Source organism: Anabrus simplex, chromosome 2 (assembly GCF_040414725.1).
Source record: "Anabrus simplex isolate iqAnaSimp1 chromosome 2, ASM4041472v1, whole genome shotgun sequence".
Lineage (NCBI taxonomy): Eukaryota > Metazoa > Arthropoda > Insecta > Orthoptera > Tettigoniidae > Anabrus > Anabrus simplex.
The window spans coordinates 1,236,053,459-1,236,341,816 of NC_090266.1; positions in this window are offsets into that span (position 1 = coordinate 1,236,053,459).

The following is a 288,358-nucleotide window of genomic DNA, read 5'->3' on the forward strand; positions in this document are numbered from 1 at the left end:
ACAATCCGGCATTAAGACCAGGTCGTCAGCATAGGCCAGACTGCTTACTACATTTTCACGTAACTGAATCCCTCCCTGCAACTCAATACCTTTCTGCAGATGATCCATGTAAACTATAAACAATAAAGGTGAGAAATTACAGCCTTGTCTAACTCCCGTAATTACCTTGAACGAAGAACTGATTCTACTATCAATTCTCACTATAGCAAATGTGTCAACATATATGGCTTTAACTCCCCATGCTAATCTTATTACTCTATGAATCGATTTTGTTCCTGCCTTTCCACTATACTTCAATATTCCGTGTCTAATTTGATCTATTCCTGCTGCTTTATGACCATGGAGTTTATTTAAAACCCTTTCCACTTCATCAACTACTGTTTTCACCAAAATCATTATTCTCCTGCCCGTGAGCTCGGTAGTTTGCGATATCAACAGGAAGGTACCCTTTGACTTTGAGAAGATTTTCAAAATACTCCTTCCACCACTCCAGTGATTAGTTGGGATCTATTATGAGGTCACCTGATTCACCCAAAACACTGTTCAATTCCTTTTTTCCTCCCTTCCTATCGTTCTTTATTAATGTCCAGAAAGGATTCCCGGCTGCTTGACCTAGCCTTTCCACTTATTACCAAAATCTTCCCACGACTTCGTCTTGGATTCAACAACTATTTGTTTTGCTCTATTTTTTCGCATACATACAATTCCCCGTCTGCACTAGTCATTTTTGGAGCCATTTCTGATAAGCCTTCTTTTTACATCTACAAGCTGCTCTCACTTTACCATTCCACCGAAAAGTTCACTTATTCCTATCTTTACACACAGTTGTTAGCAGCCATTCCATTGCTGTTTCTGCTACAGCATCCCTGTATGCCACCCATTCTTCTTCTATATCCTAAAGCTGCTTACGGTCCACTCTTTGGAACTTCTCACTAATCATATCCATATAGTACTGTCTAAGTTCATCGTTCTGGAGATTTTTTTACCCTTATCCGTTTAAATGCTGGTTTCACTTTCTCTAACTTATTCCTAGAGATACTTAGTTCACTACATATCAGATGGGTGTCTGTATTATCAAAAACTCTCCGGATTACTCTTATATTCCTGACAGATTTCTCCTATTCAAATTCGGTAATGATGTAGTCCATTATGGGTGTGGTGTCCTAACCCCATACGTATAGCGGTGAATAGCCTTATGTTTGAAGAATGTATTTGTAACTGCTAATCCAATACTAGAACAGAACTCCAGAAAACGCTTCCTATTCCTATTAGCTTCCATATCTTCCCCACATTCACCAATCGCCTTTTCATATACTGCAGTTCGATTTCCAACTCTTGCATCGAAATCGCCCATTAACAGTATTCCATCCTAGCTGTTGACCTTGACTACGATGTCACTCAATGCTTCATAAAACTTGTCGACTTCATCCTCATCTGCATCCTCATGTGTTGAATGCAATCCTCGTTACAATACCCACATCTTTCGCTCATTTACGTGCTAACAGATACTATGTTGCTTGCAATAGTATTCCTGACGAACAGTCCTACCCCACACTCTGTCCTATCCTTTTTCACACCCGTTAACTACACTCTATAATCTCCTTTCTCTTCCTCTAGACGCGATTTCAGTGGCACACCATGTGAACATCGAATGTTTTTATAAACACCTTGTATTTTAGAATATATACATCTCGTGCATCGTATAGCCATAGTGTAAACGTGTAAGAAATAATTATCGAAAATTTGAAATTCTAGTTCCATTCCGACGTGCAATATAGCCACGCTGCAACACTGATAGGTCCGGAAGTCTAGTGAGATAACAGTGTCAGAGCGGATGGCGAGCCCTTGTGTGTGCTTGCCAGTAGTGTGTAATTATTCTTAGTGGGTAACTGTTTATTGAATAATCGTTCTCTGGTGGTTTTGTATACGGACCTGAGAAACATGTCTTCGGTGCAGAAAAAACACAAATTTAATAAAGGTAGTGGCCTGACTTTTCAAGAAGAGTGCACAAGAAAATTCGAAGTGATGGAAAGGAACAATAAAGCGTTGTGTTCAGAACCAGTTGCATCCCGCATATATAATATAAAGCGCCACTTCGGAAGAATCATTCAAATGTTGGTTCCATGCCAAATGAAGAAAGAAGGGAGTTCGTCTCACAGAGAGTCGAGAAATATACAAATCAAACTCGTCGTTTTGTACCATCTTTGAAACCAAGGAATAATATCAGTGCGGCTAGTTTCCACCTGTCACAATTTCTTGAAGCAGGCTTCCTTATCGTCGTCTGACAAATTATTTGAAGACTTCCCTAACAAGAAAAACAAATAATTAACAGAATTAGAGAAATTCCAGCCAGCAGAAATACTGTCAAGCATAGAATAATAACAATGAGTGAAGATGGTTCGGAGCAGTTTAAAGCCGATTTGGATAACTCCCAGATGTATTCAATATGTCTTGATGAAAGCACAGATGTGTCCTCACAAACAAGGTTAGCTTGTGGAAAAGTGATGCGGGAGGAATTGCTTAAATTGCTGAGCTTACTTCCTAAGACAACGCTGCAAGATATAATGAACGAAATGAAGCAAGAACTACTGTTAAGAATGGGGTTTGACTTACAGAAAATCGTGTCCGTGACAAATTATGCTGCCCCAAGTATGGTGGGTATTCGTAACAGGTTTGTCAAATTTCTTAAGGGAGTTAAACATCCAATTTTACAGTTCGACTGTTTATTACACCAGGAAGCCCTTTGTGCGAAAAGGTATGAAGTCATTTGAAAGTGTACTCTCGGCGGTAACTAAAATTGTGGACGTGCTCTAAGTAATCACCTGTTCTCGAAGATGATACAGGAAGTGGAATCTCAATATTTCGGACCTGTAATGTAGAATAATGTTCGCTGGCTGAGTCGCGGGCAAGTACTTCAGAGGTTTGTTGAGCTCTTGGATGAAATTCGCTTCTTCATGACAGAGAAACAGGAAGTATTCCCAGAACTCACGGACCCTATTTGGCTGTGCGATTTAATGTGTCTCCGTGATTTTACAGCAATACAGAATGATGTGAATAAGGAAGTGGAAGAAAAGGGACACACTGCAGATAGATTGTTTGAGATCATAAAATAGTTTCAAATAAAACTTGAAGCATTCGTCAGGGATGTTGAAAAAAAGACATTTAAGCACTTTCCTTCACTTAAAGTGCAACTCGAATTGATGTCAAATTTTGCAGATCAATTAAGTTTTGAAGACACAGAGAGTATTTGTACGAAGTATGTGTACGTCTTACAAAATTCAAAACAAATATTTTTTAAGAGATTTTTCCCAATTTCGAGATTTGGAGAAAACATTGTACTTTATTTCAAAACCTCACATTGTACAAATGAGTGATATTATTGACCATTTAGAAGTGGAGTTGATTGAATTTGAAGAAAGCAGTACATGACTGAACAAATTCGTACAACTTGGTGAAGCACTGGTGAAAATCGAGTGTGGTGTGGATGATGAATACTCTCTCCAGAAGCCAGAGAACTTAATACTTGAACAGCGGAACAGTCTCCCTCAAAAGATTTCGGCAATGAAGAAACTTGCTACAGCGCTACTTACTTTGTTTGGGTCGTCATACGCCTGCGAATGGCTATTTTCTGCAATGAATTTTGTGAAGTCAACGGTCAGAAACCGTCTAAATTCAGACCTAAGTGCATCGTGTGTATTATTGAAGCCAACAAGTTATGAAACTAATATAAATAGCAAGGCTACTAAGATTCAGCAACAAGTTTCACACTAAATGTGAGAAAGATATTTCATTTGAAGTCCATTGGAAATATTAGTATTTTTCATTTTTGTATTTATTAATACTTCATGAGGGAGTGAGTGACAATGGGCGCTTATTAGTGTATATATTTTTTACAAATAATGTTAAGTATTCTTAAAACTTACAAAAATGTATTTTTGCAGTATTTCCCAAACACGACCAGGAAACATGCAATGAATCAAAGGGACAAATTATTATTAGAGAGAAATAAGGAGACAAAGAAGGGGGTGCAGACTGGAAAGAAATAGAGTTAGAAATGGCTGTGGAAGTAAGGAGAAATTGAAGGAACTTACGAGGAAATTGAATGTAGCAAGAAGGCAGCAAAAGATAACACGATGGCAAGCATAATTGGCAGTCATACAAATTTTAGTGAAAAATAGAAGGGTATGTATAGGTATTTTAAAGCAGAAACAGGCTCCAGGGAGGGAATTCCAGGAATAATTAATGAACAAGGGGAGTGGGTACGTGAGGATCTTCAAAAGGCAGAAGTATTCAGTCAGCAGTATGTAAAGATTTTTGGTTACAAGGATAATGTCCTGATACAGGAGGTGACTAATGCCACAGAAGTATTAAAATTTACCTATGACAAGAATGACATTCACAATACGATACAAAAGTTGAAAACTAAAATATCGGCTGGAATTGATAAGATATTTGGGGTATACTAAAGACAATGGATTGGGATATAGTACCATATCTGAAATAATTGTTCGATTATTGTTTGGTTGAAGGAGCTATACTAAATGAATGGAGAGTCGCTACAGTAGCCCTGGGTATAAAGGAAATGGTGATAGATATAAAACTGAAAATTGCAGGCCAGTACGTTTACATGCGTTCCATGTACGCTTTGGGAAGGCATTCTTTCTGATTATATCAGACATGTTTGCGAAATTAATTACTGGTTCGACAGAAGGCAGTTCGGTTTTAGGAAGGTTATTCCATTGAAGCTCAACTTGTAGGATTCCAGCAAGATATAGCAGATATCTCCGATTCCGGACGTCAAATGGACTGTATTGCGATTTACCTGCCTAAAGCATTTGATAGGGTGGATCACGGGAGACAACTGGTAATATTGAGTGCAATTGGACTAGACAAAAGAGTGAGTGAATGGGCTGCTGTATTTCTAGAGAATAGATCTCAGAGAATTAGAGTAGGCGAAGCTTTATCTGACCCTGTCATAATTAAGAGGGGAATTCCTCAAGGCACTATTATTAGACCTTTATTTTTTCTTATGTACATAAATTATATGAGCAAAGAAGTGAAATCGGAGGTAAGGCCTTTTGCGGTTGATGTTATTCTATATAGAGTAATAAACAAGTTACAAGATTGTGAGCAAATGCAACATGACCTCCATAATGTTGTGAGATGGACAGCAGGCAACTGTATGATGATAAACGGGGTTAAAAGTCAGGTTGTGAGTTACACAAATAGGAAATGTCCTCTCAGTTTTAATTACTGCGTTGATGGGTTGAAAGTTCCATTTTCGGATCATTGTAAGTACCTTGGTGTTAATATACGGAAAGATCTTAATTGGGGTAATCACATTAATTGGTTTTGTAAATTAAGGGCACAAATCTCAGCACATGGTTATGAGGGTGTTTAGGGGTTGTAGCAAGGATGTAAAGGAGAGGGCTTAGAAGTCTCTCGTAAGACTCCAACTAGAGTATGGTTCCAGTGTATGGGGCCCTCACCAGGATTCCTTGATTCAAGAGCTAGAAAGAATCCAACGAAAGGCAGCTCGATTTGTTCTGGGTGATATCCAACAAAGGAGTGGCGTTACAAAAATGGTGCAAAATTAGGGCTGGGAAGAATTGGGAGAAAGGAGACGAGCTGCTCGACTAAGTGGTATGTTCCGAGCTGTCAGTGGAGATGTGGCGTGGAATGACATTAGTAGAAGTATGAGTTCCTTTTCTTGCTATTTTGCTTTACGTCGCACCGACACAGATAGGTCTTATGGCAATGATGCGACAGGAAAAGCCCAGGAATGGGAAGGAAGTGGCCATGGCCATAATTAAGGTACAGCCTCAAGAATTTCCCTGGTGTGAAAATAGGAAACCACGTAGAAAGATCTTCATGGCTGCCGACAGTGGGGTTCGAACCCACTATCCCCCGGATGGGAGCTCACACCTGCGTACCCCTGACCGCACGGCCAACTCGCCCGTTACGAATAAGTTTGAGTGGCGTCTTTAAAAGTAGGAAATATCCCAATGTGAAGATAAATTTGAGATTCAAGTGGACAAATTGGGGCAAATATTCATTTATAGGAAGGGGAATGGAATATTTTGCAAGGGAGATGTCCAATAAATATCCAATTTCTTTGAAATCATTTAAGAAAAGGCTAGCGAAACAACAGATAGGGAATCTACCACCTGGGCGACTGCCCAAAATGCAGATCAGTATTGACTGACTGAATTGTCTTATTTGTATAAAGTAAATAAATCATTTAGTTGATACCATATTATGAAACATAATTGAATTAGGAAAGTAAGTCGGGGGGAGAGGCTCAGTTTTAGCCATTCCTTAAAGGGAAATAGCAGGTGGCACAGTAGACAATTGAGATTAACAAACCAGACTTAAAATGGTACACTACTTGGAAAAGGTTCGCTATCCCTGCTCTAGACGTCTTAGCAAAAGGAGGGCCATGACTCAGAATATATCCGAGATGCCCACTCCCATTCCATAGCAACTTGTATCCCGACTCTCAGGACTTCTTACTAGACCACTCAGCCGTTGCCCAAAGTTCAAGAACTAGGACTTGAATACAGTAACCCGCACCATGAACCGCTATTATTATTATTATTATTATTATTATTATTATTATTATTATTATTATTATTATTATTATTATTATTATTATTATTATTATTATTATTATTATTATTATTATTATTATTATTATTACTGTGATTTCTTCGGAGCAGAGAGGGAAGGAAGCGTGAGGGGTCAGAGGATGGATAAAGCATGAACCAAAGTTTATATCTTTCCAACAATATCTACTGAAAATATTTTTTCTTTTCTTACTACTGGGTTATTTGACAAAAACAAGAATAAATGTTTAACAAGTGAGAGCTTAGAAGCTAGGAAAATTACAATAACGGAGTAGGAACAAGCCCTAAGCAGGAGATTATACAAACAGGTCTCCAAAATAACAATTGTTTAAAAATAGGCAAGGCTTTATATTTTATTTTCCATAGTAGAGGGAACTTAAAACATTACTCAGTACCCTGAAGTTCCAAGAGGGAAATCGAACCCTCAGCTTACAGATTGCATGTTACAATTAAATCATGACTTGTTAAAAGGGCGAAAGTCCATATAACCTAATTTTAAGAGATATAAAAAACCTTTTTTTCAACCGGTTAATTTTATTCTTGAAAATTGCACTATTCTCATGATTCAACCTAAAATATATAATACGTAGGATATAATTTCTTTGATTTTAATGAAATTTTACTATTTAATATGCATGGATTTAAGTCCCTTTAGCAATTCATTCTTGAATATTATTAGTATATGACATAGTTTGAAACCATACACATGTAAATAGTTTCATTACGCTGGTTTTACACTAATACCAATGAAGTAACATAGACACACTTTTTACAGACACGTGACAAATGATAAAAGTACTTATTATGTTCCTATAAAATGTTGTCATTTGCAAGGTGACAATATTACTTCATTAGTCTTCGTCACCAACATCACTCCCTCTGTCTTCATTATTCTGTGGCATAGTGACAATCGAAGATGTGGGCAATCGCACAATAAAACCACAATACCGCAACGCGGCCATCAAAGAGATAAGAGGCGCTTCCCAGCGTGAATCACGCCAACTACGGAGAGAAGGGCCTTAATAAAACACAAATGCAGGAAGGGGATGCGATGGGAATCTTGGCGAGGCCATTAGGTCAACGACCATAACAGAGGGTAGAAGGAGTATGAGGTGGAGCAATTCACAATAATGCCACTCTCCGTCACACTTAAAAGACAAAAATTTAATATAATGAAAAAGAATAGGTAGGATAGTTGGTGCAATTTAAATATATATAAGAAAAATGAAAACATTTTTTGAAAGGGAAAACCTACTGACAAGGCTCATTTACAGAATTACTACCAATCGTAGTCACCATACCAACAATTACAAACAATTTTTTTAAAGAAAATTCAACAATACTTTCCAGACGGAATTAACTTCAGTTTGACATAGAGGTTCATTAAAATGTTTGAAATTCCTCAGTGAACACGGAAGCGTTTCAAATTAAAACATTTAAACGCGTCCTCTAACAGACCGACAATGACCTCAAGAAATATTAAGAAAGGCAAAAAATAAAATTAGGAACGAGCCCACATCAAAAGAAAAACAATGGGTGATAGAAGGAAATCAATAATAATAATAATAATAATAATAATAATAATAATAATAATAATAATAATAATAATAATAATCATAATAATAATAATAATAATAATAATAATAAGGTAGCACAATAATATAGAATTAATTAAAACCCATCTCGCGACCCAGTTCATCACATCAACAGCATAGGTACGAAATGCAAAAACGAACGTCAGCATATCTCAAGTATTTTTACAACACGCCTTCACCCCGCGACAATGAAAATTAATCACACCGTTGTCAAGCAAACAAAAGACGGAAGCATATCCACAACAATGCAATTGAAATGGAGTATAGCTTCAATTCAGTAACCATTAATCAAAATTTAAAGAAAGTATAATTTGAATATAATAATAATTATTAAGGAAGAAAATTAATTTTTTAAAAATAAAATGGAATTAAATTCAATTCGACCCAAAGCACGTTACAGTATTCACTAGGGTTTAAAATTGATTTTAAATATTTAATCGCCTTTATGAGGCTAATGATACAAGATACTACACACACTTTCACTTGTCACAGCTCCTGTTAAAAGAGCAGGTCACTTGAAAACCACCTGTTCTCGTGGCGCTGAAGTATGTCCATCAATAGAAATTATTCACTTGTTAAAGTATAACATAATTAGTAGGGCATATTCCGATTGGCAGAATTCAATAATGAAAAATGCGACGGAATATCATAGATAAGATCAAGATAATTCAATCTAACGGTCACAAGATCGATATAACAATGCTTACAAGGCAAATAATATTAAGAAAATTGGCAAATTCTGTATACTTCAGAAGGAAGAAAATATAACGAATCTACCTAAAATTTCATCTTAACAAATATAAACATGAGAGAGTGTCCAACAGCTAATATATTTATCTAGTAGCTTCGAAAACATTCCATTTACTAATGCCTGGAAAACCATCTTTATCACATCACCAAGATGCAGCACACTATTAATATTAACCCCAGCAGATTTGGGAGTAGAAACCCAAAAGAATGCTTACGGAACCAGCACATTATTCTCAACTAGATTTTATGAGTTCTCGACAGAAAACAGTTATTATTATTATTATTATTATTATTATTATTATTATTATTATTATTATTATTATTATTATTATTATTATTATTATTATTGACAAATTTAAAATACTAGTCTTGCGAAGGAGTACACACAAGAATCTTTCCAGAAAATAATTTGGCGAATAACATTGCCCTCCTGTAAGAAGTAAATAGAGGTTGTAGTTCACAAGACGTCTCCCCAAAAAATAATTCTAAACATCGACGAAGGTAGCCATGTTGGCGTCTTACTCACTGCAGAATAATAGCCTGTAGTTTTCATAGAAAGTCTGTTGGAGTTAATATCATGCCAGACGATCACTTACCAGACTGTTGATAACAATTTTGAAGTACTCACTTATACCATTTCGTTCAAAATATTCCCAAGGTTAATATTATAGTCAGATGCAGGCACTCGGAGTCACGCATAAGGTTGCATTCCAAATTTACACACATGTTTATATTACATCACCAAATAAAAATGTAAATATAAAGGTATTTACGCAGGCCTACGCCTTCCTTTCACAATCTCCTTACGGTGGTCTCAAATCATTTTTCCTTGCCGTAGCGACTGGCAGCAAGACAAGCGACATGACGCCTGCACTAGCCGAGCGCTGGAACAGAATTCCCTGTTTGGATTAACGGCCGCTAGGGAGCGCCATGCGGAACAGTTGACGATCAAGCAGCGGAGTACCCATTAGCAAGCCCATAGACAACAACGTATAATAAATTACAATGGTGAAGCAATTGCCCACAGTTATGTTACAATTTGCGCCAATAAGAACCTTAACGGAACAACAATTACTTATCGCAGGGTTCCGTTCTATTGGGCCAGATTAAACAATAGTTTCCATTCACCTATGCTTATAAATTCCACACGGACAAATTTCCGGAGTAGCGGTGATTTCACACAGTCCTCAAATTATACCGCTACAATTCCACCGAAGAATCCTCCGGTAAAATGTGTCTTCCTCTGTACCACAACGAATGTACGGTAGCATCTGTTGAATATCAGCTAGTTTTTTCTGTTGATGGAAAAGCTACCATGTGTGTATGCTAATGACCTTGGAAGAACTACTGCCTTTACCCCTGGCTGTGCAAGTCTGAAAGTATGACAAACAGGACTGCTGATGTATGGAGAAGTATTTGAACTTCATGTATTCTGTAGGTTTGAAGTTTAACTTCTCAGAATTTCGGACATAACGCTTCATGGCTTCCAATGATAGTGTTGTTTTCTTAAATCCTATAACACTTCATCTAAGAAAATCATGCTGCAGGATTGCAGGACTGACGATGTTTAACATAATATTGTGTATTGAAAACTGGACTTAAGCCCTTTTAGCAAGTGATGATTCAATTCACAACTGCCCTTTATGGGCCAGGAATTAGATAAATGTCTTTGGGAAAAATATCTCTAATTACACATTCTGCCTTCAAAACAACTTTGACGCTCGTTATTCTCGTATCAAGGGGACGCCACATGTAGAAAAGTGAATTGAAAGAAAACAGGAAGGAAAAACAAAAACAACGGCTAACAAGAAAGGCCGAGAGTAGAGGATCAGTGGTGATTCAACTCCCTAGAGTCAGCATTTTTCTCCTGCGTCAGCACCCGAAACGATGACGTCACGACCACATGCTACTATTAGTATACAAAGCCACGTGCTTGGCCACGTGCTTTTTGACAGGTGTCAAGATGATAGCTGCCATCTTTAACTAAGTGGGAACGAAAAATGTAAACAACAGCGCATCGCTAACCTCAGTGCTGCCATCTTGACCGGGCTAAACCTCATTGCTGCCACCTTATGCACGTGGTGGCGGGCAATTTAAAATCCACGTGCTTTTTTGACAGCTGTCAGGTCCAAACTACGTAGGAGCGGGATAGCTAATCTCAGTGCTGCTATCTCGACAGACCCTAAACTTACTGCTGCTACCTAGGGGCGTGAAATTTAAAATCCACGTGCTTTTTTGGCATCTGAAAGATAACAGCTACCATATTTAACTATGTGGCGCGGAATGTCAAACATGTGAACGTGGCTAACTTTAGTGCTGCTATCTTGACGGGTCTAAACCTCATTGCTGCCACCTTATGCACGTAGTGGCGCGGAATTTAAACTGATCTTGATGGGACTTAGCCACGCCGTGGAATTTAAGGATATAGTTAGGGGGCCTAAGTACTAGTAAGCTGCCCTTCTCGACATACCACTTTCTTAGAGGGCATAGTTTTAAAGCAATCTGCCCTTCTCTACATACTTACCATCTTACACCAAGCTGCCCTTCTCGACGTACTATCGCCTTATAGCAAGCTGCCCTTCTCTACATACTTACCATCTTATGGCAATCTGCCCTTCTCAACATACTTACAATCTGATAGTAAGCTGCCCTTCTCAACATACCAACATCTTAGAGAACATAGTTTTAAAGCAAGCTGTCCTAATCGACATACTTACCATCTGATAGCATTCTGCACCTCTCGACATACAATCATCTTGGAGAACATAGTTTTAAAGCAAGCTGCCTTTCTTAAAACTCTCAGACGCTAACCGTACTGCTGTTACCTTAACTACGATGTCTGTGGAATTTCAAAATGTAACAACCACCTCCTCGTCCTGTGATGTGCAGTCGTTGAATTTAAGAAAACGATCCTAACCGTACCTTGTGAAGATTATAGCCAAGAAGAGGAGGGAGCGATAGGAGGAGGATGCGGTAAGGAGAAGGTAATATTTTTTCGCTTGATAAACATCTATGAGGAGGATACGGCAATGCATAGGTGGAGAAAGAAATAGATAATGTAAAATAAAACAATGTACACGAATTCTGCATTATATATTATTATTACTGATATTTACAACTTTAGTAATTTTCCGCATCTTGAATGATAGTGTAATTTCCCCTTCTTACAGATAATGTATGTACAAGTTAATTATAGCTTTAGTGTTTTTTGCATCTTGAATGATAATATAATATTACCTCCATTTTACCTACATGTTGCTGTATCCCTTCTTAGAGTTAATTATGATATGTACAAGTTAATTATATTATTAGTAATTTTGTGCATCTTGAATGATAATGTAATTTACCCCTTCTTACAAAACTACATGTTGCTGCACTCCCTTCTTAAGGTTAATTATGGTATTACTGTATTTACAAGTTAATTATAGCATTAGTAATTTTGTGTATCTTGAATGATAATAAAATTTCCTCTTCTTACACAACTACATGTTGATGTATCCCCATGGTACACTTGTAAGGGAATCACTACTCCATACACGTTTATCATCAAACGGGGACAATGAGCATTTATTTTGCTCAATGGCATACGAATGATGTCGGCGTGATTGGATTTCTTTTTGCGTACAGAAAGTGGCATTTCTAGATGATAATACATCGCGATAGTGTTGAACGTGCAAATAGCTAACTACGCTTGAAAGTACGCCATTTGCTTTTTGACAGATAATGAATTTTGAGTCTCATAGGCATGCATGTTTGGCGTTAAACCAATAAAATCTGTGATAATATTTATGCCACATTCACCTTTCATAAGCCCTATGACTTTCTTGTTCTTTGGCTTAATGTGAAATGGATTACAAGGTAAAAAGGAAGAAGTGTCAAAATATTGAGAATGGTTTCGCATAACATCGTAGATGTCTGTATTCCGAACATGATAAGTAAAACTATCTGTATCCACAAACAATGTGACAGATTAGAAAACTTGCTTCGCAAATTCATAGTGAAAATCATACATTTTTAATTTTTAATTTTAAATCAAGTATGGCCAAATAAACTGTCTTCCCATGGACGATCTCGGTTTTTATTTCAACAGAAATGAGGTTAAGATCAATGACATGATAGGCTTTGAAATTTGGTTTTGAGATGAACTTACGTGCCCCATACCGTCCGTCCCATTGATTAATTTAATGAATGTCGCTATGTTTGCGTACATTTTCCATGCTTTTTCCGTAGACACAGTTATTCATCAGTTTGAAAAACTTACTCTCAAGTGTTGTTGTAGCACGTTGACGATGTTCAGTATTCAAATCCACGTACGGCTTAAGCCATGCTTCCTGCTTAAACGCAACGATACGATGAATACACTCTAACTATAATCCCTATTCGAGACACTGAACAAGACATTGTATGTGGATAACATGGCGCTTTTTCGGGGTAAGATTAGCTATCAGTCTATTATGCTTTGATGTATGATTAGGTGGAATCATTTTCAACGCAAAAAGGAAGGTCTGAATGTGAATGACGCAGATGAGAAGGGTATGCAAGTGTAACCTCTAACACGTAGTCACGATTAGGATCTTTAGCAACATGAAAAACATTACAATGGTCAATTTCTGTTTCTGTTGGCCATACAAAATCTTTTACATGGTAATGGCTGTGACATTAACGACCACACAGATTATTCACATCGTAATTCCTGAGATAAGAATCTTCGTTATCTGAATCATAATTCTGGAAGTAGGGATTATTTGCGTTGGCATGCCTATTAACAAGCAAAACTAGTCCACCGCGAATACTGCGTTCAAAAGAAAAGCATGTCGACATCCGTAAGAAGTTCAAGTTTAACATCAGTACACTTAAGCTTGGCATCACACGAAAGCCCGGGTGTCGTGTAGTAAAAGCATTTAAACACATTTTACCGATCTTTTCAAACACTTCACAGAGTAAAAGTGTATCTACCTTCAAATACAAGACTGCATATTCGCCTAATGCCTGTATATGAAAAGTTGATATCACCTTACAGGCATGCAAATAGCCTTCATCTGAAAGCGATACTGGATGCTTATCGTATGAGGATGAGCTTAGTGATGGTGTACTACATTAACTTAATACACTAGGAAATGCAGACTGAGGAGGTAATTTTGCTTCCTCTAACGTTTTAAAGCTCCGAATATAGTCATATGGCAGAATATCTTTCCTTGTACCAAGTATAAATTGTTCAGGATCTGGAAAATACTCTCGAATGTATTTCAAGTCGTCGCTTGAAAGTCCATTTACAAGTGTATTAAGGGCAAAGTTCATAAATTTATAGGAATCTAGGAAGCGAATGGAATTAACGCCTACACGATAACTTAATGAAATGAAGCGTTCATGATTTTTGGGCAATTACAAGGAACTTTGTGCAATTTAATTGTGCAAACTCACGAAAAATGACGTGAGTATTATAGCCTGACATGTTGTGGCAAAAGCAAGGAATAAAGTTAGGAAAACGATATAGAAGGTTGCAAGAATAATGTGCAGGTGGCAGTGATCTCATCATCTTCATCATGTAAAATCATCTCATCCAACGTCATTTGAATTGGAACTGGTTATAATATAAGGAAAATAACGCTGTGTGCTAAATATTCTAATTCCTTTAACAGCCATGCAGTACACTTTTCTCCTCCATACGTCTTAAAATCGATAGAGATGTATCGTATGAACAAACTACATTGTATGCTATTGAAAACGGAGTGTGCTTCTGCACATAATCAGTACAGCGTTCGCTTATGTCTGGTTGGCAACGATGAAAAGGTACAGTAGATCATTCGAAATCTGCATAAACAGTAAACGGAACAGGTTCCTGACCATAATAATTCTGAAACTTCATTTCCGCATTTTCTTTGTTTGGCAGAACAAGTTTTACAGCTGGGTGTGTTGCACAATAGTAATATAAGTGGGGTATTAGAGCGCCTTCACGTCCACCGGCCCTCCGCAGAGGCCTCCTCCACATGTCGGTAAATTTGAATTTTGGCGGGAGATATGAATTTTGCCGCGAGTTTTGAATTTGCAAACAAAGCCACGTGCTTTTTGACAGCTGCCATCCGCCATCCGTAAACAACAACGCATCGCTAACCTCAGTGCTGCCATCTTGACGGGGCTAAACCTCAGTGCTGCCATGATTACGGCACTAAACCTTACTTGTGGGAAACTTTAATCTTAGCGCGAGATTTGAATTTGTAAACAAAGCCACGTGCTTTTTTGACAGCCACGTGCCTTTTTGTCAGCTGTCATCATCCATTTTGCATCCATAACCTCAGTGCCGCTATCTAGACGGGGCTAAACCTCACTGTTGCCACCTTTGGCATGCGGCACAGGGCAATTTGAAAAATTCCACGTGCTCTTGCCTGTAAACAAAGCCACGTGGTTTTTTGAGAGCAACGTGCTTTTTGACAGCTGTCATCCGCCATCTTGCATTTCTAACCTCAGTGCCGCCATCTTGACTGGGGTAAACTTTATAGTTACCAACTTATGTACGTGGAAGAGGGTAATTTGAAAAATTCCACGTGCACTTGTTTGTAAACAAAGCCACGTGCTTTATTGACAGCCATGTGCTTTTTTGTCAGCTGTCATCAGCCATCTTGCATCGCTAACCTCAGTGCCGCTATCTTGACGAGGCTAAACATCACTATTGCCACCTCAAGCATGTGGTAGCGGGCAATTTGAAAAAACTCCACGTGCACTTGTTTTTAAAGAAAGCCACGTGCTTTCATGAGAGCCACGAGTTTTTGACAGCTGTCATCCTCCATCTAGCATCGCTAACCTCAGTGCCGCCATCTTGACGGGGCTAAACCTTATAGTTACCAACTCAGGCACACGGTAGCGGGTAATTTGAAAAATTCCACGTGTTCTTGTTTGTAAACAAAGCCACGTGCTTTTTGGACAGCCACTTGATTTTTGACAGCTGTCATCCGCCATCTTGCAACGCTAACCTTAGTGCTGCCCTCTTTACGGCACTGCGGGCAATTTGAAAAATTCCACCTGCGTTTCGGACAGCAGCCATGTTTAATGAAGAAAGCACCGTGCTGCCATCTTTAGCTACTACCTTTGAAATGTGGTGGCGGCAATTTCCACGTGATTTTTGACAGCTGTAATCCGCTATCATTAATTAACAGAGCAAACAAAGCCTCGTGCTTTTCTGACAGCCGTCATCTTCCATCTTTCATCGCAAACCTCAGTGCTGCAATCCTTAGCTACTACCTTTGAAATGTGGAGGCGGACAATTCCAAAATTCTACGTGCCCTTGTTTGGAAACAAACCCACGTGCTTTATGACAGTTGACAAGCTGACAGCAGCCATCTTTAATCAACAGAGCATCGTGCTGCCATCTCTAGCTACTACCTTTGAAATGTGGTGGACGGCAATTTGAAAAATTCTATGGGCTCTTGTTTGGAAACAAACCTACATGCTTTTTGACAGCTGACAAGCGGCCATCTTTAATCAGCAGAGCACCGTGCTGCTATCTTTACGGCTACTACCTTAAGCATGCGGTAGCGGGCAATTTGAAATGTTCCGTTAGCTATCATCTTTAAACAGTAAAACGTTAGTGCATTCGCGAACCTAACCTCTCATCTACTATCTTGAAGGAGACTATACTTAGTTTACAACAAGATTCCCTTCTCGACGCTAATTAGCAATTAGAGGTTACCACACAACATAGCGGCGAATGTAATGAATTCCTCTTCTGTTAAGGCACAAGTTTAAACATGCATCACGAAGGCTACATTGAGCACATGCTGCAGTTATGACGTAATTGTGCATGTTTAGACTTGATCGTTTCCTCAAGCGTGAGTAGGTGTAAGAAATGCAATAAATATGCATCATGAAAGCAAGAGTGTGCATGTGCTCCAGCGATGACGTCATCATAGTTGTGCATGTTTAAACCTGTCCGTTGACTAAAAGCATCAGTCTTCGAAATACAGTGATAGAGAGTGGAGCTCAAACATGACGAAAACATCAATAGTTGATGTACAAGGCTTTAACGTAAACGGCAACAAATTTGTTTTTAAAGAGGTGGCTGTGTTAGATTGCAGTGCGTTGTGGGCACCAAAATTTGTTAGTTTAGTATTTAGCCCACCTTCCCCTTACTGATTGCAAACAGATGAAGATAAAAAACAGACTCAATGGATCCTAAACAATTTAGATTTGGAGTGGGAAGAAAAAGGAATACCTTATCGTTTTCTATCTTTAATGATGAACGCACATTTTTTCAAGAGCAGATCTTGTTTTTTTCAAGTGTTGTGAAAAGAAAGAACGGTTGCGTGTGTATCATCATCGTGTGAAATTATCGACATGCATGAATTAGTGTGTCGATCATTGAAAACACTTCCGAATGAGTATAGTAGAGAAACAAGTAAACAGTCTTTAAAACATGTGTGCATTCTTTTTGATTGGTTGCGTTGCAGTGCATGCCGGGAGGTAAACAACATATTGCACCCTTCTTGAGTTCCTTCTGTATTGACTGGATGTCAAATGTTGCCTCGGCTGCCCTAAAAAACATACTTACTGAAGGTGTGTGAGATCCCCTTCTCAGGCGCGATCAGTCCCCCGTCGTCGAATAGGGACGCATAGGGATATTGCATTAGGAAAACAACTCACTATGTTAATTATGACGCAGACTGATTTCAATTTAAATGTGTATATAAAATGTTATTGATAAAATCAAAAAAGTGAAGATAATTTTATAAAAATGTGAAATAAATTTTTGTTAATAGCAAGTCATTACATTATAAGACTGTACAAACAAAATTTTTTTCTTAATGACACACATGACCGATTCATTAATTACTTAAAAAATATTATTAATTACTGAATTTTTATATCAAATATTAATTATCAGATTTGTTTATCAAATTCCTAGATACCAGTGTGATTGTTCGTATTACCAGAATAGTAGTGCACATATAAAATAACAGGTGGATCAATAAAATAACAATAACAATGACATTAAGAATATTGATAATAATATTAATAATAATAATAATAATAATACCGATGAGAATGAAATTTATTGTGGCTAACACAAGTTAATCGTCGGAATACTATTTGTCATCTGTCGAAATAATAATAACAAATATTTATAAGATATTTAAATAAGTAAACATGTTGATACTAATTAATTAAGAAAAATCTATGATATCACTGAAATGCATTATAAACTGTTTAAAAGAACTCAGAAATGTCTCCACAATGTATCACAAATGCCTGTATAAAGCTTTGGAAAGCCAAAATGAAAATGTGATAAAATAGTAATAATAATAATAATAAGAAGAAGAAGAAGAAGAAGAAGAAGAAGAATAACTGAAATGATATGACGATTCTCCGTAAATCATAGTCCAGAAATGTTATTAATAACTCCCCAAATTTAAAAAAAAATTTACAACCAAACATACAAGAAGTTACTGTAAAAATATTAATTTGTAATTAATTAAATTGCAATGAAATTAATTAATTAATTAATTAGCTGACCATTATAAATCATTTATATTATGACTCCAAACCTTCCAACCCAACAATATCAAATAAATTAGCAACGAATTGAAATAATAATAATATTGCAATAATAATAATAATAATAATAATAATAATAATAATAATAATAATAATAATAATAATATTAATAATAAAAATACTATAATTTAATGAATATTTTATTGGCTATCGTTAAATAAATCCTTAAGAATATTAATAATTGTACACCAAAATTCAATACTGTTGATAACAAAACATTAGATAAATTAGATAGAAAAAATATAAAAATGTTAATATTGAATTAATCATTAAATCCACAATTGACTGTCTCAAATGATTAATATTATACTCATTAGGCCTTCCAAATAACCTGTGAATTACACTGGTAAGATATTTAATAGTACGAACAAATATTAATAATAATAATAATAATAATAATAATAATAATAATAATAATAATAATAATAATAATATAACCTGACATAGAATTACAGTTACTATTAATCCACCATCCTAATAAACCATAATATGTTCATATCTAGTACCTTAGAACATTCATTTTACCATAATACATACCATTGGTAATCAAAATTTCATTAATAGAGCTTACCGAATTTTCTTCATTTTTTAAAACAATATTTGCCATGATAGACTATAATTCAACAAAATACCTGAATCACTGTGTAAAGGCGTAAACATCATTCTTCCAAAACCTGTTTTGTAATAATAATAATAATAATAATATTGACCAGAAAGAAATGGTTACTGACTTCTCATATGCAATTCATAATTTTAAATATCTTCTTTCCAAGTACACTAAACATTAATTTTAAACCTTAGAATTCAGTAACATGTAACTCAAGCGACGGACATTGGTTGTTGCTGTATGAGAATCTAAAGCTTTGCTTTTCCATGTATGCGAGTGTCTTTTCCTAGTTAACTTAAATTAATCCGGAGAGAAATATACTCTCCCACTTGAAATAAAACATACTCTAAATTACTCTACAATGTACACCACGCGAGATACACAGCCAGAAACAATAACCTATTGCATAAATTAGTGCTAATATATACATAAAAGATACACTGACAAATCCTCATATCGTTAACCTCATACCAAATTATTGGTTTATTTCAGCGTCCAAATGATTATATTTCGCTGAAAATTGAACACAACTCAGGACAATTATTACCGCGGTCCACACACAATAGAATACCCTGACAGTGTAATAAAAATGTACCTAATAATGCTAATAAGAATCGTGGCAAAAATTTAAAAAACTTATATTTTTTTTAAATAATAATAATGGTAACCATTTGTGGTGATCAACGAAAGTAGTGCCTACTTGCAAGCCCTAGCAAGCATTCACAATAACTCAATTGGGTGTTCAGTGTTGCCAACATAATATTAAAATTGCACTCAAACGTGTATGATAACTTCTATCCCAGCACGCGATATTGTGTCACAGTTAAAATAGTATAAGCGTCAATTGGTCCTTTCGAATCATACATTATCTTTGACCGGCTTATTTTCCCATTATATTTCTCACTATGGAGTCATTTCTACTTCAATCTGCCTGTATTCATTTACATCACAGCTCTCACGCTGGATACCTTTATTTCCAGTCAAACTACAGAATATGTTCACCATATTTCTTAATTTTCCTTACCAAATAACGTCGTGTATCACTATATTATCTTATATATGGACCTTTCAACATCTCAAACATATTCCCGTCACCCAATATCGCGTCTATTGCTCAACAGTACCTCAACTACTCGAACCGAAATTAATTATTAGTACTGTCCACCCAACTGTTTAATTATGGTACTTGCCGCAACCAAAACATATATATATATATATATATATATATATATATATATATATATATTCTTCACTGTCAACCAACCAGAATTTTCGACAGTAACTCTCATAGATGTGGTTTCATCATTAATTAACTTCATCATTCAAATACCACGGTATCTACATCTGCATTTAACAAATAAAATATATGTGTTTATGAATTGCTAATAATAATAATAATAGTGCAGATATACAAAAATCGCTTATTTTAATTACCTCAAAATAAATATATTTTAGCCGATACTAAAGGATCAAACTGTACTTCCAACCTATACCACACATGATATTAATAATAATTGTTACGGAGTTTTCCGCGGTAGTTAAAGGTGAAATAAGGTGCTGGGATGAACAGGTCTCAACTTACGAAATTAAAGTTAATTTAAAATATAACAAGATTATATTTTCTTTTCAAGATCAAGAAATAACAAATATAACAGGTACTCAGTAGCCTAGCAACAAATCGTAATTGTACAATTACAGTGTTACAGGCTTCGGGCTCCGAGAGCCAGACACATAATTCTTGAGCAATTAGCCCAACTTTAGCCAGATACCAGGTTTGACAAAGGGCCAGAAAACCCCAATCATGCCCAGGAGCTCTTGCTCCCTATTACTCAGTAAAGCCTGCTCGAGGCACACAGAAATCAAAATTTTTTTGGAAGAGCAACCCGCTCTCATATTTCCAGCCTATCAAAGGCCACACCAAATTCCACCTTCAAGCTGTCCTCTAAGGACATAAACACAGGGGTAAAAATACCCAACCTACTGAGGCCGATTTAGTAAATAAACAGGAAAATTACAAGGCCCCAAAATACAAACTTGAGCGGAGGCGTAACTAGCACTCCTAATACACTTCTTTAAAACCTACTTCTCACTAGGCCACTAATGCAAGGGCTAATCCCATACTAAAGAGGTGACTTATATAAGAAAACGATTTACGTTACATTAGAAGGGAAGAAACGGTTGTGAAAATAAGTTCACCTCAAGGCAATATGAGTGGGAGCTCGAGAGGGTTAAGCACTCTCTATCCCAATATGTAGTTACAGAGGCAGAATATAAACCAAAAGTCTTTTTACATTTTAGGGGAAAGTTACATGGTAGAAGATTTCGAACCCGCCCCGAGGGTTAAACTGCTGAGCTGGCAAGAAAATAAGTTATAAAACGGCCATTACCTGGTGGTTGAACTGCTCCCCGAAGAGAGAGGCGCTTCCCGCCCCCTACTACATAATTTACACAATGATAGGTGTTACTGAAGTGGCCCGGAGAACTGAAAATCAGCCGTTTATATACCCTCGCGGAACATTCGAGACCTTTCATAAATGAGAACACCCGCCCACAAGCCTTTTATTGGACGACCAAAAGATTACATGTCAGAACTGAAGAAGGAAACCAGTATTGGTGGAAAATTAATTACAGAAAATTATGATTGGCCAGTTTCAAAACTGGCGGAAAGAAAGGGTTAACATTGCCAACTTAAACAAAAACTGAAAGAAATTTAATAAGGAACAAATTTATAAGAACTAAATTTCTTCAAAAAAGGGTTCCCTCACTTCGCACTAGGGTGCACAATTGTAGTTCGTAAGTAGTGTCATCTAGAAGAGAATGTTCACACTTCTTGCTACAGAGAAAACAACATTGAATCGAAATTTACATAGTTCAGCACACATCAATATTTACAAGTAGTCACATCTTCTGATAAACTTGAGAATTAACCTGGTAGTTAAAGTTCAGGTTTCCTACAGTAGAGGAGTTTCAACTGGCGCAAGGTTTGAATTAGCGGCGTGGAGGTGTACCACCCGGTACAAACCCCCCCAAAAGACCTTCCAAGGGGTGACACATATCAAATTTTTTGAAAACAAAGTCCATGTTATGATGTTGATATAGACATTAATTGCAGAAGAGAATTTTTTTTTTAATGATTGGATCCATATTCAAAATTCTTGTAGTAACTTTTGAAGTAATGTCGTTATGCTTGTAGAAGTTGAATTCAGAAGGAAAAACTTTTAATTCTTGAACGTGAAGGAAAATTTCCTAAGTCCACCAAATATTACAGTAGAATCCAAAAATGTAGTAATTGTAGGTATGAAATTTGCATGTAGCTGATTAAGTACATTCAGTGTTGATTATGTTTGACGGCCAGACCAGCCGCCTCTGCTGGTGTCCAGAGGAGGCCGCTCGTACCTCTCGAGTACCCTGAGATACCGCTCGCCCGCACTATGAGAGGAGTAGTGGTGTTGAAAAACGCCGCACCCGCGGCAAACGTATACAGGCCGCGGGCAAGTAGCAGGTTGTGCGCCGCACATCAGCCTCGGCCGGAAGGAGGACTCCGGCTCGCCGTACGCAGGTTGGCCTCACTGGAGAGGGGTGGGCCCTTACCCCACCTCCGTGGCGGTACGGCGCCGCGCTGCTGCGGGGGCACTGCAAAATTAAGATCTCGGCGGCAGAATTTTGTTGGACCAGAATGATTTTTAGGGTACAAACTTTGTGGTGGAACTGAGGGGCCAGCGGCGTGGACATATTTATTTTTCGTTTTACTTAGCCACTGTTTTTTGTGAGCAGGAGACGGGAGCATGGTAATGACCGTGGCAAGGACAGGATGGCAGTTTAATTGGTCGGGGAAGGTTTTACAATAAATGCTTAAAGACAAAGAACCTGATTCCAAGGGCAGAAGGCCTTAAAATGACACCCAAAAAAATATAACCTTCCGAATACTTTCAAAATGTAAAGACAAATATAAAATCAGCTACGTTAGCGCGAACGTTACACAGGTTTCACCTGCGGCAGGTGAACCCTAAAAATCCTCTCGGTGGCCGGATTGCTTAGCAATAAGATAACGGGTGTAAGGAAATCGAGAATAATACACGGCCCATGAAATCTGGGGGCAAGCTTGCCCGCGGGAACAAAATTTTTGACCATCACCTGGTCACCTACCTTCAAATTGGTGGGTCTCCGTCCACGATCATATCTTTCCCTAACCATTTCATGAGACACTTTAAGGTTGGCTTTAGCCTTCTTCCAAAGATCTTTAATATTATCTGGATCTATTGTCTCAGATAGAATATCACTCAAAGTCCAAAGGTTAGAGAGCGGCGTGTTAGGAACAAACTTGAACATCAACGAAGCAGGAGTAAACTTATGTGATTCATGAACAGCCGAATTCAGAGCGAAAGCTAACCAATGCAGGGACGTGTCCCACCTGGAATGATCTTCATGATGATAAGCAATAAGAGCCGACCTGAGATTACGATTGACTCTTTCGGCAAGAGATGGTTGGGGATAATAAGCAGAAGTAGTCACATGAGATATGGACAGAACAAAACAGAATTTACGAAATAGATTGGATGTGAAAGCCTTAGCATTGTCAGACACAATATATTAACACGGACCAAAAGAAGCAAAGATTGAATTTAAACAATTAATGGTGGACTGAGCGGTAGCCAGCTTAGTCGGAAATAACCAGAAAAATCTTGTAAAACCATCTACACATACAAAGATGAACTTGTTGGCATTTCCCTTTGACTGGGGGAAGGGTCCTACATAATCAATATACAAGCGTTCCATAGGGCGCGACGCTTGGTGAGACGACAACAGGCCTACCTTGGTGGACATGGGTGGTTTACTAAGCAAGCAGGATTTACAAGCCTTTACTAGTTCACGAATTTCACCGTCCATACCCTTCCAAATAAACATTTCACGGATTTTTTCACGGGTTTTAAAGATGCCTAAATGCCCCCCCCCCAGTGGGGTCCCATGATAGTACTTGAAAACCATAGGTACAAGAACAGCTGGAACGACAACTTTCATCATCTTATCATGCCTCGAAAGGCAACATAAAACACCATTCCTCAGTACATAAGGGACAACATGTTCCCCAGAAGAAAGGGTTTCCATAATGGGAGCCAGTACTGGATCTTCACGTTGATATTTCTCAATATCCCTAAAGAGCATGGGAGCATCTGTTAAGATGGCATTAACCTCAGATAGCATGGACTCGGGAGGTGATGAACTACCGACCGGTTCATGGGTCTCGCCGTCATTGGAAAACATACTGCTGAGTCCGTCTGCGAGAACATTTTCAGTACCTCTGATATGCCTAACGTCAAATTGGAAGGCATAAATTCGGATGGCCCAACGGGCTATACGACCAGTACGACGCGGCCTACCTAAGACCCAGCTTAAGGCTTGATTATCAGTCTCCAAGTCGAATTTGACATGTTCCAAATAGAGACGGAACTTTTCTAAGGCAAATAAAACTGCCAAACCTTCAAGCTCATAGATGGAATACTTGGCTTCTTGAGCCGATAGAGTCCTAGATGCATAGGCGATGGGTCGCCTTCCTAGTTCAGTCTCTTGAAGAAGGACTGCAGCTACAGCCGACGACGACGCGTCGGTTTGGACGATGAATTTCTTCGAGAAATCTGGCATAGCAAGGACAGGGGCATTACAGAGAGCTAATTTCAGGTCTTCAAAAGCGGCTTGTTGCGCAGGTCCCCACTCGAATTTGATGCCTTTCCTACGAAGAAGGTTTAAGGGCGCCGCTCTATTAGCGAAGTTAGGAATAAATTTCCTGAAGAAATTCACCATACCAATGAACCTGGCAATACCTTTGATGTCCTTGGGAGGTTTAAAATCACGGATGGCCTGTGTTCTAGAGTGATCGACTGCGACACCATCGGGCGAAACAATATGCCCTAGGATTGACATGGAAGGCTTAGCGGAAGCTACCTTGGACAACTTCACAGTTAGCCCCGCCTTACTAAAGCGATTGAGAACTTCCTTTAGATGATCTAGATGTTCTTCGAAAGTATCCGAAAATACGACGACATCATCAAGATAGTGGTACAAGTACTCAAATTTGATGTCGGAGAAGACCCTATCTAGTAGCCTCGTAAGCACAGCTGCTCCGGTGGGGAGCCCGAAAGGCACGCGGTTGTATGCATACAGATTCCAATCCGTGGCAAACGCTGTAAGATGTTTAGACTCTTCAGCCAGGGGAATTTGATTATAGGCCTGTTTCAGGTCCAAGATGGTAAAGAATATAGCTTTACGAAACCATGAAAAACAAGAATGAAGGTCAGGAAGTGGCACAGATTGTAACACCACCTTCCGATTGAGAGTCCTGTAATCAATGACAGGCCTGAAGCCACCTTGGGATTTCGGGACTAGAAAAATAGGCGAAGAATACGCCGACTTAGAGGGCCTAATAATACCATTCTTTAACATTTGATCGATGATTTCTTTCAATGCCTTCATCTTAGGTGGAGATAGCCTATAAGGTGGAAAACGGACAGGAATCGATTCCGACACCTCAATTTTGTATTCGATCAGGTCAGTAACACCGAGAGTATCCGAGAACACCTCTGGAAATGACTGACATAACTTACGAATACTATCAGCCTGCTCCTCAGGTAGGTGTCTAAGATCTAACAACATCTCATCCTGGGTAGGCGAAATAGATGAACATGATACAGAACTACACTTTAACAAAGGGATTTTACTATTAGACGCAAATTTGTATGTGCACGACCTACTCTGAAGATCGAGCACTAGACAAGTATGGGACATGAAGTCGGCTCCCAACATAATGGGGCAAGACAAATGCTTAGTCACAAACAGTTTAACTTTCCAAGTAAATTTAGAAATACGAATTTTGGCATTTAAGGAGCCTAAAATTTCTAATGGAGATGAATTAGCCGAAACATATTGGACCGAAGACGAACAATAGTTAGGAAGTTTAAACACAGTTTTCAATTTGGAGTACCATTCAGCCGAAATAATAGAACCCACACTGCCTGAATCTAATAGAGCCGTTATAGGCTCATTATTCACCTCAATTTTAAGAAAAGGTACAGGTGCGGGGGTATCCGCCGCAATCCTAAGACATTCTTTAGGGCCTTCAAAAGATAAGTTTGAAGTCTGAGTTTTCCCTGAAATTTTGGTATGTTTACTTAGGGCTGAGCCTCGAGAAGAAGGGTTCGAAGACTCAGCCGAAGCCACTAGTCACTTATTATTATTGGCATTGGTGGAAGTTGGACCTGAAGTTGAGCAGGAGGAGGTGCTATTCAAATTTGGGCAATTCTTGGCGATATGTGAGAAAGCCCCACATTTAAAACAGCCTTGTGATGAACTTGCTCCATTATTTGTCCTACTAGATTTGACCAATGGACATTTATTGCGAAGATGGTCAGGCGACCCGCAAGCATAACATTTACGGGGTGTGAAGGGTCGGCGAGGTGGAGGCCGAAAACTACTAGAGGCTGGAGGGGGTTCTTTCGCGACACACAAGGTATCGGCGTATCTGACTCCATCGGCCGATACAGCCATAGCTTCTAGCTCACCGAAAGTTTGCGGACGCGACGCAAAACACAAGTATGATGTGTAAGGTGGTGAAATACCTTCTACAATGGCCTGTACGATCTGATCTTCAGGGAAGTGAAGAGCAAACACCCTGGTATAGAATTTAATATCTTGGATGAAATCTGCCAAGTTTTCATCCAACCGCTGTACTCGATAATAGTACTTCTGAATAAGTGAGGACCTTGCCCTAGCCGGAATGAAGTTAGCAAGCAAGTGGGCGTGGAATTCTTCAATAGATGATTGTTCGGCAATGGCTCTTACTATTTTGTCTGAGAGGACACCAATGGAATAGGGGTAAATTATCTGCAAAATTTGACACGGAGAAAGGGAGAAAACGAGGGCATGATCCTGAAACTCAACCTAAAACCTTAGGAATGAAATTACGTCACTGGTAGAGTTAACAGAAAACTTAGAAATACCTCTGAGCAGCATAGCTAATGGATGAGGCAAACCACTGAATCCTAGTGACATAGTAGGTAGCGGTTTAAGTGGTGAAGATGCTAATTCAGAACGTGCATTGTTCCACGAGGTACGACGCTCAGATTCGTTGTCTAATGGGGCAGAGATTTGTTGAGCTCCAACAGTTTCCCTATGGACTTCTCCCTTAGGAGACTCTTCCTCGCTACCTACATTCGCCGTAGAGGGTTGATCAGTTTTGGGAGGGACTTCCCCAGTTAACAATTTGGGTCACCTTACTAGACAATTCGGAAAGATTTTCAAGAACAACACTAGCTTCCTTCCTTTGAATGTCGTTCAACTTCAGAGACAATAGATCGTTAACTCTATTAGAAAAATAAAATAACCTTGCTTGCGCACGTTTAATTTGATTAGGAGAAGGGTCATTTTCTTCAAAAAACTAACTACAGATGCTAGCTCAGTAGTATTATCATTGATCGTGGAGAGAGCGTCGTCAATTTCTTTCTCTCCCAAAGTCGGGATGGTAATAGGCAAATCAAGGGAATCTTTTAGTTTATTGGAGTCGACTGCAACCGTGCCTCCAGATTGAACGTTTCTGAGAGATAGTTCATAAATTAATTCCTCTTTACGCAAATAGAAAGGATGAAGAAACTCGCGAAGGCCGGACATGATGAGAGAAACATTTTGAAAAAGGAAAAATCAAAAAATTCCAGCAACTGAGAAAATTGTTAGAGTTCGAAAGCAAAGCAATGTTTAGCCGTCAAAAGGGGCTAAATTGAGACCCATTCAACCATGCTCTGTTACCACATGTTACGGAGTTTGCCGTGGTAGTTAGAGGTGAAGGAAGGTGCTGGGATGAACAGGTCTCAACTTACGAAATTAAAGTTAATTTACAATTTAACAAGTTTATATTTTCTTTACAAGATCAAGAAATAACAAATATAACAGGTACTCAGTAGCCTAGCAACAAATCGCAAATGTACAATTACAGTGTTACAGGCTTTGGGCTCCGAGAGCCAGACACATAATTCTTGAGCATTTAGCCCAACTTTAGCCAGATACCAGGTTTGACAAAGGGCCAGAAAACCCCAATCATGCCCAGGAGCTCTTGCTCCCTATTACTCAGTAAAGCCTGCACGAGGCACACAGAAATCAAAATTTTTTGGAAGAGCAACCCGCTCTCATAGTTCCAGCCTATCAAAGGCCACACCAAATTCCACCTTCAAGCTGTCCTCTAAGGACATAAACACAGGGGTAAAAATACCCAACTTCTGAGGCCGATTTAGTAAATAAACGGGAAAATTACAAGGCCCCAAAATACAAACTTGAGCGGAGGCGTAACTAGCACTCCTAATACACTTCTTTAAAACCTACTTGGCACTAGGCCACTAATGCAAGGGCTAATCCCATACTAAAGAGGTGACTTATATAAGAAAACGATTTACATTACATTAGAAGGGAAGAAACGGTTGTGAAAATAAGTTCACTTCAAGGCAATATGAGTGGGAGCTCGAGAGGGTTAAGCACTCTCTATCCCAATATGTAGTTACAGAGGCAGAATTTAAAACAAAAGTCTTTTACATTTTAGGGGAAATTTACATGGTAAAAGATTTCGAACCCGCCCCGAGGGTTAAACTGCTGAGCTGGCAAGAAAATAAGTTATAAAACGGCCATTACCTGGTGGTTGAACTGCTGCCCGAAGAGAGTGGCGCTTCCCACACCCTGCTACATAATTTACACAATGATAGGTGCTACTGAAGTGGAACGGAGACCCGAAAATCAGCAGTTTATATAGACTCGCGGAACATTCGTGACCTTTCATGAATGAGAACACCCGCCCACAAGCCTTGTATTGGACGACCAAAAGATTACATGTCAGAACTGAAGAAGAAAACCAGTATTGGTGGAAAATTAATTACAGAAAATTATGATTGGCCAGTTTCAAAACTGGCGGAAAGAAAGGGTTAACATTGCCAACTTAAACAAAAACTGAAAGAAATTTAATAAGGAACAAACTTATAAGTACTAAATTTCTTCAAAAAAGGGTTCCCTCACATCGCACTAGGGTGCACAATTGTAGTTCGTAAGTAGTGTCATCTAGAAGAGAATGTTCACACTTCTTGCTACAGAGAAAACAACATTGAACCGAAATTGACATAGTTCAGAACACTTCAAAATTTACAAGTAGTGACATCTTCTGATAAACTTGAGATTTAACCTGGTAGATAAAGTTCAGGTTTCCTCCAGTAGAGGAGTTTCAACTGGCGCAAGGTTTGAATTAGCGGCGTGGAGGTGTACCACCCGGTACAATAATAATAATAGCTACACTGATCATGAAACGAATTACCCTAAATATCTGGCTATGTTCTCTGGCCTTCTTACTATATCACAGTCACTCGCATACTTTTTACATCTAGATATTTTTATTAAAGAAAACCTTTAGATTCTACTAGAAATATGAGATTGGTACTCACATTATCGGCACCTCAGCGTCACCCGGACTTGTAGCGGTCATGTTGTTTATAGACTCATGACAGACATAATAACACCATTCATCATTCTTCCAGTATCCAATATTTGCTTATATACTAATTATCACCAGTATTAACACATTTGCACACGTTTTCTCTTGATAATAATACTGATATAACAACTTGTTATAACACTCAATACTAAACATTTATAATATATGTACAACACACGCAGTGTTCAAATGCCTGGTAACTTAAGCATGATTTACCGTACTGTGCGCTAGTTCAAGTTTGTTTCTGGTGCAGTGAAATCTTTCGCGGTATCTGCACTCCCTGTGTAGGGTCTAGCCTCCCCTCGACCTAAATCCAGGTAGATAGTGAAAGTGTGTCCTTTCTACACAACGTTCCAACCACCAACTGACTGCTCCTAGTAGCAGGCGAAAATATTCTCCGCTCACTTACAGTTCCGTGCCTACTAGAATGTCAAGTTTCTTTTACAGACTACCATATTATAGTCATGTTGTACGTGATGTAATTACTGTGCAAATTCAAGTCTCACTTCAACAATATGTAGACTGAACATAATAAAATATGTCGAAATGTTAACCAGCTCATTAATATGATTACAAACACTTTCCAATCCAGCTTGCATTTTTAAAACTAGATTTGACCTCAATATATTGGTGAATACACTTAATTCAACACAAATTTACCCGAAGATAGAGCAAGGTTTTAAAACACGTCTGGGCACAAAGAGACTCCGGATGCTGACTGACTAGCGGAAAACTGTCTCTTGGAGATGTTTGGCGCACTTATCGGCGTAAGAATACTAATTTTGACACATAAAATCCCAACTAAAATAGTGCTAGAGTGGCTCCGAAATAAAGCTTGTTTCCATTTCTGTTGTTCTTGCTGTTGTTCTCGTACTTCCTGCACATATCTCTTCTTTTCGTAGTTGCGGTATTCAGGATCCCTGTATCCAGATCTCTGCGTCTGATGATCATTCCACCTTTCTCTCTGACTTTATCGCTGATATCGCCGACTTCTGTTTCTACTTTGATATCTACTTTGGTCCTTATTCCAGTATCTTCTTGGATATGATCTGGGATAGTTATAATTTTGCTGATACTGTCGATGTTCATAGAATTCTCGACCACTTGAAGCCTTCCTTTCATTCGGTAGTCGTCTTGGAATTGCACCATTGTCTTGTCCTTTATTATCCTGTTTACCGTTGGACTTCACAGCGTCGATTACAAATGCCCTGTGCTCTGTACCCTTAGCTTGCCTCGGCGTGCTCATGTTTATAGTATTATCCAGTTGTCGCAAAATTCCTTCAGCTTCCTCACGACTTTGTACTTTGGCTGTGATCATCATTCGCTGTACATCCGGAGGAAACTGCTTCACTATAGCTTGTACCAACTCCTGCTGACACGAAGGGTTATCTAGCTCCTACATCTTGACCAGCTGATGTAAAAAATAGTCACTGTATCGCGTGGGCATGCTAGAATTGTACATCCTTGAGTACAACTCAAGCCTTAAATTCTGCTGTGCGTCACTCCCCCAAAAGCGATTCAGAAATGCTTCTTCAAAATCTTCGAAAGTTTCAAATAAAAATCTGAAACCGATAAACCAGGTTTTGGGAGAACCTTCGAGATATCGTTCTGCGATTTTTAAGCTCTTTTCTTCAGGTATTTGCATTTCCTTAAAGTAGGCCTTATGATCTCGCAGAAACATCTTCGGAGTTAACGAGCCACTTCCGTTAAACTTTCGCGGTTGTTCATCTGTAATCTTAAGTACGTTGATAAGATTCGCCGGTGTGGCCACTGTCTGCCCACCTTCAACCGAAGTTGGTGGAGTACTGGATTCTTTGTTTATCAACACATCCCGGAAAGGATTAGTATCTGCCATCTTCTGTGTTGTCGTGGTTTGAGCTAACTGTTTCTTGATTTCGGCCTGTTCCTCTGTTATGAATTTTACCAAAGTTGCCTAGTTATCACTTTGTACTTGCAATTGGTGTACCTCATTATTCAGAACTTCTTTCATTTCTTCTCTAAGCCCTTCTTCACCAATGACCAAACCTTTATCTAACCGCTCCCATTTACTGTTCATGTCCACCTGCCATTCAGCTATATCTTCTTTCATGCCAGCAAATTGATGTGTCACCCTTTCCTGGTCTGCTACCCGGGCTCGACTGTTTTTAATCCCTGGCCCAACGTTTCCATGGTTTCTTGCACTTTAGTACTAACAGCCATAAGGTTATCACGTGTCTCCGTCTCAACGTGATTGACACTATCTTCGACCATAACGATCTTTTGTGACATCTTTTCACACTGAGCTTGCACTTCTTCTTTGGTCTCTTGTAAACTTTTTGTAAATGAGATGCTTACATCGCCTATCTGTTTAATTAATTGCTTATGTGCAACGGCTAAATTATGCAACTCCTGCTTAGTGTGTGCCCTATTCGCCTCACAGAGCTTTAACAACTTTTCTTGATTGTCTGGGAATTCCTTTCTCAGTTCGCCCTGACTACTAACGATTTCGCCATCAAGTGTCTCCAACATGGCCTGCGTACCCTCTAGTTTTTCGGAAAAACTATCGGTTACGTTCCTAGTAATCTCGTCCTTGAGCACTGTTTGACTACTCTCTAAGTTTTTAGTGATTTCGTCCTTGAGCACTGTTTGACTACTCTCTAAGTTTTTAGTGATTTCGTCCTTGAGCACTGTTTGACCTTCCATCATCTCACTTTGTTCAGTTTCTACCTTGGTGTTGAGCAAATTAATGCTCGCGTCCAGCTGCTCCCACTGCTCTTGTGTTATAACCATCATGCATAAAAAAGTCCGCTTCTGTGCCTAAGTGACCTTAAGTGCTATATACAACAACAACAAATGTCCCATATTTTACATAAAAAAACAAATATTATTAGCATATACTCAATATGTAGCACATATATGAAATTCCGCCTTTTACACAATGTTCACTTTACTATAAATTTATGGATGTTCTAAGTTTCAGTCTGGTCATTTAAATAATCCTAACATTGACTTACCATTGTACCTGTAGACAACAGTCTGGCTCCACGTTTGGGCCGGCATAGAAACTTTTATTATCATCTACCTATGCACCCTTCTTGAGTTCCTTCGGTATTGACTGGATGTCAAATGTTGCCTCGGCTGCCCTAAAAAAATACTTACCGAAGGTGTGTGAGATCCTCTTCTCAGGCGCGATCAGTACCCCGTCGTCGAATAGGGATGCATAGGGATAGTGCATTAGGAATACTACTCACTATATTAATTATGACGCAGACTGATTTCAATTTAAGTGTGTATATAAAATTTTATTGATAAAATAAAAAAAATAGTGAAGATAATTTTATAAAAATGTGAAATAAATTTTGTTAATAGTATGTCATAACATTATGAGACTGTACAAACAAAAATTTTTCTTAATAACACACATGACCACTTCATTAATTACTTAAATAAATATTATTAATTACTGAATTTTTATATCAAATATTAATTATCAGATTTGTTTATCAAATTCCTAGATACCAGTGTGAATGTTCGTATTACCAGAATAGTAGTGCACATATAAAATAACAGGTGGATCAATAAAATGACAATAATAATGACATTAAGAATATTGATAATAATAATATTAATAATAATAATAATAATACCGATGTGAATGAAATTTATTGTGGCTAACACAAGTTAATCGTCAGAATACTATTTGCCATCTGTCGAAATAATAATAACAAATATTTCTAAGATATTTGAATAAGTAAACATGTTGATACTAATTAATTAAGAAAAATTTATGATATCACTGAAATGCATTATAAACTGTGTAAAAGAACTCAGAAATGTCTCCACAATGTATCACAAATGCCTGTATAAAGCTTTGGAAAGCCAACATGAAAATGTGATAAAATAGTAATAATAATAATAATAACAACAATAATAAGAAGAAGAATCATCATCATCATCATCATCTGTTTACCCTCCAGGTTCGGCGTTTCCCTCGGACTCAGCGAGGGATCCCACCTCTACCGCCTCAAGGGCAGTGTCCTGGAGCTTCAGACTCTTGGTCGGGGGATACAACTGGGGAGTATGACCAGTACCTCGCCCAGGCGGCCTCACCTGCTATGGTGAACAGGGGCCTTGCAGGGGGATGGGAAGATTGGAAGGGAGAGGCAAGGATGAGGGAAGGAAGCGGCCGTGGCCTTAAGTTAGGTACCATCCCGGCATTCGCCTGGAGGTGAAGTGGGAAACCACGGAAAACCACTTCGAGGATGGCTGAGGTGGGAATCGAACCCACCTCTACTCAGTTGACCTCCCGAGGCTGGGTGGACCACGTTCCAGCCCTCGTACCACTTTTCAAATTTCGTGGCAGAGCCGGGAATCGAACCCGGACCTCCGGGGGTGGCAGCTAATCACACTAACCACTACACCACAGAGGCGGCAGAATAAGAATAATAACTGAAATAATATGACGATTCTCCGTAAATCATAGTCCAGAAATGTTATTAATAACTCCCCAAATTTAAAACAAATAAATTTTACAACCAAACATACAAGAAGTTACTGTAAATAAATATTAATTTTAACTAATTAAATTGCAATCAAATTAATTAATTAATTAATTAATTCATTAGCTGACCATTATAAATCATTTATACTATGACTCCAAATCTTCCAACCCCACATTATCAAATAAATTAGCAACGCATTGAAATAATAATAATATTGCAATAATAATAATAATAACAAAAAAATACCATAATTTAATGAATATTTTCATTGGCTATCGTTAAATAAATCCTTAAGAATATTAATAATTGTACACCAAAATTCAATACTGTTGATAACAAAACATTAGATAAATTGGATAGAAAAAATATAAAAATGTTAATATTGAATTAATCATTAAATCCACAATTGACTGTCTCAAATGATTAATATTATACTCATTAGGCATTCAAAATAACCTGTGAATTACACTGGTAAGATATTAAATTGTAAGAACAAATATTAATAATAATAATAATAACAATAATAATAATAATATAGCCTGACAGAGAATTACAGTTACTATTAATCCACCATCCTAATTAACCGTAATATGTTCATATCTAGTACCTTAGAACATTCATTTTACCATAATACATACCATTGCTAATCAAAATTTCATTTATAGAGCTTACCGATTTTTCTTCATTTATAAAACAATATTTGCCATGATAGACTATTATTCAACGAAATACCTGATTCACTGTGTAAAGGCGTAAACATCATTCTTCCGAAACATGTTTTGTAATATTAATAATAATAATAATAATAATAATAATAATAATAATAATAATAATAATAATAATAATAATAACATTGACCAGAAAGAAATTGTTACTGACTTCTCATATGCAATTCATAATTTTAAATATCTTCTTCCCAAGTACACTAAACATTAATTTTAAACCTTAGAATTCAGTAACATGTAACTCAAGCGACGGACATTGGTTGTTGCTGTATGAGAATCTAAAGCTTTACTTTTCCATGTATGCGAGTGTCTTTTCCTAGTTAACTGAAATTAACCCGGAGAGAAATATACTCTCCCACTTGAAATAAAACATACTCTAAATTACTCTACTATGTACACCACGCGAGATACACAGCCAGAAACAATAACCTATTGCATAAATTAGTGCTAATATATACATAAAAGATACACTGACAAATCCTCATATCGTTAACCTCATACCAAATTATTGGTTTACTTCAGCGTCCAAATGATTATATTTCGCTGAAAATTGAACACAACTCAGGACAATTATTACCGTGGTCCACACACAATAGAATACCCTGACACTGTAACAAAAATGCACCTAATAATGCTAATAAGAATCGTGGCAAAAATTAAAAAAATATATATATTTTTAAAATAATAATAATGGTAACCATTTGTGGTGATCAACGAAAGTAGTGCCTACTTGCAAGCCCTAGCAAGCATTCACAATAACTCAATTGGGTGTTCAGTGTTGCCAACATAATATTAAAATTGCACTCAAACGTGTATGATAACTTCTATCCCAGCACGCGATATTGTGTCACAGTTAAAATAGTATAAGCGTCAATTGGTCCTTTCGAATCATACATTATCTTTGACCGGCTTATTTTCCCATTATATTTCTCACTATGGAGTCATTTCTACTTCAATCTGCCTGTATTCATTTACATCACAGCTCTCACGCTGGATACCTTTATTTCCAGTCAAACTACAGAATATGTTCACCATATTTCTTAATTTTCCTTTGCAAATAACGTCGTGTATCACTATATTATCTTATATATGGACCTTTCAACATCTCAAACATATTCCCCTCACCCAATATCGCGTCTATTGCTCAACAGTACCTCAACTACTCGAACCGAAATTAATTATTAGTACTGTCCACCCAACTGTTTAATTATGGTACTTGCCGCAACCATAAACAATATATATATATATATATATATACTTCACTGTCAACCAACCAGAATTTTCGACAGTAACTCTCATAGATGTGGTTTCATCATCAATTAACATCATCATTCAAACACCACGGTATCTACATCTGCATTTAACAAATAAAATATATGTATATATGAATTGCTAATAATAATAATGATGGTGCGAATATGCAAAAACCGCTTATTTTAATTACATCAAAATAAATATATTTTAGACGATACTAAAGGATCAAACTGTACTTCCAACCTATATCACACATGATATTAATAATAATAATAATAATAATAATAATAATAATAATAATAATAATAATAATAATAATAATAATAATAATATTAGCTACACTGATCATGAAACGAATTACCCTAAATATCTGGCTATGTTCTCGGGCCTTCTTACTATATCACAGTCACTCGCATATTTTTTTTACATCTAGATATTTTTATTAAAGAAAAGCTTTAGATTCTACTAGAAACATGAGATTGGTACTCACATTATCAGCACCTCAGCATCACCAGGACTTGAAGCGGTCATGTTGTTTTATAGACTCATGACAGACATATTAACACCATTCATCATTCTTCCAGTTTCCAATATTTGCTTATATACTAATTATCACCAGTATTAACACATTTGCACACGTTTTCTCTTGATAATAATACTGATATAACAACTTGTTATAACACTCAATACTAAACATTTATAATATATGTACAACACACGCAGTGCTCAAATGCCTGGTAACTTAAGCATGATTTACCGTACTGTGCGCTAGTTCAAGTTTGCTTCTGGTGCAGTGAAATCTTTCGCGGTATCTGCACTCCCTGAGTATTTACAAAGCAGCTGTGTAGGGTCTAGCCTCCCCTCGACCTAAATCCAGGTAGATAGTGAAAGTGTGTCCTTTCCACACAACGTTCCAACCACCAACTGACTGCTCCTAGTAGCAGGCGAAAATATTCTCCGCTCACTTACAGTTCCGTGCCTACTAGAATGTCAAGTTTCTTTTACAGACTACCATATTATAGTCGTGTTATACGTGATGTAATTACTGTGCAATTACAAGTCTCACTTCAACAATATGTAGACTTAACATAATAAAATATGTCGATATGTTAACCAGCTCATTAATATGATTACAAACACTTTCCAATTCAGCTTGCATTTTTAAAACTAGATTTCACCTCAATATATTGGTGAATACACTTAATTCAACGCAACTTTACCCGAAGATAGAGCGAGGTTTTAAAACACGTCTGGTCACAAAGAGACTCCGGATGCTGACTGACTAGCGGGAAACTGTTTCTTGGAGATGTTTGGCGCACTTATCGGCGTAAGAATACTAATTTTGACACATAAAATCCCAACTAAAATAGTGCTAGGGTAGCTCCGAAATAAAGTTACTCAAAAATGAAATGCCTTGCACACAAAATTTCCATAATTGCTTGTTACCACCATGATGCACCGTGATTTTAGAACTGTTCGTAATTTCTCTCACAGTATAGTTGGCGTCAGCTAGACTATATCTCGTCCTACGCTACCGAACCAAACTCCACACTGGCAAGGGATTCCCACTCTTGTGGCCACCCAACATCTGAGTACGCAAGTGTTTCAATTTATTTCCAACAAGCCATTAAGTTGGTCAAGAATTATTTCAGTAAATATGGACATCCTATTGTGACACAATCTTCATTAATTATTGGCTTCTGTGCCTAAGTGACCTTAAGTGCTATATACAACTACAACAAATGTCCCATATTTTACATAAAAAAACAAATATTATTAGCATATACTCAATATGTAGCACATATATGAAATTCCGCCTTTTACACAATGTTCACTTTACTATAAATTTATGGATGTTCTAAGTTTCAGTCTGGTCATTTAAATAATCCTAACATTGACTTACCATTGTACCTGTAGACAACAGTCTGGCTCCACGTTTGGGCCGGCATAGAAACTTTTATTATCATCTACCTATGCACCCTTCTTGAGTTCCTTCGGTATTGACTGGATGTCAAATGTTGCCTCGGCTGTCCTAAAGAAATACTTACCGAAGGTGTGTGAGATCCCCTTCTCAGGCGCGATCAGTCCCCCATCGTCGAATAGGGATGCATAGGGATAGTGCATTAGGAATACTACTCACTATATTAATTATGACGCAGACTGATTTCAATTGAAATGTGTATATAAAATTTTATTGATAAAATCAAAAAAATAGGGAAGATAATTTTATAAATATGTGAAATAAATTTTGTTAATAGCATGTCATTACATTATGAGACTGTACAAACAAAAATTTTTCTTAATAACACACATGACCACTTCATTAATTACTTCAATAAATATTATTAATTACTGAATTTTTATATCAAATATTAATTATCAGATTTGTTTATCAAATTCCTAGATACCAGTGTGATTGTTCGTATTACCAGAAAAGTAGTGCACATATAAAATAACAGGTGGATCAGTAAAATAACAATAATAATGACATTAAGAATATTGATAATAATAATATTAATATTAATAATAATAATAATGCCGATGTGAATGAAATTTATTGTGGCTAACACAAGTTAATCGTCGGAATACTATTTGTCATCTGTCGAGATAATAATAACAAATATTTCTAAGATATTTAAATAAGTAAACATGTTGATATTAATTAATTAAGAAAAATTTATGATATCACTGAAATGCATTATAAACTGTTTAAAAGAACACAGAAATGTCTCCACAATGCATCACAAATGCCTGTATAAAGCTTTGGAAAGCCAAAATGAAAATTTGATAAAATACTAATAATAATAATAATAATAATAATAATAATAATAATAATAATAATAATAATAATAGTAACTGAAATAATATGACGATTCTCCGTAAATCATAGTCCAGAAATGTTATTAATAACTCCCCAAATTTAAAAAAATAAATTTTACAACCAAACATACAAGAAGTTACTGTAAATAAATATTAATTTTAACTAATTAATTTGCAATCAAATTAATTAATTAGCTGACCATTGTAAATCATTTATATTATGACTCCAAATCTTCAAACCACACAATATCAAATAAATTAGCAACGCAGTGAAATAATAATAATATTGCAACAATAATAATAATAATAATAATAATAATAATAATAATAATAATAATAATAATAATAATAATAATAATAATAATAATAATAATAATAATCATATTAACAATAAAAATACCATAATTTAATGAATATTTTTATTGGCTATCGTTAAATAAATCCTTAAGAATATTAATAATTTTACACCAAAATTCAATACTGTTGATAACAAAACATAGATAAATTGGATAGAAAAAATATATAAATGTTAATATCGAATTAATCATTAAATCCACAATTGACTGTCTCAAATGATTAATATTATACTCACTAGACATTCCAAATAACCTGTGGATTACACTGGTAATATATTAAATTGTAAGAACGAATATTAATAATAATAACAATAATAATAATAATATTATAACCTGACATAAGATTAGAGTTACTATTAATCCACCATCCTAATAAACCATAATATGTTCATATCTAGTACCTTAGAACATTCATTTTACCATAATACATACCATTGGTAATCAAAATTTCATTAATAGAGCTTACCGATTTTTCTTCATTTATAAAACAATATTTGCCATGATAGACTATTATTCTACGAAATACCTGATTCACTGTGTAAAGGCGTAAACATCATTCTTCCAAAACATGTTTTGTAATATTAATAATAATAATAACATTGACCAGAAAGAAATTGTTACTGACTTCTCATATGCAATTCATAATTTTAAATATCTTCTTTCCAAGTACACTAAACATTAATTTTAAACCTTAGAATTCAGTAACATGTAACTCAAGCGACGGACATTGGTTGTTGCTGTATGAGAATCTAAAGCTTTACTTTTCCATGTATGCGAGTGTCTTTTCCTAGTTAACTGAAATTAACCCGGAGAGAAATATACTCTCCCACTTGAAATAAAACATACTCTAAATTACTCTACTATGTACACCACGCGAGATACACAGCCAGAAACAATAACCTATTGCATAAATTAGTGCTAATATATACATAAAAGATACACTGACAAATCCTCATATCGTTATCCTCATACCAAATTATTGGTTTATTTCAGCGTCCAAATGATTATATTTCGCTGAAAATTGACCACAACTCAGGACAATTATTACCGTGGTCCACACACAATAGAATACCCTGACAGTGTAATAAAAATGTACCTAATAATGCTAATAGGAATCGTGGCAAAAATAAATATATATATATATTTAATAATAATAATAATAACCATTTGTGGTGATCAACGAAAGTAGTTCCTACTGGCAAGCCCTAGCAAGCATTCACAATAACTCAATTGGGTGTTCAGTGTTGCCAACATAATATTAAATTTGCACTCAAACGTGTATGATAACTTCTATCCCAGTACGCGATATTGTGTCACAGTTAAAATAGTATAAATAAAATAGTATAAACGTCAATTGGTCCTTTCGAATCATACATTATCTTTGACCGGCTTATTTTCCCATTATATTTCTCACTATGGAGTCATTTCTACTCCAATTTGCCTGTATTCATTTACATCACAGCTCTCACGCTGGATACCTTTATTTCCAGTCAAACTACAGAATATGTTCACCATATTTCTTAATTTTCCTTACCAAATAACGTCGTGTATCACTATATTATCTTATATATGGACCTTTCAACATCTCAAACGTATTGCCGTCACCCAATATCGCGTCTATTGCTCAAGAGTACCTCAACTACTCGAACCGAAATTAATTATTAGTACTGTCCACCCAACTGTTTAATTATGGTACTTGCCGCAACCAAAACAAAATATATATATATTCTTCACTGTCAACCAACCAGAATTTTCGACAGTAACTCTCATAGATGTGGTTTCATCATTAATTAACTTCATCATTCAAATACCACGGTATCTACATCTGCATTTAACAGATAAAATATATGTATATATTAATTGCTAATAATAATAATAATGGTGCAAATATACAAAAACCGCTTATTTTAATTACCTCAAAATAAATATATTTTAGACGATACTAAAGGATCAAACTGTACTTCCAACCTATATCACACATGATATTAATAATAATAATAATAATAATAATAATAATAATAATAATAATAATAATAATAATAATAATAATAATAATAATAATAATAATAATAATAGCTACACTGATCATGAAACGAATTACCCTAAATATCTGGCTATGTTCTCGGGCCTTCTTACTATATCACAGTCACTCGCATATTTTGTTTACATATAGATATTTTTATTAAAGAAAAGCTTTAGATTCTACTAGAAACATGAGATCGGTACTCACATTATCAGCACCTCAGCATCGCCAGGACTTGAAGCTGTCATGTTGTTTTATAGACTCATGACAGACATATTAACACCATTCATCATTCTTCCAGTTTCCAATATTTGCTTATATACTAATTATCACCAGTATTAACACATTTGCACACGTTTTCTCTTGATAATAATACTGATATAACAACTTGTTATAACACTCAATACTAAACATTTATAATATATGTACAACACACGCAGTGCTCAAATGCCTGGTAACTTAAGCATGATTTACCGTACTGTGCGATAGTTCAAGTTTGCTTCTGGTGCAGTGAAATCTTTCGCGGTATCTGCACTCCCTGAGTATTTACAAAGCAGCTGTGTAGGGTCTAGCCTCCCCTCGACCTAAATCCAGGTAGATAGTGAAAGTGTGTCCTTTCCACACAACGTTCCAACCACCAACTGACTGCTCCTAGTAGCAGGCGAAAATATTCTCCGCTCACTTACAGTTCCGTGCCTACTAGAATGTCAAGTTTCTTTTACAGTCTATCATATTATAGTCATGTTGTACGTGATGTAATTACTGTGCAATTACAAGTCTCACTTCAACAATATGTAGACTTAACATAATAAAATATGTCGATATGTTAACCAGCTCATTAATATGATTACAAACACTTTCCAAATCAGCTTGCATTTTTAAAACTAGATTTCACCTCAATATATTGGTGAATACACTTAATTCAACGCAACTTTACCCGAAGATAGAGCGAGGTTTTAAAACACGTCTGGTCACAAAGAGACTCCGGATGCTGACTGACTAGCGGGAAACTGTCTCTTGGAGATGTTTGGCGCACTTATCAGCGTAAGAATACTAATTTTGACACATAAAATCCCAACTAAAATAGTGCTAGGGTAGCTCCGAAATCAAGTTACTCAAAAATGAAATGCCTTGCACACAAAATTTCTATAATTGCTTGTTACCACCATGATGCACCGTGATTTTAGAACTGTTCGTAATTTCTCTCACGGTATAGTTGGCGTCAGCAGGACTATATCTCGTCCTGTGCTACCGAACCAAACTCCACACTGGCAAGGGATTCCCACTCTTGTGGCCACCCAACATCTGAGTACGCAAATGTTTCAATTTATTTCCAAGAATCCATTAAGTTTTTCAAGAATTATTTCAGTATCATGGACGTCCTATTGTGACACAATCTTCATTAATTATTGGCCTGGATTATTAATGAGCTACACACAACTTCGTCGCGCTACTTTTGAAAATATTTGAATTCAGTGATCTGATTGGAGCACACATTACGTTATTCAACTGTATGGACGGGTCTATTCCAAATCAAGGGAATTCAGGTATTTAGGACCGCGATTTTCTGTCTCTCTCATTCCCCAGTACTTTTCCATTACTGCTGCGTAATTTCCAAAGCTGATGCAACAGCAGGTGTTTCAGAGACATCAATTTATTTTTAGTCAAGAAAGGAAGCGTGGGCTTCTGCTCAAGCTTTGTTCTCACGCACTGGCTACTAGAAAATTCTAATGCCGTCCTTTGTCTTGACCTACCTGACTATTACTATTAGTTATTAAATATAATTAATAAAATCAGCCAATCAGACTCATCTGATGGTTGCAACACTCTCCCACTTGAAGTAAAATTTTTGAGTGTAGCGAGAAAATATTTCATCTCAATGATTATAGTGTAACTTGGGTGAATTACTTGCAACCATCTTTGAGTCGGTACTTCTTATGATCCATTTGCCTTATGCATGTTACTTCGGAGCTCTTGATTTTCCTGAATACGTTGTCTCTGTTCCTCAATTAAATGATCTGCTATGTTCTAAAAAGCATTCCTCAGTTCCATTTGCACTTGCAGGCATACTGGACAGGCATTTCTTCTCTCTTCTCCCTGGCGTTGGGCCGAATTGGAGACGTCTTCATCCTCAGATGTAAGGGATGTCTCCTCTTCACCTGATGACGGATCCGTTTCCTCCACATCTTCTTCTTCCTCCTCGGAATAGACGTCATCTTCTTCTGATAGTTCCTCGCAGTGTTCTGCAATGTTGACTTGCGGTGGAAATCCATTTCGCGGTGGTCTATAAAGTTTCAAATTTGATCAATCCATTATCCTTCCGTTTAGATGAAGTCATTAATTCAAATTTAACGTTTTATTTTTACTTGACTGTTACCGCCAGGTGGGTAAGATTGAGCCATTGGATTTAGTGACTGTTGACGTCGAATTTCCTGCTCCCTTGCTCGCTGAAACTCAATAATTTCCGCTCCAGTGAGATCGGGATTCAAATCTTGCCTATCCAAAGTTTGTTTCCATTTCTGTTGTTCTTGCTATTGTTCTCGTACTTCCTGCACATATCTCTTATTTTCGTAGTTGCGGTATTCAGGATCCCTGTATCCAGATCTCTGCGTCTGATGATCATTCCACTTTCTCTCTGTCTATATCGCTGATATCGCCGACTTCTGTTTCTACTTTGATATCTACTTTGGTCCTTATTCCAGTATCTTCTTGGATATGATCTGGGATAGTTATAATTTTGCTGATACTGTCGATGTTCATAGAATTCTCGACCACTTGAAGCCTTCCTTTCATTCGGTAGTCGTCTTGGAATTGCACCATTGTCTTGTCCTTTATTATCCTGTTTACCGTTGGACTTCACAGCGTCGATTACAAATGCCCTGTGCTCTGTACCCTTAGCTTGCCTCGGCGTGCTCATGTTTATAGTATTATCCAGTTGTCGCAAAATTCCTTCAGCTTCCTCACGACTTTGTACTTTGGCTGTGATCATCATTCGCTGTACATCCGGAGGAAACTGCTTCACTATAGCTTGTACCAACTCCTGCTGACACGAAGGGTTATCTAGCTCCTTCATCTTGACCAGCTGATGTAAAAAATAGTCACTGTATCGCGTGGGCATGCTAGAATTGTACATCCTTGAGTACAACTCAAGCCTTAAATTCTGCTGTGCGTCACTCCCCCAAAAGCGATTCAGAAATGCTTCTTCAAAATCTTCGAAAGTTTCAAATAAAAATCTGAAACCGATAAACCAGGTTTTGGGAGAACCTTCGAGATATCGTTCTGCGATTTTTAACCTCCTTTCTTCAGGTATTTGCATTTCCTTAAAGTAGGCCTTAAGATCTCGCAGAAACATCTTCGGAGTTAACGAGCCACTTCCGTTAAATTTTCGCGGTTGTTCATCTGTAATCTTAAGTACGTTGATGAGATTCGCCGGTGTGGCCACTGTCTGCCCACCTTCAACCGAAGTTGGTGGAGTACTGGATTCTTTGTTTATCAACACATCCCGGAAAGGATTAGTATCTGCCATCTTCTGTGTTGTCGTGGTTAGAGCTAACTGTTTTTTGATTTCGGCCTGTTCCTCTGTTATGAATTTTACCAATGTTGCTAAGTTATCATTTGTACTTGCAATTGGTGTACCTCATTATTCAGAACTTCTTTCATTTCTTCTCTAACCCCTTCTTCACTAATGACCAAACCTTTATCTAACCGCTCCCATTTACTGTTCATGTCTACCTGCCATTCAGCTATATCTTCTTTCATGCCAGCAAATTGCTGTATCACCTTTTCCTGGTCTGCTACCCGGTTGGCCTCGACTGTTTTAAATCCCTGGTCCAACGTTTCCATGGTTTCTTGCACTTTAGTACTAACAGCCATAAGGTTATCACGTGTCTCCGTCTCAACCTGATTGACCCTATCATCGACCATTACGATCTTTTGTGACATCTTTTCACACTGAGCATGCACTTCTTCTTTGGTCTCTTGTAAACTTTTTGTAAATGAGATGCTTACATCGCCTATCTGTTTAATTAATTGCTTATGTGCAACGGCAAAATTATGCAACTCCTGCTTAGTGTGTGCCCTATTCGCCTCACAGAGCTTTAACAACTTTTCTTGATTGTCTGGGAATTCCTTTCTCAGTTCGCCCTGACTACTAACGATTTTACCATCAAGTGTCTCCAACATGGCCTGCGTACCCTCTAGTTTTTCTGAAAAACTATCAGTTACGTTCCTAGTAATCTCGTCCTTGAGCACTGTTTGACTACTCTCTAAGTTTTTAGTGATTTCGTCCTTGAGAACTGTTTGACCTTCCATCATCTCACTTTGTTCAGTTTCTACCTTGGTGTTGAGCAAATTAATGCTCGCGACCAGCTGTTCCCACTGCTCTTGTGTTATAACCATCATGCATAAAAAAGTCCGCTTCTGTGCCTAAGTGAGTTAAAGTGCTATATACAACAACAACAAATGTCCCATATTTTACATAAAAAAACAAATATTATTAGCATATAGTCAATATGTAGCACATATATGAAATTCCGACTTTTACGCAGTGTTCACTTTACTATAAATTTATGAATGTTCTAAGTTTCAGTCTGGTCAATTAAATAATCCTAACATTGACTTACCATTGTACCTGTGGACAACAGTCTGGCTTCACGTTTGGGCCGCCATAAAAACATTTATTATCATCTACCTATGCACCCTTCTTGAGTTCCTTCGGTATTGACTGGATGTCAAATGTTGCCTCGGCTGCCCTAAAAAAATACTTACCGAAGGTGTGTGAGATCCTCTTCTCAGGCGCGATCAGTACCCCGTCGTCGAATAGGGATGCATAGAGATAGTGCATTAGGTAAACTACTCACTATATTAATTATGACGCAGACTGATTTCAATTTAAATGTGTATATAAAATTTTGTTGATAAAATAAAAAAAATATTGAAGATAATTTTATAAAAATGTGAAATAAATTTTGTTAATAGCATGTCATTACATTATGAGACTGTACAAACAAAATTTTTTCTTAATAACACACATGACCACTTCATTAATTACTTAAATAAATATTATTAATTACTGAATTTTTTCTATCAAATATTAATTATCAGATTTGTTTATCAAATTCCTAGATACCAGTGTGATTTTTCGTATTACCAGAATAGTAGTGCACATATAAAATAACAGGTGGATCAATAAAATGACAATAATAATGACATTAAGAATATTGATAATAATAATATTAATAATAATAAAAATAATAATACCGATGTGAATGAAATTTATTGTGGCTAACACAAGTTAATCGTCGGAATACTATTTTTCATCTGTCGAAATAATAATAACAAATATTTCTAAGATATTTAAATAAGTAAACATGTTGATACTAATTAATTAAGAAAAATTTATGATATCACTGAAATGCATTATAAACAGTTTAAAGGAACTGAGAAATGTCTCCCCAATGTATCACAAATGCCTGTATAAAGCTTTGGAAAGCCAAAATGAAAATGTGATAAAATAATAATAATAATAATAATAATAATAATAATAATAATAATAATAATAATAATAATAATAATAATAATATTAACAGTAAAAATACTATAATTTTATGAATACTTTTATTGGCTATCGTTAAATAAATCCTTAAGAAAATTAATAATTGTACACCAAAATTCAATACTGTTGATAACAAAACATTAGATAAATTGGATAGAAAAATATAAAATGTTAATATTGAATTAATCATTAAATCCACAATTCACTGTCTCAAATGATTAATATTATACCCATTAGGCATTCCAAATAACCTGCAAATTACACTGGTAAGATATTAAATTGTAAGAACAAATATTAATAATAATAATAACAAGAATAATAATAATAATAATGATAATAATAATAATAATAATAATAATAATAATAATAATAATAATAATAATAATATAACCTGAGACACTGGAAGGTATCAAATAGACTTCATTATGATTAGGCAGAGATTCAGAAACCAGGTGTTGGATTGCAAAACTTTCCCAGGAGCAGACGTGGACTCTGACCACAACTTGTTGGTCATGAAATGCCATCTGAAGTTGAAGAAATTGAAGAAAGGAAAGAATGCAAAAAGATGGGATCTAGACAAGTTGAAAGAAAAGAGTGTGATGGATCGTTTCAAGGAACATGTTGCACAAGGACTAAATGAAAAGGCCGAAGGAAACACAGTAGAGGAAGAGTGGAGAGTCATGAAAAATGAAGTCAGTAGGGCTGCTGAAGAAATGTTAGGAAGGAAGAAAAGATCAACTAAGAATCAGTGGATAACTCAGGAGATACTAGACCTGATTGATGAACGACGAAAATACAAGAATGCTAGAAATGAAGAGGGCAGAAAAGAATACAGGCGATTAAGGAATGAAGTGGATAGAAAGTGCAAGGTAGCTAAGGAAGAATGGCTGAAGGAGAAGTGCAAGGATGTCGAAGGCTGTATGGTCCTGGGAAAGGTAGATGCTGCATATAGGAAAATCAAAGAAACCTTTGGAGAAAGGAAATCTAGGTGCATGAATATTAAGAGCTCAGATGGAAAGCCACTTCTAGGGAAAGAAGACAAAGCAGAAAGATGGCAGGAGCATATCCAACAGTTGTATCAAGGTAACGATGTAGATAATTTTGTTCTGGAACATGAAGGGGCTGTTGATGCTGATGAAATGGGAGACCCAATTTTGAGGTCAGAGTTTGACAGAGCTGTGAGTGACCTAAATAGGAACAAGGCACCTGGAATTGATGATATTCCCTCTGAATTACTGACTGCCTTAGGCGAAACCAGCATGGTAAGGTTATTTCATTTAGTGTGCAAGATGTATGAGACAGGAGAAGTCCCATCCGATTTTCGGCAGAATGTTGTTATACCTATTCCCAAGAAAGCCGGTGCTGACAGGTGTGAAAACTACCGCACTATTAGTTTAGTATCGCATGCCTGCAAAATTTTAACACGTATTATTTACAGAAGAACGGATAAACAAGTTGAAGCTGAGTTGGGGGATGATCAATTTGGCTTCAGAAGAAATGTAGGAACACGTGAAGCAATCCTGGCTTTACGTCTGATCTTAGAGGATCGAATCAAGAAGGACAAGCCCACGTACATGGCGTTCGTAGATCTAGAAAAGGCATTCGATAATGTTGATTGGACCAGGCTATTTATGATTCTGAAGATGATAGGGATCAGATACCGAGAACGAAGAATTATCTACAACCTGTATAAAAATCAGTCTGCAGTGATAAGAATCGGGGGCCTTGAAAAAGAAGCAGCAATCCAGAAAGGAGTGAGGCAAGGCTGCAGTTTGTCCCCTCTCCTTTTCAATGTTTACATAGAACAGGCAGTAAAGGAAATCAAAGAGAAATTTGGAAAGGGAATCACAGTCCAAGGAGAGGAAATCAAAACCTTGAGATTTGCCGATGATATTGTTATTTTATCTGAGACTGCAGAAGATCTCGAGAAGTTGCTGAATGGTATGGATGAAGTGTTAGGTAAGGAGTACAAGATGAAAATAAATAAGTCCAAAACAAAAGTAATGGAGTGCAGTCGAACGAAGGCAGGTGATGTAGGAAATATTAGATTAGGAAACGAAGTCTTAAAGGAAGTAGATGAATATTGTTACTTGGGTAGTAAAATAACCAACGATGGCAGAAGTAAGGAGGACATAAAATGCAGACTAGCAGAAGCAAGGAAGAGCTTTCTTATGAAAAGAAATTTGCTCACTTCAAACATTGATATCGGAATTAGAAATATGTTTTTGAAGACTTTTGTGTGGAGCGTGGCATTGTATGGAAGTGAAACATGGACGATAACTAGCTCAGAAAGAAAGAGAATAGAAGCTTTTGAAATGTGGTGTTACAGAAGAATGCTGAAGGTGAGATGGATAGATCGAATCACGAATGAAGAGATACTGAATCGAATTGGTGAAAGGAGATCGATTTGGCTAAATTTGACGAGAAGAAGAGATAGAATGATAGGACACATCTTAAGACACCCAGGACTTGTTCAGTTGGTTTTTGAAGGAAGTGTAGGTGGCAAGAACGGTAGGGGTAGACCAAGGTATGAATATGACAAACAGATTAGAGCAGATGTAGGATGCAATAGTTACGTAGAAATGAAAAGGTTAGCACAGGATAGGGTGGCATGGAGAGCTGCATCAAACCAGTCTATGGACTGACGACTCAAACAACAACAATATAACCTGACATAGAATTACAGTTACTATTAATCCACCATCCTAATAAACCATAATATGTTCATATCTAGTACCTTAGAACATTCATTTTACCATAATACATACCATTGGTAATCAAAATTTCATTAATAGAGCTTACCGAATTTTCTTCATTTATAAAACAATATTTGCCATGATAGACTATTATTCAACGAAATACCTGAATCACTGTGTAAAGGCGTAAACATCATTCTTCCAAAACATGTTTTGTAATATTAATAATAATAATAACATTGACCAGAAAGAAATTGTTACTGACTTCTCATATGCAATTCATAATTTTAAATATCTTCTTTCCAAGTACACTAAACGTTAATTTTAAACCTTAGAATTCAGTAACATGTAACTCAAGCGACGGACATTGGTTGTTGCTGTATGAGAATCTAAAGCTTTGCTTTTCCATGTATGCGAGTGTCTTTTCCTAGTTAACTGAAATTAACCCGGAGAGAAATATACTCTCCCACTTGAAATAAAACATACTCTAAATTACTCTACTATGTACACCACGCGAGATACACAGCCAGAAACATTAACCTATTGCATAAATTAGTGCTAATATATACATAAAAGATACACTGACAAATCCTCATATCGTTATCCTCATACCAAATTATTGGTTTATTTCAGCGTCCAAATGATTATATTTCGCTGAAAATTGACCACAACTCAGGACAATTATTACCGTGGTCCACACACAATAGAATACCCTGACAGTGTAATAAAAATGTACCTAATAATGCTAATAAGAATCGTGGCAAAAATAAAAAAATATATATATTTTTAATAATAATAATAATAACCATTTGTGGTGATCAACGAAAGTAGTTCCTACTGGCAAGCCCTAGCAAGCATTCACAATAACTCAATTGGGTGTTCAGTGTTGCCAACATAATATTAAATTTGCACTCAAACGTGTATGATAACTTCTATCCCAGTACGCGATATTGTGTTACAGTTAAAATAGTATAAATAAAATAGTATAAACTTCAATTGGTCCTTTCGAATCATACATTATTTTTGACCGGTTTATTTTCCCATTATATTTCTCGCTATGGAGTCATTTCTACTTCAATCTGCCTGTATTCATTTACATCACAGCTCTCACGCTGGATACCTTTATTTCCAGTCCAACTACAGAATATGTTCACCATATTTCTTAATTTTCCTTAGCAAATAACGTCGTGTATCACTATATTATCTTATATATGGACCTTTCAACATCTCAAACATATTGCCGTCACCCAATATCGCGTCTATTGCTCAACAGTACCTCAACTACTCGAACCGAAATTAATTACTAGTACTGTCCACCCAACTGTTTAATTATGGTACTTGCCGCAACCAAAGCAAATATATATATATATATATTCTTCACTGTCAACCAACCAGAATATTCGACAGTAACTCTCAAGATGTGGTTTCATCATTAATTAACTTCATCACTCAAATACCACGGTATCTACATCTGCATTTAACAAATAAAATATATCTATATATGAATTGCTAATAATAATAATAATAATAATAATAATAATAATAATAATAATAATAATAATAGTGCAAATATAAAAAACCGCTTATTTTAATTACCTCAAAATAAATATATGTTAGACGATACTAAAGGATCAAACTGTTCTTCCAACCTATATCACACATGATATTAATAATAGTAATAATAATAATAATAGCTACACTGATCATGAAACGAATTACCCTAAATATCTGGCTATGTTCTCGGGCCTTCTTACTATATCACAGTCACTCGCATATTTTTTTACATCTAGATATTTTTATTAAAGGAAATCTTTAGATTCTACTAGAAACATGAGATTGGTACTCACATTATCAGCACCTCAGCATCACCAGGACTTGAAGCGGTGTTGTTGTTTTATAGACTCATGACGGACATATTAACACCATTCATCATTCTTCCAGTTTGCAATATTTACTTATATACTAATTATCACCAGTATTAACACATTTGCACACGTTTTCTCTTGATAATAATACTGATATAACAACTTGTTATAACACTCAACACTAAACATTTATAATATATGTACAACACACGCAGTGCTCAAATGCCTGGTAACTTAAGCATGATTTACCGTACTGTGCGCTAGTTCAAGTTTGCTTCTGGTGCAGTGAAATCTTTCGCGGTATCTGCACTCCCTGTGTATTTACAAAGCAGCTGTGTAGGGTCTAGCCTCCCCTCGACCTAAATCCAGGTAGATAGTGAAAGTGTGTCCTTTCCACACAACGTTCCAACCACCAACTGACTGCTCCTAGTAGCAGGCGAAAATATTCTCCGCTCACTTACAGTTCCGTGCCTACTAGAATGTCAAGTTTCTTTTACAGACTACCATATTATAGTCGTGTTATACGTGATGTAATTACTGTGCAATTACAAGTCTCACTTCAACAATATGTAGACTTAACATAATAAAATATGTCGATATGTTAACCAGCTCATTAATATGATTACAAACACTTTCCAATTCAGCTTGCATTTTTAAAACTAGATTTCACCTCAATATATTGGTGAATACACTTAATTCAACGCAACTTTACCCGAAGATAGAGCGAGGTTTTAAAACACGTCTGGTCACAAGGAGACTCCGGATGCTGACTGACTAGCGGAAAATTGTCTCTCGGAGATGTTTGGTGCACTTATCGGCGTAAGAATGCTAATTTTGACACATAAAATCCCAACTAAAATAGTGCTAGGGTAGCTCCGAAATAAAGTTACTCAAAAATGAAATGCCTTGCACACAAAATTTCCATAATTGCTTGTTACCACCATGATGCACCGTGATTTTAGAACTGTTCGTAATTTCTCTCACAGTATAGTTGGCGTCAGCTGGACTATATCTCGTCCTACGCTACCGAACCAAACTCCACACTGGCAAGGGATTCCCACTCCTCTGGCCACCCAACGTCTGAGTACGCAAATGTTTCAATTTATTTCCAACAAGCGATTAAGTTGGTCAAGAATTATTTCAGTAAATATGGACATCCTATTGTGACACAATCTTCATTAATTATTGGCCTGGATTATTAATGAGCTACATACAACTTTGTCGCGCTAATTTTGAAAATATTTGTATTCAGTGATCTGATTGGAACACACATTACGTTATTCAACTGTATGGGCGGGTCTATTCCAAATCAAGGGAATTCAGGTATTTAGGCCCGCGATTTTCTGTCTCTCTCATTCCCCAGTACTTTTCCATTACTGCTGCGTAATTTCCAAAGCTGATGCAACAGCATTTGTTTCAGAGATATCAATTTATTTTTAGAAAAGAAAGGAAGCGTGGGCTTCTGCTCAAGCTTTGTTCTCACGCACTGGCTACTAGAAAATTCTAATGCTGTCCTTTGTCGTGACCTACCTGACTATTACTATTAGTTATTAAATATAATTAATAAAATTAGCCAATCAGACTCATCTGATGGGTGCAATATATAAACTGCAGTGTCGAAATAACGTTAGTGTAAAGGAAACATTTGTAGAGTAAAGACATCATGTCATTTCTAACAGATTCTAAGTGTTACACAGTTGAAGAGGCAATCATAAAGTTTTATGCATGCAAACAGAAAATAAACACTTTAACTGACGAAGAGTTAAATACATTACCATATTCATTTTTGGTTAATGTAGCAGCGAATGCTGTGAAGAAGATTTGGGATAAAGTACCTCGTGAGTGGACTCAAGATCCTGTTTTGTCAGAGCTTCAAACGTGTAGTTTACGTCATGAACACGTGAGTTTAGGTAGAAGAACTGCTGTGAGAAAGTGCCGTACATGTCAACTAATTAAACTGTACCACGGACCTAAAACTAACGAGTTGTCTTCGCTTATTAACACTTATCATCGCTGCGAAGTAAGTAAACGCAAATGGTGGAGAAACGTGCTGGGAGAAAAATGACGAAGCGTGCTAGGCATGGGTTCATCAATAAAGTCATTGATCTTCTTCCCTACGAGCATCATCTTCTCTGCGTCCCTAGAACACGTTTACCTGGCACGTGGTTTGATGCTGCCTGCAAAGAGTATGTCAACAAAACAATCCTAAACTAAGACGTGTAGCTGATAATAATCTGCTTCGTAAAGTTATGCTGCGTGTGTTATTACCTAGTGCTTTAGCTGCTGAGAAGGTAGCAGCACTTGTTGTTGGTGGTGCAATAAAAGGAGAACTGAGTGACAAAGACAATAAAATAAATAAAGGATAAAAAAGTATGTATTATAAGTAAATATGAATTGTGAAAACATTATTACAGGTGTTGTTTAATCCTGCAGCATGTCCTGGTAACTTAGAAGAAAGGAGTGGTAGAGGACCGAGAATTAAAAACCATACAAGATTTAAAATACATCCTCTTTATTAATCCGTGAATTAAAGCTGTTATTAAAACCAAGCCATTTAACATACAGTTTATTCCCACGACGTCGAATAACACGTTCAACTAAACAGTGATCAGGATATTTTGCCATCTGCAGTTCTTCGATGAAGAATCCTCCTTCAATAGGCTGTCCTCCGAGATCGCGAAGTAAATACGTAACTGGATTAGTAAGCTTAACACTCCTGATTAGGAAAATTTCAGTGCTCCAGTTGGGTGTGTATCCTTTTGCAAAGATAGACTTGTGTTTGCTGATGCGAACAAATTCACCTTCTTTAAAGCGATAGTGACGTGGATCAACTGTTTTAATTCCAAGATGAATAGCAACTAGGCGAGGTGTATTCCTTGTAACAAGACGTGGCTTTGTTCCGATAGTGCGATGAGGTGTATCGTTGTAGGTAGATAAAAGTCTAGGTAGCAGATCATTCTAACGATATTAACCTTGTGCTGTAAATTCTCGCCACATCATTGTTTTTAGTGTACGATTAAAGTATTCTACAACACTTGCCTTGAGATTGCTGAACGTAGAGTAGTGTTGAATGCCAAGTAACTGAAGGAAAGAAGAAAAATCCTTGTTGTAAAACTCTTTACCTTGACCAGTTTGTAGAAGCCTTGTGCAGCGTTTCGATTCTTCAACAATATATTTAAATGCTTCTTTAACTTCAACTGCTGTTCAAAACCAAACTTCGAGTACACATCGATAACAGTAAGTAGATAGTTATACCCCTTATTACTAGAGGCATATGGAATCATTTCTACGAAATCTGTTTGCCAGAGATCATTTTTCCTCTTGTAATAACGCGTCTGCGACAGTAGGTGCGACGTGCTGGTTTATGTAACTCATGTGCAATGTTTACCTCTGCAGATGATATCTTCTCTTGACAAGCCATTACAGAATAATACCGGCATAACGTAATTCTCTTCCTATTTCTAGAATTTCTGATTTGTGACCTGTGCGACCAGCATCTTGCGATGCTCTTAAAAGTTGTAATCGCTCAACGAGTAAGTTTGGGTCATTCTAGTATCTTACCTCTACATACGGCAACAAAGGCTTGTAGATTACATCAAGACCACGTGCAGTCGGAAACATCTTAGAAATAAACTCACGATACTTGTAACACTTATTTGCATTTACAGCTTCTGTTCTCATGTAATTACGTCGTATTGCGTCAGTAGCAAAAATTATTGCTTTAAATTTTTTAAGATCTAAACGTATTACGATACTCTGGCGTTATCATAACGTCAGCCAAAGATGGTAGATCTTGCGTCGATGTAGTAGGTGTTTCAGCAATAACATCTATAGTTAAAAACTGAACACGCTTTGATGGCGATATGTCGTTAAGTTCTTCTTCCTTATCCTACTCCTCTTCTTGATCTACATCTTGATCCTTCTCTTCCTCAACCTGCTTCTCTTGTTTATGCTTCTCTTCTTCTTCTTCATGCTTCTCTTTATTATATTATGTTTGCATAGAAGCAAAACTTGCATACGTTTAAGCTCTTTAAATTTCCTTCTTATATTGTTTCGAGCTTGGATGATATGTTTTGTAATCTTCTTGCTAGATGTTAACATGATGATGGTTTTTGATCAAGTAGTTACTGTAATTCTGTGTTAATGCATATAACATGATCGACACCCATGCGATATCGTCCATGATGAACATCACTTTCTTTATCAATAACTAAAATGCTGTAACGGTGTAGCACACATACGTTTTAAGTTATTGAATGCCATATCAGTCTTAACATTTTCGTTATACACATGTCGCATGTTGCGCTCATCTTGCTGAAAAAGCACAGTAACATTTGCCACCAATGTGAAGCGACGAGATACTCAATTGGCAATCAAAGGTCCAGGAATGTGCTTCCACTCAACCCCATGAGTTAATTTTCGTATCTGCTTGACACGATTTCTGATAAAGACAGACCACTCTTCTTCTCTTCTGATCCAGGCAAGCACCGTGCTCGAATCACTCCATGCATGAATGGGTTCGATGGTCCAACCAATGGCATCTCGAATATAATTCAGCAATCTCGCCACGATGGTAGCTGCCTTCCACTCGAATTGTGGCATCGTAACCCTCGAGTTAGACACAACCAAATTGACCTTAACATCTCCCTCTTCAGTTTCACTGCGCAAAAATACGCACGCAGCATACGCCTTGTAACTTGCGTCAACGAAAAGGTGCACTGAACGATTATGAGACGTCCCATTATTTCGAGGGATGGTTATTTCTCTGAGCAGAGGAACTCGTTGAAGCCAAGCTTAAAAAATCTTTTCGTTTTCATCATCTATAGGGTCGTCCTAGTCCAATTTTCTCCCATAGGTTCTGTAACATAAGCTTCAAACGCAAAGTTGCAGGTCCACTAAAGCTAATTGGTTCGAATATTATCTGTGCCGTGGAGATAAAGTTCCTCTTTGCAAGACAGCCCATTTGAGTAGCTTTCTCCCACCAACTGATGTTTAGACTGAGCTTGTCACTCTTACGATCCCATTTCAGTCCTAGCATAAAAACCGACTCTTCCAGTCACGGCGAGACATCGGGAAGTGTGGACGTGTGAATGAGCTGAGGTGCGCAATATGGGAATAACGATACAGCAATACAGGCTAAGAATTGGAAGATGGCATGGTGCAAGGCAGTGTTGGAAGGAAGGTGGAGTTGAGAGAGGAAGAGAAATTAGTGGTTATAAAGGACTGTTGGAGATTATGTTGTGTGCGACGGTTATGGCGACGCTGCTGGTGGTAGGAGGTATAGAAAAGAACCCGGGTCCAAACCAGGGACCGTTCGGTTCGGAGGAGATTGAAGAAATCAAGAGAGTGGTGAAGGAAGCGAGAAAAGGAGAAGAAATAAAGGAAATGATGCAAGAACACCAGGCAACCCAAATGAAGGAGATGAAGGACTTAAAAATTTTTTTAAAAGAAGAAATTGGAGGTGTAAATGACAAGTTAGCGGAGATAGAAGATGAGGTAGGGAGCTTGAAAAAGAAGGTGGTGGTACTGAAAGAGGAATTAACAGCAATGAAGAGAGAAGTGAGGTTAGCGAGGAACGAATCAGCAAGGAAAAATGTGTTCGTGTATGGTGTACCTGAGGAAGGAACAGAATCAAAAGTGGAATTAGTATTAAAAGTGGTGGACATAGTTTCGAACAAAATGAAGATAAACTTCTCTGAAGTTGATATAGATGATATATATAGAGTGGGAAGGAACAAGGGACATAGGCCGGTGAAGTTAAGATTAATATCAACCCTGATGGCTGATATAATTCTGAGGAATGCTGGAAATTTTAAAGGATCGAACATTTATTTGAAGGCTGAGATAGAGAAAGAAGACAGGATGCGGTCGGATGTCTACAGACGGCATATGTGGCATGCTAGAGCGCAGGGATTGCTAGTCAAGATAGTGGGGAGGTGTCTCGTAACTTCAGGCAGAAATTGGTCGCCATCGTGGACACAGGAGGAACTGCTGAGAATGGAAAAATGTGAGGAGGAAATGAGTTGCAGAAATCGAGAGCAGGGCGACATCAGTACGGAGAAGGAAGAGATAAGACGGGACTGCGGCGTCAGCGGGCAGGTAGCGGAGACAGCAGAGTCCTTGGTGAGTCAGAACAACCCAGGAAGGAGTGAATCAACAAGTAGGACACTAGACCGAAGTGAAGTGGATATAGATAGTGAAGAGGTGACGGGAAGGGAAAGGAGTCAGGGTAGTGACTCAACCTTCCCGAATAAGAGAATTGCAGAAAGAAACCTGGAGAGAAAGCAGGCGTTGAATAAGGCGAGATCGTTAAGTTTAAAAGATCTATGGGGTGGGAAAAAAGGCTCTGGCACAGAAAAGGGGAAGGAGGAGGAGAAGAAAGAGAGGGATGGGGTGGAGCCAAAAGGAAGAATCACGAGAAGTAAGGGGGAAGTGGTGAAATGCAGAAGTATAGGGAGGGAGGGGGAGGAAATAAATAACTAGACATGGTGACAGGGGTACTGAATATTGAGGGGTTGATGGGGAAGTTAGGGAATAAGGAAATTGTGGATTTAGTGAAAGGTTTTGAGATTATTGCTCTAGTAGAGACGTGGTTAGGGAAGGGGGTTGAATTTACATGGGACGGTTATAGAGTAGTTAACGTGTTAAGGAAAAAAGTAGGGAAGAGGGGACGAAACCCAGGGGGCATAGTAGTTTTAATAAGAAATGAGACAGCTGAATGGGTGGAGACGTTACAGACCAGGGTAGAAGGGGTAGTGTGGTTGAGAGTAAAAATGGGGAAGGGGGCAGCGGAAGCAATTTGTCTGGCACTGCTTTATAACCATCCGAGCGATTCAGTGTATGCAAATAAACATTTTTTCGACGAACTGATTGAAGAAATAAACACAATTAAAGGGATGTATGTAGAAGATGGGATGATTTTATTGGGGCATTGGAATGCGAGAGTGAGCAATAGGGTACTGGTGTACGGGAAAGAAGTAAATGTAGACGGGGACCTGCAAAGAAAGAATAAGGATAATGGTGTAAATAATTATGGAGAAAGGTTATTTGAGTTATGTGCTATAGAATATTTATTTATTTTAAATGGGTGGATGAAGGGGGATAGTGTGGGAGATTTGACGTATTTTACAACAAATGGAGGAAGTGTAGTGGATATAGAAATAAGCTCAGAGATAGCGTTAAGGAGAATAATAAGTTTTGAGGTGTTAGAATGTGGGTTAACGGAACATATGCCTATCAATATAAAAGTGAGAACTTTGGTTGCTGATGAGAAGGGAAAGATGGAGGAAAGTAGGGAGAGATATAGGAATGGAGGATGGAAGTATGTATGGGATGATAATGCTAAAGAGAAGTTGAGACGGCATTTGAAAGAGGAGGGAGATATATTAAGGGTAGGAATTGAGAGGGCGGCAGAAGGGAATGATATGGATAACGTGCTAAAATTAATAGAACACCCTGTATGGAGGGTGGGGAAGAAAGTGAGGAGAAGGGTAGAGGGAAAAAAGAATAAAATGAATGGATGGATTGATGAAGACTGCAAGAAAAAACGCGAGGTTGTAATGAGAGCCCTAGCGGAGTTTAGGAAGGATGGTTTGCAAGGAAAAAGGGAAGGAATATTGTAAATTGAGAAGGGAATATAAGGAGGTATTGAATGAGAAGAAAATAGGATGGAAGGAGGCGGAAGCTGAAAAAATAAATATATATTGTAGAGAGAAGAAATTTGAGAGGATTTGGGAGTCAATAAACAAGATCAGAAGAACGAAACCGGTGGGGAATGTGGATAAAATAGGAGAAAACGAGTGGGTTAGGCATTTTAAAAGGCTTTTAGAAGGGGAGAGGAAATTGGGTAGAGAAATAGACAAGTCACATATAGGAAGGGAATTGGAAGTAGTCATTACAATATTGGATGGGGAGATAACAAGGCAAGAGGTAATTACATTATTAAAAATGCTAGACCAAGGCTGCGGGAGGTGTGAATGGTATTTCTAATAGTGTATGGAAGGAGGTTGGGGAAAATGAACCGATGTTGAGAGGGATTGTGAAATTCTTTAATAGGTTGCTGGAAACGGGGAAATTTCCTAGAGAATGGAGGAAGGGGTATTATGCCCTATTTATAAAAATAAAGGAGCTAGTAGCGATCCTAACAACTATAGAGGGATTACACTCCTAGACTCGTTGTCGAAGGTGTACACAGGGGTTTTGGCGAATAGGATAACAAATTGGGCGGAACAGTACGGTAGGATATCTGAGTTCCAAAATGGATTTAGGAAAGGAAGGAATACCGTCGATAACGTTTGGATTCTGGACACTTTGATTACAAAGTATGTGAGGATAGCAGCGCGTAAATTATTTATAGCAGCGATCGACTTAAAAAAGCCTTCGATACGGTCAGTAGGGAGGCGCTATTTTTGAGATTAAGGGAGGTTGGAATGTCGAAGAAAATGAGGGTGGCAATAGAAACTATTTATGAGGAAGTGTTTGTGATGACTAAATTGCAGGATGGAAGGTTGCGTAAGTGTTTTGAATCGAAAAGCGGGGTGAGACAGGGGTGTAAGCTATCCCCGATATTATTTATATTATTTATAAATAATATTTTAGTGGGGCATGGTCGAGACGCATGGCAATGCCCTTGGATAGGGAAAATGGAGGTTCCGGGGCTGCTATTCGCGGATGACTTATTGATTTTGGCTTTGACGGCAAGTGGGTTGCAAAAAGGGTTGGACTAGGTAGTTGAATATACTAGGAAATGGTCTCTCAGAGTAAATGTAAGAAAGACTCAGATAATGGTGTGTAGGAAAAGGGGTGGGAGAAAGAATAAGGAAGTTTGGAGGCTAGATCAGGAAGAAATTAGACCAGGGGTAAAAATTGAGTACCAAGGTGTAATAATTAGTAAGAATGCTTCTTGGAAAAATCAGTGTAAGAAGGCAAAATTTAAAGGAAGAAGAGCGCTTGCGGCAGTAGGGGTATTAGAAAAGAAATTTCCAGACGTTAAATACAAAATTCAGAAAACGGTTTTTAAATCACTGGTAATGGGTAAAATGCTATTTGGGGTTGAAATATGGGGAATGGAGGAGGGCAGGGGTGAACTAAAGCAGGTGGTGGCGAAATTTATTAAGATCATGATGGACCTCCCAAATTGTACAGCCAATGCCGGTGCCAGATTAGTCTGTAAAGAATCGACAGAGGTTGAAATAGCTAAGAGGGTGTTCAAGTACTGGATTCGATTGGAGGAAGGGAAGGGTGGGGCATTAGTACAACAAACGTTTAGTTTTCAGAAGGGTATGACGAATGAAGCTTACTGGGTGAATAAGTGCAAAAAATTGTTAGGAAGATTGGATTGGGTGTATATGGAGAGGTCTGGGGAGGTGGTAGGAATAAATGGGTATGGGAGAGGATAAAGGGAAGACTACTAGATATTGAAAGACAGAGATTAATAGGGGAATGTAGAGAGAGAGAGAGTCTCTTTATCAGTTTTAAATAAATTGGTGGAAGTAATAAACCCGAAAAGGGAGTTTGAAGGTAGAAGGGATAAGAGAGGTTTGTATTGGTGGGTATTGGGTGTTCCGAGGAATAGGGGATGGGAAGGGAGTGAGAATAGGGATAGATGTGTGTTATGTGGAGAGAAGTGGGAGAACCTGCATATTTTAAATCAATGCCGAGCTTTGGCGGAGATAAAGATCAAACTACTAAGTAAAAAGGAGCTGGACATGGTAGGGGAAAGCTATAAGATGATATCATTGTTATGTAGAGAGTGGGAGAAAGGAACGAATATAGCGAAATTCTTAAATGTGGCCAGAGCTATATTTATAAAGAAATTGAGGGAGTAACAGGGGTTGTGCAGATAATGTGGTGCTTGCCGAGGGAGGAAGGGGGTAGGCATTCTGCTCCGAGGAATGAATATCCGCCCTGAGCAGATGCGGAAGGGTATCATGGTAACCATGATATCAGAAGAGGGGGCTGTAGTGTTAGGGGAAAGGGTGAGAACACTTTGCCCTGTGGAAAGGTGATCCGCCTCGGGCAAATTGTTGGAAAGTAGATAGAGAAGTAGTAGGATGGGAGGAGGTGATTGATTAATGACTTGAGGAACATGGGATTAGATGTGTTTATGAGAAGAGTTGGTAAAAAGGGAAAGCCTGAGAAAATTAGGTAAGAGTTGATAAAAGGGGAGGTTGAGCAGGCTTGAGGGTAGTGTAAATTGAAGAAGCTGGTATATATTAAATGTTTATCGTGGATAGATGAAATGAAGCTTAGGTGGAAGCAAATATATTGAACCCATGACCTTTGTGCCCTAAGAACATTATGCATAAATGAACAATCATTTAAAAGTTGGATTCTTGATAGCATGGATTTGACACGTGACGAGGGGGTGATTACCTTCGGTCCCACGCTCTGGGGTACGTGACGTCAGCCACACGTGTCAACGGCGGAAGAATCTCAAGTCATTTTTGTGAACTATTTCAAAGCGCGTGTACATGGCGAACCAAGCCAAGTCAAAAAATATGGTGCCTATCAAAGGGGGTCAATCATCTCACAAATCGAACCCGTAAAAATTTTAAATGTCCATGAACAATGTAGCAAGCATGTAGTCACTTTCAAAACTCTTGAAATTACAGTTTAAGTACGTCAGAAAATTTATAGAAATTTTCTTGGCGGCAAAGGGAGAGATCCGAAGAGAGGGGTAACTGCTATAAATATGAAGGGACGCCATGACGAAGTCTCCTTCTCCGGCATTTGTGATACAAAGCGGACAAAAAATAGTTGAGCTGCTCTGCGAAATCAAACAACGAAAGTAGACTGAGTTCAACTGCAGATTTTAGCCATTGCGGCTAAGTCTTGACTCCATGAGGAGATAGTTTTCTTGAGTGAAATAATGGTACCAGATAGGACGGTCAAAGTACTGAATAAGTTCTAATGTGATTATGTAATTCGTGTGCAGAAATAATTATAATCCATCGTGTGCGCTCCGCAAACAAGTGAAGGGTATTTTCTTTTTTTTAATGCTTTATTCCAGGAAACCTGAAGAAATATAAAAAAATGGTTTGTAAAGCCATGAATATAAAAATGGCTAAATAAAATGCCAGGGTCGCAGGTGAGCCCTATGACGAACACTGGCGTGACGACATGAGGTAGGTGACTTTCCATCTTACTACCTCTTATATCTTGTCTCGTGATCTCTAAAAGTGTATTTGAATGGGGATATACGACGCAGTGGTCACTCCTACAAAGTTTTGTAAATGTGAGAGTACGACTAAAAGAGTCATTTGTTTTATTTTCCACTTGGATAAAATTTTGAAGTCTTGCGAGTGCCGTATAATGTTGTAAAAAGTTATTGAATAGGGTTCAGAAGTGATATCACGTCCAATGTAGATCGTCATCCGTGTGAGTGTACTGCCTATATTTTGTGATGTCAAATTAAGATGTTCATTCGACGTAAAATTTTTCTGTCTGCAATTTGACGTTAATAATAGTAATCCATGGTCACTCATTTTCAATCGAGTGGAAGCGCGCTGTCGGGTGAGAACCTAGGGTGATGAATTTGGTCACGGAGAGAAACGTTTTTCTATGCCCATTTTAAACTGTGTCTGACTGACAATAAAAGATCTAGTAGAATGTGTCAGCCATTTCTCGTAAAAATCACGTTATTAAATACGATATCATTTATGCGAAGTTATTCATGAGTAATGCATTGTGCCATATTAGACGTCGAGATTTCTAGTAAGGATTTTATTCCAGTTCTTTGTCGATGATAATTGTGGAGCTGGGAAACAGGGGTTAGTTTTGTTGTTATGAGATTTGTGAATCAGGTTGGACCTGTCATTGAAGCCGGGACCTGGAGGCCCGAGGAATGTTTTATATGAGTTGAGATGAGATGTGCGAATCAGGTTAGAGTCCTGTCATTGAAGCCGGGACATGATAGCCCGAGGAATATTTTATAATGGTGAGAATGGAAAGAAATTCATAGAAATCCATAGCGGTATTAATTGGTGATGCGTATAATTAGTGTGGGCATCTTGAAGCATAATCTGTGCATTTTGTTGGTTAGAATATCGTATTTGTTTAATTATGTCGGCAGAGTTTAAAGGGAGCATTTTGAGAAGTCAGTCAGGTAGAACGAACCGGGTGTTTCGTGTAACTGCCAAGCGAACTTGGGTGATGAGAGGCCTCAGCTGTGATAATGGGACAGGCGTGGAATTGAGATTGTACTGTATTTCTCGGCCAGGGAAAACGTTAAAATGCTGGATTTAGTTGAAATTCATAGCCGGTAATGATCTGAGTATTGTGAAATACTGTAATTGGGGACGTAATGAACATTTGAAATCACGAACTTTGAGTATAAGGAACCGAGTAACCAAATTCAGGGTTGTCCAAAATATAGAGCGATGGTTGTGATGATCGGTTTGTCTGTGAGGGGTGTGCAAAATTCATAATGGTATGACGAGATATGACATCGTAATTATATGGCGAGTTGTTTGGTTTGTACGTAGATTCATAGGATATCCAAGTTTTAATAATGGTTATGACTAGATTAGATTTTAAAGTGTGAAATCACGAGACAAGGTATATAACTGGACATGAATTATGTAACAATTCTTTTCCAGCCAGATAAAGATCATAAGATTGAATTCACATCACAGCTGCGTAGAAATTTGTGAAGAAACCAGAGTCCGCGGAGATAAAATTTGTTGTCCGTTAACATTTCGTTAAATCATTTAAATTTATTTAATTATTAAATTCAGTGAAACCGCATTTTGAAATAACTTTAATCAAGCGAATAACTTGGAGATGCATTCTGGAAATTTTAGATTGTTTTTTCTGGGGGAATATTAAAATATAAAGTAACGTTTAAGGGAACATATCCGAAGGAAATGGATTTTACTGCCACAAAGTTTGTGAGCATTGCTATGGTTGTAATTATTGAACTTTGATTGATTGAGCAGTGAATGTGCTGGGGATAGTAAAGTGGAACTTTGGTCATCAACCGATGTAACTTAATTGTGTTTAGCCTTCAGCCTAGAAACTTGGATGGTCAGGGGGTCATCAACCTCAGTGACTTAGATTAGGGCCATATGCCATTGTAGCATCCTTTCCTTGCGGTCATCATCCACAATGACTTTAAAGTAACTTGGAAGATTAGATGTCGGTCCATGACATAGATGCAGGTCACATCGATTCAATTAAGGTTCCATGCCGTAGAACCACTGTGTGGCACACACCGATTGGACGGCCTTAATTATACCCAGAGTCCAGAGTTCGTGTTACGAGGGCTGGACCATAACGAATCACTATGATGGTACATGTGGTCTCACATGGAAGCCGAATTTAAGGATTTCCAGATTTTCCTTTCTTAAATGATTAATAATTGAGACAATGGTTTCTAGTATGAATGCCCGTCAGGCAGTTACGTTAAAGTCTCACACCAGTGTTCTGACATTTATGTAAAAAAGATTGTAGTGTCCAGTGGACACAATTGACTTCTATGATACCATTGATACATCAGATGGCTTCAGAATTTTCCTGAATAAATAGGAATCTTTTAAATAGACCTTTCATTCCAGTAGATAGATTAGAATTACTGAACCCTACCTTTACCTCAGCAAGTGACGAAGAACCCGATACGACGCAAGAGACAGATCTCATGAACTTTGCTGATAGGTAAGAAAGGTAGGTATCTCTCAATATGGACCAAAAGGGTTCAATATATAGTGAGATGACTGAGTGAACTAATGGACTTGGAATGGAGCACTGTCTGTTTGTGTGTAAATGAGTGAAAAAATGGATTTTTGAGGTATATTTATGTGTGGAGGGAGTATAAAGAAGGTGTATGTAATATAATTGAGATAGATTAAGTGGGACTGTAGTTAAGGAGAAAATGCTGGCAGTATGGAAATTATGAAAGTAGGTCATATGAAAAAAGTTAAATGTGTAGATGCCTTGTTGAGGGGTGTAAAATTAAGGGATTCTTGATGTTTATGTACGTAGTTGAATAGGATGGAAGAAATGGGAAAAGTCTAACAGTTTGATGTAAGTGTGGTCCTGTAGATTGAAAAGACTGAGTGAACTAATGGACTTGAAATGGAAACTGTTGGCGTGTAAGTGAAAAAAGTTAAATTGTTTTAAGTGCGATGATGAGGGATGTACTATGGTTGTTATTTTAGGTTTAAGTCTTAAGCTTAATAAGGTGAGATGTAGTGGACGAGAATAGAGCGAGAGAGGAGAAGGTGACGTATCAAAGGGAGCGGGGTGGGGGTGTTGGGCCTTGGCCCACCTCAAAAAAGTTAGGCTGGAGCACGTCTGCACGGGAAGAAAAAGGAGAGGGAAGATAGAGAGCTGACAATGAACATAGTAGGTGTGACGTACATAGCGAAAGTGTGGGTCTGGTTTTCGCCAAGCTGGCTTGTCACACATGGTTGGGAGGTAATACATTGTCGCCAAGTGTAGATGAAATAGGAGATCAGTTCTCACTTGGCGATTCTGGTGGCTGCGATCAACGGGTTGGTGGGCATGTATTCCATACCAGGGCTGACGCAGCGACCAGTCTACTAACACTTTTTTAGGTGGTAGGTGGGAATAGGGGAATAGGGCAGTTTGTAGTCCGGTGCTTCCTGCACGTATGCTGGCTATCCGCGTACGTGTGGGAGGGCACTGAGTAGATGTAGAGGTAGGTAATTTAGTTAAGTAGTTTTAGGAGAGATGTAGTGCCTATTGTTTGTTTGTTCTGTGTTTCGCTCTGCCATCATCTATAAAAAACATTTGCGTTGTCGCGTATCAACTGCTTAGGCACACGAGAATAGGTTTGGCATAAATAGATGCAATCAACACATTTATGTCGTCCCATACTAAGGAATGCACGAATAACGTTTTGCTGTTCTGTTGCGACATCATCAAAGATCATAAGGGAATTAGGAAGCACATCGTCTGGTGATGGTACTTACTCATGCGAATTAAATTTAAAATATCTCATTCCATCTTTAACTGGATCGTGCACTACAGTTTGTAGAATAGTATATAGCGGTTGATAGAGTGACTTTGCAAAAACGTAAATATTCTCGAAGCGTATACAATTTAACGAAGTAATAAATGTAAGTAAAAGATTTGTTTTCCCGTATCCCGATGGGCCTGATATAATACATCGAACAGTAAAAGGAAACAACGTTCCATAGCGTTTTCTTTTAGTTGTACTAGAACTAGGTAAGAGATGTGGCACAATGTCGCTAACATGTAGTGTGTCCTGCTGCTTTATAACCTTCATGACCTAGCTCGATAGCTGCAGTCGCTTACGTGCGGCCAGTATCCAGTATTCGGGAGATAGTAGGTTAGAACCTCACTGTCGGCAGCCCTGAAGATGGTTTTCCGTGGTTTCCCATTATCACACTAGGCAAATGCTGGGGCTGTACATTAATTAAGACCACGGCCGCTTCCTTCCCACTCCTAGCACTTCCCTCTCCCATCGTCGCCATAAAACCTATCTGTGTCGGTGCGACGTAAAGCAAATAGCAAAAAAAAGAAAATAACAAAAATAACCTTCATGATAACTGAATCATATAAAGTAGGTAATAGTAATATATATGTATATATGAAACGAAACAAGAGGTAACGGTTAGTTTATGATTTGCTCTTGCCGTGTAACTTCGTGTACAGAATGGTTAAGCAACGATATCAAAACGACAATAATAAGAAGAAAGCAAAACAAAAACTGTTGAATGGAAAGGTGTTATAAAGGCTGCACAAAAAGCTATTCGACGGGAATACAATCCTCGTGTAGCTATTACTAAGGCATTACGCGCAGCAAGAGCGAGAATTTCTCCAAAGTGCAGAGCAGTGCTTAGTAAATGTGCACGAATTATTCCTCAACCAAACGAGGAGGATTTCTGGCCTAGGAGCTTTAGGGTCATTACTGGGTGGTGCTAGTGCTGTAGCAACTGTTCAAGCTGTAGAAGAAGCGAAAAAAACAGTTGAAAGAGAGTGAACGTCGTAACAAGACGATTGAGGCAATTGCATTACGAGGCAAAGGTGTACACAAGAAACTAGCACCATACAAAAAAGGGCTTGGTATCCACATTTCTCAAAAAACGTCTACTGAAAGCACTTCCAGGTTGAGCTGTAACTCATGATTAAGTGTTTACGTTTGCTAAACAACTAGGAATTCATTATTTTCGAGGAGTGTATATGCGCGATCAACTACCACCGCGCCCACGTGAACGTGAAAGTGCCCTAAAAAACTTGGACGACTGTCGTGGACCTGGAACTAATTACGTTGCTTATGTAAAACGTAAATCTAAAGTATGGTATGTTGATAGCTATGGAGACTTACCTCCTCCCTTTGAGCTGTTACGCTATCTCGGAAGCAGTGCAAACATTGTCTTCAATAAAATTCATGTGCAAAATTTAATACACGCATGTACCGACGATTATGTCTTATGTTCTTATATCAAACCCAGACAGTAGAGAAAGTGCATTAGTGTCTACGTGATGACGAACAGTGAAAGAACGTTTGCTGTACGTGGAGAAGGGCCTAAAACCACCGCCTATTTTAATCCGCTGACCGAACTTAGCTATCAGCCGCATTGTCTTGGACTAGTATCGTTTGAAAGCTACAATAAAATCTATAATGTGCGTGACGGTGTAAACAAGTTCTATTACGATGAGTATGTGCTAACGCTACCCTCAGACAGTTATTCAGCAGTCGATATTCATGACTATATTGAAAGTATGTTATTAATCAGTTTGTAGAAGATAGTTTTAGTAATCATAATTACAAGTTCTCAATCACTGCAAGCAACATTACACATAAATGTGTTATTGAGTCATTTAAGATTGACTTCAAATCACAACCTGATTCGATTGGACCAATGCTTGGATTTTCATAAAGGGAGCTCCCACCGAACGTACGTTACGAGTCTGATCAACCTATAACACTCTTCGATGAATATCATGTGAGCATTACTTGTAATATTGTTACAGACTTGAATAGCAATCTACAAACTTCGCACGTCCTGCACGCCTTTATTATTACAGAGGAACGTGGATATACTATTCGTGAGTAACCAGCAGTGGTTATTTATCACCCTGTGTCTGTAAAACACATTAGCAACAGTACTCTTAGACTTGTAAATAAACTTAATCATCTTATTCATTTCGATAGGCAGGCGTACGTAGCTTACAAACTTCATCTCAAACCAATGTGAAAAACATCTATAAACCACGGTGTACATTCCGAAGACATACTACATGTGTGCGAATACTCATCGAGTTAACAGATATCCATAAGCAGATACTCCAAGAATTAGGTTATACACTGCTACAAGAGAATGGAGGAAATGCTAGACATTACGAATACAGTAGAAACTCATGATAGTGTAGTACGAAGTGAGCTTTATTCCTATCAACATTTTACGTTTGGATTAAATAACAATGATGAAATTTATTTTATTATTATTCAGCAAGATGTATACACCTTACCACACGAAAGCTACCTATATATTGAAGGACGACTAGAAAAGTCGGATGTAGGTGGACCAAGCACATCACAACTAAACAAACATGCTCTAGCTTTTCTCTTTTCTGAAGCGCGGTATGAAGTAAATAATGTTGAAATAGATCGAACGAAGGATGTTGGTATTACAAATGCAATAAAACTCTACCCTTCATTCTGTGATGAACAAAGTAATCTTTGCGGAAGGCTGGATGGTGTCCAAAAGCTACTAACAACTGGATGATTAGTGAGGATGGAACTTTTATAGGAATGTTATCAATAAAACTTATTTCTGGCTTGTAGAAGATTTTACACCTATTACAATCAACACAAAACAAGAGCTTATTCTGATCCGGGATCGAAGTGATTACAATTCTTTTAAAGCAGCAGAAACACCAGTGAAATCGAAAATTACACTTCAGCGTATATTGTGGAGGCTCCCACAAGTAACCTTTATCTGATCGTTAAAACTTCGATTGCTCAAGATTGTAGAAAATAGTACACAATTACCTATACGTTTTCGAAGTTGGGAACTGCATGAATATCCTTTGTTACCACCTATAAATAAGCATAGATGGGCTGTTAAAACATCACGTTTTACTGAGAAGCCCTTGTATATTATTTTTGGATTTCAAACCGATCGTAAATTCAATCACGAAAAAGATAGCTCACTGTTTGATCAGTGTAAATTAAGACATGTTAAACTATATCTCAACGGAAATACGTATCCCTACGAAAACATAGACATTAACTTTGAGAAAAATAAGTTTGGGATGCTCTATGACATGTTTTGTAAATTTCAATCATCGTATTATCAGAAAGAAGTTCGTCCGCTATTTACATCTCAGGAATTTAAAAATAAAGCACCGATTGTAGTTATAGACTGCTCTTATCATGAAGAATCTATAAAAGAATCTCCAGTTGATATTCGTTTAGAATTTGAAACATCTGAAGACATTCCTGCTAACACAGCAGCCTATTGTCTTATTTTTCATATGAGTGATGTTACTTACCATCCGCTAACGAATATTGTTACGAGACTATAAATAAGAATAGCTCTTTATCATTTTCATTAGTGTGTGCTTCGACATCGTACGCTATGGAACAAAACTGTAAATGTGCGTGCTGTTTGCATGCTCATACGCAAAATCTTATTTATATTACACGAGTAAGTGAGGCAATTAAGATGTTCTATGAACAGTAACCTCGGTGCCAAAACATGTTATTCAATACTTACCGCCAGGATTTTTATCTACGTACGCTGCCCCTTAAGTACATGATTTTTGGGACATCCTTCCTCTACACAGTAAGATGTCAATCGATGTAGCTTTATGCAGAACCTGTCAGCATCATTACAAGCATCGAGGGGAAAATGGTGATGATGATTGGGGTGGACCAAATCCGAGGATTGAACACTGTACACAGTGTATAGATGAACGTTTTCTCGTACCTCATAATAATGATGATTCAGAAAAGGAATAACAACAAGGTAAGAAGTGTATTATTTTCTTTGTAAAGCATGACATACTTAGTATAATATATTTCTAAATGTTTTGTTTAATTTGAATGTTGCAGGAGGCATTTCGGAAGCATGCTACCTCTTCGCAAAACGTTGTTAAGAAGCATATCAACCTTGTCTGCAGCAAAACGAACACTGTTGTAGTACATTTTAAATAAATATTTGATGGCATTCAAAATGTTGTACTTATTGCATTCCTTCGCCTCCTTACACCTACACACTCGTGAGAAAACGATCAAGTCTAAACGTGCACAATGACGTCATCACTGCAGCACGTGCTCACTGTAGCCTTCGCGATGCATGTTTAAATTTATACCTTAACAGAGGTGAAGGTCATAAGAGCAGACGCCAACTTGTGTAGTAACATTTAAGTGCTAATTAGCGTCGAGAAGGGCATCTTATCGTAAACTAAGGATAGTCTTGAAGATAGTAGATGAGAGGTTAGGTTCGCGAGTGCACTAAAGTTTTATTGTTTAAAGATGATAGCTAACGGAACATTTCAAATTGCCCGCTACCACATGCTTAAGGTAGTAGCCGTTAAGATAGCAGCACGGTGCTCTGCTGATTAAAGATGGCCGCTTGTCAGCTGTCAAAAAGCATGTAGGTTTGTTTCCAAACAAGAGGGCATAGAATTTTCTAAATTTCCCTCCTCCACATTTCAAAGGTAATAGCTAGAGATGGCAGCACGACGCTCTATAGATGAAAGATGGCTGCTGACAGCTTGTCAGCTGTCAAAAACCACGTGGTTTGTTTCCATACAAGAGCACGTAGAATTTTTGAAATTGTCCGCCACCACATTTAAAAGTAGTAGCTAAAGATAGCAGCACATAGGTAAGCGATATAAGATGGCGGATGAGAGCTGTCAGAAAAGCACGTGGCCTTGTTTGCTCTGTTAATTAAATATGGCAGCTTGTCAAAAAGTCACGTGGAAATTGCCCCCACCACATTTCAAAGGAAGTAGCTATACATGGCAGCACGGTGCTCTGTTGATTAAAGATGGCTGCTGTCAAATAAGCACGTGGAATTTTTCAAATTATCCACCAGCACATTTCAGAAGTAGTGGCTAACGATAGGCAACACTGAGTTTTGCGATGAAAGATGGCGGATGACAGCTATCAGAAAAGCACGTGGCTTTGTTTGCTCTGTCAATTAAATATAGCGGATGACGGCTGTCAAAAGTTCACGTGGAAATTGCCGGCACCACATTTCAAAGGCAGTAGCTAAAGATGGCAGCACGGTGCTCTGTTGATTAATGATGGCTGCTGTCGAAAAGCACGTGGAATTTTTCAAATTGTCCGCAGTGCCGTAAAGAGGGCAGCACTAATGTTAGCGATGCTAGATTGCGGTTGACCGCTGTCAAAAATGTTCATGGCTTTGTAAAGCATGTAGAATTTTTCAAATTACCCGCTACCACCTGCCTAAGTTGGTAACTATAACGTTTTCCCAGTCAAGGTGGCGGCACTGATGTTAGCAATGCAAGATGGCGGATGACACGTGACAAAAAGCACGTGGCTTTGTTTACAAATTAAAATCTCGCGCTAAGATCAAAATTTCCCACCCGTAAGGTTTAGTGCCGTAAAGATGGCAGCACTGAGGTTTAGGCCAGTCTAATGGCAGCAATGAGGTAAGCGATGCGTTGTTGTTTAAAGATGGCGGATGACAGCTGTCAAAAAGCACGTGGCTTTGTTTACAAATTCAAATCTCGCCCCAAGATTAAAATCTTCCGTCAAAATTCAAATATCCCGCCATGTAGAGGAGGCCTCCGCGGAGGGCCGGTGGAGGTGGAGGCGCCCGAATCCCCCACTTATACTACTCATAATCATTTAATTGTGTAGATAACAAGCTTTCTTTTTTAATGTTGTAACCGTCCAGGCTTCTCCAGCCCTACAAATTTAATATAATATCATTTTACGCGATATCATTTGATATCAAGTTTATCCGCCATCGGCAATTATTTGCAATAACATACACTGACTGACAGAGCAAATGCAACACCAAGAAGGAGTGGTTCGAAAGGGATGAAAGTTGGGGAAAAAACAGAGACGGCACGGACGAATAATTTATGTTTATTTCAAACCGATATGCAGGTTACACAATGCGCACGGCATCGACTCAGTAGGATGTAGGACCACATCGAGCGGCGATGCACGCAGAAACACGTCGAGGTACAGAGTCAATAAGAGTGCGGGTGGTGCCCTGAGGGATGGTTCTCCATTCTCTGTCAACAATTTGCCACAGTTGGTCGCACGTACGAGGCTGGGGCAGAGTTTGCAAACGGCGTCCAATGAGATCCCACACGTGTTCGATTGGTGAGAGATCCGGAGAGTACGCTGGCCACAGAAGCATCTGTACACCTCGTAGAGCCTGTTGGGAGATGCGAGCAGTATGCGCGCGGGCATTATCCTGCTGAAGCAGAACATTGGGCAGCCCCTGAAGGTACGGGAGTGCCACCGGCCGCAGCACATGCTGCACGTAGCGGTGGGCATTTAACGTGCCTTGAATACGCACTAGAGGTGACGTGGAATCATACGCAATAGCGCCCCAAACCATGATGCCGCGTTGTCTAGCGGTAGGGCGCTCCACAGTTACTGCCGGATTTGACCTTTCTCCACGCCGACGCCACACTCGTCTGCGGTGACTATCACTGACAGAACAGAAGCGTGACTCATCGGAGAACACGACGTTCCGCCATTCCCTCATCCAAGTGGCTCTAGCCCGGCACCATGCCAGGCGTGCACGTCTATGCTGTGGAGTCAATGGTAGTCTTCTGAGCGGATGCCGGGAGTGCAGGCCTCCTTCAACCAATCGACGGGAAATTGTTCTGGTCGATATTGGAACAGCCAGGGTGTCTTGCACATGCTGAAGAATGGCGGTTGACGTGGCGTGCGGGGCTGCCACCGCTTGGCGGCGGATGCGCCGATCCTCGCGTGCTGACGTCACTCGGGCTGCGCCTGGACCCCTCGCACGTGCCACATGTCCCTGCGCCAACCATCTTCGATACAGGCGCTGCACCGTGGACACATCCCTATGGGTATCGGCTGCGATTTGACGAAGCGACCAACCTGCCCTTCTCAGCCCGATCACCATACCCCTCGTAAAGTCGTCTGTCTGCTGGAAATGCCTCCGTTGATGGCGGCCTGGCATTCTTAGCTATACACGTGTCCTGTGGCACACGACAACACGTTCTACAATGACTGTCGGCTGAGATATCACGGTACAAAGTGGGCCATTCGTCAACGCCGTGTCCCATTTATCGTTCGCTACGTGCGCAGCACAGCGGCGCATTTCACATCATGAGCATACCTCAGTGACGTCAGTCTACCCTGCAATTGGCATAAAGTTCTGACCACTCCTTCTTAGAGTTGCATTTGCTCTGTCAGTCAGTGTATTTATTCAACGTCAATCATTTGTAATCAAGGCATTTGGGAATCATATTATATATATGATAACATCGTTTTATTATTTAAAGCATTATATTATGTAGGATAAGAATTTATTATGTTGTAAATACGGTCAATATATTGAGACATAGTTGTTTTCATTTCATCTCATGTTTGTGTATACGGAGGGTTATTCTTGAAGCTTGGGATTTTGCGTGAGTCATGGGTTTATTTTATGACCAAGGCTAGTAAACAGCGACCCGTGCGCGAGGTTTGCAAGCTGGTCAGCTATATCATCGCCACGCTTTCTGGACTTGTCGAGGAAGAAGAGAAAGGGGGTTGATGCTTCGATCTATCGAATCAGATACTTCGTTGTATATGAGTTTTGAGATTGAACTGTTACCAAGAGTGGGGGTGAGCCCGGATATATTCTGATTCTCAACACGAGAATGGGACCTTACGTCCTTACAACCTTACAACCTAACTACGTGTACTCCATCACTACTACTTCTACTGTGAACATCTACTTTGAACGACGTGATTTGATTTTTGAAACAGTTTGTGGTCGCTCCGCGACATAGTTATTTTTGTACAATGTGTTATCGCTTCGATACAGTACTCAGCTGCGGTAATGTTATCCTATCTGCGTGACACGAAACAAGCTTACGGCTTGTGTTATATTCAGTAAATATGGTGAACGAAGAACTATGTTTAGTTCAAGTCTATGAAATTTGGTACAAGTCTGTACCGTATGAATAGTATAGCTCAGTTGGTTTGAGATTTCTACTAATATGGAAAAATTCATATCTCTGAATTTTCTCCTCATACGATCAACGCTGAACAGTTTTTACACGTATAGGGCCAATGTCTAATTTAAAGACTAGGCAAATTAGGAAGTGCTAGTCCAGATAGCCCGTACCATATCAGAGAAGGAAGGAAGGATGTCCATGGAGCAAATTCTACATCGAGAAGAAGAGAACGAGTAACCACGGAAACCAGATGACTTCAACGGAAGCTGCAATTGGTGAGCTTCAATTAGATAAAGCAAGCAATAGTAAATTCAGTAAATTCTAAATCCCTCCACGTTTTAAGGAAACTTTTCCGATTCATCTCATTTTTTTATAATAAATTCATTTGTATTTTATATTCCGTTAATTTTCTTTCTTAAGCAATACTTAATGGTTAATTATTTAAAATCCTACCCCTGTGATTTCAGTATAAGTCTCTATGCTAGTAAATATAAATTTTGGTTTACAGTTTTATTTAAAACTGTAACCATGGCGCCCAAACATTACATAGAGAAATGGGGAACCATGGAATGTTAATTGTTTCTATTTGCGTGGCAATTTGCGGGCAAGCCACAAATAGTTTATTTGATTTTCATGTCCCAAGATAATAACTTTCATCTCCCCAAATGTTTTGACGAGGTGGAACAGTTACAATGTATTGCATACATCTGTCAGATGTAAACTTATTTACTCTGTTCAATGAATGTTAAGAACTTAACAAAGGTGACAGATTAGATATAAGACAGTAGTGGCTTATGTTTTCACAGCAAACATTCAAAAGATGAATATGGTGTTGTTTTCGGAAAGATGCTGTGAAAGTGGCCCTACAATACTCTCTCCGTTGACACAGTACACAGAAAAGGAGAAATTGGGATTGCTTTCCTCAAACGTAGAAATGTTTGTTAAGTCCATGGGAAAAGTAACACCGTTAATATTCAATGACTGTTGCAACTGAATAAACATATCTTTATGCTGAAAATTTCTTGAAGATTTATCTGTTGTTGCTGTTTTAAACGCCATTTGGATATACCATAGGAAGCAATAGTCATCGTTATTCTCAATATTTTAAATGCTCTCTTATCTACAATAGCTTGAGTTAGTAAAATATAAAAACCCATGACCTTTACCACCAAGGTTTCAATATTTACTACCTGAATTTAAGGGATCAAGCTTACATTAATGTGAATGTGCGAAATACTTTCGAGTGCTTTATTGCTCACACCCTATTCATACTTCTGAAATTTAGCAAGCAATTCGTCAACAATTTGTTCACGAAACCCTTCTGAAATATTGTCCGAACATAGCAGTTTTGTTATTTTCGAAGAAATGTGAAATGATTCATGAATTTTAGCATTGTCTATAAATAAAATGAAGGAACAAGCAAGTGAAACGTTTAGTTTAAGCGCAGTATGCTTTGTGAGCAAAGAAGTGACTTTTCTTATAAGATATTAGAGTCAGGTTGTAAAAAAATTGGATTAAAACATGTAATGAATTTCGTATAATACCGTTTAGCAAACGTGATGAAAAACATGTATGAATATTCTCCCAGTTTGTTGACATGATTATAAATCAACGAAACTAATAATAAAAGTTTTGTTTCCTATTCCACGGTATATCAAGGCAATTGTCCGTTGATTTAGATTATCTAATTCCGAATCTGTTAATTCACTAAATCTATTAGGTAAAAATAATTGGATGTCCTCGCAGACGCACAAAATTCTTACACCACATCAGATTTTAATTTTTCGAAGAGAAATTACTTTAAATGGCTGATTAGGTGGAAGATCGCTGAGCCGTCTTGTAGTAGGGCCTGTAAAGTGACCTAGTTTGCTTACCCTTCCCATTTTTCTACAAGAAAGGAAAATTCTATTTTTAAAACTTAAAAACATATTTATACAAATTGGTTTAATGAAAAGATGGAAACATACTTTTAAAAGTTGTGAGCGTTGAATGTGGATACTTCCCAGTCCTTTCTGCGATCGATATAAATACAGCACAGTAAGCGACTGTTTCTCTTCTGTTAAGAAAACAAAAAGTCGAAAATTTAAATAATACTAATATATTATACATTTTTAAAAATAAAAATTACTCTTTTACATTTATGTAAAAGCCGCAAGATTTTCAGCAGATATCAATCACTGTGATGGAGAAGACAGCAGATATCAATCACGATGATGATTTTCTACACCACAGTAAACGGTTGTTGCTCTCCTGTTGAGAAAAACAAAAAAATAAAAGTAATTATAATAATAATATACAAAAAATCAAACTTACTTTTTATCAGGTAATAATTGCCGATGATGGAGTAGACAGCACTGCGGTGAAGTAGACGGTAGATATCAATCACGATGATGATTTTCTAAAAGGAAGGAAAAATCGTAAATATATATACTTAATTATTTATAGATAGTGTTTTGAAACAGTACATAAATACACGCACGTATGCTTACCTTAGTTCTATGCATCTTCGTTGAAAGTAAAAGAGGAGAAATAATTGCTTGTTCGATTATATGAACATGGATCGATCAACGGTCGATATCAGTCAGCACTTTTTATGATGAGCTCACACTAGTCAGCCACGATGTTTTTCACACACTGTCTTCTAGATTGATGCCCAGCATTCAGATTGTAACCTTCTACTTTTACGAAAAAATTATCTTCACCACACACACATATCGAATATTCAATTTTACGATAAACGTTTGTCTGGTATAAAAATGTAAGACTATTTAGATCTGCTACTTTCACGAAAAAATTATCTTTACTACACACAAATCGAATATTCAGTTTTACGATGCATGTCTAAACAGATCATGTACCGGAGATGGACTACTTCAATTCCAGTCTTTGCTAACGATGTGGCAACATCGTGCAGGAAAGTAGTACGTGTAAATTTACACATGTCAGCACACACACACACCTTAGACGTGTGTAGTCGCAAGAAATGTTCACTTATTTGATTACAATATAATTATTTATTTCTTCTCTATCTGCTAATAAAAACTATCGTTTAGTTGCAGATCCTAAGAGTAATATTTTTTACTGACGCAGGCGCATAGCTGAGTTTGTAGGTTATAAGTTTCGAACCCGCTATACTCTCTTAAAGCAATAATCACAACCATCAACACTCTTCCCCGTACCGCACTGCAAACAATTTTAAGTAGGGGGTTTGAGATAATACACCTCTCCACCTACCACTGCACAAACCCGGGATTTACACCCTTAGGGCAGTTAACGACTACGAAACACAAAGCTGAGTCCGCGTTAGCCTAAACCGTGCAGCTAATTCGCTTAGTGATGTTTAGAACACAGAACAAAATCTCTTTTTCTGAATATAGGTATTCAGAACACACCGAATGTTCCTGTTTTGAAGACACGGGGCGTTTAGCTGAGTCTGTAGGTTGCCGACTACAAAGCTGAGTCTGTAGTTTGTTTATAACACACGCACGCATACAAATTACCAATTATTATTAATAATTAGTGCTATTACTCTGCTTAGTAAAACACGCACACATCACTTAAGATTATTAATACATCATTGCTTTCAACAGAGACAAGTCAACTACGTGGCTGCCTCGCTAGACAACCAACGAAAGCTAGTTCTAATTTCGCTTATTCGGCGGTCACCTTGTATGCAGCTATCTCCCTGCCGGAAAATTACATCACATACGACTAGCCTCAACGCAATCGTGTTAACACAACAGCCTATTGCCTTATTATCTATATTCATGCAGTCCGAGCGAATTAGCTACACGGTTAGGGAAAATGCTTTTGCATTGTCAACAGACATAACTTGGGTACGTGGGTTGGCGACTACAAAACCCTTACCGGTGTTTGATGGCCTGTGGGTCGTGGTGTATCTATGGTATGCCCTGCTTATCGTAAGAGGCTCAGGAGATAGGTGTTTGTGGTAGATATAATGGAGAGTTCGGCGGCCGCCACCACCACCGGGCTCCCAGGGGCCTCCTCGCCACCGCCGCACTGGGGGCCTTCCCAGGGGCCCGCTCCGCCACCGCCAACCGGGAGGCCTTCCCAGGGGCCCGCTCTTCCTCCCGCGGGAAATTTGAATTGGTAAACAAAGCCACGTGATTTTTGACAGCTATCATCGACAACAACGTATCGCTAATCTCAGTGCTGCCGTCTCGACGGCCTAAACCTAAATGCTGCCAACTTAACCTTACTAGCGCGAGATTTCAGTCGGTAAACAAATCCACGTGCTTTTTTGACAGCTCTCATCCCCCATCTTTAATCAACAGAGCACCGTGCTGCTCTCTTTAGCTGCATATCTTTGAAATGTGGTGACCGATAATTTGAAAATGCTTTTTGAAAGCAGCCATCTTTAATCGACAGAGCACCGTGCTGCACTCTTTAGCTACATACCTTTGAAATGTGGCGGCAGGCAATTCCACGCGACAGCAGCCATCTTTAATCAAGAGAGCACCGTGCTGCCCTCTTTAGCTACGTACCTTTGATATTTTGTGGCGGCAATTTGAAAAATTCCACGTGCTCTTGTTTGGAAACAAACCCACGTGCTTTTTGACAGCTGTCATCCACCATCTTTAATCAAGAGAGTACCTTGCTGCACTCCTTAGCAAATTACCTTTGAAATGTGGTGGCAGCAATTTGAAAAATTCCACTTTCTCTTGCTTGGAAACAAAACCACGTGCTTTTTGAACAGCTGTCATCCCCCATCTTTAATCAAGAGAGCACCGTGCTGCACACTTTAGCTACTTACCTTTGTTATGTGGTGGCGGCAATTTGAAAAATTCCACATTCTCTTGTTTGGAAACAAATCCACGTGCTTTTTTTAACAGCTGTCATCCGCCATCTTTAATCACCAGAACACCGTGCTGCTATCTTTTGAGCAATTTCGTCAGCTGTCATCCGCCATATTTAATCAACAGAGCACCGTGCTACCATCTTCAGCTACATACCTTTGAAATGTGATGGCGGAAAATTTGAAAAATTCCACGTGCTCTTGTTTGGTAACAAACTCACGTGCTTTTTGACAGCTGTCATCCGCCATCTTGCATCGCAAACCTCAGTGCTGCGCTCTTTAGCTACATACCTTTGAAATATGGTGGCGGGTAATTTAAAAAATCTTCAGCAGCCATCTCTCGACGCTAATTGCACAAGATTGTGGCTATACATGGCTCCTCAAGAGTGCTTACGCAAGATGGCCGCTATACATAGGTGCTTATGAGACCCCCTAGGGTTGCTTGCGCAAGATGGCGGCTATACATGGCTCCTTATGAGATTCCCTAGGGATGCTTGCGCAAGATGGCGACTGCTCTTATGAGACAGCTTAAGGGTCCTTGCACAAGATCGCTTGAAACTCCCTAGGGATGCTTACGCAAGATGACGGACACAAAATGGTAGCTAAACATAGCTCCTTATGAGACGGCTTAAGAGCACTTGTACAAGATGGCTGCTGCTCTTATGAAGAAAGCTAGCTTAGAGGCTAACGGACCGTGCTCGTTCGATTCATAAAATTTGGGGCTTAAATGCAAAATTTTAAATATCTCGAAAACGGTGCATCGTACAGCGAAATGGACAATTTTTTCTGCCTAATACGTACGTCCGCAGTATGAGAAACATGATAGCATAAGAAAAACATAGTCTATGATGAAATTAACGGTTCGGTTCCTACTTAGGCCCTTTGGCATTTGCTCCGTTTTAGCATGTAATGAAGCACGTTTTTGTAACATGATCAGGTCTAGCTATGGTAGAGAGTATAACGTGCCGTGCTGGTTCGATTAATTAAATTTGGGGCTTAAATGCAAAATGTTAAACACCTAGGTTCGCAGTATCAGGACTAAACTCAACTCAAATTTAAACACCAACAGAAAAAATGAGAAATCATAATTTACACCTGAAGACAGAAGTCGTCAGATAATACAGAATGCCTTAATAGTCACGTATTCTCAAAAAATGTCTCATAAGGAGCAACAATAATGATGCGCTCACAACGGCATTCAGAGGCGGACTCCACGCGAAATAAAATAATAACAATAATACAACAGTTACGTAACGACCAGTAAAAGATAAGAAGGTATCAGCAACAATAGCGGATACGACAAGGCCCGAGGTAAGATAAGATAACCCAATAAAGCCAAAATGACGACGCGAACGTTAGCAAACCCTCTATCAAGTGTTCCTATCATGGTCGTAAGGCGAATGAATCTTCAGTGGCGAGCAGACGTGTTGGATTGCTTACAGAGTCGCAAAAAATATGGCCTAAATATTTTATATGCTATAGAAGGTTGAACTTACCAAGGTGCTAAGGTCTTTTCACAATGTAAATATTTTTCAACTTACAACGATGGTGGTATAATTCCCATGCATTACGGTATGCTCCGATGGCGAAAGTGACGGTCGCGTAATAAGAAATGTACACAAATAATCTACATTCGACCACCCAAAACTGAAGGTAAATTAATTCTTGACGAGATCACACTTTAGGCTGGTGTGAAAATACACACAAACCGCTTGCTGGCCACAGTAACAGGAGGTCGCAGCCAAGACATCTTGCCTGAAGCGATGCTGGTTCACAACAACCACGGTAATAGCAGCTCACACGAGGGCGCGCCACGAAAAACAGTTGACAGGAAGTTGGTGAGCTAACCAATACCAACTTCATAAGAACAAATCTCCACGGAATATCCAATAGTGAGGGATCAGCCCACAGTTATATTATAATTTACTCCAATAAGAACCTTAAATGTACAACAATTAGCCATCGCAGAGTTGCGTTGTATTGGGCAATGTTAAACAATACTTCCCTTTCTCTTTTAAATTCCATCCGACCAGATCTCAGGTGTAGCGGTAAATCCACATAGTCCCCATAATTATACCGCTACAATTCTAGAGCAAGCATGTAAACTGATTTATTATTGGGGGTATTTAATGTGACAAGGCAGATTTTAATTGGTTAATAAATCATAGAACAGTGGTAATAACTCCAAAATAATAAATGAACAACTGAGGAGTGATTAGGTTACTAAACCTCCAAACATAAACTTAATAAATTGGTAAGAGTACATAACACAAGGTAGCACTACAAATTTGCTGCTAAAGAACTCTAGTCAAAAACAGGGAGAACTTCTTGAATGTAAACTAGTTCAAACACTTCTTAATAGGTAGGCCTAACACCACATTCGGAGATGTGACAGTTTAAACTTAGGGAGAGGCCTACTAATGGTACAAATACTATTATTATTATTATTATTATTATTATTATTATTATTATTATTATTATTATTATTATTATTATTATTATTATTATTATTATTATTATTATTATTATTATCATATAATTCGCTGGGGCCATCAAGGACCACGTTAAGTCTTGTTGCATTTGACACTGAACTTGGCCTTCTTTAGAGCCCAAATTTCCCTCATTCTTTGTGAGTGGGCCTGCTTACGCCCCTCTGTCCAAGGGGCGCCTTCTCTTCGGTTGCTCGTCTCGGTTTTGCCCGTTCGTCAATATTTTCTTGCGGAAGAGATCTCTGTTAAGGGCGTCTTCAGCTGAGATATGTAGCATTTGCAGGTCTTCTTTGATATTTCTAAACCTGGGAATTGTGGTTTTGGGGTTTGAATCAAAAAAGTGAAAGATTTCTTTAGTTAACTTTCTTCCGTCCATTCTTTTCAGATGACCGTAAAATTGTGCCCGTATTTTTCTGATTGTGTCGGTAATTTTCTCTATTTTGCTGTAGACTTCCTTGTTGGATCCCTTTTGGTGGATTCCATTTCTGTACTTTGATCCCAATATTCCTCTCACAACTTTGCGTTCTCTTTTCTCCAGTTCTTCAAGGAGTCCTTTGTTGGCATTTAGAGACAGGGTTTCGGCTGCATATAGAACTACTGGCTTCAGAACGGTTTCATAGTGACGTACCTTAGTGTTTTGGGGAAGGCATTGTTTTGTTGTAGATTGTGCGGGATGTTTGGCAGGCTATTTCCAGTTTGCGTACACCCTCATGAAGTGCTTCTTTGTCCAGTCCATTTTTCATGATGATCTCACCCAGGTATTTGAATTTGTCTACTCGGGTGATGTCCCCGTATTTTGTATGGAGTTTTGGTGGAGCCTCTTTGATGTTAGTCATTACTTCTGTTTTCTCAAACGATATCTGCAAACCAGTTTGTTCGGCAATTTCCCTTAAAATTTCAACTTGAGCTCTAGCGGTTTCTATGTCGTTTGAGAGAACAGCAATATCATCGGCAAATGCTAAGCAGTCTGTTGCGATCCCCTTGGATTTCGTTCCTATTCTCAATGGACTGTAGTTGGTTTTCTGTAATCTCACCCGCCAGGTTCTGATGATCTTTTCAAGAAAAGAGTTGAAGAGTATCGGGGATAGCCCATCAACTTGTCGGACTCCTGTTTTGATGTCAAAGGAATGCGAGACATCCGTGGAACTTCACCTTGCATTTTGTATCGGTCAGGGTGGCTCCAATTAATGCCAGCAGTTTCAAATCAACTCCAAATTCATTTAAGATGTTTAGCAGGACTTCCCGGTCAATGGAGTGGTACGCTTTCTTAAAGTCCACAAAGACAGACACATACTGCTTGGATCTTAGTGTACAATATCTGATGATCGTTTTGAGATTTTGGATCTGTTCAGCCGTTGAGCGACCTTTCCTGAACCCTCCTTGGTATTCACCTATTTGATGTTCGACTTGTGCTTCCAAACGCTCCAGGATGGCAAGTGATAGAATTTTGAAAGTCACGGGTAGCAAAGATATTCCTCTGTAGTTGTTGATGTTTTTCATGCTGCCTTTTTTTGTGTAATGGATGGATCAAAGCTATTTTCCAATCTTCGGGTAGGGTCTCCTTGTTCCAAATTTCTTCTATTTGCATTTGCAAGATATCAAGTGATTCCTCTGGGGCATATTTCCATAGTTCTGCTACTACTGAGTCTTCCCCTGGCGCTTTGTTATTTTTGAGACGGGCAATGTGGCGCTTGATTTCATCTCTGCCGGGTGGTCTGGAATCTGGGTACCTGAGTAAAGATTCCTTGGTCTCAATGGCGCTTTGCGGTTTAGAGCAATTAAGTAAATTCTTGGAGTAATCTTCCAGAATGCTGCCATTTTCTTCATTTGACGTCGCCAGTGTGCCGTCCTTTCGCTCAAAGCATAGCGATGATGGTTTATAGCCAGTGAGTTTGCGTTTGAAGGCTCTGTAGTACTCTTTGCTTTCATTCTTCCTAAAGTTTTGTTCTATCTGTTCAATGAGAGATATTTCGTATTTACGTTTCTCAGTTCTGAACACCCTCGCTGCTTGGGCACGTTGGGTTTTGTAGGTTTCCCAATCATTTTCTGATTTCGTAGAGTAGTACTGTTTCCACGCATTGAGTCTTTCTTGGAGGACTAATTCACAGGTACCATTCCACCAGGCATGCTTTTTGCTTCTCTTGATTTCTGCAACGTCTTTCGCGGCCTCAACAAGGAGACTTTTGGCTTTGTTAATGTCACAGTCATTTGGTCTAGCCTTCTCCTGGAACTCCTCGACCCTTTGCCGAAGTTTATCATTGTCGAAGCGTGTGATCTGTTTGGTTGTCTTCCTTGTGCTTGCGGTAATTTGTTTGAATTTGATAAGAGACATATAATGATCTCAGGCCACATTGATGCCATTCTTTACCTTGACATTCATAATCTCAGGGCTGTTTCTCCTGGAGACTGTAACATATTCAATTTGGAACTCTCCGAGAGCTTGGACGGGAGAACGCCAAGTCATTTGCTTTCTGGGTAGATGGCGAAAGTGGGTCGACATGACCTGCAGGTTGTGATTTTCGCAAATGGACACCAGTCTTTTGCCGTTGGGATTGGTTCTTTTGTGAGCAGGGTAATTTCCTATAACTTTCTTGTACTTCTGTTCACGACCTAGTTGGGCATTGAAGTCACCCAAAAGAAGCTTGGCATGGTGTTTGGGGTTTTGTTTAATTTTTCATCCGGTAGTTCCCAGAAAGTATCAACTTCGTCTGGATCAGACTTGTTCTTATCGTTTGTAGGAGCAAGTGCGTTAACTAGGGCGTAGGTTTTGTTCGCGCATTTAATTGTGAGTATAGACAATCTAGCATTCACAGGTTCGAAATTTGCAACCGATTTAAGGATCTTGGTTCTAACAGCAAACGCGGTTCCAAGCATCACAGCTCCATTGAGGATTCCTCTTTGCGCTTTGCTCTTGAAAAATCGGTAGCCTTCGGATTCAAAAATCTCTTCATCTGAGTACCTTGTTTCCTGTAGGGCCATTATGGATATCTGATTTTCGTGAAGAGCTTTGGTGAGGGTTTTCAGCTTGTCAGTTTGTTTAAGTGAATTTATTTTGAAAGTTGCTAGATAGGTTTTAGATTTTGGGCTGAGTTTTTGACTCTTCGGGGCACAACGAGACTCTCCGACTCGTCTCTTGCATGATGTCGAGTCTCCCCCAGAATCCGAACGAGACTCGTGCGCCGTGGCGTTCACGACGAGGGATTTATCCGAAGATTTACCCCCTGGGGTATGTTTCTTAAAATGTTGTGCCATCATGCTTTTTGACTTGACTTTGCTTTGGACGGGTACCCATCCTTTTACAACTAGTGTTGTTAGCCCTAGAGATTGCCTCAAGATGTTTTCTGGCTTCTGGTCATTTAACTGTCTTCGCCGTAACCCTGGCAAGGGACCAGTTTTTTTTACGGTGGAATTTTATTTCCCTCCTACACTCTGACTCTGCTGGCGGCAGAGCCAGCGAGCTTCCCCAATTCCAATGGGACGCTCCCGATGGAGGTAACCGGTAAATCCCCACACGAGTATTATTATTATTATTATTATTATTATTATTATTATTATTATTATTATTATTATTATTATTATTATTATTATTATTGCATGTCCACACCTTAGTCCCGTTTCCCGATATGGTGCCGGGGATGAGTTGATATGAATTAAATGGCTTGCTTTACGGCCGGATGCCCTTCATGTCTTCAACCTCAATTGAAGAGCTGATGGAGATGAAATGGATGATGGTGGAGGAAGTGGAAGGAAACGGCTTTGGCCTATGAATACGAACTTCCCCGTCTTTTGCTTGCAAGTGAAAATGGGAAACCATAGAAAACAATTGACAGCACAGCTTGGCGAGGCCTCTTCGGTCAGTAGTAGTATTAGTACACAAGCAACATTTACACCCTTTTCTTCTCTCGAGATGTCTTCAAACTTTAGCTTCTCCTCTGTCGTTTTCCCGCTGATATGTTGCGCAGTTTAGCAGAGTTTTCAGAGTTTTCGCTAAAACACGCAACTTCCTTTCTTAAAAGTTTTCTGTCGTGAATTTCAGCTGATCTTTGTGCATGGCTTTCAGCCAGTGGAGAAGGCTCTTCCACTTTTACCGACGCGCAAAGTGCCTTATATGCAATTATTATTATTATTATTATTATTATTATTATTATTATTATTATTATTATTATTATTATTATTATTAGTAGTAGTATTATTATTATTTCCGGCCTTTATCCAGCTTTAAGAGTCGGCACTCATTGTACATTTAGCACAGTTTTACGGCAGAAAGCCGTTCTGACGTGTTGTTGTGCTGGTTGGTTGGTTGGTTGGTTGGTTGGTTGGTTGGTTGGTTGGTTGGTTGGTTGGTTGGTTGGTTGGTTGGTTGGTTGGTTGGTTGGTTGGTTGGTTGGTTGGTTGGTTGGTATGCTGTGTGTAGACGAAGGGGAGTTCATTAAGGCGAGCACATATACCCCGTCCCCGGGGGAATGCAATTAACTATTCTCAATTCAAATCATCGATCCGGCCGGGATTCGAACCCACGGCCCTCTGAAACGAAGGCCAGTACGCCGACCATTCAGCCAAGGAGCCCTCTTATTATTATGATTATTATTATTGTTATTTTTATTATTATGATTATAATTATTATTAATACTAATATTATTCAATGAGAAAGGATATCAGAGGGATATAATTCATGAACCAGCGATAGATGAGCGTATTTTCATTGCAAATCAGAAAATCAACAGCTAGTTTTCACTGCTAATTTGAGACCTTGATGAAACCTAGTTTATACTGGAATCTGGATCAACTCCGACTTTTTGGCAAGCCCACTCGTTAATGCGAAGTTATTCACGCGCACTGTGTGAGCTCCTGGTGTTCGATCCAGTAACCCCCCGACCAGACCGCGTTCACTCGTCTTTGTCAGCGAGAAGGAGGCAGGGGGCGGTGTTCCGGTCGGGAGATAGCGGGTAACACGCCATCGCTCACTGTCAAGCACCATTGTTTCTGCCCCAGTGTCGGCCTGTCACGGATTAATCACGTAGTGTGTTCTGTACATACCCGAGCTGCTGCCGCTGGAACACCACTTACGGCAGGTCAGCATTCCCCTACAGAGATCACTCACCCTTTATAGTTATTTATTTATTTATTTATTTATTTATTTATTTATTTATTTATTTATTTATTTATTTATTTATTTATTCCGTTCACCCTCCAGGGTTGGTTTCCGCGAGGGATCCCACCTCTACCGCCTCAAGGGCAATGTCCTGGAGCGTGCCACTTTGAGTCGGGGATACAACTGGGGAGAAGGACAATACCCCTCTCAGGTTGCCTCACCCACTATGCTAAACGGGAGGCTTGTGGGGGATATGAGGATTGGAAGGCATAAACAAGGAAGAGGGAAGGAATCAACAGTGGCCTTAAGTTAGGTACCATAGCGCATTTACGTTTAGGAGAAATTGGAAACCAAAGAAAACCACTTCGAGATGGCTGATCCTCCTCTGTTCAGTGAACCCCGTTCCAGACCTCGTACCACTTTTCTAACCCGGGCCTGCGGGGATGGTAGCTAATCGCACTAACCACTACACAACAGAGGCGGATATTATTATTATTATTATTATTATTATTATTATTATTATTATTATTATTATTATTATTATTATTATTATTACTATTATTATTATTACTGTTACCGGTGCTCCGTGGATCACAGAGAGAGGTGAAAGAAGGTGTGGGCTTGAATGGGTCTAAGTACGATATCAAAAATTAATTTAAAAATTCAAATAAAGGTTATATTTCTTTTCAGAATCTCAAACTTAACAACATTCTTCACTTTGTGAAGGAAAACCAATGTATCGGATACAATGACAATTTTGATACACTAAAGAGAAACCCCAGAATGGTGAATTTAACAGTTTTACGCTTCAAGCTCCAAACTTACAAGTTTACAATGACGCCGATATAGCACTTTGCTCCAACCGTTACAAATTTACGGCCCTCCAAAGGCACCACTAGTATCACACAAAAACCAGAAAGAGTTTACAAGCTCTCCAAATTCAACAAAGGAGACTGGCTCCCGATTTCTTGCAGGCTACTCAAGGCAACATTACACAAAAAGATCTTACACTTTCTGGCCTCTCTAGGCCCTAATTACAATTTAAAATTTTTGTACACAGGGGTATCTATTACCCAAATAACTGGGCCTTCGTGGAAGAGAAGAACAGGTTAAATTACTGGCCCGAACACAAAATGAATGGAGGCGTACACTTGCGCTCCTAGAAAATTACATATAAAACACTAATTGGTCTCTCGGCCCGATGACGCAGAGGCTAATTCCAAGCTACTGAGGTGACTAGAAGGAAGGTTAATTAATGCTTTACAAAAAGAGAAATAGTTACAAAATCGTAGTCACCTCGAGATAAATTGAAGGGGAAATCAAGAGGGTAACACACTCTCTATCCCCGCTTTACGGTTAAAGACTTTATGAAGTTTTACATTAGGAAGAAGAAGTTTACAATTTTAGGAAACCGGTGGTTACATAATTAAAGATTAGTACCTTCCCCTCGGATAAGTTTGCGGAGACAGCTAAAGAAATAGAAAACTGGTGGCCATTACCTGGGCTGATTTACTGCCTGCACCTCGCCTCCAGACTTAACACACACACTCTGTAATTCTACGACCAGTAAGACCAGGTAGCTTGAAAAAGCCGCAGCTTATATACCCGAGGGGATGGTTCGAGAAGGTTCTGGACTAAATCCGGACACACACTCTCATTTTTATTGGCCGAATAAAAATCTACAAGAAGCCTGTGATAGGCTGAAAAATAAACACAAACATTTCTAATTGGCCAGATTCAAAAGCTGGCGGGATGAGAAGGAAGAGTTGGAAACCTTGAAATAACAAAATAAATGAACACTGATTTAGTTATGAAAACCTAGAAACACAAACCTTCTTTAAATCACAAGTTCTTCCACCTTGCACCAGAGTGCATGACCTCAGATTTTAGTTAGGACAACTATGGAGAAAAGTTCAGACTACTTGCTGTACACCAAAACAAAACAAAACAAAACAGATAAACCCATTCAGTTTAGGAAACTTTAAAATAACACTATACTCTGTTATTTATGAGTGACATCTTCTGATAGATAGAGTTCCTTAAGGCGTTTCCCTTAAATGTGCGGGGTTAATGTGTACCTCCCGGTACAATTATTATTATTATTATTGTTCCGAGGTATCTGAGGAACAGCAGAGGTGAAAGAAGGTGCGGGGGTGAACAGGTCTCAGGCTACGAAATTAAAGTTAATTTAAAATTAACAAAGTTATATTTTCTTTTCAAAATCAAGAACTAACAAGAATGGCAGGTACAGAGTAGCAAAGACACTATTCGAGAATGTACAATTATAGTATTTACAGGGTTTGGGCTTCGAGCCCCGAACTCACAATTCTTGAGCAATTAGCTCAGCTTTACCCCAAAACAAGTTTCAACAGAGGGGCAGAAAACCCCATTCATGCCCAGGAGCACTTGCTCCAAAGTTACACAGTAAAGCCTCCTTGAGGCGCGCAGAAAACAAAATTTGCAAGGAAGAGCAACTCGCTCTCAAAATTTAAGCCTGTCAAAGGCCACACCAAATTCCACCTTCAAGCTGTCCTCTAAGGACATAAACGCAGGGGTAAAATACCCAACCTACTGAGGCCTATTAAGTGAGAAAAGGTTAATTACATGGCCTCTAAAATACCAATTTGAGAGGAGGCGATCTGCACTCCTAATACATTTTGGTTTAAAAATCTAATCTGGCTCTAGGCCGCTAATGCAAGGGCTAATCCCATACTAAAGAGGTGACTTTAGAAGGAAACAATTTACATTACGTTAAGGAAGAATTGGTTGTGAAAAATAAGTTCACCTCAAAACAATATCAGTGGGAGCTCGAGAGGGTTAAGCACTCTCTATCCCAATATGTAGCTAAAGAGAATAGATACTAAGAGTCTTTACATTTTAGGGAAAAGTTACATGGTGGAAAAGCTTCGGACCCGCCCCGAGAGTTAAACTGCTGAGCTAGCAAGAAAAGAAGTTATTAAACGGCCATTACCTTATGGATGAACTGCTGCCCGAAGAAAGAGGCGCTTCCCGCCCCCTGCTACGTACTTTACACACAGAAAGATGTTACTGAAGTGGCGCAGAGACCCTAAAATCAGCAGTTTATATACTCTCGCGGAAAGTTCGAGGCGTTTCAGGAATGAGAACACCCGCCCACAAAAACTTTATTGGCTAGGGTTAAGCAAGATATTCAAGTTGGAGAAGATACACCTGATTGGTCAGAAATTAATTAAAGAAATTCGGGATTGGCTAAATTCAAAACAAGGGGAAAGAAAGGGTTATACAGCCAACTTAAACAATAACAAGGAACAAACTTTTGAAATAAAAATTTCTCCAAAAAAACAGTTCTTTCACTTCGCACTAGGGTGCACCATTGTAGTTCTTCAGTAGTGTCCTCTAGAAGAGAAAGTTTACACTTCTTACTACAGGTAAAACAAAAATACATCGAAAACAACCCAGTTCAGAAACTCCAAAATTTCCAAGTAGTGACATCTTCTGAGAAACTTGAAAATTAATATAGAGTAGATAATGTTCAGACTTCCTCCAGCAGAGGAGTTTCAACTGGCGCAAAGGTTGAATTAGCGGCGTGGAAGTGTACCGCCCGGTACAATTATTATTATTATTATTATTATTATTATTATTATTATTATTATTATTATTATTATTATTATTATTATTATTATTATTATTAACATTATTATTATTATTATTATTATTATTATTATTATTATTATTATTATTATTATTATTATTATTATTATTATTATCATTATTTTATAGCCTCATGTCCTATGTTACGAGAAAAGTGTATTTGGGGCGCTGAATATCCAGTTCTTTAAAAGTAGCTTCCCATTTAACTGCGTAAGTTTCAAAAATAATTTCTTTGATATGTACCATGACCTTGAAAATATTTTAATAATCATGTAAAATACTGGAGAATTCTCCACTATTTCCAATAGAAGGCACCACAGTGAATTCTGTGACTCAATATTCTATACCATAGAGCTTATATCGTTAAGGATTTTTTTTTTTTCAATTTTCTACCGCCCCATGGGTACGAGTGCAAGATACTAGCTTCTTCTCATTTGTCCGCCTCCGTGGTGATTTTAGATGCCGTCCTCGGGGGTCTGGTACTGCCAGATATTTAATATTGACATAAGGGCTGGTATGTGCCTGATAAGAGCTGCAAGATCAGTGGTTAGGAAGTGAAATTTTATAATAAAAACACTGAGTTGAATAGTTCAAACACAATGGGTGCTGCGTCAACATTTTCCCACGGGTATCAAGTTACTTCCGGGGTCTAGTAGTGTAACTATGCGGGTTTTTATCCGAGGTCTTTGACCCCTAGTATAGAAGTTGTACAATGTCGGTTTTGCGGATTTGCATAAGAGAGCACGCCTAACCTCACAGACACTATATTGGAGGGTCTAACCTCAGTTTTGCGTCTAGATGCCCTTCCCGACGCCTAAGAGAGCAAGCCTAACCTCACACCTAACCACATGGAAGAGCCTAACATCACTTTAACGGGCTGGTGCTCTTCCCGACGTGAATTGCGCAAGATGGCGGCTATACAAAGACGGCCAAGTGGAGCTTGCGCAACACCGCTGCTATACATAGCCTCTTGTGAGACGGCCCAAGTGCTACTGCGCAAGATGGCGGCTGTTCTTATGAGACAGCTCACGGGCGCTTGGGCAAGATGGCCGCTGCTCTTATGAGGAGGCAAGAATGCGGCTATGAGATGGCCTTAAGACGCATGCGCATGAAGGCGGCCATACATAGACTCTTATGAGACGGCCTATGAGCGCTTGCGCAAGATGGCGGCTATACGTAGGCTCTTATGGGGCGGCCTAAGGGCGTTGGCGCAAAATGGCGACTGCACTTATAAGGAGGCCTAAGGGCGCTTGCGCAAGATAGCGGATGCTCTTATGACACGGCCCAGGGTCCTACTGCGCAAGATGGCAAATATACATAGGCACTTATGAGACGGCCTAATCACGCTTGCGCAAGATAGCTTCTATACATAGGCTGATATGGAGAAAGCTAGTCTACTGTCGGATTTTTTATTATGGACACTCGGGTTTAGGCTTTAATTACAAACGAACCAATAGGCCTATTGCAATGCGAGTTATACCAATATTTTCCTTGTATAATTCTACATTAGCGTATGTAAGACACATTGTTTTCGACGTGCATTAAATTTTTTTAATTTGTGGTTATAATAAATATTGCCCGGGTTTTTTGCTTCTCCTCTAGGAAGCGCTCACTTAGGAATATATACTAGGAAAACTACTTGTCTGATGGTAATGAAATTTTTATATGTTATAACCACATGTATTTGTAGTGTAATACTCAAGTTACAATTTTTTTCAATCATCCCGAAAAAAGTTCTTATCATTTTTCTAAAGCAACTCTTTCTCAGCCCAGGATAAACGTACAACAGCAAAGTTGGGCTTGTTTTGAAGCACTCAGTCAGGGTCATCAGAAACTACAACAACTGTAACCGTACAGTTTGGTACCGAATTTATGAAGAGTAATATTGAAAAGAGCTTTTGTGTACGCCGGACCGTGCGATTAACAGCAGGCCGGGTGGTGAAAACGGGCGCAGTGTTGCCGCGTTCAGTAGTAATCACGCGCGCAACGAACACAGTACACTCACCCCGGGCAGTTGTGGAACGGAATGCCCATAACCTTGGTTTATCCGCAAGCTATTTTCAGTTGTCCTATGTTCTGCATGTTGGCCACGTCACTTCAAGATGCCTCCAAGATCGCCGTTATCAGAGGGTGAACTTGCAATGATTTTGAGTGCTATTTGTTTCTTTCAATGTGAGGGGGAAAAAGTAGGAGACAAGAGGTTCCCTGTGTACAAGAAGGTGGCAGATTGTCTTGGATTATCGCTGTCGTCAGTGAAGAGAGTAGGAGCCACGTCAAAGGAGAATGATGGAAATACGTCATCCAGGTCAAGAAAGAAGCAGTGTGTGAGACCGGGGCGTCCGAAAATCCATGTAGATGATTTTACCTTGGGCATAATACGAAGAAATATGCACGATTTTTATATGAATAAGATATTTCCCACAATTAAAAGCCTCCGCATGAAACTGTTAGAAAATATGCCGGATTTTCCCTATATGTCAATTTCTACGCTTTTGAAAGTAGTTCGAAGCTTGGGATTCCGATTCAAAAAACTAAACAGGAAACCAGTGCTAATGGAATCTGTGACAGTTGCTGCATCCCGACATACCTACCTTAGACTAATTAGAGACTTAAGAGCACAGGGCTACAAGATCTTCTTTACAGACGAGACGTGGTGCGGACAGAACCATACTATGAAATATGGATGGCAAGAAAACGTGATTGAAGCTTTAGAAAACAACTTTGACAACTATAATCTGTACAGAGGGTACATTCACCAAATTTCTGGATGGCGTGGAGGGTTCAAAACACCGCCTGGAGCTGGAAAACGCATCATAATTTTACACATCGGAAGTGAAGAAGGATTTCTTGACGGTGCAGAACTTTGTTTTATTGGCAAGAAAGGCAGTGGTGATTACCACAATGAGATGAACTCGACTCATTATGAAGAATGGTTCACGAAAGTCCTGAGTTTATTGCCTCAAAGGTCGGCTGTCGTTATAGATCAAGCTCCATATCATACGATGGTCGATCCTTCATCTAAAAACCCGAACATGTCATGGCTGAAACCTGAAATTATATCCTGGATAACATCAAAGAATATTTCACTACCACCTGGAGTTGACGATTATAACAAATTAACTAAATCAGAGTTGATCGTCCTTGCCAGGCCTTATTTTCAAACACCGGTAAAGAAGCTGGAACAACTGACTAAACGACTTAAACCAGATGTGCAGCTTGTTTGGTTACCAGTGGCCCATTGCGAGCTTAATCCAATCGAGCTCATTTGGGCTTACGTAAAAGGGAAAATAGCAAAAACAAATATGGCTAACACATTAGAAAATGGTAGAGGTATGGAAGCAATTAACGCTTTATGCCGAGAAGCCTTACGTACCGTCACCCCTGAACTCTGGAAACAATGCATTAAACACTCTAAGAAAATTGAAGACCACTACTGGGAAAAAGATGGACTGTCTGAAAACGTCCCTTATTTCGAGCCAGTCACAATCAACATGAATGACAGCAGCATCGATTCATCGGAACACAGTGATTTTTCAGACGAAGAAAATTGATAGAATTAAATATTGTAAATATATGTAAATAATAATGCAAATAACTCTTGTAAAAATTGTTCAGTGTGATATTTCTAAATTAAGAAGTCAACCATTTTTAAACCTGCCTTTGAAGGTCCAAAGCCCTTAGGAGAAAAGGTGATGGGAAGTGGAATTTATAAGAGGAAATAAAATTAAAGGTTGAAAGTAAACGAAAAGCTGTGTTCGTTGCGCGCGTGATTACTACTGAACGCGGCAACACTGCGCCCGTTTTCACAACCCGGCCTGCTGTTAATCGCACGCTCCGGCGTACACAAAACCTCATTTCAATATTACTCTTCATAAATTCGCTACCACACTGTACGGTTACAGTTGTTGTAGTTTGTGATAACCATGACTGAGTGCTTCAAAACAAGCCCATGTTTGCTGTTGTACGTTTATCCTGGGCTGAGAAAGAGTTGCCTTAGAAAAATGATAAGAACTTTTTTCGGGGTTATTAAAAATTATTGCAACTTGAGTATTACACTATAAATACATGTGGTTATAACATATCAAAATTTCATTACCATCAGACAAGTAGTTTTCCTTGGATATATTCCTTTATGTAGAAAGTTAGCCCAGGTGGCCTACTGCGCAAGATGGCTGTTATACATAGACTCTTATAGAGAAAGATCGCTCAGGTGAGACCTAGGACTTGAGGAATAAGCCTAGGAGTGATTGTGCAAGATGGCGGCTATACATGGGCTCTTATGGAGAAGTCTAACCCAGGGGCAACTGCCAAAATGGCGGCTATACATAGTTTATTGAGGTATCCTCCTCCTCCTCCTCCTCCTCCTCCTCCCCCTCCGACGGGGCATAAGAAGTCAGCTCATAGCTTTATGTTACTATCCGACAAGTCTAAACATGCATAACTATAAGGACGTGACCTTATGCTTAAGGCTTTACGCATTACACGAGTGAGCACGTGCTATTATTCTGTTTTTAACCTGCAGCGATGACGTTATCAGAGTTATGCATGTTTTGTCTTCTCCGTTATCAAGGTCACTCATTCAAGCCTTTACAGATATGAGCCAGAATTTACTTTTAGTCTCCTAGATACTGTGATAGTGAGTAGAGCGCTTTATTCTAACATGACGAGAACATTAATAGCTGATGTACAAGGCTTCAAAGTAAACAGCAGCAAATTTGTGTTTAAAGAGGTAGCTGTGTTGAATAGCAGTGTGTTGTGGGCGCCAAAATTTGTCAGTTTAGCATTTAGTCCACCTTTCCCTTACTGTTTGCAAACAGATGAAGATAAAAAGCAGACTCAATGGGTGAAAAAATTTCAGGTCTGCAGTGGGAAGAAAAAGTAATACCTTATCGCTTTCTATCTTTAATGATGAACGCAGATCTCGTTTCTCAAAGGATTGTGAAAAGAAGGAATGGTTGCATGAGTATCTACCACCATCGTGTGAAATTATAGACATGCATGAATTAGGGTGTCCATCGTTTAAATCTCTTCTCATGGAGCACATTGGAGAAACAATTAAACAATATTTACGACATGTGTGCATGCTCTTTGATTGGTTGTGTTGCAGTGCATGCCGGGAGGTGAACAACATATGTAAATTGCAGTGTCGAAATAACGTTAGTGTGAAAGAAACTTTTGTAGAGTAAATACATAATGTCATTTCTAAATGAAACTAAGTGTAACGCAGTTGAAAAGACATTTGTAAAGCTTTATGCATGCAAAAAGAAACTAAACACTTTTACTGAAGGAGAGTTAGATGCATTACCATAAGCATTTTTGGTTAATGTAGCTGCGAATGCAGTAAAGAATATCTGGAATAAAGTGGCTCGTGAGTGGACTCAAGATCCTGTTTTGTCAGAGCTTCAAACCTGTAGTTTATATCATGAACAATTGAGTTTAGGTAGGCGACCTTCAGTGACACAGTGTCGTACATGTCAACTGATTAAACTGTATCACGGACCTAAAACTAACGAGTTGTCATCGCTTATAAACACTTACCATGGCTGCTAAGAGTAAAGAAGTTGTCTCAGAAAAAGGTGATGAAAGGTACCGGGATAAAGATGAGGAAGCATGCTGGGCAAGGGCTCATTAATAAAATGAGTGATCATCATCCCTTTGAGCTTCATAATCCTAGTTAGGAGTACTGCGACCCTGGGACACGACTTGACGTCCGCTTACCACGTGGTGATCCTGGTATTAATATGATAGATGCTGCCTGTAAAGATCATGACATTGTTTATCGACAAAACTATCCTGAACAAAGATGTGTACCTGATTAAATTCTGCCTCGTAGAGCTATGCAACGTGTATCGTCACCTAGTGCTTCAGTTGCTGAGAAGATAGCAGCACTTGTTGTTGCCGGTGCAATGAAGGGAAAATTGTTACTAGGTAGTGGAATTAAACAGCGAGGACAGTAAAATAAAAGAGAAAACATATTTTTCTTGAAGGAAGAAAATGTATATATTCTAAAATAAATATGAGTTGCGAAACATATTACAGGTTTTGTTTAATATTAATCCTATCTTCCAGCATGTCCTAAATTCATCATCATCATCATCATCAGCGAATTCTATCATTACATGATGTGCTCTCTTGAAGTCGTGAACTCAGGTAGGTCTTTAACAGAACTCTCCAGGTAGAACGGTCTCGAGGAGTTCCCTACCAGGTAGCACCAGCTATTCTCTTGATGTCATTGTCCCATCTCTCTGACGGTCATCCTCTAGGCCTTTGATGATCTCTTGTACTCTATTCTAACCCTAGCTTCGTCCATCTGTCATCTTCCCTTCGAGCAATATGTCCAGCCCATTGCCATTTCAAAGTGGCTATTCTCTCAAGAATGTCATTGACTATAGTGATTGATCTGATGTCATCTGCTCTCTTCTTATCTTTCCTTGTAAATCCCAGCATTGACCTCTCCATGCCTCTCTGCGCTGTCCTAAGTTTCCCTTTCGTAAATTCTTTCAGTGTCCAGGTCTCACAGCCGTAAGTCAGCATAGGTAGAATGCACTGATCATAAACTATTTTCTTCAGATTTACTGGCATATTTGATCTGAAGACAGTTGAGTTTCTTCCATACGCCGGCCATCCTAGCTTAATGCGTCGAAAAATTTCTGGTCTTATATTACCTTTTATATTCATCAACTGGCCCAGATAGATATATGCATTGACCTACTCTAACGGCATGTTGTTGATGTTCACATTTCCTGCTGTGACCCACTTGTTGGACATGACTTTTGTTTTGGAAAGTTTCATCTTCAAGCCGACTGACTCACATTCCATGGCAAGATCAGTAACTAAGGTCTGGAGTTCGTCATTGTCGTTTGCCAATAATGCAATATCATCAGCAAATCTCAAGATGTTAAGCCTTCTGCCATTGATCCTTATACGCTTTCCTTCCCAATTTAACTTCGACATTGCCATCTCCGAAACCGCTCAGAATAGCTTTGGAGAGATTGGATCACCTTGTTTAACACCTCTTCCGATAGGCATTTCTGGAGTTGCTTCACTGACATTAACAAAGGCTGAAGAGGACTTGTAGATGTTGTTGAGAACTCTGATATAAGCAACCTCAACTCCCTGCATATCTAAGGCTTGTAAGATAAGATAGCTGAATGGCTGACTGAATCAAATGCCTTTTCAAAATCAACAAAGGCTATGCACAGAGGCATCTGGTATTCATTTGCTCTGCCAATCACTTCACGCAGAGCCAGAATGTGGTCCATTGTGCTAAAGCTGCTACGAAATCCTGATTGTTGAACTGGCTGGGCTGAGTCAAGGGTAGAGCTGATTCTGTGTAACAAGATCATCATAAAATGTTTATACAAAACAGAGAGCAAGCTCATAGGACGAGAGTTGATTGGTGATTTTAATGCAAAAGTCGGCACCTATAAACTTGGCGACTCAGTGGTGGGCAACTACGGGATTGGTGACAGGAACGACCGAGGTGAAAGACTAGTCCAATTTGCAGAATATAACAACATGCCAATAATGAACACGTTCTTCAAAAAGCATCCTAACCGAAAATTGACATGGAGAAGCCCCAACTTCAGTGCTGAAAACGAGATAGACTTTATTCTGTCAAATACGCCTCATACTGTGAAAGACGTCTCGGTTTTAAACAAATTCAATACTGGCAGCGATCACTGACATGTAAGAGCAAGAATCGAAATCAATGTAAGAGATGAAAGAAAAAACTCTTAAAAAGGAAGAGAAACGTTATCAATCTCAAAAAGTTGAAAGAAAACCAAGAAGAATTCCAAAAAGTCATCCAAAGAAAGTTTCAGGTAACAAAGGAAGAAGACCTAGCACAAAATTTAGTTGTAAGTGTACAAGAAGTAGGTGGCTTATGTAAGAATAACGACCAACCAAATAAATTCAGTGACAAAACCAAAGACCTGCTACACAGGAGAAGAGAAATGAATATTCGAACTGATCGGGACACAATAGAATATTCTGAGCTGTGTAAGACCTTAGGAAGAGAAATGAAAGCTGATATACAGAAGTTCAATGAAAAAACCTTAAGAACAAGTGTAGAGAACAAGACAAGTTTAAAGGGAGCTAAACGTAAGCTTGAAAATGACAATCTCTTCCTTTTTCACAGATTTTTTCAAGGCTCTCATGAAAGGACTCAACTTCTTCATCTGAATGGCTTGAATTAAAGTTGTTATTAAAACCAAGCCATTTGACATACAGTTTATTTCCCCAACGTCGAATAACACGTTCGATTAAATAGTGATCAAGACATTTTGTTTTTTGCAGTTCTTCGATGTAGAATCCTCCTTCAATAGGCTGTCTTCTGAGGACGCGAAATAAATACGTAACTGGATTAGAAAGCTTAACCCTCCTGATTTGAAAAATATATGTGCACCAGTTAGGTGTGTATCCTTTTGAAAAGATAGGCTTGTGCTTGCTGATGCGAACGAAATCACCTTCTTTAAAGCGATAGTGACGTGGATCAGCCGTTTTGATTACAAGATGAATAGCATATTGGCGTCGTGTAGTCCTTGCAACAAGACGTGGCTTTCTCCCGATAGTGCGGTGAGGTGTATCGTTGTAGGTAGCAGATCATTCTAACGATATGAACCTTGAGTTGTAAATTCTCGCCACATCAACGTAGAGTAGTGATAGGTAAGAACAAACATCCTTGTTGATCGGTTTGAGGAAGCTTTGGGCAGCGTTTCGATTCTTCAACAACATGTTTAAATGCGTCTTTGACTTGAGCTGCTGTCATAGAACGTGCGGATTGTGCAAAAGAAAACTTTGAGTACACGTCGATAACAGTAAGTAGATACGTATACTCCTTATTGCTAGGGGCATATGGAATCATTTCTACTAAGTCAGCTTGCCAGAGATCAACTTTTCCACGTAGTTTCGACGTGCTGGTTTATGTAACTCGTGTGCGATGCCTACCTTTGCAGGTGTGCTCTTATCTTGACGAGCCATTACAGAATAATACCTGCATGTCATACTTTTCTCCATATTTCTGGAATTTCTTATTCGTGACCTGTGTGACTAGCATCTTGCGATGCTCTTAGAAGTTGTAATCGTTCAACGAGTAAGTTTGGGTCATTCCAGTATCTTACGTCTACATACAGCAACAAGGGCTTGTAGATAATATTAAAACCACGTGCACTTGTTTGATGTGTCTGAAACAGCTTAGAAATAAACTCACGATACTTGTGACACTTATTTGCATTTACATTTTTTGTCCTCTTATAATTACGTCGTGTTGCGTCAGTAGCAAAATATATTGCTTTATATTTTAAGACCATCTTGAAAATTATATCCTTGTCAGGTATTCTTGAGAAAAGAAGTTGTAAGGGTCCTTTCGTAGGTATATAGGTAACACCTGCTACAATGACCTTGTTGTTAGTATTAATCTTAATATTTGCATTTCCTATCCAGATGCAGTCGTCTTCATAACGGATACAGTAAGTAGTGTCAGTTTGTCCTGTAGAAACTTTTCTATATAAGGAGCAAAGAGAGATCCATAGGTATCTTTAATAAAAGTTCTAAAATGATTATGATACTCTGGCGTGATCATAACCTCAGACAAAGATGGTAGATCTTGAGTTGATGTAGTATTGATAGGTGTTTCAGCAATAACATCTGTAGTTAAAAACGCTTAGATTGTGAAGTATCGTTAAGTTCTCCTTCCTTATCCCTTTCTTTCTTATCCTATCCTTCATTCATATCCTGCTTCTCCTCTTACTCATCCTGGTTCTCTCCTTCTTTATGCTTTTCCTGTTTATGCTTCTCTTCTCCTTACCATATGATGTTGGCATAGAAAAAAACGTGTAGTAGACTGCGGAAATGAAGTAGAATGAAAAATATCTTTCAGTGGTGTCCCTAGTTGCGTTTTCAAAAATAAACCAGTGTCTGCTTGAATACCTTCAAGCTCTTTAAATTTCCGTCATATATTGTTTCGAGCACGGATTATATGTTTTGTAATATCCTTCCTAGATGTTAACATGATGGTGGATTTGATCAAGTGGTGAACGTAATTCTGTGTTAATGCAAATAAAATTATAAAAACACATGCGATGTCATCTACGCTGAACATCACCATCTTTATCAATAAGTAACAGGCCGTAACGGTGTCATGACCAACATGTAGCACACAGACGTTTAAAGACATTGAATGTCATATCAGCGTTAACATGATCATCATACACATGCCGCATGTTGCGACCATTTTTCCGAAAAAGCACAATGATATTTGCGTTGTCGCGTATCAACTGCTTAGACACACGAGAATATGTTTGACATAACTAGATGCATTCAGTATATTTATGTTGCCCCTTACTAAAGTATGCACTAATAACGTATTGCTGTTCTGTTGCGACGTCGTCAAAGATAATAAGAGAATTGGGAAGCACATCATCCGTTGATGGTACTTGCTCATGTGAATTAAATTCAAAATATTTTATTCTATCTTTAACCAGATTGTACATTAAAATTTGCAGAATAGGATATAGCGTTTGATAGAGTGACTTCGCGAAAACGTAAATATTTTCGAAGCGTATACTATTTAAAGAGGTAATAAGTGTAAGCAAAATATTTGTCTTCCCACATCCCGATGGGCCTGATATAATACATCGAACTGGAAAAGGAAGCAACGTTCTATGACGTCTTTGTGCAGTTGTACTAGAAATAGGTAAGAGATGTGGGGAAATGTCACTAACAGGTAGTGTGTCTTGATTCTTTATCATCTTCATGGTAACTGAACAATAAAGTACGCGATAGTATTATATACGGGGCCCTACTGGACTCTAAAGTTCCGGCCAGGCGAAAGCCGGTCTCGAACCCAGAGTACAGTAGTGAAAGAACTCTCACAGACGTGAGCTGGTGCACATAGTCTTACCTGAACACAGTCCTCTTCACTCAGCCGGATAAGCGCTCTTCTCAGGGATAACATGGGGATAACGGGGCAACATAAAGATAAAACACTAGGACATGTGCCTACTCAGGTAAGAATTCGCTAAAACAAAATAAAATAAAATATCTAACAGAAAACATCGCTGCATTCAAAGTTTAACAAATAGGGATTTATTACATAAAATTGAATTATTTACAAATGAAAGAGCTTTCCCTAATGAGAGGGTAAAATAACGCTGAGCCGATGACAACCAGTTCACTGCCTTCACGAAAACAGCTGTTCTGTAACAAGCATGTTACAATAGTGTAAGTAACGAACTCTAGAAACGGATATCTGCTGAGATACACATCAAACAGTGATTCCCATAAAATTTACTATGCCTCGTACCATCGAACCCCGGTGCTAACAAATATCACCACAAAATGTACAATGACCTGACTCGGTCACGAACCCTAGTCCCATGAAGAGTAAGGCGTATAAGCTTCATATGCAAACACTATAAAAAGCACATAACTAAAATATCCACGTGGGTCAATCCCAAACGGGCCAGAGTTAAAAATTAACGTAGAACAAATAGGACATAAAAAAGATCTCTCCCTGCTTTCAAACATCAAAGTCCTCCTCCCCTTCGCACACTTGCCAAGCTGCAGACGACAAAAACCAATTCTCAAGCCTGTGACGTCAAGCTCAATGACCTTCACCCTCCACCACTTCGCTAGCGCCAGTCCCCCTAATTTATGAGCTCATCTGGGCGGCAGGCTAAAAATCTCGCCTTTCAAAAGAAACACCTCACGTAATCTGCTGCTAAAAGCCCACTTTTAAATACACCTGGGCTATCTGCCCTCGTCTCAATATCACCAGCAGCATCGCAAATCTTACTTCCGCCTCTCATGGGCTCAACCTTGGTGCTACAAAACGCTAATCATTAAGCGATAGTCACATGGCCATACTAGGCATCTCCAATACATACTCTCAACTGCGCTGGGCTCTCTCATATCAATCGCAAATCTTACTTCCGCCTCTCATGGGCTCATATCTCTCAAATATTCGGACTCGCTCGCTCTATTAGTGAATCTGGGTGAATTACTGGTTACGTCTTGGTCACAACTATACACATCTACGTCTGCAGAAACAAATGCCTAAATGCGATACAATAAAAAGTGCCTGTCTGTTAGACTAACCTACTATGACCAAAGGAGTTCGATCAGACCCATAAAAATCACACGTACGTTAAAATAATACAACCGAAATGAAATACACACGCTAACCAGGAATCTACAAAATATCATCTACCCTAATGTACGGGGTTCGAGCTTGAGGCTTAGCTCTTAATTACAAGGAAAATTTTCCTACCATAACTAATCTGTTGACTGACGGCCCCCATATTCCTATCTAAATTTAAATGACATGCTTGAAACAGAATTGGAAAGCTCTGACCTTATGTTATCGATGACATAACGGAGCGGCCCTCTCTGTGGACCACTGAATTTACCACATCATGATAGACTGTGGCGCTGGCATCAGACACTGTTGACCACTTGGAGACATTCTTTCTTGTGTGGCGCCTTCGTACAGCTCCCTCTGTAGTTGGAATGTGTCCCCTTCGACGTCGCGCTGATCAGGTGCTCCCAACGTTCCTGGATCGATGCCCGTTGTCGTGTTGGCTTCAGCTCCTGGTTGTGGCTTCCTTGCAATGATGATGTCAAACACTCGTTCTGACTTGATGCTGGGGTAATTCTTCGCAGAAATAGCAGTACGAGTAGTCTGTGCAGCTCGAAGACAAAGCGTTTTTCTCCGTATCAACATGCAGTATGACGACTCGTTCAGGCGGTCTTCTTGTCCAAGAATGACTGATATGCCAGGCGGCCTTATTTTATAATCCCGTATAGCGTCATCACGCCTCTTGATCGCGTGCAATATGCGCGCGCCCGCGAAGTTTTTCCCGCACTCAGTACATCATGAGATCTAATTAACGAATGCATTTATGAATGCAGCCCTAATGCATATCAAAATAAAGCAGAAATTATACAGGTTCAATTCTTGTCTCACATCCAATGCAACTCTTCCGTAACCAATGATATTAATTTAATTCTTTCTTCCCTCCTAATATAATTTTTGCCGGGATCTAGGGAGCGTCCCCAATCTTCATCAAGAGGCTTGGCTTAGGACATAACTCCTTTTAATGAGTTTCTGGAGATTTCTCATAATGACGCTCTCGCTCACTTCACACAAGAACGCTTCTTCTGGACTCCTTTATGACATATACTGTAAGACAATGGCTTCGTGGGTGGCCTTGTGTGATACTAATATCCAATACTACAATTAATACAATTGTCTCATGAACCGTATGGTTCAATACATCAAACAAAACAACAGGTAACGGACAGTTTATAATTTGCTCTTGACGAGTACAGTCGTGTAAACAACGGTGAGACAACGATATCCAAATGATATGTACTAGAAGAAGGTAACTAAAACTGTAGGATGGAAAGATATAAAGGCTGCACAAAATGCTATTCGAGGGGAATACAATCCGCGTGTAGCTATTACTAAGGAACTACGCGCAGCAAGAGCGTGAATTTCTCCAATGTGCAGAGCAATGTTTGGTAAACGTGCCCTATTAATTCCTGTGCCAAAACGAGGAGGATTTCTTCCTTCGCTGTTTGCTGGACTAGAAGCTTTAGGGTCATTTCTGAGTGGTGCTAGTGCTGTAGCAAGAACTGTTAAGGCTGAAGAAGAAGCGAAACAACAGTTGAAAGAGAGTGAACGTCATGACAAGACGATTGAAGTGATTGCATTACGTGGCAAAGGCGTACACATGAAGCTAGAGCCATACAATAAAGGAGCTCAGTATCTAGGTATCTCCAAAAAGCGTCTACTGGATGCACATCCACATCAAGCTCTGACACACGAAGACGGTTTACATTTGCTAAACAACTAGTAATTCATTATTTTCGAGGTGTGTGTATGCGTGATCAACTACCAGCGTACCCACGTGAACGAGAGTGTGCTGTAATTAACTTAGACAAAAGTCGCGGAACTGGAACTCATTACGTTGCCTACGTAAAACGTAAATCTAAAGTATGGTATTTCGATAGCTATGGAGAATTACCTCCTCCATTTGAGCTCATACGTTATTTCGGAAGCTGTGCAGACATTGTTTACAATAAAAACCGTATGCAAAATTAAATACACGCATGTGCGGGCGATTATGTTTTATGTTTTATATTGTGACCGTATGCTTCGGATCAAGTGGCTGAATGTAGGTTAGTGTGACAAGAGTCTGGTTCTTTTGTCGGCATCGCACATGCTCGTTTCCGGAGCGAGGCGGCGAAAGGTTTCAAATGTGAATGGGAGCGAACTAGCTGGATCAGAAAAAAGGAAGCGGAGAGAAAGAAATAGCTGGAAAATGTTCACGTACAGTTGTACTTGATTAGTAAAGAAAATATTATTAATAACATAGACGGCATGATATTTGTACTTACGAATGTGTATAAAGGTGAAATTAGACCGAACATTTGTAATGATATCATGTGTAAACTACAATAATTAGTAATTGAATTTATGCTTAATTCATAGGAGCAGACAAGAATTCAGTACTTGAACTGACTCGTACTTCCTACGATCAGTGGAGTATGGCACTACTTAAGGGAAGTCATATGCGTGCTCATTCTCACTTCATCTCATTTATTCTCCGTCTACGCTCAGTACACTGGTCGACGAGAACGTCGCTACACACCGGTGGAGAACGTCATTCGAGATTCAGTCGTCACCAGGGACAGTGAGGACGCATACCCAGCGTTAATCATATACTTGGGAAAATTGTGCCAGTTTATATTACCACGTTTAGATGTACTCAAAAAACTGACGTCGAATGTAGGCAGATAAATAATTAAAGTACGTGTTTTTCCATGACAATTCGCAGGATTGGGCCTAGATCTTTCTCTAATTTATTCTGTACAAGTTTCAGCAAAATCATCTAGAATTCTGGAGTTAAAGAGGACCTCTACAGCCTACATCGCAAGGTGATGAGATTTCATACTGGATTCTACCCTTTCATCATGAACTGCTAAATCTACAGACCATCGCCAACGGAGGAGAAATACGGATATTTCAACCCTAGACTGTTCAATTGGGGACGCCCCGAGCTCAACATGAAGCCTACAGTATAAGTTAAGTCGACAACCTCTTTATTTATATTTGTTCTTTGTAGCAATTGATTTCTTTATCTATTCTTTTGGTGTGGTTTTGTAGTCTAGTAGTTGTTTTATTTCTCATGTTATTTCACTAATTGTTCCCAAATATTCGAATTAAAATATGAAGTTTAGTTCGTGTACTAACCACGTGTTACAGAGTTCTGAAATGATATGATCGTCGGAAGTTTATCCATGTGTTATCATAACCACCCTTTCTTGTTTAATGAATTTTACTCCATTCGTGAGTTAATGTGTGTCGTAGGAATTTATTGAGATACATTTTTCCATATATTTTTCAATATTTCGGTGATATTTGGAGTTACATTGGTACCTCGTGGTAATTGTAATATGTCATCGAGATGTTAATTCCGGAATAAGGTCATGGATTTATTAGGAGTACGTGAGTAGTGGTATATAATTCTGAATGATATATTTAATCATCGAGACGAATTTAATGAAAGTAAGACTTGTTTCTTGGCAGATAGCACGTTCTTACGTGATTTTCTGACCACAGATTCTGTGATATACAGTTATAGAGAATATTAGTCGTCGTTTCAAGGTTGTAGTTGTACTATGAATTAATGGTGAATTAACATTTGTGATATGAGTCGTCTGATAGTGGATTACAACATGATTTTGTGCGACGATATTTTTAATATGTGATATTGAAGGTAGAAGGAAATTGATTATAGTTCTTCGAGATTGCCGTCGCTTTGATAAAGTCTTCAGATGATGATAATAAATATTTGTCGGTAGCCGTACTCCAGAATTCTCTCTTACATTTTAGGAATAAGTTATCCTGTTGTAACTTATGGAAATAATTGATTTGAAGCCACGAATGTTTGTGTGAATCTTACTGGATAATGATAAAATTTGGACGTAGATTCTCAGATAAATATCCAGATCAGACTGTAGTTCGATACCAGGGGAACTCACTTGAATCGCACGAATTCTTAACCACATGGAGACTTCATATTTTCAGTTATACCTTAGAATGGAATCCAGTTGAGGGTAAGAATGTTAATTCGCACGTGGACGTGATGTAAATAATATAAATATTTCTTCCTTAGAATTTTTCCTGTAGATAGTTTTTATAGTTCTTAATTGTGTCTTGTAAATTTCAGATGTATGTGTTGTGTGACAGATGGAATAATCCGTGATATTTTAGGTACATTTAATTCACAAATATTTGACAGTATTTCAACTTCGATAATTTTTTTATTTTATTGGTTCTTGAGGATTATTATTTTCGATTCCTCGCAAATGACCACCTAACTACAACGTTAGATATTAGTTCTCATGAGAAGATAAGTGAGAATAATTTAGAGCAGATATACTCGACGTCTCGATTTAATTTTTACTTCATTTCAAAAGCACTTTCAAGATACATGTAATGATAATGAATATTTAAAGAGCGTAACATCACTAAAAATTTATTATGAGAGGAAGTAGATTTTGTAAATTTTGAATATTTGATATTCCAAACACTCCATTAAAATGCAATGCATTTTTCAGATTGTTCGAGGAATTAGATACATCATCCTCAATTTTCAAGGTTCAAAATTTGATATTGTTAAATTATAACGACAAAACACCCATGTTCATAAATCAACTCTGTTAGAATTGTAGGGCAAATCAGCCGAATGTACCATTCCATTTCTTTGAATTATTTTTGTCACGTCAAGAATCAACAGTAATTTAATTTAACTTAGCGATCATTTCCCATAATGAAAGATAATCAGGATGGCGAAAGTATTTTTTTAATTCCGAACCAACTGTTTACTCCTGCCATTTGTATTTATTCAGTCAGTAATATAATGTTCGAACTCAGCACCCCTGGGGTGCCTCTTGTTCTCCGACTTGTCCGTGTTCGGGCTACCCGCAGCCAGTTATTCAGTATATGATATTCATGACTATACTGAAAGTACGTTAATTGATCATTTTAAAGAATACAGTTTTAGTAATCATAATTACAAGTTCCCAATTACTGTAAGCAACATTACACATTAATGTGTTATTAAACCATCATTTAAGACTGACTTCAAATTACAACCTGATTCGATTAGACCATTGCTTGGATTTTCACCACGGGAGCTCCCACCGAACGTACGTTACGATTCTGATCAACCTATAACACTCTTCGATGATTATCATATGAACATTTCTTGTAATATTATTACAGACGTGAATAGTAATCGACAAACTTCGCACGTCCTGCACGACTTTATTGTTAAAGAGGAACGTGGATATACTACTCGTGAGAAACCAGCAGTAGTTATTTATCATACTGTGTCTGTAAAACTCATTAGTAACATCACTCTTAGGCTTTTTAGTATACATAATCAGCTTATTCATTTAGATCGGCACACCTACGTTGCTTAAAACCTTCTTCTTAAACCAGTACAAAAACATCTATAAAACACGGTGTACATTCCGAAGACTTACTACATGTTTGCGAAGACTCATCGAGTTAACAGATAACAATAAACAGATACTCCAAGATTTAGGTTATTCGCTTCTACAAAAAATGGAGGAAAAGCTAGACATTATGAATACAGTAGCTTCATTCTCATCAACCTTTTGGTTTGCATTAAATAACAATGATGAAATTTGCTTAATCATTAATCAGCTAGATATACACCTTACCAATCGAAAGCTACCTGTATATTGAAGCACAACTAGATTAGTCAGATAGAAGTGGACCAAGCACATCGCAACTAAACAACCATGGTCTAGCTTTTCTCTTTTCTGAAGAGCGATATGAAGTAAATAATGTCGAAATAAATAGAACGAATGATGTTGGTATTACAAGTGCAATGAAACTCTACCATTCCTTTTGTGATGAAGAAAGTAATCTTTTGCGGATTGCAGGATGGTGTCCAAAAGCTACTAACGACTGGATGATTAATCAGGACGGAAATTTTATAGGTATGTTAACATTGAAACATGTTCTTGGCTTCGCAGAAGATTTTGCACATATTATAATCAACCCAAAACAACAACTCATTTCGATCCGTGATCGAAGTGATTACAATACCCTAAAAGCAGCAGAAACACCAGTGAACGCGAAAACTACACTTCATCGTATATTGCGAAGGATGCAACATTATCTGATTGAGAAAACTTCGATTGTTCAAGACTGTAGAAAATGATACACTATTACCTATACGTTTTCGAAGTTTTGACCTGCATGAATATCCTGTGTTACCACCTGCAAACAGGCATAGCAGGGCTGTTAAAACGTCACGCTTTACTGGGAAGCCCTTTTATATCACTTTGGATATCAAACTCATGGTAAATTCAATCACGAAAAAGCTCACAGTTTGATCACTGTAAATTAAGAAATATACAGTATTCATATGACCTGGTCGATGATTTCTTCATCCTGGGTTCTGGCTCGGCTGCATTCAAATAGAAATACTGTCCGTTGATGGTCCTCTTCCTCACGGATGGTGCGTTCTCTGGACAGTCGCGGTGCTCTCGTGATAGTGATATATGTTTACTAGGCTACAGGCTAAGTAACCTACCGAAATAAATATGATTTGGCCCAGAGTGTATTTAAATGAAGTTTATTAAAATAAGAAAATTATTGATAATATGACTGAGAGAAAAAATAATATTAAAATATGATTACAATAATATTAAATCCATTAATTCAAACATATGCGTAAATAAATGTAATAGGTTTTAACTTAATGAGACTTTAAAGGACTACTAAATAATCTCCAAAATAAAATGTGCTAATTAGTTAACTCAATGAAAGCATCCTTCCTAACAAATCTACGTTAGATTTACGATCCATTATATTATATAGGAGTTGCCACTACTCCAATTATATCACCCTCCAGTATTATGATCAAGACTATGAGTTGAGAAAGAAATTAGTTAGGTAAGGATTCGCAATATTGAATTATAAAATGAAAAGAATTATAAATAACTCAAAATATTCCATTAACACGGGGATACATTGCCTCCCCTATTAAACATATCAAACTTGAATAACATTATCATTATCCGTTAAATTCAATTACAGATTGATGATGGCTAATTATCTCCATCTGACAGGTAACCTGTACTCAGAATAATAGACGTAAAATGGTTTAATTTAATCAAATTATACCGATCAAATAATTAATCACTGTGTCAAAACATAATATGGTACATCATCTACTTCAATATAAATTGAATGATTAATCAACTGAAGAGCTGTCTTATTTATACCATAATAAGTGTTGATTATAACTGGTCTCAACGGGACCTAACTGACTTTACAAAACATGATGAATATCAATACCTGTTCGCAAATATAGCATCATTACCCAACTTTCGACAAGACAAATTTTAAATAACTACAGGGTTTGCAGTTCAGTGAAGATATAAACTGATTATGTTTGCCGTTCTACAACCAAGACGTGAATTCTAAGATGATGTTTGGGTTGTTTGACGCAAGCTTTCGTTTTCGTACATTACTCTATTTACACAGCGGAAAATTTTCCTTTTACCACACCACAAAGGATTATCAATACTGTTCAACACAGTCAATCACTGCATAAAAAAATTCAAGGGAAGTGAATCGAAAATCAAAAAATTACCCTAATTAGTATACACACACATCGCCCATAAAGTAAGCAATATCAAAATTTTACCTAATAATCAAATCCCTAATTACAATGCCGCATGTTAATTTCAACGTCCTAGGTTATTTGTCCTTGAAGTAACAGGTGACGATGACCAGGATTAATGTTTATCACGGCTGCTCTCTCCCTATTTTTATTCACATAACAATAATAGAAAAAAAGCACATAAATATCTGGCTAAAATGATGTTATTAACTACTCACAATATTTAATGCAGTGCAGTCTGCGACCTCATGTTTCTGACCAAAGAAAAGAAGAAAAAAACAATTTGATGTTATTACGAGTATGAGTCATATGGCCTTATGAAATCGTTACACATATAAATGCTTGATAATAAATTGTGTGGGTATTTAGTTGAAGTTATGTCTATTAATATCAACCTTGTAAATACCTTCTGAATTCCATCTTACCTTGATTATCAATATTTATTCATTATTATACCATCGTAGACTCATAATTATACTCTTAACCTCAAGTAAATTATTGTTATGTATAGAAAGTTTGGCGCACTTCCAAACATCCGTATTCTCGCCCTCAATGATCTCACAGCTTTCCCGCTGAGATTGCGTTCTCTACTTCATTATTCTTACTTCCATATAACATGTCTTCATCTTTACTTACTAGATAAAATTCATAAGTAATGCTCCAGAATCCTCGTCGCAATGGACTGCTCAGCGTTACCATAATTCTCACACAACTACATCATCAAACATTTCACTAGCCACATAGACTGATTTAACGAATATTAAAGGAAGAATCAAACAATATCAAATGGTCTCAGAAAAGAAAAGAAAAAAGCCTGAACCAAGGAAATCGGTTCGACAGAACCCTGCCTGCACGAAATTCCACGAATACTGCCGATACATGACCAATAAAATAAAAATCTGCCTCAATACATGCGTAACAATATTACCAAATCAAATCAAAATGCGTGACTGCTGAACAAATTATATATAAAGTTATGACTGTGGTGTAACCCCAACATGAATAATCTACAATTAAAATAAAATTACTGAATTATCATTACCGACAACTTGCGTTCAGTACAAATTAATATTTACATTATTTATAACAAACTTCACTTTAGATTAAATTTAACGTACTCATTCTGGCGGTTCGGCTGCCGCTCCTCCATAGTCCCGATGACTATTCAGCTTACGCCATCATGATTGAGACATATGACGGTGTTAACTTGAAATGGTTACTTGCGTATTCCACATGATCATACACACGTATACATTGATCTTTCTGTTACACTTATTTACACGCACACACAAAAAACTATACCCTACTCTAATACATATGTGGACTTTACACACGATTCGGATCTTCCTATTATATTGAACCTCTCCTCTGTTGACTGCTAGACTGCTGGTCTTGTATCTCCCTCTTTGTAACGGGACCATGGGATTACCTTCCCCTAGTTCAGCTTCCGTGCTGTGTTTACGTTCGAGGTCGTACACCTGGCAATTCTAAGAATTATCCTGGTTTGAATGAACTGCAACAGGAGATTCCTTGGGCAATTGCTGCTTGTCCTCAACATTAAACAATTACTGTCTGTTTTTATTAGCATATCCTAGTTGTAAAGTCTATTAATTTGAATGGCTGATCATTACATCAAGAATCATAAATCGAAAATACGAGATGTTGCCGCGTTTGCACAAATCATAGCCTCTGCGACAGACATATGCACCTATTAACACGATATGCCGTACTGATAACTAGTTGCTTATCCAATTGTGATCCTTCATTTGAAAGGTTCATCACCTCTCCTTGGACAAAGTATTCATATAGTTTATAATTACTTAGAGATCACTGATTTAAATAAATGTTCCTAATCATAGTTCGTGAGTAAAGACAATAAAAATTCGCAATTCATGACTAACTTACTCTAGCGATGGCTGTCACTGGCGATCAAATTACTTTAGGAATTACTCTCCACATTATTAGAGTTCACTGGAAACAAAGTTTGAACATTCGCGAGACAATAAGACGAACTGATCTTCCCTCACTGAGAACATATAGAACACTCCTCCTCGGGTGTGGTAGGCCGGTTTAATTTATGTGTTCCTGGGTACACTCTGGGCTTGGCGCGGTACCCTGAGGTCGTTAGCGTCACTGATATACGTGGGCTGTGGGGGTGGGTTCCCTCGCACAAATAGGTTTATCACATGTGTCCCCTATTCACTTATTCACTATAAGCTGTATCACGATATTCCTAGCCTTTCCTGTAACTGATGTTCCATTCCACAGCGATCGTATTTTTTTCCCTTAATTTGAATGTGTGGGAGGTACTATTTTCTGCCGACGATGCATCGTATGTGGGTGAAAAATGTCAGCACGTGGTTGACAACGCGGGATTTGTATCACAACAACGCACTTTCACATTAAAGGTAATGTCACCTACAATTAATAACTAAAATCACACTGAATATATACTATTTTCACCTATTGTCAGGATCACCAAATATCTGCTTTAATACTATTCCCATGTCCCGAATCAATTAAATTATCATAGGCGGCCTCCCTGATTGGCTGAATTTTCTTAGCGGGACATGACTTTCTTCTGTAGGGAACGAACCACCTCTGTCCGAGGGAGGTCTGTCATCATTCAGATCTCACTCGCACAGAACATGTGGTCTCTCCCTCTTTATTCCGCCTTTGTTCAGTTACTGGGTGAAATTTTATGACGGTAGCGTACTGGCACCGTGAGAAAGCGCAGACCCGCGCAGTTAGCTGTCGGCTGAAAGTTTTATTTGAGGATGGAAGGGAGTGCAATTATCTTTGGCTGCACCCTAGAACGTGCCTTAAGCATGGTGACAGGGCTCGACTCTCTGTCGCCAATTTTTATTAGACAAATTATGCCGCCTGCCGATATATCTACCAAAGTTCCTGGCTCATATTCTCAAACAAGGATTGAAATAATTCATTTTTTAAAATGCTAATTCGGCATATGGTGCAAATGTCTCCCACTAAATTTGGAAATTTTATGAAGTATGAGGACGATTTCCATACCGTAAGATACGTACCTACTTAGCGACCATATCCGAATTGGCTGGGCTATTTTCTCTCTAATTTTTTTCTTCGTTATTGCTGAAGTAGACGTTGTCTTTCTTCTAGCAGTTCATCTCTTTCAGCTTGGAGTTCCCTCACGATAAGCTTCAAGATTTTCTTAAATTCCTTCGCCTCCTGTAGGCATGTTTGGCAATCCGTTTTTCATCTGTTCTCTCCCTCTCCATCCATGGCGTCATTTCATTGACGAGTGAGGCAGGTTCATCTTCCTCCGTAGTTGAAATATCTTCATCACTGGATATACTGCTGAGTTCCTCAACTTCGTCTTCCTCCTCTTCTGTTGACATAGCATATTCCCCTCCTTCCTGTTCTTTTGTAGGCGTGGGTGGAATAGGACATTATCATATTTACTTGTTCTGGTATTTCTGCTGCTGGTAGTCCATATAGCTTAAGGCTCGCTGCGTTAAAAATCCGTTCGTTAGTTCCGTCCAAGTTTGCTATCTTGTAGGTATTGTTTTGTAGTGAGTGTACTATGCGGTACGGTTCCATGTACCACGGCACAATTTTAGCGTAGTGTCGGGCTGTAGGTTGGGAAATACCTGGCGTGTGCACGAGTGCTAATTCGCCATCCCTGAGGTGACGGTGATATCTCTTCCCTCTCACTCTCCTAAGTCTGCGTTCTTCTTACTTTGTCAGATGTTCGGCTACCTGTTGTATACACAACTCTTGTGAAAGACGTGCATCAGCTGGACAGTTGACTACAGCATTCCATGGCCTGGCCGTGTTCTGGTTTAAATGTACCAAAGACGGTATACTTCCCGTTGCCTCGTGAATCGTATTGTTTATGCAGTCGGTTATGACTGGTAATACGTTTATCCATTTCCAATGTTCATTTGGAATATAAATCCTACAAAATTTAGCGATGACTTTCATTACGCGCTCGACGTGTTACTGGCAGGATTTCTTATAGAACAAAGAACATGTCTAATCCCAAGTTCCTGCAGTGAATTTTTAAACTGAGCGGAGGTATACTGTGATTCATGATCAGTGAGAAGGCTGTGCGGCTTACCCATGGCTGGTATAATGTTTCTGGTAAGACATCTTAGGACTGGATTCGTATTTGCTTTCTGCATTGGGAATAGGGTTGTATACTTAGAAAACACGTCCATAAAGACCAATATGAATTGGTTTCCCCGGGTTGATCGGGGGAGTTTACCATAGATGTCCATGGCGTATGATTTTTTTGGTTCTGTGGGTAACAACGGAATTGGCGTCTGTTTAATTAAATACGAGTTTTATTTAACCCTTTGACAAGTATCACACGTAAAGAGTGCCTGTCTGACTGATTTTCTCAAGTTTTACCAGATGAAAGATTCCCGTAATGTTGCCACGACTTTATCTATGCCGGCGTGTCCTGTTATTCTATGTACTTTATTATAGTCACGGTCTCCTGGTTGCATGCTGCCTTGAAGAAAATTAATTAATCTGCGAAAATTCGGTTCGGCTCGCTGGATTTGTGCTAGTTGACTGAGGCGAAGTAGAACGTCTCTATCTTCTTGTACCAACTCCACGTAGTTAACTCGTTCTTCCTCCTGATTGGGATTACGGCTTAGAATTTCCCCCATTATGTTTTCTTTGCCTGGACAATGTTCATCTTGAAATTAAATTGCTGAACATGCAGCGACCAGCGTGAAATCCTTTCACTTGATACAGCGGTTTCTAAAATAAAGGTTAGTGCCTTATGATCTGCCTTAATAATGACTTTGAAACCATAGATGACCTTATGCCAGTATTGTAGAGCTTGTACTTTTGCTAGTATCTCGAGTTCAGTGTATGGTAATTTTGTTCATGGCGTTGAATTTTACTGCTGAAAAATGACTAATATTTCTTTGAATGCTTAGGGTCATCTTCCTCTTGGAATAGCACTGCGCCTGTTCCCACGTTTGATGCATTTGTTTGCATTACGAAAGGTAAACTGTAGTCAGGATAGCACAACTTGATACTGCGTGCCAATATCTCCTTGGTTCGTCGAAATGCCATGTCTGTCTCCACTGTCCAGCGCCACTTGTTATTTTCTGTAACATGTCTTGGAGTGGGGCGACATCTTCTGTAAAGTACGGACAGTGATCTGCAAAGAAGTTACACTTGCCCCCAAAATTGTCTGATATGCTTGACTTTCGTAGGTTTTGCAAAATTATGAATAGCTTCTAGCTTCATCGGATTGGGTCTCACTCCTTGACCATCGATTACATGTCCTAAAATAGGATTTCATCTTGGCAAAAATGTGATTTCTTTAAATTTATCTTTAATCCTGTTGCACTCAAGTTTTTCAATAATAATTCCAGGTGCTGTAAGTTTTCTTCGAAAGATGTGTTTGGTACGGTGGTTATTTCCTTCACCTCCTCGGTTAAATTCTACCTAGTGCCCTAATTAAAGCCGCACCGCTACTTTTCAGACCAAATGGCAAATTTCATAAGTGTACGTGTGCTGGTCAAAATGAATCCAGTTGAGTAGTTTTGACTTGTCCTCCAGTAGTATGTGGTGGAAGAAAGCTGTCAGATCGACCTCAGAAAACATGCTTTTGCCCCGAAATCTTCGAATTATATCCTTTATCGGTTGTGGTTGGTCATTCCTGGCGATCAATTTCCCGTTGATCTCTCGTGCATCGACACACAGTCTCAGAGATTTGTCAGTTTTCTCCACTATGACTAAACTATTTACGAATGGTGTTACCCGTTTGGCTATGATGCCGTCTTCCTCCATTTCTTTAATGATTCTTTTAACTTCTTGGTAATGTTTTTCAGGAATTGGATACGCCTTGTGATTGTATGGGCGCCAGTAAGTGACGTTCAATGCATATTTAAATTTAGGGATCAGGCCAACCTTCGAGTTGAAAATATTTTGGTACTTGATTAAGAGGTCCCATAACTTCGCTTTTTGCTCCCTGGTCCCCTTGCATTCAGCTACCTTCTCTGTTATCAGATTATCTAGTTCTACATCAATATCAGTATTGAAAATCTCATAAAAATGTCTTTATGATTTAAAATTTCTCCCTCAATTCCGAAATTGTCTTCCTTGCAAATACCAGTGTCCCCTTCTTGGATGAGACAATTAATCACTGCCTCGCTACTGCTTTCCTGATTGAGTGATACTCTTTCATTTCCCTCTGTTTTTATTAATTTGATTACATTCCTGGCAAAATCGACCACTGCTTGATTTTCTCTTAAGAAATCTGCGCCTAAAATAATGTTGTAGTTAATTCGAGGCATTATCACAAATGGATGTAGAAATACAGAATTGTCAATTTCAATTTCCAACGAAGTTTGCGACTTACATATCGCCGTCCGATCAGAAATAATTCCCATAATCTTCACGGTAGAAACAGGAATTTCTGGCATGTTTGCCGTTCCTTCAGATAGTTAAAAAGGGTTCTGGAAATTATACTTATTCTAGCCCAAGTATCAGCATGTGCTCTGGCGTCTCTTATTTTTACATTAATGACGGGTAAATGTTCGATTCGTTTCGCCTCCCTTAGAGCAGGGTCATTTAGCAGGTCTGAGGGTTGTATTACCCATGAGTCCACCTGTGTAATAATCCATTCACATGGATTATTGGTCACTAGCGCAGGTGAGCTCCTTTCCGCTGGGTCGCTCAGCATAATTGACGTTTTTCTTCTTTGCCCATTACTATTTTTGTGATAGGGTGGTATTTCCGGGTTCATTTGGTGGTTACGGAAGTCTCCCTGGCTTCATGCCTGTAGGTATTCAATACTTTCGGCTCCAGATATATCGGGATCAATGTTTTGATTGATTATTGCCTTTTCCATCTTTCTTGTTCCTATCTTTGTGAGTTTGGTTCCTGAACATATCGTGTATTCTCGCGATCCCTTGTGTTTGTTTCCCTGTAGGATGGCCCCTGTCTTCTCAATCAATCACTACTGATCTGCATTTAGGGCAGTCGCCCAGGTGGCAGATTCCCTATCTGTTGTTTTCCTAGGCTTTTCTTAAATGATTGCAAAGAAATTGGAAATTTATTGAACATCTCCCTTGGTAAGTTATTCCAATCCCTAACTCCTCTTCCTATAAACGAATATTTGCCCCAATTTGTCCTCTTGAATTCCAACTTTATCTTCATATTGTGATCATTCCTACTTTTAAAGACACCATTCAAACTTATTCTTCTACTGATGTCCTCCTACGCCATCTCTCCACTGACAGCTTGGAACATACCACTTAGTCGAGCAGCTCGTCTCCTTTCTACCAGTCTTCCCAGCCCAAACTTTGCAACATTTTTGTAACGCTACTCTTTTGTCGGAAATCTCCCAGAACAAATCGAGCTGCTTTTCTTTGGATTTTTTCCAGTTCCTGAATCAATTAATCCTGGTAAGGGTCCCATACACTGGCACCAAACTCAAGTTGAGATCTCACCAGAGACAAATATGTTCTCTCTTTTACATCCTTCCTACAACCCCTAAATACTCTCATAACCATGTACAGAGATCTGTACCCTTTATTTACAATCATATTTATGCGATTACCCCGATGAAGATCTTTCTTTATATTTATACCTAGGTATTTACAATGATCCCCAAAGGGAACTTTCACCCCATCAACGCAGTAATTAAAACTGAGAGGATTTTTCCTATTTGTGAAACTCACAACCTGACTTTTATCCCCGTTTATCATCATACCATTGCCTACTGTCCATCTCACAATATTATCGAGGTCATTTTTCAGTTGCTCACAATCTTGTAACTTATTTATTACTCTGTACAGAATAACATCATCTGCGAAAAGCCTTATCTCTGATTCCACTTCTTTACACATATCATTGAAATATTTAAGAAAACATAAAGGTCCAATAATACTGCCCTGAGGAATTTCCCTCTTAATTTTACAGGGACAGATAAAGCTTCGCCTACTCTAATTCTCTGAGTTCTATGTTCTAGAAATAGAGCCGCAAATTCAGTCACTCTTTTGTCAAGACCAATTGCACTCATTTTGGCCAGTAGTTTCCCGTGATCTTCCCTATCAAATGCCTTAGATAAGTCAATCGCAATACAGTCCAACTGACCTCCTGAATCCAGGATATCTGCTATATCTTGCTGGAATCTTACAAGTTGGGCTTCAGTGGAATAACCTTTCCTAAACCCAAACTGCCTTCTGTCAAAACAATTATTAATTTTGCAAACATATCTTATATAATCAGAAAGAATGTTTTCCCAAAGCATACATACAATGCATGTCAAACTGACTGGCCTGTAATTTTCAGCTTTATGTTTTCACCCTTTCAGTCATTTGGTAAAGTTCCTTCATGCAAACAAAAATCAAACAAGTAGTTCAGATATGGTATTATATACCAACCCATTGTCTTTAGTATATCCCCAGAAACCTTATCAATTCCAGCAGCTTTTCTAGTTTTCAACTTTTGTATCTTACTGTAAATGTCATTGCTGTCATAGGTAAATTTTAATACTTCTTTAGTTTTAGTCACCTCCTCTATCTGGACATTATCCTTGTAACCAACAATCTTTACATACTGCTGACTGAATACTTCTGCCTTTTGAAGATCCTCGTATACACACTCCCCTTGTTCATTAATTATTCCTGGAATGTCCTTCTTGGAACCTGTTTTTGCCTTAAAGTACCTATACATACTCTTCTATTTTTCACTAAAATTAGTGTGGCCGCCAATTATGCTTGTCAATATGTTATCCTTAGCTGCCTTCCTTGCTAGATTCAATTTTCTAGTAAGTTCCTTCAATTTCTCCTTACTTCCACAGCCATTTCTAACTCTATTTCTTTCCAACCTGCACCTCCTTTTTAGTCTCTTTACTTCCCTGTTATATTATAGTGGATCTTTACCATTCCTTACCACCTTTATAGGTACAAACCTATTTTCACATTCCTCAACAATTGCTTTAAACCCATCCCAGAGTCTGTTTACATTTTTATTTACCGTTTTCCACCTATCATAATTGCTATTTAAAAACTCCCTCATGCCTGTTTTATCAGCCATATGGTACTGCCTAACAGTCCTAATTTTAATCTCTTCCTTTCTTTCACATTTATTTTTAATTACCACAAAAACAGCTTCGTGATCACTAATACCTATCTCGGTTATTCCAACTCCTCCGTGGCTCGAATTTTTGGTACGGGCGATTTCTATTTCTTCTGTCATATTCGTTCATATACCTATTGAATGGCCTTCCCATGTATTGCCTGTTGTATTCATAATCGTATCGCCTGCTGGTGGTAAATTCGGTCGTATCATTCTGTCTCCTTTCTTCAGGCTTGCGCCGAGGTACGGCGCCCATGTCTTGCCCTGAAGTACGGTTACCTTGGTCTGTTTTGACAGTGTCCACAACATATGCCCTTCCATGATTGCGAGTCTGTCTAAGGGTATTTACATTCATCGTTTCATCTAGTTGTCTTAAAATGCATTCGGCTTCAACTGGCGTCTCCACCTTCGCCGTTATCAACGTTTACTGTACATGGGATGGGAATTGCTTTAAAATAGCTTGGAGCAACTCTGTCTGACATCGTGGGTTGTCCAACTCTTTTAACTTCACAAATTGCTGGACGAAGTAGTCACTGTAGCGCGTGGGCTTTGATGTGTTCTATTTACATGAATATAACTCTATTCTGAGCCCTTGTTGCGCTGCAATGCTCCAGTACCGGTTCAGAAATGCTCTTTCAAAGTCTTCGAATGTCACGAATAAGTACCGATAACCTACGAACCATAGTTTTGGGCTACTGTCTAAGTTTTTCTCCACTACTCGAAGCTTCTTTTCTTCAGGCGTCCTTACTTCCTTGAAATGTTCCTTCATATCACGAATAAACATTCTTGGAGATATGTTACCCGTCCCGTTAAACTTACGAGGTTGATCCTAATTTATCCTTAAAATGTTAATCAGATTTGGGGGAATTACTGCTACTTGTATAGTTTCTGACGGTTCTGGTTTACATCCTCTGATGTGGGTTTTTCTAGAAAAGGGTTGGTATTGCTTTTCTCTTTTAATGGCGACTGTTTGCTAAGAATATCTTTAATTACTGCTTGCTCTGCTGTTATAAATTTTACTAAAGGAGATAGGTTTTCCCTCTGCGTCTGTAATTTGCGCAGTTCTTCCCCTACCGCCTCCCTCATATCTTTTCTTACTCCCTCTTCGCTTTGTGCAAGTTCCATTTCTACTTCCTCCAATTTGTTAGTTATCTGAGTCTTCCATTGGGTCATATCCAGCTTAACTTCTGCGAGTTCCGTATTAACTACCTCACTGTCCGTGACTCTGTACCCTTCCAACGTTCGCATACTATCGTTTAAGACCTGGATGTTGTCATTCACCTTGGCTAAAACTACCTCTATGTTATTCCTTGCCTCGAATTCTATAACTTACAGTTTATTCTCGACTGCAAGTATCTTTTCGGTTAGTTTATCTCCTTGCTCTCTCATTTCCCTCGCGGTATCCTGTAGGTTGTTATTAAATGTGATAACTACCTCCCCTAGTTGCTTAATTAATTGTTTATGCTCTTCCGCTATCTGATGTACCTCCTTCCCAGTGCTTTACTTGTAACTGTTCCCTCTCATCAAAACACTTGGGGAGATGAAAGTTATTATCTTGGGACACATGAATATTAAATATACTATTTGTGGCTTGCCCGCAAATTGCCACGCAAATAGAAACAATAAACATTCCATGGTTCCCCATTTATCTATGTAATGTTTGGGCGCCATGGTAAACCAAAATTTATATTTACCAGCATAGAGACTTACACTTAAATCACAGGGGTAGGATTTTAAATAATTAACCATTAAGTATCGCTTAAAAGAAAATTAATGCAATATAAAATACAAATGAATTTATTATACAAAAAAATTTGATGAATCGGAAAAGTTTCCTTAAAGCGTGGAGGGATTTAGAATTTACTGAATTAACTATTGCTTGCTTTATCTAATTGAAGCTCACCAATTGCAGCTTCCGTTGAAGTCATCTGGTTTCCGTGGTTACTCGTTCTCTTCTTCTCGATGTAGACTTTGCTCCATGGACATTCTTCCTTCCTTCTCTGATATGGTACGGGCTATCTGGACTAACACTCCCTGCTTGCCTAGTCTTTAAATTAGACATTGGCCCTATACTTTTAATAACTGATCAGCGTTGATCGTATGAGGAGAAAATTCAAAGATATGAATTTTTCCATATTAGTAGAAATCTCAATCCAACTGAGCTATGCTATTTATACGGTACAGACTTGTACAAAATTTCCGTAGACTTGAACTAAACATAGTTCTTCGTCCACCATATTTACTGAATATAACACAAGCCGTAAGCTTGTTTCGTGTCACGCAGATCCAATAACATTACCGCAGCGACAACACATTGTACAAAAGTAACTATCAAATCACTTCGTTCAAAGTAGATGTTCACAGTAGAAGTACTAGTGATGTAGTACTCGTTAAGATGTTAGCTTCACAGCAGAAGTTGTACTAGTGATGGAGTATCTCGTAGTTAGGTTGTAAGGTTGTAAGGTTCTAAGGTAAGGCTGTAAGGCATTAAGGTCCCCTTTCTCGTGTTGAGAATCAGTATATATCCGGGCTCACCCCCACTCTTGGTAACAGTTCAATCTCAAAACTCATATACAACGAAGTATCTGATTCGATAGATTGAAGCATCAACTCCCCTTCTCTTCCTCCTCGACAAGTCCAGAAGGCGTGGCGAAGAGATAGCTGACCCTCTTGCAAGCCTCGCGCACGGGTCGCTGTTTACTAGCATTGGTCATAAAATAAACCCATGACTAACGCAAAATCCCAAGCTTCAAGAATAACCCTCCGTATACACAAACATGAGATGAAATGAAAACAACTATGTCTCAACATATTGACCGTATTTACAACATAATGAATTCTTATCCTACATAATATAGTAATTTAAATAATAAAACGATGTTATCATATATACAATATGATTCCAAAAAGCCTTGATTATAAATGATTGACGTTGAATAAATATGTTATTACAAATAATTGCCGATGGCGGATAAACTTGATATCAAATGATATCGCGTAACATGATATTATATTAAATTAGTAGGGCTGGAGAAGCCTGGACGGTTACATACTTATTAGCATCGTATGTTTTAATGAGTTCCTCCCTAGTGTCAGCCAACTGTTTCCTTAATTCGTCCTGATTTTGTGAAATTCTATTCTCAAGATTTACCTCACACGGCATTATTCCGGCCTTTATATCCCTACTAACTGTTTCCAGCTCGCACTCGAATGTTTCTAGAGCTTTCAATATGCTTTCCTCGGTACTTTCTATAAGCTCGTGTCTTAATATGACTCGTCCTTCCTCTAACTTTGCTTGTCCTTCCTCTAACTTCGCCTGTCCTTCCTCTATTAAGGTTTGACTTTCTTCTACCTGAGCCCTAGTAGTTTCCATGTCGGATTGAATATTGTCTACTTTAGCACTCAATGCACTAATACTCTGGACCAATTGATCCCATTGTTCATTGGTAACCATAGTAAACATTCTTAATTATAACATGCCTTAGGACTATGGATGAAGCTAAACCGACAATTACGTCAAACATAATCTCCCTGGTTATCATTGAATACGATAACAAATGAAAAATGACATGCAAAACAAATATAATGTAATGGTTCTTCAGAGTGTTGCCGCCTAAATTTACACAAAAATGAGAATATTCTGAGTTTGAGTCTGGCCACCTCCTACTATGAACTTAGCCTACATAAATACACCATTATCCGTCGTACTGATTATATACCATGTGCGAAAGTCTCGCTGCGCCAAGTTGGGTACCATAAAATTACACTATGCACCCTTTTCATATGACCTGGTCGATGATTTCTTCATCCTGGGTTCTGGCCCGGCTGCACTGAATTAAAAATACTCACCATTGATGATCAGGGGGGATACGTACTCTGGACTGTCTGGGTGCTCTCGCGATAGGGATATAATATTACTAGGCTACAGGCTAACTAACCTACCGAAATAAATGTAATTTGGCCCAGAGTGAATTTAAAACAATTTTATTAAAATAAGAAAATGATTGATAATATGATTGAGAGAAACAAAATAATATTAAAATATGATTACAATAATATAAAATCCATTAATTCAAACATATGCGTAAATAAATGTAATCGTTTAAATTTAATGAGAATTTAAAGGACTACTAAATAATCTCTCAAATAAAATGTGCTAATTAGTTAACTCAAGGAAAACATCCTTCCTACCAAATCTACGTTAGAATTACGATCCACTATATTATATAGGAGTTGCCACTACTCCAATTATATCACCCTCCAGTATTATGATCAAGACTAAGAGTTGAGAAAGAAATTAGTTAGGTAAGGATTCGTAATATTGAATTATAAAATGAAAAGAATTATAAATAACTCAAAATATTCCATTAACACGGGGATACATTGCCTCCCCTAATAAACCTATCAAACTTTAATAACATTATTATTATTATCCGTTATTTCAATTACAGATCGGTGATGGCTAATTATCTCCATCTGACAGGTAACTTGTACTCAGAATAATAGACGTAAAATGGTTTAATTTAATCAAATTATACCGATCAAATAAAAAATCACTGTGTCAAAACATAATGTGGTACATCATCTACTTCAATATAAATTGAATGATTAATCAACTGAAGAGCTGTCTTATTTATACCATAATAAGTGTTGATTATAACTGGTCTCAACGGGACCTAACTGACTTTACAAAACATGATGAATATCAATACCTGTTCGCAAATATAGGATCATTACCCAACTTTCGACAAGACAAATTTTACATGACTAGAGTGTTTGAAGTTCAGTGAAGATATAAACTGATTATGTTTGCCGTTCTACAACCAAGACGTGAATTCTAAGATGATGTTTGGGTTGTTTGACGCAAGCTTTCGTTTTCGTACTACACCCTTCCGTGCCTCGAATGGATGACCCACGCATAAGGATGCCTCCACGTAACGGGGTAAACACCTACGGATGAGATTGGATTGAAGAGCGGGTCGAATTGCTTAACGAGCTTTGAACCGCTCCCCTTCCTACTTTCTGGGCTGGCCCGGCAGCCTGAGCACTTGGGGAGTGGTACGTTCGAAAGAAAAAAAAAAAGAAACAAATACTTAAGATGGAGCCTTATGTATATAATATGAAAGTAGGATCTCTGGGTTCAAATGCCTACTGGATACTGCTTAGCACTGCTACAAATGACAAGAATCATAAAATAGGGGTTACGAATGCTAATTTATTCAAATATGACATGTTAAAGAAATTGATACAGCTCTATACAATGAACTCTCCGCATATGGGAGGAAAAGGAAATAATGATTACTTTAAAATCTGAATCGCCCATGGGCGTCGTCTGCATAACGGTGTAATTGAGGTTTTGCGATTTCTATCGTTCATCTTTCCTCATTAGTTCATACCGTTCATGACATTTTTATATTATTCTGTCGATCACACCGTGAGATGATCTGATGTCCCTACTCACATATTACTTCCTGTTCTTAGCACGAAAATAACCGGGGCCTACGCTACATAATTACCATATTAAAAGAAACATTTGCATAATACACAGACAAACACACATACCATTTAGCTAAACCCCGGACTTCCTCATCTATCACCAAGACCACGCAACGTTGTACAAAGTTTCTGTTTTAACTCAAAAATATATGCACATAATTACGAAACATACACACATATATATACACTTCATGCATAAAGGAGAGCCATTCCTAGAAAGAAACAACATGGTTATCACAGTCTCCGGCCCAAGGCGCAAGCTTGGGGCAGCTCGCTCAAGGGCGCCATCATGATCCAGGGTCGAACTGGCCGACTCCCGACCGAGAGGTACTGTGGATTTCTGAAAATCCCTAGACTAGCTACAGTCTCATATCACCGGATATCTGGGGGAGATCCCTACTCATTTATTAAATACCTTCTAAATCAGCGTGATATTATCATTGCCGGCCGTGTTTTAGTTGGACCAGTTAAACAGCAGTAACGTACGGGGGAAGCCCATAGCCTCAAACCTTAACTATAATAGCACAGCGGGACCAGCTCAGTCGTGAGGGGGCGAGGAGCAGACATTCACGAAAAAAAGAAGGGAAGGTCATTCGCTACTCCAGCCATCACTCATTCATTAGCCACGGCCGATTCTTGACCTCTCTAAATTACCATGGCCAGCCGGGGCACATATCCCTGGCCCATTTCATTTGTTTACATCATCTTACCGCTGAGTTCCCAAGAAATACACTTTTATTCTCTCCCTTCTCATTATTACCGCTGAACGCCGACTGTGGGCACGATCACTTCTAACTCATCTCATCGTAAATTCCTCGGGCATTCGGCCCTCTCATTACGTCTCATATCGCGTATCTTCTTTCCTTCGGCATAGGGCTCTCATGACTCCTCAGTCCACTTTTTCCATACTCCTCGCTCCTTGCACAGGAAATATACCTATATTTAAATCTTCTGACCAAAGATTAGGGACTCCTCCCTCTGGGTCTCACCCCGGCTATAGATAAAAAACACTCCAAACAATTCTGGCCAATTAATCATAAATCACGGGAGACTTGCACATGGTCCCTCACAACTACCTAAATAACACAGCATATACCTCTCCCGGTCGGGATTTCTTCTCTCGTGCTGTACATGCACTGATTATATGTGTAAGCTAGGCATGCATTGTCTGACTGACCCGTGAGTTTCCCCGGCATATACGATAGCCACGTGGGACAGTAACTAACAACATTTTGACATGGTTTTCCCTGCTCGCCAACATTATTGTTCCAGCCACCCCTAAGGGGAACTCAAATATTCTCCTAACCTTGTTCCCATATTTGCTAGGACATTCTACATATTACTAAAATATAACCCTCACGATAAGGTAATCACTAAGAAAAAAAATGGGTCGTCCGGGAATTCAGCTCCCTTGAATTTACTTCAACATTATAAAGATCAATAAAATTTCCATATTAGGACATGCATTATCTTACAACATTTTGATATTTATAAAAGAAAGCTAATCCTATCCCCGGTTACATTATCATGCTTAAGAAATTAGATTTGGACATCACTCATCTGTTTGGTGGCCGTTGTTTTTCCTTCCACGGGAGACCCATGGTGGAGTTTAGTGCTGCATGGCCTCGGGGCTGGAGGCGGGCGTGCAGTCCTTCATCCCTGGTCCATACAAGTCCGACATCCTGGGGAACTCATTCACAGCTGAAATCTTACAGTAATCCAAAATGGTAACACTTCACCACTCGTCACACGACCTCTATTTCCAGAGTTTACACCACGAATAAGCCGGTCTTTCAAATCACGGCGGGCGCATTCACAGCAGGGATCGGGTGGCTCACAAGACTCGAGCACCCTGATTCAGAGTAACACTTTGGGTGATACCAATTTATTAATATAACTGGCTCCTTTAATCCGGCACTGTCCCAGCCGACTTCCGCTATTCGTTTGTAAATTATGCTCGCGGATTAACTAGTTTGACACGCGGCACAGAGACACTTCACCCAGGCTCGTTTGGCCTCCCGTTTACACTTCGCAAAGGCTTTGTACTTCACGGCCACGATGGACACAATAACACTCTTAGTAAGCGGTCAATGGGTTCGGACTGTAAAACTGGGGCACAACGTGACACAATGTCCCTTCTCAACGACCCGCAAAGAACTGTCTTCTGCGATGGCCAGCCCGGCCTATATTATTTTCCCCGCCGGAAGCCTGGGGGCGTAAACTTTCACGGTTCATTAAGAACAAGAGCTCCTTTCATACCAAGAATTGAAGACATTTAAATAGTGCATCTTGTGGCCCTCTAACTCCTCTTTCATTTGAGCAAGGCGTGCTGGACCTACGATCGGCAGTTTTTATGCAATTTGCTTCCCGCTTTTGATTAATTCATAGCGTCCCTTGGGGGGTGGAGTCATCTTTTGAGCGCGACTCTTAGCTTGGGTGACGCTGTTGTATTCACATGTGTTTGCAATCTGTTAAATCTGGACATCTGGTGACCTCATTTCTTCCCCTGAATAAATTATTACATATTTTTAGTCTGGGAAACGCAGAAAATTCAGTGTGTCTCACATAATTTTCCTATGTCTGGATCAAAATCTCATCCCATTTTTACGCGCCAAAATCCGACGTTGGCAGCCGTAACACGTGCATAAAAACCGGAAGTTCCTTATGTTAGTTTGGAACCATCGCGTCCTCTTCTAGCTCTCTCTGAAAGTTGAGAGGGTATTTTCGCGCGGGCTTGGCTCCTGCTCTGTCTTCCCTTTGCTTTCCAGGCGCTCTTTCGCGGGTTCCATTCTGGCCGGACGCCGCTCGATCCCCATCGCCCATACTGCTACCAATGACGCGACCTTTAGGAGTGATTTTAATGTAGTAGAAAGGCACCTATTATTCCCATGAGCTGTACAGGACACTGTACGGTTTCAGTACATTACTCTATTTACACAGCGGAAAATTTTCCTTTTACCACACCACAAAGGATTATCAATACTGTTCAACACAGTCAATCACTGCATAAAAAATTCAAGGGAAGTGAATAAAAAAATACCCTAATTGATATACACACACATCACGCATAATTTAAGCAACATCAAAATTTTACTGAATTATCGAATCCCTAATTGCAATGCCGCATGTCGATTTCAATGTCCTAGGTTATTTGTCCTTGAAGTAACAGGTGACTATGACCAGGATTAATGTTTGTCATGGCTGCTCTCTCCCTACTTTTACTCACATAACAATAATCGAAAAAAACATGGCGCATAAATAGCTGACTTAAATGATGTTATTACCTACTCACAATATTTAATGCAGTGCAGTCTGGGACCTCATATTCCACACCAAGAAAAAGAAGAAAATACCATTTGATATTATTATGACAATGAATTATATGTTCCAAGCCATGCTGGACACGGTAGCATGCCTTATGTAATCGTTACACATATAAATGCTTGATAATAAATTGTGTGGGTATTTAGTTGAAGTTACTTCCATTAATATCACCCTTGTAAGTACCTTCTGAATTCCATCTTACATTGATTATCAATATTTATTCATTATTATACCATCGTAGACTCATAATTATACTCTTAACCTCAAGTATATTATTGTTACGTATAGAAAGTTTGGCGCACTTCCAAACATCCGTATTCTCGCCCTCAATGATCTCACAGCTTTCCCGCTGAGATTGCATTCTCTACTTCATTATTCTTACTTCCATATAACATGTCTTCATCTTTAATTACTAGATAAAATTCATAAGTAACGCTCCAGAATCCTCGTCGCAATGGACTGCTCAGCGTTACCATAATTCTCACACAACTACATCATCAAACAATTCACTAGCCACATAGACTGATTTAACGAATATTAAAGGAAGAATCAAACAATATCAAATGGTCTCAAAAAAGAAAAGAAAAAGCCTGAACCATGGAAATCGGTTCGATAGAACCCTGCCTGCGCGAAATTCCACGAATACTGCCGATACATGACCAATAAAACAAAAATCTGCCTCAATGCATGCGTAACAATATTACCAAATCAAATCAAAATGCGTGACTGCTGAACAAATTATATATAAAGTTATGACTGTGGTGTAACCCCAACATGAATAATCTACAATTAAAATAAAATTACTGAATTATCATTACCGACAACTTGCGTTCAGTACAAATTAATATTTACATTATTTATAACAAACTTCACTTTAGATTAAATTTAACGTACTCATTCTGGCGGTTCGGCTGCCGCTCCTCCATAGTCCCGATGACTATTCAGCTTACGCCATCATGATTGAGACATATGACGGTGTTAACTTGAAATGGTTACTTGCGTATTCCACATGATCATACACACGTATACATTGATCTTTCTGTTACACTTATTTACACGCACACACAAAAAACTATACCCTACTCTAATACATATGTGGACTTTACACACGATTCGGATCTTCCTATTATATTGAACCTCTCCTCTGTTGACTGCTAGACTGCTGGTCTTGTATCTCCCTCTTTGTAACGGGACCATGGGATTACCTTCCCCTAGTTCAGCTTCCGTGCTGTGTTTACGTTCGAGGTCGTACACCTGGCAATTCTAAGAATTATCCTGGTTTGAATGAACTGCAACAGGAGATTCCTTGGGCAATTGCTGCTTGTCCTCAACATTAAACAATTACTGTCTGTTTTTATTAGCATATCCTAGTTGTAAAGTCTATTAATTTGAATGGCTGATCATTACATCAAGAATCATAAATCGGAAATACGAGATGTTGCCGCGTTTGCACAAATCATAGCCTCTGCGACAGACATATGCACCTATTAACACGATATGCCGTACTGATAACTAGTTGCTTATCCCATTATGATCCTTCATTTGAAAGGTTCATCACCTCTCCTTGGACAAAGTATTCATATAGTTTATAATTACTTAGAGATGACTGATTTAAATAAATGTTCCTAATCATAGTTCGTGAGTAAAGACAATAAAAATTCGCAATTCATGACTAACTTACTCTAGCGATGGCTGTCACTGGCGATCAAATTACTTTAGGAATTACTCTCCACATTATTAGAGTTCACTGGAAACAAAGTTTGAACATTCGCGAGACAATAAGACGAACTGATCTTCCCTCACTGAGAACATATAGAACACTCCTCCTCGGGTGTGGTAGGCCGGTTTAATTTATGTGTTCCTGGGTACACTCTGGGCTTGGCGCGGTACCCTGAGGTCGTTAGCGTCACTGATATACGTGGGCTGTGGGGGTGGGTTCCCTCGCACAAATAGGTTTATCACATGTGTCCCCTATTCACTTATTCACTATAAGCTGTATCACGATATTCCTAGCCTTTCCTGTAACTGATGTTCCATTCCACAGCGATCGTATTTTTTTCCCTTAATTTGAATGTGTGGGAGGTACTATTTTCTGCCGACGATGCATCGTATGTGGGTGAAAAATGTCAGCACGTGGTTGACAACGCGGGATTTGTATCACAAGAACGCACTTTCACATTAAAGGTAATGTCACCTACAATTAATAACTAAAATCACACTGAATATATACCATTTTCACCTATTGTCAGGATCACCAAATATCTGCTTTAATACTTTCCCCATGTCCCGAATCAATTAAATTATCATAGGCGCCCCTTGGAAACGAATAATTTTGAGCTCCCTGATTGGCTGAATTTTGCCTAGCGGTACATGATTTTCTTTTGTATGGAGAGCACCACCTCTGTCCGAGGGAGATCTGTCATCATTCCGTCTCATTCGCACAGAACATGTGGTTTCTCCCTCTTTCTGCCACGTTTGTTCTGTTACTGGGTGAAATTTTATGGCGGTAGCGTACTGGCACCATGAGGTAGCGCTGACCCGAGCTCTTAGCTGTCGATGAAAGTTTTTTTGAGGGTAAAAGGGAGTGCAATTATCTTTGCCTGCACCCTAGAACGTGCCTTAAGCATGGTGACAGGGCTAGACTCTCTGTCGCCAATTTTTGTTAGACACATCATGCCGCCTGCCGAAATATCTACCGCAGTGGCTGTCTCATATTCTCAAACATCGACTGAAATAATTCATTTTTAATGCTAATTCGGCATATGGGTGCACTAGATCTCAACGAAATTCGATATCCCTACGAACACATGGACATTAATTTTGAGAAAAATAAATCTTGGTTGTTATTTGACATGTTTTGTAAATTCGAATCATCGTATTATCAGAAATAAGGTCGTCCGCTATTTTAGCGTTAAGAATTTATTAACAAAGCACTGATTGAATTTATAGACTGCTCTTATCATGAATCCCCTGTCCATATTTGTTTGCAATTTGAAACATCTGAAAACATTCGTGCTTACACAACAATCTATTATTCATGTGAGGGATGTTACTTACCGTCAGCTAAAGAATTTTGTTACAAGGCTATAAGTAAGGATAGTCCTTTATCATCAACATTAGTGTGTGCTTCGACATCGTAGGCATTTGAACAGAAAGAAGAAAAAGTCTACACGGTTACAGACAATTGTCTTGATAACAAACAAAACTGTGAATGTGCATGTTGTTCGCATGATCAAACGCAACATCTTATTTATATCACACGAATAAGTGAGGCTACTAAGGTGTTCTATAAACATAGAACCTTACTTACCATGCCAAAATATCTGATTCATATTTTCCGCCATGACTTTTATCTACGTACGCTGCTCCTTTCGTAAATGATTATTGGGACATCTGTTGGGAATTGACAGACACTACTCAAGATCATTCTTTGGACTGTGCTATGTTTTATATCTTTATTTAACATCATTGTGTCATAAGTGTTATATCTTAGATTTTTTTATAACAATAATAAATAGAAAAGAAACGAGACTAGTATGTTTACTTGACTGTTCTTCCAATATCACGATATAATTTTGGTGCCGGAAACACGGGAAGAACTACACTCCAGCGCGAATGGGCAATATACTAGAAGACTAAATAGGTAATCATTGGTTTACTACACGTTCCGTAAGGAGACTACGGGAAAATTGCTGCCGTGGAAATAAAACCTATCACGCCAAGCCATAAACGTACGGTAATATTTCTCAGATGTAATTTTGTTCCTGTTAATATCTGAAATACTTAAGGAACTTCCAAATACCGCATAAAGCATAGTACGATAAAAAGGGGTATAAGTAGTATTTGTAGTGCAAACGCATAGACAGTTTATTGGTTAAGCTGGAAGGGTAGCCATATTGTTTATTTACGTCACTTGGAGAAGACGTCACGCACGACTAAGTGACCAGTGCTGCCATCTGCTGGCTTTCCTTGAACTACGTCGCAATACATCGGAGTACGATTAATAATAGATCAAGTAACGAAATATTTCCCACACTATTACGAAGTCCCTATCAAATACACTATTTTACTATAGCAAATTCACGTCTAGAGGTCCAGTATGGAAGGCGGTAACGCGAACACACGACTACACGAATTGAAAAGAAGACGTGCTAGGGAAAGGGCAAACATCACACGTCACGTGGAGAAAGCACAAGAGTTTACTGAGTCTACCTCTCCCGAGGATTACGAGTACTGTAAGGATAGGTTAAAAGAGGCTTTGGATAAATTAAGAGCCCTGGACGATGAGGTTCACGAACTCCTGGATGACACCGCGTACGCTGATGACATAAGTACATGTGAGGAATATATAGAGAACGCCAAGCGCGCTATCATTCGCATTTCACATGGGATGGAGAAAAATCTTGAAAGCGCGATGTCGAATCTTAGACTCACGAACACACAGACGGTACCAACACTTGCCTCAGCTGTTCCCTCAACCACGTTAAGACTCCCTCCAATAAGACTAGAACCCTTCTCAGGTAATATAGAAACATGGGCACGTTTCTGGGAACAATTTGTACAGTCAATCGATAAGGACACGTCACTCTCTACTATTAATAAACATGTATTTCTGAGGGGTTATTTAGAGGGGGAACCGAAGCACTTGATTGAGGGCATCGCAGTCACGGCCGAGACTTATGAAGAGACTAAGAAAATTCTTGAAGCTCGCTACGGTGACAAGAATAGAATCATACAGGCACACTTGGACAACATAGAATGTATTAAGCCCATCCAGTTTGCCACACCGGACGCACTTAATTCTACGTTTATTGACTGCAATCGCTGCATTCACGCTCTGCGCGCTCTCGGGGAAGATGTGAACGCCTATGGCCAAGTACTTGCACCGAAGATCCTCCGAGCATTTCCAGACGATATATGCCGTCGCTGGATCATTCACGCAAAGCGAAAAGACCTTTCGGAGGGTAACATCCTCAAACTAATGGAGTTTCTCGGTGAAGAAGTTGACGGAGCGCTTACTACACAAAAGATTCGTGGTGAAACCTCCATATCATCAAGCTACCCCCCTACGGCGGAAGCTTTTCACGTCCGTGCCGATCCTAAAGGCTTAGCAGGAAAAGAGGTTAAGGGGCCGGAACCATTTTGCGTCTTTTGTGAATCAAGAGGTCACTGGGCTCAGGACTGTAAGAAAATCACAAACGTTACGGAGCGAAAGGAGAGCCTGAAGAGAGCTAACCGGTGCTTCCTGTGCCTCAATCGAGGGCATACGGCGTTCAATTGTCGAAAGAAAGGAAAGGCACAGTGTGCTAACTGCAAGAAGTCGCACCATAAATCCCTTTGCGACAACGGAAGGAGTCACAAGACCTCAGAAGATCAGGCCAACACAGCTTCTGTAGGAAAAATAGATATCACCACACCAGGTTTCACATTCTTGCAGACCGCTCAAGTAAGAATCACTGGACCTACAGGGAAGAGCCGACTTACTCGATGTATACTAGACAGTGGAAGTCAGGCAACATTTATATCAAGATCACTGATAGACGACCTACAGCTACTAACCACCGACAAAAGAGAACTGACTGTTTGCACATTTGAGTCCCAGACTAACCCATCATGTCAGCGCAGAGTTGTCAGGTTCAGTATGAAAGGCGTTTACACAAACTTTACGGTTTCCATGAAAGCTTACGAAAGTGCACACTCTCATCTCAACCAGCAGCTCCACAAGACATCAAAACTTGGGCGCACGTACGCAAATTGCAGTTAGCAGACACTAGGTCTGATTCGAAAGAAAACCTGCCCGTAGAGATCTTAATTGGCAGTGACCAATATTGGAAAATAGTGAAGGACAGTTCACCGATTCGAATATCTGAATCGATCGTTCTGATTCCAACAATTTTTTGGTGGATCTTAAATGGAAGCCGATCAGGGACTTGTGTGAATTCTACTGTTGTCAAGTTCATTCCACAAGCTAGCTCACCTTCGGATGATGAACTAAGAAAATTCTGGGATCTAGAGACAATGGGAATAGTTGCAAATCAAAATCGAGACCTAACTGAGAAAGACTCTGCTATTCTTCAAGAATTCAAGGCAACCTATCGCGTTGAAGGTCGCCGGAGAGTGGTCTGCCTACCAAGAAAGCAGGATGTTCTTCCTTCAAGTAACAAGATAAACGCGGAACTTCGATTTGATACCTTGATCAAAAGACTTCAAAACAATAGCACTTTAAAGGAGGTGTACTACAACCACATGCTGGATCATATCATGAAAGGACAAATAGAAGTCACACCTACTGGAGATCTAAAGAACACCACGTTTTATCTCCCCCACCAAGCTGTAAAGAAGGAGAAACTGGGAAAAACAAAATGGAGAATAGTTTTTGACGCATCTTCTCACGAAACCAACTCTCCGTCTCTCAACGATGCTTTAGAGGCAGGTCCAAATCTGCTACCGGAGACACTGGCTATTCTACTACGATTCAGGCTACATCCCATGGCCATCATTACTGATATTACACAGGCATTTCTTCAGCTGATCTTGCACGAGGATGACAGGGACTTGACCAGATTCTTGTGGTACAGGGTCACCCAGGACAGTAACGGAAGTTACCACACGACGGACGAGGTAGTGACCTATCGCTTCACTAGGCTCCCATTCGGCCTGACTTGCAGTCCGTTCTTGCTTTCAGCAACACTGAGGGAACTCGCCGACAGATACAAGACGACATTTCCTATTGCAGCACCCCTTATAGATGACAATACCTTTATGGACGACTTCGTGTCCGGCGCAGAGAATGACAATGGTGTGATTGCCCTGTATTACGAACTTACTGCACTGATGAAATTGATGAACTTCCACCTAGCAAAATGGGCCACTAATTCAGACTCGTTAAAGGCCATCTGGAGAGCAGAAGGTCAAGAGCTCAACGTAGAGACGCAGGTACTAGGCGTTTACTGGAATACAGAAACGGATAACCTTTACATTAACCCAGAGGAGATCACCAAGGCTTTACCTGAAGGACCAATCACCAAGAGGAAGTTATTACAGATTACGGCTAGATTCTATGATCCACTCGGACTGTTATCCCCCGTATCCCTCCTCAGTAAGCTGTTATTCCAGGATACGTGTAACAGGGGAATTGACTGGGACGAGTTGCTACCTCTTGATATCGGAGCATCATGGAACACTTGGGCATCCTCCTTATCCTCTCTTTCACGGGTACAAATTCCGCGGTGGCTAGCTACTTCAACGGCGGGCAAGGTTCAGATCCACGTATTTTGTGATGCTTCAGAAAGGGCATATGGGGCGGTTTTGTACATTCGCACGAACGAGGGAAGCAACGTACTCGTCCATCTGGCCTGCAGCAAGAACAGGCTCACCCCGATCAAGAAGGTAACCTTGCCAAGGCTCGAACTACCAGCAGCGCTAGTGGGAGCACGATTACTGTCCTATTTCTGTGCAGCTACAGGCCACGGTATCACTCAGGCAATACTATGGACGGATTCTACTGTCACCTTGGGTTGGATACACAGTGACCCAAACAGATGGAAAACCTTCGTCTGCAACAGAGTAACGGAGATTCAATCGTACTCAATTCCAAGTCAGTGGAGGCATTGCCCTGGACATGAGAACCCGGCTGACCACCTTACACGAGGACTTCGTGGTGACCAGATACGGAATGAGCGCAAGTGGTGGAATGGACCCACATGGCTTGCACATCGTGAGGAATGTTGGCCATCTGGTGCTCAAACCCCAAGCGAGCAACTTTCCGAGGAGAAGAAGAGAAACATAAAACATGTAATGACAACGACCACGTATTCCAGCGTTATAGACAGTTCGAAGTTCAGTTCCTACTGGAAACTGATGCGTATTACTGGTTGGATTCTTCGCTTTACACACAACACTCGCAATCGAGAGAAGCTTACAGGAGAACTAACAGTGGTGGAGCTCGCAAAGGCACGTAGATACTGGATAGGAGCTGTTCAACGAGAATGTTTTATCACTAGAACTTCAAGCACTCCAAGACGGTCGACCAATTCCTAAAGAATCCAAAATAGGACCCTTCAACCCCTTCATTGAAGGCGGACTCCTCCGCCTCGGGGGTCGATTGCACTGTGCGGACCTCGCTAAGGAGCGACGGCACCCAATACTTCTAGACGGCTCCCATCGATTTACGTATCTACTCATTCGGCAAACACCCATCAGACTATATCATTTTGGAGTTCGGGTAATACTGTCGGAGCTCCGAAAAGAGTTCTGGATCCCTAGAGCTCGTCAAACTGTTAAGAGGGTCTTGCACGCCTGCCTCCCATGCAGAATCATGAAGAACTCTAGAGGGCAGCAAATCGAAGCTCCACTACCTGCGGATAGGGTGAGACCGTCGAAACCCTTTGCAATTACCGGGATAGACTTCGCCGGTCCCCTCTATATCAAAATAGGCATGACGATGGAAATGGCTTACATAGCGCCATTCACTTGTGCTGTTACACGTGCGGTGCATTTAGAATTATGTTCCAGTATGACCACTGACACATTCCTTATGGCCCTTCAAAGGTTTGCTGGTAGGCGTGGACTGCCACATACTATATATACAGACAACGCAAGGACTTTTCAGGCCACCAATTCAGAACTGTCGGAACTTTGGAAGGCACTGTCATCTTCGGAGACCCATCGATTCCTCGCCAAAGACGGTATAACTTGGAAGTTCGTCGCCCCACAGACGACTTCTGGAGAAGATGGACCAAGGAGTACTTCTTAGAACTCAAGAGCTTTCATGTGTCTGGGAGATCCATTGGGGTTTCGACCCGGAGATCTGGCGTTGATTCAAGAAGTTGGACGACCACGCCAATTGTGGAAAAGGGCAAGAATAGAGAGGTTACTAGAAGGAAGGGACCAGAAGATAAGGACTGTGATTCTTCGAACCCCACAGGGACATAAAATAGCCCGACCAATTCAGCTGGTCATCCCCCTAGAGGTTGACCAGGGTGGGGAGAATGTTGGGAATTGACAGACACTACTCAAGATCATTCTTTGGACTGTGCTATGTTTTATATCTTTATTTAACATCATTGTGTCATAAGTGTTATATCTTAGATTTTTTGATAACAATAATAAATAGAAAAGAAACGAGACTGGTATGTTTACTTGACTGTTCTTCCAATATCACGATAACGTCCTTCCCCTCCACAGTAAGATGTCAATCGATGTAGCCTTATGCAGAACCTGCAGAACCTGTGACCGTCATTACAAGCATCGAGGTGAAAATGGTGATTTGATTGGGATGGTCCAAATCCGAGGATTAAACACAGTACACAGTGTATGGATGAAGTTTTTAGATTCATTTCATTTCATTTCATTAAATAATAACGATGATAGGGAAAGGAACAAACAACATAAATAACAACAAGGGAAGAACTGCATTATCTTCTTTGTAAAGCATAGCATATGTTTTGTTTTATTTGAACGTTACATGCTACCTCTTCGCAGTAAGCAAACTTGTCGCCATAAAAAAAAATAGACAGTTGTAGTAGATTGTTAAAATTTTGTAAATAAATATTTCATTAAATTAAGAATATTGTACTTATTGCATTCCTTAGCCTCCTTACACCTACTCATTCCATCTATAAAAGCTTGTGTAAGTAACCTTGATAACGGACAAGTCTAAACATGCATAACCGTAAAAACGTCATCGCTGCAGAATAATAGCACGTGTTTACTTCTGTGATACGTAAAGCCTTAAGCGTCGTCATAGCATTACATGTTTAGACTTGGCGGATAGTATGATAAAGCCATGAGCTGATCTATTATGCACCATCGGAGACGGAGGAGGAGAAGGAGTTTGTAAGAGCCTACGTATATCCGCCATCCTGCGCAGTAGTCCCTAGGCTAGATTGTGACGTACCCATTCTTTTGCCCACAGATGTGTGACAAAATGTGACGTTGCAGGTCACCTTAATATACAGTAAATAAATAATATCTCATTGTTTCTCCATAAACAATATCCCATGGGTGCCAGCCTTCAAGCTTATGACTTGAAAACGATAGTTGATATTTAATAATGATAATAATAAGTAATGCGACTCTAAAAACTCCCAGGTGTAGGGTGACAGAACACTAAACATTGAGTACACTAACTTTGAAGTTAAGGATCATTAATCAGAATTTCCGAAAACACAAATTAGAACAACTATTTATTAGGATGAAAAACGTGATGTAACAGCGTATTAAATAAATATGAACTTACGTAGGCAAAAGAAAAACTGAATGAAGTAAAATCTAAGAACATGAACTATTACGCGGAGACTTGCAGTAATTTATGCCATTAGCTCCCCACTAGTAGACTCGGGTATCTGGATACGATCTATGTAGCAGCTGATGTTTGATGGACCTCTCATACAGGCGCCGTCGTCTCTCGTTATGGGTTCCAGTCCTACTCCTGATTCGTCACAGTACAGTAGCTATACCACGACATTCATGACTTTAACACTTTATACGGTACTCCTTACATAAAGTCGTAATGAGTCCTAATTTTAATAGCAAAACCACCATGGTTTACGTTCATGGAGGGAATACACTTTTATTATTCCGTATTACAGAACAGTAGCCTAACTAAATACATAACAAAATCTCCCCCGTCCTATACCTGTCAAAACCGGTCTCCCATTGACTTTAACACACCTCATTGAGATAATAGGTCTCAATGAGAGTAAATTTTGAGTAGAACACTACTCAGGTGCGAAGTGAACTGATTTAAGATCTTCTCCAATGTCAAGACGTATAGCCCTCCTCCGATGATAGATTAGAATCGTCCTTCCAAGTCGTAAGCAAGAGTAAGAGTGTTTTCCAGTTCTTGTCGCCGATGTATATAAAGCTCCAAAGTCTCCCTCCATCAAAAATATCACATGGTCCAGTAAGATTTGATGCATTATCCCCTCTCAAATGTACTGCTGTGAATCCATCATTTTGCTTCATTACGTCCTTTCACATAGGTTGAACTTCCCCGCGGAATCAAAGCGTCAGGTAGCGAACTTCGAAAAGTAGGCGTCAACAAGGCTTTAACTGTAAAATCAGAATATGGAAGGGTAAGGTCTCTTGTAAGCTTGATGACGTATATTTGCTAGTAATGGGCTCAAATTAGCCTGGTGACTCTGGTCAATTGAATTCGGCTATTATAATATTTATTGCAAGATATTAATACGAATGTTGTGAGGACCCGGGTTCGATTCCCGGCAGGGTCGGTGATTTTAACCATAATTGGTTACTTTCGCTAGCACGGGGCTGGGTGTATGTGTCGTCTTCATCATCATTTCATCCTCATTATGACGTGAAGGTCGCCTACGGGAGTCAAATCAAAAGACCTGCACCTGGCGAGCCGAACATGTCCTCGGACACTCCCGGCACTAAAAGCCATAAGCCATTTCATTTCATTTCAATACGAATGTTGTAATAAACTATTCAATAAGTCGTTCGTTCAGAATACGTTATAGAGGCGATACAATGAAATGAAAAGATGATGTGAAATGGATGATTAGAAACCTATATATATATAATTTAAAAATGACCTCCCAGTGATTAAATGTATACATATTTTCAACAAATTACACAGTTCAATCATTTAGTACAAGCTGCGAAGTGCCAAACCTCACAAGATTTCTCCATAAGAGCCTCTGTACAGCCGCCACTTTTGCTCAAGCGCTCTTAGGCCTTCTCATAAGGGTCTATGTGTAGTCGCCATCTTGCGTAAGCCCCTAGGCCGTCTCATAAGAGCAGCGGCCATCTTGCGCAAGCTTCCCTTGGGCCGTCTCATAAAAACAGCCACCATCATACGCAAGCAACCCGGGGCCGCCTCATAAGGGCACATGCCATCTTACGCAGTAGCCCTTGGGCCGTCTCATAAGAGGCTATGTATAGCCGCCATGTTGCGCAAGCGCCGATAGGCTGTTTTTGTATAGCCACCATCTTGCGCAATTCAAGTCGGGAAGGGCATCTGCCGTAAAACTGAGGTTAGACGGGGAATCGAACCCTCTTCGATGTGAACCAACAACACTTCGGATTTATTATTGTTACGGGGATACCCGTGGACGCAGAGGTGAAAGAAGGTGCCGGGGTGAACGGGTCTATCTACAAAATAAAGAATAGAATTTAAAACTTTAACAAAGGTTACATTTTCTTTTCTTTATTTTAGAATTTCAAACTTAACAATCTTTCACTAAGTGAACACAATAATATATCAGGTACAATGACAAACTAGAAACAAGACCAGAATGATCCCAATTTTAGTGATTTTTACACTCTTGGGCTACAAACCCCTAGTTTTACAATATTGAGCTCCTAGCTGAATTTTACCAAAACACAAATTTTAATGCAAGGGCAGAAAATCCCCAATATATGGAGCACTAGCTCCAACAATGACAATTTCAGGCCTCCCAGAGGCACTATAACAACGCTTAAAATAGAGCTAACGTGCTCTCAGTTCACAAGCCTACTCAAGGCAACTCCAACAGTATCTCATACCTTTTGGCCTTCCATGGCCAAACTTACTATTGAAACAGGGGTATCTCGTACCGAACCTTCTGGGCCTTCATGGAACACGAATAATGGTTAAGTAAATGGCCCGAAACACCAAATAGAATGGAGGCGTGTATTTGCACTCCTAAACATGCATTCTTAAAACCTAAAAGTAACTAGGCCGATGAAACAGGGGCTATTCCCAAACTATGGAGGTGACCCGTATAGGAAAGAAATTTAAAACATTAAGGAAGAGAAGAAAATCAGTTACCAAACCGTAATCACCTCAAACCAAAATGAAGGGGAACTCGAGAGGGTGCACCACTCTCTATCCCCGAATTACGGTTACAGATTTTATGAAGTTTTTGCATAAGCTGGCAGAAAATTACATTTTTAGGAAAGTAGGTTTCATGGTAAAAGTTTCGGACCTTTCCCGCGGGTTAAACTGCTGAGCTCGCAAGAAATAAAGATGTTAAACGGCCATTACCTTGCTAAAATCCTGCTATCTGACGAAAGAGGCACCTACCGCCTTCTTCTTCACATACACACACTTAGTTAGATGTTGATCAAGTGGCCAAGAGCCATGAAAATCCGCAGTTTATAAACCCTCGGGGAACGTTCGAGACCTTTCATGAATATTCAAGACACACCCACAGAATGTTATTGGAGGATACAAAGTTTACACTCAAAATCGAAGAAGAAATTCGTGATTGATTGGAAATTAATTACAGAAATTCTTGATTGGTTAAATTCAAAACAGGCGGTAAGAAAGGATAAATATTGCCAACCCAAAAGTGAATGAACGAAACTTAGTAAAGGAAAAACTTATGAATACAAAATTTCTTCAAAAAATTCCTTCACTTCGCACCAGGGTGCATGAGCATAGTTTTGTAGTGACCTCTCTGAGAGAAGTCCAAATTTCTTGATGAACGGAAAACAAAAACAAGTTGAAATTCACACAGTACTGGCAACTTCATAATCACAAAATTGCGGTAGTGACATCTTCCTAGGAAACGTTTAAATAGGTCTAATTCCAAGTTCAGTGTTTCTCCTGTAGAGGAGTTTTAATTGCGCAAGATTTAAATGTGCAGCGTAGAGGTGTACCTCCCGGTACAGACCTCCCCCCCCAAATGTCCTTCCAAGGGGTGACACAGAAGAATTTGGAAAAACGATAATTTCCAGGAAAATTTCAAAGTTTTTTGTTGATAAGTAGAAATTAGTAAAACTCCAACTTTAGTGTGTGTTTGTTGCTGTACACTGTGAAATACATGTTGCTAATTTTGACGGCAAGACTTGCCGCCGATGCCGACATGGAGTTGAGGTCGCCCGGATCCCTCAAGTACCCTCAGATACACCTAACCTAACTATGAGAGGATAGACGTGGTGAAGGACGCCGCAGATCAGAAGGGTATGTACAGTCTCCAGGAAAGTTGGCGGTTGGGGCGCCGCACTTCAGTCTTCCCCGGGAGATGTACTCCGTACACAGGTGGACATCACGGGAGTGCAGTGCGCCCGTACCCCAACTCAGTGGCGGTACGGCGACGAACGGCTGCGGGGACACTGAAACAGTAAGATCTCGCCGACAGAAAAGTGTTGTTGGAGACTTGAGAATAGAGGGTACGATCTTTATTGGTGATGCTGAGGGCCGGGCGGCGTGGAAGATCATCCGTGCCACAGGGTGGATATGCAGGAGGCGGGGGCTTGGTAATGGCTCACGGGAATGGACAGCAGGAAAACCAGAGGGGAAGATCGTACATATTATACACATACGTATATAACAAAATCAAATATTTTGGGGCAGAAGGCCACCAACCCCAAAAAAGTATAACCTTCACATTGCTGTTAAAAGTTTATGGCAAAGTTAACAATGACATTACACCGGGTTAATATGAGAGATGTGGACCCTAAAGATCCTCTCGGTGGCTGGATTGCTCACCAATAATGTAACAGGAGTCAGGAAATCCAAAATGGTGCACGGCCCACGAAATCTGGGGGCAAGCTTGCCCGTGGGAACAAAGTTTTTAACCATGACTTGATCTCCTACATTTAGATTGGTGGGCCTCCGTCCATGATCATATCTTTCCCTAACCTTTTCGTGAGAAGCTTTAAGATTGGCCTTAGCCTTCTTCCATAGATCTCTGATATTATCGGGATATATTGTCTCTGGTAGAATATCGTTAAGTGACCAAAGGTTAGAGAGCGGCGTGTTAGGCACAAATTTAAACATCAAGGAAGCAGGAGTGAACTTGTGGGACTCATGAAGAGCCGAATTCAAAGCGAAGGCCAACCAATACAGGGACGTATCCCATCTAGAATGATCTTCATGATGATAGGCAATTACAGCCGATCTCAGATTACGATTAACCCGCTACGCCAGAGATGGTTGAGGATAATCCGCCGAAGTAGTTACATGAGATATGGACAGATCAAAACAGAATTTACGGAAGAGATTGGAAGTCAAGGCTTTAGCATTATCAGAAACTAAATATTGACACGGACCAAAAGAAACAAAGATGGCATTTAAACAAGCAATGGTGGATTGAGCGGTAGCCAGCTTAGTCGGAAATAACCAGGAAAATCTAGTGAAACCATCTACACATACGGGAATGAATTTGTTGGCATTCTCCTTTGATTGGGGGAAGGGTCCTACGTAGTCGATATAGAGGCGTTCCATGGGGCGCGACGCTTGATGAGAAGATAGAAGACCTAGCTTAGTGGACAATGTGGGTTTACTGAGCAAACATGATTTACAAGCTTCTACTAATTCTCGAATTCCACCGTCCATACCTTTCCAGATAAACATCTCTCGGATCTTTTCTCGAGTCTTGAAGATGCCTAAATGCCCCCCTAATGGGGTCTCATGGTAATACTTGAAGATGATGGGTACAAGAACCGCTGGAACCACAACTTTCATCTTTTGATCATGCCTCGACGGGCCACATAATAGGGTTTCCATAATAGGAGCCAGCACTGGATCTTCATGTTGATATTTTTCGATATCTATAAACAAAATGGGGGCATCAGTAAGAATGGCATTTACACTAGGAGGTATGGGCTCGGGAAGAGAAAAACTATCTTACCGTTCAGAGGTCTCCAAATCATGAGCAAACATGCGGCTTAATCCATCTGCAACAACATTTTCCGATCCTCTTATGTGCCTAACATCAAACTGGAAAGACGAAATCCTGATGGCCCATCGGGCTATACGAACACTACGACGCGGTCTAGCTAAGACCCAACTTAAGGCTTGATTATCCGTTTCCAAGTCGAACTTGATATGTTCCAGATACAGGCGGAACTTCTCTAGTGCAAATAAGGCTGCCAAACCCTCAAGTTCATAGATGGAATACTTTGCTTCTTGAGCCGATAGTGTCCTAGATGCATAGGCGATGGGTCGCCTTCCGAGTTCAGTCTCTTGAAGAAGCACGGCAGCCAACGCCGACGACAAAGGGTCGGTTTGAATGATACATTTCTTCGAGAAATCAGGCATAGCAAGAACAGGGGCATTAAAATGAGCTAATTTCAGGTCTTCGAAAGAGGCTTGTTGAGAAGGCCCTCATTCAAATTTGACGCCTTTCCTACGAAGTAAGTCAAGGGCGCCGCTCTGTTAGGGAAGTTAGGAATAAATTTCCTGAAGAAATTCACCATGCCTATGAATCTGGCAATACCTTTGATGTCCTTAGGAGGTTTGACATCGCGAATGGCCTGTGTTCTAGAATGTTCAATGGAAACACCATCGGGCGACAAAATATGCCCTAGAAATGACATGGAAGGCTTAGCAAAGGCTACCTTAGATAACTTCACAGTTAACCCTGCCTTACGAAGGCGATTAAGGACCTCTTTCAGATGGTCCAGGTTTTCTTCAAAGGTCTCAGAAAATACGACGACATCGTCAAGGTAATGGTATAAGTATTCAAACTTGATGTCCGAGAAGACCCTATCTAGCAGTCTCGTGAGCACAGTTGCTCCCGTGGGGAGCACTAAAGGCACGCGGCTGTACTCATACAAGTTCCAATCCGTGGCAAAGGCTGTGAGATGCTTGGATTCTTCGGCTAGGGGGATTTGATTATAGGCCTAATTAAGGTCTAAGATGGTGAAGAGCTTTGATTTTCGAAACCAAGAAAAACAAGCGTGAAGGTCGGAAGAGGCACCGATTGTAACACCACCTTCCGATTTAAAGCCCTATAGTCAATCAAAGGCCTGAAGCCACCTTGGGGTTTCGGTACTAGGAAAATAGGCGATGAATACGCCGACTTGGAGGGTCGAATTATACCATCTTTTAGCATTTGATCGATGATATCCTTCAGAGCCTTCATTTTAGGTGGTGATAGCCTGTAAGGTGGAAACGTAATGGGGATCGAATCCGTAACCTCAATCTTGTGTTCGATAACGTCAGTAACACCAAGAGTATCAGAAAAAACATCTGGAAACGACTGACAACTTACGAATACTCTCAGGCTTCTCCTCAGGCAGATGTCTAAGATCTAACAACATCTCATCCTGGGTAGGCGAAACAGATGGACATGACACAGAATTACATTTTAGTAAAGGGATTTTACAATTACTAGCAAATTTGAAAGTGCACGACTTGCTCTGAAGGTCGAGTACTAGACCGGTATGCGACATGAAATCCGCTCCTAATATAATGGGGCAAGGCAAGTGCTTAGCCACGAACAGTTTAACTTAGGAAATCCGAATTTTGGCAAAGATGAAACCTAAGATTTCCAATGGAGAAGAGTTAGCCGAGACGCATTGAACCGAAGACGAGCAATATTCAGAAAATTTACAGACAGACATTAATTTTGAGTACCATTCTGCCGAAATAATGGAACACATACTTCCAGAGTGTAATAGAGCGGTAATCGGTTCATTGTTCAACTCAATTTTGATTAAAGGTACAAGTGCGGGGGACTCCGCCGCAATCCTAAGACATTCTTTGGGGCATTCCAATGCGGAGTTAGAAGACCTGCTACCCTGTTCCGGGCTTTCAGAGGCTTTAACCGGGGCTGATCCTTGAAAAGATGCACACACGGACCCAGCCGATGCCACTAGTCACTTTCGATTATTTGCGTTGGTGGAAGTTGCACCGGAAGTTGAACAGGAGGGGGTGCCATTGGCATTAGGGCAATTCTTGGCAATGTGATTAGATGATCCACACTTGAAACAGCCTTGGGATGATCCTGCTCCGTTCTTTGTCCCACTGGTTTTAATCAAAGGACACTTGTTCCGGAGATGATCTGCCGACCCACAAGTATAATATTTGCGGGTCGTGGAAGTTCGGCGAGGTGGAGGCCGAAAATACTCGAAGACGGAGGGGGCTCCCTAGCGACACGTAATGTGTCGGCATACCTAACTCCTTCGGCTGAGACAGCCACAGCTTCTAACTCAGCAAAAGTTTGCTGGCGCGACGCGAAACACAAGTATGACCTGTAGGGTGGGGAAATGCCTTCCACAATGGCCTGCACAATTTGATATTCTGGGAAATGAAGAGTAAATACCCTTGTGTGGAACTTAATGTCATGAATGAAGTCGGCTAGTTTTTCGTCCAGTCGCTGTACTCGGTAATAACACCTTTGAATTAGTGATGACCTAGATCGGGCCGGAATTAAATTAGCTAGCAGATGGGCGTGGAAGTCTTCTATAGATGATTGTTCAGCTATGGCTCTGTCTACTTTGTCTGAGAGGACACCAATGGAGTAAGGGTAAATAATCTGAAGAATTTGAGAATGGGAAAGCGAAAACACAAGAGCGTGATCCTGAAACTCAACTACAAATCTTAAAAATGAAATGACATCACTAGTAGAATTGATCGAGAATTTAGAAATTCCTCTAAGCAACATAGCCAAAGGATGAGGCAAACTACTAAAGCCAGGTGACATAACAGGTAACGGCCTAGGGGGTGAAGAAGGTTCAGATACAGCATTGTTTAAAAAGAAAGGTGGAATGGAGGTACGACTATCAGCCTCATTCCCAGATGGGGCAGAAGTTTGTTGAGTTGCCACGGATTTTCTGCTTTCTACGTTCTCGGACAAGTCCTCCTCACATACGATGTTTACAACAGTGGCTTGCTCGGATTTGGGAGTAGCAGACTCAGTTAACAATTGACTAACTTTACTGGACATGTTAGAAAGGTGTTGAACAGTATTACTTGCCTCCTTACCCTGAACGTCGTTTAACTTAAGAGACAATAGATGACTCACCCTATTATAAAATGGTACAACCTAGCCTGCACTCTTTTAAGTTGATTTGGAGATGGATCACTTACTTCAAAAAAACTAACTACAGATGCTAGCTCAGTGGTGTTGTCCGTGATAGTGGGGAGAGCCTCATCAATGTCCTTCTCTCCCAAAGTTGGGATATAAATTGGTAACTCTAATGACTTTCAGTTTGGTTGGATCTACCGCAACCGTGCCTCCAGATTGAACATTTCTAATAGTTAATTCGTAAATCAATTCCTCCTCGCGCAAGTAGCCGGCATGGAGGAATTCGCGAGGGCCGCACATGATGACAGAACTTATAAATTTGGAAAATTACAGCGACTGAGAAAATTCATAGAATTGGAACCGAATGCTATGTTTATCCGTCAAAAGAGTCTTAATTGGGACCCAGTCAACCACGCTCTGCTACCACTTGTTACGGGGTTACCCGCGGACGCAGACGTGAAAGAAGCTGCCGGGGTTAACGGGTCTAATTACAAAGTCAAGTATGGAATTTAAAACTTTAACAAAGGTTATATTTTCTTTTCTCTTTTAGGATTTCTAAGTTAACAATCTTTCATTAAGTGAACACAATAATATATCAGGTACAATGACAAACTGGAAACAAGACGAGAATGATCCCAATTTTAGTGATTTTTACACTCTTGGGCTACAAGCCCCTAGTTTTACAATATTGAGCTCCTAGCTGAATTTTACCAAAACACAAATTTTAATGCAAGGGCAGAAAATCCCCAATATATGGAGCACTAGCTCCAACAATGACAATTTCAGGCCTCCCAGAGGCACTATTACAACGCTTAAAAAGAGCTAACGTGCTCTCAGTTCACAAGCCTACTCAAGGCAACTCCAACAGTATCTCATACCTTTTGGCCTTCCATGGCCAAACTTACTATTGAAACAGGGGTATCTCGTACCGAACCTTCTGGGCCTTCATGGAACACGAATAATGGTTAAGTAAATGGCCCGAAACACCAAATAGAATGGAGGCATGTATTTGCACACCTACACATGCATTCTTCAAACCTAAAAGTCACTGGGCCGATGAAACAGGGGCTATTCCCAAACTATGGAGGTGACCCGTATAGGAAAGAAATTTAAAACATTAAGGAAGAGAAGAAAATCAGTTACCAAACCGTAGTCACCTCAAACCAAAATGAAGGGGAAATCGTGAGGGTGCACCACTCTCTATCCCCGAATTACGGTTACAGATTTTATGAAGTTTTTACATAAGCCGGCAGAAAATTACATTTTTAGAAAAGTAGGTTACATGGTAAAAGTTTCGGACCTTTCCCGCGGGATAAACTGCTGAGCTCGCAAGAAATAAAGATGTTAAACGGCCATTACCTTGCTAAAATCCTGCTATCTGATGAAAGAGGCACCTACCGCCTCCTTCTTCACATACACACACTTAGTTAGATGTTGATCAAGTGGCCAAGAGCCGTGAAAATCCGCAGTTTATAAACCCTCGGGGAAAGTTCGAAACCTTCCATGAATAACCATGACACACCCACAGAATGTTATTGGAGGATACAAAGTTTACACTCACAATCGAAGAAGAAGTACGCGATGGTTGGAAATTAATTACAGAAATTCTTGATTGTTTAAATTCAAAACAGGCGGAAAGAAAGAAAAAATATTGCCAAACCAAAATGAATGAACGAAATTTAGTAAAGGAAAACTTATGAATACAAAATTTCTTCAGAAAAGTTCCTTCGCTTCTCACCAGGGTGCATGGTCATAGTTTTTGTAGTGACCTCTCTGAGAGAATGTCCAAATTTCTTGACGAACGGAAAACTAAAACAAGTTGAAATTGACACAGTACTGGCAACTTCATAATTACAATATTACGGTAGTGTCATCTTCATAGGAAACGTTTAAATAGGTCTAGTTCCAAGTTCAGTGGTTCTCCTGTAGAGGAGTTTTAATTGGCGCAAGATTTAAATGTGCGGCGTAGAGGTGTACCTCCTGCTACTATTATTATTATTATGATTAATCGGTTATACACTGATTTACGTTCCACTGAATACTTTTGAAATTTTCGGAAACGTCGAAGTGCCGGAATTAGATATTAGACCTGATTGATGAACGACGATAATACAAGAATGCTATAAATGAAGAGGGCAGAAAAGAATACAGGCGATTAAAGAATGAAGTGGATTGAAAGTGCAAGGTAGCTAAGGAAGAATGGCTGAAGGAGAATTGCAAGGATGTCGAAGGTTGTATGGTCTTAGGAAAGGTAGATGCTGCATACAGGAAAATCAAGGAAACCTTCAGAGAAAGAAAATCTAGGTGTATGAATATTAAGAGCACAGATGGAAATCCACTTCTAGAGAAAGAAGACAAAGCAGAAAGATGGCAGGAACATACCCAACAGTTGTATCAAGGTGAAGATGTAGATAATTTGTTTCTGGAACAAGAAGAGGCCGTTGACGCTGATGAAATGGGAGACCTAATTTTGAGGTCAGAGTTGGACAGAGCTGTGAGCGACCTAAAGAGGAACAAGGCACCTGGAATTGATGACATTCCCTTTGAATTACTGACTGCCTTAGGAGAAACCAACATGGCAATGTTTTTCCATTTAGTGTGTAAGATGTATGAGACAGGAGAAGTCCCATCTGATTTTCGGCAGAATGTAGTGTACCAGGAAAAGTTGTGGGCAAAGGGCATGAGTAGGACCTCAGGGAGTGGAACTTGGTTTTGGAGCTGATACAGAGTAGGATAGACTCGCAGAGCGAATAATAGATGGTTAAAAATTTTTTTCAAAACAATTTATTAATTCTTCACCCTGCGATATGATTTTTGATTCAAATCTGGCATTGAAATTAAAAGTTTGAAAGTAATCTTCCTGAATTCTGTTCATGAAAATGGCATAAATACTACTGATTTCAAAGTCTTTCATATGTGAGAATATGAGGTATTGAATTTCCACCTAAAGTCTTTCTAAACCTAAGCACACTTATAATTGTAAGTTGATATGAGAAATTAAATTTTGGTTAATAGTTTTCAGTTCTCAGTTCGTCACCCTTGATATATAGCACACTTGAAAAGCCTAAAGTCTTTCTACGAGATATGAAACTGAAATTTGAAATTAAATTAATCACTTCTGAGAAATTATGAGAACTCTGAAATATTTGTTCACACGCGGCACTGAAGTTTCCACTGTTCACAAATTAATGAAAAAAAAAATTTAGTCAGTTTGTTACTACTCACTTATGGCAAGAAATGTTGCTACAAAAAGTCGAAGGATGGACATCTGGAATGTTCCGTGGGGAATCAGGATCGGCGATGTTCCCTTGACACACCATGTTGACGTTCCCGATGAGGTGATGACGGCTGGAACTGGATCATGTAGAATTGCAGCTCGTTAGGGTGATTTTTCGCACACGAAAAATTCACTTAGTGCGAGTAGTTAACACTGACACTGTCATTGACTGTTGAACACTATTTATGGCGTAATTGAAAGAATCACAGTCCTTCCTGTATGCATTACTATTTACAGTCGTTATTGAAACGTTCATAAATGCACAGTTCACACTTGAAAAGGCAAGTCGATAATCACAGTCTTTGAACACAGTCATTAAGTCACTAAGAATTATTTTCTGCTTATCCTGTTATTATAATGTTATATTACCTCAGAAAAGTTCTTAATTTTCATTCAAATTACTGTAAGTCGTATACTGACGTGGCATGAATAAAGGAATACAGTTCAATACTCGGAAAGAAACGAGTTCTGGTGATTCTACACATTAGTTTCTGCAGAAGTTCAAAATCATAAGTCTACACGTAATGACATATTCTGTGAACGTAAAATAGTTAATGTTTGCACTTCAATAAGTTCACTCGTATTACATTCTTAAATGTCTTTAGGATTAGACTGTAGTCGCGACGCGATATACTAAATATAGTGCGACGTCTTTTATAATTCTGTCGGCGATATAATTTCGCGTTCCGGAAATACGACGGAAAGTACTTTCACCGTGACTGCGCGAACATACTGTACGCGGGCCGGTCTCTCCTCTGTCTCACTCACACAGCTGTCTACTCGTCCTTGTACTGCCTGCTGGCTGGCTGGCCTTGGCATATATAGATACCAGCGCTGGGAGGGGTAGCATCTCTCTCGGCCATGTGACCGTGATTACGTAATTTCGTTGAAACTTTAAATTATTATAACTCAACAACCATGGGATGAATTAATTCGAAATTCACAGGGATTAACTTTTATGACGTCCGCTATAATTCAGCGTTTGTCCCGTTGAAATTGGTTAAGGTGTTAAAAAGCTGGTAAAAGAAAAATTCTTTCGAGAAATATCTCTAGGGGAGGTGAGCTTCAAGCGACAGGTGACGTCACTTGACTCCGCCTAGTGCACTCGTAGGGTCTGGCACATACTGGAACATTCTTTACATAGATGTTCGTACGTCGGTCGGATCTTTTATGCTGAAGTAATGTTTCTTTCAATTAATATGGACCAGGACCTAGGCTTTCCTGGTACATCTTCCCCTTGGTTGGACGAAAAGAAAATACGCAGGATTTTCTTTTCCAGGCTTTACTCTTCCTGTGGTACATATTGTTTTATATTGGCTGAGTTATAAATACCCTCGAAATTGCCGTCCAGTTTCACAATTTCATAAGCCCCGTTTCTCAATACAGTGCGGACACGGTAAGGACCTACGAATAGTGGACAGAACTTAGCGTAAATCCTTCTCTCAGTGTTGGAAGTAGCTGGTCTCCGTATTAAAATAAGATCTCCAGGATTCAATGGTCTTCTGAACTTCCTATTACGCTGGCGTCGTTCTCTGAGGGCGGCTGCATGTCTTAACCTGGTCAGCGCTTCGTTGATCTTAACTTGCTGCGGTACAATAACATTTGGTAGAGCTGGTAAAATTCTGTCCCAAGGTCGCTCTGGTTTTGACCCATGATGTAGGCTGAGAGGAATGTCATTAGTAGATTCATGCACAATAGAGTTCATAATTTTTTGCATTACTGGCAAGACCTCGATCCACTTCCAGTGATGTTCACTACAATAAATTCGACAGAATTTAGCGAGTTCTCTCATTATTCTTTCAGCAGGGTTGGCTTCCGGATGCCTAATAGAATTCATGATATGTCGAATGTTGAGTTCTTCCAAAGCCTGTTGGAATTCTACGGAAGTGAATTGCGTTCCGTGATCCGTCAGTAGGTATTCAGGCTTTCCCATCTCGGGGATGATGTTCTTTTTCAGCCTCCTTAAGATGTTACCGGCGTTAGCATTCTGGTTAGGCAATAACATAGTATATTTGGAAAAGACATCCACAACTACAATGACATGTCTGTTCCCCCTGGTCGCCTTTGGCAAAGGGGCGTACAGATCGATTGCCATTATTTCTCCGGGCTTTTCCGGGATCAGCGGTTTGGGAAATTCCTTGAGGAGATAATTATTCGACTTGATCCGCTGGCATCAATCACAGGACCGTAAAATTCTCCTAATGTCTCGCCTAAGATATTCCCATGTAAACCTTTCCTTAATAAGGTTGAGAAATTTATCCGTACCAGCATGACCTGAAATTGAGTGACAATGCCATATGATAGCCTTCCTGATTTTAACAGGTGCATAAATCCTGCATTGCGTCTTGGCTAAATCAATGTATTTCATAAGAATCCCATCTCGTAAACAGAAGTTTGAAGAGAGTCGTTGGAGACGTGGGAATTCATCATCATCGGCGGGAATCGAACCTGATAAAAATCGAATTAATTCCCTACAATTGGCGTCTCTTCGTTGCATCTGGGCAAGGTAACGAAGTTTGCGAAGACATTCTTCGTCATCATCAGTCATGATGTTAACCTCGTGAACTTCAATAACTTCAGCAGTGTTGCGGCTGAGGGCATCTGCTAATGCATTCTTCCGGCCAGGCCTATGTATTACTGTGAGGTCAAATTGTTGAATAAAAAGAGCCCATCGGGAAACTCTCTCATTCGTCATGTCAGATGACAGTATGAATGTCAGAGCTTTATGGTCTGTGTAAATCGTGATGGGATAGCCGTAGATAATTTTCTTCCAATACTGGAGAGAAAAAACAACAGCCAGAGCTTCGAGTTCAGTTATAGTATAAGACTTTTCGTGAGGTCGTAGTTTTCTACTTAGAAACGAGATGAAAAGTCTGTAATCGGGATCTTCAGGTCTCGCTTGATACAGTACTGCGCCTATTCCTACAGAGCTGGCATCACACTCTATGAAGAATGGAAGAGAAAAATCCGGATAAACTAGTTTAACAGAGTTTTTTAACATGTCCTTGGTGGCAAGGAAAGCTAGTTCACATTCTTCGGTCCACTTCCATCTATTATTCTTAAGTAGTAGTTGCTGAAGAGGAGCTACCGTCTCAGTGTAATCTGGACAGTGTTGAGAAAAGAACTGACAAAGTCCTAGGAACTGTCTCACGTTTCTAATGCGCTGAGGTCTAGGAAAGTCAATGATACTCTTAATCTTGACAGGGTTGGGTTGAATTCCATCACCACTAATTACATGTCCTAAGAATAATACTGATGTTTGAAAAAGTTGACTTTTCTGGGCATTTATCTTGAAATTCTTCTTCTCCAATTCCTGCAGGACCAGATTGACATCTCTCACGTGCTCTTCGAAAGTTCTCGAGGCAATCAAAATGTCGTCAACATAAATCGTAGTTATGTCCTTTACATCATCTGATAAGTGTTTTTCCAAGGCTCTGATCAAAACAGCTCCCGAGTTCTTAATGCCGAAGGGCATTTTGTTGAAAACATAGGTCCTATTTTCAAATAAGAAGCCTGTGAATAGCCTACTTTCAGCATCCAATTTTATGTGATAGTATGAAGAAGTTCCGTCAAGGCAACTAAAGAAATTCATGCCGTGGAATCTTATGATAATATCCTTAAGTAATGGAGGACGGTCATATTCTAAGGTCAGTCGGTCATTTAGGACCCTTGCGTCGAGGCAAATTCTGATACTGCCGTTAGGCTTACGCACTATGGCCAATGGATTCAAGTACTTAGTTACGCAAGGCGAAATTATCCCATCATCTGTCATTTTATGAATTAAGTTGCGAACTTCTCCTCGATATTTCTCGGGTACGGGATATGGTTTCTTCTGATAAGGGGACAAGTCATTTACATCATGATGATATTCATAGCCAGCTATCTCTCCAGGCTTGTCATCGAATACACATGCAAATTTCTGTAGAACGTCATTTTTAGCCTCCTCAAATTTTAATTTAATTTCCGGGTCTTCAACCGCACTGGCTATTGACATTATATAGTCCGGACCTATGATGGAGTTCTCATTGAATAGGGACTCTGCATCGTCCTCACTTTGGTCACCCTTTCTACTTTCCGCTACGGCTGGCGCAACCTCACTTACAGCGGGCTTAATAATGTCACCACCGGCTTCTTCGAAACGGGCTCCCTTCTCTTGAACTTCCAGGTCACTTCGTCCTACCAGCTGTAGTCCTACGGAATTATTCTTGAATCTTACGAGGTTGGCATCATAGTCAATGGTTCCTTTGTATTTGATCATAAAATCTGATCCAAGTATTAAGTTGAAGTTAAGACGTGATACTACTAAAAATATGTGTTCGAATGTCTGACTGTTAATTTCAAACTCTAAAAATGCCTGGGATTTACATTTAATAATTTTATCAGGAACTATCCCTCTTACTTTAATCTGAGCTGCAGGCAATAACAAAACATTGTTCTGATCTTTAAGCGAGTCTACAAGCTTATCAGAATTTAAAGAAGCTTGCGCTCCAGAATCGATGAGCGTAATCACCTGTAGGTTGCCTGTGCGTACTGTTATGACAGGTAGTGAACGTGTAATAATTGGCCTTAGTGTTTGTGCGTCTTCGAATAGTAATTCGGAATCGTCAATATGCCAGTAATTGATAACAGCAGTACAATAATTTGAAATTTCGTCCTCATCGTGTTCTGTAGTTAATCTCCCAATTGCGAGATCGGCGTTTTTTTTATAGCGCCTGTTGATTCAGGATCAGATGATATTTGTTCCCTTGGTCCGAATTGACGTTGGTATTCCAGGGATGTAGCTCCAGGCTCATCAGGATTACGATTTCTCTCCCTGATGTATTCCCGTGTATCCTTCCATCTACTTTCAAGTTCTCGTCGTCTGGACTCACGATTTTCTTCAGGAGTGCTTTCGTGCTGTCTCCATAAATTCCTAGGTTGGTAAGGGTGTCTATCCTGATTCCTCTGACGTCTGAAATTCCGGAATCTGGTTGGGTTGGTAGGGCTTAATCTGCCTTCTTCACGTGTCCTGGGTTCCTCTCTCTCCGGGGGTTTTATTTCCGCAGAATTCGTATTTATTTCTCGACTCCTGTTAGTTTTCGGACTAGATTGGGTATTAGCCGTATCTAACCTACGCAAAGTAGCGTCAAAATGCTCCAATGTTTTAATGTTGGCAGCGACTAGTATTTCTTGAACATGAGGCGGATATTGAAGTGTCAGGATCTGAATAAGTTCGATATCTGGCAAAGGTGGATCTAAAAACTGGAGCTTCTTTAATTGCATTAGGCAATAATCGGAATATTGGGAAGTATTGACTGAAGTATTGTATTTACTAGAGTAGAGTTGCATCTTGACAAGGTGCTGTCTTTCTGAATCCCAAAAGCGTTTAAGAAGTGCCTTTTTAAAGTCGTCATAGTTTTTAAAGTTGCTCTTAAAAGCTATGAACCATGATAAGGCTCGTCCTTCTAGAAGTTTGGATACTACTCTAAGTTTCCTATCGTCATCTACCCTATTCTCTTCCAGGTAATCGTCGACATTTAACAAAAATTCTCGAGCAGTATACTCGTCACGTCCTGAAAATTTGACTGGTTTGTCATCTGGTACTTTAATAAGTGTTGTTGTGCTGTGTACTTCCCTCGACGAACCAGGAATTGTGACGTCAGTCGTATGTTCTCTGAGTTTAATTTGATTCATTTCTTCAGACAAACTTTTAATTTTAGAATTAATTGAGGTGTCTAAATTTGTTATTTCATTTCTCAAGTCAGTTTTAATGACTTGTACGTCTTTACAGAAAGCAGATATCTGGGTATGCGTGCTGTCTAGCTGTCCTGTAATACGCTTGTCGAGTTCTCCTTGCGTGCTCTTAATTAATCCTATCTCGCTTCGTAATTTACCCACGTCGCTCTTTAATGCATCTCGTAAGGTTTCCTGTACCTGAGCTAGCTTTACTTGAGTTTGTGAGATGTTACCATGGGATTCTTGAAATTCAGTCCGTAAATCTTTAAGTTCAGTGGAAAATGCTTGAACGGAAGGAAGAATATTTCTAAGATCTTTGTCTAAAGACTTGACGACCTCTGTCTTTATTTCTTCCTTGATAGACTCTAAGTTTTCAACAAAGTGATCCCGCATGTTTTTCAATGTGGCTTCGACTTGTGCACTAGAATCAGTAAGTTTCTTTTCGAGGCGAGTTCCAGCTTCACGGAATCGTTGCTCGATAAGGGCACTAGATTCAGTGAGCCTTTTATTAATGACTTTATCCGCTTCAGCAAACTTAGTGTCCAAGGTCCTGTCAATTTTAGAAGTTAAGTCTTCAACCTTACTATTTGACTCAGTTAACTGCGCTTGAAGTTGAGTATTTTGTGCCTGCATTTGTTGTTGCAGTTGAGTATTTTGAGTCTGCATTTGTTGTTGAAGTTGAGTATTTTGAGTCTGCATTTGTTGTTGAAGTTGAGTATTTTGAGTCTGCATTTGTTGTTGAAGTTGAGTCTGCAACTGGTTATTAGACTCTACCATCTGCGCCTGTAGTTGTGACTGCAGTTGAGAATTAGAGTCAACTATCTGTGACTGTAGTGCGGTTATTTGTGTGTTCATTTGTTGTTGAAGTTGAATATTTTGAGCCTGCAACTGGTTATTAGACTCTGCCATCTTCGCCTGTAGCTGAGAATTAGACCTATCAATCTTAGCATTCTGATCGTTAATGCTACGCCTGAGAGCTTCGATTGCTGCAAGTAAGTTATCCATGTTTCCGGAATATTCGAATAAGTCAAATACAACAAGTTCTTCGTGTTCGTAATAGTTGCAGTCGGATCCTGTACTCAAAATGCAATTTATTATGACTTGAATCGAACCCTGAATGTTGCGATTATTACTGGCGCATCATCTATTATTATAGCACGGCTCCAAATCAAGTCCTTGAAGTTGCGACGTCATCTATTACTATAGCACGGCTCCAAAATCGGGCCCCTAAAGTTGCGGCGCCATCTATTATTTTACTATCCTCTCTGTACCAGGAAAAGTTGTGGGCAAAGGGCATGAGTAGGACCTCAGGGAGTGGAACTTGGTTTTGGAGCTGATACAGAGTAGGATAGACTCGCAGAGCGAATAATAGATGGTTAAAAAATCTTTTTCAAAACAATTTATTAATTCTTCACCCTGCGATATGATTTTTGATTCAAATCTGGCATTGAAATTAAAAGTTTGAAAGTAATCTTCCTGAATTCTGTTCATGAAAATGGCATAAATACTACTGATTTCAAAGTCTTTCATATGTGAGAATATGAGGTATTGAATTTCCACCTAAAGTCTTTCTAAACCTAAGCACACTTATAATTGTAAGTTGATATGAGAAATTAAATTTTGGTTAATAGTTTTCAGTTCTCAGTTCGTCACCCTTGATATATAGCACACTTGAAAAGCCCAAAGTCTTTCTACGAGATATGAAACTGAAATTTGAAATTAAATTAATCACTTCTGAGAAATTATGAGAACTCTGAAATATTTGTTCACACGCGGCACTGAAGTTTCCACTGTTCACAAATTAATGAAAAAAAAAATTTTAGTCAGTTTGTTACTACTCACTTATGGCAAGAAATGTTGCTACAAAAAGTCGAAGGATGGACATCTGGAATGTTCCGTGGGGAATCAGGATCGGCGATGTTCCCTTGACACACCATGTTGACGTACCCGATGAGGTGATGACGGCTGGAACTGGATCATGTAGAATTGCAGCTCGTTAGGGTGATTTTTCGCACACGAAAAATTCACTTAGTGCGAGTAGTTAACACTGACACTGTCATTGACTGTTGAACACTATTTATGGCGTAATTGAAAGAATCACAGTCCTTCCTGTATGAATTACTATTTACAGTCGTTATTGAAACGTTCATAAATGCACAGTTCACACTTGAAAAGGCAAGTCGATAATCACAGTCTTTGAACACAGTCATTAAGTCACTAAGAATTATTTTCTGCTTATCCTGTTATTATAATGTTATATTACCTCAGAAAAGTTCTTAATTTTCATTCAAATTACTGTAAGTCGTATACTGACGTGGCATGAATAAAGGAATACAGTTCAATACTCGGAAAGAAACGAGTTCTGGTGATTCTACACATTAGTTTCTGCAGAAGTTCAAAATCATAAGTCTACACGTAATGACATATTCTGTGAACGTAAAATAGTTAATGTTTGCACTTCAATAAGTTCACTCGTATTACATTCTTAAATGTCTTTAGGATTAGACTGTAGTCGCGACGCGATATACTAAATATAGTGCGACGTCTTTTATAATTCTGTCGGCGATATAATTTCGCGTTCCGGAAATACGACGGAAAGTACTTTCACCGTGACTGCGCGAACATACTGTACGCGGGCCGGTCTCTCCTCTGTCTCACTCACACAGCTGTCTACTCGTCCTTGTACTGCCTGCTGGCTGGCTGGCCTTGGCATATATAGATACCAGCGCTGGGAGGGGTAGCATCTCTCTCGGCCATGTGACCGTGATTACGTAATTTCGTTGAAACTTTAAATTATTATAACTCAACAACCATGGGATGAATTAATTCGAAATTCACAGGGATTAACTTTTATGACGTCCACTATAATTCAGCGTTTGTCCCGTTGAAATTGGTTAAGGTGTTAAAAAGCTGGTAAAAGAAAAATTCTTTCGAGAAATATCTCTAGGGGAGGTGAGCTTCAAGCGACAGGTGACGTACTTGACTCCGCCTAGTGCACTCGTAGGGTCTGGCACATACTGGAACATTCTTTACATAGATGTTCGTACGTCGGTCGGATCTTTTATGCTGAAGTAATGTTTCTTTCAATTAATATGGACCAGGACCTAGGCTTTCCTGGTACAGTAGTTATACCTATTCCGAAGAAAGCCGGTGCTTACAGATGTAAAAACTATCGCACCATTAGTTTAGTATCTTATGCCTGCAAAATTTTAACACGTATTATTTACAGAAGAATGGAAAAACAAGTTGAAGCTGAGTTGGGAGGAGATCAATTTGGCTTCAGAAGAAATGTAGTGTGACCGTTCACAACGTCACCTATGGTATGTCATGATATCCAGGAGATGGAATATGCCGTTTTCCGCGCCATTCTACGATAAAAACTGAACAAGTTAGAATTTTTCCACCCGCACCAGGACTCGATTTGCAGTATCCAGAGTCGCGCGACCCAGCTCTAGTTGCTGGTAATTAGCAGCAAGGCGGTGCAAGAGCGCTTGTACTCGAAGTTTTCTCACTCCAACCGCGAGCGAGGTGAAAAGAGACGCGTTATCACGTGACAAAGAATCTAGGTCACTAGCTGAGCCCAGAGAGTATATCCAACATGAAAACTAATATTATACATTGTTTTCCTCGCTCATTCATCACTGCCAACTTATCGCATTCAGCTGTTTTATTTCTGTTAATTTTTATAAATCGCAAAATACCCAATGGATAATTAAGCGCAAACATTCATTTGAATCAGGGATTTTTACGCATAATTATGAGACCGAGAAGTGCTCTACTTAACTGACAGAGCGGTAACTACGCTGTAAACAAGGGCGCATCTTAATGACTAACAGATGTTGGACCCTAACCGTGACAGCGAACACAATGAATCCCCTGTGCTCGTCATCATTCACCGCCAGAGACAAGAGGACGCTTTTGAAATTGCTTGAGAATCTACGAAGCTATTTCAAAAATATTCACTCAGTGGAAATGAGAATGCAGGAGCTACAATTTGATATCCTGTTCGTCAATATACGTTGCGTATTAACGGACCAACATGTGAGAAAGCGTTGCATTTTCCCCCACCCTCAGCATTCGGGTCTCTAGCGTAGCTCGCCTATATATTCAAGAGCTGAGAGGGAGACACTATCCAGTGCATTTCAGTGCAACGCCAGTACGGTAGTATTTCGTCGTGGTTTGTGTGTGAGTCGTTTGTGAAGAAGTAATCTTGTAACTTGAGCAGTGTAATGCAGTGATTTAGTAAAGTCTGTGAATATATGTGGAAATAATCACCCTCTGATTGAGATGTTAGCGTGTACAGTGTGCCGGTACGGTACGAAACCGCAATAACCGATGTCCGTGTGTAGAAGAGGTCGTACATCGAGCCTCCTATGTGTCTAAGTTAATACGGCTCAGCTAACATATATAGGGACGTACTTAGCGAAGTGTGTGGAACGAGCGTGCTCGATATAAATGTGAATTACCAAGAAAGCCAGTGAACGGCTCACTGTCGACCCATTGAGGACAGTGCCACGTCAAAGTGATCCGTAGTGCAGTTGAGAGCTCGACTTACGGCTAAGTGCAATAGAACAGGCCTGAACTAGTATCATGAAATACGAGAATGCTAATACATTAGTGGCCTAACCACTGTCATTTCTAGGGAAACTAGTGAAATTTCTGGGCCTATAATAGTTGCCTACAAGAAGATTAGATAAATGAGAAGGGATTAATGTCGGGTTTCTGGGACATTACCGACATCGTGTTGGAATGCTCGTGCTATTGAGTATATCCAACCATATATTCAAATTGTGATGTGTAATAAACTAACGCATTCACATGAGATAACTTCCCCTCATTTACATGTCTATGAGAACGTCGACATCCAGCTGAATGCCAGAGTTTTGCCTGTGCACCGGAGTGAACGAGTCATCTAGCTGTTTGCCGGAATTTCGTCTGGTTGCCGAGAACGTCTGGAACGTCACTGTCATGTGCGTGACCTGCCAGGAAGTCATCACAGGTCTTCGCGTCGCTGATGACGTGATGTAAGCCGAGTAAACCATGTTTACCTCCCTGTAAATCTGTGAACGTGGTATCGAGAAGGCTGAGTACATTTCCAAGTATTTATATCTTTGAAGGTCGTGTCCCATTGTAAATATGTAGATTTTTCACTTAGATGTAACGTAGACTGCAAGCACGCCATTTCAGAGGGATAATAATAATAATAATTTTATTTTTATTTGGGTCTTTTATAAAATACTTTCATCATGGTTTTGGGACGACCATATTTTACTTCCATCCTTGTATAAGGGTTCGATAATGCATGACGTAATGATAAGGACCTTGGCTTAATTAAGTGTGAAGCGTTGTCAAGTAGAGAGGGCTTAAATATTCTGTAAAAGTGACTCCAGTTATCATCTTTCCATAGCATATACGAGTCATCAAGATTTTTCAGTAATTCATTTTTTTGGTGCGCTTCACCTGGTAGAGATCCCTCCTAATTAGTAACTAAGACACCTGGAACAAGGCATCGAGACAGTGGGTATCTTACATCGTTAATTAATTAGTTCGCGAATGCGAAAGTTAATTTGGACCCTGGTGGTAGGAGATCATCATTAAATCTGCATCGTGGTCAATGTACCGAGAGGAAATGAAATGGCTGAACAGGCTGTAGCCATAATATATAGTGTGAAATGAAAGTGTGAAGTTCCCTTGGAATCTGTCATTAAGATACGCGAGGTGCATATCGCGATGTGAATATGTTGAGTACGGCCGGAAATAGGGCCGAGATTTGTTGTGATGCCATTGTGGGCAGTATTGAAAGACGTGAATAGATTATTTGCCGTGAAATAACTGTCTGGGAAGTGCTTGGCAGGCCGCCCCTTGAAAGTGTGTCACGGGCAGCTAACAACTGGAGTTTCATGAGCCCCTTTAAACGGGGGAGTGAAGGCGTTTTCTTCAGTGGAATAGAACAGATACAAGTGGCGTGTTTCTTTTCTTTCGGCACAGAGATTACGTGTGTTAATTTAAATAGAGCCAACGTCGCAGAGATCCCAAATGAGCATTAAAGGAAGGATCCCTCCAATTTATATTCTTAATTACTTATAGCGTACAGGAAATTCCAGGTTAGATATACCCCGTCTCAGAAGATCTTGGGTTCGTTCCAGGAGACAGTGAAAGTTTATGTTCACTGTTACCAACAGCGGGTGGCTTGTACCATCTGTGACTCATTGTGTGTGTGTGAAATGTATATTTATTCTAGTCCATTTATTTGTTTATGATGTCTGGTATTGAAGTCGCTAAGTGCTTGTCCATAGGTAGCAACGTTGTGTAAATAATGTCCTGATATATGTATTGATAAAAATCCTAATGAAATGAGCGTGTTTATTATACTGCATATTTGGCAACGTTTAACTTAAGGGAGTGGTGTAACGCGACTTTCAAAGGATTGGGAGTGTAAATTGCCTATTTCAGTTCATCCGATTCTAGCAAATTTATATCATAATTTGATGCAAATTGAATATATTTATTCTTGGCAGGTAAACAGATTTACAGCGGGGAGTGTCCATATTTATTAAATATGTGTGTGATTTAATGTAAGTGTAGAGTGAAATAATTCGAGAGGAAGCGCCCCTCTAAATCTGCGATAGTGTAAATAACACAAGAGGGAACGCCTTCTTAAGTTTGAATATTAAAACGTATAATGAAGAGTAGAAAAAGACTACCGAACATTTAAACGTCAAGATCACCCAAATTACTGTATGTAAGGTGTTTGTATGGCATACCCATGTAAATAATGTGTTTCACTAGTATAAGTAAAAATTTGTTATACAAGATATTGTCTCTCTTCTCATTAGTAATGAAATGGTATTCCTCTCATAATTAACTTTTCCCACTACTATAGAGACTATTACTAAAGAACTTACCGCCCCATCGGACAGTCTACAGACCCGAAAATGTGATACCGACTCGGCTAGCGAATTATTCTAGTAGGGGAGGGTGAGGCTTCGACAACCGGGCTGAGTTCGAGGCCCACCGATGGTGATCCATTCTAATGTCATATTTATGAACAATGGTAACTGGTTCATGTACTGATGCCTTGGAAAGGTACATATTTGGCGTCCCGTAACGTGTGGCCTTTTTGTTGTTTGGGGCGAGCTACATATTGTTCTCGCGACGCATAATTTAGCGTCCCGTTGTTGGGGCAAGTTTGTAAAGCCCTACGGCACCATAAATATTGATTTAGCCAATATTACGGCACAAGTTCGAATACCACTACTATAAAAGGAGTACCTAAGGTAGTAGGATTATCAAATTGATTCGGTTAGAACTGAACGAATGGAAATACCAAATTTTACCCGTATATTAAATTTGTTAGGAGAGAGGAATACAAAATAGAATCAGAGCATGTGAACGTGATAGTTAATATGGATAATGTGTCGGATGGAGTGCGTAAGCCGCTACCATAGACAGTTACGTCACGCGCAATGATATTTGAATGAGTTACTGGAATACATTACATTTAACGGATGTAGGGAGAAGATTGAATAGATCGTGTACCAGGTTAAGTGGAAATATACACGATGGTCACTCAGAAGTATGGCGGACCTGGAAAAAGTTATGGAGTTGTGTAACTTCGCAGGGGAGCAATAAAATGACCTTCCCATTGTTGAGGATAAAATGACTGGACTGAGTTCTTCAAATTCTTCTGGTCACAGGTTCATGCTGAAGGCAATGCATTTAAAGCAGGCCTTGGTAGCTTAGGGGATTCATCCCATGTAAACAGAGTAGATATCGCTGACAAGAGTGGAAGCCTCATCACTCTTAATTTTTTTCTCAAAATGAAGAGTGCAATTTGCCATTTCGAGACGTGGAATTGTCTGCTAAAGCACCTTCCAAATCTCGAGGCTGAAAGCATCCAATGTTTATTAAGTGCATCACAATTCTGGCACACGTAATGTACCGAGCCTATTTAGGTCGCGGATTTAGGAGCAGTTAAGGGCCGATAGTGAGCGGCAGGCAGAACTATTGAATAAACTAGGACAGGCAACCACGCAAATTGAAGAACGTTTAGACCAGCACAATAGTCGAGTAGGTCAGCTCACTGCACGGTTAGACGGATACGAGGCGTCGTGTAAAGCCCAAGCCGCGGAGCTTAAAGAACACGTTACCTCCCGCATTGATGACGTGACGACACGCATAGATTCCCTCACGTTGAAGCTAGAGCGAACCAGTAGCCGTCTGGATGAGCGTACAGCCGAAATAGAAATAAAAATGACAGCTCAGGAAAGCAAAATGGAAGAAATGGAATCGAAGATTAACGCCAGCACGGAAGCCATGATAGAATTACGAACCAGATTTGAGGACCTATCTTTAAGGACTGAAGAAATGGAAGGAGAGATAACGCAGGTTCGGGACGGCACAGAGGCTAAATGCAAGGAATATATTGATCAGCACATAGATCGAACGAAGTTTGAATTGGATGTTACAGTTGATGAAAAACAACGGGAAACAAAGGGAAAGGTCCAGGAGTTGAAGGATAAAATTGACAAATTTCAACTGAAAGCTCATAAAGCTACCATTAAATTAGACGTCCACGAGTGACTAATCTTGGAACTCCAAGAAGAAGTAGAGATCCTTAAGACGCAAGAATCTCGAGGAGACGACCTGTTGAAGCCCATCTTGAACAAGTCTGACAAGAAGGACCAGGAACCGTCAGGAACGCACAACGAATTTGACTTGACGGGAAAATCAGTTCCAACCCTTGAGAACAATCAAACTCGCTTTATGTTAGGACGTAGTTCAACACCTCAGGATCGTGGTTCGATCCCTTTTTACAACCTTTAGCGTTTCAGTCATGATGAACCTAAGAAAATGGGGTCCAATGCCCATATGACAGCGAAAGGGTTCTTAAATGAGATGGAGCAATATTTTTCCGATCACTATGTCCCCGCAGAGATGCGCCTACGGATAGTTGAAAGATACCTCGCGGATATGGTTCAAGGCATTTAAATACTGCTTTGACGGATACGAAGAATACCGGCGTAGGTTTTTAGAGAAATACTGGGGCATCGAGACACAGCAAGGGTTACGCCTCGAGCTGTACTCACGGCGTTACTCGGCAACTGGACAAACGAGGTTTTGTGATTACTTCGTCCATCAGCTTCTTTGCATGAAAGAGTTAGACAGCCCACCTTCCGAGTTAGAGGTGATCTCTGCGATCGGGAAACAACTTCCGGAGGAAGTCCAAAAGATTCTCATTTCTGCCAATGTTAAGACCGCAGTAGAAGTTGAGCACATTTTTCGCCAGCTGGACCAGACAACAAGTGGAGGACATGTGAGAGAGAGACACCATGAGACGGTGCACACGATAGGCGTGAAATCAGAAAGAGGATCACCAAAACGTCGAAATCAGGGCACGAGTACTGAAGAGAGAAGGGAAACTTACTCAACGTCGAAGGATTGTGATAGAAATCCTCCGGGATGGAGTGAGCCGAGAGATAGACGCCGTGAAGAGTGGAATTCCAGGAGTTATGACTACCAAAGACGACCTAACGGAGAAATAGGTTTAGCTATAGTCAGGTCGACCATTGTAGAAGGCCATACGGTAGATGGAGAGGAGAGAGTAGACGGTCATGGCATAGACCGAGGAATATGGACAACCAGATACGGGATCGACAGGCGGAATCGAAGAGGTACGTCGAGCAGCTCCGAAACCAGCCCGCAAGGATTGACAAATGGCAAAGGCCTATCCAAGAGATGGCATCATCTGAGGAAGTTACAGGAGCTGAGAGTATCGAATTTCAAGCTCAACGGGAACAAGACCGAGGAAACCGGCTGAACCCTCATGCGTCAGAATACTTCGCAGGGGGCGGAGCTGTTAAAAAAGCAGAACTAGGTAGCGAGGAGATAGTTTCTCCACACATTAGCAACCATCGAGACGATTCAGACTTAGTCATTGTCACGATTGACTCATGGGAAATTCAACCCGAAGATTTGTTAGAGGATCCAAGTCCATGTTGTAAAAAGATTATCCGAGAACTTCCGGTAATTTATATTCGTGTCCAAGAGTTACGTGTACGCTGTCTAATAGACACAGGGGCTAGTGTCAGTGTAGTGTCAAGAACGTTTGTACGTGAAATACAGTCAAAATTCAAAATTCCGACTTTACCTGTTTCCAAGGTGAAAGTGCGAGGCATCATTCCGGATCGCACGGCAGTATGTGACACGCAAGTGTATTTGGATTTACAAATAGGCAACGCCACACTCGCACACCCGTTTCTGGTCATGGACCGAATGGAATACAACGTTATCCTGGGATCTGACTTTTTACGTGAATACAAGCCAGTCATCGACATGGAACAAAACCATGCTAAGTTGTACATAAATATGATTCAAGAGAACGTGAAACTGAATGATAAACCAGAGAGCATGGACGGAGAACGGATATGGACAACCCAGTTGTCACAAGATACAGCGGAAGACTACCATGAATTCTTGAATTGGGAACAGAAAGTTGAAGAAATTAGAAAACAATTCGACGAGATGGTTGCTAATCTGGAGAAAGTGGAAGAAGCAGAACCGAAGTTTGAGGATATTGTACAGGTCAAATTGAGCGAGGCGAAGATTGATGACGAGAACAAGTGTAAGTTGAAGGAAATTTTGGAAACTTATCGGGATGTTTTTGGATCTCAACCAGGGAAGATTCTAAATTTCAAATATAACATGGTTGTAACTAGTTGGGAACCATTTAAGAAAAACCCCTACCCTGTACCAGAGAAGCACTATTCTAAGGTGCGTGAGATCATCAAGGAGATGGAAGACAATGACATCATTTCAAAGGCTCCAACACCGTTTCCAAATCCATTGGTCATTGTGGCTAAGCCAAACGGATCTCTGAGGGTTTGCTTAGACTCCCGAGCTGTTAACGAGAGACTCGTGCCGGAATACGATCGTGCGCCGAATATCAAAGAGCTCCTAAATAAATTTCAGCATATGCAGATCTTTTCCAGTGTAGGCTTGCGAGCATCCTACAATCATGTAGAGTTGTCAGCCGAGTCAAAGGTCTTGACTGGTTTTCTATTTGACCAGCAGACATACGTTTACAAGCGGCTCCCGTTCGGACTGAAAAACGATGGGTCAGCCCTCATTCGAGCACTTGATCGCAACTTAAGTGATAAGGTGAAGAAAAATCACAGTCCAATATGTAGACGACATCTTGATAGCTACGCAAACTTTGGGAGAACACACGGAACATTTGCGCCTCGTTTTGGAAGATTTAGGCCGAAACAATTTCAAAATTAATCTGGAGAAATCCCATTTTTGTCAGCGCAGTATCCTCTTTCTAGGGCATGTCATTGATGCCGAGGGTATCTCTCCAAAGCCCGTGAAGATCAAGGCAATTCAGAACTTCCCGAAGCCAACCAGAGTGAAGCACGTTCGGCAGTTCTTAGGCTTATGCGGATTCTTTGCGGATCACTGTCCGTCATATACCACCACGGTTTTTCCGTTGCAAGAGCTATTAAAGAAAAACAACCGATGGAAGTGGGATACAGCCTGTGAGGAAGCTTTCCGTAAGACTAAGGATCTGATGAGTAACAGCGTTAAATTGGGGTAACCTGATTATAGTCAGAAGTTTATAATACAGACGGATACGTCCATGATTGGTGTCGGCGCAGTGTTATATCAGGAGAAGGACACTGAGCCACGAATAAATTACTTGGCCTTCATGAGCCGCAAGCTACGCGTACATGAGCAAAATTACACCGTTACCGAATTGGATATGTTTGCGATCGTAACTGCATTGAATCACTGGCGCAAATACATCTATGGTTTTCCCATTTTATTACGAACGGATCATCGAGCTTTAACACTTGTGCTCAAATCCACCATGGCTTCTGAAAGGGTAAATCGTTGGACCTTCTTCGTTCAGCAATTTGATCTGGAGATAGAACATTGCGCGGGCAAAGAAAATATCATTGCGGACGCCCTTAGCAGAAATCCCGATCCCGAGGGGGAAGCCATACATCATCTACAGCTAGTTGAGAAAGATCGAGAGACCTTGGATCGACTCAGACAAATTCCTGAAGAACAAGGAAGTTCGCCGGAGACCCGTCGAATGAATCAGTTTCTGCAAAAACAGTTGCAACCAGGAACGCCAGAATACCAAGACGCTGAGAGACATGCGCAGAACTATAACTACATAAATGGGATCTTGTACAAATATGTGGATGATGCGCATACTCGTCTTAGAGTGGTCGTTCCACCCGCTCTCCAGGTTGACTTAATATGGCTGACGCATCACTCCATAGGACACGCTGGTATAGACAAAGTCATGGCGACGCTTAGAGAGACCTTTACATGGCCGCGATTGAGGAGAATGACTCGTACAGTTTTAATGACTTGTGACATCTGTCAACGTACTAAGCCCAACGCGTACTTACTCAAACAACCACCAAAGCCGTTGATTCCTGAGAAGCCCCGTGAACTGTTTTCCATGGACTTCTATGGTCCGCTTCCAAAGGCGACCAGGGGGCTCCAGTTCATTTTGATGTGCATGGACGTCTTCAGCAAATGTGTTATGCTGTGTCCAGTACATAAAGCGAATACGCGTACCGTTGTCAACCAGATAAGGAATAAGGTCATTCCTAAGATGGGCAAACCCGATAAACTCTTAACCGATCACGGATCGCAGTTCACGTCAGCAGCGTTCCGTAGAGACATGGAACAGATGGGAATTCAACATCTCATGAGTTCGATCCGCCATTCAGAATCGAACCCGTCTGAAAGGATTATGAGGGAGATCGGAAAATTTTGCAGAATCTATTGCCCGAGACAGCATTGGCGGTGGTACATGTTATTCCAACCATGATGGAATGCAAAAACTCAACCGTTCACGAATCGACAGGGCAGATTCCTAGCGTCGTGCACTTCAACGAACATCCCGAGAGACCATGGAAAGACGTCGTGCCATGTCCAGAAGATCCAAGACCATCAGTAGAGTTGAGGGTGAGAGATACGTTGGAATCTTTGAAGAAACAGGCAGAGAAGAGGTTACGACGATTGCGACGCAAACGATTCCACAGACCTTTACGTTTGGGAGAACTTGTATTGGTCAAACGTCCCGCAACTTTGGATCCACCACGGAAATTTTACCACAAATTTGCAGAGCTGTATATTGGGCTTTATCGAATAATTCAAAATTTAGAAAATAACGCGTACAAGGTACAATCCATGGATGGGACAACTGAGGCTATCTATAACGCCTCAAATCTAAAACTATACCATGTGCCAGGACAATTACCGGAGGAGAATCCAAACGATCCAGATGACCTAGAAGATGAAGGACAGCCTCCAGAAGAAGACGAGGACGACGACGGAGTGGACGTCGCGGATGAAGAGGATACTGAAGAAGAAATGGATGGAGTAAACTACATGGAACTAGAAGATCACCATGGGATGGATGATAACATTGACGAGTCGGGAGATGAAGATTGTCTAGCACGCACGGAAAGACGAGATATCATGACCCAAGAATACTTGCGTATCCTCATGTCCAGATACGCTCTAAGACAAGAAAATGCTATCCTACGATACACTCACATTTAATAACACGAGAACCATGTGATTGGTAAGAAAAGTCCCTACACGTGATTTTTCTTATTTTAAGCAGGGGAGGGATGTTATCGTTCACAACGTCACCTATGGTATGTCATGATATCCAGGAGATGTAATATGCCGTTCTCCGCGTCATTCTACGATAAAAACTGCCCACGTTAGAATTTTTCCACCCGCACCAGGACTCGATTTGCAGTATCCAGAGTCGCGCGACCCAGCTCTAGTTGCTGGTAATTAGCAGCAAGGCGGTGCAAGAGCGCTTGTACTCGAAGTTTTCTCACTCCAACCGCGAGCGAGATGAAAAGAGACGCGTTATCACGTGACAAAGAATCTAGGTCACTAGCTGAGCCCAGAGAGTATATCCAACGTGAAAACTAACATTATACACTGTTTTCCTCGCTCATTCACCACTGCCAACTTATCGCATTCAGCTGTTTTATTTATGTTAATTTTTATAAATTGCAAAATACCCAATGGATAATTAAGCGCAAACATTCATTTGAATCAGGGAATTTTACGCATAATTATGAGACCGAGAAGTGCTCTACTTAACTGACAGAGCGGTAACTACGCTGTAAACAAGGGCGCGTCTTAATGACTAACAGATGTTGGACCCTAACCGTGACAGCGAACACAAGGAATCCCCTGTGCTCGTCATCATTCACCGCCAGAGACAAAAGGACGCTTTTGAGATTGCTTGAGAATCTACGAAGCTATTTCAAAAACATTCACTCAGTGGAAATGAGAATGCAAGAGCTAAAATTTGATATCCTGTTCGTCACTATACGTTGCGTATTAACGGACCAACGTGTGAGAAAGGGTTGCATTTTTCCCCCACCCTCAGCATTCGGGTCTCTAGCGTAGCTCGCCTATATATTCAAGAGCTGAGAGGGAGACACTATCCAGTGCATTTCAGTGCAACGCCAGTACGGTAGTGTTCTAAACAGCTCTTTGACTTGCAATGATCAGTGGTCACAGGAGTTCGTGCCAGCGAGAAGAATGGTGAAATCTTCGGGTGTTGTAGAGAGGTTCAATACGGTGAGCTAAGGAATTGATAGAAAAATCATCTTAGTAAAAAAGTGTTGACTAGAACTTGCCATTGCTTGGCGCCTGGTCTGCGTATACAGCAAACGATCACTCCAGGAAACTGCATACACCTGGAAACAAATTCAGCCTCTGGATGTGTGTTTATTCCGTGCCTAATATCGCATCATCTGCAGTTACACATAACGAAGTGCCAGTTTCACGATAACTGAACGACAGACTCGGTGCATCAGTACTCCTCACCATATCGTATCTGTGTGATTATACATTCCGTAAGAATGGCAACCCTGAACGCTTTACAATTCCCAAGGAGATAGCCTTTGATCTTACTGGCGTGATTTCTTTTAATTATCATGGAATGTCTTACTTAATTCACTGCTCGTGATACAAGTTGAGAGATTGCTTTGAAAACGCTGTGACAGTCTATGATGCCCTACGCCTCACAGATATTAAATATCCAATGCACATTATGGCACCGTACCCAATATTTTGCGTCTATATTGTTAGTTCCGATTATTATTATTATTATTATTATTATTATTATTATTATTATTATTATTATTATTATTATTATTATTATTATTATTATTATTATTCAAAGTAAGTCATCCAGATCATAGGTTCAAGGACGGTGTAAGTGGAGGTAAATCAAAGTATCTTCATAGGTTGTAGTTTAATTGCGACTGTTTGCTGAACTCCGGCGAGGGGCGTTAGTATCCCCACAGAAATTAACACGTTATGAGACGGTATGTATCTGCAGTGTTACCAAAGTCCTTTTACAGACTGGATGGCAGTATCGACGCTTAGGGAAGAGAGGTTTGCTGGACTGCAGTCTCGTTATGCTGGAGTTCAATGAGGTAACTTATGTTTTCTAACTGATATATTTATGAACTGTAAATATTCACCCCACGTGGTTGGCACTATAGCAAGGGCGGTCAAATGTGGCAACACTGTTGTTACGTAGGTGAAGTGACAACTCGGAGGTGCACGCTGTAGAAATGAAGTGTGGGTTGACTACGTGTACATGAGCAGTGTGCAGCACTGGCCCACTCATGGCTTTGTCCAGGGAAATCGACGCGAAGACATTCGGACCAGGAAGTGCAAGAGTGGGTTCCCACAGCGATCTACGTCTTTCTAAAATACTACAATTGATCGTCTCGTCTACCAGTGAAATAAATGTAATTACTTTTGAATAGAACCCTTACATGGTCAGGTTGTAGCGGGTGCACGGTTTTCTTTTGACTCTCCCTTATAGATCCATCGAAGCAAGCAGGCATAAATACATTTCTAAGACAAGAGTTCTTAATTTATCAATAACTCCTTTTAATTTTGGCTTTCAGTCTTGTCCGACCATGCATCCAGCCTCAAACTGTAGTTTTACAGTTGTTGTTGAAACTCATTTCAACTTATTTTACTGATGTTTACATTGGACAAGATGTAATTTACTTATATTAAGATGAACACGAACACCTAGTTCCAGAGCCAGTGGAATTAATACCGCGTGTTCAAAATCCCGGGATCAGACATTAATCGAACCCGGGTCCCCTGTTGTTACATCACATTTGCTCCTTTCCATGATTATGGACACACTTCACATGCAATGTTGACCACGTCCGTATTAGCAATATCAACAACAATATGAAGAAAATACTTGATACTTACAAGGAACACACCTGAACTTGAAGCTGCAGGAAAATATTCAGGGTGAATCAGAACGGAGGAAATGAGCTTACTTTGTTAGTTCCGAGTGCGCGAGTGGGGTCTATGCTTCGAGCGTTCGACTCGCAGTGTACACACGGTACAAGAATATGCAGTGTCAGTCAAGGAATGCACCACCTCGCAACGCTGCCGCCCCACAACATTTGTAAATGGATGGGAATGCTGAACGAAGGAAACAACAGGCCCAATGGTGTGATTACAGTAGGTATCCAATATGGCCCCTTCCTACTTCACAGTGGTGTAGAAGTGACCTTCAGGTTGTTTGGTGTCACACTAAGGACCTGTAAAGCTGCCAGTATTCTTGGTACAAGTTCGTCTTCGTTGTACGGCGTGCGGGGCAAACGGTACACTGCCTACTGGGGATGGGAAACAACTGTGCGGAATGAACATTTCCCCTTCCTTCCCATCCCAGTAGCAGGCAGCGGCTGGCTCTCTGGCGTAGCAAATACGGCGAGTTCGGGAATTTTAATCGCACTCCCGGAAGTAACCTCATTGCATCATCGATCGTAACATAAGAAGATAGAGTTGTGATACATCCTATAGACCGTTCATCACATAGCATTTGTAGTGAAGTTAGGGCTCTTACACTTAACCACTTTCGCCTTTAGACGATCAGAAGAATTCGGAGTCGAAAGGGAAACGGGTAACGTTTGGATGTAGATTTTGGCCAAATCTGAGGATGGAGAAGTAATGACCGTGACGTCACATGTGCCCTGTGACGCTACGCACTCACCTACCGTTCCTGCTCGAATGACATTTTCTCGGAAATAGAGTAAGATGTTTCCATGATTAAACATTGCGGCTATACTGGCTTTTTCTTGTAAAATAAACCAATTAATTAACTGTACTTACAATGTATGTCTATCGTACACGTCCTTACAGTATCCTATAGTTACAGACGGTCAAAGAATAAATATGTGCGACAATTTGAAAGGATGCAGTATATGAAGCAAAAATACACAATATTGGTGTATCATTCATTTCTATTTTGTCATTCGTCATTCATTTTTTTGTGCGTAGGAACATTTTACTTACTTTTCTTAAAAAGGGGCTATTTTTTGTTTCTTTAAGACAGTTAATTAAGAGAATATTATTTTCAGTTATCACGACTAACCCTGCATTACTTCTGGGGGGATTTTGAATAATATTCTCAGCATTTTATTTTATACGTCATTTTTTGCCATTTTATTTCTCTCCCATTTCCCATAATTATATTAAGAAAATGTATGAAGAAAATGCATGATGTAATTGCTGCACCAAGGATTGGCAGCGATATGGAAGTAAGGAAGGTGCGGGCTTTAAGACCGAAGGCTGAATACCAGTAACGAGCAAGGGAAGCGGTAACACAGTCAGCGAAAACCGAGTCGTGTACAATGCTGAACATTTATTACAGTAGTAAGTGCGAACAAGATTAAAGTTCGTGTTCATTGGGGGACCAGCCCTCCGACAATTCAAACACTACAGTTCTCGATTCTTAGCAATTGCAGGGGCCTTAGGCCGCATACCGGTTCAACTATCATGAGGGCTACACTCATTTTACCAAGAAATCGAGGCTCAGACTCGAGAACAATGACCTTTAATGACAACATACTGAATTACATGAAAGTAGTATAATACAGGGATTCGGGCGCAGCCTCCTCCTCCGGGCTCCCAGGGGCCCCTCCGCCTCCCGCGGGAAATTTGAATTTTGGAGGGAAATTGAATTTTTGCGCGAGATTTGAATTTGTAAACAAAGCCACGTGCTTTTTGACAGCTGTCATCGACAACAACGCATCGCTAACCTCACTGCTGCCATCTTGACGGGCCTATACCTCAGTGGTACCAACTTAACCTAACTAGCGCGAGGTAAACAAAGCCACGCGTTTTTTGACAGCCACGTGCTTTTTGACAGACAACAACGCATCGCTAACCTCAGTGCTGCCATCTTGACGGACCTAAACCTTAGTGGTACCAACTTAACCTCACTAGCGCGAGATAAACAAATACACGTGCTTTTTTGACAGCTGTCATCCGCCATCTTTAAACTACAGAGTACCGTGCTGCCCTCTTTATCGCAGTAGCTGCAAATTCGTCACCTGTCATCGGCAGTGCTGCCATCATGGCGGGCCTAAACCTTAGTGCTACCAACTTAACCTCACTAGCATGAGATAAACAAATCTACGTGCTTTTTTGACAGCTGTCATCCACCATCTTTAATGCATAGAGCACAGTGGTGCCCTCTTTAGCTACTTACCTTTGAAATGTGGTACGTCACAGCTGTCCTCCGCCATCTTGCATCGCAAACCTCAGTGCTGCACATTTTAGCTAGATACCTTTGAAATGTAGTGGCGGCAATTTGAGAAATTCTTTATGCTCTTGTTTGGAAACAAAGCCACGTGCTTTTTTGACAGCTGTCATCCGCCATCTTTAATCCAGAGAGCACCGTCCTGCCCTCTTTAGCTACTTACCTTTGAAATGTAGTACGTCACAGCTGTCATCCGCCATCTTGCATCGCAAACCTCAGTGCTGCACTCTTTAGCTAGATACCTTTAAAATGTAGTGGCGGCAATTTGAAAAATTCTTTATGCTCTTGTTTGGAAACAAAGCCACGTGCTTTTTTGACAGCTGTCATCCGCCATCTTTAATCCAGAGAGCACCGTGCTGCCCTCTTTAGCTACTTACCTTTGAAATGTGGTGGTGGTAAATTCTACATGCTCTTGTTTGGAAACAAATCCATGTGCTTTTCTGACAGCTGTCAATCGCCAGAGAGCACCGTGCTGCCCTCTTTGTGCCGGTGGCAAATTCCACGTGCCTTACAAACTCACGTGCTTTTTGACAGCTGTCATCCGCCATCTTGCATCACAAACCTCAGTGCTGTACTCTTTAGCTACATACCTTTGAAATGTGGTGGCGGCAAATTCCACGTGCTCTTGTTTGGAAACAAAGCCACGTGCTTATTTGACAGCTGTCATCCGCCATCTTTAATCAACAGAGCACTGTGCTGCTATCACGCGGGTAATTTCGTCAGCTGTCATCCGCCATCTTTAATCTACAGAGCGCCGTGCTGCTCTCTGTAGTAGCGGGCAATTTGAAAAGTTCTGTTACTTGTCATCCGTCATCTTTAATCAACAAATCATCGTACTGCTATCTCTAGCTACATACATTTAACATGTGGTGGCGGCAATTTGAAATTCTATCTAGATCCCATCTTTAATCAACAGAGCACCGTGCTGCTCCCCCTTTGAATTGTGGTGACGGATAATTTGAAATTCCGTAGCTATCATCATTAAACATCAGTGCATTCGCTAACCTAACCTCTCATCTACTATCATGAAGGAGACTATACGACACCTCCTCTACCTCCTGCTCTTCCTCCTCCTCCTCCTCCCCTTCCACCCCCGCCTCCTCCTCCTCCTCTGTCAAGGCATAACTTTATCGAACACGCATCGCGAAGGCAAGAGTGTGCAGCGATATGCATATTTAGACTTGCGGATTCCGAAAGAATCATAACAAGACTTGAATCGAACACTGCACTCGATGTCGTTAACCTTAACATGTGATCAGAACATTGATTGATGTGTTCAGATCACTAAACAAGTAGAACCGAACACTGTACAACATATTAGGGGATACCTTTGTTCTAAGAAAATTAGATTGCAACATAACAAGACTAGAATCGAACACTGCACTCGATGTCATTAACCTTAACATGTGATCAGAACATTGATTGATGTGTTCAGATCACTAAACAAGTAGAACCGAACACTGTACAACATGTCAGGGGATACCTTTGTTCTAAGAAAATTAGATTGAAATATAACAAGACTAGTACCGAACACTGTACTCGATACAACAGTTAGGGGATACCTTTGTTCTAAGAAAGTTAGATTGAAACATAACAAGACTAGAATCGAACACTGCACTCGATGTCGTTAACCTTAACATGTGATCATAACATTGATTGATGTGTTCAGATCACTAAACAAGCAGAAACGAACACTGTACTACAAGTCAGGGGATACCTTTGTTCTAAGAAAATTAGATTGAAACATAACAAGACTAGAACCGAACTCTGTACTCGATACAACATGTTAGGGGATACCTTTGTTCTAAGAAAATTAGATTGAAACATAACAAGACTACAATCGAACACTGCACTCGATGTCGTTAACCTTAACATGTGATCAGAACATTGATTGATGTGTTCAGATCACTAAACAAGTAGAACCGAACAGTGTACAACATGTCAGGGGATACCTTTGTTCTAAGAAAATTAGATTGAAACATAACAAGACTAGAATCGAACACTACACTCGATGTCGTTAACCTTAACATGTGATCCGATACAACATGTTAGGGGATACCTTTGTTCTGAGAACATTAGATTGAAACATAGCAAGACTAGAATCGAACACTGTAAGAACATTGTTTGATGTGTTCAGAGCAAAAGTACAACTTCAATGATTTACCTAGTGTAAAAATCAAAAACACACACTGTGCACATATCGCATAGCTATCTCGCCTATCACTTGCCTATTACGAAAATCAAAAACACACTGTGCACATATCGCATAGCTAACTCGGCAACACTTCAGATGATTTGCTTGGTCCGAAAATAAAAAAGTCTATACCGCGTAGCTAACTCGTTCACCGCACTGCTAAGACGCTTAGTAATTGCAAATACACTGATATATGTCATGCGAAAATCAAGAAAGCACACTGCGTAGCCAACTCGCTCGGTCACTCGCTTAGTAATTGCAACACGACTAGAACACTGATACACGTTACTCTTTTCTTCTCGAAACACACACACACACGGATAAGAATGTTGCGAGATACTACATACTTACATGTTTTTTTTGAAAAAATAGGGGGATGAAAGATCATAAATTATATGTACACATGTTGTCTCCTCCAAGTTGTAAGACGAAATAGACGCAGTACTGCGAGTTTCCGCTATAGCTGGCGAACGGAAGTAGCATGATATCTCAGCAAAAAAAAATACGCGTGAGCTTGCATACACACAAGTCAGACGCAATGATGGATACCGCGATTCAAATCCTGGCAACTTATGCCGTCAGGAGGGGCATCCGGCTAGATCATGTAATTACACGTTATGACGATCGTGCAGGACCCTCGCCTAGCATTTGCTATTTTTTACGGCTTCCGACAGTAGAAGTTCGAACCTGCTATCTCCCAAAGTAGCGAGAATGATTGCGGGTACGAGAGTGTTTGAGGGTGATTCATTTGTCGGATGGGTGCGATCCTACTGTTGCATATTACATTCTCAGGTAGATTCGAGTGCGTGCAAAAAGCCAGCATTAAGTAAGGGCTGTTGATGGGGACGTTAAACCTTCTGCAGGCTCCTTCGAAAATGATTGTGAGTACAAGATGTTGATGGTGATTCATCTGTCGGATGGAGGCGTTAAGCGTTGTGCAGGCTTCTTCGGTAGGAGTAGGCTATGTGCCGGCACCGGGTTTTACCCTCTCCCTACGGTAGTATATTACATTCTTAGGTAGTTTCGAGGGCGTGCAAAAAAGCCGTCATTAAGTAAGGGCTGTTGATGGGGGTGTTGAACCTTGTACAGGCTCCTTCAACAGGAGTAGCCTATATGCCGGCACCGTGCAGGTTCTTTCGGTAGGGGTAGGCTATGTTCTGACACTGTGTTTTAACCTCTCCGTACAATCATAATATTTTATATTAGGAACTTACACGAGCTAAATGCTACGCGGCTAAGGAAACGTTCCGCGAGTTACAAGTGGCTTATCAGCACGCAGTGTCCTCGTTCAAGGTTAGTACAGCCGGAAGATGAGTGTACAATTTCAGCCAACACATGCATTCTACACCTCGCTCTGACTAACTTCGCCGATACAACTTCGAAGATAGTGTTCTATGCGGTAGAACAAAAAATGTAACCCATAACCCGTTCCTAAAGCTTAATACTGTAAATGTTTGGAGCTCCTGTTTTTACAGCTAGATGTTGTTCCTAACGTAACATTGTCAGGATTAAAAATATGTTTTACAGCCGAGTGCCCCTTCCATAACATGAGATTTTAAATCGCAAGTATCTGTTTTACGGCCGGTTGCCCTTCCTGACGCGAGATTTTAAATCACAAGAATCTGTTTTTACAACTGGATGCCCTTCTAGGATTTAAATAAGCAGTATTACATTATACACTATTGTTTTACGGTCGGTTTCCCTTCCTGACGTGAGATTTTAAATCACAAGAATCTGTTTTACAACTGGATGCCCTTCTAGGATTTTAAATAGCAGTATCTAGCCTCTTACATCATACACTATTGTTTTACAGTCGGTCGCCCTTCCTGACGTCAAAGAACTGGGATTAAGAACCTGTTTGACAACTAGATGCTCTTTTAAACACGAGAATCGGGGTTTTACAGCTAGATGCTCTTCTTAGAATTTTAAAAAGCAGTATCTAGCCTCTTACATCATACACTATTGTTTTACGGTACGGCCGGTTGGCCTTCCTGACGTGAGATTTTAAGTCACAAGAATCTGTTTACGACTGGTTGCCCTTCCTGACGCAAAACTGGCAGTATCTAGCCTCTTACATCATACACTATTGGTTTCGACCGGTTGCCCTTCCTGACGTCAAAGAACCGGGGATTAAGAATCTGTTTTACAACTAGTTGCCCTTTTTAACACGAGAATCGGTGTTTTACAGCTAGATGCTCTTCTTAGATTTCAAAAAGCAGTATCTAGCCTCTTACATCATACAGTATTGTTTCACGGTACGGCTGGTTGGCCTTCCTGACGCGAGATTTTAAATCACAATAATCTGTTTTACGACTGGTTGCCCTTCCTGACACAAAACTAGCAGTATCAAGCCTCTTACATCATACACTATTCTTTTCGACCGGTTGCCCTTCCTGACGTCAAAGAACTGGGAATTAGAATCTGTTTTAAAACTAGATGCTCTTTTTAATACGAGAATCGGGGTTTTACAGCTAGATGCAATTCTTATATTTTAAATCGCAGTATCTAGTGTTACAATTCACAAGAATCTGTTTTACGACTGGTTGCCCTTCCTGACACAAAACTAGCAGTATCTAGCCTCTTACATCACACACTATTGTTTTCGACCGGTTGCCCTTCCAGACGTCAAAGAACTGGGATTAAGAATCTGTTTTACAACTAGATGCTCTTTTTAACACGAGTATCGCGGTTTTACAGCTAGATGCACTTCTTAGATTTTAAATCTCAGTATCTAGTGTTACACTTCACAAGAATCTGTTTTACGACTGGTTGCCCTTCCTGGCACAAAACTAGCAGTATCTAGCCTCCTACATCATACACTATTGTTTTCGAACGGTTGCCCTTCCCGACGTCAAAGAACTGGGATTAAGAATCTGTTTTACAGCTAGATGCTTTTTTTAACACGAGAATCGGGGTTTTACAGCTAGATGCACTTCTTAGATTTTAAATCGCAGTATCTAGTGTTACACTTCACAAGAATCTGTTTTACGACTGGTTGCCCTTCCTGACACAAAACTGTTAGTATCTAGCCTCTTACATCATACACTATTGTTTTACAGTCGGTTGCCCTTCCTGACGTCAAAGAACTGGGATCAAGAATCTGTTTTACAACTAGTTGCCCTTTCTAACACGAGAATCGGGGTTTTACAGCTAGATGCTCTTCTTGGTGCAGGAACTAAGATTTTAAATCGCTGTATCACGAACTATTGTTTTACGGCCGGATGCCCTTCCTGGCGCAGGATTTGAAATCGCAAGAATTTGTTTTAAGAGTAGTTACCCTTCGTGATGCGAGAAATAAGATTTTAAATTACAGTATCTAGCCTCTTACATCATACACCATAGTTTTACGGCTATTTACCCTCCTTGACGCGACCGGTTGCCCTTCCTGACGTCAAAGAACTGGGATTAAGAATCTGTTTTACAACTAGATGCTCTTTTTAACACGAGTATCGGGGTTTTACAGCTAGATGCACTTCTTAGATTTTAAATCTCAGTATCTAGTGTTACACTTCACAAGAATCTGTTTTACTGCTAGATACCCTTCCTAACACGAGAACTAAGATTTTAAATCACGAGAATTAATTTTACAGCTGGGTGTTGTTTTTGATGAGAGAAACAAGATTTTAAATTGTGTCCCAAACAACAAACTATTGTTTAATAGCTAGATACCCTTCTTGACGCATAAACTATTAGTATCTAGCCTCTTACATCATACACCATAGCTTTACCGCCGGTTACCCTTCCTGACTAGGATTTTAAATCGCAGTATACGCGACAAATCAGTTGTAGCGAGTTTTATAACTAGAAGTCCCGGTACCGGCACATAGCCTACTCCTACCGAAGAAGCCTGCACAAGGCTTATCACCCCCATGCGACAAATGAATCACCCTCAAACACTCTCGTACCCGCAATCATTCTCGCTACTTCGGGAGATAGCAGGTTCGAAGCCGTAAAAAATAGCAAATGCTAGGCGAGGGACCTGCACGATCGTCATAACGTGTAATTACATGATCTAGACGGATGCCCTTCCTGACGGCATACGTTGCCAGGATTTGAATCGCGGTATCCATCATTGTGTCTGACTTGCGTGTATGCAAGCTCACGCGTATTTTTTTTTTTTGCTGAGATATCATGCTACTTCCGTTCGCCAGCTATAGCGGAAACTCGCAGTACTGCGTCTATTTCGTCTTACAACTTGGAGGAGACAACATGTGTACATATAATTTATGATCTTTCATCCCCCTATTTTTTTAAAAAACATGTAAGTATGTAGTATCTCGCAACATTCTTATCCGTGTGTGTGTGTGTTTCGAGAAAAAAAGAGTAACGTGTATCAGTGTTCTAGTCGTGTTGCAATTACTAAGCGAGTGACCGAGCGAGTTGGCTACGCAGTGTGCTTTCTTGATTTTCGCATGACATATATCAGTGTATTTGCAATTACTAAGCGTCTTAGCAGTGCGGTGAACGAGTTAGCTACGCGGTATAGATTTTCTTATTTTCGCACTAAGCAAATCATTTGAAGTGTTGCCGAGTTAGCTATGCGATATGTGCACAGTGTGTTTTTGATATTCGTAATAGGCAAGTGATAGGCGAGATAGCTATGCGATATGTGCACAGTGTGAGTTTTTGATTTTTACACTAGGTAAATCATTGAAGTTGTACTTTTGCTCTGAACACATCAAACAATGTTCTTACAGTGTTCGATTCTAGTCTTGCTATGTTTCAATCTAATGTTCTCAGAACAAAGGTATCCCCTAATATGTTGTATCGGATCACATGTTAAGGTTAACGACATCGAGTGTAGTGTTCGATTCTAGTCTTGCTATGTTTCAATCTAATTTTCTTAGAACAAAGGTATCCCCTGACATGTTGTACAGTGTTCGGTTCTACTTGTTTAGTGATCTGAACACATCAATCAATGTTCTGATCACATGTTAAGGTTAACGACATCGAGTGCAGTGTTCGATTGTAGTCTTGTTATGTTTCAATCTAATTTTCTTAGAACAAAGGTATCCCCAACATGTTGTATCGAGTACAGTGTTCGGTTCTAGTCTTGTTATGTTTCAGTCTAATTTCCTTAGAACAAAGGTATCCCCTGACATGTTGTACAGTGTTCGGTTCTACTTGTTTAGTGATCTGAACACATCAATCAATGTTCTGATCACATGTTAAGGTTAACGACATCGAGTGCAGTGTTCGATTCTAGTCTTGTTATGTTTCAATCTAATTTTCTTCGAACAAAGGTACCCCCTAACATGTTGTATCGAGTACAGTGTTCGGTTCTAGTATTGCTATGTTTCAATCTAATTTTCTTAGAACAAAGGTATCCCCTGACATGTTGTACAGTGTTCGGTTCTACTTGTTTAGTGATCTGAACACATCAATCAATGTTCTGATCACATGTTAGGGTTAACGACATCGAGTGCAGTGTTCGATTCTAGTCTTGTTATGTTTCAATCTAATTTTCTTAGAACAAAGGTATCCCTTAACATGTTGTATCGAGTACAGTGTTCGGTTCTACTTGTTTAGTGATCTGAACACGTCAATCAATGTTCTGATCACATGTTAAGGTTAACGACATCGAGTGCAGTGTTCAATTCTAGTCTTGTTATGTTTCAATCTGTTCTTCTTAGAACAAAGGTATCCCCTAACATGTTGTATTAAGTACAGCGTTCGATTCTATTCTTGATCACTTAAGTAGTGTTCTGAACACACCAGACAATGTTTTGATCACATGTTGAAGTTAACGACATCGAGTGCAGTGTTCGATTCAAATCTTGTTATGATTCTTTCGGAATCCGCAAGTCTAAATATGCATATCGTTGCACACTCTTGCCTTCGCGATGTGTGTTCGATAAAGCTATGCGTTGACAGAGGAGGAGGAGGAGGCGGAGGTGGTAGGGGAGGAGGAGGAGGAGGAAGAGCAGGAGGTAGAGGAGGTGTCGTATAGTCTCCTTCATGATAGTAGATGAGAGGTTAGGTTAGCGAATGGACTAATGTTTAATGATGATAGCTACGGAATTTCAAATTATCCGTCACCACAATTCAAAGGGGTAGCAGCACGGTGCTCTGTTGATTAAAGATGGATCTAGATAGAATTTCAAATTGCCGCCACCACATGTTAAATGTATGTAGCTAGAGATAGCAGCACGATGCTCTGTTGAATAAAGATGGTGGATGATAGCTAACGGAAGTTATTTTTTCAGATTATCCGCCACCACATGTTAAATGTATGTAGCTAAAAATAGCAGTACGATGATTTGTTGATTAAAGATGACGGATGACAAGTAACAGAACTTTTCAAATTGCCCGCTACTACAGAGTGCAGCACGGCGCTCTGTAGATTAAAGATGGCGGATGACAGCTGACGAAATTACCCGCATGATAGCAGCACAGTGCTCTATTGTTTAGAGATGGCTGATGACAGCTGTCAAAAAAGCACGTGGATTTTGTTTCCAAACAAGAGCACGTGGAATTTGCCGCCACCACATTTCAAAGGTATCTAGCTAAATAGTACAGCACTGAGGTTTGTGATGCAAGATGGCGGATGACAGCTGTCAAAAAGCACGTGAGTTTGTAAGGCACGTGGAATTTGCCACCGGCACAAAGAGGGCAGCACGGTGCTCTCTGGCGGTTGACAGCTGCCAGAAAAGCACATGGGTTTGTTTCCAAACAAGAACATGTAGAATTTACCACCACCACATTTCAAAGGTAAGTAGCTAAGGAGGGCAGCACGGTGCTCTCTGGATTAAAGATGGCGGATGATAGCTGACAAAAAGCGCATTGGTTTGTTTCCAAACAAGAGCATAAAGAATTTTTCAAATTGCCGCCACTACATTTTAAAGGTATCTAGCTAAAGAGTGCAGCAATGAGGTTTGCTATGCAAGATGGCAGATGACAGCTGTGACGTACTACATTTCAAAGGTAAGTAGCTAAAGAGGGCAGCACGGTGCTCTCTGGATTAAAAATGGCGAATGACAGCTGTCAGAAAAGCACGTGGCTTTGTTTCCAAACAAGAGCATAAAGAATTTCTCAAATTACCCCCACTACATTTCAAAGGTATCTAGCTAAAGAGTGCAGCACTGAGGTTTGCGATGCAAGATGGCGGATGACAGCTGTGACGTACTACATTTCAAAGGTAAGTAGCTAAAGAGGGCAGCACGCTGCTCTCTGGGTTAAAGATGGCTGATGACAGCTGTCAAAAAAGCACGTGGCTTTGTTTGCAAACAAGAGCATAAAGAATTTCTCAAATTGCCGCCACTACATTTCAAAGGTATCTAGCTAAAGAGTGCATCACTGAGGTTTGCGATGCAAGATGGCGGATGACAGCTGTGACGTACTACATTTCAAAGGTAAGTAGCTAAAGAGGGCACCACTGTGCTCTATGGATTAAAGATGGTGGATGACAGCTGTCATAAAAGCACGTAGATTTGTTTATCTCACCCTAGTGAGATTAAGTTGGTAGCACTAAGGTTTAGGCCCGCCAAGATGGCGGCACTGCCGATGACAGGTGACGAATTTGCAGCTACTGCGATAAAGAGGGCAGCACTGCGCTCTGTAGTTTAAAGATGGCGGATGACAGCTGTCAAAAAAGCACGTGGATTTGTTTATCTCGCGCTAGTGAGGTTAAGTTGGTACCACTAAGGTTTAGGTCCGTCAAGATGGCAGCACTGAGGTTAGCGATGCGTTGTTGTCTGTCAAAAAGCACGTGGCTGTCAAAAAACACGTGGCTTTGTTTACCTCGCGCTAGTTATGTTAAGTTGGCACTACTGAGATTTAGGACCGTCAAGATGGCAGCAGTGAGGTTAGCGATGCGTTGTTGTCTGCCAAAAAGCACGTGGCAGTCAAAAACACGTGGCTTTGTTTACCTCGCGCCAGTTAGGTTAAGTTGGTACCACTGAGGTATAGGCACGTAAAGATGGCAGCAGTGAGGTTAGCGATGCGTTGTTGTCGTTGACAGCTGTCAAAAAGCACGTGGCTTTGTTTACAAATTCAAATCTCGCGCCAAAATTCAAATTTCCCGCCAAAATTCTAATTTCCCCGGGAGTCGGAGGGGCACCTGGGAGCCCGGAGGAGGATTAGGCGGCGCCCGAATCTCTGTATTATACTACTCTTGAAAACCAAGTTAACACATTAGCCTTTTCAGGAATAAGCCCTCTTATTATTTACTGAGGTCCTTAGCCTCTACTGACAAGAGAACAAATATGTTACATTCTGAATATTAAACATCTCCCTCCCTAAGCCTGATGTTGGTTGACAAGCATTTCTCCTACCTCCATGCTCACAGCTAGTCGATTAGGCAGCTTGCTCGCTCCAAGCGAACTAAACCAAGTTCCCTACGAGCACCATGCCATCCCTCTGCAGTCGTGAGGAGGGGCAAGGTGGAGAGGCAACGCCAGAAGTGCGCAGGGCGGAGGAAGGCTTGCCAACATAATATGGTAGGTGCCACCAGGGCGGAAATCATTTTCGCTTTTCCCTGGGGCCATAAGGGGGTCGGGACAACATGTGTATTTTATTAAGATACAAGGCGAAAACATACTAACTACACATATAAAATATACGCAGATCGATCTGTATAAATTGAAGATTTAAGAGAATACGGCGAGGGAGAGTACCTCTTGGTACAGTAATCTTTCAGTAAAAGAGTTTGTATTTAAATGAAACTCGAATCGAGTGACTAAGATTTTAGTGGATGTTACCTTGTTTCATCTTAGTGCAAAATAGTTTAATTTTTCTTTTGACAGTACTGGCGAAAGTATTAAAGTAGGGCCATATCGACGAAAATAAGGGACATTCTTTCTTACAATGGTTGATTGCGATGTGACGGTCGAGACACAGAAGGATTGTAACGAAACACTCCTTGCTCTTCAGTTTGCTCTGACCAATGAGAGAGCACTCGGTGGCCTGTACAGATTTCCTTGCGCGGCCTGGATGACAAGAATTCCATGATTTCTGTCCAAATATTAATTACAAATTAGCGATGTGCTGGACATGGAAACGCAATCGGAGTCGAGGATATGAAGTTCACGAGTAATAATGCAGAAATATGATGGTTAGACGATGATATACAAATAAACTGGTATGGAAAACCTGCAATTGCAGGTGGTTTTTCAAGAAATACAATACAGAAGAATGCTGGAGGTAAGATGGATAGACCGAATCAGGAATGAAGACATACTGAATCGAATTGGTGAGTGGGGATCGATTTGGCTTAATTTCACCAGAAGAAGTGATAGAATGATAGGACACATGTTAGGATACCCAGGAATTGTTCAGTTGGGTTTTGAGGGATGTAGTGGCAGTATGAACGGTAGGGGTAGACCAAGGTATGAATATGACAAGCAGATTAGAGCAGATATAGGACGTAGTAGTAATGAAGGTATGAAAAGTTAAAACAGAACAGGATGGGGTGGAGGGCTCCATTAAAAACCAGTACATGGACTGATGACTGTAAATGCTCTGTTACCATAGTGTGAATGAGGGGGAGATAGAGGCCGTGGTAATAATAATAATAATAATAATAATAATAATAATAATAATAATAATAATAATAATAATAATAATAATAATAATAATAATAATAATAATAATAATAATTGTTACGGAGCTTTCCGTGGTAGGTAGAGGTGAAAGAAGGTGCGGGTGTGAACGGGTCTCAAGCTACGAAAGTAAAATTTATTTAAAATTTAACAAGGTTATATTTTCTTTTAAAAAACAAAGAAATAACAAGCATGGCAGGTACAAAGTAGCAAGTCCAAAGGGTAGTTACAATATTTACAGGATTTGGGCTTCGCGCCCTGACTTCATAATGCTTGGGCAATCAGCTCAGTTTTACCCCAAACACAAGTTTCAACAGAGGGGCAGAAAACCCCATTCATGCCTAGGAGTCCTTGCTCCAAATTACACTGAAAAGCCTCCACGAGGCATTCAACATTCAATTTTCAAAAGAGCCACACGCTCTCAACTTTAGGCCTCTCAAAGGCCACACCAAACTCCACTTTCGAGTTGTCCTCACTGGACATAGACACAGGGGTAAAATACCCAACCTACTGAGGTCTATTAAATGAAAAGGAGCAATTACATGACCTCTAAAATAACAATTTGAGAGGAGGCGATCTGCACTCCTAATACACTTGTTTTTAAAACTTAATCTGGCTCTAGGCCACTAATGCAAGGGCTAATCCCATACTACAGAGGTGACTTTAGAAACGAGCAATTTGTTTTACGTTAACGAAGAATAGGTTGAGAAAATAAGTTCACCTCAAAACAATGTGAGTGGGAGCTCGAGAGGGTTAGCACTCTCTATCCCAATACGCAGCTTTAAAAGAGAATAGATGAAAAGATTGGTTACATTTTAGGAAAAGGTTACATGGTGGAAACACTTCGAACCCGCTCCGAGAGTTAAACTGCCAACCTAGCAAGAAAAGAAGTTATTAAGAGGCCATTACCTGGTGTTGAACAGCTGGAGAAGAAAGAGGCGCTTCCCGCCCCCTGCTATGTACTTTACACACTGAAAGATGGAACAGAAGTGGCCCGGAGACCCAAAAATCAGCAGTTTAAATACTCTCGCGGAAGGTTCTAGGCGTTTTAGGGAAGAGAACACCCGCCCACAATCACTTTATTGGCTAGGGTACAGAAACATATCCAAGTTGGGGGAAGATACATCGGATTGGTCGGAAATTACTAAAAGAAATTAGGGATTGGATAAATCTAAAACAAGGGGAAAAAGAGGGGTATACAGCCAACTTAAACAATAACAGAAAGAAATTTAACAAGAAACAAACTTTTGAAATAAGAACTTCTCCAAAAAAAATAGTTCTTACACTCCGCACTAGGGTGCACTATTGTTGATCTTCAGTAGTGTCCTCTAGAAGAGAAAGTTCACACTTCTTACTACAAGCAAAACAAAAATACGTCGAAAATGACACAGTTCAAAAACTCCAAAATTTCCAGGTAGAGACATCTTCTGAGAAACTTGAAAATTAATACTGTCCATAAGGTTCAGACTTCCTCCAGCAGAGGAGTTTCAACAGGCGCACATTTTAAATTAGCGGTGTGGAGGTGTACCGCCCGGTACAGACCTCCCCCCCCCCAAAGTTCCTCCCGGGGTGACACATGAAATTGTTTGAAAACAAGGTCCAAGTTTTGATGTAGATATGGAGATTAATTGCCAAAAAAATTTATAAGATTTTCTTAATTTGGTTTGATTCAGTTTCAACATTTTGTTGTTGCAGGTGAAGTACAGTCTTTATGTTTGTAGAAGTTGAATTCTGAAGATAAACTTTTAATACTTAAAAGTGATGAAAAATTTTGCAATGTCCACCAAATATTGCTGTTGAATTCCCAAGTGTAGTCATTGCTTATAGTAACTGTTCATGTAGTTGTTGTTGATGAGGTTGGATGGCCAGACCGGCCGTTGCAGCTTGCGTCCAAAGGAGGCCGCTCGGACCCCTCAAGTACCCTGAGATACCACTCGCCCGCACTATGAGGGGAGCAGAGGTGTTGAAGCACGCCGCGCCCGCGGTGAACATATACAGGCTGCGGGCAAGTAGCAGGTCGTGCGCCGCACATCAGCCTAGTCCGGGAGGAGAGCTCCGGCTCGCCGTGCACATGTCGTCCTCGCTGGGGCCGAGGGGGCCCTTCATCAAACCCAGTCGCGGCACGGCGCCGCGCGGCTGCGGGGGCACTGAAACATTAAAACTAGGCGGCAGAATTTTGTTGGACCATCATCATTTTTTTGAGGGCACAGGCTTGTTGGAGAGGTAGAGGGGCCAGCGGCGTGCAAATATCCATGGCATTTAATCTAAGCAAGCCACAGTGTGTATAGCAGGAGACGGGAGCGTGGTAATGGCCATGGTAAGGACAGAATGGCAGTTTAACGGATCGGGGAAGGTTTTACAAAAAATGCTTACATATAAAACAAAATAGAAGGAGCAGAATGCCTTAAGAGTGGAAACTCAAAAAAAATATAACCTTCATATTCCTATCAAATTATATGAAGCAAGTTGACACAAAATTTACACCGGTTTCACCTGGGACAGGTGAACCCTAAATATCCTCTCGGTGGCTGGATTGCTTACTAACAATGTAACCGGCGTAAGAAAATCGAGAATGATACAAGGCCCATGAAATCTGGGGGCAAGCTTGCCCGCGGGAACAAAGTTCTTGACCATAACTTGGTCACCTACCTTCAAAGGGGTGGGTCTCCGTCCACGATCATACCTTTCCCTAACCTTTTCATGAGACACTTTAAGATTGGCTTTAGCCTTCTTCCAAAGATCTTTAATGTTGTCCGGATATATTGTCTCGGGTAGAATGTCATTCAGAGACCAGAAGTTAGAGAGCGGCGTGTTGGGAACAAACTTGAACATCAACGAGGCTGGAGTAAATTTATGTGATTCATGAACCGCCGAATTCAAAGCAAAAGCTAACCAATGCAGGGACGTGTCCCACCTGGAATGATCTTCATGATGATAGGCAATAAGTGCGGACCTGAGATTACGGTTAACTCGTTCAGCCAGAGACGGTTGAGGGTAATAAGCAGAAGTAGTTACATGAGAGATGGACAAGCCAAAACAGAATTTACGAAATAAATTAGATGTAAAAGCCTTAGCATTATCAGATACAATATATTGGCACGGACCAAAAGAAGCAAAAATAGAATTTAAGCAAGTAATGGTAGACTGAGCGGTAGCCAGCTTAGTCGGAAATAACCAGGAAAATCTAGTAAAGCCATCTACGCATACAAAGATGAACTTGTTAGCATTTCCCCTTGACTGGGGGAAGGGTCCTACATAATCAATATACAGGCGTTCCATGGGGCGCGACGCTTGATGCGAAGACAAAAGGCCTACCTTGGTGGACATGGTGGGTTTACTGAGCAAACAAGATTTACAAGCTTTTACAAGTTCACGGATTTCACCGTCCATACCTTTCCAGATGAACATTTCACGAATCTTTTCACGAGTTATAAAGATACCCAGATGCCCTCCTAATGGGGTCTCATGATAATACATGAAGATCATAGGTACAAGAACAGCTGGAACGACAACTTTCATCATCTTATCATGCCTCGATGGGCAACATAGAACACCATTCCTCAGGACATAAGGGACAACATGTTCCCCAGAAGAAAGGGTTTCCATTATCGGAGCCAGCGTCGGATCTTCACGTTGGTATTTCTCAATATCCCTAAAAAGCATCGGAGCATCTGTTAATATGGCATTAACACCAGATAGTATGGACTCGGGAGGAGCTGAACTGTCGACCGGTTCATGGGTCTCGACGTCGTTAGAAAACATACGACTGAGTCCATCAGCAACAACATTTTCGGTACCTCTGATATGCCTGACATCGAATTGGAAGGCAGAGATACGGATGGCCCAACGGGCTATACGACCAGTACGACGCGGCCTACCTAAGACCCAGCTTAAGGCTTGATTATCTGTCTCCAGGTCGAATTTGACGTGTTCCAGATAGAGACGGAACTTTTCTAAGGCGAATAAGACTGCCAAACCTTCGAGCTCATAGATGGAATACTTGGCTTCTTGAGCCGACAAGGTCCTAGATGCATAGGCGATGGGTCGCCTCCCTAGTTCAGTCTCTTGAAGAAGGACTGCAGCTACTGCTGACGACGACGCGTCAGTTTTGACGATGAATTTCTTCGAGAAATCAGGCATAGCAAGTACAGGGGCATTACAGAGAGCCAATTTAAGATCTTCAAAAGCGGCTTGTTGAGAAGGTCCCCACTCGAATTTGATGCCTTTCCTACGAAGAAGGTTTAAGGGCGCCGCTCTATTAGCAAAGTTAGGAATGAACTTTCTGAAGAAATTCACCATACCAATAAACCTGGCGATGCCTTTAATGTCCTTGGGAGGTTTAAAATCACGGATGGCCTGTGTTCTCGAATGATCGACTGCAACACCATCAGGTGACACAATATGCCCTAGGAATGACATAGAGGGCTTAGCAAAGGCACAACTTGACAGTTAACCCAGCCTTACGAAGGCGATTGAGAACTTCTCGCAGATGATCTAGATGTTCTTCGAAGGTTTCCGAAAATACGACGACATCATCCGAGTAGTGGTACAAGTATTCAAATTTGATGTCGGAGAAGACCCTATCTAGCAGCCTATTGAGTACAGCTGCTCCCGTGGGGAGCCCGAAAGGCACGCGGTTGTATTCATATAAATTCCAGTCCGTGGCAAACGCTGTAAGGTGTTTAGACTCTTCGGCAAGGGGAATTTGATTATAGGCCTGATTCAAGTCCAAGATAGTAAAGAACTTGGCCTTACAAAACCATGAAAAACAAGAATGAAGGTCGGGAAGGGGCACAGATTGTAACACCACCTTCCGATTGAGAGCCCTGTAATCAATGACAGGCCTGAAGCCCCCTTGGGGTTTCGGGACTAGAAAAATAGGCGAAGAATACGCTGACTTAGAGGGCCTAATAATACCATCCTTCAACATCTGATCGATAATTTCTTTCAGAGCCTTCATTTTAGGTGGAGATAGCCTGTAAGGTGGAAAACGGACAGGAATCGAATCCGTAACCTCAATTTTGTATTCAATAAGGTCAGTAACACCAAGAGTATCAGAGAACACCTCCGGAAAGGACTGACACAATTTGCGAATACTATCAGCCTGCTCCTCAGGTAGATGTCTAAGGTCTAACAACATCTCATCCTGGGTAGGCGAAATAGATGAACATGATACAGAATTACACTTTAACAAGGGAATGTTACAATTGGACGCATATTTGAAAGTGCACGACTTACTCTGAAGATCGAGCACAAGACCAGTGTGAGAAATGAAGTCCGCTCCCAGTATGATGGGGCAAGACAAGTGCTTAGCCACAAACAGTTTGGTTTTCCATGCAAATTTAAAAATACGAATTTTAACCAGTAAGGAACCTAGAATTTCTAATGGAGATGAATTAGCCGAAACATATAGAACAGGAGATGAGACATAGTCAGGTAGTTTACAAACAGATTTCAATTTAGAATACCATTCAGCCGAAATAATCGAACAGACACTGCCTGAATCTAATAGAGCGGTTATAGGCTCATTGTTTAACTCAATCTTAAGAAAAGGAATAGGTGCGGGGGAATCCGCCGCAATCCTAAGACACTCTTTGGGGCATTCAAAAGATGCATTTGAAAATTGCTCGTTCCCTGAATATACAACCTGTTTACTAGGGGCTGAGTCTCGGGAAGATGGATTAGTCGACTCAGCCGAAGCCACTAGTCACTTTTTATTATTGGCATAGGTGGAATTTGCACCAAAAGTTGAGCAGGAGGGGGTGCTATTCGAATTTGGGCAATTCTTGGCGATATGTGAGAAAGCCCCACATTTAAAACAGCCTTGTGATGAACCAGCCCCATTACTTGTCCCACTCGACTTGATCAGTGGACACTTATTGCGCAGGTGGTCAGGCGACCCACAAGCATAACATTTACGAGGGGTGACTGATCGGCGAGGTGGAGGCCGAGTATTACTAAAGGAAGGCGGGGGTTCTTTCGCTACACGCAAAGAATCGGCGTATCTAACTCCTTCCGCTGAGACGGCCAATGCTTCAAGTTCCGAGAAAGTTTGCCGGCACGCCGCGAAACACAAATATGACCTGTAGGGTGGTGAAATCCCTTCCACAATAGCTTGTACAATCTGATCCTCAGGGAAATGAAGAGCAAACACCCTAGTATAAAACTTAATATCTTGGATGAAGTCTGCCAAGTTTTCATCCAAGCGCTGTACCCGATAATAGTACTTCTGAATAAGGGAGGACCTGGCCCTAGCAGGGATGAAGTTAGCTAGCAAGTGGGCATGGAAATCCTCAATAGATGATTGCTCGGCAATGGCTCTTACGATTTTATCAGAGAGAATACCAATAGCATACGGATAGATAATTTGCAAAATTTGACATGGAGAAAGAGAAAAAACAAGGGCATGATCCTGAAATTCAACTAGAAATCTTAAAAATGAAATTACGTCACTGGTGGTATTAACGGAAAACTTAGAGATACCTCTGAGCAACATTGCCAATGGATGAGGCAAGCTACTAAACCCGGGTGACATAGTAGGTAAAGGTTTCAATGGCAAGGTAGTTAATTCAGAACGTACATTATTTAATGAGTTACGGCGTTCAGACTCGTCCAATGGGGCAGAGGTTGTTTGAGCAGCAATGGTTTTCCTATTGACTTCTCCCTTATGAGGCTCTTCCTCGCTACCTACATTCACCGTGACGGGTTGATCAGTTTTGGGAGGAACCTCCCCAGTTAACAATTGAGTGACCTTGCTAGATAATTCAGAAATGTTTTCAAGCAGCGTACTAGCTTCCTTCCTCTGAACGTCATTCAACTTCAGAGACAACAGATCATTAACTCTATTTGAAAAGTGATATAGACTGGCTTGCACACGCTTAATTTGATTAGGAGAAGGATCATTTTCATCAAAAAAACTAACTACAGATGCTAGCCCAGTAATATTCTCGACGATCGTGGAAAGAGAGTCGTCAACTTCTTTCTCTCCCAAGGTGGGGATTGAAATAGGCAATTCAAGGGACTCTCTAAGCTTGTTTGTGTCTACTGAAACCGTGCCTCCAGATTGCACATTTCTAATAGTTAACTCATATATCAACTCCTCTTTGCGCAAATAGTTAAGATGGAGAACATCGCGAGGTCCGGGCATGATGACAGAACAATTTTGAAAAACTCCAAAAAAAAAAATTCCAGCAACTGAGAAAATTGTTAGAGTTCGGAATAAAACAATGTTTAACCGTCAAAAAGGGCTAAATTGAGACCCATTCAACCACGCTCTGCTACCACTTGTTACGGAGCTTTCCGTGGTAGGTAGAGGTGAAAGAAGGTGCGTGTGTGAACGGGTCTCAAGCTACGAAAGTAAAATTTATTTAAAATTTAACAAGGTTATATTTTCTTTTAAAAAACAAAGAAATAACAAGCATGGCAGGTACAAAGTAGCAAGTCCAAAGGGTAGTTACAATATTTACAGGATTTGGGCTTCGCGCCCTGACTTCATAATGCTTGAGCAATCAGCTCAGTTTTACCCCAAACACAAGTTTCAACAGAGGGGCAGAAAACCCCATTCATGCCTAGGAGTCCTTGCTCCAAATTACACTGTAAAGCCTCCACGAGGCATACAACATTCAATTTTCAAAAGAGCCACACGCTCTCAACTTTAGGCCTCTCAAAGGCCACACCAAACTCCACCTTCGAGTTGTCCTCACTGGACATAGACACAGGGGTAAAATACCCAACCTACTGAGGTCTATTAAATGAAAAGGAGCAATTACATGACCTCTAAAATAACAATTTGAGAGGAGGCGATCTGCACTCCTAATACACTTGTTTTTAAAACCTAATCTGGCTCTAGGCCACTAATGCAAGGGCTAATCCCATACTACAGAGGTGACTTTAGAAACGAGCAATTTGTTTTACGTTAACGAAGAATAGGTTGAGAAAATAAGTTCACCTCAAAACAATGTGAGTGGGAGCTCGAGAGGGTTAGCACTCTCTATCCCAATATGCAGCTTTAAAAGAGAATAGATGAAAAGATTGGTTACATTTTAGGAAAAGGTTACATGGTGGAAACGCTTCGAACCCGCTCCGAGAGTTAAACTGCCAACCTAGCAAGAAAAGAAGTTATTAAGAGGCCATTACCTGGTGTTGAACAGCTGGAGAAGAAAGAGGCGCTTCCCGCCCCCTGCTATGTACTTTACACACTGAAAGATGGAACAGAAGTGGCCCGGAGATCCAAAAATCAGCAGTTTAAATACTCTCGCGGAAGGTTCTAGGCGTTTTAGGGAAGAGAACACCCGCCCACAATCACTTTATTGGCTAGGGTACAGAAACATATCCAAGTTGGGGGAAGATACATCGGATTGGTCGGAAATTACTAAAAGAAATTAGGGATTGGATAAATCTAAAACAAGGGGAAAAAGAGGGGTATACAGCCAACTTAAACAATAACAGAAAGAAATTTAACAAGAAACAAACTTTTGAAATAAGAACTTCTCCAAAAAAAATAGTTCTTACACTCCGCACTAGGGTGCACTATTGTTGATCTTCAGTAGTGTCCTCTAGAAGAGAAAGTTCACACTTCTTACTACAAGCAAAACAAAAATACGTCGAAAATGACACAGTTCAAAAACTCCAAAATTTCCAGGTAGAGACATCTTCTGAGAAACTTGAAAATTAATACTGTCCATAAGGTTCAGACTTCCTCCAGCAGAGGAGTTTCAACAGGCGCACATTTTAAAATTAGCGGTGTGGAGGCGTACCGCCCGGTACAATAATAATAATAATAATAATAATAATAATAATAATAATAATAATAATAATAATAATAATAATAATAATAAGGTACACTCCGATGACAACTCAAACAGAAATTAAGAACAAAGCAGTGGAAGCTACAATTAGGAATACCAGGATTAATGTTTTGAAGTCTATGTCGGAATCAAATAAGGAGCGTAATAAATAAGTGTTAAAGTTAGGAATTGGGGTTAGGCTCGGAAGCAGGAGTGCCAAGGGAAGAGAAAAGAGCACCGATAGCTTTGACAACAGAATATATTTAAAAAGAACAATACCAGAATTTACAAGCAATCTACTGATCTTTACAAATATTGTTGTTTCCCAACCATCGCACATAATTCACATCGAAAAGACAAATAAGAAAGAAAAAAGGGAAAGGGGAAGGGGATAACAGATAAATAGACACCTGCCTAAAGGCAAAATAGTAAACTAACCTGAAAATAGTCACAATACGGTACATAATTTCAAACATAAAGCGAAAACACGGAACACTACAAGGATGAAGTTCGTTGGTTGCACACATAGAAAATCCACATTTCAAAAATGAAGGAATGCTGCTCCTCTATTGGCAAGTGGGAATAAATATCTACAAGGTTATCGGTTATCAAATATGGCTGTTCAACGACAGTGTCGCTTAACCTTAAATGGTGCAAAACAAGTGTGTGTATCAAAACATTGTTCATTCTTACAGACGAAGAGGACTCAAAGGCAATGGAAACCAAACACACGCACCTCAGAAATCTTGAAGCCTTACTCATCATACATAGACCGATGAAGCAAAATAGAGATTTTGCTTGGAAATGGCATGTTCCCCATAGCTATAAAGTAAATAAAAGTTCTTATTTGACAGATTTTAAATTTAAAATGTCAGTCTTACCTCAGATCGAAGTGCATGATACCGGAGCAGGAAGAAGGAGAAGTATGTACAATAAAATGAGAACACTTCTCCTCTACACAGGCTGAAGTCCATCTCTGTTGGATATGAGCGATGCCGTACAGAGGGGGAGAAGTGAGGAGAGGAGGGACCAGCTGTGCAGTGTGATGCTGACAAGAGAAAGTCCTTAGTTGGTGATCTACAGCCTATGGCAATAGTTCAGAAGATGAAGGTTATGTGCATGCGGCGTATTTCCATTTCTCGTGAGATATCGCAAATGAGGTGAGTCCTTTACAACATTCGGCGGGCACCAGAAAAAATCCCTTTTTGTGTCTGTGGAGATTGACAACAGTCGATGAATATATCGGTAGAAGATGCGGTTTTCTGGAGACAGCACAACGTCTCAGGTGTCAGCGACGGAAGGCGGGTCGAGTGATGTAATGGAGTCGAAAGTCAGGAAGTGTAGATATACTGAAAAATACAAATAAAAGGCGACAGGAACATATCCAAAAAGTATAAATATAAGAAGGTCATCAATGTAAGGGTACAAAAATTGATATTTGATATCAGAAAATAATGATTCCACAAATCTTTTCATGATCTGCGATCCTAGATTTAAACCAAATGGTACTTGTTTAAGCTGAAATAAACCATTTGGAGTAATGAATGCAGAAAGCCTGCTGCTGTCGGAATCAAGAGGGATCTGATAATTGGCAGAATTAAAATCTAGAACAGAGAAATATTTAGCCTTGGAAAAAGTGAAATGCATTCTGCATTTTGGGAATAGGATATGAATCATGAAGGATTTTTGAATTTAATTTATGGTAATGAATGAACGTGCGCAAAGAGCCGTCAGGCTTATGAACTAAAAACGCAGGGATGTATAATTAGAGGAGGAAGGGATTATAGTGCCATCATTGAGCACTTTCCTAAGTAGCTCATCCAATTTGGACATTCTAGGGGGACTGAGGTGGTACGGAGGGGAACGTACAGGGGTGTTATCAATTAGATCAAAATGAGCCTGTTAATTGGTAACACTTCCTAACTTATCCGTAATAACATCCGCAAATTCGGACTTTAATGACTCGAGGGCATCTTGCTGGGCAGTAGTAGCATAAATATGCTGATGACTAGAAATATGATTCATGGGAAAATCTTGTGGATCTATCAAAGTCATTTGAGTGTTTTGGTCGAAAAAAGGAGATAGAGGCAATTGCTGTGTTATAGATAAGACCGGTAAGTAAAACAGTCATAACCCAAAATAATGGGGAGAGAACAATTACTGACAACTTGAAATTCAAAATGCATTGAGAATTTTCATACTTTAACATTGAGTTTTTATTTACCAATATTTCAAGAGAGTGTTTAGACATGGGATGACATTTGAGGGTAGAAGGGTGTAATTGAAGGTGAGAGTCTGATTGTGAAATTTGCAGAAATAAAGAGGAACTAATTAATTAAACTGTGGAACCTGAATCTAATAATGCTAAGGATGGAAAATTTTGTAATTTTACTAAAGTGTATGACTAGGATAGTTTATTGCATGACGAAAAGTTCGAGAAGACGTCAGGCAGATTTGTCCATGAGGTCGTGAGCTGCGTACTGACGACAGGGGATGGAGTTTCCCGAATTGGGAGCGCCAAGTGTCCCATGCCCTGAACAGCGGAGATGAGGAGTCCTGCCGTGAAAAGATGACGCACGAGAGGGAGGTTACCAACTGAGCATAGCGGGTACTATTACTATGTGAATTTAAAACATCTAGTTGAGCAATATCATACAGCTGGGGTATAGTAGTGGGTGGCGTAAAGCGATTAATTAGCTGAAGAAAAGCTGGGGCAGCATAGAATCCAGTTAGAGAAATAATTTCTTGAGGGTGTTGAGCATTAGCTAGCACATCACAGTACCCAATGATAGAGTCAAGATAGTCATATGCAGATTCGTCCAGACGTTGTGACGTCGAATGTACTAATTACTGAGTTGTTGTCGAATTTCATGCTGTAGAAAATAAGTATGTACGACAGATCGAAACTGGGCCCAGTCAAGACAAGGTTTCATGTGTTGAAAACATAGTTGCTGAGATGGCCTGAAGTTTTAGGGTAGAGCAACGAAAGTACAATAGTTGATGAAATGGAGCTAAATCCGGCTGTACAAATTATCGAACTGTAAAAATCCATTGCATTAATGATAGGATCAGTAGACTGAATAAGTGGTATCTGATCAAAACATTCTTTTAATATATGGAAATTAAGTGGTTGATGTGAGGAGGGATTGTGGTAGAGCGGAGATTCATACAAATACTGCTGAGAAGGGGTTGGTGGTAGGGTACGAAGATCTGAGGAGTGTTGCTGTGCAGATTGATGTTTATCAACTGGAGGAGGAGGTGCATGGTAAAGTAGCTGTTTTCATTCTACAGTAAAAACTGGAAGATCAGGATAGAGAGTAGTGGAAGGTGCACAAGTGGACACCGTAGAAATAGAGCTCAATTAACGAAAGGATTTTATTGCATATTAGAGAAGGGATTTGGATCTGAAATTTTAAAATGAGGGTCAAAGGACAAATCTAAAGTTTCAAAAGTGTACGGAGAAAAGTTATCTGAAGAATATGCCATATTGAAGCATAAGATCAATAATAAGTATTAGAAAAGAAATCAAGCTGAACCTGAGTTGAGCAGTGATGAAGAAGGTGAAGAAAAAAATATGTATGATAATACAAGAACAGAGCAATTACAAAATGGTAGCAGACTAGTATATATGGTAGCAAATCATCATTAGCTATTACCATAGTGTAAATGATGGGGAGATAGAGGCTGTGGTAATAATACAATAATAATAATAATAATAATAATAATAATAATAATAATAATAATAATAATAATAATAATAATAATAATAATAATAAGGTACACTCCGATGACAACTCAAACAGAAATTAAGAACAAAGCAGTGGAAGCTACAATTAGGAATACCAGGATTAATGTTTTGAAGTCTATGTCGGAATCAAATAAGGAGCGTAATAAATAAGTGTTAAAGTTAGGAATTGGGGTTAGGCTCGGAAGCAGGAGTGCCAAGGGAAGAGAAAAGAGCACCGATAGCTTTGACAACAGAATATATTTAAAAAGAACAATACCAGAATTTACAAGCAATCTACTGATCTTTACAAATATTGTTGTTTCCCAACCATCGCACATAATTCACATCGAAAAGACAAATAAGAAAGAAAAAAGGGAAAGGGGAAGGGGATAACAGATAAATAGATACCTGCCTAAAGGCAAAATAGTAAACTAACCTGAAAATAGTCACAATACGGTACATAATTTCAAACATCAACCGGGAGAAAACGTTACTAGCGGAAATATCCACAGATGAGGTGAGTCCATTACATGACTCAAACAACAACATATGACCTTCATCTCCAGAGAAAGGGGAATCATCGAGTCAAAGTGAGTACGAACTATGTCCACCCAGAACTCGAGGCCCTGTGTAACAGAGGATGCTGGCGACAGGATACTGGAGGACTACTACAATTGCGGCTTCAACTCTAATGAGGCGCCATAAGTGCATTAGAAGTCTTGTGTGTTGCAGTCTCTGCATAGCACTACTCACAGCTATACGATCGATATGGCTTTATCATTGAGTATCAGATTAGCTAGCAAGCTAACAAGCTGCTTTCAATAGATACAAGGCAACTTGAAGCAGTGTGTCCAATAAACATTCATGTCGAGGCAAGCAAAAGCGGAAAATGACAGAAGAGCAAATTAAATGTTTTGTACCTTCAGTTGTTGGTGAACAAGTACGTGAAAAGAGCAATCAATAGCCGTCAGGATTTTATATGTACATTTTCCAAGAAAGTGTTATACTTAAAATATTGCCGACCTCTTGATCTGTTGGCAAATGTCAGCTTTATTTTTTTTAAGGATCGCTGATTCTGTGAAACTACAAGATGAAAATCCACAAGTTACATGATCGCCATTTCATTATTAGAACTCACTATGTGTTATACAATCGATTTTATGCACGAAAGTACAAGCCTGTGTTGCGGTATACTTAGAAAAAGACAGGTTATGACAATGAAGTACCCGTATGTTCTTCTGAAAATGTAGTTAGAGTGGCTTTTGATTTCCGACTGTTTGAATGCGAAAGTGTTGTGGCTTTACTGAGACCTGCAAATTGTTCTCTTCCACTTTATTCATTCACTTCAATGAAATCCGTCATTAGGGCATTGCCACGTCACCAGAACTGTTCAAGTGGTACGTACACATGTATCGATTGCCATGAGCAATGAATCTTGTGCCACGTTCCTTGCGGTTTTCCCTTAACTTAATCGTACAGTACTTGGATACATTACCCTTACAATATTTGAATGACGAAATATTCGAGGTGGAGAATGATCGAAGCAGAAGTCTCTAACATGAATATCACTGTGGAACAAATTGAAACATACAAGTCAATATGTCGATATCACACGCTACATCTTCCCAGCTGTTTCCACCCAAGCTCCACAAAACCCATCCCGTGATTGATTAAGTACTTGAAGGCATGGGGATTCGTTGCGCATATTTAATTTTTGCTAGGTCCGATGTCCTCCCTCATCTCCTCCATCCAGGACGATAAATCAAAACCAGTCACTCACTCACTCACTCACTCCCCACTTTTCGCGCTCTTGAGCTGCAAACTAATTACAACTTCAGCTCCAGCATTGTCCGATACAATGACACGGGCCTATCTTGTCAAGATGAGCTGCTTACACTCATTTGCATATGATTCAGGGAGCATTCAGATAAGGGTAGACTGTGAGTCGTTTGCCTTCCTCCTCTTGCGTGCTCGCAGCCTGTCTCATTAGATGTACTATCATATAGTGCTTAGAATGCTCGAAATCATTTCACCTCGTGGCCATGGTCGATGCGGCGACACCGTGGTTCGTGTCCCGTTTTTAGAGAGATGTCACCATCAGTACGGGAGGTCGTGTCTAATCACCAGATTGTTTTCCACAATACCGGACTCAATTCCGAAACTCCCCGGAATAAATAAATAAATAAATAAATAAATAAATAAATAAATAAATAAATAAATAAATAAATAAATAAATAAATAAATAAATAAATAAGAACTAGTAGTATTAAAAATAGTAGTAATAGTAGCTTTTTTACTATTAATACTATTACTACTATTACTATCACGGAGATCGGCTTTACGTATTGCATGTGCATACCGCACGGTTTCCGAACCGGCAATACTCACGGTGGCAGCAATAGCCCCAATAGACCTTCTCGCATTGGAGCGGCATGAAATCTGGCGTACCGAAGGAGAGCTGGGAAAGAAACGTGCAAAGAAGCGCGCCTTCAGTCAACTGATGAGGCGATGGCAACTCAGATGGGAAAGTGACCCTCGAGTCAAATGGACCAAGCGACTGATACCACGCTTGGATGTCTGGGTTGAAAGGGTCCATGGTGAAGTAAATTACTACCTCACGCAGCTTCTAACAGGACATGGATATTTCCGGAAATTCCTGCATAAAGTGGGCAGAGCGAGTGACGCAGCATGCATATACTGCGATGATATTGACGACGTATATCACACCTTTTTTGTATGCGGCCATTGGACAATTCAGAGAAGATGTGTGGAAACTGAACTAGGAGAATTGACAAGAGATAATGTTATTTCGGTGATGCTGCGAAACCAGGAATCCTGGGATCGCGTGGCAGTACATGTGGAGGACATCCTTCGTCAGAAGAAGAAGGATTTGGAAGCATACGAACGTTCGTAAAGGAGAAATGAAGAAAGAAGACGTCTGAAAGACAAAGCACGATATCACCCTGAAGTAATGCGAGAGCGGTTCCGGGGTGATGACTCACATCGTGGGAAAAGGGTGTGTGGTTTTTAGTGGGTAAGAATCCCACACACTTGTGGAGTGCGGACCCTTCACAAGTGTCTTTTTGAAGATTTTCCACAATCCCTCGTAAAAAAGTAGAAGTAATAGTAGTAATAGTAGTAGGAGTAGGAATAGTAGTAGTAGTAGTAGTAGTAGTAGTAATAGTAGTAGTAGTAATAGCAGTAATAGTAGTAGTAGAAGTAATAGTATTAATGGTAGTAGTAATAGTAGTAGCAGTAGTAACAGTAGTAGTAGTAGTAGTAGTAGTAGCAGTGATAGTAGTAGTAATAGTAGTAGTAATAGTAGTAGCAGTAGCAGTAGTGATAGTAGTAGTAATAGTATTAGCGGTAGTGATAGTAGTAGTAGTTGCAGTAGCAGTAGTAATAGTAGTAACAGTAGTAGTAGTAGACATTGTAGCAGTAATATTAGTAATAATAGTAGTAGTAATAGTAGTAGTAATAGTACAAGTAGTAGTAATAATAGTAGTAGTAGTAGTAGTAACAGTGGTAGTAGTAATATTAGTAATAGCAATAGTACAAGTAGTTGTAATAGTAGTAGTAGTAGTAGTAGTAGTAGTAGTTTTTTACGAGGGATTGTGGAAAATCTTCAAAAAGACACTTGTGAAGGGTCCGCACTCCACAAGTGTGTGGGATTCTTACCCACTAAAAACCACACACCCTTTTCCCACGATGTGAGTCATCACCCCGGAACCGCTCTCGCATTACTTCAGGGCGATATCGTGCTTTGTCTTTCAGACGTCTTCTTTCTTCATTTCTCCTTTACGAACGTTCGTATGCTTCCAAATCCTTCTTCTTCTGACGAAGGATGTCCTCCACATGTACTGCCACGCGATCCCAGGATTCCTGGTTTCGCAGCATCACCGAAATAACATTATCTGTCGTCAATTCCTCTAGTTCAGTTTCCACACATCTTCTCTGAATTGTCCAATGGCCGCATACAAAAAAGGTGTGATATACGTCGTCAATATCATCGCAGTATATGCATGCTGCGTCACTCGCTCTGCCCACTTTATGCAGGAATTTCCGGAAATATCCATGTCCTGTTAGAAGCTGCGTGAGGTAGTAATTTACTTCACCATGGACCCTTTCAACCCAGACATCCAAGCGTGGTATCAGTCGCTTGGTCCATTTGACTCGAGGGTCACTTTCCCATCTGAGTTGCCATCGCCTCATCAGTTGACTGAAGGCGCGCTTCTTTGCACGTTTCTTTCGCAGCTCTCCTTTGGTACGCCAGATTTCATGCCGCTCCAATGCGAGAAGTTCTATTGGGGCTATTGCTGCCACCGTGAGTATTGCCGGTTCGGAAACCGTGCGGTATGCACATGCAATACGTAAAGCCGATCTCCGTTGTACGGCAGCTATCCTTCTCCGATACCAAGCAAATCTCACGGATTCAGCCCAGATTTCAGAACCATATAGAAGCACTGACTGAACCGTCGACATGAGAAGACGTCGTTTACTACATTTCGGATCTTTAATATTTCCCATTAGTCTGCTAAGTGCAGTCATGTATTTTACTGCCTTGTCTGTCACTCTCTGAAAATGAGTCCAGAATGTGAGCTTGGAGTCAAGAGTAGCAGTAGTAGTAGTAGTAGTAGTAGTAGTAGTAGTAGTAGTAACAGTGGTAGTAGTAGTTTTTTTGTTATGGCAGGGGAAAATCTTTCAAAGACACCACTCTGTGTGGGAGTTGGATTTCCACCAACTAAAAACCCCTGCCCTCTTCACTCAGACCATTCTGGAACTGCTTGTCGGCATGACATCTGAATGGAGTGATGTATATTATTAAGTTCTTCCCTTCTCTTCTTTCTCCTTCATCCCCATAATGCTTGTCGCCATAGCCTTTACGGTGTTCCAGGCAAACGGGCTCTCTAACATAATGTGAACCAAATTCCCTGGCGTGAGTTGTCGGCCAAGTTGTTGGCAGGCTTTCCTTCGTTCATCTTCCCATCGAACACAGTAGAAAAAAGTGTGTTCTACTGTATCCCTTTCAGAACAGTACCAACAACCATCTCCCTGCGTCTTTCCCACCTTCATGGCGTATACGTCGAATCTTCCATGTCCTGTCAGGATCTGCGACAGATAGTAATCTACCTGCCGATGTCTACATTTAAGCCAGTCTCCTATGTTGGGTATTAGCTTTTTTGTCCATTGGCCAACATCGGTTGTGCCATCCCATCGGTCTTGCCAGTCTAGTAAGAGTTGGTTCCTCGAGGCATTCTTTTCTTCAGCAGATATAGTTGCACCCCTTTCATGCCAAAGTTTTCTCTCTACAACGAGGAGGTCAATGGGAATACTGGCAGCTACAACTTGTAAAGCTGCTGTCGAAACAGTTCGATATTCACAGGTAACTCTGAGCAGCATTTTCCTCTGTACTCTTTCCATAGCTCTTCGGTGAATCTTCCTCCTGAGTGCATTGTGCCAGATAGGTGCAGCATAAAGTAAAATGGAATATACTGCAGAGCACATAATCTGTCTCTTAATTCTTCTTGGGCCCCCGATGTTAGGCATAAGTCTGGCTAATGCCGGTGCCTTCTTCTCTGCCTTTTGGGTTACTGCCTTCACATGTGCACCAAAAGTGCAATTCCTGTCAATAAGCACCGCAAGGTATCGTACAGACTTTCCTGGGATAATCACTGTATCATTTAATAAGAAACAGACATTTTTCCAATTCCTGGAACCTTTCAAAATTACAGCGCATGTCTTATGTGGAGCTAATCTCAATTCGTTATTTACCATCCAAGGGTTAACTCGTTTCAGTGATTCATTTACTCGGAAGGTCAGTTCTTCTACATTTTCTGCTATTACCACTATTGCAAGGTCATCTGCGTAACCAATAGATGGTGTCCCTTTTGTCAGCTGCAGGCGTAAGACACAATCATATAGAATGTTAAACAAGGTGGTTCCTAGGACAGATCCCTGTGGAACGCCAGCACTCATTTCAAGATCTTCTAAATCATGAAATCGTATTCTTCGTCCTTTGAAGTACTTAACGATTATTTGTTGTAAATACTGAGAAATGTTCATCCTACGAAGTTCTCTCAAAATAATGCTCCAAGAAGCAGTGTTAAAAGCATTTTTGACATCTAGCGTTATCAAGACAGCCCATTTCTCACTGCTTTCTGCCTGTATTTGAATCACCCTCTCAATAGCTTGGGTTGTGGTTCTGCCCTTTCTAAATCCAAACTGGTTCGAAGAAAATCCTCCCTGTTGTTAAAGTTCTTTCTCCAGTCTAGTTTTAATCAATCCTCCGTAAAGTTTGCTCAAGGTGTTTAATAAGCAAAGTGGCCTGTATGCTGATGGATCTAATCATAGTTTCCCTGCCTTCAATAACAGCACTAGCTTGGCTACTTTCCACTCATCGGGGTATTCACGCTCTTTTAATAAATCATTGAAGACTGATAAGATCCAACCAGATGCCACCTCAACTGCATACGTGATGGCTTCTGGTGGGATTCCATCTACACCTGGTGCCTTACCAGTCTTCATATTGCGTGCTACCTCTTGTAACTCAACCACAGTGAACGGTTCTGCAACAAAAAATTCTGATTCCATTTCAAGTCTGTCATTAGTACAAGGGAACAACTCCATTGCTATCGCTTTCCTTCTATCAGCTGGGAGCTGAACTGGTACCCTGTTGATTATTCGACCGGTCACTATCTTATATCCCGCTCCCCAGATATCACTGTCTAGATCTTCGCATAGCTTTTGCCAGAGATTTCTCTTAGAATCCTTTATTAGCTTCATTAGTTGCCTCTTTGATGCCTTATAGTCAGCTTCTAATGGTATTAAGTTGACCTGGCTGATTTTTTCCCTAGATCTTGTAAGAATTCGTCTCTTGCGATTGCAGTCTTTTCTTTGCATGTCTATTTCATTGTTCCACAGTAAGGGACTCGTGTTTTATATTTTGTTGATCCCCTCAATCGGCTGGTCCTACAAGCATCTTTAAGAACAGCGGTTACATCTTTTAGAGTATGTTGCACTGTATCTACAGTTTGTGACATCCACTCGATGGCAATTCTAAACGTTTCCCAATTATAGTTCCACACCGTTTTCGTGATATCAATAAGCTTCTTCGATCCCTTAACTTGAAAGTAAATAAAACGATGGTTGCTGAGAGATTCATCTTCCATGACTTCCCAATCAACAATGAATGATGCTATACCCTGGGTTGAGCAGGTGACGTCTATGAAAGACTGTGAGTTCCCTATGGAAAAAGTTGCTAAATTTCCAGTGTTATGAACCATCAAGTCTAGGGTCGCTATCCATTCTGACCAATATTCTCCCCTACGATCTGCAGTTGGTGCCCCCCACAAAGGCGACTTGACATTTAGGTCCCCGAGAATGATAGATTCAATACCTGACGCCATGCAGTCTTGAACTATTGCATCTACTTCAGCTTTGAAAGTATCAAAAGGGATGTTAGGAGAGATATAGCAACAATAAATCTGATATTGCTGAAGTTGAATACACAAATATCCTTCTTCTGCCCTTATGCTTAGCACCTCCAACTTATCATTTTAAAAATATGCAGCTACATCACATCTTTTGTCCGTGAACCAACCACCTTCGGCTACTCGCCTTCTGTTTGGCTCGCTAACAAGCACTAAGTCTACTTTCTTGTCCAAGGCTGTCGCATACATAATGTCATGACTGTCGGGTTTCCTCATGAGATTCGCCTGCAGTATGTCCATTATTGGTCGTTTAAATTCAACTTCCTTGCCTCTAATATTAACTTCCTGTAAGTAGGGCATTTCATTTGATCTGAGCGGTGGCCCTCCACTTGTCACGTGGTGCAAAACGAATCGTTCCCACAACCCTTCGCCAAATTGCCTTCTTTTCCACAATTTAGACAGCTCCGTGACCGGTCATCCTTAACGTCGCAGTGTGGCGCTTTATGTCCAAATCCAAGACATTTAAAACACTTTGCAAGTGTAACTATTTCCTTCACCATACAGGTTGCCCATCCCCCATTTGTTTTCTTTTTCTTTAACAGTATTTTCGATGGTTCCGTTATAAAGATTACGGCAGCATTCAGATTTCCAAACCCGTGATTCTTCAACAGCAGCTTCTAAGGAGAGTGCTGCTCTAAGATAGTTTTCATTTAAATCCGGATCCATACCGTACACTAGAATTGTTGTCTCCTTCCTCTTTGTTGAAACCTCTATTTCCTTGACATTTTTACTTATCACACGTTGTAATACGTCAGCCTTTCTTTTACATTCTACAGTAAATATAAGGTCATCCTTTCCTGTTTTTCTTATTCGTTTTATTTTAACACCAATATTTTCGATGTTTACTCCTTTCTTTACAGTTTTAAGTAATTCGGCATACGTTTTGCCCGAAGCTTTGCACATAACCCTTTCTTGAGTATTATCTTTTAAGGATTCCTTTTTCGTTGTTAACCTCACAGAAACAGCCTGTTTTACCTGTGTTTTACCCGATTCCAAGCACCCTATCTCGATATCACTCTTACGAAACATCCATTCCAAAATTTTCCTTTTATAATTCCGATCAAGAGTATCCTGGATAGTTATCAGCACCTTCTTTCTTGCATGAGTCTCAATTATTTACCTCCAGTGGGTGAGACATGGATACAGGCTCTGCCGGTCATTTACTCCATCCTGATTATATGAATATGGTATTACGTAAGCATATCGCAGCTTCTCCCCCTCTCCTCCTCGACTCGTGTAGGTTTGTGTAACCGTGCGCAGGAATTCCGTCTCACCTTCCTCCAGATTAGACTTCAACAAGTCAGAGATTTCTGAATGAATATTCTTCGTGCTTCCCATAATTCCATCTTCCTCTGTAAAATGATTGGAATTTACAACCATTGATATATCCCAATCAGTCAATTTCCCTTTATTTCCAAGAGATGACGTGCGTGTTACTGTAAACACGGTCAGGCCATTCCTTATCCAAGAGCTTCGCAGAATCTTCAACGGGCGTGGCATCCAAGAGGGTCTGCTCTATATCTAGCACCCTTTCACTGAATTTCGCCTGTGTCCTAACATCACGGGTTATTTTCTTACTAAAAGTAGTGATCTGTTCCAAATCACTCCTAACCTTTGGATCATCATTCCTATGAAATTTTTCCAGTTCCCACGAACGACTACGAATGATTTCTGCCATTTGTCCCATTTCTTTAATACCTTTCTTTATCTCCGCTTTGGTATTAGGAGTCATCTTAACTAATGCCAATAAGTCTTCACTATGCTTGACTAAATTCTCGATTTCTAGTCGCATCTCCTCTAACCCTACACTTTGGTTTGCAGTCTTCGTACTCTGTAGTTCCATGGTTACGTCCAGCTCTTCATCCGACATGGTACCTATGGCCACCGCCCGCTTCGCACCGCTAAGCTCTCCCGCTTGTGACAGGCCTTTCTTTTCTACATTTATTTCAATCTCTTTGGATTTGACATTGCTACGCTCAATACCACTACTCTCTTTTCTCTTTGAAGGCATAAACTTAAATCATTTGAAGGAATATAAATGACTTATTTACCTTGACAGAAAAGGGATGCCAGTTTAGCTCTTCAAAGAGAGATAATACCTCGTACTGAAGAGAAGCACTTCCACTTAGTAGTAGTAGTAATAGTAGCGAATTCTCGCTATATTGGAAGACGTTAAAACTTCTGTGGGTTTTTTGTTCTCTGAGGAGGCTTTCTGATCTGTACCCTGGTTGCTGCTTCCCAATTGTTTACTTTGTGCCTGAAGATGTCTCTGTCTAGGGTGTCCGTTGAACATATGTTTGCATTTTTGAGGTCCTTTCGAAGTTCGTTAAGCCTATGTGCTGAGTTCTTAAACGAGGTTACATAATCTATTATCCTTTTTGTCAATCGATTTTCTGGTAATCTAGTCAGATGGCCGAAGAATTTCATTCGTCTTTTCCTGACGTCAATTTCGATGTTTGAGATCTTTGCTGTTGTTTTGATGGATTGTAACCCGTAACGGTCTTGGGTGTATCTTTCTCCTAAGATTTTCCTAATGGTCTTCCTCTCTTTGTTTTTGATTTCTTCAAGTTCTTGCTTTCTGTTGAGTGTCAATGTTTCACTTGCGTAAAGGGCTGTGTTGTAATGCCGAATTTTTGTATGTCTTGACATGAATTTTTTCTTATAGATGTTTCGGACAAACCCTGATGCATTTTTAATTTCTTGGAGACGAGTTTTTTAATAAGGGACTCTGTGAATTTTACCATATTTTGTTCTCAGGCACTTAATATCTGTCTCTGGACATGAATTTAGTTTTCTCGAACGAGCTGTTACTCGTACTATCTGCCAAAGCGAGGTATGGTATGTAGAGGTTATCTTTGGGAAAGCCCAGTCGGGTTGGCTTCCAAAACTCACATTTCTTTGAGTTCCTTTTCCCATTCTTCCATAACCTTTTCTAGGAAGACGTTGAACAGAATAGAATCACCTTGGCTCACGCCTGTGTGAACGTCAAGTGTTTTGAGATTTTGAGATTAGGTTCCAGTCAGTGTTTGTTTTACAACTTGTCGAGTTTTGGGATCTAGTTCCCTCTCTTCTAGAATTTGTCGATCGAATCGTAAGACTCTTTGAAATAATATTATTATTATTCTTTCTTCATTATGCCCAACTGAGGAGCGCGATTGAACTTATTTATCTGATGTCGTTGCCTTTTTCTTCTCTCAAAATATCCTCATCTTCTCGCTGTGGCTTTTCTTATGATCTTCTGACCAAGGTTTGTTGGTGGCAATACATGGATGGTGTGTAAAGCGGTGATAGTCAACTACTTTTCTGAACTTAGATCTATCTAACACGATGTAATCATCTGTGATGCCTATTTCCTGAAGATATTTTACATCTTCGAGTAGCCAATTGTCTTTTACTGCCATTGATAGGGCAAGGTTCAGAACTTTTTCGGTCAATCTCTGTTTACTCATTCTGAGAACATATCCATATGTGTCTGAGATTTTCCCTGAGTGTTGGTACAGGTCACGAGATTTCCTTATCATCTAAATTTCCTCTATACAGACTGGTCCTAAAATTTTCCTTAAAACGTTTCTTCCCTGCATTGCAACATCATTAACGAATGTTCTTCCCCACAATGATCGGTGTTCCACATTCATATAGTGCTTGAGGCTTGATTAGAGTGTTATAATGTCTTATGTTTGCATTCTTGGATACGCATTTTTTATTATATTTGCTCCAAGTGAGTCTGTATACTCTTTGTATTTTAGAGACCATTTCTGTGCTTGCTTCACAATTGATTCCTAAAGGTTGGATGACTTCTCCCAGCTATTTAAATTTAGACAGTTTTGATATTTTGCCATAGTGGATTTTTATTGGTTGTCCATGTAGGTACCGAAGAGGTCCTTCTATGTATTGAGTTTTCCGATATGAGATCCTGTTCTGGATGCAATTTCATGGAGGATTTCAATGGATGCAATCGTTTCCTGTCTGTTATTGAACAACACCGCTAATTCATCAGCGTAGGCCAAACACTGTAATTTTTTCACGTAATCTGGCAAGGGTTATTCCTTTAACTTATTTTTCCCAAGTCCTGATCAGTTTTTCAAGAACAAGATTAAACAATAAAAGAGACAATGCTTGTCGCACTCCTGTTTAAAAATCAAGTAGTTCAGACAATTCCCCTAAGAATTTAACCTTGAGAGTGGTGCCTGTTAGTGTTTGCATGATGAATTCTACTGTTTTCCCGTCTACTTTTAATTCTTCCAGTACACGGAAAAGTGTCTGTCTGTCTACAGTGTCGTATGCCTTTTGGAAGTCCACAAAAGTAATCACAGTTTGCCTGCCTTTACGAATTTGTAGGATGGTCTTGAGGTTAAGGATCTGTTCTGCGCACGACCTGCCTTTTCTGAAACCTGCCTGACATTCTCCAATCAAATGATCTGTTTGTATGTCTTGTCTCTTGTATAAGAGTTTTGAAATAATTTTGTAGGTGACTGCTAGTGGGGAAATACCTCTGTAGATATTTATGTCAGTTTTCTTATGTAATGGGTGAATTATTGCACACTTCCTGTTTTCAGGAATTGTTTCAATGGTCCAGATATCTGCAAGAATTTCGCGGATTTTCTGAGATAGATTTCTGCCACACAGTTTCCACATTTCTGGAATTACACCATCTTCACCTGAAGCTTCCTTGGTTTTTAACTCGTGTATTATTTGTTCAGTACTTTCTGTTGTTGGAGGCTCTGAATCTGGATTTGGTTCTGATGTTTCAAAAGTGAGTAGGTCAGTATGAAGTTCGCAATTTAGAAGGACTCTGAAATGTCCTGCCGCAAGTTTACAGTTTTCTTCATTACTGTACGTATTTGTTTCTAAAGTCCCATCCGGTCGTTTAAAACATATAACTCGTCAGTTTTTCTTTAAAGGTTGTGTAAAAGTTCCTAGTACTCTTTTTCTTTAACTCTTGCTCGATTTTTGCAAGTCTGATCTGTCAATAGTGAAGCTTCTGGAATCTTATAATCTTTTGATATCACCTTCTGGACCTTAAATGAAGGCATGCCACTTCTATGGTTTTCTGCGAATTACAGTCTTGCCATGCTTTCATGCAGAGTTTGAACTCCTTATCGTTCCATCACTTATGTTTACGTTTCCTCGGTGGCATGCTAGTGCACTTGACTCCTTTTATAAGTTTGTCTTTAAGTTCTGACCACCTAGTAGCATTTTGCTCAGAGATATTGGTCAGGAAATGGCTTCAGTTTTGCTTCCGAATCTCTGGATCGATTCGTAGGTTTCGCCGTGATCTACAATTTTGTCTGCTAAGTTGAAACTTCACTTTGATTAGAGATGGGTGGTGATAAGATTCGATGATACCCTTCTTGAATTTTACATTCATTATCTCCTTTTGGTTTCTCTTTGTAATAACCACAGGGTCTATCTGAAATTCTCCAAAGTGGATGTTCCGAGACCTCCAGGTTGTTTCCTCCTGCGGGCGTGGTAGAAATGTGTTGACATAAATTTGAGATCAAGGACCTCACAGAAGTTGATTAATCTTGCTCTATTTTATTGGTTATTTTATGGGCAGGGTAGAGTCCAACGGTGGCAGCTATGCTGAAACACAGCAAGATAAGTTTGAAAACCTGTGTCACACTTCACTGAATTCCATCATGCTCGCACAAAGAAGTTTGTGCTACCGGCCGATGTCCAAGAATACTCTAGTTGAACAGCGGGCATACGAGAAAACTGCAGCTCTCCGTGGCAGAAAGGTTGCAGCTGGGTAAGATAGGAATAATTACTTTTGGACAAAATCGGACAACTCATATAGCAGTTGTTAGCCTTTCTAAGACAAACTTTCGTAAAAAAAATTTTAGACCACAATCAGTACCTGTGCCATATCAAACTGTTGAGCTCTTCAAACGTAGAAGCGTGACGGAGTAGACGTGCCGTGTCCTCTCACGGAGAGCTGTCAGTAGCCATTACTGAAAAGAGATTAACAGAAAACAGTAATTATCCACATATACAGGTATTTCTACAGTGTTCCAGAGTTCACAGCAGGACTTGTGTGCATTTTGTCCACAAAAAAATCTATTCACTTATATCTCGATTCTTCTTCCTGACTTTTTCCGAATTCCTTGGGGCCTTCATGGCGTGTGGTTTTACGGTCAGATACTTGATGTCTTGATGTGGAGGGTTGTATTCACTATCGGGGTTGTTAGTGCGATGTGGTAGGCGGCAGCACGCCGGCCTCTCACTGCTGGGTTCCGTGTTTCAAATCCCGGTCACTCCATGTGAGATTTATGCTGGAAAAAGCGGAGGCCGGACGGGTTACTTCCCCGGGTACTCCGGTTTTCCCTGTCATCTTTCATTCCAGCAACACTCTCCAATGTCATTCCATTTCATCTGTCATTCAGTGTTTCAAGCAGTAGAAGCTGATTCACCGAGCAAGTTGGCCGTGTAGTTTTCTGGCTTCCATGTTTATGTTCTGAAATGTTCTGTCTGCATTTCGGAGCCTTTTCCTGTCACATCGTAGCATTGTCTAAACCCGCAACTCAACCACATATCCTCGTTCTGTTTCCACTGCACCAGATACTCCGAAGTATAGGTCACGAACACTGTCTTGAGAATCCGACTCGACATGAGGCCTCATATCGTGAAGTGCATTAACTAGACTCTCTTTGTTTGAAATAGCCGTTCGTGTATCCGATTGAAGAATTTTAAATGCCGTTACTAGATTGGGAAATCTGTAGCAGTATATACTTGACCGCCAGTTGAGAAATTGTTTAAAAGGTTGTAAAGGTCGTCTTGACGGGGTTACGGGAACTGACATTTCACGCTGAGAGGTGAATGGGTGGTTGAGTTTTTGGTTAACTGTTGAATGGGGAGAGTTCTTCTGTGTTATAGTCCATGATTCATCTCCTTCATTGGTGGCCCTGCTGTAACAATTGATGCAGAGTTTTCATGTAGTCTTGGAGTCTTTCTTAGTGTTGACATGTTACAGGTTACAGAAATATTGGGCAGAGGGGAAAAATCCATCTGACTTTGAGAATTAACCGGTGGGCGTGACGTACGCTCTCTTGTTATAAATTTCAGGCCCAGCCACTTAAAAGCCGTAAGTTCCCAAATAGAACTTCACTTTTTATATTCTGGGCAGATTTTATCAGTGTAAGGATGAGCTCCTTTGCAATGAACATGACATGAAGTAATTAAATCTGAACACTGACTAATATCATGAGGCACCTCGGCATTGCAGACATCACAAACGGTTGCACTGGACGTCGAGTTCCGAGTAAGTGAATATATGCTGGTAGTTGTTGTGCACTAAACGTTAGCGGACAAACTGGAATAGGCCTTCTCTCCCCGCAAATAATCTTAGTGAACCACTGTACACGAACAACTGGTAACGGGGTTTGTATCTCCCGTAATATTTCAGTTCCACTAAGTGTGAGGTCGACATTTTTTATTAAACATTGTCTTTGAATTACACGACACGGAATGTAAACTTGTAGATTTTGTTTGCGAAAATATTCAGATTCCATTAGTTGATTCGCCACTGCTCCCGAAGCCTTTTCAAGTCGACGCCTGTTCCTCCCTGTGGCTGTTCTGAGGACACACGACACACTCGTTAAATAACATCGCCATTGGATGGAGACTATCCACGTCTTTGTTGACTTTTTCGACGAATGGACCTTGATCATTGTGACTGTACTTTCTCTCGGATTTACATATGGGGATAAAGTATTTAATTCTCCCGCAGCTGTACCATCAGACCGCGCATGTGAGACTCCTCTGCAGGACGGTGTTCATTTCCACTACGACGCATTTTTTGCATTGGGTATTGAATTCGCTTATAAAGCCAAAGACAGAAATATCTGGTTTGATGGCTGCTGTGCTGAAACAGCGGGTACTTGTACCTGACCTCTTTATTGTAATGCGGCAGTTGCTCCTTGCACCTCCGTTGAGAGGTTGATGAGTCGACAGAATTTGATGTGAATTTTGAGGACTTTTAGCACATAAAGTAAAGCCTGGAGTGTTGCCGTAACATGTTTGTATCGCAACGTTACTTACCTGAGCCATCGCTCATGATGCACTCACAAAAACTTCGAACTGCTACAACTCTTGTTTGAAACAAGGGAAAAGAAAACAAAGTCATTCAATTAGCGCCAGAAATGTAAATTCTAATAGTATATAGTTGATAGACCCATTACACTGTACTGAGTACAGCAGACCAGTCTATAAGTGTACCAGCTTTCAGAACCAGCCGACAACATTTCAAACATCAGCTATTATTACATTTTTACAGTATTTCCTCTAATCACACGCCATTTTAAAGCTTGGATTCCAAAATTAATTGAATATTAAAAATAATAAACATGATATCCTTGACCCAAAATCCCTATTTCTGGTCCACATAAGAGCAATTAAAACAGCTAGTCCTCGAGCTAGAGGAATTCATCATGATCGGTTAAAATTCTTGATACGGCCAGGAATCGAGTCTAGCCTGAGCCGCTCAATCGAAGGCCACTGCGCACACAATTTGCTAAATCAATCAATCAATCAATCAATCAATCAATCAATACCGATCTGCATTTAGGGCAGTCGCCCAGGTGGCAGATTCCCTATCTGTTGCTTTCCTAGCCTTTTCCTAAATGATTTCAAAGAAATTGGAAATTTATTGAACATCTCCCTTGGTAAGTTATTCCAATCCCTAACTCCCCTTCCTATAAATGAATATTTGCCATAGTTTGTCCTCTTGAATTCCAACTTTATCTTCATATTGTGATCTTTCCTACTTTTATAAACGCCATTCAAACTTATTCGTCTACTAATGTCATTCCACGCCATCTCTCCGCTGACAGCTCGGAACATACCACTTAGTCGAGCAGCTCTTCTACTTTCTCTCAATTCTTCCCAACCCAAACATTGCAACATTTTTGTAACGCTACTCTTTTGTCGGAAATCACTCAGAACAAATCGAGCTGCTTTTCTTTGGATTTTTTCCAGTTCTTGAATCAGGTAATCCTGGTGAGGGTCCCATACACTGGAACCATACTCTAGTTGGGGTCTTACCAGAGACTTATATGCACTCTCCTTTACATCCTTACTACAACTCCTAAACACCCTCATAACCTTGTGCAGAGATCTGTACCCTTTATTTACAATCTCATTTATGTGATTACCCCAATGAAGATCTTTCCTTATATTAACACCTAGATACTTACAATGATCCCCAAAAGGAACTTTCACACCATCAACGCAGTAATTAAAACTGAGAGGACTTCTCCTATTTGTGAAACTCACAACCTGACTTTTAGCCCCGATTATCATCATACCATTGCCTGCTGTCCATCTCACAACATTTTCGAGGTCACGTTGCAGTTGCTCACAATCTTGTAACTTATTTATCACTCTATACAGAATAACATCATCCGCAAAAAGCCTTACCTCCGATTCCACTCCTTTACTCATATCATTTATATATATAAGAAAACATAAAGGTCCAATAATACTGCCTTGAGGAATTCCCCTCTTAATTATTACAGGGTCAGATAAAGCTTTGCCTTCTCTAATTCTCTGAGATCTATTCTCTAGAAATATAGCAATCCATTCAGTCACTCTTTTGTCTAGTCCAATTGCACTCATTTTTGCCAGTTGTCTCCCATGATCCACCCTATCAAATGCTTTAGACAGGTCAATCGCGATACAGTCCATTTGACCTCCAGAATCCAAGATATCTGCTATATCTTGCTGGAATCCTACAAGTTGAGCTTCAGTGGAATAACCTTTCATAAAACCGAATTGCCTTCTATCGAACCAGTTATTAATTTCACAAACATGTCCAATATAATCAGAAAGAATGCCTTCCCAAAGCTTACATACAATGCATGTCAAACTTACTGGCCTGTAATTTTCAGCTTTATGTCTATCACCCTTTCCTTTATACACCGGGGCTACAATAGCAACTCTCCATTCATCTGGTATAGCTCTTCCGGCCAAACAATAATCAAATAAGTACTTCAGATATGGTGCTATATCCCAACCCATTGTCTTTAGTATATCCCCAGAAATGTGATCAATTCCAGCCGCTTTTCTAGTTTTCAACTTTTGTATCTTATTGTAAATGTCATTGTTATCATACGTAAATTTTATTACTTCTTTGGCCTTAGTCTCCTCCTCTGTCTCGACATCATCCTTGTAACCAACAATCTTTACATACTGCTGACTGAATACTTCTGCCTTTTGAAGATCATCACATACACACTCCCCATGTTCATTAATTATTCCTGGAATGTCCATCTTGGAACCTGTTTCTGCCTTAAAATACCTATACATACCCTTCCATTTTTCACTAAAATTCGTATGACTGCAAATTATGCTTGCCATCATGTTATCCTTAGCTGCCTTCTTTGCTAGATTCAATTTTCTAGGAAGTTCCTTCAATTTCTCCTTACTTCCACAGCCATTTCTAACTCTATTTCTTTCCAGTCAGCACCTCCTTCTTAGTCTCTTTATTTCCCTATTATAATAAGGTGGGTCTTTACCATTCCTTACCACCCTTAATGGTACAAACCTGTTTTCGCATTCCTCAACAATTTCTTTAAACCCATCCCAGAGTCTGTTTACATTCTTATTTACCGTTTTCCACCGATCATAGCTACTTTTTAGAAACTGCCTCATGCCTGCTTTATCAGTCATATGGTACTGCCTAACAGTCCTACTTTTAAGACCTTCCTTTCTATCACATTTATTTTTAACTACCACAAAAACAGCTTCATGATCACTAATACCATCTATTACTTCAGTTTTCCTATAGACCTCATCTGGTTTTATCAGCACCACATCCAGGATATTTTTCCCTCTGGTTGGTTCCATCACTTTCTGAATCAGCTGTCCTTCCCATATTAACTTATTTGCCATTTGTTGGTCATGCTTCCTGTCGTTCCAATTTCCTTCCCAATTGACATCTGGCAAATTCAGATCTCCCGCTACAATCACATTTCTTTCCATGTCGTTTCCCACACAGCTGACTATCCTATCAAATAATTCCGAATTCGCGTCAGTACTACCCTTTCCCGATCTGTACACTCCAAATATATCAAGTTGCCTATTATCTTTAGAAATGAGCCTTACACCTAGAATTTCATGTGTCTCATCTTTAACTTTTTCGTAGCTTACAAATTCTTCTTTCACCAGAATGAACACTCCCCCTCCCACCCTTCCTATCCTATCTCTACGATACACACTCCATTGCCGTGAGAAAATTTCTGCATCCGTTATATCATTTCTCAGCCATGATTCAACTCCTATTACAATATCTGGTAAATATATATCTATTAAATTACTTAATTCTATTCCTTTCCTTACAATACTTCTACAGTTCAACACTAACAATTTTATGTCATCCCTACTTGATTTCCAGTTCCCTGTTCCCTTATCACCGCTCCCTAGGCCATCCCGTTTCCCTGAATGTACCTCCCTATTACCCTTCCAAATAAATTTCCTAACTTATACGTACCACTGCGGTTTAAATGAAGGCCATCTGAGCGCAGATCCCTATCTCCTACCCACCCATTAGGATCTAGAAATTTCACTCCCAGTTTCCCACATACCCACTCCATAGTCTCATTTAAATCCCCAATCACCCTCCAGTCAGTATAAAGAGTCAGAAATGCGCTCATATTTCGATTTCCCCTTGCCATTAGCAATTTGGTGCTACCATTGGGGAAAATACTCCAGTGCCGCTGCTGCTTTATCGAAAAATTCAAGAGAAGTGCCATGACTTCAAGAAACGAGTCTCCTTTCTCTGTCGAAACAAGAATATCTGAAAGTCTCGAAAGCTGCAAATTTGCATGCAGGCCACCCCTAGTCTGCGAGGATGCAGGAATATTTGGCGACCGAATATTTCCACGGAAAAATAATTTGAAATAGCAATTTAAGCTCTTTCCGTTATCACACTGACTTACCTTTCGTACTCAAAAGGCGACAATTAGCCATCATCCCTACTGTCATGATTCCCATCAATAAACATCAACAACGTGCGGTGCTTTACGTCAGAAAAGCAATGTTGTCCTAATTGTCTGCTGTATACTGCGCTCTCCAGAGCAACCATCAAAGATTTGCATTTTCATTACAGACCGTTCAGTCTACAAACTTCTGTGAATTTACTAAACGCCTCCACAATCCTCTAATGGAGCCTCTTTTATTTCCATTATTAGAAACAGCGTCTAACCATCGACGTCTTGGTCTCCTCTAATTAACTTTCCTAGCCTTCGGTTGAGTGGGTTCGGTTTCGAATCCCGCCGGGCCTGGGTACTTAACTGTGTACCGTATGGTTAATTCTTCTGGCTCGGGGACCGTGATTTGTGTTCATCTTTTTCAGCTTCTCGTCATGTGCACACACAATACTCCCAACCACAAAAACATGCAATAGTGAATACATCCCTCCACCTAGGGTTCGAATCGGGACGGACATCCAGCAATAAAACTGGGCCAAAATTCATATTGTACCCGGATGAGATAGGCCCTAGTTTCATGATTTGATTTTCATAAGATAAATACAGATATATAGGAATATTAAATGGAATACAGTGTCAGTTGGTGTGGACGGGAGGATTTCAACATAAGCTAGACATATCGCGACTGTCCGTCGCCACAGTTAAGCTTGTCATTATGGGGAGAATGTTTCTTGGCCAGAAGCTAAGAGGATTAAATCTAGAGCTCACAACAACAGAATGATGACTACAAGGAAGTGAAAGAGTAGGTATTTCGGAACAATGGCAAGCAGGTGCGGCACAAATACCGAGAATATGACGTACCATTATTTTCCACTGCCTCAAGGCATTTTGTGCTGTCAGGTTGCAAGGAAGAGATTTTAAACTAACCGATGCGGTGTTGACCAATGGACAAATTCATCATAGGCCCGCAGATAAACCAACATAAGAAAAACTCAGAGTGAACTCCAGTTAGCTTCTCCGATAACAATAATTAAATTATTCCAACCACATAATTGAATAGAGGGGTTTTTTGGGATATCATTCCCATGTTGATTAATTGTAATCGTAATAAATTAAAGTAATGAATTCGTGGAAATGACCCACGCTATCTCGCCATTGGTTAAGATGAGCACGCCATCAGGGACGCCGAGTTAGCGCGCGAAAGGTGGAGGACAGGAATTAAGTGACATTTCCATGATCAACGAACTTAATGAGTTCAGAATACGACACATGAATGTGTATCGCCAGTTTATTAAGTAGGATAAAGCAAGGGATCAAAATCCACCTGCATATGCCAATTTAGGATAACCAACCCCCCTCCCTAGTAGATGACCGCGGATGACCCCGGCGGGAAACCATGTCGTCCATAAATAACCAGTAGTGGGACCTCACATCAACCAGTTCTTACCAGTCACCAGTTGTTATCGGTCACCAGTCGTGTCAGTCGTATGAAGTAGTTGAGAATCTGACACGTTGACTCTGTAAGTCAGTACCTCGGGTCGCATTCGAAGTCAGTTAGAGCTGAAAGTGCGTGAGTTATTAGGAGAATGAAGACGAACAGTGAGATTATCCATTGTACCGAGTGTAATCAGTATAACTGTATGTTGAATTTAATATATGTCATGTGATTAAATAATAAATAACTAACGGAACGCCGATAGTACCTTTGGAAGGCAGTATGCGGAGCCTGAAGTAAATAGCTCAAGATAGACGGTAAATAACTATCCGAGCAGGGAACTATAGGAGCTAGGCGATTATCAAGACGGCTTAGAAATAAACCAGGAAGTGCCGGTTGAAGACGCGATACGCGCCGATTCAAATGAAGGACACTTCGTCGTAATGTGCAACGACGTGTGTTTCGGGCTTATATGAAGAATATATTGTGCGAGTGTCAGGGGTCTAGACGCACCTATAAGTGTTTTTTAATTAGTATTCTTGTATAAAATAGTGTAAATTATTTAATAAGGTGTTAATCATGGGTAATCGCACAGAAGTGTTTTGCTGTGTTAATTTTATATTGTGCGACATGATGGACGAGTAAATCACCATGGGGCCGTGAGGCCTATCTCCCGCTACGTGACAATGGAATTCTACATAGGAATGAGTACACAATTTTAATATTTGGGGTGTTATCGCGACTAAACGGGGTTCAATGTAGATTAAGTATGGTTACTTAACATGGTCCGCCTCCCGAGTCCATGATTTTATTTTTTTGTTAGACGGACGAACTAATTTATATTAACGTAATAATGGGTTAGATTAATTAATTTGAGTATTTGTTTGTTGTATATAATGTAAATATGGGATATATTTCTTTCAATTAATGCATGTTATTTGTAATACTTTGACTTAAATTCATTTCAAGTGTTAAATTCCTTTTTGTGCTAACCCATTTATTTGATTTCAATCACTGCGGTGATTATTTGTATGTTAGTTAGGGATATTTCCTACCAAACAGCCAGATTATGAAAGTGCCAGAGGATGTAAAATTTGTGTTGCGTACGGAAGCTCATTAAAATAATAATAAAAATACAAAAATATTTTTGAAGAAGAGGGAGAAGAAGAAGAATTTACTTTTCTTATATTTTGGACATAATAATAATGTTGGGAGTTGAAATGGAAAATTTGAGATTTTTAACTAATAATAATAATAATAATGAGAATATTTGAAGAAGGAGAAGAAGAATAAAAAGGAAGCTACTTTTTTTGATGAAAATAATAAGAGCGAGAAGTTGAAGTATTATAGCAAGGATGATTACGGGTTACGATAATCACGATTTCTACTAATAATAATAATGTTTGTGAGTTGGCAAAGGAAAGTAAATTAATAATAATAATAATAATAATAATAATAATAATAATAATAATAATAATAATAATAATAATAATAATAATAATATTTGTGCGTTTGCAAGTTAAAGTATAATAATGACAGTGCTTCGTGATTTAGCTAGTGCAAATAATAATAATCAATGTGGAGATGACATGTAGCGTTAAAGACTTTCATTCGCGTAATCAGTTTGATTTTACGTAAATTTTTGATTTCACGTTTTTGGACTTTTTTTAACCATTAAAATTTGTTTAAAAGCGATAAAGGCACGTGAATTAGTATGGTCACGATATGTTAAAAGCCCAGAATGGTTTGAGCCCATATTTAGAGTTGGAAGTCATAAGGGACGAATATCCGGCGTGAAATAAATTGAGCCGTATTGTTTGTAATGATGAAATAGATGAATCTCAAGGCCTAAGATGGTATAAAATGCATATTCCGGTGTTATTAGTGGTAGAATCCACGCACCGAGTATTAATTTATGAATTAAATGTTTGAAGAGTTCCGATAAAAGGAAATGGACTTCAAATTGGAAGGAATAGTTTAGCAATCGCCGGCATTGGACGTATTTGCCCAGCCGCGATGTGCCATAGGTTGTGAGATGTGTCTTGGGAGGACGTGTGTCCCCATATAAATTAACGGCAGTATGAAACTGAAGGTACGGTCCCGAATACCGTGTTGTCCCGATCGATATAAAGCAGATCTTAGTGGTTCATAACGGGATTTAACATATGTGACTAAATTCAAACGAGTGGAAATTAAATTATCATCTTTCCATTTTTAATAATAATAATAATAATAATAATAATAATAATAATAATAATAATAATAATCATACTCCAAGTGAATCTTGTCTTAAATCAATTGCGTAGTGCCAAATTAGACTGAAATTGTAAAGGTTTATGCATTTAACCATAAATACCGCTAACGGTAGTGTAAACGTGAAATAATAAATAATAATAATAATAATAATAATAATAATAATAATAATAATAATAATAATAATGAAAAGTTGAAGAAGCAGAAGATGAAGAACTTGCAATAGTATTTTGAGAATAATAATTATGATGAAAGGAAGTTAAGATATTTAAAAGGCGATGATTCATGTTACGAATAATAATAATAATAATATTAATAATAATATTTTATTAGGAAACTGATCATTACATTGTGCGGATAAATTACGAGGAAGAACGACCGTATGTTTGAAACGTTGGCAAGGGTTGGCATATCATCATCCCGGATGACAAATGATAATAATCAAATATAGGATTATAATTGAAATTAATGATAATAATAAATTAATTGATGGTAGTCACAGAATATGATAATGATCAGATAAAGAATGGTAATGATATTATTTAATAATCATAGGAGGATATGTTAGGGACAGTCGTCCTGTGTCGAACTGCTCAGAACCAGATGTTGGGTTTTCACGGGGAGATTGTTAGCGGTAGATACGTAAATAACCCACGGACGGCACATGTCTTCATGGTCAGAGCATAATAATGAACCTTTCCGTACGTCTTGTCGTATTGACAAGTGTAAATATTGAAATAGGCTTTGAGTTAATGAACTCTACCTGGCGTGTTTGTGAATCTGGAAATAATAGGCTAGAGTTTGTCCGTATTATAAATTCCCGTTTTTCGAGGCGATAACATTTCCACGGTGGGTGTCCGGCTCACCGGAATGTACATACCGGAAGTGTCTCATGTCCAAACGGAACGAGGAGATGACGGTAAAAAGTTACTGTCGTGCCTTCGTCTCCGAAAGAAGATCTCCAGCGGTGAAACGTCCACTCATAAGATTGTGAATTCGATCCCCAGTAACCAATTGGGGCGAATTCACCAGATGTTTTACACTACCAGAGTAGTGAGGTAAATCCAAATATTATGTCATTTATTTTTCAGGATGGAAGTGTCCCAATGTAATAATTGTCATCATGTGTAGTATGGAAAATAAGTGAATAAATTGCTGCTCATTGCAATTTCAATAGGAAACAGTTTCCATATCTTTTTATTGTAGTTAGTCCAGTATGCCCATGGAATTTAAGTTGTCACTTCCCAGTCCTATTGTGGAGTCTAAAATTTCTATCCATTAATGAGTCGTCAACCGTTACCTTAATTTGCATGCCCCGTTCATCCCTGTGTTCATTTGATGCGCCGATATATAATGTGATTTTCTTTATATTAATTTTTTTTTATCGTTTTCGAACTGATCACCCCTGAGATAAATGCTAATCTGGGACTCAGGAGGTGAGCGGGTGCAATATGAAGCTCCGACCCTAATAAACTGAAAAAAGGCCGGGAATAATAATGTGTATATTGAGTACTCAGCTCGAAGGCAGGTGGAATCCTCAACAGCTGCCATAGATAGAGATGCACTTGGGAAATGAGAAGTGATGTAGTTTCCTGTTACTTTCGCCCTCCAGCCCGAAGTTGCTATGACATATCAGTCTGTCAAGCCCACTGAAATGCAAGTATGAACCGACCCTAGCAACAACCGGATCGTGCTGCACAAGGAATGGCATTACTGGCACTGCCCACACTGGAAGCCAAGCATTAGACCGAGATAGGTGAACATAGTGATCTGCGCTTCCCTATTTTCAAAACATCAAATACTGCGGCTATAAGGCCACCGCCGCTTGCCCCTCCTATCTGTGTAGGTGCAACGCAAAGCAACCTGCAAGAAAAGACAAGAAATAAGCATACATGCATACATACATTATCATTATAGACTGTTATGCCTTTCAGCGTTCAGTCGGCAAGCATCTGAGAATTTACTAAACGTCGCCACAATCCTCGATTTGCGACTAGTGTTGTGGCCCCATTTAGTTCCATGCCTCTTATTTTTAAATCGTCATAAACCGAGTCTAACCATCGTCGTCTTGGTTTCCCTCTGCTGCTCTTACTCTCCTTACCAGAGTCCGTCATTCTCCTAGGTAACCTCTCCTCCTCCATTCGTCTCACACGACCCCAACACCGAAGCCGGTTTATGCGTACAGCTTCATCCATCGAATTCATTCCTAAATTAGCCGTCATCTCCTCATTCCGAGTACCCTCCTGCCATTGTTCCCATCTGTTTGTACCAGCAATCGTTCTTGCTACTTTCATGTTTGATACTTCTAACTTATGAATAAGATATCCTGAGTCCATCCAGCTTTCAATCTCGTAAAGCAATGTTTGTCTGAAAACAGACCCATGTAAAGATAGTTTCGTCTGGGAGCTGACTTCCTTCTTACAGAATAGCGCTGATCGCAACTTCGAGCTCACTGTATTAGCTTTATGACACCTTGATTCAATCTCACTTATTATATTACCATCCTGGAAAAGCACACAACCTAAATACTTGAAATTATCGACCTGTTCTAGCTTTGTATCACCAATCTGACATTCAGTTCTGTTGAATTTCTTACCTACTGACATCAATTTTGTCTTCGAGAGGCTAATTTTCATACCATACTCATTGCACATATTTTCAAGTTCCAACATATTAGACTGCAGGCTTTCGGCACAGTCTGCCATTAAGACCAAGTCGTCGGCATAGGCCAAATTGCATACTACATTTCCACCTAACTGAATCTCTCCCTGCCATTTTATACCCTTCAGCAGATGATCCATGTAAACTACGAACAGCAAAGGTGAAAGATTACAGCCTTGTCTAACCCCTGTAAGTACCCTGAACCAAGAACTCCTTCTACCATCAATTCTCACTGAAGCCCAATTGTCAACATAAATGCCTTTGATTTATTTTAATAATCTACCTTTAATTCCATAGTCCCCCAGTATAGTGAACATATTTTCCCATGGTACCCTGTCGTATGCTTTCTCTAGATCTACGAAACATAAACACAACTGCCTATTCCTCTCGTAGCATTTTTCAATTACCTGGCGCATACTGAAAATGAGATCCTGACAGCCTCTCTGTGGTCTGAAACCACACTGGTTTTCATCCAACTTCCTCTCAACGATTGATCGCACCCTCACTTCCAAGATGCCAGTGAATACTTTGCCTGGTATACTAATCAATGGGATTCCTCAATAATTGTTGCAATCCTTCCTGTTCCCTTGCTTATAGATAGGTGCAATTACTGCTTTTGTCCAATCTGAAGGTACCTTACCTGCTTTACCCTGCCTTCCCACTATACTTCTCCATTTCAGGTCTAATTTCACCTATTCCTGCTGCCTTATGACAATGGAGTTTTCTTACCATCCTTTCCACTTCCTCTAGCATAATTTCACCAACATCATTTCCCTCCTCCCCATGAGCTTGGCTGTTTGCAACATCACCAGGATGATAACCTTTTACATTGACAAGATGTTCAAAATGTTCCCTCTAACTCTCCAGTCATTCCCTGGGATCTATTACGAGTTCACCTGAATCACTCAAAACACTGTTCATTTCCTTTTTCCCTCCCTTCCTAAGATTCTTTACTACTGTAAAGAAATGTTTCCCTGCTGCTTGACCTAGCCTTTCCAGGTTATTACCAAAATCTTCCCATGACTTCTTTTTGGATTCAACAACTATTTGTTTTGCTCTGCTTCTTTCATCTACGTACAAATCCCTGTCTGCCTCGGCCCTTGTTTGGAGCCATTTCTGATAAGCCTCCTTTTTACGTTTACAGGCTGCTCTCACCTCATCATTCCACCAAGATGTTCGCCTTTTCCCATCTTTACACAGAGTTGTTCCTAGGCATTCCCTCGCTGTTTCTACTACAGTATCCCTGTATGCCAGCCATTCACTTTCTATATCCTGAACCTGCTTACTGTCTACTGTTCGAAACTTCTCACTGATCATATCCATGTACCTCTGTCTAATTTCATTGTCCTGGAGATTTTCTACCCTTATTCGTTTGCAGAAAGTTTTCACTTTCTCTACCCTAGACCTAGAGATACTTAGTTCACTACAGATCAGGTAGTGGTCTGTATCATCGAAAAATCCTGAATTCAAAGTCTGTTAAGATATAGTCTATTATGGATCTGGTATCCCCTAGTCTCCCATGTGTAGCGGTGAATAGCCTTATGTTTGAAGAATGTATTCGTAACAGCTAAACCCATACTAGCACAGAAGTCCAGCAAACGCTTCCCATTTCCATTAGCTTCCATATCTTCTCCACATTTACCAATCACCCTTTCGTATCCTTCAGTTCTATTCCCAACTCTCGCATTGAAATCGCCCATTGGCACTATTCTATCCTTGCTGTTGACCCTGACCACGATGTCACTCAATGCTTCATAAAACTTGTCAACTTCATCCTTATCTGCACCCTCGCATGGTGAATACACGGACACAATTCTTGTCCTAATTCCTCCAACTGACAAATCAACCCACATAATTCGCTCATTTACGTGCCTAACAGAAACTATGTTGCATGCAATTGTATTCCTGATAAAGTGCCCTACCCCAGACTCTGCCCTTCCCTTTCTAACACCCGTCAAGTACACTTTATTATCTCCTACCTCTTCCTCATTATCTCCCCTTACCCGAATATCGTTCATACCACATCCAGATGCATCCTCTTTGCTGACTCAGCCAGTTCTACCTTCTTTCTTCCATAAGCCCCATTAATATTGATAGCTCCCCATCGAATTTCATTTCGTTCGCCAAGTTGTTTCCAAGGAGTCCCTCGCCTGTCAAATGGGAGTGGGACTCCATTACTCCCATTGGTCCGAGGCTTGCTTAAAATGTTCTGAGCTCGGTAAATTTATGAAGCAGGATGCTACCCTACTTGCACATAGTCCAAGTGAGGATCTTTCCTCTAACGGGTTATGGACCACCGGTGAATTGTATAGTCCTAGCCGCCTGAGCACAAGGAGGGCCACGACTCAGAATATGTCTGAGATGCCCACTCCCATTCCATAACAACTGGTATCCCGACTCTCAGGACCACTTACTAGGCCACTCAGCCGTTGCCCATGGTTCACGAATTAGGACGTGACTACAGTAACCCACAAACATGAACCATATAATAATAATAATAATAATAATAATAATAATAATAATAATAATAATAATAATAATAATAATAATAATAATAATACACTTATTGAATTGCTACAAACTTTAGTAAACGTAGGATTATCCGATGTTCTCTTTCATGTGCCAGAAGTTGTCACACTAAAACCCCCGTAAACACCACTGATCTTCGCCTGTTGTCTTGGGAGAAGAGTGTCATCGGCTAAACGACTGCATTATTGAGATTGTTCAACCCCTTCGCTTCCAACGGCTTCCATTGAAGGAGCCCTCTTGGGAGGATGGTGGACTTGACAGACCCTCAGAGCAGGAAATGCTTCTGGAATCTCTCACGTGGCGTCTGTACCCGAGATTAGGGGTGGCAATAAGGGTGTCTGTTTTCCAGGCTAGGAGCGCCCTTTTATATCCTATGGAGGGTTGCCGTTAGGAAGTGCATGCAGTCAAAAATCTATGCTCCTGAGTCAAACATGCCATGGTATATCATTCGAGAATTATTACAAGTGTTAAGGCGTTCCCCGGTAGCAATGTGCGCCTAGATTCCCCTGTAGGTTTGCAAGTCCACGACTGCAGTGGACTTTAACATCGTTAGAAATGCCACATGGAATGTGGGATCAACGGCAGATAGAGCACGTGGACACGTTATATAAAACAAGCATTAGGAATTATTTTGAGTGATTTTGAAGTGACGTAAAGAAACGGTAGATAAGAGCAGGCGTATGTATTTGGAACGTCATCTCGGCATATACAGAAGAACTTAAAGAGAACCGCAGAGATGAGATAGATGAATTTTTGAGAGGTATTCCAGATACAAAATTCTTTTAAAATTTGAATTGATAGAGTAGGGAGCCAAGAAGTAGTTATGGTGCATTTGTATTTGGAGCGTGAAATGATAAAGGAGATAGGCTGTTCGAAATGGAAGATAGCGTGTGGCAAATAGACTATACGCAAACGCACTGTTCTGAAAGAGGGAAGTACGCCTGATGACTTAGAAGAGCAGTGTCATAGACAGCCAACTCTACTGCGCATGTGTTAAACAACGCAGAATTCTCGTAATGGATATCACGAAAAGCACAGAAATTATCAGAAGAGTATAGAGAAACGATAAGAGAAATGTCCGGATTTTTGGTGACGACGAAATGACAGAATACATTGAGAAGTGTAACGGCCGCTGTTCTCTCGTACACCGCTTGACTTATTCAACACGCCGCAACAAGCACTCACGTAGTCTCGCTGCTGCGTCGCATATCGCCCGACGTGCTGGACATCCCACTGCGTACTGAATCGGTGGTAACGACTGAACTACCATTGGGTTACGTCACTCGCTACGTCACTATCTGCAGTTTCTCGAAGCCATGTGTGCTTCACGAACTTTCTGCCGCCCTATAAATTCGTCCCCCTATTCCTCGGTAGAGTAAGAATAATAGAGACCCACTACTAAATGAAGAGGAAAAGTTACTCTGCTACCATTTTGTTACGACTGAGACAGAACTAATAAAATAGTCCCCTTGTTTGACATTTTCGCATTGGATCTTATCTCCGTAGAAATTGACTTTTGCCATCTCCCTGCAATATGTGGACTTAATCTTTAAAGTAATTTAAAATCATGAACCGCTTCCTTCTCCTACGTATGAACTTAATTAAATGCGGCTACCTGAAGTTATGTTGCGACAGTAAGGCCCTGCCTGTTACTACACTCTACCGGTGGTAGAGCGAGTTCCCTTGCCAGGCTGTAGCCTATTGCGCAGCTCTCTGGCGCATCGACACCCCAGGCGTTGCCGTTGCGAGAGCAAGAGGGGGAGGTGGTCTGCTGTGAACATGGAAGGGGAACGGACGCGTGTCCCTCGGTTCGCTGTGAAGCACAGTACAAGATGGATGCAGGATGATCTACTGGATATTAGGGGATTCACTCCCTTACTGAAGTGCCTTTCTTCTCTCGACGGGCTCTTGGAACACCGCAGATGTAGTATGTTTAAAAGATTTAATTTTATTTTCTGCCTTGAGTAAGTATGGCGTCTGGCTCCAACTTCACCACCAAGACTAAGTGCGAAAAATGTTTCTGCTACATATCTATTATGATTTCATCGAAGTGCTTGTGCTGGGTGAGAAGTGTTACACAACAAATCTTATCTGAAATAACAACATCGGAATTTTTCTGAACTTGAGTTCGTGAATAACAATAATCTTTTTCGTGGCATGTTAATGTTGAAAATCAGTTCCCATGGATTTGTATTGTAGTTCGGCGATGGACGTTCAGAATTGGAATCCTTAAAAATGTTTTTGTTATTGTAATATTTATATTATTATTATTCCTTTATCAAAAATTGTGATGCCTTAAGCCTTTATTAGAGGGGCTATGTTAGGGTAATGGAAAGTTAATAGGCGAGGCAGTATTCATAAGGTTTTACCGTGCGGTTATTTTCCAGTACGGTTAAATTCGGTTTTCCCTTCCGTTTTTTTTCTCCCCTGGGAGCTTGTTTTTCTGATTTTCCTGTTGGTCTGTAAATTGCATTGTTGCGACCCTAATTGGGATTAGCTCTACTTTTCCTGGATTGTTGTTGTTGCCATGGTGACGATGTATTGAATGTTGGCTATAAATGGGTTCTATGTTCCTGTGGGATGCTGTTATGTTGATTGCTAATTACGTTAGTAGTATAATTGGACAGTTCGGCCGCCTCCTCCCGCGGGAAATTTGAATTCTGGCGGAAAATTTGAATTTTTGGCGGGAAATTTGAATTTTGGCGGGAGATTTGAATTTGTAAACAAAGCCACGTGCTTTTTGACAGCTGTCATCGACAACAACGCATCGCTAACCTCACTGCTGCCATCTTAACGGGCCTAAACTTCAGTGGTACCAACTTAATCTAACTAGCATGCGGTAAACAAAGCCACGTGTTTTTTGACGGCCACGTGCTTTTTGACAGACAACAACGCATCGCTAACCTCAGTATTGCCATCTTGACGGGCCTAAACCTTAGTGGTACCAACTTAACCTAACTAGCGCGTGGTAAACAAAGCCACGTGCTTTTTGACAGCCACGTGCTTTTTGACAGACAACAACGCATCGCTAACCTCAGTACTGCCATCTTGACGGGCCTAAACCTTAGTGGTACCAACTTAACCTAACTAGCGTGTGGTAAACAAAGCCACGTGCTTTTTTGACAGCTGTCATCCGCCATCTTTAAACTACAGAGCACTGTGCTGCCCTCTTTATCGTAGTAGATGTAAAATTCGTCACCTGTCAGCGGCAGTGCTGCCATCTTGGCGGGCCTAAACCTTAGTGCTACCAACGTAACCTCACTAGCGTGCAGCTCTCATCCACCATCTTTAATCCATAGAGCACAGTGCTGCCCTCTTTGTGGTAGCGGATAATTTGAAAAATGCTTTTTGACAGCAACCATCTTTGAGCACCGTGCTGCCCTCTTTAGCTACTTACCTTTGAAATGTGGTGGCGGTAAATTCCACGTGATTTACAAACCTATATGCTCTTCTGACAGCTGTCATCCGCCCTCTTTAATCCAGAGAGAACAGTGCTGCCCTCTATGTGGTGGCGGCAAATTCCACGTGCTCTTGTTTGGAAACAAATCAACATGCTTTGTTGACAGCTGTCATCCGCCATCTTTAATCACCGTACTGCCCTCTTTAGCTACTTACCTTTGAAATGTGGTGGCGGTAAATTCCACGTGCTTTACAAACCTATATGCTTTTCTGACAGCTGTCATCCGCCATCATTAATCTAGAGAGAACAGTGCTGCAATCTTTAGTTGAAATGTGGTGGCGCCAAATTCCACGTGCTCTTGTTTGGAAACAAAGCCATGTGCTTTTCTTGACAGGTGTCATCCGCCATCTTTAATCAACAGAGCACCATGCTGCTATCATGCGGGTAATTTCGTCAGCTCTTATCCGCCATCTTTAATCCACAGAACACCGTGCTGCCCTCTTTATGGCTACTACCTTAAGCACGTAGTAGCGGGCAATTTGAAAAGTTCTGTTAGCTATCATCCGCCATCTTTAATCAAGAGAGCACCGTGCCTCCCTCTTTAGCATCTTTAATCCAGAGAGAACAGTGCTGCAATCTTTAGTTTGAAATGTGGTGACAGCAAATTCCACGTGCTCTTGTTTGGAAACAAAGGCATGTGCTTTTTTTGACAGCTGTCATCCGCCATCTTTAATCAACAGAGCACCATGCTGCTATCATGCGGGCAATTTCGTCAGCTGTCATCCGCCATCTTTAATCTACAGAACACCGTGCTGCCCTCTTTATGGCTACTACCTTAAGCACGTAGTAGCGGGCAATTTGAAAAGTTCTGTTAGCTGTTATCCGCCATCTTTAATCAAGAGAGCACCGTGCTGCCCTCTTTAGCTAGATACCTTTGAAACGTGGTGGTGGCAAATTGAAAAATTTCACGCGCTCTTGTTTGGAAACAAACTCACGTGCTTTTTTGGACAGTCATCATCCGCCATCTTTAAGCAACAGAGTACAGTGCTGCCCTCTTTTTTGTGGCGGTAAATTCCACGTGCTCTTGTTTGGAAACAAAGCCATGTGCTTTTTTTGACAGGTGTCATCTGCCATCTTTAACCAACAGAGCACTATGCTGCTATCATGCGGGCAATTTCGTTAGCTGTCATCCGCCATCTTTTAATGAACAGAGCACCGTGCTGCCCTATGCGGGGCAATTTCGTCAGCTGTCATCCGCTCGCACACCCGAAGTGACGCATGTTTAGACTTGAACACACACATACTACTGTTCAAAACTTATTACAACTTGAACTGCATACTAGTGTTCGATGTTGCAGAACACAGCATTGCGAGACTAGAATCAAGCACTGTTTAGAGAAACAAAAAATTCTCTTCTCAACATACTTACTGAGCTGCTCTTCCTGCTCAGTGAAGGTACATCTCTATTGAACGTGCATTGCAAAAGCAAGACTTGATGTTAACTTCAACATGTGATTAGAACATTAAATCAGGTTCAAACATAGCAAGACTAGAATCGAACTCTTCCTACTCTTTCAAGGTACACCTCTATCGAATATGCATTGGAAAAAAACACGATTGTAAAACATAACAAGACTAGAATCAAACACTGCACTCGATGTTGTTAACTTCAACATGTGATTAGAACATGAAATGAGATTAAAACATAGCAAGACTAGAATCGAACACTGCACTCGATGTTGTTAACCTTAACATGTAATCAGAACATTAATTGATGTGCTCAAAACACTAGATAAGTGATCAAGGCTAGAATCGAACACTGCACTCGATGTCGTTAACCTTAACATGTGATCAGAACATTAATTGATGTGTATAACTTCCTTTACCTTTACTTACTCTTCCAAGGTACATCTTTATCGAACATGCATCGCAAAGCGAGAGTGTGCAAGTTTAGACTTGAATACATACTACCGTTCAAAAAACATATATACACATACTATAGTGCGATGTTGTAGTACACTATATTACAAGACTAGAATCAAGCACTGTTTAGGAAAAAATCTCTTCTCAACATACTTACTGCGCTAGACGATAACATACTTACGAATTTAATCAACATCTTCTTTCTTGCTCTTATTCTTCTTCGAGAGGAAGGAGTAGGAGGAGAAGGTAATACCTAATCTAAAATAAAAGAATATGCCAATTCTACAGTATTTAATCACATCTTGTATGTACTAGTTTTATCATGAATGATTTTACTTGTAGTGATGTTTGCATACTTTTGCTTTCTCGATGTAATTCTTGTATGTACATGCTTTTACGCATCAGTAAAACTAATAACACAAGATTTGTTCTCTATGCCGCGATACATAATGAAAATAGAACGTTGATTTAGTTCTTCTATTTCTAAATCAGTTAGCATGCTAAACTTATTAGGTAAAAAAAATTGAAATTCTTTGCAGACACATAAAATCCTTTCTCCAAATTTCGTTTTTAATCTTCGTAGTGAAATTACTTTAAATTGCTCATTTAGCGGTAGACCTGTTAACGGCTTGGTAGATGGAGTTGAAATATGACCTAGCTGGTTAATCTTCTCCATGGTTTTTCTAAAAAGAACAAATATATAAATGTAGCGTTAGCACTTGCATCACACATAGTAATAATAGGATATAAAAGGGTAAGTGTGCTAGCCTAGAGTTACGATGTTCGGAAGAAGCCAAGTTTCAACCTATAGAGGTCAGACATGGCTGTGAGTTTGAAATTATAAGATTAACCTCTTCTACAGCATGAAAGATTGAAGAGAATAACTATTTATCAATAGACTAAAGTTGCTATGTTCGGAAGAAACCAAGTTTGAACCTGTACAGGTCAGACATTGCTGTGAGTTTGAAATTATAAGATTAACCTCTTCTACAGCATGAAAGATTGAAGAGAACAACTATTTATCAATAGACTAAAGTTGCTATGTTCGGAAGAAACCAAGTTTGAACCTGTACAGGTTAGACATTGCTGTGAGTTTGAAATTATAAGATTAACCTCTTCTACAGCATGAAAGATTGAAGAGAACAACTATTTATCATTAGACTAATGTTACGACGTTCGGAAGAAACCAAGTTTCAACCTACAGAGATTAGACATTGCTATAAGTTTGAAATTATAAGATTAACCTCTTCTATGGCATGCAGATTAAAGAACATAACTATTTATCAATAGACTAAAGTTACGATGTTCGGAAGAAACCAAGTTTCAACCTATAGAGGTTAGACATTCCTGTAAGTTTGAATTTATAAGATTAACCTCTTCTATGGCATGAGGATTGAAGGGAATAACTATTTACGAATAGACTAAAGTTACGATGTTCAGAAGAAACCAAGTTTGAACCTGTACAGGTCAGACATTGCTGTGAGTTTGAAATTATAAGATTATCCTTTTCTATAGCACGCAGATTAAAGAAAATAACATTTTATCAATAGACTAAAGTTACGATGTTCGGAATAAACCAAGTTTGAACCTGTATAGGTCAGACATTGCTGTAAGTTTGAAATTATAAGATTAACATCTTCTATAGCATGAGGATTGAAGAGAACAACTATTTATCATTAGACTAATGTTATAACGTTCGGGAGAAACCAAGTTTCAACCTATAGAGGTTAGACATTGCTGTAAGTTTGATATTATAAGATTAACCTCTTCTATGGCATGCAGATTAAAGAAAATAACTATTTATCAATAGTCTAAAGTTGCTATGTCCGGAAGAAACCAAGTTTCAACCTATAGAGGTCAGACATTGCTGAAAGTTTGAAATTATAAGATTAACCTCTTCTACAGCATGAAAGATTGAAGAGAACAACCATTTATAAATAGACCAAAGTTGCAATGTTCGGAAGAAACCAAGTTTGAACCTGGACAGGTCAGACATTGCTGTGAGTTTGAAATTATAAGATTAACCTCTTCTATGACATGCAGATTAAAGAGAACAACTATTTATCATTAGACTAATGTTATGACGTTCGGAAGAAACCAAGTTTCAACCTATAGAGATTAGACATTGCTGTAAGTTTGAAATTATAAGATTAACCTCTTCTATGGCATGCAGATTAAAGAAAATATATATTTATCAATAAACTAAAGTTACGGTGTTCGGAATAAACCAAGTTTCAACCTATAGAGGTTAGACATTGCTGTAAGTTTGAAATTATAAAATTAACCTCTTCTATGGCATGAGGATTGAAGAGAAAAACAATTTACCAATATACTAAAGTTACGATGTTCAGAAGAAAACAAGTTTCAACCTATAGAGGTCAGACATTGCTGAAAGTTTGAAATTATAAGATTAACCTCTTCTACAGCATAAGACATTGAAGAGAACAACTATTTATCAATAGACTAAAGTTGCTATGTTCGGATGAAACCAAGATTGAACCTGTCTAGGTCAGACATTTCTGTGAGTTAGAAATTATACGATTAACCTCTTCTATGACATGCAGATTAAAGAAAATAACTATTTACAAATAGACTAAAGATACGATGTTCGGAAGAAACCAAGTTTCAATGTATAGAGGTCGGACATTGCTGTGAGTTTGAAATTATAAGATTAACCTCTTCTATGACATGCAGATTAAAGAAAATAACTATTTATCAATAGACTAAAGTTACGATGTTTTAGAAGAAACCAAGTTTCAACCTATAGAGGTCAGACATTGCTGAAAGTTTGAAATTATAAGATTAACCTCTTCTACAGCATGAAAGATTGAAGAGAACAACTATTTATAAATAGACCAAAGTTCCAATGTTCGGAAGAAACCAAGTTTGAACCTGTACAGGTCAGACATTGCTGTGAGTTTGAAATTATAAGATTAACCTCTTCTATGACATGCAGATTAAAGAGAACAACTATTTATCATTAGACTAATGTTATGACGTTCGGAAGAAACCAAGTTTCAACCTATAGAGATTAGACATTGCTGTAAGTTTGAAATTATAAGATTAACCTCTTATATGGCATGCAGATTAAAGAAAATATATATTTATCAATAAACTAAAGTTACGGTGTTCGGAATAAACCAAGTTTCAACCTATAGAGGTTAGACATTGCTGTAAGTTTGAAATTATAAGATTAACCTTTTCTATGGCATGAGGATTGAAGAGAGAAACAATTTACCAATATACTAAAGTTACGATGTTCAGAAGAAAACAAGTTTCAACCTATAGAGGTCAGACATTGCTGAAAGTTTGAAATTATAAGATTAACCTCTTCTACAGCATAAGACATTGAAGAGAACAACTATTTATCAATAGACTAAAGTTGCTATGTTCGGATGAAACCAAGACTGAACCTGTCTAGGTCAGACATTGCTGTGAGTTAGAAATTATAAGATTAATCTCTTCTATGACATGCAGATTAAAGAAAATAACTATTTATCAATAGACTAAAGTTACGATGTTCGGAAGAAACGAAGTTTCAATGTATAGAGGTCGGACATTGCTGTGAGTTTGAAATTATAAGATTAACCTCTTCTATGACATGCAGATTAAAGAAAATAACTATTTATCAATAGACTAAAGTTACGATGTTTTAGAAGAAACCAAGTTTCAACCTACAGAGGTCAGACATTGCTGAAAGTTTGAAATTATAAGATTAACCTCTTCTACAGCATGAAAGATTGAAGAGAACAACTATTTATAAATAGACCAAAGTTGCAATGTTCGGAAGAAACCAAGTTTGAACCTGTACAGGTCAGACATGGCTGTGAGTTTGAAATTATAAGATTAACCTCTTCTATGACATGCAGATTAAAGAGAACAACTATTTATCATTAGACTAATGTTATGACGTTCGGAAGAAACCAAGTTTCAACCTATAGAGATTAGACATTGCTGTGAGTTTGAAATTATAAGATTAACCTCGTCTATAGCATGAGGATTGAAGAGAACAACTATTTATGATTAGCTTAAAGTTAAGATGTTCGGAAGAAACCAAGTTTCAACGTATAGAGGTCGGACATTGCTGTGAGTTTGAAATTATAAGATTAACCTCTTCTATGACATGCAGATTAAAGAAAATAACTATTTATCAATAGACTAAAGTTACGATGTTTTAGAAGAAACCAAGTTTCAGCCTGTTGAGGTCAGACATAGCTATGTGTGTGTTTGAAATTATAAAATTAACCTCGTCTATAGCATGAGGATTGAAGAGAACAACTATTTATGATTAGCTTAATGTTACGATGTTCGGAAGAAACCAAGTTTCGGTCTGTTGAGAACAGACATAGCTATGTGTGTGTTTGAAATTATAAAATTAACCTCGTCTATAGTATGAGGATTGAAGAGAACGACTATTTATCAATAGTCTAAAGTTACGATGTTTTAGAAGAAACCAAGTTTCAGCCTGTTGAGGACAGACATAGCTATGTGTGCGTGTTTGAAATTATAAGATTAACCTCGTCTATAGCATGAGGATTGAAGAGAACAGCTATTTATGATTAGCTTAAAGTTACGATGTTTTAGAAGAAACCAAGTTTCAGCCTGTTGAGGACAGATATAGTTATGTGTGCGTGTTTGAATTTATAAGATTAACCTCTTCTATAGCATGAGGATTGAAGAGAACAACTATTTATGATTAGCTTAAAGTTACGATGTTTTAGAAGAAACCAAGTTTCAGCCTGTTGAGGACAGACATAGCTATGTGTGCGTGTTTGAAATTATAAGATTAATCTCGTCTATAGCATGAGGATTGAAGAGAACAACTATTTATGATTAGCTTAAAGTTACGATGTTCGGAAGAAACCAAGTTTCGGCCTGTTGAGGACAGACATAGGTATGTGTGCGTGTTTGAATTATAAGATTAACCACGTCTATAGTATGAGGATTGAAGAGAACGACTATTTATCAATAGTCTAAAGTTACGATGTTTTAGAAGAAACCAAGTTTCAGCCTGTTGAGGCCAGACATAGCTATGTGTGTGTTTGAAATTATAAAATTAACCTCGTCTATAGCATGAGGATTGAAGAGAACGACTATTTATCAATAGACTAAAGTTACGATGTTTTAGAAGAAACCAAGTTTCAGTCTGTTGAAGACAGACATAGCTATGTGTGCGTGTTTGAAATTATAAGATTAACCTCGTCTATAGTATGACGATTGAAGAGAACGACTATTAATCAATAGTCTAAAGTTACGATGTTTTAGAAGAAACCAAGTTTCAGCCTGTTGAGGTCAGACATAGCTATGTGTGTGTTTGAAATTATAAAATTAACCTCGTCTATAGCATGAGGATTGAAGAGAACGACTATTTATCAATAGACTAAAGTTACGATGTTTTAGAAGAAACCAAGTTTCAGCCTGTTGAGGACAGACATAGCTATGTGTGCGTGTTTGAAATTATAAGATTAACCTCGTCTATAGCATGAGGATTGAAGAGAACGACTATTTATCAATAGACTAAAGTTACGATGTTTTAGAAGAAACCAAGTTTCAGCCTGTTGAGTACAGACATAGCTATGTGTGCGTGTTTGAAATTATAAGATTAACCTCGTCTATACCATGAGGATTGAAGAGAACAACTATTTATGATTAGCTTAAAGTTACGATGTTTTAGAAGAATCCAAGTTTCAGCCTGTTGAGGACAGACATAGCTATGTGTGCGTGTTTGAAATTATAAGATTAACCTCGTGTATAGCATGATGATTGAAGAGAACAACTATTTATGATTAGCTTAAAGTTATGATGTTCAGAAGAAACCAAGTTTCAACGAATAGAGGTCAGACATACGTTAAGATCTTCGCACTGCAGACTCTTACTCGGATGAATAAAATGCGTACTTTCAAGCCTGTAACTCGAATGATAATATTCTGGTCGTACCTAAAAGAAAAGAACAAACATATATGAATGTAGTGAAGGGTACATCAGTTAACCTAGCTATCTTTACAACTGAAAGTTCGAAAACATACCTTAAAAATGCATGTGCTGCAGACTGTTACTCGGATGAATAAAATGCGTACTTTCAAGCCTGTAACTCGAACGGTACCTAAAAAAGGAAAGAACAAACATATATGAATGTAGATGTCTATTACCTAGCGTAGAAGTTGCTTTGCAAAAAGTAACTAACAGTTCTACCTTACCTTAAGATAAAGGCTGAAGAATAATATTCACAGCAGACAGCACTTAGACGGGAGATGTGTACGTAATAAACGCATACAGAGAACTGTGAGCGCTTCACGCAGACTGCAGCGAGTAAATATGCTGCTTGTTACCAAGCGGATGTGAAAATCGCTGACAACTGCAGTACAGTCGGAACGAAGTGTTTATGCAACAAGGGCTCTCTTGAAGTCCCACAGGCTGACGTATTTAAGCCGGGATCGAACCTGCTGTTGATGCCGAGGTGTCAGAATTTAAGATTTCTGCAGCGGATCGAGCCTTGGAAAGTTAGCGCACGATCCTCGACTTCTGGACTTAAACGGGAGGGTACTAAGCTACATCGGCGGTATTCCTTACCTGTAGGCACTTAAAGGTATTGAGCTAAAACTACATTTAGCTAGATCATGTAATTACACGTTATGACGATCGCGCAGGCCCCTCGCCTAGCATTTGCTAATTTTTACGGCTTCCAACAGTAGGAGTTCGAACCCGCTATCTTCCGAAGTAGCGAGAATGATTGAAGAGTGTTGAGGGTGATTCATTTGTCGGATGGAGGCAATAAGCCTTTTGCAGGCTTCTTCGGTAGGAGTAGGCTATGTGCCGGTACCGGGACATGTATTTATAAAACCCGCTATAACAAATTTATCACGTATACTGCGATTTAACATCCTAGTCAGGAAGGGCAAACGGTCGTAAAACTATGGTGTATGATCTAAGAGGCGGGTGTGTGCAAAAAAGCTAGCATTAAGTAAGGGCTGTTGATGGGGACGTTAAACCTTGTGCAGACTCTTTCGAAAATGATTTTGAGTACAAGACGTTGAGGGTGATTCATTTGTCGGATGGAGGCGTTAAGCTGTGTGCAGGCTTCTTCGGTAGGAGTAGGCTATGTGCCGGTACCAGGACATCTAGTTATAAAACCCGCTACAACAAAGTTATCACGTATACAGCGATTTAAAATCCTAGTCAGGAAGGGCAACCGGTCGTAAAACTATGGTGTATTATCTAAGAGGCGGGTGTGCAAAAAAAAGCTAGCGTTAAGTAAGGGCTGTTGATGGCAGTTGTTAAACCTTGTACAGGCTCCTTCAACAGGAGTAGCCTACATGCCGGCGTCGTGCAGGCTCTTTCGATAGGAGTGAGCTATATGCTGGCACTGTGTGTTTTAACCTCTCCGTACAATCATGATAATTTATGTTAGGAGCTTACACAGGCTACGTGAGTTACAAGTCGCTCATCAGCACACCATGTCTTCGTTCAAGGTTAGTGTAGCCGGAAGATACGTGTACAATTTCAGCTAACACATGCATTCCACACTCGCTCTGAATGACTGCGCAGATACAACTTCAAAGATAGTGTTCTATGTAGTAGAACAGAAAATGTAACCTATAACCCGTTCCTAAAGCTTAAAACTGTAAATGTTTGAAGCTCCTGTTTTTACAGCTAGATGTGGTTCCTAACGTAGCAGGGCCGGGATTAAAAAATATGTTTTAAAGCCGAGTGCCTCCTCCTGACGCAGGAGTTTAAATCGCAAGAATTTGTTTTACGAACGGTTGCCCTTCCTGACGCGAGATTTTAAATCACAAGAATCCGTTTTACAACAGGATGCCCTTCTAGGATTTTAAAAAGCAGTATCTAGCCTCTTACATCATACGCTATTGTTTTCGACAGGTTGCCATTCCTGACGCGAGATTTTAAATCACAAGAATCTGTCTTATAACTGGATACCCTCCTAGGATTTAAATAGCCGTATCTAACCTCTTACATCATACAGTATTGTTTTCGACCGGTTGCCCTTCCTAATGTCAAAGAACTGGGATTAAGAATCTGTTTTACAACTTCTAACATGAGAATCGGGGTTTTACAGCTAGACGCTCTTCTTAGATTTTAAATCGCTGTATCACGAACTATTGTTTTACAGCCGGATGCCCTTCCTGACGCAAAACTAAGATTTTAAATCGCAAGAATTTGTTTTAAGACTAGTTGCCCTTCCTGACGCAAAACTGGCAGTATCTAACCTGTTACATCATACACTATTGTTTTCGACCGGTTGCCCTTCCTGACGTCAAAGAACTCGGATTAAGGATCTGTTTTACAACTTCTAACACGAGAATCGGGGTTTGACAGCTAGATGCTCTTCTTAGATTTTAAATCGCTGTATCGTGAACTATTGTTTACAGCCGGATGCCCTTCCTGACGCAAAACTAAGATTTTAAATCGCAAGAATTTGTTTTAAGACTACTTGCCCTTCCTGACCCAAAACTGGCAGTATCTAGCCTCTTACATCATACACTATTGTTTTCGCCCCGTTGCCCTTCCTGACGTCAAATAACTGGGATTAAGAATCTGTGGCAGCACGGTGCTCTGTTCATTAAAAGATGGCGGATGACAGCTAACGAAATTGCCCGCATGATAGCAGCATAATGCTCTGTTGGTTAAAGATGGCAGATGACACCTGTCAAAAAAAAGCACATAGCTTTGTTTCCAAACAAGAGCACGTGGAATTTACCGCCTCAACAAAGAGGGCAGCGCTGTACTCTGTTGCTTAAAGATGGCGGATGATGGCTGTCCAAAAAAGCACGTGAGTTTGTTTCCAAACAAGAGCGCGTGAAATTTTTCAATTTGCCACCACCACATTTCAAAGGTATCTAGCTAAAGAAGGCAGCACGGTGCTCTCTTGATTAAAGATGGCGGATGATAGCTAACAGAACTTTTCAAATTGCCCGCTACTACGTGCTTAAGGTAGTAGCCATAAAGAGGGCAGCACGGTGTTCTGTGGATTAAAGATGGTGGATGACAGCTGACGAAATTGCCCGCATGATAGCAGCATGGTGCTCTGTTGATTAAAGATGGCGGATGACAGCTGTCAAAAAAAGCACATGGCTTTGTTTCCAAACAAGAGCACGTGGAATTTGCTGTCACCACATTTCAAACTAAAGATTGCAGCACTGTTCTCTCTGGATTAAAGATGCTAAAGAGGGCGGCACGGTGCTCTCTTGATTAAAGATGGCGGATGATAGCTAACAGAACTTTTCAAATTGCCCACTACTACGTGCTTAAGGTAGTAGCCATAAAGAGGGCAGCACGGTGTTCTGTGGATTAAAGATGGCGGATAAGAGCTGACGAAATTACCCGCATGATAGCAGCATGGTGCTCTGTTGATTAAAGATGGCGGATGACACCTGTCAAAAAAAGCACATGGCTTTGTTTCCAAACAAGAGCTCGTGGGATTTGCCGCCACAACATTTCAAACTAAAGATTGCAGCACTGTTCTCTCTCGATTAAAGATGGCGGATGACAGCTGTCAGAAAAGCATATAGGTTTGTAAAGCACGTGGAATTTACCGCCACCACATTTCAAAGGTAAGTAGCTAAAGAGGGCAGCACGGTGATTAAAATGGCGGATGACAGCTGTCAACAAAGCATGTTGATTTGTTTCCAAACAAGAGCACGTGGAATTTGCCGCCACCACATAGAGGGCAGCACTGTTCTCTCTGGATTAAAGATGGCGGATGACAGCTGTCAGAAGAGCATATAGGTTTGTAAAGCACGTGGAATTTACCGCCACCACATTTCAAAAGTAAGTAGCTAAACAGGGCAGCACGGTGCTCAAAGATGGTTGCTGTCAAAAAGCATTTTTCAAATTATCCGCTACCACAAAGAGGGCAGCACTGTGCTCTATGGATTAAAGATGGTGGATGACAGCTGCACGTGGATTTGTTTATCTCACGCTAGTGAGGTTAAGTTGGTAGCACTAAGGTTTAGGCCCGCCAAAATGGCAGCACTGCCGATGACAGGTGACGAATTTTACATCTACTACGATAAAGAGGGCAGCACAGTGCTCTGTAGTTTAAAGATGGCGGATGACAGCTGTCAAAAAAGCACGTGGCTTTGTTTACCACACGCTAGTTAGGTTAAGTTGGTACCACTAAGGTTTAGGCCCGTCAAGATGGCAGTACTGAGGTTAGAGATGCGTTGTTGTCTGTCAAAAAGCACGTGGCTGTCAGAACGCACGTGGCTTTGTTTACCACGCGCTAGTTAGGTTAAGTTGGTACCACTAAGGTTTAGGCCCGTCAAGATGGCAGTACTGAGGTTAGCGATGCGTTGTTGTCTGTCAAAAAGCACGTGGCTGTCAAAAAACACGTGGCTTTGTTTACCTCATGCTAGTTAGGTTAAGTTGATACCACTGAGGTTCAGGCCCGTCAAGATGGCAGCAGTGAGGTTAGCGATGCGTTGTTGTCGATGACAGCTGTCAAAGAGCACGTGGCTTTGTTTACAAATTCAAATCTCCCGCCAAAATTCAAATTTCCCGCCAAAAATTCAAATTTCCCGCCAGAATTCAAATTTCCCGCGGGAGGAGGCGGCCGAACTGTCCAATTATACTACTTACGTTTGACATGTTTTTGGGCAGACAATTTGAGTACGATTTGATATATTTCACGATATCTCTGTTTATACTAGGAATATTATTTTTCTGATTTTCCCCGATTTATTTGCGCGATTTTCCTTGCTTAACTCTGTGTGTGAGTGGGTGTGAAAATCCTTGTGAGAACTCCTCGCCTAGTACCTTAAGTAGATTTTAAACTTACTTCGTGTATTTTCCAAGAAAAGGAAACGTTCGGTTAACAAATGAATCCAAGCATTAGATTACCTGAACTGATGATTTGTATAGATTGTATAGAACTGTGACGTTACTCATTTGAAATACATTAAAAAGGAAGGTAGGTTACCTTAGTAAAGTCACTAATATTGGGTCCCAATTATATAGGCCTGATCGATCCGTAGGGTAGATTGTTGATTTTTCTTCGTTAAATTTCTATTTGAATTTTTTTTTCTTTTTGATGTTCTGTTTTCTTGTTGCCCAGCGTTTTTTTCTTTCTATTCATTAAATTTGCATATTTATTCCAAAGTACCTGTGCGTGTCTTTCTTGTAGACATTTTGAATCTATACAGTGAGAGTTTGATTTTCTTTCCTACCACGGGTCTGTCACCTGGTCTGTCTGTGGTAAGTACCGATTTTTTTGGTGTTGTGTTTTTTTGTTAAAGGTGACGTGAGCTTCCAATTGTTTTTTGTTTCCCGGCTACTAGTGCGGGCGGGTTACGATTGTGGGGGTTTCTTTATGCAGCACTTCGTAGAAGGTAGTAATCCATATGACGTAATAATTATTTAAAGATACATTGCCAAGCTATCCAGTAAGAAACAAGCTGGGGTTGATGAGAGGTCCGTGGAGATAACAAGAAAAACAGGAGTAAATTTAACCAAGACTATATATTCTTTCCACTCGAAAAATAACCAGAATAAAACTCAACATTTCACAACATCGTAAAGTACAATTGTTTGAATAGAAATAACGTATTAACAAGAAAGCTCTAGGCCATTTACAAAAAATTTAGATGAGGCAATTCAAAAAGATGTAGTAAACTTCAAGCCTCAGCCTGACGAGATAAATGAACACAGTTTCAAAATTGAGAGAACGAAAAGGGGGGGCAACGGGGAGGGAGCAGAATGGGATCACAACAGTGGAAGTCGCCCAAGCACGTAATGATGTAGAGTGCGAAGTTAGTTCATAGTGTGCTTGCTAAGTCCAGGCCAACATTCGATTATTCAAACCTCTTCAGTCTATGTGTTATCTTGTTGTCATTGTTTTGTTAAAACACTCATGTAAACTCGAACTGGCCATGCAGATAAAGTTATGATTAGACCCTGATTGCCAAACCCCACTGGGAAAATAATAACAATAAATAATAAGGCACTCTGTTGCTCACCCAATCTGGAAGAAAATAAAAATAGAGTTTCGCACCAAAATACTGGGAACTCGTTGGACGATATTCCAACCTCACTCGGTATCAGCGCTGGACTGAAGACCGAGGGATCGGGGGACGAATTTGTAGGGCGGCAGAAAGTTTGTGAAGCTTCGAGAAACAGCAGATATTGACGTAGCGAGTGGTAGCTCAGTACGCAGTGAGATGTCCAGCAGGTCGGGCGACATGCGAGGCAGCAGCAAGAGTACAAGGCCAAAGAATGTAAAGGAAGGGAAAGTACAAACTAATGTCATGGGACTTCATATGTCATGACCAAGGTCATAACGCGCCTTTCCTTCCATTATTATGGAGCTGGTGTCGAACCCGCGACCTCTAAGAGAGAAGTGTCTCGAAACTGTATTAAACGTTAGGAAGAAAATACGTAAGAGTTATGAAATAAATGTATTTCAAATATTAGTGAAGTCCACAAGTGCCCAGTGCTTATATTTGAGTGATTTCATAGAGTACATACAGCATGAAGCAACATCTTCAGCAGTGAGTGCAATGTGGGGTCGCCAAACATTTAGGTATACGTCACATATACTGCGTAGGGAAAACGCAGTGCAATGACGCTGTAGAAAGAATTGCTTGAACCAACGCCCTTTAGATGGTCGGAGGATCACGAGAGCCAATGAGGTGGACACATATCAGAACTGTAAAACGGTGGGGGTTCTTGTTTGGGAGAACGCTGGTAACTGAATATTGTAAGCTGAGATTTTAGGGCGTATCGGGGGAGAAGCTCCGAGGACGTGATAGAGTTGAGTTTACACTAAGGGAAGGTCTCAATAGAGTTCTGAGTGAAGGTCAGCAGCAGTATACTAGGCGACGTATAATACCTATAGAGAGCTGGTTAATAAGAACAGAATGACAGTGTTGACGAGGTTATAACAGACAGCAGGAATAATAATCACCAAGCAGGGAGTTCTACTCAGACATTTAAAGTGCGTTTAAATTCATTAGAAAGGACCAGAGCTCTAATTCATAGATCTCCATTTTGCTTAGGACAGACATTCGGGCGTTCGCCGCAAGAGAGAAGAAAGAAGACGACCATCCGAGCTATTTCATAGACTGTTGCTTAAAGAGGGAATTATACAAATTATCAAGTTAATTGAGATTTGTAGAAGTAGGAAGGTCCCTCAAAAATTAGATCAATTTCTTACACAGTGTACATACCAGGCGGCTCGCGAGCGCCGTACTTTCTACTTATAAATGTCCCGCATGCACAAATGATGAATGAGACGTCTACAAACTGATTTTCACAGGGACACTACTGCCAGCAGGAAGGTTACGTCAGTATATGAAGAGATAACAACCGGATGGCCGCTCGCAGCATGTTCGTCAGGGCTACCCGTCTAATGCAACCCCTTGGATTAGTAAACCACGTTTACGACCGCATGGTACTCGGCAGCACTTCATATCGGCAATGACTAGTGTGTTCAGCAATGACGAATACACAGACATCATTTTAATCTTCTGAAGCTCCAAACAGACGTCTGCCATCTACACACGCATTTCACCGCACAGTATTAGTTTTTTTTCATACAAACAACTTTTTTATAGAGTGGAATGTCTAAACGAGTGTAAATTAACGAGTTATTACATTTTCTTTTCTGCGCCTTTGGCGTATTTACAAATGCATCCTGTTATGGAACATGATGACTGCTACAGCGGGGTATTTGTTTCACAAAATACCGCACGTTGTAGCACTCGTGTAGCAAACTAGTGCCCGCAAGCCCCTGGTACAAGGTAACAATATAGGTGTCAGATCAATCTGATTTTTTGTGTAATAAACTGAGAATCGAACCCAATTCCGCAGTCTGTTTAGACGTCTAGCATCGTGACAAATAATTGGGAGCTCATAAAATGCTGCAGTTGAAGTGGCACATTTTTCAGTGGAGTAGGACAGAAGGATAAAGAGACATGGTGATGGAGTGAAGAAAGAATGGAGAGATCCTTAGAACAGCGGATACAAGGAGGCACTGAAGAAAAAGGTAGATTTTCAAAGAAATTAACCAGCCGTAGCCACTGCAAAACACCCTGCTATGGAATAGTGATGTTACATTTAGGTACAATAGAGGATGAGGAAGAAGTCTGTAGGACTGCTAGCGAAAGAAACAGGATAATACGAGGTATTGGTACCAAAACAGTGATAAACGACAAACAAGGACGTATTTTGAAGAACGTTTAGGTATGGTTAACGAAAGAGAAGAACTTGGGACCGTCGGAACAGTTGAAGGGCCAGGGATGATTACTGAGACAGGGCATGGTGAGATGAGGGGTGGTAAAGCTGCCGGGCCTTTAAGTGTAACAATAGAAATGATCAGAGCCCTGGGAGGAGATGGGGTAGAAAGGGTATATGAAATACTGAGAGATATCTGTTGGGAAATAAAAATCCCGTAAGAATGGAAAAGAAGCACAAATAATAATAATGCTATTGGCTTTCTCCCACTAACTATTTTCACGGTTTTCGGAGACGCCGAGGTGCCAGAATTTCGTCCCGAGGGACTTTTCTTACGTGCTAGTAAATCTACCGACACGCGGATGACATATTTGAGCACCTCTAAATACCACCGGACTCTGCCAGGATGGAACCTGCCAACTTGGGCTCAGAAAGCAAGTGCCTTAACAGTCTCTGGGCCTCTCAGCCCGGCAAAGAAGCACCATAATGATCATCTACAATCTAGAATGTGAACATTACCGAAGAATCAAAGTAATGGAACACCTTATGAAAGTGTTACACGAGAGACTGAGACATCAATGAAGTGCACTTCGGATTTATGAAGGGAAAGGGAACAGTGGACGCCATTTTTATTACAGTTACAAGAGTGGAGACTAGGAAATATAGTATGCCTTCATAGGCCTGCAGAAGGCATATGGCACCTGAGAAAAAGGGGAGGAACGGAACAGATGGTGAATATGGTGAGAGGAATATACGAAGGTTCAAGAATAATGGTCTTCACTCCTGTTGAGGTGACAGAATAATTTGAGGTGAACGTTGGACTACATCAAAGAACGGCACTTGGCCCATTTTCTTGTCCCAAACATCGAAGAACTGAGCAAATGAACAATGCGCAGAAGATCTTGTTTTCACATGATATCGTTCTTGCGTCAGATGAAGAGATTAGTCACTTGGAGAAGGGTGACTTAAAACCTGAGCGAAAATAAGATGGAGGTTACGGTAAACAGCAAGAAAGGAAGAGACGACATCAGTGACATCAGTATTATAGGCAGGATGGAGAGTCACTTCAAGAACCTGGGTGCGGAGATCGATGTGAACGAGAATTTCGTGAAGGCTGGTTGGACTAAGTGGAGGGAGATGGCAAGATTAGTTTTTCAATTAAAGTTTAAGATTTACAAGACAGTGATAATATACACCGCGAAAAAAGTGCATTACCAAGTATACAATGCAATAATAAAGTTACGGAATGTTGTTTTCTGTATCACTGAAGCACACAACACGGAAATATCAACTTCTACAAACTCAAATGTTTTTTCTTCCAACATCTAACGCTCATAAAGAGCATTAATCAAAAGGTTACCGTTGGTGTGTTGTTTTAGTGAAGGTTGTCTCTTCATCATTCTTCTTTAGTAATCTGTATGACTTAGTCTAGCATTGTTCAGGTCTCCGACGCGTTGTGGCACGCATGCAATCAGTACATGAAGAAGACACATTCCATCTGAGAAATCCTAATGAGGCCTGGGAGTGTCTGTGTAGGTTTTTGGACAATCAAAAACATCAGTTTTCAACCTGCCCCATGCATGCTCAATACAGTTCATGTCCGGCGAATTAGCTGGCCAATTCATATGGTTGATACCCGCCTCTCCCATTAAGTTACTCGCCGATAAATCTCGAAGAGAACGAGCAATGTCTTTGATTAAAATGAAGTCACCAACACATTCATCCCTAAATGTTTGAAGAATGTCACTGGTATACCGCTGGACTGTTAATTAGTGTCAAAGGTGTACAATGGTCATGCAACATTACTCAGCCACCTCCAACATGCTGGTACTTTCTACCACGTCCTTTACGTCTCTGCACCCTTAATAGTCGTGTACATGGCTCAAGTGACATCCACGTTTAATCTGCAAACATGGCATTACGCCATTCGTCGAATCCCCTAATTAAGATGGTGGATGGCCCATATTCTCCTCTAAACACAATGACGATTCTCTAGCGGAATACGACGAATAGATCGAACTTAGTTTAACTGGGCACTATGTAGCCGACTGCAGAAACACGGACCCTGTCTTCTGTGCTGTTGTCAGTCATCGGTGGCACGGAATCCTTCCCACACTTTTGACATTGCGCTTTGGGTAACTCACGAGATGTGTAATGTCCACTCTGAATGAATGCCACAGTTCTGGCTCGATCAAACAAGGAAATACACACTGCACTTGAAGCTTAGTCACCCCGGGCTCAGCGATAGCATATTGTACACTTCTCTACCACGTACAACAGGACTAATCTCATAATATTCCAGGAGTTGGTCGCTGTGAGCGGTGAGAGAACGTTGTCTGCTCTGCCAGTCGCTCGTCTCACGAAAGTGTACTTGTTAAGAAAATTGCGAGTTAGTTTCTAGTTCTACTTGTGTGAATTCGTTTAATTGTTTGCAGAGGAACAGTAAAAAGATAAGTAATATCATGGCAACAAAATTTGCAAGGAAGAATACTCTGAAATGCATATTAGAACGCGAGAATAAGCCTTCAACGTGGGATGCATGTAATTGGATCCAGTCACTACCGAAACTCTCATCAGACCATATCAACATGATTCAGCTGGACAATCTGGAAACCGTAGCATATACAGGGTCCGCCAGAAAAATGTATACACTCTTTACGGAGCAAAAACTATTTGTGTTCTTTTATATTTAAATTTTGATTACACCTTTAGTACTGTCTTCAGTTAAACATATGGTTACATGAGATGTTCAAAATGTTCACCGTTGGCTGCCAGACACATAGCAGAGCGACGAGCGGTCGTTGCAACTACGTCCGTCAATGTTTGAATGGGGATCTCTGCACATGCCGCTGTAATCTCCTGGCGAAGTGCCTCCGGCGTGCGTGGCTTACCATACGTCGATAGACTTGATTTTTCACGTTCCCCATAAGTAAAAGTCCATAGGGGGTAATATCTGGCGACCGTGGGGGGAACTCAATGGGCCCTCGTCGTCCAATCCAATGTCCCGGAACACTGTCAACCATTAAAGCTCGTACTGCTATATGATTATGTGGTGGCGCCCCGTCCTTTTGGTAGAAGACTGGTAAAATTAATGTGCGTAACATTGTTGGATGCGCTTGAGAACGGTTGGCTGTTGAGAGAGCTCTTGCATTATTGTAGTGATAAAGTAGTTAAAACCTAGTGAAATACCTTAATTTTTTGTATTTGTGATTCATTTAGTGCTATTTATATAGTGGTGTTTAGTGCTTGTTGGTAGAAATTGAGAGTAGTGATATTTATTTAAATTTTATAACAAGTAAATTCAGTTGGTCTTCAGTAAATTACGTTTTCTAGGTTAAGTAGGCTAGCTAGGTGTACCTTGTTTCGAATTTAGGTTTAGGAAATACTTTAGGCAATAATATTAACTTTAAAAATATTTGTGAATATCTGTAGGTTCATTGGTATAATATTTACAAAGGCAGATTATCATAAGGAATAGTACCGTAACTTCCGCCGAAATTTCTCGGTATTTCGTATAGATATCCGTCCAAACTATCGCGAAGGTAATAATTTACTACATTAAAAACACGATACGCCTGTAAACTTCCATTTAAAAAGACGTTAAAAGAGATTACACGGTAATAGTTAACAGTCGTTGTATTGTTATTGATTATTGTCGCTCCTTATATTCAAATATTGCATTGTTGGCTACAGTCGTGAACAAAGGGAGTAGTCAAATAAATATAAATTAAAATCAGCTGATCTTGTATTCCAATCATTTGTACTTCTGAGTAGGTAGTTAAAGTATCCGTAATCTATATTTCGCTCCCTAGATCTTTCAGTATTTATGAGCGGTTAGCTAATAATAATAAAGTTCATATATCCCAGTAATTGCAGTTCAAGTACCTGAAGTAGTAGGAGTAGTTTTGATAGAAATATTTGAGGAATTATTCTAGACAACCTAGTATTTTTCAGTAGGACACTTTTATTCTCCGTCCCGTGGAGTAGGGAAAATAATAGTAATCCACCGGCTGAAATAATCACATAACCGCATTTCACTAGAATTGTAGTGAAGATAAGGTATGCCGGTAATATATTAGATAGTATCTAACCGGTTATATTCGTGTTTTTCTTCGTGTACGGCAATCCTTTCGATATTTAAGCATTTAACCAAACGCAGTGTAGTGTAGTGTAGAGACATTGTAGTATAGATACAGTACATTTAGATAGTGCCGCATCTTGCATGCTATATTCGTGTGTTATCTTTCGTGTGTATTAGACCGTAATACTAACAATAATTTGTCTAAGCATTTAGCTTCGTTGGTAATCTTTGTGTAGAGTGGTTCTTGCAAATTTCATTTCGGTTTGTGCTTAGTAGTGACATACGGTACCGGTATTGTAATTAGGATACGTCTGAAAGTAGTTTAAAAATTACTGTAGTGTACTGTACAGTAGTATACGAGTAATATCCTATTAGAATTTAGTGTGCTTATTTTATTATTGTAAAATATTTGTGTAGTACTGGTGTAGTAGAAGTATCCGTAGAAACTCGTACTAAAATACTGTTGTTGTAATTAGGATAGGCTTAATTGCAGTTTGGAATTGTGTAGTTCTTGTGTATTACTTTAGATATTCAGTAATTAACAGCAGTTTTTATCCTGTTAGGGGTTGTAGGATAAAAAATAGAGCACGACTAAGTAGTATTGTAGTGTAGTCGTATATTAATTACCTTATTGTGTGATCTTTGAGTACTATCCCAGACAATGCATCCCTCCGTTCATTTACTTTTTGCAAATAAGGTATTTTACTTTTAATTTCATTTTTTCCGTAAAGAATGGCTAAGGAGCGCGAGTGTACGAACTGTGGGTGTGGCGAGGCATTGAGGGGTATGAGGGAGGAGTTGGAAAGTTTGAGGGAGATAATTAAGATTCTCACAGAAGACAGGAAGGAAGATAGGACTCCCACAAACAATGTACAGGTTACAGTAGGTGTACAAGAGGGAGGGGAAGGAAAGGGGTAGTTGTAGAAGACAGGTGGTCTAATGTTCTAAGGGGAAGGAGAATGCAGGCTAAGGGCTCTATTCAGGATCAGAATTCAGGACAGGTGTCTGTGCAAAATCGGTACGAATCGCTCCAGGTAGAACAACAGAGGGAAGATGAGGGACAGGGAACTGTTGGTGAGATGTATGGAAGTAGGAGGAAGGGAAAAGGTAGGAAAGGGAAATGTAGAGTAGAGGATAGGATAGGAAAAAACAGGTGGAACAGAGTCATGGGAAGGAGAAAAGGGAGGAGGAAGTAGCTTCTGCAGCTATCAGGAAATATAGGGCTGACTAGGAGGGGCGGGTACAAATGAGGTGGGTAGGGTTGAGGCTCTGGTCATGGGGGATTCCATCGTTAGACACGTGGGGAAAGTGTGTGGAGGAAAGGGAACCAGGGTAGAATGTTATCCAGGAATTAGTTTGAGGCAGATGTTGAGGAAAGTAGAAGAGAGGGAGGAGCGGAAGGAGAAGGTGGTAGTGTTTCACGTTGGTACCAACAACGTAAGACAAGCTGATATAAGTACCAACATTGTTGGAGATGTGTGGGATCTGGTAAATGTAGCACGGGTGAAGTTTAAGAAAGCGGAGATTGTTATTAGTGGAATACTGTGTAGGAGGGATACTGACTGGAGGGTGATTGGGGATTTAAATGAGACTATGGAGTGGGTATGTGGGAAATTGGGAGTGAAATTTCTAGATCCTAATGGGTGGGTAGGAGATAGGGATCTGCGCTCGGATGGCCTTCATTTAAACCGCAGTGGTACGTATAAGTTAGGAAATTTGTTTGGAAGGGTAATAGGGAGGTACATTCAGGGAAACGGGATGGCCTAGGGAGCGGTGATAAGGGAACAGGGAACTGGAAATCAAGTAGGGATGACACAAAATTGTTAGTGTTGAACTGTAGAAGTATTGTAAAGAAAGGAATAGAATTAAGTAATTTAATAGATATATATTTACCAGATATTGTAATAGGAGTAAATTCATGGCTGAGAAGTGATATAATGGATGCAGAAATTTTCTCACCGCACTGGAGTGTGTATCGTAGAGAGAGGATAGGAATGGTGGGAGGGAAAGTGTTCATTCTGGTGAAAGGAAAAAGTTAAAAATGAGACACATGAAATTTTAGGTGTAAGGCTCATTTCTAAAGATAATAGGCAACTTGATATATTTGGAGTGTACAGATCAGGAAAGGGTAGCACTGACGTGGATTCAGAATTATTTGATAGGATAGTCAGCTATGTGGGAAACGACATGGAAAGAAATGTGGTTGTAGCGGGAGATCTGAATTTAACAGATGTCAATTGGGAAGGAAAGGCGAACGACAGGAAGCATGACCAAAAATGGGAAATAAGTTAATATGGGAAGGACAGCTGATTCAGAAAGTGATGGAACCAATCAGAGGGAAAAATATCCTCGATGTGGTGCTGATAAAACCAGATGAGCTCTATAGGGAAACTGAATAGATAGTATTAGTGATCATGAAGCTGTTTTTGTGGTAGTTAAAAATAAATGCGATAGAAAGGAAGGTCTTAAAAGTAGGACTATTAGGCAGTACCATATGGCTGATAAAGCAGGCATCAGGCAGTTTCTAAAAAGTAACTATGATCGGTGGAAAACGGTAAATAAAAATGTAAACAGACTCTGGGATGGGTTTAAAGAAATTGTTGAGGAATGCGAAAGCAGGTTTGTACCTTTAAGGGTGGTAAGGAAAGGTAAAGACCCACCTTATTATAATAGAGAAATAAAGAGACTAAGAAGGAGGTGCAGACTGGAAAGAAATAGAGTTAGAAATGGCTGTGGAAGTAAGGAGAAATTGAAGGAACTTACAAGAATATTGAATCTAGCAAAGAAGGCAGCTAAGGGTAACACGATGGCAAGCATAATTGGCAGTCATACAAATTTTAGAGAAAAATGGAAGGGTATAAATAGATATTTTAAGGCAGAAACAGGTTCCAAGAAGGACATTCCAGGAATAATTAATGAACAGGGGGAGTGTGCATGTGAGGATCTTCAAAAGGCAGAAGTATTCAGTCAGCAGTATGTAAAGATTGTTGGTTACAAGGATAATGTCCAGATAGAGGAGGAGACTAAGGCCAAAGAAGTAATAAAATTTACATATGATAACAATGACATTTACAGTAAGATACAAAAGTTGAAAACTAGAAAAGCGGCTGGAATTGATCAGATTTTTTATGCTTTACGTCGCACCGACACAGATAGGTCTTATGGCGACAATGGGACAGGAAAGGGCTAGGAGTGGGAAGGAAGCGGCCGTGGCCTTAATTAAGGTACAGCCCCAGCATTTGCCTGGTGTGAAAATGGTAAACCACGGAAAACCACGGAAAACCATTTTCAGGGCTGCCGACAGTGGGATTCGAACCTACTATCTCCCGAATACTGGATACTGGCCGCAATTAAGCGACTGCAGCTATCGAGCTCGGTGATCAGATTTCTGGGGATATACTGAAGACAATGCGTTGGGATATAGTACCATATCTGAAGTACTTATTTGATTATTGTTTGGTCAGAGGAGCTATACCAGATGAATGGAGAGTTGCTATTGTAGCCCCTGTGTATAAAGGAATGGGTGATAGACGTAAAGCTGAAAAATTACAGGCCAGTTAGTTTGACGTGCATTGTATATAAGCTTTGGGAAGGCATTCTTTCTGATTATATTAGACATGTTTGTGAAAATTAATAACTGGTTCGATAGAAGGCAGTTCGGTTTTAGGAAATGTTATTCCACTGAAGCTCAACTTGTAGGATTCCAGCAAGATATAGCAGATATCTTGGATTCTGGAGGTCAAATGGACTTTATCGCGGTTGACCTGTCTAAAGCATTTGATAGGGTGGATCATGGGAGACTACTGGCAAAAATGAGTGCAATTGGACTAGACAAAATGGTGACCAAATGGGTTGCTATATTTCTAGAAAATAGATCTCAGAGAATTAGAGTAGGTGAAGTTTTATCTGACCCTGTAATAATTAAGAGGGGAATTCCTCAAGGCATTATTATCGGACCTTTATGTTTTCTTATATATATAAATGATATATGTAAAGGAGTGGAATCGGAGGTAAGGCTTTTTGCGGATGATGTTATTCTGTATAGAGTGATAAATAAGTTACAAGATTGTGAGCAACTGCAACGTGACCTCGAAAATGTTGTGGGATGGACAGCAGGCAATGGTATGTTGATAAACGGGGTTAAAAGTCAGGTTGTGAGTTTCACTAATAGGAAAAGTCCTCTCAGTTTTAATTACTGCGTTGATGGGGTGAAAGTTCCTTTTGGGGATCATTGTAAGTATCTAAGTATTAATATAAGGAAAGATCTTCTTTGGGGTAATCACATAAATGGGATTGTAAATAAAGGGTACAGATCTCTGAACATGGTTATGAGGGTGTTAAGGGGTTGTAGTAAGGATGTAAAGGAGAGTGCATATAAGTCTCTGGTAAGACCCTAACTAGAGTATGGTTCCAGTGTATGGGACCCTCACCAGGATTACCTGATTCAAGAACTGGAAAAAATCCAAAGAAAAGCAGCTCGATTTGTTCTGGGTGATTTCCGACAAAGGAGTAGCGTTACAAAAATGTTGCAAAGTTAGGGCTGGGAAGAATTGAGAGAAAGAAGAAGAGCTGCTAGACTAAGTGGTCTGTTCCGAGCTGTCAGCGGAGAGATGGCGTGTAATGACATTAGTATACGAATAAGTTTGAGTGGCGTTTATAAATGTATTAAAGATCACAATATGAAGATAAAGTTGGAATTCAAGAGGACAAACTGGGGCAAATATTCATTTATAGGAAGGGGAGTTAGGGACTGGAATAACTCACCAAGGGTGATCTTCAATAAATTTCCAATTTCTTTGAAATCATTTAGAAAAAGTCTAGGAAAGCAACAGATAGGGAATCTGCCACCTGGGCGACTGCCCTAAATGCAGATCAGTATTCATTCATTCATTCATTCATTCATTCATTCATTCATTTCCAAGTATACTGCTCCAGTGACAGTACCATCAAAGAAAAAGGATCCTAGTAAGCCCCTCGACGACGGTTCACACCAGACAATAACCCCTGGTAGATTGACCGCCTTGTCCACATGAACATGTGGATTTTGTACAGTCCAGTAGACACAGTTATGTCCACTCACTGTTCCATTAAGTTTAAACTGCGCTTCATCAGAAAGTGTCCATCTTGGGTTACCATTTGCTGATACCATTCGACGATCGGGATCGTCCTCTTGCAGTAATCGTGGGATGTAAACTTTCCACTTGGCTGTTTTCAAAATTCGTCGTACACTTGTACTGCTAATCCCCACATCGCGTAGCAGACTTCTGTGGAGAATTAGCAAAACCTTCCAACACTGGTAGCTGTGCGCGTTCTTACCGATCTTCCTATGAGAATATCACAAATCGCTCCACGCGTCTCAAACTTCCCAGTAATGCGTTTAATTGTTAGGCGTGTTTCAAACTCCCTCCTCCACTGACGTTGCACTTCAAACCTGATAAACCACTTCAGAATGTACTTTCGCTGCTCCAACGTCAAGCGTGCTCCAGAAATTTTGTTTTCCCAATATCGTGATGCAAGTACCGACATCTGTTGAGCGAAAGACCATACTACAACATTTAAAAACAATGATAACAGTTGACAATGTCCATATCTCGATATCGTCTAACAAAGAGTGCGGACTCTATGTTAAGGTAATTATTTCAACAGTGATTTACGAACATTTGATATGTCACTATTCAGGGATTCAGAGAAAAATGTTAAGTGATAGTCGTATAGGAAAAGTTACTGTGATGCCAGCTGACAGGGTACAAAGGAATGTTCGAATACTAAATGTTCCCCGGACGTGCCTATAGAGTCCATTTCTTTACTTTTAAGTTAATACGGGAAAGTGGTAGAACACAGGGAAGAGGATTGGTCACAGCAATACCAAAGTACATAACGGTATACGTGCTATTAGAACTCAGTTAAAAGTCCCAATACCTTCCTTCTTATGTATTGAAGGCTTTCGTGCACAAGTTATTTATGACGGCCAAACTAGGACATGCCGTGCTTGTAATTCGCCCAGTCACATGAAACCGGACTGTCGGCTACGCCAGTTTCGCTTGGCAGAGAGAAGGAATATAAACACTGCCACACTCACTCCTGTTAACTCCTCCGTCTGTGAGCTAGACCCCGCTAGACCAGTTTCACCCTCGCTAAGCGAGCCACACAACGCCAGTAAACAAGCCCCGTGGGCAGATATACAAAATGAGGAGAACACAGCACACAACCCGGTTATTGATTGGGATGAATTTCCTTCGGTCACGGAGAGTCAGAATAAACATATGAAGACTGAGTTGCAACATGGCATTTCCAAATCCCTACCTCATGAAATTCATGAACAAATTAATGAAGCTAAAAACTTGCCTTCCATATCCTTGGCCACAGTAAGCTCCACTCCTGCGCACGAGTCCGTGAATTACCTGATAGATACTCCAAGGACCCCCTTAATCCTGGATCTTAACCAGACTCGGCAAAACGCATCCATACCCTCTAGGACGGAAAACGAATTTATGGGAAGTGCAGATACTCCCGATAGGGACTTGATAGACACCGAAAAGGCGGAGGAAGGTGTGGAAACCGAAGATGTATTGGAAAAGAGAAAGAGAGTTAGATGTCTTCACCTAGAATGCGAAACATAAATAAAACACACAGTACGACATCCACGGCGGCCAAAAGCTGAAGGACAGTCAACCATCACACACCTCCTTCAGCCATATGGACCCACGTATACATACAAGAAACAAGAGTGCCGACCTGAAAGGGTCTAATTCTAAATCGTCTGTACCTAACTGACTCTGCACCAACCACTACCTGTCGTATCTAGAAATAATCGCCTACGCAAACATGAATATATTTTCTTGGCATTTTTCTTTCCTTCTCTGTCTTTTTATGGTGAGTCTTCTTACAACTTACGCCACCCTTAATATTAATGGAGCAAGAAGTGTTACAACTCAAGCGTTGCTTAGTCGGTTCGTGAAGGAATATGATATTGATCTTATTCCTCCAGGAAGTTAATGAGACAAACTTCCATTTCTTGTATAAATATGACTATATAACGAACCTAGGAGATAACTTCCGAGGAACTGCTATAGTATACAGGAAAGGAATTCAGCTCACTGATGTCATCCTGGACACTACGGGAAGGTTTCTGTCTGCGTCTACAATAACACAAGGTTGATAAACGTACATAGCCCATCCGGGTCACAGTACAAACAGGAAAGGAACCTATTATTTACAAGTGAAATAGTGCCCATTTAGTGACATCTGGTCCAATAAATCTAGTAGGCGATTTCAACTGTACTCTTCACCCACGAGACCAAACAGGTACTTTTAACTTTTGTCCAGGCTTTCATAAACTCATACAGTCAATGCAGCTCAAGGGTGTGTGGCAGCAGCTATACGGCTCACGTGTCGAATTTACATATTGCCGTGGGGAGTCGAAATCCAGGATAGATAGGATGTACGTATCCACGGCGCAAGTACAGCACCTCGACAGCTGTAAGGTGATTCAAGTCGCCTTTAGCGAACACCAGAGCATTGCACAAATGATGACGACAACAAGAAGTGACAGATGCATCATGGGGAAAGGAATATGGAAGATGAATAGGTCTGTTTTCAATAATAATGAGGATGTCCAACGTTTCACGGAGTGTTATCACCAATGCAATTAAGCGAAAAACCGCTACAGTACCGTGATGAACTGGTGGACATATAAACTTAAACCTGCCAATAGAGCTCTCGGACGAACAATAGCGTATGCGCACAACCAGGATACAAATAGGAAAATTTAATTCTATGACAGTTATGTCTGATCAGCATCACAAGGAACAGCAAGGCCAAAAAGTCTCTTCTGCATTAAATTCTATTAAGAGAATTATTTTAGTTATTGAGGAAAGCAGCCTAGAACAACTACATCAGCACGTAAAAGGCACTTCCCTCATCGAAAGAGAGAAAATCTCTCTCTACCACATTGCCAAGATTAGACGATCAGCCAATAAGCAATTTATTAATCGATGGGATAATGGTAAAGGGACAATGATCACTACAAAGGAACAGCTCCTTGCAGAAAGTGAGAGATATTTCCGTGAAATGTTTGCAGAAGACAGCATCTCAGAGTTCGATATTGACAGATATCTTCAACATCTCCAGAGTCATGTAGAAGGAGATGATATCACACATCTTACTAATAATATTTCCGAAGAAGAAGTGAAGCGCGCGTTAGACCATACTGCACCAAATAAGACGCCAGGCTGTGATGGGATCCTGTATGAATGGTATAAGAAATTTTGGAACATTATCGGTAAAGACATGGCACAAGTTATTAATTACACCTTCATTCACACGATATGTGATATATTTGCAGAGGGAATTATCATCCTAATTGCCAAACTCTCCAGTTGCACGTATTTCAGTGGTTATAGACATATTACAATATTAAATTCCGACTATAAATTACTGGCTGAGATTTTAGCGAACAGAATCAGAACTATCCTCCGTTCATTAATTACTAATGGACAGGTTTGCATTATACCAGCGAAAACATATTACACAATCTACTGGCAAAACGAGATGTAACCACGTATCATTCAGTGTGTGGCAATGCTTCAGGAGCACTGGCTAGCATTGACCTCAACAAAGCATTCGACAGGATAGCACACTCTTATCTTTGGAAAAAAGTTTAAGAAGTTTCGATTTCCAAAACAGTATCATAGAAACAATACAGCGCATATACCAGAAGGATTCCTCACGAGTTATGGTTAATGGATTTCTCTCAGCAAAATATTCAATAAACAAATCAATCAGACAAGGATGCCCATTATCAATGGCACTCTTTGTTTTAGCAATGGAACCCCTGATTCAAAGTTTGAAAAATTATTTTACCGGACTAACTATTAACAACGAATGCTTCACAGTACGCGCATACGCGGATGACATTACCCTACTGTTGACCAGTGACGAAGATGCTAATTGTACAGGCAGGCGCACCTCAACTCCGCACATTCAAAAGAAGAGCCTTAAAGAACTCTATCTATCAAACAAAATGTGAAACTGCTACTGCAAGAAGTGGGGACATTAATCAGAAGATGTCCCTACTGAATAACTGAGAAGTTTGACATTACAAAGTTTCCTAAACTGATTGGATTTATTTTGTTTTGTTTTGGTGTACATCAAGAAGTTTGAAATTTTCTCCGTAGATGTCTGTACAAAAACTTAGGTCATGCACTCTGGTGCAATGTGGAATTGAAATAAATTTTGTGATTATAGGTTTTCTCATGTAAATTTACTTTTATTCATTTTTTATATATTTCAAGGTTTGCAACACTTCCTTCTCTTCCCACCAGCTTTGGTGTCTGGCCAATCAAATTTTTCTGTAATTATTTTTCAGCCTATCACAGGCTTCTTTTTTAGTTCTTGGGTGTAACTTTTGATTCAGCCAATAAAACTGAGAGGGTGGGTCCGGATTTAGTCCAGAATCCTCTCAAACAATCCCCTCGGGTATATAAGTTGAGGTGTTTCTGGCTACCTTGTCTTATTGATCGTCGAAGATCTGAGTGTGTGCGTGTGTTAAGACAGGAGGCGGGGTGCCTCATTCTTCGGCAGGCAGAACACCAGCCCAGCTAATGGCCACCAATTTTCTATCTTTGTAGCTGTCTCCGCAAACTTATCCGAGGGGAAGTTTCTAAACTTTAACTATGTAACCATCTCATTCTGAAATGTAATAGCATTCTTTTCTAATGTAAAGTTCATAAAAGACTTCAACTGCAAATCGGGGATAGAGAGTGTGTTACCCTCTCGAGTTCCCCTTCAATTTATCGTGAGGTGACTACGATTTTGTAACTGTTTCTCTTTTCCGTAAAGCATTAAATTAACCTTCATTCGAGTCACCTCAGTAGCTTGGGATTAGCTCCTGTATCATCGGGCCGAGAGCCCAATTACGATTGTATACTTAATTTTCTAGGAGCTCAAGTGTACGCCTCCATTCAGTTTGTGTTCGGGCCAGTAATTTAACCTGTTCTTCTTTCCAGGAAGGCCCAGTAATTTGGGTAATAGATACCCCTGTGTACAAATTGTAAAAGTTAGGTTGAACCTAGAGAGGACGGAAGGTGTTAGATTTTGTGTAATATTGCCTTGAGTAGACGGTAAGAAATTGGGAGCGCAATCTCCTTGGTTAATATTGGAGAGCATGTAAGATGTTTTCTGAGATTGTGAATTTCCTGTAATAGTGAGGGGTGCCTCTGGAAGGCTATAGATTTTTAGCCTTTGAAGCCAAGTGCTCTTGAATTTGGGAGATTTCTGTCCTTGTCTAAAAAATACCACTTTTGGGAAAATGTAAATTTGTAAACTAGGGGCTTGAAGCCCAAAGTTGTTAAATTCCCTATTCTGGGGTTCTTTATTTTAATATCCAAATTTGACATTGTTATTTCACTAAGTGAAAAGTTGTTAAGTTTGTTTTTTTGAAAAGTAATATAACCTATGTCAAAGTTTTAAATTCATTTTTGATATTGTAGATAGACCCATTCACACCAGCACCTTCTTTCACCTGTTTCTTCTCCGCGGAATCTCTGTAACACTAATAATGAGCAAGAGATTCTCGAGGCCTTCTGTAAGGTGTCAGGGGCACAATTGAATTATAGCAAATCCTCATTATTGCTATTAGGTTCAAATGCCAATCGACAAATATTTGCCAGCTCCCGGATTCCAATTGTTAACCACCGAAAGATATTGGGCATTACCTTCAGTAACGATATTTCAGAGACGATAGAGACTAATTGGACTTCTGGTCTAAACACCCTACGGTTTCAGCTAAAGGAGGAACTTTCAAGGCGACTCAACATTTTCCAAAATTTGGCATATAACTATCTTTGCGCTGTCGAAGCTCTGGCACATCTTCCAAATTCTTCCAGCCTCACATGTCATTTGCCAACGTGTTTGAGACATGTGTAGAATTTCTACGATGTGGAAAGTTGTTGTGGAGTGTTTTATTTGTGAAACATTTTAAAGTAATACTTACTGTATGATGTATTGTGTTGAGATAAAATATTTTATTCATATTCCATTTAACTACCTAACCTGGATGATGTAAAATATTTTTGTAGTAGGTTTTCTTTATTCACTTTATCCACTTTGTAACTACTAGATTTGAAAATTATTTTTATGTAATATCTGGAAAAGTCCAGAAAGGTTGTGACGCGAACTTGTAGAACAGGGTGTGTTGGCCTTTGTCAGTTGTGGATTCTGGAATATGTCCTTACATATTCTGGATAATGGAAGGTTCGCAGTTTGTGTCTGTATTTGTTCGAGAAGATTGTGTTAACATCGCGACCGGATAAAGAGTTGTGATTTCTGAATCTGGGTGGCGATAGGCTTCTCAAAGGCATGATATCCCTTTGTAAAGGGAGCGAGGCAGCTTTTCGTGGTCTGACTTTGGCCTGTCTGTCGTTCTTTCGTCAGTGGGAAGTTTGACGTCGTCGGCGACTCCTCGCTTCCGGGATGGGCCATCTTGGGTTAGGCACTCTTGATATCAGTTCCACCTTAAATTTTATTTAATGTTCGCTTGCACTTTCATATAGGAGTTAGCCCTAACCCGACCAAGACTCGTCACTCAATTATGTTCCTCAGATGTTTTAGAAAGCGCGTTTTCCTTTCATTCCATTTGTAATTGTATTTGGTGTGGCTAGCTACTTTCTGCATCGTTTTGTAGAACTCTAACTGTTCCCTCTCGTCAAAACACTTGAGGAGATGAAAGTTATTATCTTGGGACACATGAAAAATTAAATAAACTATTTGTGGCTTGCCCGCAAATTGCCACGCAAATAGAAACAATTAACATTCCATGGTTCAGCATTTCTCTATGTAAAACTGTAAACCAAAATTTATATTTACTAGCATAGAGACTTATACTGAAATCACAGGGGTAGGATTTTAAATAATTAACCATTAAGTATCGCTTAAGAAAGAACATTAACGCAATATAAAATACAAATGAATTTATTATACAAAAAATGAGATGAATCGGAAAAGTTTCCTTAAAGTGTGGAGGGATTTAGAATTTACTGAATTTACTATTGCTTGCTTTATCTAATTGAAGCTCACCAATTGCAGCTTCCGTTGAAGTCATCTGGTTTCCGTGGTTACTCGTTCTCTTCTTCTCGATGTAGAATTTGTTCCATGGACATCCTTCCTTCCTTATTTGATGTAGCATGGGCTATCTGGACTAGCACTCCCTGCTTGCCTAGTCTTTAAAATAGACATTGGCCCTATACTTGTAAAAACTGATCAGCGTTGATCGTGAGAGGAGAAAATTCAGAGATATGAATTTTTCCATATTAGGAGAAATCTCAATCCAACTTAGCTATACTATTTATACGGTACAGACTTGTACCAAAATTCCGTAGACTTGAACTAAACATAGTTCTTCGTCCACCATATTTACTGAATATAACACAAGCCGTAAGCTTGTTTCGTGTCACGCAGATCCGATAACATTACCGCACGTAAGTACTGTATAGAAGCGATAACACATTGTACAAAAATAACTCTGTCACGGAGCGACCACACACTGTCTCGAAAATCAAATCACGTCGTTCAAAGTAGATGTTCACAGTAGAAGTAGTAGTGATGGAGTATCCCTAGTTAGGTTGTAAGGTTGTAAGGTCGTAAGGTCCCGTTCTCGTGTTGAGAATCAGTGTATATCCGGGCTCACCCCCACTCTTGGTAACAATTCAATCTCAAAACTCATATACAACGAAGTATCTGATTCGATAGATCGAAGCATCAACTCCCTTTCTCTTCTTACTCGACAAGTCCAGAAGGCGTGGCGATGATATAGCTGACCAGCTTGCAAGCCTCGCGCACGGGTCGCTGTTTACTAGCCTTGGTCATAAAATAAACCCATGACTCACGCAAAATCCCAAGCTTCAAGAATAACCCTCCGTATACACAAACATGAGATGAAATGAAAACAACTATGTCTCAACATATTGACCGTATTTACAACATAATGAATTCTTATCCTACATAATATAATAATTTAAATACTAAAACGATGTTATTATATATACAGTATGATTCCAAAAAGCCTTGATTACAAATGATTGACGTTGAATAAATATGTTATTACAAATAATTGCCGATGGCGGATAAACTTGATATCAAATTATATCGCGTAAAATGATATTATATTAAATTAGTAGGGCTGGTGAAGCCTGGACTAAAGATCTAAACATCCTACCTAATTCCTTCGTCGTGCGTTCACACATATCCCCTTGCGGATTCCTAATTGAGGAGAAAACATGTGTGATACCTAACTCTGTCATCACAGCCTTCCACTTCTTCGATGTAAATTGAGATCCACTATCAGATAATAACCTACTAGGCGTACTTAATTCCTGAACATACTTGTTACTAATAATCTTACTGCAACTAAGACCTGTCGCTTTACTCAATAAAAGATTGACACACAGACTACTCGAAACTTCAATAATACCATCCTCTAACATAGCTTCAATTTGATTGTCTACTGCTTTAGCATACTTATGTAGAATCGGATATCTCGGTCCAGCGAATATACTTTTATCCAGCACTGAAAATGAGTGTTCATACACATGTGTTTTGCCAGGTTTCGATGAAAATACTTCCTTGTGTTCTCTCAACACATACAACAATCGGTCCCTCTGACCTTCTTCCAAATTGCTACTATCTACCGCTTCTCTCAAAGCATCATCGTGGTTCTCCTCTAACCACACTTCACACAACTTAAAATACGCTCTCTCTTCTTCATCTTTTGAAACCTCATTAACACACCACATGTTACAAACCTCCACTTGCGTCTGAACTTCGGCATCCCACGTGACTTTAACATCCTCATTATCCCACCTTAAATATACTATCGCCTCATTGTAATTTAGCCGAGCTGAGTATAAACTTAGCCAGTCAGATCCCAAGATAACATCAAATATAAGATTCGGAATAACAAGACAGATCTGAATTTTCGACTTCCCGTTAATACAAATAGGTATGGCAACTTGTTTACATATTTGCTTCGATCTTTTACCTACAGCAGTGACGATATATGTGGATTTCACAGGCATTTCCTCAATCTCAATATTCTCCTTCTTTCTGTCCTCATACCACTTCAAACTTACACATGATCTTTGACTGCCTGAATCCAATAAAGCCTGATACTGCGCCCTCCATACAACGATCGTAACAACGGGGTTCTCACTTTTACTACCAGCATCGACTTGACTCACTTCCACTTCCCGTAATAACTTATCTCTAACATCGAGATCATAATCCATGTGCGTCATTACACAATTTCTCGCAACATGTACTGAAGACTGATAATCTGATCTCTCATTACCGTCTACTATCAGTTTAAATTACTGTGTCTCCTCGTATCCTGATTTCGGCTTGTACCTTCCTCTACATTACGTTCGCTCTGAACATTCCTATTTTGCTGGTGTGACTGATTACCTACAGGATGTTGTCTCGGTTGAAACTGACCACGGTGATTGTGTTCTTGTCTTCTGGGTGGTGTCTGATAGTTTGTGTGCTCACGTGTACTATTACTATTTAAACATCCATCTTAGCATTAACTTCCCTGCTACTTTCGGTTTTAGTCTGTTCGATCGCCTTTCTATTTTCTTTAATCTCTGTCTGCTTTTTCTCTACTTCCTTCTTACTTTCATTTATCCCTTTCGCTTCCTTCCTAATTTCACCTATCAATTTCCTAATTTCATCTATCCCTTTCGTTTGCTCTAATATCACTTGCATCACAAACAGTTGTTGAATATTCATTTCGCTATTCGTATAACCTTTCTCGCCCTCCATCCTAGATACATCAAATTCTGTGCTATTTTCCATGCTCCCACCACTCTCTACCATTTTGTCTGCTTCAATGCTTTCATCTAAAACATTCGTAGAATTCAGCGTCTCGCCTCCCTTTACTAAGTTTCCGCTACGTAATTTCGTGTCCTTTTCACCTTGTGCAGCCATGATTCCCCCAAAATCACACATACAAATTATATGGACACTCACTTAACTCCCACAAACACAGACTCTACTTTACTGCTTTCTTTCCACGAATATTTAATGGTTTTCGAGCTCCACGTTGGTGCGACAAATGTAACTGTTCCCTCTCGTCAAAACACTTGAGGATATGAAAGTTATTATCTTGGGACACATGAATATTAAATAAACTATTTGTGGCTTGCCGCAAATTGCCACGCAAATAGAAACAATTAACATTCCATGGTTCCCCATTTCTCTACGTAATGTTTGGGCGCCATGGTTACAGCTTTAAATAAAACTGTAAACCAAAATTTATATTTACTAGCATAGAGACTTATACTGAAATCACAGGGGTAGGATTTTAAATAATTAACCATTAAGTATCGCTTAAGAAAGAAAATTAACGCAATATAAAATACAAATGAATTTATTATACAAAAAATGAGATGAATCGGAAAAGTTTCCTTAAAGTGTGGAGGGATTTAGAATTTACTGAATTTACTATTGCTTGCTTTATCTAATTGAAGCTCACCAATTGCAGCTTCCGTTGAAGTCATCTGGTTTCCGTGGTTACTCGTTCTCTTCTTCTCGATGTAGAATTTGTTCCATGGACATCCTTCCTTCCTTATTTGATGTAGCATGGGCTATCTGGACTAGCACTCCCTGCTTGCCTAGTCTTTAAAATAGACATTGGCCCTATACTTGTAAAAACTGATCAGCGTTGATCGTGAGAGGAGAAAATTCAGAGATATGAATTTTTCCATATTAGTAGAAATCTCAATCCAACTGAGCTATACTATTTATACGGTACAGACTTGTACCAAAATTCCGTAGACTTGAACTAAACATAGTTCTTCGTCCACCATATTTACTGAATATAACACAAGCTGTAAGCTTGTTTCGTGTCACGCAGATCCGATAACATTTCCGCACGTAAGTACTGTATAGAAGCGATAACACATTGTACAAAAATAACTCTGTCGCGGAGCGACCACACACTGTTTCAAAAATCAAATCACGTCGTTCAAAGTAGATGTTCACAGTAGAAGTAGTAGTGTTGGAGTATCCCTAGTTAGGTTGTAAGGTTGTAAGGTCGTAAGGTCCCGTTCTCGTGTTGAGAATCAGTGTATATCCGGGCTCACCCCCACTCTTGGTAACAGTTCAATCTCAAAACTCATATACAACGAAGTATCTGATTCGATAGATCGAAGCATCAACTCCCTTTCTCTTCTTACTCGACAAGTCCAGAAGGCGTGGCGATGATATAGCTGACCAGCTTGCAAGCCTCGCGCACGGGTCGCTGTTTACTAGCTTTGGTCATAAAATAAACCCACGACTCACGCAAAATCCCAAGCTTCAAGAATAACCCTCCGTATACACAAACATGAGATGAAATGAAAACAACTATGTCTCAACATATTAACCGTATTTACAACATAATGAATTCTTATCCTACATAATATAATAATTTAAATACTAAAACGATGTTATTATATATACAATATGATTCCAAAAAGCCTTGATTACAAATGATTGACGTTGAATAAATATGTTATTACAAATAATTGCCGATGGCGGATAAACTTGATATCAAGTTATATCGCGTAAAATGATATTATATTAAATTAGTAGGGCTGGGGAAGCCTGGACGGTTACAGAACTTAGGTAATGCTGAAATGTTTGGGTTAACTACTTGACTTAATAGCAACGTTCTTGTCAAACAACATATAATCTTGTTTTCGTAAATTATGTGACTGGATTGTTGGATAGATGAATTTTGTGCAGAACTCACCTTGTAGATTTTCATTTTTGAAAATAATATTTGACGAGACATGACCGTTGATTAATCTCAAAACCCGCAACCTTCGCTTTCCTACGACCTTTGGTTGTTTCCCTGTCCCCGTTCCACGTTCCTTGTTTATAGTTGTCAAGTTGCCCAAACTGATCTTGTTCGTGTTGTATTATGCGCAGTTCATTTGATGTTTATTGTGTGTCCGGGGTTTAAGATACCGTGCAATTTAATTTATTTTCCTCCCTTTTAACTGTGTATCTGTGTAACTGCCCAGTACCGGTTACAGTGTTGAAATGGCAATTGGATTTTATCTATGAAAATGCTACTGATACAGAATAAGAAGAGATCAAGTTCATCTGCATGAGCAGGATGGTGGCTTGGGCCTAATTGCAGTCGTAAAGAAATGCACAGCACTCTTTCTGTCACAAATCATTAAAGCATTTTACTCAAGAGGAGATGAATTTGATAGTGCAGTGTTAAATTGTGTGTAACAACAAACCTGAAACAAAAAATATCCATTTCGAAGCTGGTTCCCAAACGCTCTTTCCATTCTACAACAACTTCCAGAAACACAACTTACAGCCGGAAAGCTGGATAAAGCTAAGAATATGTACAACTTCAGATTGAAGCAATGTAGATTTATTCCAACAGTACAACAGAAATACCCATATCGTGACTGGAAGCAGATCCGGAAAAATATTTGGAACCAATGAATCCCGACTGAATGGAGGGTATCGCTCTTCATATACACTAATGAAATCATCCCGACGGGTGAGAAACTGAAAAGGCATGGACAAGTATCTGATGACAAATGCCTGGTATGTCATCAGACGGAGAGTCTCGTGCATCGAGTTACCACATGTGGCAATGTGGCACTAGTTTGGAGATGGACACTAAACGCTATCTAGAGGATATCAGGGACAACAACAACCAGTGACAGAGTGAGGAAGATACTGAATATGGAACTAAATCACGCACAGAACGAGAGTGGAAATGCTTGCATATGGATAACAGCCGGAGCCATTCACTACAATATCAAGGCGTACGCTCAGCATACAAGTGTGACTTTACCTGGATTTCTGGATCATCTCAGGAAAGAACGATGGAAGGTGGTCAGACAGAAGTGTCTTCAAGAAGCTTTTGGAACACATCTGTTTTAAATTCTGGTTGCCTTCCTGTTATGCGTTTTGTGTAACATCTGTCAATTTTATGTTAATATGAAGGGTTTTTTGTGTTAGTATAACTGTGTACTGCTAAATGATTTGGATAAAGATAATGAGAGAAATAACTTCGTTTGCTCCTAGTGTGCAAAAGGAAAGTGTTTTTTTCAGTTATTCTGCTGTGAACAACTTGATTTTCTCCCGTGTTAAATTTTATTTTGTTTAGATGCAAACTAATAAACGTTATGTTTTTGCGAAATTATCCTGAACTTGTTTTAATTTCTTTATCTTAAGGAGACAGTAATAATTTTGCGTTACTTGTTTAATTATAAATGTACGTAGAGTTTGCTTGTTTTGAAATAGTTGTATGACATTGTCAATAAATTAGTGGCAGTGACATGGGCTTTGAGGAGAAAGGAACAGTAGGTGTTTGAGAATGTTACCGTGAGCAATGGGCATTTCCTTGAAGGAAAGGAGAAGAAAGTAAGGATATCAGAAAGATAGCAGGACTGTACAAAATTACTAAGATACTGAGACAGTGCAGACTGAGGTGGTACGGCCGTGTAATGCGGTCTGAGGTGAATGCTATGAAGAACTCCAGGGTAGAAGATCTAGAGGAAGGCAAATTATCCGATGGCGAGACGTCGCACCTAGGTGTATTTGCACTTTAAAACTGGTCAAAAGTCAAAATATCCAAGTTAAAATTCTCTGAAATGTATTAACATTCAAGGTCGATAACCGGTCCGCCTATCGGCAGCCAAAACATTCCTCTCCACTCAAGCTTCTTATTGTACAATCGGTCGGAGAGCAGACATGATCGGAATCGCATGTATTTGTTCGTACGCTCTCGTGTGTGTGATATTTGTTTCTCTCGCTATTGTGGTTAAGTTCAGATGAAAAAACACCTATAAATAATCTTACAAAAATATTATTATTTTATTGTTTGAATTGTACGTTCATAGACAGATTGTATATGGGTATTTTTGTTACCTCAAGATTATGAGATATCAACGTTTTTTTCTTACATATCGAGTTTGTTGAGCTATATTTCTTTTACAGGCATGAAATTCAGACTAATGACAATTGTGATTCGTTATTTCTTATTCCGCCCTCGTCCACCATTTGTATTTATTCATTCATAAGTATGTTAAACTATTGAAACATAGCAGTTTTTCGTATTTTCTCTTGTAGATTATTTGGAAACAGTCAAGGAATTTGTACGACATTCTGAAGCAATTTAAAGGAAAGAAACTGGGTGAAAAAGTTTCGTTCATGAAAGAAGAGCTTGTATAAATGTCCACCTGATCTAAAATATTATTTTAAGTCGTGCTTTGAGGTATTTCAAAAGTGACTTCAAGAAAAAATATATAGCTGCTAATTACAAACACGAACGAACAATGAACGAATCAATGAACAATGGCTTAAATCTTCGAGTGAATTGCCTTACTTGTCTGACGAAGATACACAAAAACCGGGAAGACCTCCTAAACATTCCAAGAATTTAGTGATCGCAGCAAGCGTCGAAAAAATCAGGAACTACGATAGTAGGTATCTGTTGAGGAGTTGACGTGTGTAGCTGCGTGAGTCACCGCATTCCGGATAACAATAATGCGTCAAATTTAATTAAAGGAATGGATTCCTCGCCAACCAGAGCCAGGAAATTATACAAAGTTATTACTTCTGCTCAAAATCAAACCATTGTTTAAAATATACACCCCCAAGGGGCAATGGCAATATTTGTTGAAGGCGATTTCAGCTGAAGACAGTGGGAATTCCCATCTAACGCAATTCTACCTATGGGCCAGTTATCGGAGGAGGCAGCACATACTGTAACCGTATCGGTTATACATATAATTAATTGAAAATTGGTTTAGGCAGTGGAAACTTTGGTCAAGCTCGAAGTCAAGTTGCATCAGACGTGGTGGTGTCCGTCATAGAGCGAGCCAGGAAAATAACTCTGCCCACTAAAAATGGCCGAAAAAAGGTAATGCCATCGTGCAAGGTAGATTTGTGTTGTAATATTTCGAGACAAGCGCATTAATTAGTAAGGGAAACCTCGGCATGTCATATGTTTTATAGAAGAACTTTACTAAAATTATAATTGTTTGTAAGATTTCACCAGTAACCGGGAGATAGTGGGTTCGAGCCCCACTGTCGGCAGCCCTGAAGATGGTTTTCCGTGGTTTCCCTTTTTCACACCAGGCAAATGCTGGGGCTGTACCTTAATGAAGGCCAGGCCACTTCCTTCCCATTCCTAGGCCTTTCCTATCCCATCGTCGCCATAAGACATATCTGTGTCGGTGCGACGTAAAGCAAGTAGCAAAAAAAATGTAAGATTTCAATGTGTGGAAAATTACGCTACCAGAAGATTATATAAGCACCAGTAGCGTACCAACGCTAGCTGAGAACGCAGATTCCGGACGGGGGATCCCCGAAAAGGCATCGTATTCGATGGTAGATTTTAGATAAACCGCCGAGCGATTTGTTTTGCGCGCTGAACCAAATTACTTAGAATTCTGAGTTACACATTTGACCTATCGCCAGTGTTACAGAACTCGTAGAACGGCTGATATGCAAAATGTGGTGGGGACCGTTCGCCGTATGTTGTTCGTGTAGGGGTAAAATTGTAAACGAGATGCGGAAAGGAGGACTTGACGTGAAATATTGGAGGCAGACACACGGTCCGCTGGTGTCCTGGCCTTACCTTTGTTCGGGAGTGCTACTGTACACATTTTATCCATACGCTGTATAAAAGACTCCGGTCTAGAAAGCCAAGAATAACGGCCGAGAGGATTCGTCGTGCTGACCACACGACACCTCGTAATCTGCACGCTTTCGGGCTGAGGAACGGATGGTTGGTAGGCCAAGGCCCTTCAAGGGCTGTAGTGCCATGGGATTTACAGTAGTTTGCTTTGTGTGAAGGACTATGTTCGAGTTACAGATACTGAACGTATGTGAAAATTCGACTAACAGGACGATTTTTTCGCTTTAAAAACGACCGCGGGAATTGCATTAGAGTTTCATAAATTGTGTTGGCGAATGACGTAATTTAGTTGAACGTTCTTAACATTAGAATTGTTCCAGTGAAGAAGACCACAGGATTATGAAGGTGCTCAAGAGGACCAGAAGAGGATTGGAATCAGTGATCTACGCCAGCGCCATGAGGGGTTAAACTACGCCAAGGGCCTTCCCAAGGTCCGAGCCATGGATTTCTACATGACGATGAGTACATTAAATTTGAAATATTATACTTGCAAATGCGGGGTTATTTTATGTAAATATGTGGATCACGTAAGATAGGATAGTAAATATGAAAATGCATGTTTTTGGATTAGGGAAAGGCTTGTGAGTGGTCTTCATATTGTATTTAATAATGTTTATCTAGATGGGATCGGAAATTCTGGAATATGGGGAAATTTTCTAGCCTATAAAAAGTTAATTTAAATTAAAGCATGTGCATGGATTTATAGAGTGCTTTAGATTGAGGGGATAAAATATAGATATGTTTTATTGAAGATTTCGAACGGTAAAATTAATTTCTTTCTTTATATGGAATATTCAATATATATTGGTAATGCATGATGGTAGTGTCATCTAAATGCCACGTGGCGGTAGCAATGCACTTTGATTTTAAATAATTTTGCATGAGTACAAGATAGAGATGGCTGTATCAATTTGTGTAATAAGTGACAAACCTGGACTCGAACGGACGTCCTCCTGCTTTAGATAGGATATTCCTTCTATGTCAAGGAGTTTGAGTTCAGATTTGTAGGAAAACCATAGGGTGATTTTTCTGTGCGACCGACTAATTGTGAATCCGGGTATAGATGCGACACTGAAAAGTGGCTTGATGTGAGTTAAAGAGTTGCAAATGGGCAGAGAAGGAATAAGCGAATGAAGCTTTTGAATACGATAAGAGGATATTGGTTGAAAATATATATATATACCACGATGTTTTCTCAGGAAGAGTGACTGTCTCGTTTTGAGGAGGTTTAAAATGAACGGTCTCCAGCCAGCATTTACAAGCTTGGCTTTGCGACGTTATGATTTATGATATGTGAGAGGGAAACTTGGCCGCTCTCGTAAGAAAGAATTCTGCCGAGAGTATTGTTCAAGCCTGTGCACCAATACGGAGAAACTTAGGGGCTTGCAAGTGTACGATCGCATTCAGAGGATTTTCCTTTAACTCTTCCATGATTATCTCTGTAAAGGAATTGAGGAACTGATACGCCAGAATAGTATTGTTTTAGATCTTTTGAATAATTTAGATAAGGATTTTCAAAAACCCATTTGTCGGTGGCATCCCGGAGACCACCGGTTTGAAGTCCAGGGCAAACCCTGGATTATCCTGTCACACACAAGTTTATAATTTTTTGTTCCATGAAATACAGCCAGTCGTATGTGTTTATTGTTCTGTTGTAGTGTGTGTACATAATTTTTGAATGTGTTCTTCGAGATTTATTTCATGTATGATATCTGAATTCGAGAGTGGGTCCTGCTTCGTGATTTTGTCATCAGGTTCATTGCGATGTGGGTTCGATTCCGGACACGACATCCGTTTTATTTTGTTGTTGGTTGTGATATTGTCTACTAGTGTTAGCTTATTACTTTTGTTTATTAATTAGGAGTGTAGATAATTAGTTAGGCGACCACTCAAAGTTGTCTCCGACTTTTGCGTAGATAGTGTGTCTCTTCCGTCAATGAAGAAAGTCTTTGATGAGAACCATCGCGTTTACAAGGATATTCCTGTACTCAAAATATTTCAAATTAGTGTGTGTTTGATCTAGGTGTATCCGTCCTTACGTCGTAAAGGAGAGGAACGTTCAATTTGATGTCATTTTCACTTTCAAATGAAAGGAGACATATCACCGAATTTATGTATTCAGTCCATTTGATCACATTGCGAAAAAACATACATACATATATCATTATTATAGGCCGTTATGCCATTCAGCGTTTAGTCTGCAAGCCTCTGTGAATTTACTAAACTTCACCACAATCCTCTATTTGCAAGCAGTGCTGTGGCTTCATTTAGTTCTATACCTCTATTCTTTAAATCGTTAGAAACTTAGTCTAACCATCGTCGTCTTGGTTTCCCTCTACTACTCTTACCCTCCATAAAAGGATCCATTATTCTCCTAGGTAACCTATCTTCCACCATTCGCCTCACATGACCACACCACCGGTTTATGCGTACAAGTAAAACAACAAATTAATAATCTCGTCGTAGCAAAATTGTAAGTCATGGTGCTGCAATTTGTTTATAAGTGTTGTGCTACGAGGTGTCATCTAGTATGGAGAAAGAACGTGACTTGCTCTTCATCTACCATTAGCCCCGTTTCCTGTTTATTATTATTACGAACGGGTTGGCTACGCTGTTCGTAGCATGAAGCCGTTAGCTTGCATTCTGAATATAGTGGGTTTAAGACCCATTGTCGGTAGCCCTGAACATGTTTTTTTCCGTGGTTTATCATTTTCACACCAGGCAAATCGAGCGGTTGTACAATAGTTAGGGCCACGGGCAATTATTGTAAGTCCTAGCTCGGTCGGTATTAGACCCGTGCGAGTCGGCGTGACGTACAACTAAATAGCGGAAATTCTTTTTATTTTTATTATTATTATTATTATTATTATTATTATTATTATTATTATTATTGTTGTTGTTGTTGTTATTATTGTTGTTAATATTATTATTTGGTTTATGGAAACTAAGGATCAGTCTTAGTTCTCTGGCAGCAACTTTTAATTATTTCTCCTACTCCCTGCACCGACTCCTCCCTTGTCTCCTGGATACGTCCAAATCGATCGATTCTCTCCATTAGGGTATAACAACATCGCGTTTGACAAGGTGGCGTCCCTTAAAACATATAGCAATTATTGAAAGAAAGATAATTAAATACATTATTTTTAAGTATTATAATTAATAGGAACCGAGCGTATTGGCTCGAGTGGGTTCTCTCTGTCCTGCTTTCACGTCTAGGCAAATACTAGGAGAGTTCTTATTGCTTAGACCACAGTCGATTCCTTCCACCTCATTATCCAATTCCATTGACCATCGTTCATTTCATGTTGATTACCTCCTCAACTGAGAAACGGCATCCGGCCGTAAAATGTCATCCCGTATCAGGAATGGAGACGAATATAAATAATAACAAAAGAGAGAGAACTCTGTGTAGTAAGGGAGAAGCACCTAATTAATAATGTAGAGTAGGCGACCACACAGCCATTGTGCATGCTGCAAGCCATCAATCCGTGTCGCCCAACAATACGGACGTCCCTATGCAGGAAATGACCGGCTTTTGTTTCACTTGAAAAGCTCCCGACAACAATAAAGTTCACACAGTTTAATCCGTTCTTCTCTGTTTGGAAAATGACCAAAATCCAAAACATCATTTGATGCCACTGCCCTTTCTCTCTCTCCAATTTAATCAAGTGTGTATTCCCAGCGGAGATGCCAGTCGCTTCAAATTAAGGCGTGACGCGCTAGCGCATTGTATGGCAGATTAGCAAGTAGGCAGGCTAACACGGAACGCCACTCTCACATTACGACCAGTGTCAACGTAAACTGTAATAATATAAAATATTTTGACGTCTGATGGTCGTGCCTTGCCCAACCCAAAAAACAATCGGACCGAGCTGGTGGTTGCGCGGTTTGAGCTTGCATTCGGCAGATGGTGGGTTATAACCCCGCAGCCGGCACAAATCCTATCCTCGCCGCTAGATTGGGGTTTCAGTCATTCCATTCCTGACCCGGTCGAATGACTGGAAACAGGCTGAGGATTTTTATTTTGACAACCACAGAACAACGAGGGTGATGAATAAAACATAACGTAAGTTTCCATCCGCGTGCATGTTTAGTGTGCATATGACTTAGCGCCGATTAATTACATTATTGCAATTATTTAATATTTGGCAGGAGTAAATGTACCTTGGATGCGTAAAATCCATTTTACTTGCCTTAAATAATTTGTTGGGTACCTAGCAGGTGCCTAATTGACAATTGTAAGAGCCGGTTGATTATTAAGGGGCTGCAAGTCCAAGGTTTACTTATAAATGAGCGCGTAAAAATTAAATTACTTAAGTAACTCCTTTATTGCGTATGGTGAAGACAGCAAATACAACGTAAAATTATATCTGTACGCGGATAACACAATCCAACAACAATTCAGATGTGAATACCAGGTGTATGCAAAAATCTTCTTCGGTTTCATTAAAAGAGATGGCGCCAGCGAACAGTGACAGTGACACGCAATCTGAGTCTAGCGTCTGTAATCATGTCGACGTTTGTGCGCATTGACTTATTTAGTCAAAAGAAAAAGGCGGCGGAAAGTCGTCGTTTGCTAGGAGAAATATATGGTGAATACGCGCCATCGATTAGAACATGTGAGACATTTTTAAAGTGGTGATTTCAATGTGGAAGACAGTGGCTAGACTACAAAAGTATGGCCAACAGTTAAATGACGCTTTGATCGCAATGGGCTAGAAGACATGGCAAAGTGATTTTGTTACACGACAATGCACCTTTTCACACAGCAAAACCAGTGAAAGACACCTTGAAATCACTTGGATGGGACCCGCCGTACTGGCGCCATCTCTGGGACACGCGCTCGCAGGGCAGCATTTCAGCAATTTCGAGGAAGTTGGAAAATGGATCGACGAAAGTTTTACCGCAAAAGACAACCAGTTTTTCTGGCGTGGTATTCATAACTTACGTGAAAGATGGACGAAGTGTGAAAAAAGCTCATAGCCAATATTTTTAATAAATAAATAAATAATTTCCCTCGAAAATTACGTGTTTTGTTTAGCACAAAAACTTATAAGTTGATCTCGTGGTAGCTGCGAGCTTACATTCTGAAGATGGATTTCCGTAGATTCCCATTTTCACACTGTGTTGTGTGTGGATGAACCATTGACTGTAAGTCTGCATATGGCCAAGTGGACGAACCATGTTCAGCTTTTAAGATTCTTCCTGAACCATGTTTAAATGATTAAAGTTAAACAGTACAGTTCGAGCGGTTACCGAACATAAACAGTGAACGTAAAATGACTGCCACAGTTTGAAGATGAACTGCTGTATTTGGAAATGAGCTCAAAGCGGCGATCCTTTTCAACTTAGTCATAGAAAGGTTTCCTTTACCTAAAGAAACAGCGTCATGCAAAATAATCTACAATTTCCAAAGGAGAGAAAACATCCTGCGACTTTATTTCATGTTTGTTCTTTCTGTTTAATGGTGACTGCATTCGTCTTTTCAGTTTCAATGACGCAATGACTAATTCTGCGACAATACATTTTTCAGGACCGGAAAAACTCAACGACTGTTTTCACATTTGTTCTTCCATGTTACCCTTACGTACTTTGTCCGACTCGTTGGCTGAATGGTCAGCGTACTGGCCTTCGGTTCTGAGGGTCCAGGGTTCGATTCCCGGCCGGGTCGGGGATTTTAACCTTCATTGATTAATTCCAGTGTACCGGGGGCTGGGTGTTTGTGCTGTCCCCAACATTCCTGCAACACATACCACACATTACACTGTCCTCCACCACAATAACACGCAGTTACCTACACATGGCAGATGTCGCCCACCCTCATCGGAGGGTCTGCCTTACAATGGCTGCACTCTGCTAGAAATAGCCACACGAAATTAAATTTAAATTAAGTACTCTCAGCAATGAAGAATTGAATTTCTTCCGACTGGCAAAGGATTCTCCATTCGCAAGCAAACTTCATATTGGTGTTTAATTCCACTGCCGACTAAACGTGCTTGCATAAGCATTGATTAAGAATGGTGCTCCACGACTGCTAGCAACCAGTCTACATGTCTTGGCCATATAGGTTATAGTAAAAATGTGTATAAGACCTCAAACAGAGTATGGGACCCTCACTTGATTTGAGAACTGCAAACGTTTCAAAGGAAAGCAGCGCGATGTTAGACAAACGAGTAGTGTTCGGAGTAAGGAGACGAGCTTCTCGACTAAGCGGTATGTTCCTGGTTGTTAGGATAGGGATGGCAAAGAATGGCATCGAAAATCAAAATAGAAAACATCTGCAACGAGATTTTCACTTCTGCAGAAGCACATGGTGATCAGATTCACTCACCATTCATTCGTGGGGAGAAAGGTGGGAGGTATACCACTCTATCCCACTTCCCGCTCCTTCATGAACCTTCATGGCTTTGTTTCTTGGTAAGAAATTACTGACTCCTCTTAGTGGCAAAGCTGCTACGTTCCCATCCACAAGGTATATGTTTAAATCCCGGTCGATGCTTGGTTGAAATTTTCATCTCAAAAATCACGTGGCGTCGTGCCAAAACACAAATGAGCCTGGGTGGCTCCTGCAAACCCAGAAATAGCTGGGATGAGCTGGCCCTTACAAATACCGGATACGACGTATTACGATCAGTGAAACTAAACAGCTGTTTCATACCACTGTGCTGTATCTATGAGGAAATACAATACTATATACCATACGTCTCCAGCTTTCTGCATTACATTCCGTTGGATTCTTCTCATCTTCTCCTCATATCACGAACAGTATTACTGGCTGCGCGGTCCGATTTCGTGTAGCTGTGAGGAAGATTCGGGACATTCTGGATACGAATCCCGCCGTCCGCAGCCCAGAAGATGGTTTTCCGTTGCCCACCAGGCAAGCGCTGGGTTGTACCTTAATTGAGACCACTAGCAAAATAAGAAAGGACAAAACAAGAAGTGTTGGGCTCGTTGTTGGACCATCGTGAATTCCTTGTGCTGTTCTTCATGATCCCAAACGGTGGAGGTGACCAAACTCTTGATAGCTTTCAGTATTGATTGAGAGTAAGAGATGAATTTGCTTACATGTATAATCACTGAAAACAAATCATCGGTGCTCATTTCTGCGTGTTCCTCGCATTTCATACTTTATCAGACTTAATTATGATCATCATGAAAGTACAGTATAGCTCGCCTCCCACAACAAACCTGCCTTCACTCTTCCTTGGATCCGTAAAAGTATTTCATAGGACGTAAAACTTCATTGAAGTTATGTGGTAATAGTGAAATGTGACGGTTTCCCCGCTACGACCAGTACTGGCAGAGATATTTGAGAACTAATATTTAGACCTCCACCTTAAGTAATATTTTACCTAGTGTGAATTTATAGCCTAGATTGTAGTGGATTTTCTCCTCAATCTTCACCGCCAGTAACACACGCTGGTAGATAGAACTTTAAAAATTCCATTTCTTTCTTATTCTGGACGTGGCCGACGCACAAATACCATTCTGACCAAAGTAGAGAAAAGCTCTTATTTTATTTAAATAGATTTCTTGGTTTGGCTGAAATAATTACGAGATAAGAAATTCAACCACATGCAAAGTCAGCATTTGTTTTTATGGTGGGGTCAGAGACAAGGATATTTCGGGTTTAGGAAAGGTATTACCGAGCTTGATAGCTGCAGTCGCTTAAGTGCGGCCAGTATCCAGTATTCGGGAGATAGTAGGTTCCAACCCTACTGTCAGCAGCCCTCAAAATGGTTTTCCGTGGTTTCCCTTTTTCACACCAGGCAATTGCTGGGTCTGTACCTTAATTAAGTCCACGGCCGCTTCCTTCCCAGTACTAGCCCTTCCTTGTCCCATCGTCGCCATAAGACCTATCTGTGTCTGTGCGACGTAAAGCAACTAGGAAAAAAAAGGAAAGGTATTTACAGTCAGGCACAACTTATAGGATTCCCGCAAGATATTTTACCTAGTGCAAGATTCAGGAGGTCAAATGGACTGTCCAAGGCGTTTGGGAGATTACTGACTGAAATGAGGACTGTTGGACTAGACAAAAGAGTGGCTCAATGGGTGGCTAAATTTCTGGAAAAAGAACTCAAAGGATTGGAGTAGAGGAAGCCTTGTCTGATTAATAAGGGAATTCCACAGGGCGGTATGACTGGACTTCTGTCTCCTTATATTTATAAATGATAATAATGTTATGCGTTTACGTCGTACTAAATATTGTTGACGGTTTTCGCAGACGCCAGTGTACCGGAATTTTTCCCCGCGGGAGTTCTTTCACGTGCCAGTATATCTACCGATACGTTCAACTAGCACCGCATCGAGCCTGCTGAGCTGAGCTACCCAACCCAGCGCTCCCGGGAGACCGCCCTAAACGTAGATGATTGATTGATTGATTGATTGATTGATTGATTGATTGATTGATTGATTGATTGATTGATTGATTGATTGATTGATTGATTGATTGATTGATTGATTCGAACTTACGGTATGTACTCCCTTCATGAGCCAGACGGTTATTCACAATTATCTAAGACAGGTTTCATCACATAAAAATAGTTCTACTATTTATATATTTCATCCGGTTAAAATCCAGGGTTGGTTTTTTCCTCCGACTCAGCGAGTGATCCCACCTCTACGGCCTTAAGGGCAGTGTCCTGAAGGGTGAGACTTCGGTTCGGGGATACAATCCGGGATAAAGGTGAACTGGAGGGAGAGTACCTCGGCCAGGCGGCCTCACCTACTATGCTGAAGAGGGGTCTTGTGGGAATAGGGAGATTGGAAGGGAGGGATAAGGAGGAGGGAAGAAGCGACCGTGGGCTTACATTAGGTACCATCCCGGCAGTTGTCTGGAGGAGAACTGGGAAATTACGCAAGTACACTTCAAGGATGACGGAGGAGGGAATAGAACACCCCTCCAATCAGTTGACCTCCCGAGGCTGAGTGGACACTATTCCAACCTTCGTACCACTTTTCAAATTTCGTGGCAGAGCCAGGAATCGAAACCGGGCCTCCGGGGATGGCAGCTAATCACAATAACTACTCCACCATAGAGGCGGACTACATTCACTATTTGTTGGAAGAAAATGTGAAAAATAATATAGGCCTAGGCCACTTGAGAGGATTCGCAATTTTTTAATATATTCTGTTTCAGGGTAATGGAGCACTATGTATCCATTGTTAATGGCCCGTCCTTGATTCCTACAGTATAATTGTAGGAAACAGACAAAAAAAGAGGATTGCTGTACTGAAATAGAAGTATTTCCATGTATCTGTGGCCTACCCACTGAATTAACAGCTCAGTCTGTGAAACGGTTGGATTGTGTTAGGTATCGTAACTGACACGAAGTTCGAATCCAAGTTTTTATTGTTCAATATTATTGTTATATTTGGCACTAGCGAATGTACCCGTGCTTCGCTACGGTGTTCAGCATTGTATTCGAATATCGAAGTAAATAGTGTACATGCAGTAAATAAGATTGTTTTAAAATTGCATGTCTCTTAGCGTTATCCGAGAAAGAGCATGGGGAGGTCCCCGTACGTTGTTTCCAATGTAAAGTGTTTGTTCCGGATTTGTGATATAACGGCAGGCTCACTTGCCTACTGCCATTCACAATCGAGTTGGGAAGTTTACAATATAATTGCAGGCCCCATTGCCTACTACGCGCACAGAATCGATTTGGGGAGTTTTCGTTAAAATGGCAGCCCCCCTTTCCTACTTCCAGACAGATAACAGTTGAAGAGTTTCTATTATAATGGCAGGCAATTACCGTACTATCACTCGAAACTGAGTTGTGCAGTTATCATTATAATCCCAGACCCATTTTCCTACTTCCAGCCAGCTTACTGCCAGTCACACCAAGTTGGTGAGTTTCCATCAAAATAGCAGGCCACTATGCCTAATGCCAGTCACATTTTAGATGAGGACATTTCTTTATAATGGCGGGCGCCCTTGGCTGCTGCCAAACACAATCGGGTAGGGGAGTTTTAAACAAAACTGCATGCTCACTTGCCTTCTGCAAGTCAAATCGAGAAGTGAACTATTCATTACAATTGTAGGCCTTCTTTACTAATGACAGTTACACAGGAGTTGGAGAAGGAACCCTTTCATACTGCCAGTCAAAGTCGGTGTGGGGAGTACTGATTACAATAGCAGACCCACCCTTTCTCGATCACTACAAATCAACTTCAGTGAATAAATATAGATCGACATACGAAAGTATATGCGTGTTTACAATATTGAAGACCTTCATTTACAGATTAACTGCTACTAAACGTACGTCATATCGAGAAAGGATTATACCATAAGACACGCCGGATTTAGTGGCCTAAATGGCTGGTCCTATGATATGTCATCTATTCTTGGGTCAGATTGAGTTAGAAACGTGGAACAGGGTAAAGGTTTTGTAAGATTATCTCACATTACATTACCTTTCGGATAATTATGTGACAGCTACATACATAGCATTTGGCTCATATATGGCTACTGGGTGGGCCAATTTTCGTGAAGAGTTTGATGATTCTGTATTTCATATAAGTAATTGAAAGTATGAATTATGCATGTGAAAATTCCAAATTGACTTAACATCGATTAATGGAGAAAAATCAAACTTAAAAGGGATACAGATACGGCAAAAGTCATAAGACCAAGGATGTAGATCATTCCAAATTGAACGGAGATTGTGCAATCTGTTATGTGATAGGAATTTCCGAAGGTCTGCACCATCATAAAAAATGCCTGCATATTTCGGTATTCTTCGGGGACAAAAAGTGAAAAATTATTGATCTAGGATGTTTTCCGTTCGTTACAGACTAAAACGTATAATTTTGTCAAATTTCAATTATCTTTTTTTTCTTCTGGCAGATTAAGCCGCAATCTGTATTTTGGGCGAGGTGGGTAAAAATTAGGACTTTCAGGAAACTAAACCAAAAATTATGGAGATGGTCATTATTACCCCTTAAACGGAAAGCTGTACGAAAATTTCGCTAAATAGTCAGTGTAGAGGCACACAGTCGTTACGATTTCATTTATATAGATAAGAAATCTGCTCCACGTAAAACACTTTTTGGGCTATGTCCGCTGGACTTAACCTGCAAAAGTGACCATTCATGATATCTCCCTTATTAATTCTCCTGACGAAAAAATACACATGAAAAAAAAAGATTTAGAGGTGGAATTCCATCACGTTTGGTCGATTTCCAGTCAGGTTGGTCTTGTTCTGTATATATTGTGGAAGAGTAAAATCACCATTTCGGTTCCCTATAAACCGCCAGTCCATTCCGGAACATAAAATGTTATTTACGTTTAAAACCTACCTTTGGACAGGTGGATGCTAAATATAAATTTTGGTTCGAATGCCTTCAGTAGTTTTCAAGTTGTAAGGAATACGCTTTACACGCACCCGCTCGTGAGTTAAGTCCGATGGGACTTGTACAGAAAAACGGTCCGTTAATGATCTCTCCCTTATTAATCCTCGTATCGAAATGATGCACATGAGAAAAAAGGTTTAGAAATTAATTTCTACCAAGGTAGGTAGATTTCCATTAAGTTTGCTTGTGTATATTTTGTGGAAGTGCGAAATAACTGTTTCGGTTTCGTATAAACCCCCAGTCAGTTCAGGGATTTAGAAACAATATTTGCCCTAAAACCTATCAAGGACAGGTGTATTCTAAATATGAGTCTTGGTGGAAATACATCCAGTAGTTTGTAGCATTCGCGTACATACGGCGTAATTAAGGAAGAAATTAATACAGTTAAGAAAGTTGGAAGTAATAGAAAATGGATTATAACTGAGAACAGCCGGATAACGATAAATATGTAAATGCCAAGTGAATGTATTGAAAAATCAAATGCCCCTCGATAAATTATGCTAGTGTGAGTTATGGATAAAATAAAGCGGTAACAGATGAGAAATTTAGGTCCAGTGATTCTTAGGTAAACAAATAATAAGAAGATGACTAATGGTGTTATTACTTAATCTATTCGAGGGTGGTTATAACATCCAACGATATTCCGCCAATATCCCGCAGATAGGCCGATTGACGCCTCTCTTGCCTTCTACCCAAGGAACAACCACGAATTTAAAAGCATGATGAGGAAAATGGCAATACGTTACTTCCCTGCTGGCATGCAGTCAGAGACGTTGCCATGGTAACCTGTAGGTTCGTTGTCGGTCTGTCGGTCACTCAATGCAGAGCATGATACCAGCGGAAAATTGTAAATTTCTCCGTCATGTGAAGAGTAAGGTAAATTCTGAACGTAACGAAAGTTGTTTATAATGAAGAGATGTTTCACGTACGGTAAACTAAGTTTACAGAAAATCAATAGTATAAGAGAAAATGGAGGAAAACCATTCTGGTTTTCCTATAAACCCCCCGTCTATTCAAAGATTTAAAATAATATGCTTATCGAAACCTTTCCCGGGATGAGTATACTCTAAATATGAAGTTTGGTTGAGATCTATCTAGCCGTTTCGAAGTGATGGTGGGAAAACCATTCAGGTTTTCCTATAAACCCCCCGTCTATTCAAAGATTTTAAAATTATATGCATATCGAAACCTTCCCTGGGATGAGTGTACTCTAAATATGAAGTTTGGTTCAGATCTATCCAGCCGTTTCGACGTGATGGTGGAAAAACCATTCTGGTTTTCCTATAAACCCCCGTGTATTCAAAGATCTTAAAACGATATGCATATCAAAACCTTCCGCGGGATGAGTATACTCTAAATATGAAGTTTGGTTGAGATCTATCCAGCCGCTTCGACGTGATGGTGGAACAGACAAACAGACAGACAAACAGACACGAAACGTAAAAACCACCGATTCGGTCTTGAGTTGACCTAAAACGTATAAATATCTGAAAAAATTGGCAAAACAAAAGAAATTACAGATAGCGGACCCCCTACAATTTTATTTATATAGATTACCAATGAAAGCTTCACTACAAGCTCGCACAAATGCACGCTGGCCTTATAACTTCGACAACAACAATAGTCATAATAATAACTAGCGAATGTACCCGTGCTTCGCTACGGTATTCTACATTGTATTCGAATATCGAAGTAAATAGTGTACATGCGGTAAATAAGATTATTTTAAAATTGCATGTCTCTTAGCGTTATCCGAGAAAGAGCATGGGGAGGTCCCCGTACGTTGTTTCCAATGTAATGTGTTTGTTACGGCTTTGTGATATAACGGCAGGCTCACTTGCCTACTGCCATTCACAATCGAGTTGGGAAGTTTACATTATAATAGCAGGCCCCATTGCCTACTACGCGGACGGAATCGATTTGGGGAGTTTTCGTTAAAATGGCAGCCCCCCGTTCCTACTTAGAGACAGATTACAGTTGAGGAGTTTTTATTATAATGGCAGGCAATTACCGTACTATCACTCGAAACTGAGTTGTGCAGTTATCATTATAATCCCAGGCCCATTTTCCTACTTCCAGCCAGCTTACTGCCAGTCACACCAAGTTGGTGAGTTTCCATCAAAATAGCAGGCCACTATGCCTAATGCCAGTCACATTTTAGATGAGGACATTTCTTTATAATGGCGGGCGCCCTTGGCTGCTGCCAAACACAATCGGGTAGGGGAGTTTTAAACAAAACTGCATGCTCACTTGCCTTCTGCAAGTCAAATCGAGAAGTGAACTATTCATTACAATTGTAGGCCTTCTTTACTAATGACAGTTACACAGGAGTTGGAGAAGGAACCCTTTCGTACTGCCAGTCAAAGTCGGTGTGGGGATCACTGATTACAATAACAGACCCACCCTTTCTCGAACGCTACAAATCGACATCAGTGAATATATATAGATCGACATACGAAAGTATATGCGTGTTTACAATATTGAAGACCTTCATTTACAGATTAACTGCTACTAAACGTACGTCATATCGAGAAAGGATTATACCATAAGACACGCCGGATTTAGTGGCCTAAATGGCTGGTCCTATGATATGTCATCTATTCTTGGGTCAGATTGAGTTAGAAACGTGGAACAGGGTAACGTTTTTGTAAGATTATCTCACATTACATTACTTTTCGGATAATTATGTGACAGCTAAATACATAGCATTTGGCTCATATATGGCTACTGGGTGGGCCAATTTTCGTGAAGAGTTTGATGATTCTGTATTTCATATAAGTAATCGAAAGTATGAATTATGCATGTAAAAATTCCAAATTGACTTAACATCGATTAATAGAGAAAAATCAAACGTAAAAGGAATACAGATACGGCAAAAAGTCATAAGACCAAGGTTGTAGATCATTCCAAATTGAACGGAGATTGTGCAATCTGTTATGTGATAGGAATTTCCGAAGGTCTGGACCATCATTAAAATTGCCTGCATATTTCGATATTCTTCGGGGATAAAAAGTGAGAAATTTAATGATCTAGGATGTTTTCCGTTCGTTACAGGCTAAAACGTATAATTTTGTCAAATTTCAATTATCTTCTTTTTTTCTGGCAGATTATGCCGCAATCTGGATTTTGGGCGAGGCGGGTAAAAGTTAGGACTTTCAGGAAACTAAACCAAAAATTATGGAAATGGTCATTATTACCCTTTAACGGAAATCTGTACGAAAATTTCGGCAAAATAGTCAGTGTAGAGGCACACAGTCGTTACGATTTCATTTATATAGATAAGGAATCTGCTCCATGTAAAACACCTTTTGGGCTATGTCCGCAGGACTTAACCTGCAAAACTGACCATTCATGATATCTCCCTAATTAATCCTCCTGACGAAAAAATGCACATGAAAAAAGGTTTAGAGGTGGAATTCCATCACGTTTGGTCGATTTCCAGTCAGGTTGGTCTTGTTCTGTATATATTGTGGAGGAGTAAAATCACCATTTCGGTTCCCTATAAACCGCCAGTCCATTCCGGAACATGAAATGTTATTTACGTTTAAAACCTAAATTTGGACAGGTGGATGCTACATATAAATTTTGGTTCGAATGTCTTCAGTAGTTTTCAAGTTGTAAGGAATACGCTTTACACGCACCCGCTCGTGAGTTAAGTCCGATGGGACTTGTACAGAAAAACGGTCCGTTAATGATCTCTCCCTTATTAATCCTCGTATCGAAATGATGCACACGAGAAAAAAGGTTTAGAAATTAATTTCTACCAAGGCAGGTAGATTTAAATTAACGTTAATTGTGTATATTTTGTGGAAGTGCAAAATCACTATTTCGTTTCGTATAAACCCCCAGTCAGTTCAGGGATTTAGAAACAATATTTGCCCTAAAACCTATCAAGGACAGGTGTATTCTAAATATGAGTCTTGGTGGAAATACATCCGGTAGTTCGTAGCACTCGCGTACATACGGCGTAATTAAGGAAGAAAATAATACAGTTAAGAAAGTTGAAAGTAATAGAAAATGGATTATAACTGAGGACAGCCGGATAACGACAAATATGTAAATGCCAAGTTAATGTATTGGAAAATCAAATGCCCCTCAATAAATTATGCTAGTGTGAGTTATGGATGTAATAAAGCGGTAACAGAGGAGAAATTTAGGTCCAGTGATTCCTAGGTAAACAAATAATAAGAAGATGACTAATGGTGTTATTACTTAATCTATTCGAGGGCGGTTATAACATCCAACGATATTCCGCCAATATCCCGCAGATAGGCCGATTGACGCCTCTCTTGCCTTCTACCCAAGGAACAACCACGAATTTAAAAGCATGATGAGGAAAATGGCAATACGTTACTTCCCTGCTGGCATGCAGTCAGAGACGTTGCCATGGTAACTTGTAGGTTCGTTGTCGGTCTGTCGGTCACTCAATGCAGAGCATGATACCAGCGGAAAATTGTAAATTTCTCCGTCATGTGAAGAGTAAGGTAAATTCTGAACGTAACGAAAGTTGTTTATAATGAAGAGATGTTTCACGTACGGTAAACTAAGTTTACAGAAAATCAATAGTATAAGAGAAAATGGAGGAAAACCATTCTGGTTTTCCTATAAACCCCCCGTCTATTCAAAGATTTAAAAATTATATGCATATTGAAACCTTCTCCGGTATGAGTATACTCTAAATATGAAGTTTGGTTGAGATCTATCCAGCCGTTTCGAGGTGATGGTGGAAAAACCATTCTGGTTTTCCTATAAACCCCCCGTCTATTCAAAGATTTTAAAATGATATGCATATTGAAACCTTCCCCGTTATGAGTATACTCTAAATATGAAGTTTGGCTGAGATCTATCCAGCCGTTTCGACGTGATGGTGGAAAAACCATACTGGTTGTCTTATTAACCGCCCGTCTATTCAAAGATTTTAAAATGATATGCATATTGAAACCTTCCCCGGGATGAGTATACTCTAAATATGAAGTTTGGTTGAGATCTATCCAGCCGTTTCGACGTGATGGTGGAACAGACAAACAGACAAACAAACAGACACGAAACGTAAAAACCACCGATTCGGTCTTGAGTTGACCTAAAACGGATAAATATCTGAAAAATTGGCAAAACAAAAGAAATTACAGACAGCGGACCCCCTACAATTTTATTTATATAGATTAGTAGCCATCGCACGATGGGGTTGGATTCTCTCTGACCCCTAGAAGAATAATGGTAATATCACACTGCAGTGAGTTCCCGACTCTTCACGGGAACCGGAATATTAATTTTCACGTGGAATCTGAACCACGGTATCAGGTAAAAACGCCTCTGTGCAGAACGAAAGCCATGAGAGGATCTATCTCCTCCTAAGCATCAAGGACTAGATCCCAAACGTCATCTTGTGATCTTGTGGCGCTTTGTCTCAACCCACACGTTGTCCCGCAAGGATCTCCGCACTAAACTACTGAACCTCCAGTTAACGATGACGTATTTTCTCAAAGAGTTTATCAGAAGTAGAGCTGCTTCTTTACCTTCAGGAAACAATTTCCTGAATTATTTGTTTTTTATGTGTAGTCTACAAGCCAGTACTGTGTAAGTGTACCCGATTAATCAGTTTCTAATGCGGCAGAATTTT